We start from the raw sequence: 255,950 nt of genomic DNA, 5'->3' as shown, positions 1-255,950 counted from the left end.
CATCCTCTACTGGGGGACTTCTGCTGTCACTATCAGCGGATAGTCGTCTATCAGGCCTCTACTGTTTCCCAGACACCGTAACTCTTCAACAGGAGATGTGTTTGTGAGATCCACTCTCCTGTCCTTCCTCCTTCCCTCTCTCCCCATGTTTACCTGTGACCAACGTCAGACTGGAAGCCATGCATACTCACACAAAGAGCCAATGAGAAGAGATGTCAAGAGCACAAAGATTAGGTATGACCCAGCAAAAATGGGTATGACTGGATTAGTCAGTGCATGCATCAATTGAACTTACAAATATGTACTCATATTTCTTCTTTATTTGGTCCGAAACTGTCTATTTGATTTGGTGTTTCAAACTGGACAGCTTTATCCACGCTGGCACTGCTAAGTCCATGCCTATTTGTGTTTCTATTTACATACAAATTTATTCTGTACAGGATGATTAGCAGTCTGTATCTATAGACAACCTTCTCATTTTTCTTGTTTGCTGTGTATTAGCGCTGGGAAGGAACAATTTCCCAAACCATATTTTGAATCACAGAATGATAGAATGGTTTGGGTTGGAAGGGAGTTTAAGATCATCTGGTTCCAAACCTACCGTGGACAGAGACACCTCCCACCAGACCAGGTTGCCCAAAGCCCCATCCAACCTGGACTTGAACACTTCCAGGGATGGGGCATCCACAGCTTCTCTGGGCAACCTGTTCTGGTGCCTCACCACCGTAACAGTGAAGAATTTCTTCCTCATATCTAATATAAATCTATCATCTTTCAGTTTAAAGCCCTTACCACTGTCCTATCACTACATGGCCTTGTAAAAAGTCCCTCTCTAGTTTTCTTGTAGGACCCCCTTTAGGGTCTCTCTGGAGCCTTCTCTTCTCCAGGTTGAACAACCCCAGTTCTCTCAGCCTGTCTTCACAGGCGAGGTGCTCCAGCCCTCTGAGCATCCCCGTGGCCCTCCCCAGGACTTGCTCCAACATGTCCATGTTCTCATGTTTTACCACCCAAACTGCGGTCACTTGCCACCACAGGTGAGTACATTTAGCTGGTGTAGCGAATTTACTTGCTAAATTCCAGCCTTGTCAGAAGCTCAGTATGCTAGTTTTTCAAACTGTTTTCAACCAAACTATTGTTGGCTGAAGTGGAGAGCTTTGAATCAGGAATGAAAAAGCAGCTTTCAATAGTGATGCAATCACACAGCAGGATACCTCAGAAAAATACAACTATAAATGCATTCCGGTTTTAATCAAGAGATAAAGTTCCCCCTCACCTTCTAGCTGGTCAAAACTGGAAGAAAAGAGCAGGTGCAAGACAAAATTAACAACATACATAATCTTGATGTTGGCTCACTTAATAGCTCCCCTTGGCTTGTTCTCTTAACCTGGGGAAATTCCCTAAGACAACACAAATAGAAAGTTAACAACTTTGCCAGTTGTTTATCAATGGAGAGGTGGAACTATAAAATGAGTCATTCTCTCATCTGTAAAGATCAGTGACACAGAAATGTTTTATTGTGTATAAATAAGAGAATTTGTAAAATACATGCTCACACAGATACGAGAATGCAGTAATTCAGAGAGCTAAAATATTGCAGATACATCAGTACTTTCCACACAGAGAGATCACGAGGAGATGAACAGAAAATATGTTTGAGAGCACAGCAGAGGTAAAGACACCTGAAAGAACGCTCACACTACCCTCACCCTCCAAAATTTGGCCCTTTATTTCTGATGTGTACTACAGCATGATGCACTCCCGCTCTGATTTCAACCCAGATGACCATAAACGCTCAAATCATGCCACTGGCTGCAATAAGGGAAGAGTCATTTGGGCAGCTTAAAGATATAAAACAAGATCTGTATTATGGAAGCTATTTCCTTTTGAAGAAGCATCAAAATAACTCAGTATCCAGCTCTGTAAATAAGCCTTTGATCTGTATGGCATTGCATAGAATCTGCTGCTTGCAACAGGACAACAAAAAAAGAGAAGGCCGTAATAGGCATAGGGTATTTATGAGATGAAAACACAGAGCAAACAGCAATAAATTGCATAAATGATGATATCCATTGCTATGTGAAGGAGAGGTCTAAAAAGGTGCGGAGGAATGAGTGAAAATATTCTTCTCTGAGGTCAGAACCACTGGCATAGATCTAAAAGATATTTACAGAAGAGAAAGCTGGAGAGGAAGCTCTTTACATGTTTTGTGTGTGACTCCTGTATTACACATGGACAGATTATCGATGATAAGCTTCCTGTGTATGTTTCTACAAATCCTTTTGATGGCTAAAGGTACATATTGAGAAAATGCAGATATATGTGACACAAAAAAATATGGCAAATATACTGCAGCAATAAATGCACGTTGCCAAGGCATACAGAGTCATTAAGCTTTAAAATCTGCCAGAAAGGAAAACCTCTTAAGTAGTTTGTATCAAAAATATTAAACATGTTCACAATAGAAGAAAAAAAAATGTTTACTGGTAAATAATGTGGTAGTCTGTGGTATTCTCAGTATCTGGAACCTATTGAGTGGTATAGGAATATGTTTGTAGGGCCTAAGTATTTTCTGGGATATGAGTTAATATAAAGCTTGTGAAAGTGCTCACAGCTTCCCTGTCAGCGATTTCCTAGTGAGTTTTAGAGGCAATTAGCACTGGTATTGATAACCTTCCTGCATGTCTTTTAGGACTAATTAGCAAACATCTCACTAAGAGGGCCCCATTTTCCTAGGCCGTACAAAGACAGAGTAGACAGTCCTTTTCTAATATGTTCTCGTGTATCTACCAGAGCTTGTAGACTCTGAGCAGCTTTCTCGCAAGTATGGGAATTCTTCCATATTCAGCCCTGGTGATTGTTAAGTGTAATTCTAAAAGTGACTGGTTTAGAAACGGAAAGATTAATCCTCCAACAAAGGTCTGCTCATTTAGTACTAAATGTCACAGTATTTATATCAGATCATTTACCCACCACCCATATCCTACATTCAGGAAATAAAACTGCATTGATTGATAAGTTTGGGGCAGGGTTTCAAACTCTTTTGGGCAGTTAATAATTTGTCATCTACTGCTTAGCAAATAACAGGAATAATGTTCCAAGTCAGTAGAAAATTCTCATGACAAAACAGAACGCTTTAATATCCAATACTGAAAAACTTGCCTCTTCTGCCAGGAAGGAAAAATCTAGCAGTACAAAATCATGTGGGGGGGAAGTAGTATAACAACAGCACTTTCTTCAGGCATAATGCATAGCTGGCTTACCTTAGTATGTGTGCTTCTGTTGCCTCCACCTGGTTTTGTAATTTTGGACTCTGGAAAAGAAAAGGAAGCAGCTGACCTTTTGGTGTTACACAGTAGGATGAGAATTAAACCTAAGAATAACATATGAAGTTTAGGACTTGGGTATGCTCCTGTTGACATGAAGGGGAAATTTAGATTTTTTCCATGCCAGCTGTTCTCAACTGAAAACATTTACCCTGAAAACATTAATCCTGCTAATGCAAGGCTACTGCTTTAATGGCCCTACCAAGCTTTAACTACAGCTTTGGGTCAATGCATCCTCAGAGACATTGCCTTGCAGACTTCTTTTAAAAATGTTAAGTAGAGTATCCAGCAAGTGGGATTAGTCGCAGTGATGAGAACTATCATCACTACCTCCTCCTCCTTTTCTGGCTACTATCTGCTAGAAGCAGCACGATCAGATGAGGTGCCTAGCTTTACACAAGACTCCAGGGTTTGCATGCTGCATGGACAGAGGATCCCATACAAAGCAATAACTCAGATAGCCAAGCTGCAGCGAAGGGCAAGACCTCATACCAGTTTCCTCATATTGCTTACCTGCAGGCTGTAGGCCTTCCTCAGCAGATCAGCTTCTGACAATCTACTCCAAAAGGACTATAGAGGGGAGCTTAAGATCCACAGGAGTGGTATGGTGGTACTACCGTGCCAGGGATGCATACTTACATTTCAGGATATACGACACCAACACCCAACACGTGGGCAGTCCGCATATTTCGCTGTATCATTAATGAGCACTGCTAAAATTTGGCCCTGGCATGAAGAATTCACTTTTGAAGTGAGGAGACGCATGTCCCAAGGTCCCATGCGGAGTCCCATACTGCAGCTCTCCCTTTTCTGCAGGCACAGCCCTGACAGGCAGCAGTGCTCGTGGTGTAGCAGAAGGCTGAAACGACAAACCCTGGTGCCCATCTCTGAAACTGCCTCTGCCCCACCTGTGGGCCCATGCCTCTCCCCACTGCTGCCCCTCGATCCCCCGCACCAGGTCCCATGGTTGCACAGGCCGGCTGCCGGCAAACAGCCTGGGGACAGAGCTCAGCAGGGAAACCAGCCCCAGCCACCATGGCTGGGCCGCCATGTTGTGGTGAGGTGTCTGGGGCTGGGGCGCGGCCATGCTCAGGGCCACCAGCATGGTGTGAGTCACCCACTAGTGCCAGCCTCGGCTTTCATCCAGGCACGGCGGTGGGGGAAGCAGCTGCTTCTCTTGCCTGGCCAGGGTAGGGCCCTGCATCAGGCAGGTTCCTTCCATCCACTCTTCTTGTCCTTGTGCTGTGTGCCCAGAGGTCGGCACCCAGCCCCTTATCTTGGCTGGCAAGACGCTGCTCTGTAGAGTAAACTGGGGCTTTCTCCTGCTGTTTTTAGAGCAAGGTTTTGCATAAAGCCACCCTCCCACTCTGCAAATCCCTCTGTGTCCCCTACCATCAACACAGGCATGTGCAGTGCTTTGTGAGGACCTGCCACTCATGACTGTGAAGACATCTTTGGACAAAGCAGAGGCTGCGCAGCCAGCAGTACCACCATGTCCTCCTGGAGAGAGGCGAAACAAGTCAGGACATTAACTGTAGCTGTAACCCAGCTGTAGTCAGTGCATCCGTCAAGGCCTCTTGAAGGTAAAATGCAGTAAACCTTTCCATGAGATTTTAAGTAGATATATTTTTAATATAAGGATGGTTTCCAAGGGCACCATGAAGCACTTATTACAGCAGCTGTAATCTCATATGTGTAACTAGATACAAGCGTGCAGATAAACCTGTGTTGCCAAATATGCAGAGCGTGAATAAGTGACTGTCAGGAGGAGGTGAGCAGGGTCCATCTCACTTGCTGAGGAAGCTCTAACGGAAAAGACAGTATTATCTGTATCTCTATGGGGGCTGAGGAAGAAGGCAACCTCCTAGAAAATTTCCTTAAAAGACATACATGTTGTTCAGCTGACAGTCACTGGCACGTGTTGTTTTACAAAAGAAAAATCTACTGTTGAATCACAGAAACAACTTAAGGGCTTGTTCTGTCCTTTACCAGATCTCCCATTTCATCTATTGTCTGCCAAACCCAACAGGAACTCCAGCAGGAAGTTGATATGCAAGCTAATCTCAAGCATCAGGAGCTGCCAAGAAGGGAGGCTGTATTTTTACTCAGCATCTCACTTTTGAAAAGCCCAGGCACCATCATGTTAAGTTCAATTGCATTTCTTACTCTTAATTTCTAATTACATCGCTCCCATTAATAATCTCCTGACTTCTCACCGCCCAATTAAGTAGCTGAGCACAGGCCTGTATAAAGAAGGTTTCTGAGAGGCAATGTGCGTCACACTTTGCACTCAGTAACAACTGGTTGAGACAGTCACAGCAGCTGGATGAATACGAATTGTGTTGGTGCTTTGCTGGGAAAGTGAAAGCAGTAAAAGCAATGATACCAAGACAATGTACAAATATCAGTTCCTCATGTCAGTGGGAAGACAGCACTAAATATGGCTGCAAAGAGATAGAGAGACTAAACTTTGCAAGGTGATGCTTCTCATACACATGTAAGGCAATAGATGTGCCTCCCTCCTATTTAAGAATAAGATGTCACAGCTGTAGCCACACAAGAGAAGATGAAGAGAACAGGGGGTCAAATAAATGCTGACTAATGCAAGAAACAGGCAGCACTATTTAGTATCTCCAGAGGAAAAGTCAGGTGATCTTTGAATGGACTACATAATGCAGTCTCAAACTACCTGCCAGCTGAAAATCTTGTAGAACATATACAAAACAGCTCCAGAAGGCAATCACAGCTTGTTCAGCTGTTACTCTTGACTTTTAACTTACTGAAAAATGAGAGCTGAGGTGTTTGGTTTGGCCCTGCGCTATGCAAAAGCTGTTCTGTAAAAAAAATAAGTTGGAAAAGAAAGCTATTCATATGTAACACTCGGTAGTGAGTCTCTCAGGTTTGGCACCAGAACAAATGCAAGAGCTTTCTACGTGTGTGTGCTAGTAATAGCCATATTTGTTGAAAATACTGAGGTGAAGCACTTCCTTCATCCTTTCAGAGTGCAAAATGTCAAAGGCAGCTAATAAATGAGAACACTATTTGTGGCCAGCATTTCATATCAAAGCTTTAGGCAGCGTAAGAGGCAAAGCCATGTACTCCCTGAGTGGATTTGAAGAGTTTAAGTACTCTTGAGCATAAACCATGAAGAACTCACACTGTCAATATTGTTATTAGCTGCCAGTACATTCCCAAGGATATAGCAATATTGTTTGCTGGAAAGATTTTACCCAGCTGAAATTTTTACCCAACTGTCTCTGCCAGAAATACAGTCTCTTCTTGGCATTTAGAAGTCATCATCACAGTTCTGAAGTGAGCAATGTGTCTTGGTATGTTGGGATGGCTTGGTGTCAGCCTGTTGAGAATACTGCTACCCCATAACCTATTGCACCTTGCCTTCCAAGTATCAGTGAAAGTAGCTCCATAATGCCACCATACTTGGAGCTCCCCAACACTCACTGTTTTTATCGAGTTTTCCTACTTTTCCATAGATTTTCCCAAAGACTCCATCTAGCAGGCGAAAGAGTGAAACGTCCCATCTAGCAAGGTGCCAAATATTCACTGTAGCATTGATAAACCAACTGGGGCATATTTTCTCTTCTTATTGTCCATAAGTTATGACCCTCCTCAGAGTTATATGTAGCAAAAGCAGACCAAACAGTCAAGGAAAAGCAACTGTCAAGAGACTGTGTTCTTCACAGGATTAAAGAAAAAAGCTCGTAAAAGAGAAATGTCGCTTTTCTTTTGAAATGGGTTACTTCCAGAGTAAAGCAGGAAACAGAAAAAATCACTCCTGTAATGAGTGTTATTACTTCAACTAAGCCTACGAATACTTGTAAATTTCTGAAAGTTCTCAAATATTCATTAAGCAACTTTCTCTGAATGGAAAGGGAGAAAAAAAGAGAAAAGAAAAAAAAAAAGAAGGAAAAAAAAGTGGGATCAAATCAAGCTCTCTCTACTGTGTAAGTGTACTATTCCTAACCATGCAAAATCCCATCTAACACACACACAAACACACACCAAGGTAAGCTGATAAAATTACTAACTTTTTTCATTCTTTACAGTTATCATGTCAACAAAGGCAGTTACTGGGCAGCAACATACATTTACCCTGCCCATCCTAGTACTTTTATAGCCTTGGTTATATGAAGGGCTGAGCACTAGCTGATTTAAAGAGTATAATATGAGTAGACATTTCTGGATTCATTGCAAGCACTACACCGGTGATTTATTACTGACATTTTAACACAGCATTGAAACTTCTTTGTCTTGGTGCTTTACTGTTCTTTCCATCCCATCTCCAAATGTTCCATCTGTTGCTCAATTCCCCTTTTATACTTGCATCATGATTGCTTATAGTGTACAAATCTTTGTGACTGTATTTGTATTAAGTCTCTAAAACTCTTCTTTCTGTGGATTTCAGAGGAAAAAAACACTCCGTTTTGGAAAAGAAGGACGGGAAAGGCAGAGAGGGCTTTCAGGGGGTTTTGCAGCATGTGAAATGGTGCTGCACAAAGTGTCCTGTGTTATGCCCTGGCAGACCGTGTGCCCAAGAACATTTTTAGTACAAGGCTGTCCACATAGCCAGAGGGAAGGGATTTGAAAAAAAAAAAAAACCCACAGCAGAAATACCCTGAAAACCCTAGCCTGAAGTATCTGCAGCTAGGCCTGCTAGCACTATGGGAGGGCAAGGAGAGAGGAGAAGAAATCTGCCAAAAAAAAAAAAAAGGAAGAGGCCTTGAAAGGCAGCACCTCAATAACAAGGATACTACTCAGCTGTATGTTTGCCACAAGTCCTGCATGACAGGCCCCAAGGCAAACTATGTTTTGCTGAGCAGACCAAAGAAACCATTAGGCGGCTCTGTGCTCTCAGCTTTCTATCACACTGTAGCTAACATCATGTTTTTAGATTAATTGCAATTAAACATTTTCAGTTCCTCCAACTTGTTTCCTTCCTCAGCCTACAAGAAAACTTTCCAAACAGGCATTAAAAAGCCCACTCCTTTATATTTTAATGGACAAGGAAATTTTCCAATTATCTCAGCTTTTTTCCAACCCTACTGGGACCAGAGTTTGGCAACGTTATAACATGAGAGCAAGGAATAATGATGAGTGTTTTGCATCAGGTGTCAGCAATATGGTGTTCTCAGTGAACAATGGAGACATTAGGCACACATACTGCTGGTCTAAAATGCTTCTTAGGAAACAATGTAAAAGGTCAAGGATAACTCTTCAGATTTTATTTCTACACATTTTTAATTGTCTCAAATAATAATCTAGAGCCAGTTTTTCCTAACCAGAACAAAAGGTGGGCAGCCACAGACTGGAAAGGGGAGATGGTCAGTGCTATTCCTCCAAAAGAGTTCTCCTTGGCTGTGGAACTACTTATTTGGTAAAAGTACCCAGTCACTGGTGTGGGGAGCTGCCCATGGTGTCTACAATGAGTCCTCCAAAGCCATCAAACCTTGTCTGAGCAGCAGATCGAGTGAAATAAGTAGGGCCAGAGGGACCCTACTGCACCTCATACGTAATACCTCGACCAAACAGCCTGTTCTGTGCCTCAGCATGAAAAGGGGACAAAAGGAGACACGGCGCTGAGTAAATAGTGACTGCTAGCCACTGAAAGACAGAAGACAGGAAAAAAAATGATGAATAAAGAAAATGTGTGGCAGCTGTGTGACACTTTTGTGACACAGATGAGAAAAGAAGCTCTTGGAGAAAGTGCTGATGCTCTTTCCTGCTTTTCACACATGGCTCCAGATGAGTCCACCAACATCCTCAGGGACACCAGTTTCAGACTGGATCACCACATTACTGGATTTCTATTATTGGGTTGTGAATGGTGAATACTCTTTTGTTTGTCTTCACTACAAGCCATAAAATTGAAAATATGTTTGTCCTTTGCAATGGTGAAGAAAGAGAATCTCAGTAAGCATAAGCGTACATGTTTGGTCCTTGGTATTTGCAGACCAATGTTGTTTGGATAAGGTCATGTGTTGCGTTGTGAGTGATGTTTCAACATTATGCTAATACTTCAACAGTTCTTCAGAAGCTGCCACGTTTACACAATGCATGTCTTAATGCCTATGGCTAATTCATGAGAGAAAAAAATAACAGTACAAAAACCAACAATAAGATATGAGAGTGATTTTATTAAGACACCAAGACACAGCTATTCAGATAGTCACAATATCAGTTTCTGCTGAGCATGTAATGTATCAAACAGAAGCTTTTTCTTTGCACTTCAATCTGAAGACTAGTGCTCAGCTTTTGTAAATAGCATAGCTCCATTGAAATCAATAGGCAAATCTCTAGTCCTGTCACTTTCAGGCAGTTTACAATTGTTAAGTACTGTAAACTAGAAAAATACGTTTAGTAAAATAAATTATTCTTTCATTGTGTGCAGAAGGTAAATGTATATTTGAGAGCAAACAGCAAAAGTGAGGAGACTCATACATTATAAAAACTTAATGGTTGTGCTCATCAAACTTTAAAATTGCAAAGGTAAATTGCAGTTTCATTAATGAGTTGTAGCCAACTGATTTTATTTATTTGTTTATTTTTATACCAGGATCTGGGAACTGATATTTCAGCAATGAAAAGACAATGAAATTAACTTATGGATTTTCAAGGTAAAACCTCCAAGATCATCAACTCTGACATTTTACAAAACATAGGCCAAATCCTTTACCCAGTTATCTTAGTACTGAACAGCAATTGAACTAAGGGGATAGAAAAGCAGATTTCCAGTGCTTTCCAACTTGTTTTTTCCAACCCTAGAAAGGAGTCCTGCAACAGCTGTTCACTGTGTGGAGATTTTTGTTACGGTTTATCCAGCTGAACAGATTGTTGTGGTATCCAGCGGAGCACGGAAACTAAACCTTTGCTGCTGCAGTAGTAGTAGGGTCTTGCAGCCAGCTGAAATACGGCTCAAATTTATACCTACTGTATTGCAATTGGAGTGCTCTCACTTCGATAAGCAGCACACACTGTACCTCAACTGTACAATCACTCTTGTCTAATTAAACAGATACAAGTAGGTGCCAATTGAGTTATCTGGAAAAATATGAATTGCCAGAGTCAAATTTATTTATTTTTTTCCCACCAAGCCCTTATCAATTAAAGAATTTACAATCAAATCTCAAAACTCATGCTGAAGAACATACCGAGCAGGCTAAGCCACAGATTCATGATGCCTTTTCTTTATTTTGTGGCAAATCAACTACTTGTTCTTCAGCTTCTGTATACTTAAGGCGTTGCACAATTAGGTCTTCAACATTGCTGCAGCTCAAGGTTTCAACCTCACCTTAAGTAAATAGTGAATAACAAAGTAAAAATGAGATCTCTCAAAGAGTTTGCTGATTTACTTCCTGGAATATTTATAGAAACATGAAGCTGTGAGTAGTAACGACACAAGTGATGCCAAGAGGGGAAAAATGCAATGTGGCACAGTGGGACAGCCAAATCTTGGAACTTTAATAGAGAACTGTGAAGTCTCTCCTTTTTCCCTTGTATTTTTTTTCCATGGAAAAACTGCCAAGGAAAGTGATTTCAACCTGGAGCTGCAGTCACAAATAGTTCTCTGGACATTAGGGAAAAGCCAAATTGCTAACAACAACAACAACAACAAAAGTAGGGATACAGAAGCCTTTTACTTGTGACATTAATTTGGAAGAGCCGGTGTTGCAACCAGTTGTAACCACCATCATGAAGAGTAATGAAAGCCAAATGCTGAGTAAAGACAAGCTTCAATTCTCTGTGAAGAGACACATTCCAATTAGGAAAAAAATAAATAAATCACAATTAAGAAATGTAATGAACTACCTTACAAAGACAGTAAGGTGTGTAGGGAAGGAGAGATGAGTTGTTCTGGCATTTAAAAGGAGCCATTACTTGAGACTCCAACATGGAGATTATATATAAACATTATAAGCCTGAAAATATCCTTTATGCTACAACCTCATTGCATAAGTCCGTAACTGCCATTAATATCAAGTACTGCAGTCACTCATGACCAAGAGTGGAGAATGATGAGTGAAGATAAGCCAGTCTTCTCTCTGTAGAGAGACTCAGAGGCTTTATGTATAGGTTTTAATTTAATGGACCTAGATATGCCCTTTACACTGGGCTATGGCTCCCTAGTGGGACCTGTGTCGCTGCAGCAAGGAGGCTGCACCAAGACGCCCCGGGTGCTTTCCCTTCGGGCTCCAGACTGGCAGTCCTGCCCAGGTTTCAGGAAGCAATCAGAGCATCGTCCTCACCTACAGAGGTCTCACGGAAGCTGCCCACAGATGACTACAGAAGGTGATCTTTGTAATATAAGACATGGGGAAATAGGCTATTCAAGAATTTGAAAGTATGTAGCTGGGATACCGGTTTCCCTGTCCTTTCTCTGTCATGTACTTAAGAGTCACTGCTCCCAGTGAAGCAAACTGTTATCTGCAAATACCATCATGATGAGTAGTGAATTTGCTGTGGTCATGGCAGCTGCCTTGTCATGTGTGAGGCCTCCACCAGGAAAGAGTTACTCGCTACCTGTGGCAACACTGTCAAATAAGCCCTTGCCCAGGAACAAAATGAGATCAGATCCGCAGTAAACATCCTTGAGTTGTGAAGCAATGTTAGGTATTATTTTTCAGGAAGCCAGCTTTCTAACCTCTTTTTCCTGTTCTTAAAGGCACAAAGATACAAACTGTGGTGAGCAGCTAGATTTTACAGAAAGAAGAAAAAAAGTGATGAATCCTACAGCATTCTGGAAAAGTGTTAAGTTTCTAAATTGCAGAGGCAGAACTTGTAGTGGTTAACTACTCGGAGAAGTCTTTTCAGACTCTCTGCAGGTACTTGCAAGCACCACTTATACATTAGCAACAGTTGCCATTGTTTATGTCTAATATCCCACCATTTTTTTGAAGAACAGCCCCCTACAATAAATAAAATGAAACCCAAGCTTTTGCAGAAAGGGATAACTTCTAAAGCAAATTAGCTTCTGGAGCAGACTTATAAAGAGAGCGACAAAGTTTCCCTCCTTTATTATACTAATCCATGATCCAAAACTAAAAGCAATATGCTTTTTGTGGATATGGTTATCCACATGGTTCTTCAAAAGTGGCAAGTCATTTACTATGACTGAGACTAAAACCATGAAGAAAGATGAGGAAGAGAAAACTATCCTCCTCCTCCATGTTCTGCAGCATCTGAAAACAGGCAAGAATAATAGGAATTTTCACCCAGTACAAAAAGGACAGGAGGTTTGAATAACCTTAAGTAGAGGATGCTCATCTGCAATATTTAACCATTTCAGGAAGAGCTAAAGAGCTAAATAAAGTAACTTTCCATGATTCAGTACTTACTGGTAACTTGGAAATCACTAATCATAGAACACTTGGTAGCTGAAGTTGTCAGACTTGATTCTGAAGTTGTATCTTCCCATCTTTCGCTGGTACTGGAAAATGACAAGGCTCACAACTCCCACCACAAAGCCAAACACAGCAACAACAATAAGGATGATGTATCCAACTCCTATCCCAGACTCCTTCTCTGTGTTTGAATCAGATGCTAAAAAAGAAAGAGGTTAAAAACAGAAGCTTTGAAACTCTTAATTTTTTTTTCCTGGGGTAAAAAGACGGTCAAGCTGGATAACCTTGCCTACAGATTAGCCAACATGTGTGCCAAAGCCCAGAGCTGTGATACAGCATTGGTTCAGCCTTTTGGGGAAGGTAATTCTCATTAAAAGGTCTATGAGCCACAGTCCCCTATTCAACTATGATTGTTAAAAACTCTTGATTTGCATTTATCTCATGGGTAAACCTTCTTTAAACACAAAACATTTAGGGACGGATTCTCCATGTGTGCTGAGTCTCTAAGCTCCCATTCTAGTTAGCAGAGATCTGGCCAGTGCAGCCAGTGGAGCCACACTGAAGAAGTCACCACGGGCTCAACTCTGTAGCCTGAGTACAGACATTTAGTGCCACTTGAGAAGCCCGAGGATGTCTACAATATCTGCACAGGTCTGGCAGAAATGTCATGGGACCTGCAGGAGACCTGTAGTCCTCTGGAACAGTACCAAGACTGGTGGGGAAGGAGGGAATGTGTCACCATAAGCCGTCTCAAGGAGCACAAGATGCCTACGTGTGGGCAAGAGTCAAGTCCCTTGTTGCCCTAGGCTCCAGTGACCATCAACAGAACGTTTGCCTGGTTCACATATAGATACTCCAATGTAATTGTCCAAACCTGCAAGCAGAATCCCCTCTCACGTAACATTATACCTCTGTTTCTGTTTGTACATACACTCTTGCATGCTTCTAATTCATTCTTGTGAATGTTCGATGTACCTACAAAAGCATCTGTTTGCATATGTTTACAGGACAGCACTCATAGCCAAGCACTTGTGCAGTACCTGATGTGCACAGAAGACAACTAGCAATGCATACATGCCAGTAATTAGAAACAAGATTTTTGGCCAAATGGCCCTGTCAGCAGCCCTGGAGGCACATGTTGGCAGAGTCCAAGCTACGTAATGTCCGGGGATCATTCCAAGACAGGCCAAGGCAGTGTTGCACAATATATTTGCGCCTATTTTGAATTTTGGTATCAAACAAAGGAATTAAAAAAGAAGATGCACAGTCAAAATGATAACCCCATAGCCCAACACAGATAGGACAGGAATTCCTGAATATAACGTATCAATGGCCTTTTCTATAGCATGTGGCAAGTAGCATAGGTAGAGCAGTTAGGACTTTTTCATGTTTTAATGCAGCAGCTTACCTGACATAACAATTCACATTGTCTCCTTCAACACAGAGCTGGCTATCGCTGCCTATGTCTAGCCTCACACTCAAAATGCAATGTGAATATCCAAACTGGGAAAAAAAAAAAGACTACATCTTGTAGCACCACACAGCTACAGCTTTGCTGTATTGCTGTCATGCCACCCAAACAAAGCTCCCCTCACCAGAGTTCCTTTCGTGTGATGGCCATTTTTCAGCATTAGGAATGCATCAGGGTCTCCAGTGCAAATGGGAGTGAAACCTACTTGGTGCAAGTGTTGTACAAAGAAAGTGCTGTACAAATTCATTGATAAGTTTTAGAAAAAGAACTAAACCAGAAACGAACACTGAAGGCCTATTCTAACAGACTAATGCTAACACATAAGGGAAGAAAAGTACAATATGCTGAGTCAGAGCCTGTTTCAAGTTCCAAAAGAACATTGTGGCCATTACGGTAGAGGGAAAAAATATCCCAGATCCATTATCAATCCATCACTAACCTATCTCCACAGACAGAAAAGCTTAAGTGACTGGCAAAACAGGCAACCAGCAAGAGGAAAGAGGGTGAGTTCTGTCTATTGACAGTAGCCATGTGTTAAAACTGTGATGTTGCTGTGTACAAATACTCTCAATGAGTGTTTTACGCTAATACAATACGAATGCAAATGGCTGGAGGAAGCCAAATGAACGAAAATGTTAGAGACAGCAGTTGCCCTTGAAAACATCACTTGGGGTAAGTGCAGAAGAGGCAGAAGCATAACAAATTAGACCTTGCTTGTACACAGAGCTGATGTTCGCTCTCTATTAGCCTGTACTGCACCACTCTGCCAGATTAACCAGGGTGCTGTGTATCAGCTAGGTTGTGCCGCCTTCTCTCACAGTAATAACGAAATCAATACCAGGGAGTCTAAGGAAATATGGCAATGCAATCTCTTATCTCTCCTGATTTTGGACTTCAGAGCTCAAAATAACCGTGGTCTAAGAACAGTGTAAAGTAAACCAGAAAAACTGATTGCAATCTAAGAGATGCAAGCCGCTTTTGCACTGTACAATTGTAATTACTGCTTGATTTTGTGGCTGTTGCACTTGCTACCCTGTGCAAATAGCTACACTTTTTTCCTCTCTCTTTCATCGCCTCGACAATCTGATAGTCACTTTATCAAGGAGGGCACATGCTTTTCCACACTATCACATGGCTTCAGTGAGAACTTCTGCTCCTTGGAAAAATACACAGAGAGTTTTGTTTCAACAGGCTTTCAGGTTCCTGTGCAGTGAAAAAGAATCTTAAAATGATGCTTACTCTGCATCCCCTTTTTACAGACATCTGTTTGTAACTCACCAGCAGATTTACACAGAGGTCCCCAGGATGTTCTGTGGGTAGCGATGATTTCACCGGTTTTCAGGGATCGAGCCGCGTGGCATCTCTGCAAAACCAATTCAGACTCCAACAAGTCACATGGCTGACTAATTAATAATACAAAGCCTTCTGATGAGAATGGGAAAGCCCAGTGCTGTTCTGACCCACTGAGGTTTTTGTTTCTTAATGTTACGTGTTTGTTTCACTGAAATGAGTACTTAATGAAAGTTCAAAAGAAATGGCATTAGAGAAATATCAGTCTGAGATCTCTATTTTGAAACACTGGAAAACACTGCAGCGAACAGACATTTCACATAGACAACCCCTTTCTTTTCATTAACTCTCCATTTGTTTTGGAGAAAACTTAAAGGTTGGATTAGATGATCTTCGAGGTCTTTTCCAACCTAAATGACCCTATGCTTATGGGAGAATAAACTTCTCGCTATTTCTATGTCAGGGTTTTACAAACATTTTCATTTGGATGCTTCTACTGCACATGGCAGGCACAGAAGATCCTACAACCAGCACCAGGATCAGCAGTGGCAACATTCGCCCCCTGCCCAGTTGTGTCCTTTGAAAACAACACACAGCTCTTCAGAAATACGTGGACTACTCATCCGGGAACTACTGGTTTGAAAGCTGTGCCCAGTGAAAGGCTGGGGATGGGCTAGCTGCTTTAGCTCCGTGTGAGTGACATTTGCACAATAGAGAGCACATTCATCTTCTGGACACTTCCTTGGTAGTGCTGTTCAGTTTGTTTTCTACCCTTTTGTGCTGAGTAGGTTATTCAGAAGACACTGTGATTCTCCTGGAGGTGCACACAGTATCAGAGAGACTGCAGTACCATGCTATAATCAGAAAAAGAAAGCATCTCACCAGCATTACCAGCCTGATTACACTGAGACCTCTACAGTCCCCTCTCAGCAACAGTGTCTTTAGCCAGGCCAGCCTCTGAAAAATACCCACGTAGCTGCAACTTTGGCCTGCCCTTGAACAGATTTCCCAGTACTTGTCTTCTCCACGTAACATTTTAATCTCTACCTAAGATACTGAATACTCTAACTTTTCCTAAGGGATAAATTTTGTACAGCAGAAAGAACAATATATTTCTTTTTTTTTTTTTTTTCAAATACATATGAGTAATATAGAACATATGAAGGAAGAGGGCCTCACTGATTAACCCTGCTGTGCCTTGTTTACTGCAGATGTCAACCTTCATTAGACCTCTAGGCCTCATATTGGGCAACCATTACCCCATCACTGACCCCTGTAATGCAGATCATAGCCAGGCCTTCAGCTAGCTGAATTCCTAAACTCTAATCCGTGCAGCTAAAAGCCTGCCCTAACAGAAAACCCGGCAGCTCCTAGCAAAGCACTTGGTTGACTCCTTGCAGCAGCAACACCAGCCCACACAACCCGTGTCCTGCCCATCCCTTGTATTCCTCTGCCTCGCACCTACCACTGTGTCCCCCCTCAGCTGTGCAGGACACTGCTTGAGCAACCACACCGTGAACCTGGGGAGGGATCCACCTCCTCCATGGGGGGCATAGCCTGGGGATTGCTCACGCACTGATTTTTAACACACAAAATCAGCTCTGAAACCTGGGGCCATCTTTCTATCTGTCAGTCGTGTGTCCTGTTCCTACCTTTTTTATTATCATTATTTTTTTTAATCTGGAGGAAGCTTTGTACTTTGAGAAAGGAAACAAGCACTTTCTGCTGGCCACTTTGAATCTTTTAGGAAGAGATCGGTTACTTTATAATGAGCTTAAACTGAGTTATTTAGAGCTAGAGGAAAGTGTTAAACAATGGAGGAGCAGCAAGCTGTTAATGAAAACATCCTTGACAGAAAAAAAAAAAATCACAGGAAGGCTGGCAGAAGGAGGGGAGAATTCCTGTGTATAGGTTATAAAGGAAAAAAAAAATCAACAAAAACTGATGTATTATTTTCATTTATTTCCATGGTAGCAACACATTTTTAGATTAAGCAGTGTGTATCACTTACTTAGAAATAAAAGAAACAAAAAAAATGCTTTGGAGCACGGTAGGAAGACAATTAGGAACTGAAGTTTTTATGAGAACAGTGCTTGGTTTCCTACTTTAAAAGCAACAGCGTTTTAAAGAGCCCTGTTAAACTCTATTAGATTCACAGCCCTGGAAACTTAATGCCATGGAGCTTCCTCTGTGGCACCTAAACTCTGACTTGGAGGAGCAAATCTCTAGGGGAAGAAGAAAGGATAGAAAGACATCCCAAATCAGTCTGGTCAGACTTTCCCACCGAAACTGCCAATAGGGGTGGTAGTTTTTCTGTGGCATGTCCATCTGAGGTGGCACATTTCTGAACAGCCTTTCTCACTGTAACTTCTGTTCTTCACCTTCTGGCCACCCCTAGGCAGGGGCGAAGTCCCACAACTTTCTGACACCCGTTTCTGTGCATGATCCATGCTTTTCACTGCAAGGATAGAAACAGGAAAAAAGGGGGATGCTTCCACATGGCTGTAGTCCTTTCCCACTCCTCCCTGCTCTCAGCAGGGGATGAAGGAGCTATTTGAAACCCTGTTTGGAAACATGACTTCTTCGATTCCACAAAAGGACTGCATGGCAAAGGAGAGAGAAAAAGCACATAGCAAAACCCTTACCGTCCTGCAGGTGCTTCCTGGTGTCTCCATACAAATACGAATTTTGCAGTGTAAGTAAACTACAGAATTGTTGACAAAGGAAAAAATTTTCAGCTTAAACTGTGCTTTGCTTGAATTCCCATTCTCTAGCAGTGTGGTGTACGTATTTGGGATAGGACAGCTGAAAAGGAGAAGAAAATACACACATCAGGTAGGGCTATAGAAGACGTTGTAGTTATAGCACTTAACTCAGGTTGTAAGACTCCTTTAAAAAGCCACAGCCACACACTCCATGAAGCAACTCTCCAGCAGTGCAGGGGTGCCAAGGGGCTATTTGCTGCTTTGCTGTCACAGTAAGCAAATAGAGCAGGAGAGCAGGAGATATGAGAGGTGGTTGGGGGGTTGCAAAAGAAGGGAAAGAGTGACAGAAAGAAGGATTTAAATGTGGCTTCACCAAACAAAAAGTGAAACTAACAATATATTAAAAGGAATAGCTTTTGTTACTGAGTAAAAAGACTATTCTGTATTTTAAGGTGAAGGATGAGCATAGGGGACATGATATCAAGGTAAAATTAGGGATCCAAACAGGAACAAACCTCCTCTACCAGAAGCTGCAATAATACTGTCTGTGAGTCACAACACACAGAAATCAATCAACTTACACCTTCAGTGATGAGAGTTACATAAGCTCATGGTAATATCCAAATCATGGAGAAATGGGTGAAACGCACATTTTTCAAAAGTTCTTTCCCTGTTGTACATGAAAACCACCTATTTATTTTGGTCAAATGTGCAACGCCTTTACAAAACTATGGGGAAGACAACCAAACTCAAACAGCCACCACATTCCACTTTAAAAACATTTTCTTTTCGTGCCTACCTTCCTTGTTCAGAGAAGGTGTGGCCAGTCAAAATGGTAAGGGACAGTGTATATGAATGATGAAAACACCCACAAAAGGCATTTAAAATATAACACATCCGTATTCAGTACCATTCAAGGTAGGGCACACGATATTTGCAAGTGGCATTTGCTGTACCTGTTGTTGATAAAAGTAAATGAGAGGGGATCCACTGAATTGTTAGTCGGAGTCGCCCAGCAGTCAGTGAGGACCACCTTCAGCTTGCTGTTTGCTCTCTGGATCCCCACCTCAATCAGTATGTCATCACTGGCAGAGACACTGAAATTTTTTGGTATTGGGGAGTTTCCGATAAACAACTGCATTTCTGTTCTGAAGTGTCCAGATCCATGTAAATCCTCAAAAATGGTGTAAACTCTGAAACAGGAAGTAACCACTTTTAAAGACCACAAGTTGGAGCGTTTCTGTAAGTCATAAAATGGTGCCTGTTTCTCCACCTCTTGTGCATGTAAGTAGTGAAAGATGCCCAAGAAGCTAGAGAAGTGTTCAAGAGAAAAGGGTGAAAATGAATCACGTTCTCAGTTGGGATGGTAGGAACCATGGAAATGAAAAAGGGAGAAACCAGATGGCGTAATGTCTTGGCAATATAAATAGAGCAGGTAGAAATATTTGAGTGCAACTGAAGGAGAACAAGACTATGAGATGTCTTAAAGTTCAAATAAGGAGAGTAAAAGCTTAGCGCTGAAGACAAGAGCCAAGAAATTTAAGGAAAAGGAACAAATCTAAACAGTAAGTGAGAGACATGAGAAAATTAGGGGTTAAAACTTGCCATCCTCAGCAGCAAACCTAGCACCCACATAGCAGTCTGTACGCCTGCCTCAGCTGAAGAGACATCGTTGTTATATTTCAAAAGCAGGTGAATACTCTTCTTGCTAAATGTGGTTGCCCAGGAAGACAAAGAACAGGAATCCTGCCTCCCAAGGCTGCACCGATAGCTCCCAAAGCTTTATTTTCACCGATGGTTTAGCTGGGCAATGGCCGAGCTTGGTGGCTGTTGGATCTGTTGCCACCTTAGATGGAGTATGATGGAAGCACACAGCAGGGATCACTTGAGAATGGGACACTTAAGGCAGACGATTCAACACAGAAAGTACTGTCAGTGGATCCAGCTTAGACCCCTTTCTTAGAGGGGGGAAAGATGGGGGATCTCTCCCATGAAGCAGCACTGAGTTACACACCAGCATTTCAAAGCAGAGGAAGATGTTCCTTACCCCTCTGCAGTGTATCCAGAGGAAGTCAAGAGATTGTTTTGAAACACACAGTGAATGGGACTGGCAACTTTTAAGTGGTGGATCACTCCCTGAGCAGAAGCGTCATTCCGGAGTATGGTTTTCACTACGGTATTACTCACGTTCTGGAACACAGAAAGAAGAAAGCACAACTTGTGAACACCACTGCTTCTAGGGGTATAGCAGAGCTACAGGCTAAGCAGCTTCAAGGACTTTGGAATTCTCCGTTCTTCAGACAGATTAAACCTCCAGCATCTTTGTTGCTGTAGAGCTAGACAAGGAAAATCCATGAGCCTTCCTCCTCTTCCTCAATCTGCAATGATCACTGATCCACGAGGGATTTTCTATACTTGGACATGTTCTGATGGGATCCATAGAGGCAGCCATCAACCTTTGCCCCATTACTGGGAACAACTGGGGTATTCTCTAAATATGATGCTCAGATTGCTCTTAAGAAAAGAGAAGCTTCTGAGACAGCTGCAGGAGGAACCCAGAGAGGCATGGGAACTGGGCCTCAGTTGGGAGAGACTATTGAACCTTCCTGCCTGTCCCCAAAGATGCCCTTCTCTTTCTTGCTTGCCCCCATACCCAAACAGAGGGTTAACTTTCCACTTACAGGAAGTTTTCTTTTTCCAAAGACATTGGAAACATGAAACACGTTGCACAACATTTCAGCAACTAATAGACTCTATTTCCAGCTAAGGAACAACCATTGCCCCTCCACCCACCCCCCTCCACCTCCCACCCAAGAGAGGAAAAAAAAATTCTTCAGGGCTTCTTCGCATTCCCTGTCTGAGGGGACTTACGGTCTCAACTTCAGTGCCACATTCGCTCCAGCCAGCCTGCAGCACAGCATGAGTGCCATTGCTGATGCTCACGTTGCAGCGAGGCTCCCCCAGGTACAGGGAGGACTCAGGGATGGATTCCTGATCTAAAAATCCCTTCTGGATGGCAAGGACAATCTTCTCGATTTCACAAAACACTCTCACTGCATCTTTAATGGAAACCTCCTGGGCAGGTTTAACAAGGGGGACGGGAGACACTTGAGGAGGAACATCAGGAGCTGATGCAGGATCCGTGGTGAGAGGAGGCAGCACTACACTGGAGAACTTGGTGTCCTCCAGAGCCTTGTGCTCGGTAGCAGAGAAGTTCAATGAAGCAAGGGAGGAAACATAAGTCGAAGTCTGCAAATACATTGCAGGTAAAACTGTGTTGGGTACAGGTTTCTTGTCCATCACTGTTGCCTCCTGGCTGGTAGGAGATGCTGAAGAGTGCCAAAAATAAAGGACTGATGTAATTTACAGATTCAGATTGATTTCATAAGGTAAAAGCAAACACATATGAGGAAATTCAGTTTCCTAGTTTCTGTGGGTTTTTATGTTTGGTTTTTGTTTTGTTTTGTTTTGTTTTAACCAGCTCTACCTGCTGTCAAGGCTGTGGCTGTTTCTTTTTTTGGTTGGTTGGTTGGCTGGGGTTTTCGTTTGTTTGTTTCTGCTTTTGTTCTTTAAGAAAGAGCCCGTGAGATATATAAGGCACCAGTGAGAAAAGCCTAAGTGCTTTATTTCCTGAGAACTGTAATAATTAATGTGTTTGAGTAAAGCTCGTACGTACAGCTTTTGGGTGATCAGTGCTTGCAGAAGATCCACAACTGCAAGTTGCTGAGCAGCTTTCAGATTTTTTTTGCCTAGTATTGTGGGAGACTGCACACTTCTGGCTACGGGATGCAAACAGGAACAGAGTCTGTTAAAAAAAACTGGCCCCACTTGTGAGAAGTTGGTATCCAGAATATATGACCCTGAATGCTTTGGAGACACCATTTTGGGGGTGACATGCAGGACAAACCTTATGTATCAGGCCCGTATTGCACACATGTACCCTGAGAGACACAGTAGGGAGCTGAACAAACGCTCTGGTAGGAATCTTTAATGATTCCAGGAAGAAAGTGAACAGGGGAAATGGTGAAGCAGAGACAGAGATCGATGTGTATGCCAAACATCCTGCTTCCAGCACAGGCTCTGGGGTTACCATGGCTCTTTGGTACTAGAAACAACCTAAGTATCTGACTTAGCACCCGGATAATAAACTCAATTTGCAGTGGAACAGGATGGTCTCATTGCACAAAAAATTCTCTTAAGCAGTTTTTAATTGGTTGTACATACAAATAACATTTATTTCCCAAGCAACATATATCTACGTATATGTGTATATACACACACGTGTTTTTCTGGAGCTTCCCACCTTTCAGGAATGTCCCAAACTGAAAAGATGCTGATTTGAATGTAATCTGAAAAAAAATTCTGGGCTCTTTTCAAGTTGAGTTCCCCAAAAACTCATTGTCACACTACTAAATGTGTTGGTTAAACAAAACTGAGCAAAGGTTGGAATCAGTTCACAAATCCTTGTGACTTCAGCCAATGAGTATCTTATCACTGTGGTTACAAAAACAAGTACAAGTACAAATTACGGAAGAAACCTAAAAGAATTTAGAAGCTTAAAGACTCGTTATATGTCAGCTAACAAATGATTCCAGGAAAGACAGAAGAAACTAGATGAATTGGCTGTTGTAAAACACTCATCTGTAACACTATATTAACTTTTTGTCCCTGAGGCAATACAGAGGTCATACTATGTACCTGGTTTCTATGACCTTTTCTGTTATCTCTGCTATCTCTGCTATCCCCTCTGCTACTGCTAATGGAAATAACTAACATACCTGATAATCATATCTACTTTTAATGGCACGTATGAGAAAACAGAAATATTAAAATAATCTTACAGAGACAGCATTAAATATTAATATAATAACTCTCATGACAGATTGTTCAAGTCAGAAATGCTTAAATCCACTGCAAGACTCTTTCCATTAGCATGTAGTTGAATACAACAAACCTAATTGATCCCTCACAAACTTCAAGGCCTGTGGCAAGTGTGACTTTGATCCAATAAAGATAATAACGATAAGAGTTAGGTTAGCCATTAGATAATAATTTTAAAAAATTGCCTTCACAGTTTCTTCCAGGCCTTTCTGGATGCACGTCAGCAAATCCGTCATTGCAACTGCACTGGTAAAACCCAAGTGTGTTATAACATGATGCATCCGGGGAGCAGTCATCTTCTTCACTCTTGCATTCATCATAATCTGTTGGGTATATTTAAGGTGGAGAGCATACAAATGAAAATGTGTTGGTTCTGAAACAGGAGCATGATCATATCATCATGATATCATGGTGGGATTGCACTTCTTAGGTGTGAAACTCTACTGTAGGTGTCAGGTAGCTGCTGGGTGTAGAAGAGGTGGGATATTGGAAGCACAGCCTGATTGCACGGACAATGGCATAACCCTCCATCAGCAGTGCTGCCAGTGCTGCTTAGCAGATGCTCACTGAGATGTAGGTACCCCACTGCAGAGCTCGTAACCTTCTAAACTGACCAACAGCCCAGGGCAACATTTCTAGCACCACCACCATCTGCCTTCCCCATTCTACCATCCTGAGGAGGTGGTTAATAAATGCCCAGCATGAATGAAGCAGTTTGGAAAGCAGGGGGTCTGTGTGACTAGTCCAAGTTGTAATCTAATTGAAAGAAAAAATATGCTTTTCTTCCCTTTCTCTTCCTAAGGCCTAATCACTGCTGCTCAGATATGAATGCACCACCATCAATGAGATTCAGCAGTAACCAAGCACCTGCTCTATGGGGACCTATCCCTGAAACAAGCCATCTGTTCTAACACAGCTTCCAGGGGCAGGCGCTCCACAAAGCATGAAATAACCATGATTTTACTAATTAACATAATATGCAACTTTCCAGATTCACAGCTGTAAGGATAACAGGCAAAGGGAATGTACAGGATAGGCCATATACATGCTTCTGATGTCATTTTGCCTGAGATTTTAATTGACAGGTTATAACAATAATATTTAGACAAACTTATCATGTTGAGGATACAGAATTTGATACTGTTTTCAGAGATGACACATCAATTTGTAGAACAGGATTCAACAGCACTTAGTCAGAAGACTAATTTTGATTGTTACTGACTTAAATCACATATAAAGAAAACGAGTTTTTACAATAAGCCATTGTGCTGATCTTGGTAAACTGCGTACTTTCGTCTGAACTGCCAGCCCACAGGTTTATGAGGGAAACACACACTCCCAGTGCAGGAATTCACATTTTCATTTATTTGTTCCTTGGTTTCTATCTCATGCAAAATTATCAGTGCAAAGGAGAGGGTAATGTGTTTCAAAATAAATTTAAACAGAGCTGGTTATATCTGTGTACGTGGACCTGTTTCCACTGGTAGATTATAAAACCCTCAGTTTGTGACCACAGTTTCTAATATCTCCATATCTTCTTCTCTATAAAATTATTACTAGCTATAAACTAAAAGACTAGTTGGTTCCTATCAGGTGTACCTCACTTCTTATTCTATCTTTTGATGTTCTCTGAAAAAGCATATTGGATGGATAAGCAGAAGTGATAAAGGAGAGAGAACGGTGTCTCATCCATGCGTTTTACAGATGTTTTCACATCAAAAAATAAAGAATACTAACAGGTTTTATCATCTTTTCTAACTGAAGAACTATTAGGATATAAGCTGCTCCTTACCATTTATGGAGAGACTGCTCTTGTCAACTGTGAAATAGGAGCTGTGTTCAAAGGCATCACGAAAAATGGTGATGATGTAGTAGATATCCACGTCTTCTGCAATCAGTAAATGGAAACTTACCACCGTGCTCCCATTAGTAATACCAGTTATCAACACTTTAATCAGACCAGCCTCCACTTGCTGAAGGACCTCAAGGGGCAGAGATTTGTGTACCTGGAATAAAAACAAAATGCATGTGAAAATGGACAGGTAGAAGTAATTACATTTTTGGCATTGTACAATGCCCGAAATATAATATTATGCATTACAATTGCACTTCATACTCTGGAGGGAAGCGGCAGAAAAATCACTCTTGTTTATAACATTTCCACTCTACAGCAGCTGAAGGAAATGGTGTATACTTAACTGTGAGCATTAGACAAGATAAGTGATTAAGATACCTCATCTGCCATTTGGCACAGGTCCTTGCAAAGGCCTCTGATATCAGCAAGGGAGGGAGGAGACTGCAGGAGTCGTAGCATCATAGAATCGTTTAGGTTGGAAAAGACCTTCAAGATCATTAAGTCCAACCACCACCTAACGCTACCAAGTCCACCACTAAACCTATTGAGAAATCAATAAAATTCAGAGTCTGTACACAGTAGCCTTGCAGATCACTTGCGGCCTAAGGGGGAGAACGCTGCCTTTGTTGAAGCACGCTGGGCCTTAGTCCCAGCAGCCCCAGAAGCAGCCTCCTTGGCTGCAGAGGAGAGCAGGACGGTTGGCTTTCTGCAGGATGGGAAAACATGGCTCTGCTTGAGGCTTTCAGCTTCTCTGCCTTCACTTCAGACGGAGACACCAGAGAGAGGAGCAGACTGGGGCTGTGTATTCAACCTCCTCCTTTCCCAGTCTTGGAAGCCAGGTACCTCTGGAGGGCAGCCGCCCACGGAAAGATCTCCTCCTCCCACGGGAGGGCGGTCATGGGGCACGGCTCCCAGGCGCATGCAGGAGCCTGGGGAGCACACAACGGCTTTGGCATTTCCAGCACCGTTCATTCCACCTCCAAGCCCAGCACCAGCCAAAGGAGGAACAGACACAGGCCAGATGGCATCATCTCCCAGGACAAACCCAAGATGCGACAGAAGGCTAATATTAACTCAGCTGTAAACAACATGTTGAGAAAACATTATACACAGAAAGGCAGACCTGCTTCGGAGAAATTGGGGGGAAAAAAATCCACAAGTGTTTCCCTTTTCCTCTGGTTGCCCAAACAAGGGGCACAACAGGACTGCACGGGACTCCCTGCCTGCCTGCACATCCCAAGGGAAGCAAAGCATGCACACCCACACGTGCAGAGGTTTGCACTCCTCGTCTGACCCCAACATCTAGCCGCAATGCATGCAGAATGCATACATTCTCACGTACACTGATCCCTGTGTTTTGTAATACCTTTCCCACGTGTCTGGCAAGTCTTTTTAGATCCTTCCACATTTACAAATAAAAAGTACAGTGACGGGAAGCGTGAGACGTAGCTTTCAAGCCTGGATGAGGCAGGTAGTACGGGCTGTTCTGAGCTGTTGGTATTACCGTCGTGCTTAGAAGCTGCCAGCAGAAGTGCAACAGGAGAGTGCCCGTGATAAAGGAGATGCTCTCAGCAACACAAGGACAAATCCCCTGCCGTCCTTGTCATCCCCTCCTCTTCCATCAAGACACAGGGCTCTGGGACGCATGCCCCTTTCCCTTTCTGCCATTTTACAACCATGTGCTGAAAAGCTGGGGGTCTGGCCTAAGTTTTCATCTTTTCGTAGTTTTTGTCTGAATTTGTGGACTTTACATACACACACCTGTGACATCCTCCTAGCCCATCTGATTTCACCAGGATTCCCTTCTCATCTTTCTCCTGAAGATTTCGATTTATTGATGCTTCTTTTTACCTCATGTTTGGGATTTTTGTTTGTCTGTTAGTTCGGGGTGTTTTTTGTGGTTGTTGTTGGTGATGATGTTCGTTTTGTTTCTGTCTTTATCCATATTTTTCCTCAGAAAGCAAGACTCGGAGCTTGACAGGCTCGACAAGCATTCATTTGTATTTGTCACCACTAGGTGACACTGCAAAACCCTTTATTCTGAAGGCTGCCTGATTTCAATACAGGTACCACACCCTAGGCCATCAAAATAATGGTTGATGAAGTGAGGCTAGAAAAGACAGGAAAAAAAGACTGAACTTTTCAGAAGGAACTAACTAACTACATAATACCCTTGAGTATGAGATTTTCTTGCTAGAAAAATAAAATATCTTGCCATCCGTAATTGCATCAGCCATTTCTGTAGCACGCAGAGGAAACACCGGCAATGCCAAACCAGAAGAAATAGGTATGCCAGAAGAAGAGCCACAAGAGAGGAACACGAGCAGAACTAACACCAGCACCGGGGAAAGGGAATGCCTCTTGGTAAAAGAAACGAGAGGCAGATTAAGTATGAGTTAAGGGTGAGACGGAGGCCACACTAAAACCGATGTGCAAGCCTGCACAGCCAGAGCCGGAATGTGCTGGCATTATGGAAACTGAAAAGAAATGAGTAAAAGGTACATCAATATGAACAGAACAATAAGATAGCCTGCATGAGCCATGGTATTTCACCCACAGAGCTCACCCCCCCCCCCGTCCATGCTTTGGCTGCACCTTCAGAAAGAAGGTATTGGAGCACACATCTGCCCAGCTACTACCAGCAGCAGCTTTAAGGATCTCCCAGATTGGGAATAAACTCAAATTAACAGAGGGCATGAAATTTCTCTGGAATAGTGAAGCTGCCTTAATCGCTGTATCAATACTCATCACACACTCAGATAGCTTTCATTGCAATTATTTTAAGTGCATTAAGCTAGATCAAATGAAGGCTACATCAGTTCCAGCTGAGGGGTCACCTTGGTAAGGCACTATTGGTTATTAGTTTTACACTTTCTGTCAGTCAGTATTTATGACACCAGAATTCAAATCAGCCTTTGGCACTCTGGAATTTAATGCACATCAGTGAATGCATTCTCAAGTCAGACCTTTTGTTTTCCTGCCTTGTCTTCTTGAGGACAAGCCCTAGTTCTCATGATGTTCCTTTTGGCTCTTGCAGAAGAGAGGCTGAGCAAAACCCAGGAGGACTAGAACACTTTCTTACCCTTAGCTATGTTGTTCTTCAGTTGCAATGCAAGGAGGATGGTGAAGCTAATGTGGACAATGATGGTGCAAGTTGCCACATCAAGTTTTTACTTCGTTCTCATCTACACATTATTTAAGGAACAGTATTTCTATTTGCTGTGCTGCCAATTTAGCCACGTGGCACTTAAGTGCTGGGACAGCTCTACACTAAAGAACATTACACACATTAGGATTTATAAATTCTCTCAATTGTAGGTGGTGACTCCGAAGAGGTTTAAGAAAAATCATTGGCAAAATTTATTTAACTGGAACTTGATAGTGCTTTTAAAACCCATGAAACTTTCTCTATCCACTTTAAAAGATCAATTTCTGGCCCTTATAACCTGGAAAGGAAATACGTAGTCCTTTTTCTTTTCCTAAATTTCCTTTTCTTTGGTGTCTGGAAACAGAACGTTTGTAATAAAACACTCCTGGCATGTTTTGCTGTAGTTGATACCACTGTATATACATTGTCTCAGAGGTAGATGGAATGAGCATTCACACACCTTGCTTGTGGCCGGTCCACAAAACTGTGCTGGAAAAAGGAGTGGGTGCTTTATAATCACAGGTGGCTGTTTTCTGCCTGGAACTTTGAGAGCTGGGTAAAACTGACACAAAACCTATTTTGTCTCCTTTATGTAATCATTTTACAGATTTTCCAAACATATTTGTATCCATGGTTTTCTGGATGTATTATTTAACTGAATACCCCACAAAGACAATATATGATTTTAGCCCATTTTAATAATGTGCTATCCCAAAGTAGCCTTGGGCAGTGAGTGATGCTGAACGAAAGTGAGGTCAGAGGAGAATCACTCCCTCTTCACTTTGCTAATCACGTCCCTTTCGTTCTGTGCCTGGTTTTCTGATGTGACAGCTCGGGGCCAAAACAACTCAGAGAAAGCTGTGCTGCACTGACACATCCAGAAAGGTGCAAATAAGTAATAACCAGCGGGAAACCTACATGATATCCAAGAAGACATCATGCACAGCTAAACAGACCACACATTTCCCTCCTTACAGTTTCCATGCTGGCCTGAACTCTGCCAAAAGTGTTGCCGGTGCCTCCCCCTGCAGACAGCTGTTTTGGTGACAGGCTGTGACTCTGTACACAGTGAGTGTCTGGGGAGGCTTCAGCAGTGTTTGAAAAGGCAGACAATTGTCAGCGACGGATTTATCTTCGCAGTTATCAAGGCCTCTAAAAACACAGACAGAGAAGGCAAAACAGCCTAGCGTAACCAGTGGTTTCCAAGCAGAGTTGTTTGAGTAAACACCAGCAGGAACACACTTCTGATAACTTTAGCAAGAAGTGAGGAGAGAGATACTGTCAGAGGCAATGCCTCAGCATTAAGAGAGTGCTAAAGGAGCAGCTGACACGGCCATGTGCTTTGATGTCCTGTGCTCTAATTAGAGGTGAGGGCAGAGGTGACTTAGCAAGAAACCACTCCCTTTCCAGATACGGGGCTACAACAAAGGATGATTATAAGGAATGTCAGCCTTAACATGCTGTGACAAAAGGTAATCATAATCATACAGCTCATTAATAAGCTGCTGCACAGGACGAGGATAGCACAGCACTTTGCAAATATCCATTAACTTCTCAGCATATCCCCGGAGGGAGGAAATAAATAAGCCAGTATAACCAGATACGAGAAGCAGGGGAAATGGAGGCTCCAGAGAATCCCCAAATCCTGGTCTCAGTCTAAAACACTGCTGCAGTCTCAGTCAGGACTCAGACCTCCAAGGTACATCAAGGGATGCACATGTGGCATAAACCCTTCATGGGAAACAGATCAGACATGATTTCATCGAGACCAGTAGCAGGTCACATCCTTCTTAGCCACTTACTTCATCGACAAAGAGCTGTGCAAAGTTTTGATATTCCTCACTGCTTGCATTGCTAAAGCCCGGAGAGTATTTCACATTTGTTATCCGCACCATCCCATTAAGTTTCTGGACAGCTGTGAAATAAGAAAAAGACAATTTAAATACATGCTCCATGGATGGTAGCCCATGGACAAGTGTGTGACAGTCATGGGCATGCATGGCCACATGGGGTGTGCATAACAGCAGAAGGCAAGCCCTCTAAAATGTAGTCAGGAGATCAACTGCCTAAACACAGGTGTCCAGCACCTGGCTCTACTCTCTCTGGCCTTTGGATACCTCTCAAGAAGGACACAGACCTCCTGCGGGACTTATATCTGCCAGCTCTGTCTTGGATGCTCTGGGGCTTCTGAAATGTTGCTGTATGGCAATGTTCAGGCACACAAACTGCTCTCCTAAACTCAGCTCCTGTCCCAGCTCCCTCTACACACAATGGGGAGGCACCAGCACCTCCAGAGGGCAAATCTTTCCATGGTCCTCCCTCCGTCCTTGGAGGAAGGCTGGACAGCTGCCTGGGATTAGACATCAGCATTTCAGACAGCTAGTGTAGGAAGAGATGGATCCCAACAGGGTGTAGGCCTCCTCCCTGAAGGTGTATATGCTGAATAACATTAAGACAGTCTCAAAATGTTTTTGGTCATTTCTTGATGTTACTGTTTTTGGCATTGTTACCACAGACACTGAAGGTGATCACAAGCAGAAGAGAAAGGACTTCTAAAGGCATGATTCATACCCCTAGCATCGTTTATGGGCTAGCCAGACAAGCTGACTGATATCACGCCATCCCTTGACCATTGCCAGCTAACTGTCCTCACACTGCCTCCCAGCTACCAACAGATCATCACCCCTAGCATTATTAAGATCTAACATGTCAGTGTCTTTTATGACTATAGGATTGTCTTCATCCAGGTCTTCAAGGACACTACCACCTAGCTAAGGATTCTGTTTAAAATTGTTTCTGAATCAAGTTACCAGTTTTTACTTTCTGGCGCACCAGCTTGCTTTCCTCCCTGCATATTTCTGTCCTGATTTCAACAGTATATAAGACACCAAGTTCCAGCCCTGCGACTGTCATACTCCTACACTGAGTTTTACTCTCCCATATTAGCTGCTTTTACTGAAGCAACAAGAATGGAAAGCAGGGCCCTGTGTAGACTGTATGGATCCTGCTACATCAAAGTTGGTCCCAGTCATACTGAAGACAATAATTCTTTGAGCAGGGACAGGTGCTGGAAGAAAAGAAATAGTCATCAAGCAAAGCTTTGCAGAGGAGAGGAGGAAGTCATGCCTACTTAGAGCAAGCCACAGCAGGCTTCCTTTATCCCAACATACTTCTGATCCCAAAGGAACCCTCACCACCACCACCAGCAAGATCAACGGATTTGGGCTTGCTTTCTGCTACGGCTTGTTCAGCCATGTAAGCACAGGTATTTAGGAGATAAACCACATTAAGGTATCTGATGGAGAGAGGGGAAAATGTTCTGAACAATTTTCAAATGAAAAAATAAAAATCAGCATTTAAAAGACGTGACAGACTAAGGGTTGGCTGTTAACCTTCCAGGTCAGAGATGTTGCCACAAGGAGGAGCTCTGTATTAAACTTCTCCAAAAATGGGGTTTTGCCCTCTGAATTTCCTGCCTCGTCCTAGTGAGACAACGCTGTGGTGGCTCTTTATCTTGTTGCCCAGGCATCACCCCTTCACAGGCTTCTTTCCCTGCAAAAGCTGGGCAAAATGACTTGGCTGAACTTTTAATTCATCAGGAAAAAAAAAAAAAAAAAACAGGTTTGTATAAACTGAACTTGTTTGTGTAGAGTTCTTCAATTTGTTTTCCAGATGGAAGAAAATGACCCTCAGTTAAAATGAGCTATTTTGATGTTTTCCAAAAAAAAAAAAAATGTTGTTTTCTTTAAGAAAATATATATATATATATCCTTCCCTACTTTGAAAGGGGTGGGGAGAACAGAAAGCAAAGCTGTAAATGGAATTTTTCAGTTCAGGTCTATATGTTGTTCAGTCCAAAATGGTTCTTTCCCCCATTTAGCCAGCAAGAGCTCACAAACTGGTTATTTACCTAGCTCTGTTCCTTGATCTCACCAATGCCAGGCAGAGCAAAGGATACAACATGAAAGAGAAAGAAAACAAAAGCAGAAAAGAAGCATTGTCATGGCTGCCCAGAGACAGCAGGACTGGGGAAGTGGACGCCGTGGCCCTGGTTATCAGGACTGGTGGTGTACTGGTGCCAAAGGAAGGGCTGGAGAAGCAGCAGAGCTGCCCTTGGATGACCAAAAAAAGAGTTTCCAAGGAGAAAGGGACGAGGGGGAACCAGAAGTGGGGCTGAGTGAATGAAGACCCCCAGGAACATGAGATCATAGGGCAAGGGAAGAGAAAAGAGCAGAGGAGTGTGGTTTGGGATCGGAGAGATGTGAAAGGCATGAGAGAAAGAACAAGGACAAGCTGAAACAAAACCAAAATAGGTATCACAAACTTACACACTAAAGAAAAAATACCTTTAGTGATGGGCAGGCACAGCAGCATTCCTATCCCAAACAAAACCGTAATTTAAAGGCCAAATCTGACTCTAACCTTGAAATATGATTCAGAAAAAATCCCCTAAAGAGCTGCAGAACATCTGCCCAAACCCAAATAGATGAAGCCCTCACTGCCAGCCCAGTTACTCACAATTAGAGCTCTTGTAAAAGTGGTGCATGGGTTTCCACACAGCTCTTGCCCTCTGGGAGATGTGTGGGGCTCTGCCATGGATTCATGCTCCATGGAGGGAGATAGGAAGGCAGGTTGTCTGCCCTCACAGGTCTCTAAAATAACTCCATGGGCTGCTGCTGCAGTAGCCTGGTGCCAAAGTACTCAGGAGAAACTGAGATGTGTGGCAGCAGGACAAGCAGCATATGTTTCAATGAGCCACACACAGCACGCTGTATGATTTGCTCTGTCTGCTTCAGGAAGGAGAAATGTAATGTCGATAAAGCTAACTGTCAAATGAGCAGAAAGTGAAATTATTTTGACATACCAATTTAGAAAAAAAGTGCCAATTCCTGCAAGAAAATACTTTTGGCACAGACAAACTAATTTCAGACACCTTCAGCCCAGACCACTGAGGACAACTGTGGATCTTTTTGGACTCTGAGTGACGTTTTGTTTCCCACATAGTTGCATTGCCATGCATGCATGCCCTGCTGGATTCATACTCACTGCGGTCCACAGCTGAGCTTGGTGTTGAGCTGGAAGCTGAAGAGAAGCCTGGCAAAGCTGGCGAGCCCATGGTTGCGGTGTATTTCTCAGACCAAGAGCTGTTCTCTCCTCCTGTCTCTGTATGTGTGTCGAGAGTGGTGTTGAGGGTGGAAGCTCCAGCATCCCCTGTGACCGGTGGAGCTGTGCTGGGGCCGCCTTCAGAGCGGACTTGAGGCCCTCCAAAAGCTGCATGACTTCTAGTGGTACTGGAGGCTGTCTGATTTGATAACGCTGGCAATGGTGAGCTCCTTTGCTCTTGAACTGCCGTGTCCGTGGGTGTATTTGTGAGAGCAGCCACTTGCTGTGATGCATCAGGGGAAGCCTCTGCCACCGAGCTTTTCTGTGATGGACTTACGGCGGTCTGCTGCTCTCCTGTCACGGTCGGTTCCTCGCTGGCTGCCATCTCCCTGGCCATGGGGCTGTTGTCACTGCTGAAATCTCTGTGTGGTTCTGTGTGTGGTGCCAGGCTTTTTTTCCAAGGAGCTGGAGGAGCACTGGTGGGAGAATGACGGTGGGGTGCTTGCTTCTCGCCCTGGGGCAGCACTGCAGGCAGGTGTACGGTTGTGCTCATCTCGGAGCCTACAGTGGCCACTGTCTCGGTGACAGAGGGGGAAGCAGAGGCTGCAGGGCTTACTTCAGGAGCAAACTCTGTGCTGTCTGCTACTTTGAGAGCCGTCATGTCACTGAGAGGGTTCACGATCTCACCTGCAACACAACAGACACACTTGCAGTGGAACCTGAATTCGGACAAGGAGGCACCAGGGCATGCCAGGTCTGGCCTGAAAATTGGGCTGAGACCACCCAGACAAGTGCAATAGCATTACAGAAAAAGGTCTTGGATATTTCATTAGGGCATTGTAGCATATATGATTTTTATGGTATTGAATCTCATTTGTGACTACACGAAGAAGAAGCGGATTTGATTCCTGGGTCTCCTCTTCTGGATGGCAGGCTATGGATCATTACAGTGGAAGAAATTAGGCACACAGATACCAAAAAAGGAAAAAAGCATGCCTCATGTCTCTCTGCAATCAGTCTTCAGGCTATCAAGGGGGTACTCAGAGAGATTGTATGTGAAGACATATATAAGGTTCATCTTTCTGTTCAGAGAGGTTCTCCTTCAGCTAGGGACTGCAAAAGTGCATCTATACAGGCTTTGTGTGCTATATAAATATTTGTGAGAAAAACAGGTAGAAAAACGTGACTTATTGCAACTTTTCATGGCAAAGGAAAACTACATGCCAGTCTTTTGCTCACCCTCACAGTTTCTTCCAGGTCGGGATGGATTGGTGTCCACGGCTGTCTTGCATCTGCACAGGTACGAGCCCATCACATTGATACAATCTGCAAACACGGAGCAGTCATTCTCGGCGTGGGAAGCACATTCATCCCAGTCTGTAAGAGCAAAACCAGATCAGTCAGACAGCCCTCCAACTGACTGCACTAAGCTAGAAATCATCACAAACCAGTCCTTTCTTCAGCATTTGAATTTAAGAATGTGGTCTGCCTTTTTTGTCATTTGCCTGACAGACAAGCTCTGAGTGGTGCAGAATGCTATCTGTGTTCTTGTGCTGTCACATAAAAATTAACATTTGTCCTTGTACTCTTAAAAATATTTTCTCCAGGTACAGATTATTTTTTCAGATCATGTTTAGAATTATTCTTTTTTAGAATTAAAAACATTTTAAGCGAAAAAAATAGTGTAGGTTTGTACTACAGCTATATCATAAGCATATAGTTCTGCATACGGTACCTCCAGATCCACTGGATAATGAAGAGTTCTGTTACCGCTAGCTACCACTAGCTAGAATATTAAATAGAGTCTGAATCCAAATTGTTTTCTGCATCAGATAAAAGGAAAATGCAAACAGCTCCCACAAAAAAAAAAAAAAAAGCACTCTTCAACTCTTAACAGAGGAAGTGCTAGGGGCAAAAACTCTTAATAAACTATTTATTTTCACAGGTAACACTACACAGCTGTGATCCTCTTTCTGGTAGTCTCAGAAAAAAGGTCCTGGTTCAACAAGGCATGAATATTCTGTAAGGGTGTTCCTTAAATCTAATTTCAGCCACTCTGAATAAGTTAGAGATGCTCCTTCCGTAGAGTTATGTACCAGATTTATGGCTGAGTATCTTCACTCTTGAAGGATTTTGTTCTGGAGTCTTATACTACCATTTGCACCCTGCTCCAGCAGACAGGCAAAGTATGAGTTAATGCTTTGCACATGAATAATCCCAGTGAATCCCATGTGACCTCTCCCTGTGTGCACTCACTTGTGCACATACATACATTCACTGCCTCAGGGCAGAAAGTGAGGGAGAGCAGAAAACTAGACTGAGCACTATGTCTTGGGTCAAATAATTTTGATCAGAGGCTAGAAAATTGTTTTGAACAATGTGTTGCCATAAGTGCTTGTTCTGCAAACACGCAGAGATTAGTCACTGTGATTATTACTCAGAAACAAAGGAAAGTCCCAGTCTAGAAACAGAAAGCACAGAGCATGTGTACATGCACATACGTGTGCATATTTTTGCTTGCACACAGGCTTCCCCAACCTCGATTCAGATCTTTTTCCTTTCTTCCCCATTAGATAATTGTTGCCATTAGATAATTCCTTGTGCCTATGGCCACCATCTGCCTGTTAATCTACAGCTTAAGCCGCTCAGAGGGGATACAGGAGCATGCAGGACTGACTAAAGCACCAGCAATGAAAGCGCTTTCCCTGATGACTTATTATGCTGCGAGGTAAATGTGGCTCTTGATGGCTTCAAACACCACCCAAGAGATGCTCCAGTGCTAATTGCCAAGTAACTTACATTCTCTGGCTCCACGGGCTCTGGGGGTTTCCTTTCCCATTACTTAGCACGACTTTTTAAGCAGCCCATCTCTGATAGCCACATTCAGCTACACATCAGGCCAAAACACTGATCTTGTCTCCTCAGCGCTCCATGGCACTAGTACATGCACTCTCTGGCCTCTCCCATTTGGCAAGTACCTTCCCCACACACAGCCCAACCAACAGTCCCACTCCAAGCATTTTAAAAAAACACCACTGTATTGCTCTGATTACACATTGTACCTGTAGGGGGTATATGCAACGGGTAAAAATCCATGAAACTCCTTGCCAAATGATGTTGCAGATGTGAAATGTTCACGTGACTTCACGAGGAGCACAAAATTTTAAATTTAGCTCAATAGCTCATGAAGGAGAAACCCAAAGAAATCACTTTGGATTCAGGGAATCCTGGAGCTGAAAACGGTTGGTGGCTAACAGAGTGTTAGAGAGGGACATTGCCTACACTTGCCATATTCTTGCATGATATTATGCTATATGGCCCTTGGGCCTGACTCCGCAAAAGTCCCCTTCTCCTTCCTTACCATGCCTCACAAAACAAACAGTTTAGCGCCTCTATTAACCATGGCAGAAAGTTTACTAATTATATGAGACTACAAAGAGAAATGCCATTGCTCCACTCCCTGCAGTTCTGCTATCCCTCCTGACTTTTCATCTTTGCAGTTCCAGAGCTGAACTCTCTCCTCTGCCACAGTCACAAAACCAAGCACGTTGCCTTCTGGTGGCCACCAAGGATCCAGATGGCACTGCTCCACAGGTGCAAGAGGAGCCATGTGGTCTTACTTCCAAAGGGCCCATCCCAGGGAGGAAGCAATAGAGCCTATTATACAAATCCTTTCTTAAGTCTCCCTCCCTGGAGATCTTCAAAGGCCGCCTGAACATGGTCCTGGGCAGCCTGCTCTGGGTGGCCCTGTTGAGCAGGGGAATTGGACCACGTGGCCTCCAGAGGTCTCTTCCTACCTCAACCACTCTGTGATTCTGTATTTCCTCCATGCACTGCACTCCTGGGCCTTATTTTCCACATTTGACTTTAAGAAACTCATGTCAAACAAATGCTTCTCTGCGCAGAATTAGCTCTAGCCCTAAGGAGGAATGGGGGAGTTGGCTGGTCTCCTGGATAAGAGTGCTGCTTCTGGAAGCCATCTGGCTTTTGTGCAATTAAAAAGAAAAAAAACCTTATCTCCTTCTTCTTCCCCACTCCTTCAGCCCCAGGACACTCAGAGTCCCTGTGCAGGCAGGAGAATATCAATAACGTTTGTAAAGGATTTTGGCACGTCTGCATCTTGCAATTCAGTTCCTGTTAGCACTGTGATGTTTGCAGGCTTCAGGTGCAGTTTGTCTCTTCTGTTTTTTCCTGTCCTCCCTAACCTCTGTATGCTCTGCAACTCCAAAGGGAGTTTTCCCTAATCGTAGCAAATAAGCTTTTAAGGGCTCAGTACATGGAGAGAGAAGAATAGCCCATTTTGTTGACTTTGGCAACCCTTTGAGCTCTGGCTGGCTCTGCCAGCTGGGAAACCTGAAGCCAGAACTTAGCCCTTTGAAGATAAAAATGGTGATTACTGAAGATCAAACAAAGGCCTAGTTTAACATAAATTCCATACATGTTTCTTCAGTCCTATTCTCTGAGAGGACATTTGGGAATTTCTCCGACTAGATTTCCTAAACCCTGGCCCAAGTACAACTCCACAGCCTTGAAGCACAAAACCATTTAGAGGGCATGAGTATCTAAAGGCTACAAATATCCCAAAGCAATCCTGTCCTCAGGTCAGTGTGAGAAAGATATTTCAAACTTCCCACAGCTCACAAAGGAGAGAGAGGAAGGAAAATAAATGTGGAAATTAAGGGCTCCTCTACTCCTTAAACACCATGGAGGGAAGCAGTGCCTGCAGCTACCAGGGGACAGGCAGTGCTCCTCCTTTTTTGTGGCTTTCCCTCCAACAAACCATCTAAACTCCACATACTTTGTCTTCCTATGAAGTACTTTTCAGGAAGAATGCTGGTGATAATGTGCATGATCAAAATACCAACACTCTTCTGTTGTCAAAAATAAATAAATAAATAAAATTTAAATTACCTTCTATGGCAGAGTTCTGCTGATCCACCAAAAGTACAGAGCCGTTGTACAGGTAAGAAAGCATCGGGGCAAAGGTGGAGGCATCAACTGGAAACTCAGGATCCTGCACAGCAACTCTGAGCCTCACAATGATGCTCCCAGCTTGCAGGGATTCGGTCTGCACTTTCAGTTTCCCAGTCTCATATAAAGCAGTAATGTTAGGTGGAAATGAATTCGTAACCTGAGTAGAGTTAGAGAAGCAGTGACAATCAGAACCCAGCAGCAACAGATGATTTTTTAAAACCACAGTGGTACTGTTTTCAAAGGTTTATATACATGCAACATTAGTAGGAAATGTGGTAAAAAGAAAATTTTTTAAAAAGTCTCAAAGCGTTTCAAAGATTATTTACACACGCAGAAGTGTGAGTCTCCTTGGTGCACCTAGGTACCTTTTAAAATAGTACCCATCTGACCTCAGGCAACCTGAATGTGACCACTGCACATTGGAAGACCCAACTGCATGGATGCAGGCTGGTATGTGCCACTTGGTGGTAGTGCCAGACAGTGGTTCAGGAAACGTTTCATTTACCAGTACAGGAATAATTTTAGCTCCCGGTGGTTATTTGAAACTCACCAGTCCCAGCCCAGCCTGCACCTGAGTCCAATGACAAAGGCAACTCAGGGTGAGAGGCAAGAAAAATGAAGGGGATAACTTCAAGAAAATGTGTTCGAGACAGCCCACCTTCAAGGAAGTATCACAATTACACCATGGTTGATTACCAATCAAGTAAGTAGACATATGAATTGAACAAATGGTGTTACTCTGAACATTAAATACTGATGTCAGTATACGAGCTGTGCAGGGGTTAGCAGTTTTGCCTCACATCCCTTGAAAACATCTCTGTGCTTAAGCCTTTTGTTCATACCTCCAGCTGAAAGCATGCCTTTGAGCATGCAGAGCTCAAAAATCAACTCATCTTTGCTCCCGTTCAGCCAGTTTGCCCCAAAAATTCCTACATACAAGCTGTTTAACTGACCTTAGTTCAGATCTGAGTGAGGAGGCAAGAAAAAGAGGAGAGAGGAAGTGAGAAGGGGATGCTGTGCTCCCAGTGAGGCAGAAGCAACACAGATGGGCATCACTCCTTTTCCTTCCCAACTTCGTGATGTCAGTTAGGTCTGCGTCTGCCTCAGAGGAGATTCACTGACAAAAATCCTCCTGCACAACAAAAGCGAGCAATTTGCAGCTATGGAAAATAAAACCACATCAGGAGGTTTGACTTGCAGTTTCTCATGAGCCTCTTCTGGGCTGCCGTTGAAAATACAGCTCCAATGTTGTTGCAGTATTTATGTATTTATTTTCCCCTCAGATTTATATTGACAAATGTTTATGAGTCCTCCTTTGCTTTGGGAAAGTCTAGTTTTGGATCAAGATCTGAATTCCTCTGTCTGGGCCCTGTACTGTAGAGCAAAATTGTAAGAGACTGCCTGTTTGGGAAGCTGAGAGCTGGAAGCAGAGTTCATGACTCAAGTTTTGTTGATGGCTGATTACACCTGAGCATTGACAATGGCTGCACGTGGGCGTGCAATGAATGGGGCTGGAGAAGAAAGGCTGGCCCCACCGCTTTTCTTGAAGAAAAAAGCTCTGCGAGCAGCCAAACACTTAGTAAGAGGACAGCACTGAAATGAATGCCAGCAATGTCATTTCAATAATCCATTAAAAAGCCTCAAGTCAATTTAGTGTGAGTTTACTGCCAAAGTAAAGATCCAAGGAAAGGAGTCCCTGTTGCATGCCTGGATTTCTAATTCCTTTACTCTTCTGTAAGGGAAAATTCTCATAAGCTCCATTGCTAATAAGACCAAGGGCTTGATCTGTTTAGTCAGTTGGATTTTGTTTTAATTATAAAGAAAGGTCATAGGAAACAATATTATAATTTCCAGGGGACATTTGAGCCAGGCACAAAATACTCTATTTCATTAAATAAATTCTAAATTGAAGAAAAATACATTACCCAGATATACTTTAGCATTACCTCTGTAAGCAACAGTCTTGAAAATTCTTCATATGCCGAGCTGCTGGCGTCACGGAAATCTTCAGTGAAATTGTAGTTGAGAATCCTCATAGTAACAACAAATATCTTAGCCTCTGTAGGACACAACAACAAAACACATACTGACAAAGCAGAAGAGGAAAAGATCCAGTCAGAACTGATGCACCCAGACCAAAATGTTAGATGCATAGCCCAGCACTGAGAGCCAGCAGGAACACAGTGTTAGCGTTGGATCTGTAGCCACTATCACCTGCATGGCTATTTACCTGTTTTAACATTTTGATGGGAGATGCTGGTTTTTCCACAGGCTTCATAGCTGATCTCCACTGAATACATCACGCCTGCTTCCAGTCCAGACACATTCATTTTCATGTCCTCTGTTTTCAGGTTTTGTACAATCTCCTTGCCCTTGAACACTTGGACTTGGAAAGTATGGTTTAGCGTAGACTCGACATGCCACGACATTTCAAAACTATTGCTGGTAACACTGAAGATTCGGTGGTTTCTAATTGCAGAGGGATCTATCGCAATCCCAGAAAGAGTCATCACAGAAAAAGCAACATTTCTTCTTTAAAGCACTGTGATATCACAAATCCATTATAAACAAGCACTTTGACAGTCAATAGGGGAAGCTCCTCTTTACATTATGTCAGGACAGATTTGGTTCCCTCATCCACGAACCATCCCGCTAGACTGATTAGTTGGGTGTTTACTCTTTTTATTTCCTTTACTATATATTTATGTGTTGAATTTCTATTAACACTAATAACCATCCAGTGAGCTACAGGTTCAGGCAGCAGAAATAAGTTTGGAAGAGTGAATCTGTGTACTCTACATGTATTTACACCTGCTTTGCTTGTCACTTTCATCATTAAAATGCACCTCTTCAGGCAAAGGCTGCCTTGATTTATGCCTGGAAAAACCCCACAGACGGCAGCTTTCACAAGCTGGGGGCGAAGCAGGGGTGAGCATTTTACCAATTTATGCCATGCTAGTCCAGTGCAATCATTGTCACGTCAATGGGAAAAGACAGAACCCTTCAGAGACAATTCCCCTCCTCAAAGGAGGAGGAGGTGTCTAAATCGGGTAGGGTGAATTGCCTTCTGGCAGGGACTGCCTGTCCCCACCAACTAGAGGGAGAGCTGAGATGATGAGGACAGACTGGGCACACCTCCTGTAGACAGCTGGGGTCGGGTAAGAACATCAGCCCCCACACCAAACTAGAGACCACAGCATGCTGCTGCCACAACATCCATTCTTTCATGCTAATGGATAGCCTAAGGAAAAGGGTTGTTTTCTTCAATTATTTCAATGGGAAACAGTTGTTTCCAGGCATCCGAGCCGGGTGGGTGCCAAAAGCCTCCAAAGCCATGCCACCCCTGCTCTAGAAGGACTTTGGTCTAATTCCTTTAGCTTCAGCTTGGATCAGAAGCTGTGGATAAAGATGAAGATCAAGAAAATTCAGCCCGCCTCTGCGAACTAGACAAAGAACTACTTACAGCTATTTCCTCCCACAAGAAGAACAGGATGTTGTTAAAAAAAGATTGTGACCACTCTCATCTGAAAGGACTGAAGTCACTGATACAAAGATAACTCTGTCAGGCTTTGTTCCCATCACAGTCCCTCAGACAGCTGTAGTGCGTAGCGGGGAGCATTCACAAAGACTAACTTATATACAAGGTGGCTGTGGCCAGGTTCTCTGACTCGTGCCCCACCAGACTCCCATGGCCAGCAGGAGCTCCTGCACCGGTGGCAGATCCTCCTGTACCTCAGTGCGGGACAAGCCCAGGATGTGCATTCAGCAGAGCCCAGGGACAAGTGAGAGGTGCTGGCCTCCCACAGCCCTTGCTGGCATGCTTCCTCATGCTGGACAATTTGGGTTACCTGTGACAGGACCTGTGCTTCAATGGCATACCAGGCACCAGTGGCTCAAGCCAGCCCACCTCTTCCAGCAGCAGCCATGGGGGTAACAGTGGGGCTTCTCCAGGGGTCACCTCACAGCTCCACAGCCCCTGATCCAAGCCTCCCATTACAGGACCCTCTCTCCTGCTGTTTCTGTAGGAGATTCACTCCAAAACTACCATCAGCTTTTGTGAACACCCTCTTGTAATTCAACTAGCCCCAGGAAAAAGAGATCACAAAGTGCCTGAATTAAAGCAAAACAATATTCATTCAGATCCAAAGTTACTTACAGCACCCAGCATCTGTAGATTGGTTAGTTGTGGACAAGAGACTTGAATTAGTTATAGATGGAGAGCTATTGCTAGCATTAATGGGATCCAGTTCTGAGCTTGGAGTAGACAATGCCATGCCTAAGGGACAAACAGCATTATTGAGGAGTTAAAGCATTCCTAACAAAGCAAATCCAAAGTAATACCATTCACATTTTCACCAGCTGAAAAGTAGCAATAGAAGTAATATAAATAGAAATGAAAAAAATAAACGTATTATCATACCACACAAGCATAAAGTAATACATTATCTTAATTTTTGAGATTAAAGGATAGTTAAATTGTTTTCTAACTAGAGCATTGGATCTGCAAGCACTGATTTATCTCATTATCTTTAAGCCTATTAGTAGGCTCATTGGTGTCTGTTGGCTGTAAGTACATGCCTATATTCGTTGCTGAACTGGTGCTGAGAAGAATTATTTCATGCATCACCGAACTCCAGCTGCCTCCAGCAGAGGACTCACTAACAGTGCAGCAGCTCAGGGTGGGACTGGACAGCTACGGAGTCCAGGCTGCAGTCACACAGTCAAAACAGGAAGGAGACTTTATGTACAAATAACGTCACTAATCACGTTCCCCCGGGAGGCTGGCGAGGCGTACTGACAGTGAATGACTTGCTCTGAGAAGCAGTCAGGGTCTGATGCTAGAAGTTTTGGCAGGTGACAGCTGCAGGTGAGATATGAGAAACAGCCTGGAACTTTTAAATAAATACACTGCATTTTGTCATAAACACCTAGCAAGATGGCTTATGTGGTGTCTTCTGCCAGCAGAAGAAGGGGCACTGCTGGCTCCAGAAAACTTTGCCTTATAGTTGCTCCTGCAGTTGACAACAAAGCCCAGCAGACACATTCTCTGTACTTCCCAAAGTGACACCTACATTTCTTACCTTCCTTTCCTGTGCTCAGCTGGTGAGGGTTGACATCTGCATGTTCATACTCAGGGTTGCAGCTGTAGTAACCCTCCAGATTTACACAGGTGTTTTGCTTAGGACAAGCATTGAATTCAGCGTAGGAACATTCATTGACATCTAAGAAGAAGAACACTTATACAGATACTGACAGCAGCATCAAGATTGATCTGCAGTGTATATAGACCTGCTCTGGGTAGGATAAATTCTGTTTAAATCTGTAGTAACTCTGATTAAGCAATTCCAGATTTATGTGGGTGCAATGAAATCAGAATGTCATCCTTCGCTGAAACTAGCCCCCATTTGGTTATAACCCCATCACTTTTTAGTCAGATTATTTGGGTTCAGATGAAAATTAGCAGCAGCTCTCTCTTATAGTTCCAGGATGCTATCCAAACCTGAGAGAAGTTCGTGGCAGAGGAAGGAGATCTACCCAGGGATCTCACTGAAAGCTGGATGGAGTTTTCAAAAGTAAATTCAGAAATAGAAGTGATGACAAATAGTGCTTATGGATGCATTTCAGGAGTGAAAATATTCACATAACTATGCAATAATAAATAGATTAAATTAATTTAAACCAAACACATTTAAATATTTACCTAACATTCAAAAAGTAGGTTAATAAACAAATACTCCCTTTTTCATGCAAGATTGTGGAAGCGGCACAAGTCCATAAAAACAGAGTATATCTGATTCCCAAGAATACTTCAAACACTTGAGAACCTGTTTAATACGACTAGCGATTGTGCTACAAACTTAAATACCTTTGCTTTTCCATATGAAGAAGGGCTATGTTATTAGGAGAAAATAAATTTATTTGAGGAAGCAGAAGTATTCCACTCCAAACTATTTATTCCAAAATTAACTACAACCCTCTCTTCATCCTATAATATCTGGGTTATGGCCATATTTGCAAAGGTTAGAAGATCCACTACACCCTGTTTTTGAAAGCCAATTGATAGTCATGCAGACAAAATCCCAAGTGAAGAGGGATGAAGCCCCTGAACCTTTTCCCTGAACCTTCCCTCAGTGACAGGATTATAGTAAATAACCTTGCACATCTGTGTCGATCACTTCATAGACGCGCTTCACAATGTCTTTCAAGGAAGAAGAAACTTCTGCTAGTGGAGCTGGTTGATGCAGTCCGATGAGAACCTGAGATGCCACTGTCCCAGAGTATATTTCTGCTTGGTTACTCTGGATATGGTGCACAGAAGCATTCAAGGGCTGTAATGCACCAGTAATCTGGAAAACAGGTGAGCAAACACTTTGGTATCTCATTCCTTTATCAGTACAGCTGTATACAAATGAGACATAATCTATGCAATGATTATCATCAGAAGCTGAGTGCAGAAATCACCAATTCAGAAAATTCAGGAAAGCAGTAACATTTAGTTATATATGTATGCAAGGTGAGCTCTTCTTATCATGACATTTCACAAACGAGTTACAGTATAGTAAATCCAATTTAAGGAAGGTGTGGAGCTGCATGTCAGATCTTACAAGCTTAGACAGGAGGATATAACACAAGAAAATATGTAAAAGTCTCTTTGACATGTAATGCTTAAACACCAAAATTGCCATAGGCAGAATATATTTCAGACAGGCTATTAAAGTGCATCCAAGCTGTTCAACACTCCCCATGTCAAGCAACTAAAAAGACTGCTGGCAAAGGGAATAGAAAGAAAAGGGAGAAAAGCAATAGACTGAGGAAGAAGGCTGGTACTGAGAGCCATGGAGAGACCTTAGGACTGGCCAAGTTATCACAACTGGGAGTCAGGAACCAGATAAGGGTGGTGGTGATGGGTTGAGCATTAGGAGTCAGTACAGCAGACAAGGCCTGGAAAACATTCCTTTGAGTAGTGGTTCATTGCTAATCTTCATTTCTTATTTCCTATTTTTTGAGTGTTCAACTCTGCCATAGCTTGGTTTAGACCAGCTGTAAGAGTCTTAGTAGATCACTGTGCACTACTCCTTACCACACAGGGACCGAGCTAAGTTTTCTCACTTTTTTAGGGTATCAGAAGTGGGAATTCAGGTCAGAGGAAGGATTAAATCCATGCAACATCCCCACACTGCTGCTACCATCCATGTTCTCCTGCCTGTCAGTGCTAAACTGGGATGGGAGAAGTTTCCTTTGTTACTTGCCCACACCTAGATGGAAACTGTGGAGGATCAGAAATGAAAACAGAGTGACATAGGGAACTGTCTTCTTGGGTACCTTTCAAAGGCCACATCCAAGCCTGGTCTTCTCCATGAGGTGGTGACATGTACTAGGGAAAAGGCCTGGAGGGTCTTTGTCCAAGTTCATTGATGCCTTTCCTAAAAACCACTCAATGGACAGAGAGATCCCCCTTGTCCCAACGTGAGTTTAGTTTGCAGCCTGGCTCCTTCCTGTAGGCCCCTCTTTAAAGAAGTGAGCCAGAAGGGCAAACACCTCACACCCTTGTTATGGTTTGTTTTTTTGATTCTTCCTCCCTGTGGCGGCTGGGGCGCTGAGAGGCAGGCCGCGCTGCTGCCCTGTGGGCCTGCACATGTCGTTACTATGGCCACTGCTCATCCACGCAGGAGGCAGAGCCTCCGACTGGTGGAAAAAGCAATTCCCTGCTGTCTCCTGGGGCGCTGCTGCTGTGGCAGGGGTGGCAATGAAATGCTCTTGCTCCAGACACGGTCCCTCACCACCAGCCTGGGTTCTCACTGGGTTCTGGCGCTGCAGAATCCACCTCCCTTGTAGCTCCCAGCGTCATGGATCTGAGCTCTCTCTTGAAAGGTTCAACTCAAAACCAAACTATGCAAACCATGAAATCCAGACACAGTCTGTCATAAACCCAAAACTTAGCTGAGCTGAAGCTGGAGTAGAGCAGGAAGAAAACTTTCAGACTGTGAAAGCTTTCTCTGCCTCTTGGCAGAGATCTGAAAAATTTACTATAGAATCTGCTAGATCAATTTCACTTGAGCCCTGTGAGGATGAGGCTGACATTCACCAGCTAGGAATATATGAGGGCCAAAAAACAGGGGGAGCAGCTGGCAAGGTGGTGCCCAGCTTGGAGGACCATGGGTTCCCTCCTGGGCTGAAGCAAGTCGTAGTCAGTGAGTAACAGAGGTGTGAACATGATGCACAACACACGAGAGTGCTTGAGTTTGTACATACCATGGAATGCAAAAGGCGTGAATGATTCAGAAGGTGGGAATCCACTCTGATTAATTCATTAAAATCCATCTTCACCAGCACTGTCACGTTGTACCAGAATATCCTTTCTGAAGTGTACAAAATAAAACAGCCAAGTCATCTGAGGTAGGATGCTATAGAAAGCTACAGAGCTGTAGGCGGGCTCTGAGAAAACAAGGCAAACTTTAACTTTGAGATTATGAAAGGCCGGTGTGCATCAAACAGCTGCTGCTCCAGTCACCATATGCTGCAGACAGCAGCATCAGATGAGGAGGAGAAGCCATGTGAGGTCCAACAGACCTGTAACACCCCCTGCTCAGCCCCACAGGCTCAAGCACAGAAAGCAAATATCCTGGAGCTAACCCAAGGCAGATTCCCATATTTGTTTTATGAAGAGCTATGGTAACAGTTGTTGTTCTGCCCACTCCCACCCTCAGAAGGAAAAAATAAGCACATTTCTATTAGAAGCAGTCTTGAATTTATCAGTAACATACCCTCTGGCTTTGGATCCACACAGCCCTCTCCTTTGGATGAGTTGCAGCACTTTTTAAGCCCCGGACATTCAGCATCGAACGTGCAAGGGTAATCAGATGTTTCCATATTCTCCATTGGACAGATACCAGGTCTTGAGGCAAATACACTGGACCTGTTGAGCGCTAAGTAACAAAAACATTTTGGAGAACAAAAACACAGAAAATTGTTTCCATAAAACCGTGCCATTTAATTTATAGCAAACACTTCCTCCTCATTTTAGAAGTGTGTCTGTTCTGAGGTTCTCATGGTGACAAAACAGGAGCCTAAATGCCTTTATTTCATTTCAGAAGTGTAAAAGTTCTCAGAATTTTCTCACATTCATGACATTTCTGCTACAGAAATCTTGAACTGATAATTTTCCACTAATAACAATGTATAGACAGATAGATAGGCAGAATGGTAGATTAGATAAATAGATGGATTCTAAATGTGGAGAAATTGGAGCACTGCAAGACAGAAAATGTACGTGGTGCCAGCTATGACTAATCCAAATGCTGTATAATGATCAAAGCAAACAAGTAGTGTGTATGCTAGAAATCAGTAGTTTTTATTTAATCTTTTCCATTCATTTTGTGGTTACAACTTTTTGATCCTACAAATTCTTGATCCAGTAACCAGGCAATTAAAGTCAGCCTGGAGAAAAATAAAAGTTACTCCTGTCACAGAAGGTTGCAGTGTGGGAAAACCACATTCAACATAATAAAGTCTACAGCAAATGAAAGGTCTATAGCAAACTATAGATCTACCATGAACTGCCGTTTCTGAGGGTTTCCAATTTCTGTTATACCAAGGCTCTGAATAAAAGTAAATCTGAGGTTTCTGAGAAGCAGGAGGGAATAATGAATCTATGACTTTTGGCCTCAGCAAAGTAAGCTTCTTAAAAAGGCAAATGATACCAGTTCAACAAGTTTTAAACTAAATCTCTGTCACTTGCTGCCACATGCACAGGTCAAGTCCCCCTCTCTTCCAATCCATGGTAGACTGGAGCCGATTGCAGAGAGCCTTGGCAGATTCCATAACAGATCTCATGCTTAGCACTCCAAATCCTCAGTTCAATCTCCAATCTAGGGATAGAGCTCAACACACGGCATGCAGAACTCAACATGTATAATTTTCAGGCACTTTTGCATCTGGGCATGCAGTCATGTTTGCATAAAGAAATAGTACATTACAAGCAGTGGTTTTAAGATTATGGTCTATGCCTTCTAGGGGTCCCACAGTATGCTTTCCAAGGGTCTCTGAAAGGTAATTAAGAAAATTAAGCTTCATTTAATAATAGGGGTCCACACCTCTGCTGAAAAACCTGCCAAAACCTATAAGCTGAGGAGCAGTGAAGGCACCGAGATGAGATCTCTCAGAAGCATTCAGGCTATTTGCACATGTAACTTTAAAGATTTGCATGCAGAATATATAGGACAGCACCTCTGCACACTCTTTTATATTGCATTTCATATACTCTGTTTGTAAACCCTCTGCACAGTCAGCGAGCGTACTCTTTAACGGGACTGTGAGCATTTTTCAAGTAGAGTTGGTGTTAGATCCACAAAAGCTCTGGGCAGCAAATAAGGAAACCCTACCCTGTGCAGTCAGACCCAAGATACTTCTGGGTCCAGCAAGCCCCATAGTCCTGTTCTGCTTCCCAGCATGGATCAGGACCCTCTGCTCCTGACTCTGGGACTGGCGCTGTAGGTCATTCCCTCAAATGGGTCCTACTGCTGGAAAGCCTCTTCCTGATTTCTAGTCCAAAGTCACAATAATATCTCAGTCACCCCTAAATGAGCCAGGTGAACCCTGGTAAACTGGACTCAAGCATTAAAAATCTCTCCATCTCTAAGATTCAGGTGCAGTTCCAGCAGGTTTTAAGTTCAAAGCAGCTTTTTCCACCCAGGTCCTTTTCTGCCATGCTGAACTGTGGTGTAAACGGTTTAATGGGTCACGTGCAATCTCAGAAAACACTATTGAGTCTTGGCTGAGTGCCACCGTAGCCATTTATCTAAAATCTAAAGGTCATCATTTTCGCATCAGCGGAAACTGGCATGGATTCACATCACATTTCTGCCTAATCACGCCAGATGCACTTTGCAAATTTGATTTACTCTTTCCACTTCGATCGTCTTTGAGGATGGTCACCCAGAACTACGACACTAACCAAGCAACACTGCCAGCACCAGGGAGCGAGCTGGGCAACTCGTACATCAGTCAGACAAAGTATAGGCTTTCCTCCTCTGTTATCTGCATAAGCGTGCAGAAGGAGAAATGCAGCACTCAGTGCTTAGCAACTGAAAGCAGTTACCAACCTGTCCCCAGGAGAGCCGCCAGGCTGGGGGATGTTCCAGGAGATAGGTGCTGAGGGACAGCATTGGCTCAGCTGCAACCTCCCTCCTCTCCCTCCTGACACCCAGAGCCTCCGGGTTTCACCCAGAGGTGTGGCGGAGCAGGGGGCCAAAACTCTGCACTCATCTCAGGCATCAGAAGGTGGAGACAAATCTATGATATTACAGAAGGAGCTCCTGGCAAAGCCTGTTGCAAAGGCAGACTGACAGTTTTCATCATACAACCCTGTTTTCAGGGTCTTTGAGCGTTGCTAGCCTTTACCTGCTCAGAGGGATGTTATCCGCCCTGTCCAGGGCTTAAAAGGGGTGGAGGGCAGAGTCTGGATGTGCAGGCTCAGCATCTGTCAAACACTGAGTGCCCTTTCCCATGAAAAGCCTTATTATTCGCTGCAACATATTCAGGAGCCGGGGGCTGAAATTCGTCAAGGACACAGCTGTGGGACGATGGGGGAGCACAGCCTTCCAAGCACAAAAGCAGCCTGTGCATGCTCAGGAGAAACTTGTTGAGATTTAGCCAGAAGGGGCTGATCCCAGCAGCACCACCATGACGTGGCCATGCTCTGCCGTGGTGCCACTCATATCAGCAAATGATGAAAGCTATCAGGGGCCCATGGTGAGCCCACAGCCATCCTGGGGCTTAGAGCAGTTGGGAAAGGCACAGGGTGGTGAGCTGAGTGGGGCAAATAGCTTGCGAGGAAAGGCTACTAAGGAGACTGGGGACTTTGCTATAGAAAGGAGTAGGCTGAGGGGGTTGCAGTCAGGGTTTACAAAATTTCTGGGGTCAGCCCAAGCAGTGGGGACAGCCGTGCCACAGCTCCCCACTGCCCCAGTCAGACCCAGCATGCACCATCTGCACACAGGGGCTGAAAGGTCCCGGCCCTGCTGGAGAGCTACCGGAACACCTGAAATTAAATTTATTTTATTATTTTTTAACTTTACAGTTGTTTTTCTGAAAATCTGAGGAAGTTATTCACATAAAGCACTCTCCAAATGAACTTTGCAAATCAAGTTCTCTCATAAAGAAACTCCAGATTAAAGGTATCTGGGCCTTCTTATTTCAGCCTTTTTGTATATGTGCCAGAAAAAACAGCCTTCATCACACGCTGATGCACTCTTTGTCTTCCTGGCCAGGGATCAGTCAGGGTGAGACGGCAGATAAGGAAGGAGCCTCTTGCCTGTAGCTCTCTGGTTTCACCTTAGGTAGCATGGTAGAAGGTGGGTGCCAAACCAGCCACCAGAAGTAACCACACCACTGACTCAGGCAGATAAAACCTGCTTGGAGAATTGGACCCTGCCTCTGCCTATAAAAAAAAATCCTGCAAAATACTGGGGAAGTCTCCTCCAAGAAGCTCATAACCACCTTTCAGATACACGGGTTTCACAGGTCCAGGAACTGGATCCACAGCTCTGGGATCTGCACAGCAATCGGGGGCTGCTCACCATCACCATCGAGGGCACCGGGCTCCACACTCCAAGCACAGTGGTGCTGAAGGCAGCATTGGGCACGCCAGGGTTAAAAATAAATAAGCAAAGAGTAGAAATCACACCCACGGTGTCTCAGAGTGGGCACACGGAATGATGTGATCCAAGTCTCGCTGCAGCTGTGAAAGGCAGAAAACCTCCCTCCCCTCCCACAGGCTTCGTGAAGATAAATAGCTGTCTGGGCATCACCCCGGGATTCACCTCAGGAGGTGATAAATAATTCTCTGCTCGGAGAGAGGCTTAGCAGAGCACTGAAACATGCAGTGAAAGCAGAGGCCAGGACAGCACTGCTGGGATGCCCTTTTGGGGGGCTTTGTGCCCCCTGAGCACCACATGGAAATGTGGTCCTCAGGGCAAGGCAGCGGGGTCAGGTAATTAACAGGGTTTACTTGCATGCATAGGCAAAAGGAGAGGAAACAATGATTTTTTTAAAATTTAATTCTAACTTTAGAATTAATTCTAGCACTTTTTAGAGTTTAGATACATCATTTTTAAAAAGTTAAAGTAGTTTGTGTGTATGCACACATATATATAGTACCATCCTAATGGACTGATAGACAGCAAGTGAGAACTACCAGAGTATCTTGACTCGTGATATAGATATTTTTGCCCCAACAGTAAATAATAAGAAAAGCAGAGTCTGTTGTATCTCAGGCAGGGGTAATATGTTTCCTTCCAGGAAGAAAGCAAGGGGAGCGGCGAGGACCAGGTTTCTCTGAAAGGTCATGCAGACCCTCCAGCTCCTGGTAGGATGGAGGGTATGCCAGCATGGATAACATCAAGAAGAAAATAACAGTAGTTTAACAGCATGCTGTGCCGTAATTTCAGCAGTTCCAGTTTCTCTTTTCATCATTTATTTAAGACTGTGTCTAGACAGTGCATTACCATTCACAGAATATATGACTAATGCCCTGAAAAGCAAAGATACTGGAATAATCTAAACAGAGAAATCACCTAGAAGCCAGACAAAGCCTTTTATGGTTTAAAATATTCCCAGATTTACTTTGACAGGAAAAGAGTCAAGGTGACCACAGTATTTCATGGACAATCCTGCCTAGAGTGTATATCAACAGTGTGGCAAGGGCGGATCAGAAGTTCTGCAGCTAAGCTTTACAGGAGATTTACAGATTTGTTAATGTTAGAAAAAAAAACTCACTGACACTTCTCAAGCCTAACATTCCTTCAGAGGTGCTTTTAAAAGGCATACAATTGTACCGCAAAAAAATATTTAAAGTGTTACCAGGATGCCTTCTTCTCCACCCAAGAAGGTGATCGTGAGTTCTGGAGGCTCTGAAACACTCTGAAAATCATGATCCCTCAGGGAGTTCCTTGTGCAAACAGAGGCAAACAGAACTAGCTGGTCACCCCTCAACATCTGGCTGACACAATTATTTTCTTGTACTAGGAAATCAACAAGCAGTTTTCTCCAACTGCTTCTCCGCCTTGTCATTGGATTAATTTATTTACACTACGTATGTGCACACATGCATGCAGATGCATGTATATTGAAATGACCTTCCTGAAGTTGCTATTCAACACTAATTAGATCTTCTGGAGAGTTTTCCCAGCCTGGAACTGCTGCTTGGAAAACATGCATTATCAGCAGTGGGTCCTATGCCCGTCAAGCTAGCCTGCCTGGAAATACTGTAAAATGCAGGTCAAATTGTGCCCTGGCTGACACTCCGCCACAGCCACAGAGACAAAACAATTGCAGGATACGGTAAGTGAGGGATGATGTGTGCCTAATTATGCTTTTCTTCTTCTCTAGCAAATTGTTTTAAGAACAAATACAACACAACAACCACTTCTGTGCTTTGACCTTTCTGTTAAAAGCATTTTCTTGATAGATACACTATTCTACTAGCATATATTGCAGAAAATACCTTGCAAAAATATTTGGAGGTTCATTTTTCTAATGCTCTGAAGCAATTTAAATGTAGGATGAACACATTCTTCTTGATGCATCCCATGACAAGACATACAGCTCATACCCTCTAACATTACATTATATGATCCAATGCAGGAGCAGGTTTGGGGACATTCCCATAGAACTGAGTCACTCAAGTCCTGTGACACAAAAGGAGGGCCATGGCTGCAATAGGACCTTTCCTTTTTGATCTTTTGTTACAGTGTTGACACTGTATAAATTCCCATGACCATAACATGAAAAGGGGAAATGGAGAAAATGCAACGTCATGCTGAAAACAGGAGATAAAATTATGTCTTGCAGAAGTGTGCTGGATGCTGGAACAATCCAGTGTTCTCCTATTTATTTCAAGATCTACTCCAAAATCAATCTAAGATTAGATCTTGGATTAGATAATGTAATTCAGACTAAAAGCATACAACTTTTAATTTAAAAAACATTTAAAAAAAAAGTTACAGGGGTATAATTTGAATCTTCTCAAATACATATAATCTAAGGTAAAATGCTACCTGAATAGTTGTTTGGTTTTTTTTCCAAGCACAACTTCAGCTTGATTACAGATGTTCTTAAAGGGCTTAATATAAAGAAAACTAAATTCCTCTTTTATCAAAAAGGATTCACAGCAGTTTCCGCTCCATTTTAATGCTGTTGAAATCTTATCAGTTTATACCAAACTTACTTGGGTAGACCAGTACCCATTGGGACTTTGTCACAGGAACCCTTTGAAAACTTTTTGGAAACCCATTTTCCTCAAGGAATTCCTTCCACCTGTGACACAAGTCTTGCTAAAAATTAGGAATTTCTTGTTGACACCTGCTAGTTCTGAATTGGGAAGTCAGAATAACTTCCATCTTGAGTCAAAGATGATTCCCAGGTAGGCTCTTGTTATAACTCAGAAGTTAGATCAGATCCACTAAAAGGTTCACTACTTTCAACAACATAACCCTAGATAACCAAAGAAGCACCTGCGAAAATGGGCCCTAATGTAGCTTTGATAGGAAAACAGTTGGTACCATCTTGCCCAAGGCCACAGGTTTTTTGAAATTAACACCAAAATTGAGCTAGAAGCCTGGGAAATGACCTTGCTCCAAATCAAAGGAAATATTATCGTAAATACATCCTAAATTACTTTTGGGAAGAAAGCTCCTAGAGTAGATGCAAGCACACTGACAGCAGACACAGCACACAGCAAGGCTGCATGAGTTATCCCACTTGGCCACAGATTTTGGCCTGAACCAGGACAAGTAATAAGCCCTTCTAGGGATAACAAGCAAGTGCTTTCTTCTTGGTCACCTGGAACTGGCCAGGAATTTGTGAATAAGGTTGGCAAACGGGAAGAACCAGGAACATTAGTGTTTCATGTTTACTCTTTCCCATATTAGACTGAGTTTACTGTGGATTTTTGCAGACTCACTGATTTCAGTGAACAGGGACATATTGCCCAGCACTGAACTAAGCCTTTACATGTCTCAGTTTACGTGAATCCTCTTCTAGCAGAAGCTTTTATATTAACTATTAATCTGACTAAAACTTACCTAAAGAGCAGTAGAGTCCAACTTGTTCATATCCTTCACAGCAATCTGTAAGGTTGATGATCTCAGGGACTTCAACTGTATGATACTGTGTTTTATAGTATGTCCGGGGACATACCATCCAGGGGATCCATCCACCACAGGGAGTGTTCTTCTCATAGGACTTTTGGTAGGCAACCATCTTAAACACATTTTTGGTCAGGCTATAGTTGCACAGATGATAGCCTAGCAAAGAGAGGCCTTTTTCTAGAAGAAAAAATAATAATAATAATAATAATAATAAACAGGAAAGAGAGGGATCAGTAATAACTTGTCAGCCCACAGCATAAGTTCCCTACAGTATCTAGTTAAATATGCTGTTATGAGAAAGCAGTGACAGAATCAACGCAGACGAATGACTTCCAGGGAGGCTAATGCTAGGAAGAATGTCACTGAAGAAAATGGACAGAAGAAAAAATTAGTAGTGACTGCTTGTCATGGGAATCATTTCAGTCATAAAACGATCCATATTGGCAGAAAATTCAAAGAGCTCTCAGGGCCTTCAGGTACAAAGCAGAAAAAGGCCAATTTAACTCAAGTATGTGTAAAGTAAATTAATACACACTAATAGAAATTAACAGTGGAGCAGAATAGGCACTTCCAGAGCACAGTCATCCAAGCATTTTAGATGTCCACTCCAGGGTCATGCTGCTGAAGGGTTCATCTGGCTGCGCTGACTATAACTGGAACAAAGGGTGAGCAACTCATGAGCAGATGAGTCACGGGAGATGTCTGGAATAAGACATCCTTCAGACACCGCCCTAGGCTAAAATTGTGTGCTCATACATCACTGGGGAGGACTTTCAGGTATCTGAGACAAAAGGTATTCCTGGAGCTTCTGTGTTGCCTGTCTGCATTTGTAGTAGACAGTATTAGACCAGGTCCTCTGAGAGCTGCTGTGGTTCCTCAACTTCAATGTAAATGAAGTTAGAGATAAGTTCATTAACTACATAATTTCACATGGGTCTGAGAATGGGACTCAATTTCTGAGGTTCTGAAACAGGCCATGAGGAGTATTAAAGTTAGATTTCTTACATGCTTTACTTACAATTGAAGTACTTGAGCAGGAGCAGTAAAAAGAAAACACCACCACAGATAGGGTTGAATTAGCATTGAGCAACCTACAGTCATCTTACAGACATTAGGCTGTCCCTTAATAAGATGTTACATGAGCCATAGGGCTGAGTCACCCTGTGTCCCATTTGGGAAGGAGATGGGATAGAATTAAAAAGGCCTTTATCATCCTTGAGACAAAGCAAAAGATACTTTAATAGGGATAAATACGATTTAGCTGCAGAGATTCAAGTATGGTAGGATTGTTATTTCTGAGAGCTCTTAGGGGACCAGGGCCAGTCAACACACTGACTGAAGCTAACATAGCATACACAACAGGCATAAAATGAAAGCATTTATGGCTTATATTATTTTACAGCTTATCTCTTGCCAGAGAAGATGAAATGTGGAAAAACAATTTGAACAAAGAAACAAAAAAGTTATTCAGGTTCTTAGGAATTAGCTTTCACGTTTAGCTTTCCAGATAAACAAATGATATATGTACAGGACAGGTAAAAGAGCGTAGAACAGGATGGTGTATGTGCAGTGCAAGGACAGTCCAGCAGAAGTCATGGGACAGATGCCATAGACCACAAAATGTCCCTCAAGCTGGTTTCACCAAGTGACTCAGAAGGCCTTCCTCCTGGAAGGAAGACAGAGGTCTGATCATGAAAGCCCATATCCAGCCACAGCCTTCCTCCCCAGCTGAATTTAGGACTTCCCTCAGGGAGAGGGGAAAAGAGAAAAAATCTGGGCTTGGGAGCAGAAATCACAGATCAAGGACTGTTCTTCCTTATTCAATGCATGCGGTTGATTACCACTTTATACAAGGCACAAGCAGCTGCGTAAGGAGAGCACTGGAGACCCGTGTTGTCAGTGCAGAGCTGAGGCTGCAGCAAAGGCATAGCATTGGAAAGCTAAAAATTCCAGAGTCAGCTGAGCTGGCTTAGGCTTTACAGTAATGTGCAACATAAATACAGGTATGAAACTGAGAATAAAATGGTATAGAATTAGACACAGTTTATAATTAGAAGCTACAGCTGTCAGAGCAGATATGAAATCATATTTCATACTTAAACATTGATACTAGCTATGGAATGAGGCTGCCAAAGCCAAAAGAGAAGGTCTGAGACATGGCTATGATGGTACAGAAAGATATCCTCCTGGAAGAGGTTAGACTGAAGGTGACAGGAGAAGGTGCAGCACCACCAACCTTACCATTACCCGCCACTTCGATCCAGTTTAAAATAAGTTTTGGCACTCACAGCATTCAATTATTTGCTGACAGCAGTTTCCTGCTGAGCAATGTGGCTTAGATCAATTTGGGCTCCTTAGCAAATTGGCTGTCAGTTCTCATTAGCCCCCATCTATGGGATTATGGCACTCTCAAGCAGAATCAAACAACACTGGCTGCTTTTTCCAGCAGCACATAGCTGAAGTTAAGAGCAAAGCAGAAGACGGGAGTCCCCTGCCATTGGCAGTGCTATGTTAGTCATCTCTGGGCTTCAAGTTTTTATCTTAGCAATCACCAGCTTTCAGCACTGGCAGGAAAAAGTATTAATTTTATTAAGTTAAGCAAGAAGAAAAACCATCAAAGCACCTACTTTGTTAATAGAAACAGATATTCAGGAGAAAGGCTGCAAGGGAAGCCTGTGTTAGGAGCAGGCTGCTCAGGACTGAAAGTCAAACCCAGAGCAGAGCCAGAACCTGAGGGCAGGATCAAAAATTGAGCAATATAAATAAATAAATAAATAAAATAATAAAAAAGACAGTTTTTATACCACAGACTTAGTTGCAATTCTGGAAACCTCACAAGAGCTGCTCAAGGGCCAGAAATGTCGCTGTGAGCTGAAATCTGCAAAATCTTTCACTGGAGGACAGCAAGAGCCAGCGACAAGCCCCTCTCCTGCTTTGCCATAACCTCAAAAGTAAGCTCTTGGAACAGGCTCACAGAAGGCAGATTCAAATGCAGCTTTAAAAAGCAGAGGCTCTGAAACGTGGAGAAAAAAATGGGTTGAGAATCCAATTTCTCTGGTCATTTCAAACTCTTTCTAAAATCAGAGCCACTGACTTGAAGCAGCAGCAGAACAGGGGTTCTGCTGGATCCCAACCTCTAGCAACAGCTTTTTAAAATGTGGCTTTGACAGAATAACAGAAAAGTTTGCAAAGCTTTTAAAAATATGGTTTTGATTTTAACTGAGACTCGCAAAACCACTTAATTAAAAAAATGCAATAAAATCCAGCCAAAAAATCACAATCTTTTTTCATCTAAATAAATCAAACCAGAAATTAAGAATAATTTAGGATTTAATATAGCAGTTAAAACCCGGCAACTGGATTAGTTTGTTTTTTTCAAAATTACAGCCTACAACGTAGATGAAAGTTAAGCACGTCACCTACGGTCTCATTTTATGCCTCTCTCAGAATTTGCCATGTAATTTGCCACATTAATTTCCTCCAAAAGTTTATTTTGAAGACAATTCTCATTAAAATGTGCACATTCCTGAACATAAAGCAGCAATCCTACTCTTTTACCTGTGGCACAGAGGAAAAGGCAAGGCTTTTGCCTGAAGACTAGGATTTGGTCGCAAAAGCTGTGTTTTGACTTGGTGAGGATTTGTTTGGTTAATTGTCAACAGAGACTTCTTAAACGGTCACTGCGATGTTGCCAGCTCTTCAGAGAGGGCCACTATTTTATTTTTTTCAGATAAGGAGATATCCCACACCCAACCCAAACTGTCCTACAGATGGTCTTCTGCACAGGTTTGCATCACTCACCTGTGATTTCATTTCCCCATCCCTGCTGCATGGCTGCCCAGAAGATGAGAACAGCAACCAGAGGAAGGACCCTGGCCATGGTGTCGCCTGGCTGGGATGAGCCCTTCTTACTGCTTCGTTCGCAGGGCAGTCCAGCTCAATCGTCCCCACTTTCAGGCTTTTGGATCAAGGGAAACTGTGCTCTGTTTGTTCTCCTGCTGCAGGTGGGTGATAGCTACTAGCAGCAGAAACAAAGGGACTCCGGTGGGAATTTCACCGCTTCTCTCTTGTTCGTGCTCTCCCCTGGGAACCTGTTTCTTCTGCCTGCCTGGCTTCACCTCTCTGCATCACTTTGAGAGCAAGGCATTTCAAAATTCCTGGTTTAATCCATGGTTATCCCTCAGAGCACTTATTCCCTCTTCACCTTGAATACCTGACAGCTAGGAGATAGGTTTACGTACCTCAGCTGTCAGATATATGTGCCATGAATTTTTTTTCTGTTCACACATCAGGTGATATTGCTTTTAGGTCTTGAAGATCTGTACAATGTCTCTGTCAATGATTTTCCTGAATTTATGCTGCTTCACTGTCTGTTCTCAGTTTGCTCTTCGTTTCATTGCAATTTCAGCACCACATAAGCTAGAGCAGTGCTAGCCAAATGAGAATGCCTAGTAGAGAGGGCATGAGTCAGTGTGCTTGAGAAACCAAAACCCCTTTCTTTTCTTCATGTAAATCACAAAGGCAGGCTCCCAAGAGGAATGTGTCTGTGGCTTTACAACGCAGGATAATAACTTCAGTGCAACTAACTTGGCTTATACACAGTAAAGGACTAAACCCAACATGCTATTTTATTAGGAGCTGACAATGAGGTATGGAAAGTCACAGGTACGGTTCTTTGAGCTGATGTAATATGTTCAGATCAGTACTTAAATACAGATAACAGCACCATAGGCAATTTCATGTGCATAAAAAAGCCATATGTAAGGGAGCTAGAACCACAAATTCTTTCATTTCTATATGTCCAGAGTATCAGTAATATCACTTCTATAAAATACTGCCAGGCAATCACCTTTTCAGCACTCGCAAGGCGGGACAGTCAGGGCCCTCAACTGAAAAACGGGTTTGGTGAAAATTGCAAAACAGGCATAGGAGAACATTACTACCAAATAAGTATATATTGGTTTGGAAATATTGCTGCTAAGCCTGAGGACAATGTGTATCTTAGCACCCTTTCTCCTGCCTGCACTAGGATGTCTAGCTGGGCTGCAGGTCCCAGGTGTACCATTTATATCTCCTTTTAGCCCAGGGAGGCAGCGGGGAGACTCTGGCTGTAGGCTTTACAAAAGATTCATTTGACTCAAAAATCCCACAAATAAAATAAAATAAATAATCTTGATTGAAAATTTTCAGCTAGCACTAACAAATAAAAAAGATTTGCATTACTTAGAAATGACTTGGCACTTTCTGCAAGAAGCTTACATCCTGGCTAAATTCAAATATGGGTAATTCCAGGCTGACATCTGAATTGGATTGCACTGGGGTCTCCCACTTAAAATCCTAAATTGCTGGATAGGCTGCCATATGTCTTAAACAGATGCTGCTTTCAGAGGTAGCTGTAAAACAAATGTTACCATCTTCAGCACTGAGGACTTCCATGACTGCAGATAATCTTCCAATTTGCAATAAAAGACTAACATCTCCGATCTACAGTATTTAGGTACGTGCTCAGCTTTAGGATTTTTAGAAAACATGGATCCAACTTTGCATAGCCACAGCTCGGCCTTAGGGCTGGCAGCTGTAGCAGGCTTGTACTCAGGGAGGTAACCAACAGCAAGTTGCAACTTCATTTGCAGGAGTGAATGAAATGGTTCCTGCGCTGACATGCAGAAACACCTTTTCAAACAAAACTGTAAGTAAAGCCAGTGGGTGTTTAATCTAAGTAAGAAATGGATACAAAAGACATATCCAGCAATGATCTTGTCATTTTCAGATTCTTTGAGGGTCTGATATGTATATGCATTGTTTCTTCAGCATTACAACCATTTAGGCACTCAACAACTTCATTTCTCAGCCATGCAGGTGTCGGAAGACACCACTCAGTCAAAGAAGCACACATCCTCTATCTATACAGCCATTTTCAAAAAGCCATGTAAAATCCATGCAAGAAGCAGATGTTTAGAGATGGGACAGGATTTGACTCTCCTGAACTGTATAATATTGTTGCTGAGGGCAGGCTTTGTTACCACACTTCTTAGGCATTTATTTCTTTAGAGACATACACTTTTGACTTATTTAGTCACTTAAAGATCCCGATCTTCTTTAAGCCACAAGTTTGACACAGAAAGGTCAGTTGCTGGAACATTTCTTTTTGCTTTGCGTTGTTTTGTCTATGAAGTAATCACTATATCAGATACCCAAAACAGTCAGGACGTTTCAAGACAGACTGGCTTGCATGCAGGAAGCAGGACTATGCATTTGGGTTCCATGGGAATCTAACCACGCATCGGTTTTGGTTCCATGGGAATCTAACAAAAGCTGCTGAAAAAGCGTGCTCCAGAAACCAGCATGTCTTCCCATACGTGTACAGAACCTAAAGCTTGAGAGCCATTAAATCATTCAGCCTGACCTCTTAAAATCAGCTGTCAGTAAATTTTTCCCAGATACCTCTTCCAGGCTGCCGTCACTTCAATCTGATTACATCTGTCGGTCTGAGAAAGTCCAGACTATGGCCACAGCAGACAGAGGGAATGGATGGAGGTGCCACCAGTCCCGAGGACCTCGGTGTGGCAATAAACCCACTCAGGTCAGGTGCATGGAGGTGAAATCATGCTGTGACATTTCAGATGTTTAGTAAGGGCTGAGCTCAAACCACAGTTTTTCCCTAAGTTGTCATTGTGAAGGCTTCCTTCCTCTTCTCTGCTCCTGATCTTTGTGAAGCCTGCAGGAACTTTATAGCCTTCAAGTCTTCAGTTGTCAAAACTGGTGACCAGCAAGGCCAAAAGATGTTAGAAGAGAACAATGGGATGACTTAGCCAGAAGAAACTTTTATGCAGTTTAAGGCGAAACAAAATAAATCACTCATCATCATCATCATACAAACTTGTTCAGTTTTCTGAAATTCAGTGCATACTATGGACACCTTTATGTCTGGTTCTGACAGAGGACTGTACTTCTCAGACATCTGAACTACTTGGCTCTCAGAGATAAAACACTGGTCTGGGATTTGAGAGACCTCAGCTCCCTGCCACCCACCTCGTGTGTGGCCACGAGCAGTCCCACGGGTCAAACTTGCCAGTGCAATGAAGACATGGGGAGAGGCAGAAAGTCCAACATTTCACACCCTGTGGAAGCCGTGGCTACAATACTATAGATATGTTTTTGCTTACATTATCTGAAAATAAATGAAAAAATAAATAAGAATAGGAAAAGCACTATTTTGCCAGTATATGCCAGGCCTATGTGAGGGTGGACAACAACCTGGCAGCTTTTTGAAGGGGTCCTTGTTTCCACGAGCTTCAGACACATCCAAAAAGTGGAATAGTAACACTTGCTTATTTCACTGATGTGTTTTGGAGACAAATGCACTAAAAACAAAAGGACATTCACAAACGACAGCAAAAAACCATTCACTGGAAGCCCTAAGAGTTAATTAGCTCAGCTGTGCAGACAGAGCAGCCCCTGACTGCATTCAGTGATTCGTTCTGCCTTACCGACAGACTGTTCCTCAGGAAAATCTTCGGGTTGTGTTTTTTCCCTGAACGTGCACAAAATGTTTTAAAGTGACTCATGAGGAAAAAGCTCTTATTGGTAACAGCAGGAAAAAATATGAGTCAGGCGGAGGTCATGCTGAACCTCTGCCTGGCCTTGCTCCTCCGACTGAGCGCCGATTGTGCAATCTCAGCACAGAGAAGCTCTTGTTTCCTCCCATGCTTTAATCGTGTGGTCCCGTTCCCGACACCGAGACTGGTACCAGATGTGAGGGCTGGTCATACTTCATACATGGCTTAGCAGTGCTGCAGGGAAGCACATCCCACTGAAGACGTTTCATGGTGTGCTTGTTTACAACTCTAAAAACAGGCGTTTTCGAAAGCAAGCAGTCTGGGTGGCAGGTATCGCACTTGAAGGCTCAGTTGGAAGAGAAGTCAGAAGGTATCTCCTGCTCAGCATCTCCATGCACTACATGGGCCGAGTCTGCCCGGCGGACCCAATTCAGCCAAGAGTAAGGCCTGTACCATGCAACCAGAGGCTCTCCTCTCTGTCCTGCTGACCGAAACACCATCCCCTGCAGCAAGGAACCACGAACACAGCCCTGACACCAATCCTGTTCTTCTTTGCTGACCTGGCTTCATGGGGCTCAAGAAAGTAACGTCATGCAAAGACCAGCCACCAGCCCATGGATGTGGCCAGGCTTCACCAGTTTTGCTGAGGTGGCTAACTCTAACTCCTTTTTGACAGAGAGCACCTGCTGCTCCTCCTGGAAGAAGGATGACTTCCCACTTCCTAAACCTCCAAAGCCCATCCGACACGCAGGCGGGATACAGGTGGGAAGGACAGAGGGCTGTGCACTCCACTGACAGATACCTTCACGAATCCGTCTCTTACACACACACACATAAAACCTGCTTCTGTTAAGCAGGTCTGAAGCACAAAATAAAGTGGCCAAAATATACAATCCACTTCCCTTTTTTAATCAACACATGATCTTGCTTACAGCTAAGGGATGTATACACAAAACCAACTACATGCTTCTGATGAGAGATTTATCTAACTTCTTGCACAAACCAATCTGTAATCCAAACCCTAGAAAACGTTTCACAATTTGTAGAAGACCTTTCATTGATGCACTAAACACTTACAGAAAACATCTCACTTTGAAGGACCTAAAGGGAAATTGTTTCTGTGTGGTGCTGAGCCAGTCAATTAAAAACAGAGAAGCTCATGAAGGAAGAGGAGACTTTTCAAGCAGAAACACTGAACTAAGGGAACCTTCATATACAAACGGGGCAAATTATGGCACCCTCGCCTACTGTGTAGACACCGAGTATGGACTTCAAGAAAGGTCTGCAAGAAAACAGCACACTTTAACTTGCTTAGAAGATACAGACCCTTGAATATAGTTGTTTAGAAGAAGGAACACAGTAAGTAGTTTTGGGGAGGCATAGCATTTCTTTTTTTTTTCTCCCCTTGTTAATTCCATTAAGTGTGATCATCCCTAATTACTAAGTATAAAGGAGCTAGAGGGGATAGGTTTTTCAAACAGGCAGAAAAAAAATTATTAAAACCAACACAGAACAGAAGCTTGGGTTGCAAGAAAAAGAATAAGAGAGTTAATATTTGTGCCAAAATGACCAGACAAGCTATGACTACAGATCTGTGTCTCTGAGGGAATCTAAACAAACACAAAAATCCCCAGTAGTTTCACAGATCTCACTGTATCCAGTGAAGAAATGCTTTTCTTTCTTCTTTTCTCTTTTATTTTTTTTTAAGAAAATCCTGGCCTTCTGTCAAGTGTAGCTGTTGTTTTTGAAACTTGTGTTTTGAGATTGATACTAAATCATCAGTGTGATTAAAATCAAAGGAGCTGTGTTTTTTTTCCGCGCCCTTGCTCATCCCCTCCCCACTATGCAGTCTAAGCAGACTATGTCTTACAGACCTGTAAGAGCCACTGTGCCAGGTGCCTGTTAGAGCCAAGCCAAATCTCCAGGCTTGCCCAGAAGGCACTGCTGGGCTAAAAATCCCTCTGAATTGCTCAGCAGGAGGCTATTAGCATCCTGCTCTGACTCTGCATTTTGACGCGTATACATTTGCCACAGTTTCGCCCACCAAATGACTTCTGTCATCCGAAGCATCTGTTGAGTTCAGGCTTTTGCTTAAACAGTGTGACAAAGCTCCAGCTGGCACCGTGTTTTCCAGCATGCTAATGAGGTTTATTCCATCAATACCTGTGAATTAAGTAACAGAAGAGTGGGAACCTAATACTAAGCCCCAGACGTCAAGCAAGGGGGACACTTTGCAAGGCTCTGTGCGGGCAGAAGGGAGCCTCCTTCCTTCAGCAGGAGTTTCCCATTATCCTGGGGAAGAACCACGCTCCCTTGCAGCTTATTTTCTCATCTCTGACCTTTCCACTTCTGATGCCAGGAAACGTCTTGTTTTTCCTACTCCTCCTCCTCCATGCAGCACCTGCCCCAGTTTGGCAGCACTGTCTGTTTCCCCAGGTACTGAAAGGAAAATCATCCCGACCTCCTCACAGCCTGAACTGCTGTCACAAACATTTGCAGTTTCCCTACTATACCATAGTGCTGAAAGGGAAGCAGAAATCAAAATGCTGGCTTGGAAAAAGATAATATTGCATCACAGGCTTGGTAGTCCATAAAAGACAGAAGCAATCAACCGCCTTCTCTGCAAACATAATCAAGATAAAGGAGAGATGCCTGGCAAGGAGGTGACCTGAAGTTCAATGTTCAGAGCACAAAGAGACTTCAAACTGGCTTTTGGCATTCTCAGGTGAAGTGAAAGATGTGGTCACGCATTGTAAAATAGGAGGAAAACTGTTCTCCTGACTTTTCCATCCTTCCACTTTCAGGCCACAAAAACCCCAGCTAAAAATATTTAACTTTATTTAACTGAAAATAAATAAATCACGTTTATTTTCTGATATTTAAAGCTCAAAAGGAGATGCTTTTCAAAATGTTTATTGGCTTGTGAAAACAGTGGGTTATTTACTGAATCTGTTCTGCACCCTTAATTAGCGCAAATGCCAGTAGGGAAACTTCCTGCGTGCTTTCTCCCATGCTGACCTTCTGCTTGAGAAAAATTCCCTAGTGAAAATAAATTTTAATTCCCTCCTTGAAATTAAACATCTGGCTTTGGTTAAGGAGGCATGTAACCCTGTCTTTTGTGATATTTGGATTGCAAGTGCTCTGGGGCAGGGAGTATTTTCTTTGTTATTTGCTGCTGAAACTGATAAGGCTTTCGGTTTACAGATATAATAGTGACAATGCTACCACTGAAGGATGATAACATGATTAATATTGGTTTATCATTCAAAATGCCAAATGTAAATACCAGCACACATCATATTATATCGCCCTTCACCTTTGCAATTAATTTCTAACATACTCTAAAAGGTACTGAATATTGTTCTTCTCAAGAGCCAGAGCTCATGAACAGACCTAAATCCTCAAATTCTCATTGGAAAGTGGAAGTCAGCAGTGTGCCGGTCTCCTCGGTCTCCTCAGAAACATAGTACTGCTGATATCAAGTGCATCACTTTAGTGAGAGACAAAAAATGCACATGCACTTCTTAAAAAGTGGGAGGCGAATGAGGTAGGACCATATCCAGCACATTTTCATTTAGTTTGCTGTTCTTCGCTTCTCAGAGACCTGGTGGGATGGATGGACCAGGGCCCTCTGGCAAAGTCAGAAAAGGCTCTATAATGGCCTACAAAATACCTATGCCTTAGATGCAAAGGATTTAAGAAAGCAAAAGCTAGGCTGATGACAACAGTAAATGCTTGCTTTGCCTGTATTCCTCTGATTCTGATCAAGCAACAAAGAGGAAAAACATTGGAGAGCAATGTGATTCCCTGCTTGCAAGAGATCCGCTTTTTGACAGACCTTGTGCTCCCAGAAGCGAGAGGGACAAGAATTCTTAACACAACTTTGGGCACTGGAAATGTTCATGTGACGAGTCCCAAGGGCTTATAAACAGCAGCAGATGGGCAGGCCCTTAATCAACAGCTTGAGAAAATCACCCTGATGTCATTGCTGGAATCGGATGCCTCTCCCAGGATGTGGTACATATCCATACCTGCAAAGTAGAAACCTCATGCTGTGGGGACAGGAAAATACCCTCACTGTGACAAGTACATCTTTATGATAACAAGGGCTCAGTAAAAATGCATTTATCATATGGTCCACAACTAAAGCACCATCCCCATGTCAAAAACGTCATGGCTGAAGTAGTTTTGCATTCTGATAAGCTACAGTGAGTGACAGAAAGCGGTCTAAAGCTCATCAAATTGCCTGGAGTTTTGTTTGACCCAAGGGTGATGTAGACCAAGAATAACAGGCTCTGTGTAATTCTCAGATCCTTGGGGCAGAAAAAGGAGGAATAGTCAGAACATTTCTGCCTTTAAGACGTTGAAACATCTTCCAAGGGAGACATATCAAGAGCAGGTAAAGGCAACTTCCAACAATATTGATATCCCCTTTCTTTTTTGATGTGCCAAGTACAAAAATGAAAAGTCTATCTTCTTTTTTAAAAGCAAACATCTGAATTTTGAAGAGTCGTGAGCCAACATTGTGCAACCAACTAGTCCCCAACAAAATGGGCTGCTTTTCAATCTAGAGTTGTCTAAAAATAAATGTGGGAGGACTGTTTTCCCAAAAGGGTAATAGTTATGAACATAACTCAATGTCCACTTACAAAAATCTTTTCTGCATACCTACAAACAGCACTAATGATTCTCCAAGCAGAAGGGTTTATTTTAATCTCATTTACTATTAGATCCTCTTCCATCTTTCCTTTTTTACATTCCTATCAGTCTGAATAGTAAATATAGATGAATGTTTTTATTTTTCCTTGTCATCTTTGCCATTGTATACATTTATTTGTATAGACATATCTATTTATATGCACAGAGCAATATATGTGCAAGTATGTGTATATACAAACACATTCAGACAGGTACATGTATATGTATACATGTGTGTATACACATACCGTGACATAACCATCACAAGGGCAATTCTATTTGATTCAACCGTGTTGATATTTAAATTAAAAAGATGGAACTGTATCGGTCTGTTGGAACATTTTTCAACCATGATTACACTCTTTAAGGATCACAATTTATACAGAAAGCAATTGTGACAAGGAAGGACCAGATGTGACAGAGACAAAGGAGAAAAAAATAAAAGAAATGATGGCTTGCATTAGTCTCTGGCAATTGTGTGCAATCAGTGGGTAGGGGAATGGCTCCCTGCACCTTGGATTCTTGGGCTGGATGTTGTAAACACCCTGTAGAAGCTTTTATCTATCAGTTTAGTTTCAGCCTCTGTCCTTAACAAGTCTTTACATGCACTCCATAAAGGCAAGTCCCATAGCACCTTATTAACTTGTTTATTCTTTCCAGCTCTCTGCATTCAAACTAAATCACATTATGCAATTAGCTGCTATGAAAACAAATGAAACGTATTTTGTTTTTGCATGCTCGAGCATCCATTCAAAATCTGTTCTCTTCAAAAAGCATTTGGCTGATTTAGGTTCAATCTGATGTCTCAATTATCCTGTCCTGCAAAAAGAAGCTACAGCTGAGGTTATGTTTAAAACCATTGAGATGGTGCAAAAAATCTGTGACTCAAACAGAAGATTTCGATGATTTGGGCAACCTAATCATCTTTCCCATAGGAGAGAAAGAATTCATTACTTTTAGGAGGTAGTATAATAGGGGTGGTCTTGACATGCCACAAGGTTCATCCTGTAGGATATTTGCATTTTTTATGTTGAAAAGTCTTGCCTCCAAACTTCAGTGTTCAAGTGATTCAATTATTAGCAACTTCTGGCAAAAAAATAAATAGGTTAAAAAAAAAAAGGCAGCACATCTCAGCTATGCTGCATGACATTTATTTGTATGGGAAAAGGAAAGAGACAGTTACCATGTAAACAAAAGAAAAACAAGAACAAAATCTCACTTGCTCAGCTGAGCTCATCACCAGCTAAACACAATTTTGATCAGCATCAACAGCAGGATCTGCTCCGATAGAATTTACCATAAAAGGAAATTTGGGGGTTTACTGTTATCAGAGGGGTTGCACAAATCATGCAATACTGACAACGAGAAGAAACTCAAACTATTTGAAACTGTTGATTTAAGCATGCAGTTGCTTTCTAAATGTGTAATATGCCCACTGTGGCTGTCATCAGAATGACTCTGAATGATTTATTTTGTGACTTTCTTATAAGAGTCAGTTCATATAAGCCTATTTCCAACGTTAATGTATTCCCAAAAAATGCAGAATGAAGGCGTACGCTGGGTGTAACCCAGGTCATAGGAAAAAATTAACCCAAGAAGTCCAAGAAGCCAGGAGGGCTTCATGGTTGTCCACCTCTTATCAGTATATTTCAAGATGGCAAAGAGATTCAACTTAAGTTTTATGTTGTTGGGGGCTGAATTCAGTCACAAAAATGTCCCTGTCCTACAAGTAATGGCAAAAACTATTGGTGTTCAGGGGTATGCAGCAGGTTACTTGCCTGAAACCTACTATGGGATTGGGTCTTTGCTTTCTTCTACCAAGCATACTGCACCATGGGTGTAAGAGGTTCCCTTTAAACCAAATCTCGTATACTGTATGGGTAACAAAATGTCATCTAGACAAACATAAGAAAAATCCTTAGTCCTCCTTGAAGAAAAGGCAAAATATTTTTGCATGCCACGTGAAGACAGGATTGTTAAAAGGGAGTACTTAAAAACAAACTAAAATTTAAATTATATTACAATAATTTCAAATTCTATTTTAAATAAGTTCAAAGTAATCCCCACTGAAAATAAGTGGGATAAGTTTGAGAAAACACAAGGTTGTCTTTCAGTAAATATTTATGGAAATACAGAAAGAGGAACAGAAACTTGGTCATAAATGTGCCAAAGTGTCATTAACATTTGCTCTCTCTGTATGAGCCATGGGTTCTTCCTCTTGGGGGAACTACAGTGGAAAACTGTAAACAAATTTTTCTGCACAGCATCATAAAATAAATTCCCAGTTCTGTATTCAGTGCTGGGGATATTGCCAGGCAACAGGAAATGATTGCTATATCTTGAGAGAATGCCGCGAATTTATTATTTTTAGGTCATCCATCAGTGACACAATGAAAAGTTTTGCCTAGGTTGTATTCCAACAAGCCCATACTTGAAAGTAAACAGATGTCCAGAAACTTCAGCGGATTACAAAACAGAAATTAATCCCTGTTGTTCATTAAAATCTGTAGCAATGAAGTGATATCAATCAGCACGCAGTTTAATGGGGATTAAGAGTTTGGTTATGCCCATGTGGTGTTGACCTTCAAACTGCCCCATTCAGAGCTTCAAGGAGATGTGTGAGGGCCATTTCCATGCCAAAGAGTTCCTGCATGCTCCGGACACACCATCACTGGAGCACTCGCTACAGGAATGCACCAGGCACGGCCATGAGCTACAGCACAACTTTCCAGCAGGAATCCGGTCTTGATGGCAGTGAAGCCACCATAACCCTCAGCAACTTCCTCCAGTAGCTAATAACCATCGCTGCTAAAATAACCCTGCAGTTCTGCTTTCTGCAAGTTACAGCTTCCAGTCCTGGGAACCTGCTATAGTTTTTTGTTGTTATATCAATTACCTTTTTTGCTTAGCACATTTTCAGAGGAAACGCTCCTAATTTTTTGTTAATCGAAGAGATGATGATGTTGAAAGGATCTGGTCTTTCAGGCAAATAGGAAGGGTAAAGCTCTACCAGAAGCTATAAATTCAGTACAGGGTTAATGGACTGCTTGCACGCGGGCATATGCTATATGATTGTAATAGTCCTCTTCTGCTTCAGAATTTTAAAAACCCAGAGTTCTGTGTAAGTTACAATGACAAATGACTTCATTTTCAAACACTTTCTTAAAAATGTAAATGCATTTGTCATCTTTGAACATAAATTTATTAACCATTTGGCATCATATATGGCATTTTAAAATATTAAACACTTTAACATTCACCCTTTTTAGTGGTGTTTTGTTTTGTTTGCCACTGGCTGCAAACACATTTCCAGCCAGATTTTTCAGCTTCTCTGGCAGGAGCTAATTTGTCAAGCTCTGGTTAGCTAGAGCACTTGCCTTTCCATACCCACCAGTTGCAGCCAACTAACATATGGAGATGCAATTAGGCTGAGCCCGGTTTTTAATTACGGTACACACAAGCAACCTCTGTTGGTACACACTTGGACGGAGGGGCTGGTCTTGGTGAAGGGGGAAATTAGGGAAAGCAGAGACAATGAGAGTGGGAAGGTAGGAGGGAAAGGACAAAGCTGCATGGTGCTTGAAATAGCATTTGCTAATTGCATATAGACTGTAATGCCTCAGAAAGCCCCAATTAAGGCAATGGAAATGCAGAAGCAGTAATGCAGGGATGAATCATCTGACCTAAAATAGAGGGAACGATGAAACATATAAGGGAAGAAAGTGTGTCATTTTAGCTTTAACAGCAAAATAATTCCAGCTATAATCTTTCAAAAATTTTTGGCCAACAGAAACCAGAAGACAGTGTTGGTTACTATAGCTTTATCCAGGTACACTGGAGAATTCTATATCAATCTATTCTATCAGAAGATGTAGTTTAAAATAGACAGCTCTGCCCTTCTGCGGGTATCCGGCACAAAAGCTAGCCAACAAACCTAGTACCACGCGTTCTGGACAATCTCCAGTCTGCAGTGACGCTGTCCATTAAGGAGACAAAATAACCTAAAGATCAATTCATCAACTTTCAAAAGTCCAGCATGTCATGAATTATAGAATCCCCTTTCACTTTCTCTCTTCCCGGTCAGCGTTGTACTAATAAATAAAATAAGACCACAAATTAGTTCTCATCACAGCGTAGGTCTGCAGCAGGTGTGAAGCAATGGAGAAAAAGTTCCCACGGCAGAGAGCCTGCACATATTCCTAAATTTACAGCCCCAATTTAAATGAAAAAATGTCCAGCTGAAGGGGGGATAGAACAAATCCAGGCAGCTGAGCAGCACGCCAGAGAGAAGACAAAGCTCCTCTTCCACATCACACCTTCATGCAGACAGCTGGGAAAAAACACAGCCCTTCAGTAACCCCAATGTCCATTGACGAGACTGGGGGGTCAGATTCCTCAAAGGCTGATGTCAGGATTTAGGAGTTGCTCTAAATCACCGCAGCCTATCACCACCTCCTCTAGTCTGGAGAGCACCGAACTAATCTTCTCTGCCAGCATATCAGGTACCCCGTATGCCGTTCTGGCAGCAGGGCACCCTCCACCTTTTCCCACTTCAGATACCTCCGTCACCCGCACGAACGGGAAATCTGTGTTTTCACCTCCAACAGGGAACTTCCCTTTTGTATTTAAAGACAACTTCACTACTACTCTGTGCTACTGCAGAAATATGAGGAGACCATAAACAGAGAAAGCATGGCCACAGGCACTGAAGATGCAACAGTTCGGGCCTCCTGTGCCGCTTTGAGACTCTCAGCATTTTCTGTGCTTTAAATGAGCCACCTGATAAGTGCCGTCATCTTCTAACACAGTGTCAGACTATACCTTATACCTGCATAAGCCGAAGATTTCTCAGATCAGATATCATAGCTCAAAAAATATCTTCTCTTATCTGCAGTACACACAACGTTTCAGAAATACTAACAACACAATATAAAAAATTAAAAACCAACTAAAAGCAAAAATTTCTCTGCATCTCTTCATCCTCTTTAGCAGTGCTTCTGTTCAGTTTCCTAATTTGTGCAAAAAGAGAGACAGATACCGAATGTCATGTGGTAGTGCATGTCATGTGCACTTGAATGCTGAGCCTTCGCTACAGTCTGCCCAAAAGCAATCGCCTGCCAGGTGGAAGTGCACATTTTCAGCAAAATTGGCTGAATTGTGCAGTACGCGTGCATTTGTACCACCTTACAACCCTAGCTCAGTCTCAAGAATTGAGGTCTTCCTTTCTACGTTCCCATCTCACTGGCTCCAGCTTGCTAAGGCCAAGCGAGGACTGGTGGTGTGAGGCCTGCCATCGAGGTAGCTGTGTAGGGAGCTCACTTGGATCTTCAAACTTGGATTAAAACTCTGGGTAGTTTGGGTAGGGCAAAAGTTTGAAAGATTTTGCTTGTTTCTTTGTCTATTTTTTAATCCCGATGACAGCACCAAGGCAGATGTTGTAAGAAGTCATCAGGTGGTGAAGAGTCTGGCGACCAAAGCAGCGTGATACTTCTACAGAGAGGCAGCCGGCCTCTGTTGTCCAGATATAGTTGTCTCATACATAATGAACTGCCACGGGGAAGTGGGGGAAGAGCACCACGTAGGCAGAAAAGCAGGTCATGTGAAAAGGCCTCCTCCAGGGCACCGTTTCCTATTCCCCAGCCCTCCTACAGATGTCGGGCAGTCAGAACTGTAAAGCAACGTTTACGAATAAATCCCCTTTCTGATTTCATCACACAAGGAATGTAATTTGATGGCACAGAACTGACGATAAGAAAATCAGCCAGTAGCATGAACATAAAGACATCAATAATTCAGCATCTTTGCTTATTTTTGCTATGTTGCTTTAACTTTCTACTCAGTGATGAATAAATCAGTACTGCGATGACATCAACAAGGCTGCTCGGGCCATCAGACTGCAAAAGCTGACCGACAGTTGTCACAGGGCTGCATTTCTGTGTTCACAGACCGAAAGAAAGTTTCAGTTCCTGAACTCGTATCATGGTCATGTCTTTACTGGGCATAGAAAGGCACTACGTTAAGTTTAAAGATGCTAGAAATTGTTATAAAATGGGTATTTTGTAGTCATAGCACATAGTCATAGTCATAGTCACAGCAGGTAAACATCCTATGTGAAATAGCCTAGTGACATAACAGCACCCTCAGGTACAGTGAATGCAATGCTTTTAGGCTGCATAAACTGAAAAATGCCAGATAGAAATAACACAACTCTTCCGACACCGTTTGATCAAGCAAACAAACGCAGGCAATTTTTCAGTAAGCCAACAGGTTTGCTTCCTAGTGTCTGTATTTTCTGCTTAGTGGGAAATTACCGCAAATCATTTCTAACATTTGGATGCAATCTTCTGAAGAGAAAAATAATCTACTCGTAATACCCCACATTTTTTTGGCGTCTTAACAACGCACAAACAAAACACGCTTGCTGCAGCTCCGAAAATTGCTACCCATCTCTGCGCAATCTCTCACCCCAGAAGATTGCTGTTTGAGGCCAAACTGCCTGCTTGCTGCTGAGGAATTAAGGCATCAAGCTGACTTCCTAAATATTCCACCGCACGAGTAGCTCTTTGGTGCTCTCTGATTCACTTATAGACAGACCTAGAGAACTGAGGCTACATTCTCAGTGCTCCCTGCCAAGAAATTTGATCCCTAAAGCCACGTTTACAGGAAAACAGGACGATAAACATAACTATTGTGCTAATGCAAAATTTCCCACTGTCAATCCATTTATTTTTTCCTGAAAATAAACTTTGCTAAACACATACAAAAGCGTGAGTCCTTACATATATATATATATATAAAGCATGAAACACTTCGTTTTGCTTAGCTTTTCTTCGTTTGGCATTAGCGTATGGACAGAATTATGGAATACGCTTGCCATATCGTCTGTCTTTCCATTTGCTCTTTCTTACATTTCCATTTGTACGTTTTGTCTAAAATAAAGAGCCAGGATGCACACATTCACTAGGAAATCAAAGCTACTTTATAAAATTGTCTTACACACGTCCACTGTAATCAGAATACTCTGGATTTTATTTTTAGAAGACCTGAGAAGCCAAACTGCAGCTGAAGTTAACGGTAGCTGTGAAAACTGATAACATGAAATCCCTCCCTATCTGTTGCACCATGACAAATTTTGTATTTCAGTTGGTCTGGCAGCTTGCTTTTATCAACATATTTTTAAAAGCATCCCTGAATGGCTTACTAGTTGCAAGCAAAGATACATTATTCTTTTAAACAAAAAGGGCAGTACCATGACCAGCTGCCTGCTTAGAGAACGCGTGCCTTAATATTTTGTAGCCTATTATTCTCTGAACCATTTTTTGACCCATGGAACTATCACCTTCTTAAGTATGCATCTGCTTACTCCTATTGAGCAGTTTTCTGTGGTAATATCTAGCTTGTCGTTATCTGGCAGCTTTTATCTGAAACTGTCCAAGCTGCTAGAATCATGTGGATTCTGAGTGGAAAATATTAACTAGATTCTGCTATTTGCAGAAGTATGAGGGTGACAGCTAAAAAAGATCAGAACTTGGCACTACGAAACTGCAAAAAACAGGGATGAAGAGGGGAGTTTTACATTACATTGTATTATAGCTATTTTCCTGTTAAAAATTTAAAACTCCAGAAAGAGTTTTGTTTGTGTACCATGCTTCGCATAGGTTATGGAAACACTGTTATGTTCGTAATATTCACGTTGCATATCTTACTGCCTGGTTGTCGGTCTGTTCCCATTCTCTGACTACTGAGTGTCAGTATTTTTGTGATGAGTGGTGACAGGCTCTACCTAGAAGGAGTAGAATTTCCTTTTACCTGTTAACAGTCATTATGGGAAGTTTCATATGAACGTGCAAGAAAAAAAAACAAAGATAAAACACATGTTCTTTTCCATGGACAGCTGTCAGCACTGAGAAACTGGTGAAAAATTGTGTCTGTGTATTTTGGCAAGTCATACTTTACCTGTGTTTTGGCAGAGTATTTGGGATCAATAAAGCGAGACCTCTGGTGTTAGCAGAAGCATTTGCTGCATTCTGCAGTGGCAGAGAGGAACAGGTTCATGCAGCCGTTCTCTGTGTGACAGGTGACAGTGCTTCACTTCCCAGAGGTCCTGGGATTGCAGGGGAAGGGCCAGTGTGCCCCGCAGCATTAGCGCCTGCTCCGCCACAAAGTCTTGGGGGCCAACTGGGGGAGCTGGCACGCTTTTTAGAAATTCATTAGCTCCCTCTCCAATATGTCATTGACAATAATAATTCCAAGGGTTTTGGTGGAAACAAGACATCATACACTGGCCCCTGGGGTACTGTATTTCTGCTCTTCCAGCAGCTAGGAGAGAAGCACAGCATTTGAGAAGCCACACTGCCTGCAAGGAGAGGACGGGGCAGCAGCATATCCTCCTGTATATGTGGCACATACGTCCATAACATATGAAGCCCCCAAAGTACAGAATGGACAGAAGACTCAGAAAATTTTCCAAAGTGAAAAAAAACTTTGCATCCATACCCGGTCAAGGTTCCCCTTCCAAAATGAAGCAAAGTTAAACTGCATGACATTCCTTTTGATGCCCCTTCTTTCTTTATCCTCTCTCCTCCTCTTCCCCCCAAGTCAAGCTTTTCTCTACAAAACTCTTTCTCAGCTGCTGATATATGGGTGCCAAAGCGTATCTGAGAGACTTCTAAAACTGTAAAATAAAATAACCTGATGCCATTAGTTTTAAATCAATGACACTGGGCCCAAACCTTCACTGAAAAAAAATTAGGGGTCTACAAATCAAAAATAACGTTGAAACTACAGATCTGGAAAATGCCTAGCTCAAGGATATGATCTTCTTCCAAATATTGTTATATTTAAAATGAAACAAATATTAACATTACAAACTGTACAGCATAGACAATTTGGCCCTGTTGTAAAATACATTTACATCACAAAAGAGTAGCTTCTTATACATATACGTACAAACAAAACAAGTGTTTAAGTTTTCATATATATGCTTTCTCACCAGATCCATGTATAATCATTTATATTTTTTATATAGTTTGCTTGATGTTCATGTTTTGCAGGGAATTGTGTTTTAACAAAATTCCAGTAATTAATCTCGCTGGCAAGAGTGACCAACAGTTAATCTGAGAAGCTATTGGATACTCTGAATGGAAAGCAAATCTTACACTGATCAAATGTGCATCTGGTAATAACAGCTGCAGCCACACATATAGAGAGAGAATATATTGCTCCATCAAAGCATTTAAAATTAGAAATGTTAAAAAAAAAAAAACATGCTATTCTTAAAGAATGAGAAAGTATTCAAACAATTGTGAATGAACACATTTGACAAAATTAACCTACTTAAGAGGCAACTTAAACCCCAACTAGCTCTAGCACATGAATTCCTTGTTCATTTCATTGCAATCAAGGAAAATCTGACTTAAGGGAATTAAGGCATCTATGCAATGTTAATAATGTCAATGAGACTCAAATATGAAATGCAGCCAGATTGAGTCTTGTGTCTCTTGAAACCACAAAACCTTTGAGAATTATCTTCAAAATTTTCTCAAATCATCTGCTTAAGGTAAGGACTATAGAGATTAATTGCTCTCTGGTATCAATATTACACAAGCCAGTACACAGGCTCTCTTCAAACAGCTGCACTATCCCTAGAGAAGTTGGCAAATTAAGAATATTGACAGTAGCTGCACAGAAAGGCATATTTCTACATGTATGCGTGTGCATAGACCTTGAAGAACACGGTCTGTTCAGCAGGTGATTCTGGCGTGGACGTTCCCCATCTGTGACACAGGTCCTGTTGGAGAACTGGGGATGAGACGATTACACAAGGCCCATTTGTTTCTGCTTGGCTGATAAATAACTGAGTACATATGAAAAAGGTTAGCAAGGCCTTGCAGGACTCATGATCACAGGCTGGTTTCACAAGCGCTCCGCTGGCAGCACTGTCGGTGTCAGTGCATAAACTGGTCTATCCTGACAGATAAAGCTGATTTCAGAGCTGTCTGTTCCCAGCAGCATGCTAGGCCCACGTGCCACGGCAGTAGCTGGCATACTCACGGAGCAAAACAGACTGGGGATGCAATCCTGAAACCAAGCAGCTCGCTTGGTTTTATGGGCTTTGATGGAGCACTTGGGTTGTTAAATTTTTCATCTACATGCACGTGGCTGCCGCTGTTATTACCAGCTTGCTTGGTTTTCGTGCTGGCTCATCGCACAGCCACACTAACGTCAGAAGAGACAGTGTCACGAGTAAATTAAGGAAGAAAAACACCTCCTTCTAAATCCTCTGCGGGCAGCTTAAATCTCCTTCTAGGTTGTCAAAAAGTCTGCTAAACTGACAGAAGCGAGGGCAGAAAGCACAGCTGGGGAGGGAAGAGCTGCACCCGGCGAGGGGCACATGGCCATTTTCCTTAACGGGGTGTTCTCTCGTGGGGGTTTAGCCCATTTGCATCGAATCCCTGAAAGAAAAAAAGAAGAAATAAAATGAGGTTTAAACGCAGCACTAAACATTCTATTTCGGAGCATTCACACGATTCGAGCGGCCCGCCGCCACAAGCGCCCGGTTTGAAAAGGCGCGCGCGGCGGAGCCGTTAATCCCCTCAGCGCCAGCCGCCCCTAACGACGGGCTAATGGGGCAAAGCCGCCGGGGCGGATTAGCTTTACCTCACAAACTCACGCACAGGCACCAAACCCACCGCGTTTCCAGCGGCCGCACGTAAGCGGCGCCCCTTCCCACGTCAGTTCCACACACACACACACACACACACACCCGCCCCCATAACCGTTGCCTCAGTTTCCCTCCCGCGCGCGGGCGGCCGTTAACGGCCGCGGGCGCGCGCGCCACGGGGAGGGGAGGGGCGGCGCGTGTGGAGGGGGATCCCCCCCGTCCCCGCCGCCGTCCCCGTCCCCGCCGTCCCCGTCCCCGCCGCCGTGCCCGTGCCCGGCCGCGCCGCCTCGCCTCGCCCCCCGCTCCGGCGGCGGCCAATGGGAGCGCCGCGCACGTGACGAGCGCTCCCCGCGATGACCTCATCCCTGGTGTGGGATGACGTCAAATTCAAGATGGATGGAATCACGGCGGCGGCGGCGGCGGCGGCAGCGCGCGCGGGCGAGCCGTGAGCGGGGCCGCCGCGGGGGGCGAGCCGGGGGGGGCGGCGGAGCGGGTGAGTAACGGCCGCGTCTCGCGAGCCCCCGGCCCTCAGGGGGGCTTCGCCCGCGCCGCTCGGCTGCCCCCCACCCCCACGGTGTACCAGAGGCGTCTTTTCCTGACGTAACTCTGAGGTGTTTTTTTTTTTTAATTTATTTATTTAATTATTTTTTTTCCCCTCCTCTCTTCTCCTTCCCCTTCCACCCAGCGGGCCGCGGAGCGCGCCTGCGCCGGTTACGAAACCCGTCGCCTTCTCCCTCGCGCACGCACCCGCCACATAGACCCGCCGCTCTTACCCCCCCCCCCACCGCCCTCGGCTGCGCGCATGCGCTGCGCCCGCTCTCCTCCTCCTCCCTCCGCCCCCCGGCAGGCGAAGCGCGGAACTGCGCCTGCGCGGAGGGAGCGCGCGCGTCCCCGAGAAGGGAGGGCGCGCGCCTGCGCTCGGCGGCGGGAAGCCCCGCCCCTCCCCTGCGCGTGGCCGCGCCTGAGGGGGCGGTTGGCGGCCCCGAGGGGGGGAGAGGGGGCGGCCCCGTGAGGAGGCGTGAAGGGGAGGTGGGATGGAGGTGGACCTGCGGCGTTCCTGCGGCACATTTACCACACGCAGGTGTTAAACCAGGCGGGTGCTGCTTGCCTCAGCGCTCTCTGGTCACAGCGTGCCCTGAGGAGGGAGAAGTACCGTGTAGTGGAGAAGCACCCGTGCTGCCCACCGGTGAAACTACCGAAAGCACTGCAGGAACTGCCCAGTTAGATCTGTCAGAGTTCTCCTTCAGTGCCCCTCAGATTTCATGTCCAAACTCTTAAGCCCCAGCCTGTATGTGGCTCACACAAAATACCAGAAACACTTCATCTAAAGCAGTCATTTTCATGAAGCAGAAACTCATCACATACTGAGCAAGCACTTCTCAGTAATTAAATAGCACTTGTTTAAAAACTATTCAGTTTCTGCCGTTGGAATTGCAGTAGGACTAAGAGCTAGGCAGGCTGTAGATACAAGATTATGTTGGATCACATAATCTCAGTTTTTTTCAAGTACAGCAAAGTTCTCCATTCTTCTGTAGCAGGCATAGAGGGTGTGAGGTTCCCACAAAAAATCGTGGATTTGTGCTTGAATCTTAATTTCATGCTCCAAGCGTAAATAGCAACTGAAAATAGCTGTTTTCAATGAAAATCATGATAGGATAGTAATAGTTGTTTGTTTTTTTAATAAGAGGTAGTGGAAATCTTCCAGGAAGTCTGAGTGTGACTTGTGATGCTAACTCTGCTTGTAGTTAATAGTTAAGAGACTGTGAATATTTTTATCCTTAGAACAATGTCAACGCAGAAACAGTTTCTTTTTAAACGCACTTTTATACAACCAATTTTTAATATCAAATCGGGAGTAGTAAGTCTGTTTTACAGGTAAAGCGGGTACTGCTCTATATTTGTATTGCCTGAGCACTGCCAATTATAGTCCTCTCTTCTGACTTTGCTCAAACTGACAAACCGACTGCCTTGACTAAAATTTTCCACCAGCCTTATGCTGATGTTCTTGGGGGGAAAGTTTTGAGCAAACCGTAGCAACTGTTTTTATAAAAACTGTTTGCAGAAAACAAATGATGTGGCCAGCTCTTGAGTGGATGAGGATCTCACATCCTTTTCTATGTGAAGCTTTTATTGCGCTCGTGGTACAGAGTTGTTCTCTCAGAAGAACCTACTTACAGAAAATCCACCCAGTGTGGCTGGATCGTGAGCACTGGAAGAATTTACATGTACACGTTCTCAGTAGGGACTTGCAGGGAGATGTCACAGATGGAGTCTTCAGCTATGATGACGTGTGTCAGAAGAGGATTTATTGGGGGTTTCTCCAGCTGTGAGCTCCCCAGAGCCTGCTGGAGCTACAATCCCCCTGCAGATGAGAACTGAGTGGATGACTGTGTCTCGTTTTCAGTGGTGGTCCTCCTCCAGTTTGATCACATTGAGCATTGCCTGTGATCCAAACTGGGATGAAAGTCATAATGACTCGGGTGCTTTTTTTAAACACGTACAGTAACTTATCCTTTAGTACGTATTAGCAATTTAACTTGATGTGAAAAGCAGCAATAGCTTGAAAGAAGTTCCAGGAGTCCCCTTTGCGCTGCACGTTTAATTGTACACAAAGACCATAAAGGAGACCACTTGCCCACGCTTTTCCTACTCTGTAGATCACCAGAAGCTGGCTGTCTCTAAGACACGGGGTTTCTGAGCTCATCTTTTGTGTGTGTGTGATGCCAGAGAATACTGATGCTCAGAGAATCAAGCAGCTGGTGCTGTGATCATTGCATAGTAATGGCCGACTAGGCTTTCCTTAGGATTTGAGTGGACAACTTTACGGAAAGCCGTGAGCTGTCATGGGGTACTGAAGCTGTTTATTTTTGAACTTCAGTATCTGTCAAGCCGTTACTATTGAAAACATCAAGGAATTGCCATTTTTAGTTCTCAAGGTTCTGAAAATTGTTGTGTCTGCACAGCAGTGATAACTCTGGTATATAAACAAGCATGGCCTTACTGGGGAGAGGAAGGAGGAGCTGGGGAGAGGAAATGGGGCTGTAACCACCATATAGCTCGTACTGCACTCAGAGGTGCTGTGCTGTGAGTCACACACTACAATTGCAGCTGCTTCCAGCACTCATTAAAAGAAATTCTCAGCTTTAGAGCAAGTGAACTGCTTCGTAGTGAACGCTGCTACATTGAACGGTCAGAGATCCTCAGAAAAGGGGGAAAAAAAAGTCTTGAGGCTGCAAAATCCTATGTTGCAAAGGGAAGGATTGGAATAAGCAGTAGTTTAAAATAGACGTTCTGTGCAGAGGGAGTCACTTTCCTCAAATATTTATACTGTAGGTTCAATATTATTTAATATGCTGGAAACTTTTTTTTTTAGCAATAATATTTAAGACAGCAATTCTATTACATCTTTCATTTGGCAGTGAAATAAAACAACAACAAAAAAGCTGTTGTTGTTCACCAGCTACTTCAAGTGTTACACTGTTCTAGAATAGTGCAGGTATGTTTTATGAACAAAACAATAAAGAGCTGAACAACTTTTCTACCTTCCTAAACTCATTCTTACCCCCACACACATGCACACACTACCGTCAGCTCTAAAAATCTTGCATCCCATGAAAAGATAAAGTTTTAAAATCACTCAGTCCTGATTGTCAGCTTTTTTTTTGTCTTCCCTCTGCTGTGCAAAATCTTCCATGCAATCTGTAATAAAACAGCATTAAAAGTCCTTTGCCCAAATAATTTTAAAAATAGCTGTGTTGCAAAACTTGTCCTTTCAATGTAATTCATTTACAATCAAATTCCTTTCTTCAGGAAAGGAAGAATTTTTTTCCCTTTTTCCTCAGAGCACCAGTCTCCTTGTCTGTGGTTTATCGTACATCAGCACTTAGCAGCGCGAGTAACCTCTGGGTTGTGATTCATTCTCCGCTGTCCCCTCGCTAAGTTTGGGTTAGCTCAGGGGCACCTCTTGCTCCGGGGTCAGCTCAGGTCCCCATCACCCCTGCCCCTCATTTCCTTCCAGCACCGTGGGGCTCGCGCGCAGGCAGGCACCGAGCCTGACGCCCCAAGATTGGGAGCCGGGGACGTAGCAGTAGCACTCACCAGGTAATGAACGTGAGAGCTGCTTCGGCTCCAGCTGATTGACTTCCTGGTCTGAATATGTTTGTGAGCATCTTTGGAGGGTTTTGCAGACCCCTAATAGTGTCCTTGTCCAGTAAATACGCCTCACAGAAATCCTCTTAAAGTAGGTTAGGAAAGACGGGAGGAAAAGCAGCAGAATTACAGCGATTGCCAACCGCCGTTTGCTGCACCAAGGTCCGTCTGACCCAACCAAAAGGAATTTGTCTTGTGCCAGGACCTAAACCTGGGTGCAGCCCTTCAGCTATTGAGGTCAGCAGCCAAATTGCCCGCAAATTCAGCAAGAATAGGAGCAGCTTCTTTCTTGTGCGTTCTTTAGAGGCGTAAAGAAAAGCTACAGTGTTCTTGGTCACTAGTGCAAGTGGAGGAGGAGGTTTGCTTAATAAATGAATGAGTACAGCTGAGACGCCCAGCTCCAAGCGCACGTGCACTTGAAGCTGAAGATCTTCCACGTGCTTCTCGTGACCTTGTAAGTCTCCTGCTTGACTCACGTCAAATTGCTGTTGCCTTCCCACTCTTACAGTGTCATCCTGTGTTGCCTTCCCAGTATCTGGCCCACAATTAGCGATGACTGAGTAGACTTTTCTTTAGATCCCTCCAGGGGGTAGAAGACACCTGCGCTCCCCAAATCCTGAAAACTGCCAAGTTGCTCACTCGGCGAGTTTTTAGGTTCAGCCCACATTCCAGCTTTTATATAAGTTCTGTGTGTTTCAAATTAAGTACGTGACTTTTGCCCCCACCTCCTTTATTCTTGTGCAAACCTTAGCGTAAAAATTCTGTTGATAGGAAATCATCTTACATGGGTATAATTCACTTCTCTTCCCATCCAAAATACACTATGACTGTAAAAAACACCTTTATATTGATAGAAATATTCCCACAGTTAGGGTTTGTCATTTTCACTGTGCCAGCAAAATTAAAAGCAGAATGTAAATACAGTTTTATTGTGAATTGGGCCAGTTAAACAAAACAAGAGCGGCTCATGTAGCAAAGCAGGTGACTGGAGGATTATCCAACTTGCTAAGCATCATCTCAGCATTGCCAATAAAATAATAAACTCAGCACGCAGAAGGCGTGCAGCCATACACATCTGCCGTGCAGCTCCCCTCCAGTTTCGTGATTTCATCTGTCTCTTACCAAAAAGTCAAATGAAATATTTCTGGGGATAATTTGTCAAGTGTTTAAACTGTACATTCTGCCACTGGGTCTCTGGGGCTTGTCCCATCGGAGATTTTAATGGCAATGTTACAAAACTCAGAAGAATGAAAACCGAAGACTTCCTTAGGGAAAGGCATTTTAAAACTTCTTAGTCTCTTGATTTTTATTACAGCAATTTGGATGGTGAGTCACACACCTTTCGGTCGACGTATTGAGGCCAGGACAAATATTTTATCAAACCGTTTTTAGTGTGTTTTAATCTTCCAAGAAGGATGAGAGAAGCTGTCAGCCAGCGCGCGTTCCTGCCCTCTCCCTTACATCCAGTAGTTGTGCAATCCCCCCGTGAGCTGGGTCAGTTGTCTGCTCCGACAGGGAGCTCGTCCTTCCTTGCAGGGGGAGGAGGCACGCACTGATCCTTGCCCGAGGAGCAATCCCCGATTAGGCTGGACTGAGAGTGAGGTGAAACCGCAGCCCCTGCTGCTTGCTCCTGAACAGGGATGTGAAGGGCAAGCGGAGCTCTGTGGTGGTGGTCTGGGATTTTTGTAGTTTGCTGCGAGTCGGTAGGAGCTGTTCTGAGTGTCAGTTGGCAAAAGTGCGGGTATGGTCTGGATGTGGAAAATGGTTTTTAATTTCTAGTAGAATTTCTGGTCTGCGTCAGGATAACTGCTAGTTATCCTCTGTGGTGGAGGGCAGAAGAGACTGCACGGTGTTAGGGAATTTCTTCTTTTCCTGTCCTTAAATTTCTACTTCTGTATGCCTGTGGGTTAAATAGTTGGGAATTAATGTACCGATTTCACACGTTAACAAATACATTACTCAGCTGACTTTATGCCCATCTTCATACCAGTAAGTCTCTCCTGCTGCTGACCTACTGGAAATGAAATGTATTTGTCATCCTGGAGAAAGTTTTCAGTGTTGTCTGCTGTGAAAAACACAGCGATAGCAGCTGAAATCAGTTTTGTAAAATCCAGAAAGACAAAATCCCCAAACCTGCAGCAGGAGATCACTCAAATATGTAGTTAGAAGAAGAGGCTAGAAGTTCAAACAACCTTGCTCTGCGGGTTCAAAGCTTTTCGTTCTGCGTCTGAGAAAAGGCATTAGATAAGCCGTGGTCAAGCTCAAATAATAAAATCCAGCGTAGGATGCTCGAGCAGAGGTTTAAGCAGTGTAGGTTGCTTCTGCATCTGGACTCTTGATGGAGAAGGGGACTTTTTTCCCCTGGTGTCTGAAACGGCACGTGAACAACCAGAGCCATCAAAGCCTCTGCAGAGCGCTCACAGCTGAGCTCGTACAACTCGCCTGCGCTCACCTGGGAACCGCAGGAAGCCCCTGGTATTTCTCGGCTGGCTCCCACAGCCCGTGCTCCTCTGGGTTTTGGTGGGTTCCCCACCACCATGGTTACGTGTACGTTTCCCTGTTAAAACCACCGTTAACCCCCCTCCTTGTTGCCTGTCTCCTCTGCGTGCACTCCTTCCTCTTTCCTTGCATTTTCTGGTTCTGACTGCAGTTTCTCTCAGCCCTGGCGCCTCCTTGCTGCAGCATCTCCTTACGGTGTTTCAGAGCACAGTCTTTCCCACTGCCACCCCCAACTCGCTATTAACATTTAGCTGACAGCTACGTGGTTATAATGGGTGTCAGCAGGCAGCATCGACATCTTATTTTAGTCGCTTATGTATATGCAAGTGTAAGCTGTTGCGTTTCAATTTCTCACAAGTCTGCCTGGTTCTCTTTGTAAAGTTTCAGCACTGGTGACTTCTTTGCTTCTGAAAGTGGCGTTTCAGATCGGCAAAGCTGATTGAGCGACTTGCTGACAAAGAATGAGTAGTTTCATGGCTTCTCTTGCGGCAGCTCTGAGGCATCTCACCTCTCGGTGAGCTGATTAATCTTCTAACCTTATAAAAGAGCAAGCATATAAAAGGCCGGGTTGTTTTTTCTTCTTTTTCCTGCTTCATTTTAGGGAGCTGAATCAACTTACTTGGAGGTCAAATGAGCAGCAGAGCTGGTAAAAGGAAGAGGAGGGTACCAGAGGGCTGGGAGCAGGAGGCAGGAGCGTGAGGGACAGAGGAACAGAAGGGGATCTAACACTGCAAAGGCAGGTAGCTGCTGAAGATAATGAACTGCTGAGCCAAAGAGAAAGCTTTTTCATCCTTTACTTGTGAAGAGCTGTCATGAGTAGAGCCTTCCTTTTTGCAGAAAGTCATTTTGAAATAGTAGAGGTGTCTTTTTCTGTCCTTGTTCAAAATATATATATACAATAATAGTAATCTGGCCAAACGTGGTACCTCAGTCTCTGAAGCCTGATACCAGTAAGGGGCTGTTGAAGGCTGACAGCACAATTTCTTCCCAACCTCTCAAAGGAAGGCTGCAGGCACTTCTGCTGCGCTTACCTCTGCTGGACCTGGAGTCTCACTGTCACTGTTCCTCCCGAGGACCTGCAGCTGCTGTAGCACGGACAGTGGGAGATCTTCCGATGTGCTCCATTTCCTTGATGTCACCCCAGCGTCAGGGAAGAAAATAGGAAACAGCTTTGTTTCCAGTCAGTAGTGAAGATGACTGGGAAAAATGGTTGGAGAGAGTAGAAGCTGATTATCTGGAAGCTGACAGGAAAGGGCTTAGGCAAAATAATCTTCAGCTGAGGAATTATAATTCCTCAAAAACCTGGAATCAGATCTAGAGGCTGGCATAGTTCTGTTATCTGCACAATGCTAGGCATGCCATTTGTATCGGGGTTGAGTGCCAGCAGCCTTACATCAGCTTTAGTGGAAAATTGTTGTAAGGAGTTCTTGTCTTCCTAAAGCTGCTGCGCTGCCACAGTTTGCTGCCTCTTCAGTTATGCCAGAGCAATTGTTTCTGAGATTGTGCTTTACTGTGAGAACTGACCAACATTTGAAAAGAAATATTTGTTTTCTATTTATTGCCTAACCTGCTTTGTGATGCAGGCTGGCAAATATTTGTACTAGTGTGGTGATTTTACCCGGCTGGGAAGCTGAGCTCCACCACGGCTGCTCTCTCACTCCCCCGCCTCAAAGGAAAAGGGGGAGAAAATACGATGGAAGGAGCTCAAGGGTTGAGATAAGGACAGGGAGATCCCTCAACAATTATCGTCACAGGCAAAACAGACTCAGCACAGGGAGATTACTGTAATTTATTGCCTATCACTAGCAGACTAGAATAGTGAGAAAGTAAAAGCACACTAAAAACACCTTCCATCCATCCACCGTCTTTTACGTCCTCCCCCCAAGCAGTGCAGGGGATCCGGGAATGGTGGCTGGGGTCAGTCCCTGGTGCTTCGTCTCCACCGCTCCCTCACGGTCACTCTGCCCCTGCTCCACGCGGGGTCCCTCCCACGGGATGCCGTCCTTCCCGAACTGAGCCTGCGGGGGCTGCCCACAGGCAGCAGCTCTTCCAGCACTGCTCCCACACGGCTCCGTACCACGGGGTCCATCCCCCGGGAGCAAACTGCTCCAGCACGGGTCCCCCACGGGCGGGCGGCAGCTCCCCCCAGACCCCCTGCTCCTGCGTGGGCTCCTCTCCACGGGCTGCAGCTCCGGCCCGGGGCCTGCTCCTGCGGGGGCTCTCCATGGGCCGCAGCCTCCTCCAGGCCACATCCACCTGCTCCACGTGGGCTCCTCCACGGGCTGCAGCGTGGAGATCTGCTCCGTGTGGGACCCATGGGCTGCAGGGGGACAGCCTGCTCCACCAGGGGCCTCTCCACAGGCCGCAGGGGAACTGCTGCTGCCTGCCTGGAGCACCTCCTGCCCTCCTGCTGCACTCACCTTGGGGGCTGCAGGGCTGGTTCCCTCACATGTTCTCACTTCTCTCTCCCAGCTGCTGTTTCATGGCTTTTTTTCCCTTCCTTAACTTTGCTGTCCCAGAGGCCCACCCAGCGTCGCTCCCTGGCTCAGCTCTGGCCAGCAGCAGGTCCCTTTTGGAGACGGCTGGAGCTGGCTCTGCTCTGACATGGGGCAGCTGCTGGGCTCTGCTCACAGGGGCCACCCCTTCAACCCCCTGCTATCAAAACCTTGCCACATAAACCCAAGACAACTAGCACAGCTGCAGGAGGTGTGAACTGTGGTGTGCAGATAGGATGAACCAAAGAGAGCAGGAATGATTTGGATCAACTTTATTACTGAAAAGTGTTCATGCAGTGAAATTTTAACACAGTGTACATTTACACCAGTAATCTTTGTGGAATTTTTTTTGGTTTATTTTTAAATCTGTCTTAAGGCTTTCTGGTGGTCCGTGTAAATGTGTTGAAATGGTTCTGCATGACCAGTTCTGTTTTTGGTTTTTAATGCATCATATAACTTGTTTTATTTCTGACTGTTGCGTTTAAAGGCTGTTAAGCTGAAAGTCAAGCACTTGAACTGGGAAAGTCCAGGATTAAAGCTGCCTTTGCAGGATTAATTTGGTCCCTTGCTAGTTGTGGATGTTGCAGCCTTGGTTACGATTAAAGTGACAGAGTTACATTACGCCAGAGCTCTGCCTCCTTCAGTGCACAGAAGCTGTGTTTTGAGAATGAAATGGAGGATTGTACTAGCACGATTACCTCTGTCTTGTGTAATGTAATAAATTTAAGGTGTTCTACGAATAAAAAGGAGAATGCAGAAAAAAAAAATGGGGGACTGTTGGATTCTGCTTGAGATGTGTCCATTTTACACCCATCTGTACTAATGGCATTACTGTGTTACGATGAACAAATGAACACACAGTAATTGCACGTTTATTTTGCACGTGTCTTACAGAAGACACAGGGCCAGGGCAAAGCAGATTAAAATGAAAGATTTGAAAATATTTCAAAACACTTGACTGTCTCCTACCCAAAGTGTCCTTGAAGTATGGGTTGAGCAGCAACTTCCAGTGGGTGTCTCTACAGTGATGCTTTTGGTTCAAGTTTGCTTCCTAAATACATCGTTGATTTATCTCCATACACCATGCTGCAGCTTGCATCACAGATGAATCACTTGAGTATGTAAACTCAATTTCTTTAAGGTGAAACTAAAGGAAAAGATGCATTCCTGGAGCGCACGTCCTAACAACGCTGCAAGTGTTAATGAGTGCGCAGACCTGGAGACTGGACCGTCAGACTCCACCACTTCAAATGGCAGAGGTGTCCAGAAAGTAGCTGATGCTCCAGACACTACTTTTACATAAAACATAGAAAGCAGAACAAAACAGATAGGTTTCTCACATTCATAGAAGCCTAACAGTTCTGCTTTTTTAGAGGGAGGTGTGGGGGAATTGAGGATAAATGACTGTGTGTGAAGCAACACTGCAAGGCACTGAAACTCTCAGTTAAGAGAGACCTGGTGAGGAAACAGAATTCTGCTGCTGCTATTGCCGTGATGCTGTTAATTCATTCGGTAGTCTCAGATGTACAAGTGGTAGCTCAGCCCTGTGGTATGACCAGTGCTCTGAGACACTGTATCCCACACCTTTGAAGTCATCTCAGTAATACCAATTTAGACTTTGATCACCTCATCTTTCTAGCCACCGGTTGTAAGATTTCCCATTCCTTTTTATTAATTACAGGGTTATGATTTCTTACTTTTTTGATACATTTTTTAGCTTTGCTTGTAAGTTGATGAACAGTGAAACCTTTGTGTTATAGTAGCATACACCATATATAAATATCTTCAAAATAGTTTCTTAAATCAGCTGCAAAAAGAATAGAACTGCTTTTAACAGACACGTCGTTGACTTGTTTGTTCTATGTCGCCATAGAGGAAGATAGTGTAAAATTCATACTTACAGGTTAATGAGCTTATAAGAGTGTCCATGACAACAAAATAAAATTGGATATAGCTGATTTTTTGGTGTGTGAGTGCATGTGCACAAATACATAAATTCCAATCCATACTGCAGAAGTGGTTTGCTTAAACTAACTTAAAACCTGATTCTCTTCTCTTACTAAGGTCTAACCAGGAGCAGTCAGTTGAGTTACGGAGACATCCTGCGCTACAGAGCGGGCTCTGTTTGAAGCATATGCAACAGGGGGATTTCAGCACTGCAGTTTGATTTGTGCTTATTGTACTCTTGGATGCATCTGGGGTTAACTGTTCCTCAAGTATATAGGTTGTGGGCAGAAACTGCTTTTATGCTAATAAATAAGGTGGGGCGTTCAGTTCACTGATAATTTTTAAGCTAGAACAAAGCACTGCTGGGATACTTCAAGTAAAATCATGACATTTCCAAGAAACCAGATCGTGACAGAGCAGTTTAAGAAGTCATACATGTATCATAGCTAGAAGGGTATGTTAACAACACTCACTAAATATAAGCGAACATGATGAATTAATCTAGATTACAGACAATAATCCTGCTTCTTTCTCCATCCCCAGTATTATTGTCCTTTCCAGCCTATTAAAAATAACAACAAAAACCCTTTAATTTGCTCAGTCAGCAGGCGACTGTCAGGGTTGTTTAACTTCAGAAGGTGACTTGGCATAATTAGGCCTTAGGTATTTGTCCTCATTTCAGCTGGGACAGAGTTAATTTTCTTCATAGCTGCAAGTACGGTGCCGTGTTTTGGACTTATAATGAAATTAGGGGCGATAACATGCCGATGTTTTAGCTGTAGCAGAGCAGCGCTTGCACAGAGCCAAGGACTTTTCAGATCGTCGTGCTGCCCTGCCAGCGAGGAGGCTGGTGGTGCGTCAGGACCCGGGAGGGGACACAGCCAGGACAGGTGACCCAGGCTGGCCAGAGGGATGTCCCACACCACAGGCGTCGTGCTCAGCAATAAAACCGGGTTGTTGGCTGAGGCAGGGGGGGCTGCTGCTGGCTGGGGACTGGCTGGGCATCAGCCAGCTTGTGCTGAGCTGTTTTGTTGTGCATCGCGTGCTTTTTGCCTTTCTTTTCTTCCTCCGTTCTTCTGTTTGTCCATTCTTTCATTCTTTCTTCCATTCTTCCTTTTGTTCTTTCATTCTTCCCTTTGTTCTTTCCCTCTCTCATTCTTTCCTCCTTTCGTTCATTCATTTGTTCTTATTAAACTGTCTCAACCCGCAAGTTCTTGCACTTTTACTTTTTTCGGTTCTCCCCCATCTCTCCGCGGGGGAGGGAGCGAGTGTCTGTGAGGTACCTAGCTGCCTGCTGGGTTAAACCACAACAGTATCTGATTCAGAAGTTCATCGCTGCAATTGCCAAGGTAGATCTTCATAAAGCTAAAGCTGAGAAAAAGATGAGCAAGTGAAACAATTAAATGGCATTCCTTCACGTGGACGGCTACACTGCAGGTAGAGAATACAGCCCCATCACACCCCTCTAATTAGTTAAATCTAATAATCTGTGTAAGATCACTGTATGATCAACTATTAAGGTATGTTTGAAAGTGTTCTTTAACATGAGTTGGTTCTTCTCGTGCCTCTGCATCTGCTGGGGCTAACAGTATTAATTGCCATACCTGTCCTCCAAACTAGCTGTTTTCTTCAGCAGTATTGATGGTCTTTTTGAGCCTGTTTATAAAGAGCAGCGAGTTTAGGTGTGTTTACATTATCTCTAAGAACTGTTTGCATAAAGCAACCTGCAACTTTTTTCTTGTTCTCTTTCAGAAACATCCGAATCATGGAGGGGCTCTTGCATTACATAAATCCGGCACATGCCATTTCACTTCTAAGCGCACTGAATGAGGAGCGTCTAAAGGGACAGCTGTGTGATGTTGTTCTTATAGTAGGAGACCAGAAATTTCGAGCTCATAAAAATGTTCTGGCTGCCAGCAGTGAGTACTTCCAGACTCTGTTCACAAATAAGGAGAATGAGTCTCAGTCGGTGTTTCAGCTCGACTTTTGTGAACCAGATGCTTTTGATAATGTGTTAAACTACATTTATTCCTCATCCTTGTTCATTGAGAAAGGCAGTCTGGCAGCTGTGCAAGAACTGGGCTACAGCCTTGGAATATCCTTTCTTACAAACATTGTTTCTAAGAGCCCTCAAGCTCCTTTTCCAGCGTGCCCCATTAAGAAGATACTGTATCAAGACGAAGAGGAAAGTAGTTCTCAGAAGAGAAGTGTCATTGTCTGTCAGAACAGAAGTGAAGCACAAGGGAAGAGTATAAATCAAACACAACATGATTTAAGCCATACTTCTAAACCTTTACCCTCTGTTGCTGTCAAAACTAGCGTTAGACCACAAGCAGCAAAACCAACTGAAACCCTTCACAATTTATCACTCACTGAAAGGAGATGGATGAAAGACAACCCTGTGAGCTATACCAAGCTTCATGAAACTTCTGGAACTGTAGAGGATCAGAGCAGATGTGGTTTGGTGAAAAGGAACACAGTACTGCCTCAAAAGCCCTTAGCAGAGAAAGAAATCGCAAGCGATGAACCTGGAAGCAGTGGCCAGCTTTTGAGAGGAAAGGCTGCAGAGATGTCATTAAAGAGGCCGCGTCCACCAGTCTTATCTCTGCGTGGCTCATCGGAATCTACGTTTTTGTTGCGAGAAGCAGGAAAAGGAAATGGTCAAGGTGAAGATAGGAATTTGCTATACTACTCAAAGTTAGGACTGGTAATCCCGTCTAGTGGATCTGGTCCTGAAAACCAAAGTATTGACCGAAGTGGGCCACTTGTAAAAAGTCTCCTTCGAAGGTCACTGTCCATGGACAGTCAGGTTCCTATTTATTCACCTTCTGTTGACCTAAAACCTTCACAGGTATCATCCTCCTCCTCACCAGGAACTAATGATTCCCAGAAGACATTTAATGTTGCATCTCAGAAGTCGTGTTTGAAGGAGTCATCAGAGAAGTTAGTCTTAGATGAAAAGCCACAGGTAATGCACCCACATCGCCTTAGGTCTTTCAGTGCCTCTCAGTCAACCGATAGGGAGGTGGCTTCCCCTCTCACAGAGGTGCGAATAAAAACTGAACCTAGCAGTCCACTTTCAGATCCTTCTGAAATAATTAGAGTTACAGTGGGCGACGCATCAGTGTCTACGAATAAAGACTTTGCTTTCAAAACCGAGGATGATCATAAGGAGCCAAGTAGACTTCCAGCAAAGAGGAGATTTCAAGCGGATAGAAGGCTGCCGTTTAAGAAACTGAAGGTGAATGAGCAAGGTTCTCCTGAGTCAGAAGAAAACTTTGAGGAAGGCTCAAGCCCTACGCACCTTGATGCTGATTTTGCTGATTCCGACGTCAGTAAAGATGAATACAGTGAGATGGAAGAAGCAAGACCAAATAAAAAATTTAAATGCAAGCACTGCCTTAAAATTTTCAGATCAACAGCGGGTCTTCACCGTCACGTTAACATGTATCATAATCCAGAGAAGCCCTATGCTTGTGACATATGCCACAAGAGATTTCACACCAATTTCAAAGTGTGGACGCACTGCCAGACACAGCATGGAATCGTGAAGAATCCCTCGCCAGCTTCCAGCTCGCATGCTGTTTTGGATGAAAAATTCCAAAGAAAACTGATCGATATAGTGAGAGAGAGGGAAATTAAGAAAGCTCTAATAGTTAAACTAAGACGTGGCAAGCAAGGTTTTCAGGGACAGTCTGCTTCACAAGCACAACAAGTCATCAAAAGGAATTTAAGATCGAGAACCAAAGGAGCCTATATTTGTGTCTACTGTGGGAAGGCTTACCGTTTCCTCTCTCAATTCAAACAGCACATAAAAATGCATCCAGGGGAAAAACCAATTGGAGGAAATAAGGCTCCCAAGCAGAAAGACCACATTCACATTGAAAGTCCGGTAGAAAACAAAGAAATTTATCAGTGCCGTCTCTGTAATGCTAAGCTGTCTTCGCTTATCGAGCAGGGGAATCATGAGCGACTCTGTAGAAACGCTACTGTCTGTCCTTACTGCAGCCTTAGATTTTCTTCTCCGGAGCTGAAGCACGAGCACGAAAGCAAGTGTGAATACAAGAAGCTCACTTGTCTCGAGTGCATGCGCACCTTTAAGTCGTCCTTCAGTATTTGGCGTCATCAAGTGGAAGTCCACAATCAGAACACCATGGCTCCCGCAGAGAACTTTTCTTTACCTATCCTGGATCACAATGGAGAAATAACGAGCTCGTCGAGATTGCCTCCCCAGCCGGAGTCCAATAAAGTGAACAATTTTGCTGCAAAGGAGGATGGAGTATTCAGTGACTCGTCAGAACAGATCAACTTTGACTCTGAAGACTCCTCGTGCCTGCCTGAAGACTTAAGTGTTTCCAAGCAGTTTAAAATCCAAATCAAGGAGGAGCCTGCAGATGACGTAGAGGAAGAGGTCACTGAAACGAGCAGAGAACAGAAGGAAGTGGTTTCCAACAAAGACGCCGGCCTGTGGCCCTGTGAGAAGTGCGGGAAGATTTTCACTGTGCGCAAGCAGCTGGAGCGTCACCAAGAGCTCCTGTGCTCCGTGAAGCCGTTCATTTGCCACGTGTGCAACAAGGCCTTCCGAACCAATTTCCGGCTGTGGAGTCACTTCCAGTCCCATATGTCCCAGGCTACAGAGGAGTCCTCGAATAAGGAGCCTGAGATATGCCCACCCGCTAATTCCCCGTCACCGCCACCTTTACCTCCGCCCCCACCGCTGCCCAAAATCCAGCCTTTGGAGCCCGATAGTCCGACAGGCTTGTCCGAAAGCTCCGCTACTACTGAGAAATTATTTGTCCCGCAGGAGTCAGACACGCTCTTCTATCACGCTCCACCGCTCTCGGCAATCACGTTCAAAAGACAATACATGTGTAAACTCTGTCACAGGACTTTCAAGACAGCTTTTAGTCTTTGGAGCCATGAACAGACACACAATTAGCTTTAACAGATACCTTAAAGAGCTGGCTCAGTGGAGGCTATTTTCAGGATCTCGGACGTATGCCATATAAACCAGAAAACGAAGAGGATCAAAGCAACGACGACAGAAGATTGGGAATTTGTGATGCTGCTTGGATTTGAAGATTAAGGTAAACTAACTTTGTTAGTAGATAGCAAGCCGAGTAATTTAAAATACTGTGGTCTGGGATCTAATAGCAACAGAATAATTTTGATTTCATTTAACACTGAAATGCGATCGCATCTGGATTGTATGCATGGATCTTCATCCTGTGATGTTGGTGTGCGCGTGTGTATTATATATAAAGTTATATATTAAATGAAAGAGCAACAACAATGTGGATTCTAACTGTGAGTTTATAGTAGTGAAATACTGTAACCAACTTCACTGAGTTTATTTTATTTTTTTTGCTTTTTTCTTTTAAAGAAACCAACACACAAGCTCCATATAAATAGCTGCCATGCACTTGCAGTTAGGGAGGAAGTGGATGGAGTGTCTTGCTGTATTGACTTAGGTCTTAGAGATCTTTAGCAATAACAAATAAACCTCAAGTTTCAGTAATCCTGGTATTATTGGATACGAATGTTTGATATTTTAAGGGAAGATAGAATTGTTTGTTGTTATATGGAACTTGTACAAATTAAAATAGAATCTAAAGTCAGCAATATTATTACTGAGATTTTATATAAAAACAGCAGCAAGCCTGCTTTCAGCCATTTAATTATAAGTTTCTAAGAAAAATTGGGGGAGGGGGTACATCGCTTTATATAATGTCCCAAAGAATAATTTACTATAGATATTTCGGTAGCTAAAGTCGTATTAACAACCATTATAACTCAAATGGTACTGTTTATAACATGAAGTAAGATTGAATAGATGTCAGACAAGTTTCAAAATTTTGTTTCCACTGTTTGTACAACTGTTTGTAATTCTAACTACAAAGGAATGTATGACTATTAAATCAAAACAAGAGAGCTCGTTAAGGGATAGAAGAATAGTTGTGTTCCTACACACAGTAATAAGCTTGGCCATAAGTACAAAGATATGTTTTAACAAAAACGAAAAATGTAAATATTTATATAGACACCTGTATAAATGAAGAAGTATGTATTTGAGATTCGTATTAAGCGTGCATATCCAGCTCAAAGCAGAGGAGAAGACATCACACTACAATCACTGTATTTTAGGAGTACAATGCATAGAATATTTCTTTCTGCCGCTTTCTATCATTTGTGGTACTGTGTTGCAGTTTTCTAATTTGTTAAAAATCATGGGTGTAATGGGCTGCAGATACTTCGTGTGGTTCCATTATTTTACCGCAAATCACAACTGGAGCATTCAGTGTAAGCAGGATCGTAGAAGCTATAGCACGGGTCCAAAATTACTCTGCAAGTAAAGGAAATACTTACCCAGAAGTAGTGGTAAATTAACAGGGAGAAAATTTTCCGCCAGAATTTAAACTTAATGGAGTGGTGCTGGATTAAAGCGAGCAGCAAGGATGTAAGAAACTCAGACAGTGTTTATGGCCCTGACCGACGACCCCGGGAGGCTGGGAGATGGGGACCGCACCGCACACTACCTAGCCAGAGCCCACCCGTGTCCCCGGAGAGCAGCAGGAGTCCGGTGCCGATGTCACCGGGAGCAGCAGCAAGGCTTTAATCCTCTCTGGTTCTAATCACTCACTTGTTTCAGCATCCCAAACTCAAAACAAATTGCACACTGATCCCAGGATCTGAGGATGAACATCCTCGGTTAGGCACGCACAGGGAGAGGATTTTTCTCCCAAGTGTGCCGCTGTTAGTTTTTTTCCTAACGGAATTTTTTAGTGTTTTTCCTGCAATTTAAGTTTAAAAGTGTTGGCTCAGTATGGACCACTGACTTAGTTCAGCTACCAAAAAAGGTAAGGCTATTTTCAAGCCTCTTCTTTCATTTTTTTGATGAAAATCTAAAATTGTTACTATACATTGTAGTAGTAACATTTTGTCCTTTTTGTTCGCTTCCAAGCAAACTGCATCTGAGTGTGGTTATGTTAAACTGTAAGAATATCAAATTTTTTACATGAAATTGCAATTAGAACAAGATTCTTACATACTTGGTGAAATAAAAAATGTCGCTATCAGATAAGACTAAATTTCCTTCTCACAAGAATTATTTATTAAAAAATTAAATAAAATGCTTAATACACTTAACCTGATTTAACAAAATGAGGAAGACATAAAGACTTGCTAAATACGCTTTAAATGTACTTAAGAAGTCTGTGCATAGAAAATATAAACATGTCAACTGGTACCTAAGTTTTCGCCAATGATTCTTCTTAACATAAACTTATGATAGTTTATATCCAACCTTTTAAAAATCAGTGTGCTTTCGAAAGGAAAGTGGCAACTAGTTCATCAACGTTACAGTCATCTACCTTCCAACTGGGATTCTGCTGTATGATATGATGATAAATACGACTCATTTAAAATCAAAAGCTCATACAATGTCTTTCAAGAAACCTTGACCTTCTTCCTAGTACACTATGTATTATATTTAACAAACAAACAGAAATATTTCTGGTCTAAATAGCCTCCTTCTAAGCTTTTCTGCAGAATTTTTTAAGTTTTGTTTTTAACTTTGAGCGTGTTCTGTGTTTTGTTTTTTTAAATTCTGTTCCTGCTTAGTAAAGGAATTCAGGATCTCTGAAGTTTAAATATGAGATGTTTATATAGTAGTTCTGGTTTTCTATTAGCTTTTTATACAGTATCTTTAAAAGCCCTTGATAGAAGTGTTTATTTTGGAGGATACGGAATAAATATGCTTCCACTTATATAACTTTAATATATGTTTTAAAAGTTAAATTATGGAAAAAAAAATGTTAGTTGCTTGTTTATAAATAAAGGTCTTCTGAAGAGTGTCTAGCTTGGCCACAGCCAAAATAAAAGGCAAATTTATTGACACAAAAACCTGTCCTCATCATATTTTGTTTAATTTTGTAACTGTGTACTGAAGTGATGCAAAGTTAGAGCTCTTGTTAAATACAAAAGAGTTTTTTTCCTTCTTAAAATTTGTGACAGGAATGTGCAGATGTTTTAATATATAGATTAGAATCTTTAATTCTTTCTTTTGGGATTATTTTTATAAACTGTCCAATAAATCTCAGCGAACTAAACTGCTTCAGTGGAAGTCCAGTGAAAACTTCCATTGCATTTAAGAGGAGCAGGGTTGAACCATGAAATGTATTTTGTTTTGGGACTTCTCTTCCTTTCAGGCACTATGTTGGCAAAGGTCTAAGCATATGGTTAAGTTCCATGGAGATCAGTCTTAACTTTTTTCAAAATACATGCTTAAGTTTTTTGATATTTTGGGACCATGATCACCCACTGAAAGTGAGAAATGGCAGAAAAAATACATATGGATATAGTATTTAAGTTCTAGAACCAAAAGTTAGAATGCATTTTCCTCTACATAAATACTGCATGCGCACCTAAAGTTTCCACAGTTTTACAAAAACAAAGGACATCAACCAGTAATAATTTACGTGGACTTCTGTAAGGCCTTTGGTATGATCCCCCACGACATTCTTGCCACCTAGTTGAAGGGATATGGGTTTGGTGGACGGACTGTTAGATGGAGAGAGAATTGGCTGTAGGGCCACGTCCAAAGGGTTTTAGTCCAACAGCTCAATGTCCAAGTGTAAACCAGCAACAAGGGGTGTCCCTCAGGGGTCTGTGCTGGGACCAATACTATTGAATATCTTAATCAGTGACATGGACAGTGGGATTAAGTTTGCGGATGACACGAAGGTACTCAGCTTGTGCATTGATAGACCAGAGGGAAGGGATGCCATCCAGAGGGACCTTGGCAGGCTTGAGGTGTGCGCCCCCTCATGAAGTTCAAGAAGGCCAAGAGCGAGGACTGGGTGATGTATGGACTGAGAGCAGCCCTGCAGAGGACTTAGGGATACTGGTGTATGAAAAACTGGATTTGAGCCAGCAATGTGTGCTTGCAGCCCAGAAAACCAACTGTACTGTGGGCTGCATCAAAAGCAGGGTGGCCAGCAGGGCGAGGGAGGTGATTCTGCCCCTCTGCTCTGCTCTTGTGTGACCCCACCGGGAGCACTGCGTTCAGCTCTGGGGCCCCAGCACAAGAAGGACATGGAACTTACTAGAGTCCAGAGGAGGGCCACAGAGATGCTCAGAGGGCTGCAGCACCTCTCCTGTGAAAACAGGCTGAGGGAGCTGCGGTTGTTCAGCCTGGAGAAGGCTCTGGGGAGACCTTACAGCGGCCTTCCAGTACTAAAGGGGGCCTGCAGGAAAGCTGGGGAGGGACTCTGTGTCAGGGAGTGCAGTGACATGGAAAGAGGGAAAGGTTTTAAACTAAAAGAGGGTAGGTTTAGATTAGATACCAGGAAGAAATTCTTCTCTGTGAGAGTGATGAGGCACAGGCACAGGCTGCCCAGAGAAGCTGTGGGTGCCCCATTCCTGGAGGTGCTCAAGGCCAGGCTGGATGGGGCTTTGGGCAGCCTGGTCTGGTGGGAAGTGTCCCTGCCCATGGCAGGGGATCGGATCCAGGTGGCCTTTCAGGTCCCTTCCAACACAAACCATTCTATGATGCTATGATAATACTGTCTCTACTTCATGTATATATATTTTTTTTTCCGTAAGGGGGAATGAAACACCCCGACAGTTAAATGAGCAGATAACCTGCTGAAGCAGTGGGTGACACTAGAGTTTGTCTTACGACCTTCAGAATGGAAATGTAGCCTTATCTGTGAACCAAAACACACAGCCATGAGACTTGTTCCTGCATTTCCTATTTAGGCAAGCATTCTAGTGGCATCCAGTAGATATTTTTTTTTGGTGGTGGTGGTTGGTTTTTTTGTTTGTTTGTTTTTATCCCCCAAGTAGGATGTGCGGGTTTGGTCTGAAGCTACATGTACTCTGTTTTTGTTCCAAGCTTCCAGTGGTAAAACTAGAAGTTCCTCACATGGGACAAGGACAGACTATGCCTAACTTCTTGGCACTAACAGTGAGGGTGCAAATATCTGGCATGAGCCTGTAATCTGGCATGTGCCTATACTGTTCAATAAAATTGTTTACATTTTCCTACCAGAAGATTTAGATAAAAATCAAAGTAAGGTTAGCTTTTTTTAACGTTGCTGTTAATGAATCAGTGTTAATTTTTTTTTTTTTTGGTTGAACACAGCCTGATAGTATTTTTTAATGTCATTGATTCTTGTTTATTTAAAATGACTTGTGAAAAATTGTACTATAAGTGTTGTACATAAGGGGACACTATCAAGAGAAAGGTTGTATACTGTAAAAGTGCTTATCTGTATTAACAATACTTGATATGAATAAAATCAATTTCGAAACATGAATTGACTTATAACACTTGAGCTGCTTTGGCATGAAAATGCCTACTAAAGGCATCCTCAGTTGTTTCAAGGATGCCTGTAAATTGTATCTGAATTCTGTGGGCTGAGCTTATTTTTCATTTTGCTTTTTCTCTGACTGTTCCAGAATAAAGGACTTGATCTGTTTTTCATTTTTTGATTTTTCAATGATACACAGTACCTTTTAAAGATACAAGCTTCCCACTACTGCAGCAGCATGTTCAATTAAAACATGTATGTAAAAGCAGAAATAAAAAAAAAAACTTTTTGCAAAATAACTTCGCAAAATATGTACAAAGTACTCATTTTAAAGCTTCTTCTTGACAGTGTCCCTTTTTAAAAAACAGGCAAATGGAATCACTTGTAGTATTTGGGTGCAGGGGAACAGTTTCCTACAGTTTCTACAAGCTGGAATTATCCAATATATTTGCTATAGAATTTTCCAATTGGTTACATGAAATCACTTGTCATTTTAAAGCATTATAGAGATAAGACAAATGAAGCCGGTTTTATAATCCTGTATACCTTACAGTCATTGTATATCAATTCAATACACCAGTGCTGAATTTTAATTAAGAATGGGTTTTTACTTTTTTTAGGACTGAGACTTAATAGCTTAGGGTAACTTTTTTCTTTAATGTAATGTAAATCCATTGCTGCTTTGTACAACTTTTTCTACTGTGTGTTTTCTTTACTTAGATCTTGACTAAGAAATGTTGGCGTCCAATAAACTTACACTTTGTTTCTTTTGAATTATTGTGTTTTATACTGGATCCTCTTGGCAAATTGAGATGTTATTGTACATACCATTGTGCCTGTGGGACTGGAATTTTGTTTACAAAAAGACTTCTTTTGATCTAGTTGTTGAATGCAAATGACAGTTTTTACTTTACTAAAATAATGACTTTTCATTTGATTTAGTAAGCGTCTCAGCAAACTTTTTGCTGGAAAACACAAGAAAACTTAACTGCTGTAGAAAATTTGATGAAAACTTGAGCTGTGCCCAAATTCTGCTTCCTCTGCAATCAATGATTAAAACAGAACTTTGTGGAAGCAAGGTTACATTGACTGAGTATCTCTTTCATCTAAAACTGGATTGAACCAGATGTTTGAAAATACACCGTCAGGAACGGTTATGGTATTTTGCAGTGCTCTCATCAAAAGCCGTTTTGCAGCATGTATTTCCATCTCCAAAAGCCTGTGGGTGAGAATGCAGTCTCTGTATTCTCATGATGCAGAAAATTGTCTCTATCTTTTGGGAAGGGGGTTTGCTAGGTTCCTTTCTTCAAAGCAGATAAGACACCTATCTTTGAAAACTAGAGCTGTTTTCTGAATTTTCTGCACTCCACATCTGCTGTCCTTTTCCATTTTTCATTTGTGCGTTTGGTTGGACCCACCGACCAATTTCAATCACGTTTAATAAGAGGAGCCAAGGTCTCAAAAGAATTAATCCCCAACAAGTTTCATAAAAATCACTGATGGGGAGGCAAAGAAGGGCCTCGGTGGGAAGGGTGAGATTAGCAGCAAGAGCATGTGCTTAACAGTTATCTGTTCTTTTTACGTACGTGTGTGTGTGGTGTCTTGTTAGATTGGGGGAGGCCTTAGGTCAGGTGGAACATACTGGCAGAGCTGAAGTACCAAGTCCACCAAGCGCCCAAAATGAAGGGTTGAAAGGGTACTCCAAGGTCAAGAGGATTTGTGCCTTTGATAATCCCTCAATATCTGTGAAAACAGGGACAAAGGGCTCCTGGCCTGTCCCTCCATGAAGCATCCCTGCATGTCAGAGGATAAGTGAGCTGTAGAAAAAATGGGGACAGCTGCTCACTGATCCCTTCACAGAGTGGTAAGTCACCAGAGGTTTGGCTCCCTCTTTCTCCTTTCAGCACAAGGAAATAACCTCTACTTCTTTCTGCATCCAGTCAAGATCTACGTACAGTTTTCCATCTGTTATTGTTAAAGAGCGCACTAACATTTGCTTAAATATTTAATAAATACCTGATCTAGAGACCATACAATCTATATTCGACATAAAAAAAAAAATTGACATTGAAAGCAAAGCCAGTTTCTGTTAACAAAGGATTTGCTTTACATTACTTCTGCAGTTATGATACAACCTTTAAAAATTTCTTAATGTCAGGTCATCCAGGACCTAGGATGGATAAAGTTCAATGTCATGGAGCCCTGGCTGCTGACATTAACTTAAGCTGATATTTGAGGGCTCAGGCAACATGCATCTCTCCAATGAAGAGAGATCACTGCTTGTTAAACATGAAGCAGTGATGAGGCACCATGACCTGCTGGGATTACTAGCATCCAGGGACACTTCTGCTATAAAGAAGAGACCATGCTGAGTTTTGCAAGCTCCACAGGCAGGTGTTTGGAGGAAAAAGTCAATGAGCGAGAAGAGGCAGGAGAAAGTAGGATGGCAACAGCAGCGGATGATGAGAGATGATGAGATACAGAAGGGAGCAAACTGTGGCCCTACTGCAAACGAAAGAAAACAGCCTCTGTTTTAAGGTGTCAGTTGTAGTGAATATTGCTCTTTGGTTCTTGCTTTTTCCTTATTTCCTCAATGAACAGCTTGGAGCCCCTGGGGTTTGACACCTTCCAACCCTTTTTGGCTGACAAGAAGCTGCATCCGTTCCTCTATGCTAGGAAGTCTATCAAATAGTTTAGGGGAAGAAAGATGTCCCAAAAGATTGATTAATAGTATTTCCCCTACAATATTGCATTAGAGGAAGTTCAGGTCCTTTTGGAACAAGCTTTGAAGTCTGCACATCCTGAGGATGTCACTAGGAGTCACAACTATACCTGTGGAGGTACGTTAGCAGTTTCTCCACCTCGCCACCTACACCTGTGGGTCCTAAAAAGAGAGGAATCTAAAACCAGAAAAGGATGTATAGAACAGTAAACACAGCTCTGTTGACCACCATCCCACTTACTTCTTCCTCAGATGGTTAGTCCTTGATTTCATGCACATCTCTTGCTCTGTGGGGCACCTGGCACGGAGTCTGGTTGCTGTCAGGGCTGACACAGCTGATCCTGTAAGGGGAAAGGTAAAGCCTTCCTCCTCTTCACTCATCAATCGACTGAGCAGCCAAATGCCACCAAAAGGAAACTTAAATTTGTTAGCTTGCATTCAGATTACTTGTTTCATCGGCAGAAATCTGATAGAAGCATGTCAGTGAATTTTTTAAAGATAGAAATGTGAAAAACAGCATGCTCACTATGAGTAAGTATGGAGGAAAATCATTGATAATAAAAAATGAGTTTTAAAGTACTAATACAGCTCAGAAGGGTTGGGAGAAGAATTACATTGAGCCTGAGATGTAATTAATTCTGCGGAGTTTGTGGAGATGATCCTAGAATTTATTATGTGCCTCTGACACTTTGTATGGGCACTAGGAGGAGCCAGAAACAAACAACTGCAACATCACATCCACCTGAAGAGCCCCACATGAATGCACCACATACAAGGTGAACCTCTCCCTCTATATGTATGTATGTGTGTCTGCATATAAAAATGTGTGTTTAAAGTTGGCTCTGTTTTGTGGCAATTTCTGAGTTTGGAGAAAAATTCTTTTTTAGTCAAAGGCATGTTATTTACGCTTTCGTCTAAAACCTGCCTTCTGCTCCAGTATTTATTCCTTCCACCAACCAGTATGTTTTCTGCCTGACAGCTGGGAGTGGAGAGACAATGTGCATCTCCTGATTCTTTAGTCTTTGCCTCCCTCTTGGGACTTCCAAGGAGGATGCCAGCTTGTCCCAATGGTTTCTGCAGCACAGACAGTTCTCTAAGAAAATACAAGGGGGTTAATTATGATTTAACACCTATTAAGATAACTTACAGTAAACGCAGTTGAACATGAAGTGAACTTATGACTGAGGAGTTAAAAGCTTTTTGCCTGTAGAATCAGAGAATCACAGAATATCCTGAGTTGGAAGGGACCCACAAGGATCATTTAAGTCCTGGCTCCCCACAGGACCACCCAAAAACCAGACCCTATGTCTGAGAGCCTTGTTCAAGCGCTTCTTGAACTCCAGCAGCTCGGTGCTGTGACCACTGCCCCGGGGAGCCTGTCCCAGTGCCCGACCACCCTCTGGGTGCAGAACCTTTCCCTAACCCCCAGCCTGACCCTCCCCTGTCCCAGCTCCACGCCGTTCCCTCGGGTCCTGTCGCTGTCCCCAGAGAGCAGAGCTCAGCGCCTGCCCCTCCGCTCCCCTCGTGAGGGAGCTGCAGGCCGCCATGAGGCCTCCCCTCGGCCTGCTCTGCTCTGGGCTGAGCAAACCAAGGGGCCTCAGCCGCTCCTCATGCGTCTTGCCCTCCAGACCCTTCATCATCTTCATAGCCCTCCTTTGGACACTCTCTAATAGTTTTATGTCCTTCTTGTATTGTGGTGCCCAGAACTGCACACAGTGCTCGAGATGAGGCCACACCAGCACGGAGCAGGGCAGGAGAACCCCTTCCGTTGCCCATGCCGTAACACCTTCCCCTCCCATCTGTCCCCTCCAGCAGGCCGCTCAAGCGCCACACACCGCGGCCTCTCCATGCCGGCCCCACCGACTGAGGCTTCCTGGCGCTCTCTGGTGGGGAGAATACCGCTGGCTCCAGCAGGTGAAAATAAAGGAGAAAAGAAGCAGCTCACGTCATGGTTTACTTTCTAAAAGCTCACGGTGCTTTACTGAACCCTAGTAAATATCTTTTTGAAGGGTTGTTGTAATAGACAACCAGTACTCTCAAACATACTTTTTCTTCTTTTATTGCATTGCCGGATACAAGTAGTAAAAGAAAGGATCAGCAATTCGAGACACGTGCCATTAACCTTTGTCTCTTTCACGAAGTCGTGACCACTCAGGAAGTGATTATTTACCCAGATATCGGAGGATGGGAAGAGTGCAACCCTACAGAGAAAAGAAAGTAGTTATAATACAACAAAATGTTAAGAGACTTCTAAGATTAATCACTAAAATACTGATATTTCGATGAATACAAACCGGACAGTACCATTATTTGTGTGTTTTTCCACGTTGTTGTTTTTTTCTTTGTCAGGATGTATTTTTGGTGTGTGAATAGTTTCAAAAGAAACTACAAGTATCCGAGGTGTACCAAGTTCATTCCAAGGTAGAACCGAAACATGGCATTATAGTTGTGCTTTATATCCAAATATATAACTTGAAATTAATTATGATCAGTCAAAATGAAACGGTGAGCACCTTGTTTTGAACCTTAGCCAATTTGTCAACAATCATATTTATGGGGCCTAGCTCTTTTTCAAGATTTTTGTTTTTAGGACCAAGCATGTGTATTAATAACATATGTAATAACAAAACTATAAGAGCAATTTCCTGGTCTAATGAAAAACTCAGCTCCTGGCAGTGTGCCCTCTTAAGCACTTAGGAGATGTAGACATTTGGGCAAAGAAGAACTAAATAACCTAAATGAAATGAAGTCTTTCTACTGATGTCACTATGCAAATATTACCTTTTTTTTTTTTTTTTTTTCCAACAAAGAAACAGAGATTGGTGCTTGGATAGATCGGATGTCTCCTGATTTTGCAAAAGAACCAAAAATAACAATAATTAGTCAAATTGAAAGTCCAGTGATGCCATCGCCTCATAGCATTTTTGTATGTAGTTGGACTCCTTTATTAAGAAGATATTCTCTGGTGGGAAGAGTTGTTCCTGACTGAGAACCTGCCCTGTGCTAGCCTCATTGCCCCGTGCTAGCTCCTAGTTATTAAAGCCTCTTTAGCAGCACCTCCTCTGGTCTCAGGCTGCTGACCAATTTCCAGCAAGGCTTCTTTGGGTATCCCACCTGGTCTCTGCTCCAGCCCTTTGCTCTCTTTCTCGGACAGACATTAAAGAGTAGGGGACAATATTTCTGGTATGTCAAGTCATGTGAGACAAGAAGGGTCACAGGTGCCAAATCTCAGCTAGAAGGGAGTTACAGAAAACAGACCAGAAAGTACAAGAAAGAGCAGGACAAAACGAAGGAATTCATCTTCTGGCTTTAGGATTGTTCCTCTCCCTGCCTCACAACCCCCGAGCAGACTTGCGAGGGTCAGCAGGTAGAAGGATGTGCCTGTTTCCTGCCGCTGGCACAGCAGGTAGAACCGTGGGAAAGAGGTTAAACTACTACATGTGAAAGGGATGGTGGTCCCCTCAAATACGGGATCAAGTAATGCGCTAAGAGGTCACGTTTCATGTGTGGAGATTTACAGGTCTGCCTCTGCCAGCAGAGCTGGCAGTGAAATACATGAAGTGTTTTCACCTCAGGCTGGCTGTTGGGCAAGTGAAATCTCATAAGGAAGACAGGGTTATAGCCATGTCACAGGTAAAGGCGGTATCCCACAGAATCCCAGGATGCTGGAAAAAAAAGCTCTGCTGGCCAGAGGGCAGTTTTGCCAAATAAGCTCCTCTTACACTTTTATACTGCCCTGATAAAACACGTGTTTTGGACTTCATGGTAGACTACATGTATGGATATATGGCTTTTTATGAATTATTTCTTTCTTTTTGTATGTGTAAAAAAAATACGCTGGAGCTCAGAGGCAGAGAATCAGTGGAAAAGGTCTGGATTGTTTTTATCTCTGTGCATGGTAATTGTATAAGTAATCATTTCATTGCAGTGATAGAACCTACTGCTTTTTTTTTTGTTGTTGTTGGTTGGTTTTGGTTTTGTTTTGGTTCTACTTACAGATTTAGAAATGTAACTGATGACATAACTATGATGTCATCTGACCCTTTTGCTTACATCTGTACCATGGGACTCGGGGTCACTTTCCAGGTCCTAGATTTGAGCTCTGCTGCGTCCCAGCCCAAGGCAGGACAGGACCCTGGCACACACCATTCCCCCATTTGCCTGTGCTAAGCCCTAACCACTGCTCCATCCACCTGCAACAGATCTGGACATTTCAGACAAACCATTGAGGTCCTAAAATTCTGCCCCCGTTCTGTCTGCAGGGGAACAAGAGCAACTCCAGAAGCTCAGATGTATGATGAATCTGGCAGCACTGGTTAACAAATGAGATATTTTATTGTTGTTCATCTGTCTGGGGCAGCTTTAACAGGAAACCATTCTAGTGTAGACTAGGTCATAGCAAGCTACAGGTCTGCAGTTTTCACCTTGCCTTTCTAACACAGCGAGTGAAACAGTTTACAACATTCATACTTCAAAGGACCAAAACTTGGAGGTGTGAGGGAACTGCAATGAATGATGTGTCTAAAACTCTTATTCCAGAATCCTTGTAAGATCAACTCTGTATCATTCTCTCTTACTTCACGTTATTTCAAGCTTGCTTTGCAGCCGTCACTGGTAGAGTGACATACTTGCTAAGTAAAAAGAAAGCTGAGATTGGGAAATACAAAGGTTCTTTAATAGAAATACAGTGGAGAGCCTAGCAGAAAAGTCAGAATCACACTTCCCAGCTTCAAAGAGCATGGAATTATGAACAACTAATTACTTTACTAATCTCATCCCCAGAGCTATACTTTGATGGGCAAGATCCTGGATGTTCAGGGAGGGCTATTCCAAGTTCACAAGTACATGAAAAGGGAAAGTAATTAAATATTAGCTGCCATTTATTTTTGCTATACTTTAAAAGTAAAAGCATAAAATATTTCTAGTAACAAAGTAGTTGATAGAATTCCAGAAAGGGAAACTGTTCTTAATATTTCAGTGTAATCTTTTACCCTTTCTTGTCATTTCATATTCAGTAATGAGTCTCATAACACTCGTGCCAGCTAAAACTGTCTAGATGGCATATGTGGGGAACTGAAACATGGGACAAGCTAAGGGTACATTTGTCTGTCACCATGCTGTGCTGCGTTAGAAATCCCTGAGCTATCTGCAGACCAGGTGGTACAGCACTGTGCAATATGAGCAAAGACACTGGGTTTGATCTTAAACTGAATGTCCCCAGCTAATAAATCTGATCTCTCAGCAGGGTCAATTAACCCACGTACGGTGCTATGCTAACATAGCAATCTAGCTCTGGTTGAATCTCTGGAGATCTCAGCAGCTTGCTCCTTGGTATCCTGTAGGTGCACTCTAAATCTCCTGCTGGAAGGCAGGCAGGCAGAAGGCAGCTGGTCAGTAAATGGAGCGTGGGGTTTCCCAGTGCACCAGCAACATGCCATCACGGCAAAGACCACCAAACGGTGTCCTGGGCTGCATTAGGAGGAATGTTACCAGCAGGCAGAGGGAGATGATCCTTCCTCACAATCAGCACCAGTGAGGCCAGTGGTAAGGTGGAGTGCTGGGTCCAGTTCTGTGCTCCCCAGTACAAGAGATGGGGACGTGTTGGAGATAGCCCAGACACAAGGATGATTAGGGGTCTGGAGCTCTTTCTTCTTATATGAAGAAAGAAGATGGACCCAGGCTCTTTGCAGTGGTGTCCAGCACCAGGACAAGAGGCAATGGACACACAAATGACATGAGTCTCCCTCTGAACACCAGGCAGCACTTCAGGAGCCCTGGCACAGGCTGCCCAGGGAGCTGTGGGGTCTCCTCCTTGGGGATCTCCAAAAGCCGCCTGGGCACGGCCCTGGGCAGCCTGCGCTGGGTGGCCCTGCTTGGGCAGGGCTTGGAGCAGGTGGCCTCCAGGGGTTCCTTCACCCATTTGATGACTGTAATGTACTCACTTCCCTTTTCTTTTTACCTTTGCTTCTAGCTGTGAATCAGCTTGAAAACGTCCAGCACACAAGCGTTTGCTGTGTGGTCTGCGAGCCCGCACAACTTCTGCACCTCAACATCTGCCATCCGCGGGCTCCCCCGCCAGGCACACCAGAGCCCTGGCGATCCCTCTGTGGCCCACGGCACACACTGAGAGATCTGGAATCCCAGTTTCCAGCTAAGAAAGGATATTTCTGCCCTTTAAAGCTACAGTGGCAACAGTCTAAACCTGGGTGGAGCAAGAAGTTGAAGCGACATTTCACTGCCAACCTCAGTGACTTCATCACGGGTTGTTTTAGGGCACGGATTGGGCAAAATACACATAGGTGAGAGGTTCCCTGGCTAGGAAGAGGTAAAGGCGGTCAGTGTGAGAGAGAGGGAGAGCAGGCAAAGCAATGCAGAACAAAACCGAGGACACGGCGATACGGCAGCACCCCGAAACCCCCAAAAAAGGGGGGAAACTCGCGTCCACCCCCACACACGAAGGAGGGGGAGGAATAAAACGCCTCGATGGCGGCAGCGGGGCCGCCCCGCCACACGGCCTGGGGCCGGGCCCGGCCTCCCCTCAGCGCCCCGGCGGCGGGGGCGGGCGCTGCCTGCGCCGAGGGCGGTGCCGGGCGGGTCCCGGGGCCGCCGCCGGACGCTCGGTGTTGGGGGGGGACGGGGACGGGGACGGGGACGCGATCGGGCTGCGGCTGCCGGTGCCCGGCCCCGCTGCAGCCGCCGCCGCCGCCTCCGTGCAGCGCCGTGGTGGCGGTGGGGGCCGGTATCGCGGCTCCCATTATGGTCAGCCATGGCGGGGCTGGCGGGCGGGCTGGCCGAGCTGCGCTGGTACGCGCTGGTCGCCCTCTTCGTGGCGGCGCTGGCCACGCTGGCCGTCTACCTGGTGCAGTACGCGCTGCTGGCCCTGCGCGGGGGGCGGCGGCGGACCCCGGAGCAGCAGCAGCAGCAGCAGCAGTCCCAGCAGCAGTCCCAGCAGCAGCAGCAGGCGCCCCCGCGGCCGCCGCGGGACGAGCTGCTGGAGGAGGGCGGCTCGGTGCTGGCCTGGGCGCTGTCGCTGGGCAGCTGGCGGCGGCAGTGGCGGAGGGCCTGGGTGGCGGCGCTGCGCGACGAGGCGGCGGCCAGGGCGGTGAGTGCCGGGGCCGCAGGTGAGGCGGGGGGGGACGGGACGGGACGGGACGGGGCGAAACGGAGGCCCGGGGCCGGGACAGGGCGCCCCGCGGACAGCCGTCCGTGTCCCCCCCCCCCCGCCGGGTGCATGCGGGGCTCCGGGGTGCCCGCCGTGCGGGGGGAGCCCCCGGCCGTGGCTGTGGCACCGGGGTGTTTTGGGGACGGGGTTTTTCTGGAGACCCTGGGGCGTCCACATCGAGGTTAGTCTGCCCTTAGCCCGCCTGGGTTAAGAAGCACAGAAGAATTTGGCTGCTCCTTCCCGTCCTGCCCTCCCGCTCGCTGAGGGCACCCCGCTCGGCGCCTTGTGGCCGTGCGTGCCCAGGCCCAAGGGGCAGCGAGGTCAGGGGAAGCCGCCACCGAATTCCCCAGTCCTGGGGACTGCGACCTGGCTGCGTCAGTGGAAAACGCTGGGGACGAGCAACCCAGTGCTGCTGTGTGCCGTAGCCTGAGAGAGAGCCTGCCTGCAGCCCTCCTGGCGCTGGCAGAGCACCGTCACGCCGGCCAGCGGCCCCACGGGGCTTTCTGTGCATGGTGGGGAAGGCTGGGGCAGGAGGAAGAGCCAGGCAACATGTGTGCGTGGAAGATAAGGAGAGCAGCGCGACGCTTCCCAGGCACGGCCGTGCGGAAGGAAAATACGGCGTCCTCCTGGATTGCACAGCACGGCTCGGAAAGGCTGGGCTAAGAAACGAGGGTTTGCTCGTGGAAGGGGAAAGCCGAGAGGATTTGGGAACAGGTGCTGGGAACCGAAACTAAGAGGCGAGCAGCAAGCGTCCTGTCCCCAGCTAGAGAGCGAAGCCACGAAGCCGGGCGCGCGCCCTCCCCGAGAGAGCAGCTGGAGCGGTTTCTTGCAATGAGTTCACCGCCTGGCACTGCAGCACCGTGCTGCTCCCCAGACAGCGCCAGCGCCGCGCAGCTCGTCAAATTCCTGCCTGTGCTGCTGCGCCGGCACAAAGCAACGCGGCAGCACCGGCCGCCCGGTATGCGCACCGCCTGGGGAATGCAATAGCTGGTGCCTCAGGAGCGTGACCTCACTGCCGAAACCTGCGCCTGCCGTCCTTCTCCTGCTGCGAACGCCGGGTACTTGTCAGCACTGCTGCTTCCACACACCAGCAAGGTCCGGGGAGGGGCTCATCCCTCACCTCTGCAAGCTGGTATTTGGGTTTTCTTAGTTTTGGTGTAGACTAGAGCAGCTGCATGAGCTCCTCCCCCCCAAAAAAAATATTATTTCTATTGCTAGGCCAAACCAAAAATGTTTTTGAAGCATAACTGGTTAATCCTTATCAGGAAGAGCAGTTTCACTGAGCTCTGTCGCTGCACATGGGGTTCACCCTGCAGCATGTTGTATACCTTCATATTCTGTACAGTGAAAGATGATTAGGCCTATATGTATGTCCTAAGTGTAGGTTTTCAGACTCTACCTTGTATTATGTAGTGAGCTGTCACACAATTAAAACACGTGAGTTTTGACATAGGTTTGCAGTTCTGTCTCTGGTTCTTCCAGGATCTTTACAGGCATGAATTTTCATCACTCATTTTCAGGTGATGGGTTTGTCACCTAATAATGCTTCTCTTCTTCTTTCTTAGGATTCACAGTTGCTGACATTTGAGGAAGATGACCCACAAGAACCACTTGAGCTAGCAGTTAAACAAGTTGTTAGTGTGGTAAAGTCAGCTCAAGAGAAGGTAAACTTCATTTTTTGTTTTGTTTCAGTTTACTTTTTAGCAAGAAGTATAACTTTTTGTGCGAGTGTTGGCAGGAGTTTGATTTCTCAGTACTTTGAGCATTTGACCTGATGAGTTTGTGGAGGCTGGTAAGGGACTGCCTCTCTAATGAGCCTGTGTAAACTCTTTGCGTTGATTCACTTCTTGTGCAAGTCATGAACAGCGTGCTCTAGGGCTTCTACCAAATGAACAATAACTAGAGTTATGCCAAGTTTATAGAAACACCTTTCGTCACCTCCTACAGCAGCCTTCTCCCACCCCCCCTGTCATTACGGTTCCCCATCCTATTGTTGACACGTGGGGTGGGGAATTCATGAAGAAGGAAAGGGACACTTCTCCTCTGGGACAGGAAAGCATCTTTGTCTGCCTCTTGCTTGCTGTTTGTGTGGCTGATTGCAGGTTTGCTTTGTGAGTCCCAGCCAGATAAGGATCAGTGGAGCAGGTGCAGAGTCCTCAGGGTGACATCCTGGCTACTGAATCCTATATTCAGTGAGGAAGGGATTGTTTGCTTCTTCCTCGCCCACCCCCCCAGCACCTACCAGGAAGTGTTTTTTCTCACACTTAGTGCACACAATATTAAAATAAGTCAGAACATGGCTCTTAAAATCGTGTACAGATGCCTTAAAAGGAAAAAACTGTTGTGTGCTTATTAGCAGGGATAGCTTTTGTATTTTCATCCTAGTTACTGTAACTACTAGTCAACATTAACTGGTGCTTCAGGCACCTGAATCAGTTTAGCTTAATACTTCTAGTTCTGCTTTGTTGTTTTGGTTTGCTTGTCTGATTTAAATGTTAAGCAGCTATACTATGATTCCTTTTAAAACTATGCATGCTTGTCTGTCTGATACTCAACTTAAAGTCACACCCTGATCAGTGGCAGCTGGGAATTGCCAGCATGTAAAGACATTTGTGCACTTGTTCTCTAGTCCTGGTTTAGTTTTTTGTTTGTTTTGTTTTGTTTTGTTTGTTTTTTCTTCCTTTCCCTACCAGTGCTTCCTGCCCCAGCAGTTAGGGCTAGTGAAATTAAAGCTCTCTCCCCCCTGTGGCAAGGTTGTGATGTCTCGGGAGCGTTGGTCCCACAGTGGCTCAAGACGGGTGAGCTGCTGTGGTGTTGCACAAAGCTGTGCTGTGGGGCTGTGCTCTTGCCCTCTTCTACCTGGGGCTTTGTGCCACTGCCTGCAGTCCCTTGGTCCTTGTCTGACCTTGGGTCGAGCCATTTCAGGATGCTAATGGAGCTGTTAATATTGCAACCAGCAATCTAATGGGGTTTCATAGCAGCTTGAAGCAATATAAGCACTTTTAAAAATGTATTGGATTAAGACAGTTTTGCTTATGTAAATTGGGTTGTTCTGAATTGTGCCAAAACCTGTTTCCATAATCTTGTGCATAGCTGCTAGAAAAATTGCTCTGAATTATTCGTGCTCCTTCAGTTAAGGTATAACCTGAATAATTTATTTGGATTTCAGTATGTAATAACCTTAGAATTGTACTTGGGTGCTACTTTCACTCCTTCACTAAATTTGTACCTTTCTCTAAACACCTCAGGAGTTTTCTCATGTGGTAATTCTCTTATGTACTCTTCAGGTAATACCAAAGGTCCAGAGTTTTGGAGTTTTTTATTTCTTTTTCCCCTGCTCTTCAAACCCTAAATCTTTGCAAGCATTACCAGAAAACACAACATGAAATTGAAATCTCTCTCGGCAGCCTGTCCAGACTCAGGCCTCTGATATGTGTTTGTAACTCACTACTGGTCTGACTGGCTCTGAATGTGGCTTGTGACCATATGCTGCTTGTTTATCAATGTTGTAGCGTCCCACAGAGCTCTGCACTTGCCTGGGGCATCAGCTGGCACAGGACTGCTTTCCTGTAACTGGTTCGGCATGCTGCTTTACTTGTGATCTGGGTAGCGAGAGCATATAGGAGCCTTGGTCAGCAGCCAGGGCTTGATTTATTGCACGTCGTTTCTGACTAGGTATTTTGAAGGCTTTGCGTCAGAGAGATTGTGGTCATCAAAGGAAACAGAGGAATGAGGGTGAGAGTTCAAAATCTGTAATCGTGGCATGCAGAGGTACAGCGATGGATCCCTGTGGCACACTTCTCTTTTGTGGCACATGGTTTTGTCCTCTTGAATGGCCGTGGAGCGCACCAGGGGATGATCCTGCGTGGTGCTGGGTGCGAGCCTCACGCCTGGCAAGGCTTGCCTGCACTCACGCCGAATCAATACGGGATTGCCAGACAGGCTGTAACTGTTATATTACTGCTGACAGCCCTGTTTATGAGCAGGACGCGCTCCGACACGTGCTGTCCTTAGCTGCATACAACTGTCCTTGCCTTGAAGGAGCTTGAGGCTGTAAAAGCGGCGTGTGTTGGCCGATGCGAACGCTGTCAGGGAAGCTTCTGGCTGTGAACTTGGCAATCGCCGCTGCAATCGTGACGGAGCTGCTCCGTGGAGGAAGGTTACACCGCGCTGCTTCTTGACAAAGCCTCTATTTATACGTAGCCGTCGCTCCAGATTTGGGCCAGAGCCTAAATATATAGAATGAAGAGGCCTGTTTTCATTGTGTGGTGTTGGCTGTTTTGTTTCAATAAAGTAAACATTAGCAATATTCTCAGCTAATTCTGCCAGCCTTTCCATTACTGCAGCCTATTTCCAGAGGCTTTGAACTTCCCAGAAACAATAAAAGGCTCCAGAGAAGACAATTCTCTTGTTGCGAGCTTGGCACGGAAGGATTTGGGCAGAGCGAACTTCCAAGTCTGTTCCCTAACCATTAAACTGGAGCAGAAATCCCCTTCTTTTCATGCTTAAACAGAGCAGAGAGATGCCTTCAGAGGGCCCACTGCTCACTTTTCCTTTCACAAGTGGTTCATGAGAAGTTGCTATACAAGGAACGACTGCATCGCATCGCATCAGGCAATAGCAAACAGAAAAGCTAACGGGAAGCCTTCATATGATGAATCTCGCTGGGATAAGTCTTGGAGAGAAAGGAGGGCTACTCTGCAGGCTGACAAATAGGCCTCGTTCAACCACGCTGCTGTTGCAGCTTCATCCTCGTCTCCCTTCGCTTCCAGCTGGCAGCCCATGCTGGCTGGCATCGTGCCGGGGCTCACCCAGCTCCACTCGCTCCAAAGCAAGCGAAGGCATTGCGAAGCAACGGCTGTTTTCCACCGCAGGAGAGGCTGGTTTCTGATTGTGAATGCTGCGCCATTACCTGGGATTCATCCCTGGTTGTGTACACGTGTTTATCGACGATTAGTGTTGGTGGGCTGAACCGTCCTGACCACCATGTGCAATCTCTGTTGTCCTTTAACTCCTTCTTGTGCTTGAAAAGCTGTCCTGGAGATTTGCTCTTTTAATTATTGTTTGCTTGTTTTTTATTACTTTTTTTTTCACAAGCTTAAGAAGAATCATAGCCTATGCAGCTATTTTTTGTATAATTTTTTTCTTCCTGTACTAGCATAATCCTTTATCCTGACGATATTTACTTTTTTTTTCCCTGGTGCTTTCTGTCACTAAGTACACTACGGAGGAGTTATGTTTCCTTCCAGCCTTTGTTTGGCTTGGGTAAATAAGGTGTTCCTCAAGTCTCCTTTCACAGTGCTGGTTTGCCAGTCACGCCTGTGCGTCCGGTCTCTGCAGCCGCTCCAGTTGGATTCGTGTTTCTTGAACGTGATGGCTAAAGCGAAACACAGCACTACAGCAAGGTCTCCCTGTGTGTTGAGGTTGACTGCTTCCCTGTGCCTCTAACAGCTCTTTTCCAATGTGTTTTAGGCTTCTGATCTGCCTCTCCCATGGCTCCTTTACACTGTGGTTGACTTGATAAATCCAGGTCTCTCTCGCTTTGGCTTTCTCCTAGCGATACTGCTCCTATATAGGGGAGCTTATTTGTTGATTCTGGCACACATGCTCTGAATTTTGAGTTGCATTTCTCTTCTAGTCATCAAGGTTTTTCAGCTTTTCTGTGTAACGCCCTAATCTTCCTCTATATTGCTGACTCCCAGCGTTCTTTCCTCAGCATCATACTTCCTTTCAGTTTTCTACTGAGGAGTTTTGGACATAGGTGTCCTGGTTAAAATAGGCAAGACAGCATAATGGATCTAACCTACCTAGGAACTGAGTTTCTTGTCAAAGGAAGGCATCCGGGCTGGGATTTGTTTGTTTGAGTGGCGATAGTGCTGGTTTTGGCACTGTCAGGCAGCTGCAGATGCTCTTGGTCCTCCTGCAGGTTTGTGCCACATCTGCCAGCAGGTGCCGGGGTGCCCTAGCACTCCAGTGCCTCTCTCCGAGTTACTGTAGGACAAGCTGGCAAACTTCTCTTGCATTTTATTGTCTTCCCTTTGTATCAGTGTCTAGCTATGCCACCTTCTAAGTTGTTTGTTTAACCTGCATGTTAGTGAGGCCAAACTACCAAATCTATTTCTGGTGTTTATTTTCCCCTTCTTAAATATAGGTACTGCGTCTCGTTCTCCCACCATCTGGTGTTCGCTAGGCCTTACAGGCTGATTGAAAAGTCTACCTCTCGTGTCTGCTTCTACTCCCTGACTGTTGTTTTTAACCACCACCCCTTCCCCCTGCCCTTTTTTCCACTGCTTTGAATTTGTCTGTCAGACACAAAGGAATGGATAAATTCACTCGGTGTATCAGTTTTTGTTTTGCTTCTCTTGCTCACGTGGTAACTCCTCCTCCTGTGCACTCATTCCGTCATTCACCCTGCCTTCATCTGTGTGCTTATTGTCACTTTGGAAAACTGATCTGAGATTTTCTCATTATATTTGCAGGCAAACTTGCTTTGATAACAGCTTCTAAAAATCTGCTACTAGCTGTGCCTGGCTTAGACATTGCGTTTGTGTTCTGTCCTTGATTTTGTCTGTTCATTTAATGAACTGCTCGAGTGAAGAGGGAATGGTGTAGAAGCTACAGAAAGCCCCTCAAGAAGTTAATGCATAAGCTTGCTTAACCAAGGAAGGTGTTGTAATTCTCCTCTCAAACAGCTGAGCGTAATGACTGAAAAGGCAGAAGTTTCTGACTGGAAAAGGTTCCCTTGGGGAGGTTTTAAGCTGAGCACACAAACTATCTTTGTGGCCGTAGACAAGATAACATATCTGTGCCAGAATGAGGGCCTTTTCTTTCTCAGAGTGGTAATCTAAAACAAGAATTGGAAATTGTGGGGCTCCTAAATCTCATAGCATTGCGATTCCTGCAGTTGAGATGAAAACAGCGTTCACTGCGTTGCTGCCTCAGGGTATACTTGTTTTCTTGTGCAAACTTTTAAAGATTATTACTTACATGGTACAGATATACATTTCTCAGCCTCGAGTAACTTGTTCTTTCTTGAAATAGATGCTAAATGCAGTAAAACTTATTTCTGTCCAGAGGGAAACCAATCAGGCCTGTAACATCGGGAGTTTTGCGTGTGCACACAATACAGTCAGGCTTGGGGAAGGTGGAGAAGAACTTGTTCTGCTGAACTGTATGAACTTCCTTCTGAAATCATGGCCATTCACCATCCCTTTTACCACAGGAGGGGCTCTCCTGTCTCGCAGGGAGAGATGGGGAAGAAAGGCTGATCTGGAGGAGTAACAGAAAGGCTGTGTGTGAAGCACAAATCTGTGTGGTGCCAGGAACAATACTGAAACATCTCAAGGCAAGAGGATGCCCTGAGTGACAAGGAGAGGCATTCTGATTCTCCTTGAACTGAAGTAGCTTTTGCTGAAAGGAGAGAAGCTGAAATTTTGCAGCTCTGTCCAGAAGAACTGCAGAGTCAAGTTATAGAGGGGGAAGGCAAAGCAGGAGGGCAGGACTTCGATAGCTGTGAGTACACATGTTCAGGCACTTCAGTTACTTAGAAAAATATTTGTCTTGCTCTGACGGTAATGTTTCTTCAGTCTTGTTCCTTCTTGTTTGCCTGGAACAGTGTTGTAGGGTAATTGTACTAATAACTTTAGAGGAAGGGCTGGGAGCTGCTGCTGGATAAAAGATCCTCAAAATGCACAGAGATGCCTTGCTGGTGCTAGCCTCTGTTGAAAGTAAAAGGTTGGTGACCAGGTGATTTCCCTTGTATGGAAGGGTGGGAAAGAGATGAGGAAGACAAATGAAATTGAAGAGCAGTTTACCAGTCCAGATGCTACTGTTTTCTCACGAAAATCTACCCTCCCTCTTTCTCTGCCCTGTCAACCAGAAAGGGTTGCTTTGCCTGACCTTCCCTTTACTTGCTGGCAAATGCATTTTGTTGCGTAACTAGAGCTTTGCAGGATACGAACGAGCTGGGGTTTGTTGGTGGTTGCTCTTCACCGGCTCAGAGAAAGAGAATTTGAGGAAGGAGGCTGGATGGGGCCATGGTGGAAGAAGAGCACAGCATAGGAAGCTCCGATATTTTTATTCATGTTACTGTTCTGGGGCAAACGGCCTACATGTTTCTGCTCAGGTCTGTCAAAAGCATCTGCTATATTTCTGAAGAAATGTCACTTACGAAGAGAAGTGGCAGTTGCGGTCTCTTGCTGGTAGGCAGCATCTTAGATGAAAACAGAACCTCTTTCCCTTCAAGTTTTTGCCAAGAATTCTACTTTCTCCGTGTTCTTACTCCGTAAACCATCATGCTACTCCAGGTAAAAATGGGTTTTGCCTGATATGCTATTTTCCATTAACAAACAGGGAAACACTCGTTTTTGTGATTGGACTCAGACTCCTGTGCCTGAAGACCACAGTTTCTTTCTTAAAAATGAGGAGAGAAAGGGAGTATTTGCTGGGTGACTTTGGCAGAAAAGAAATGAATCAAGGAAACCAAAAGCCCAAACACCAGCAGTATGTGCTCCTAAACTTCTGGTACAAGTATCAGCAGATGGATTTGGCATATCTCAACAGGGTAGAGAAAGAAAAGTAGAAGTACCACCGCCTGGAGCATGTTTCTATCTTAATAGTAAAAACAAAAGAAAAAAGTAGCACATGAACGTATCTACGAACTCTTCTACCACACTTTCATTTGTTTTTGTTTTTAAAGCAGTAATCAGCTGTGTACCTGGTAACTCTGTCTCTTAAATGTTCCAGTTGAATGGCTCTGCACCACATGTGCAGCAGGTCCAACTTGTTCTGAATGCACTGAACTTCCCATGCATGTGTGGGTCAGATGTGTACGGGTGGTAAACCACCGTGCTTAGGATATGCAAGTGTCAGCAGTATTTGCATCAGACCTGTCCTTTTTCTCTCCTCTGCGCTCCTAAAAGAGGGAAGGACCTGTCAGTTTTTGTCATCTTTAAGGAAAAACCATGCCACTCCATCCTCATTGTGAATGAATTGAGTGATTCTGTGTTTTGACTCAACTACAAGTAAAATGAGCAGTTAGGGGCTTTGGTCTTGTTAGCTATAAGAAATGCTTAAAACTCTTTTCTGTTATGTCCTAATTGTGGCTGCTTATGGTGATTATATGGGATTAAGGGACACAAATCAGCTTTGAGGGAATTTAGGTTTTGGGGAAGAGGAGAGGCGAGGGAAGAATATTTTTCCCACTTCCCAACTAGAGTTTGCACAAGATAAACCTGAAAAGGCAAATCTTGATGCTCATGGGTGTGGTTGTGATAGTTATTTGTCCTGTCCACTCCCTCCCCCTGCTCCTTTGTAATTTCTCCCTTAATGGATGTGCTCAGAAGCCCTTGATGGTGCTCTGGTGCTTCTTACAACATATCCGATAGAGCCCTGGGAAATGGGCTGTGTATTTAAGGAGAGACTGATAAGAATCTTCCAGAGGGTACGTGATTCATTTTAAACCTTCAGCTTTAGTTCCAGTGCTCGTAAGTGAAGCAGTAAGTGCACAAACATAATTTACTAACGTATGTGCAGAGTTTCCCTCAAACAAATCTTGCAGCAAATGATTTGTGCATCGCATTAACCTGGTTAACTTGGCCTGAATCGATCCAAGGAGCGTTTAACTCACCTTTCCAGAGGTGGAGCTGTTGGGACAGTAACCACAGAGGACCAGTGATGAGCAGCTGTCTTCAACCAGCAGAGGTTGCAAGTTTGCAAAGCAAACTTCTCTCCCCGGCTTAATGCATGACTTTTGACTTCTGCACCTGGGGCTTTCCTCTGCTGCCAGGTGCTTTCTGCACCTTCGTGGGACTTTGAGCACCAGCTCACAACCTCAATTACTTTGCAGAGGGGAAAAAAAAAAAAAGTTTTGTGTTTGTAAACTCACTGTGATAACAGGTTAAATTACTGCTTATAAAAGTCAAGGTGTGTACTTAAGTAAGTGTATGGCATACAACCTTGTCCCAGACATCTAGCTTCACCACTGAAGTTCAGTGCCTTTCTTGGTTTGGTCAAAGACTCAAACTTTTAAAGGCTTCTGCTCATCACCACCCCAGTGGTGGAATTAATCAAAATCCTCTCAGCAGCAGCATTATGCCGAAGTTTCACATTTGTAGGATACCACTAAAATAAATCTTGCCCAGTTCATTTTAATGAGTTGAATGTTTAGTGAAAACAGCCATCCTATGATAGGATACTTGGTTCGGGGCAGGAAAGGAAGGAGAACAAACTTGTGTGTATCCACGGTACAAGATTTAGATCTTAGAGATTCTAATGTATAGGTCTGTGAAACACAAGGAGTCTTCGTCAGGTGAGGAGTTATTTTGTGTTATATAACAACACAAAAGAAATTTTGGAAAATGCCAGAATTGTTGGGTATTCATCCAGAAGCGTATGTTTGAACTGCAGTGTTTAGAACTGAATGCATAGAAGGAGGTAGAGATGTTAATGAAATTGCCTGGAAATCTTCCAGCTGCAGAATGTAGCATAATTCTGGTAGCCTGAAGTCCTTCATTTTATTAGTTCCTTTCTTGCTTTCACCAAACATTCTTCTGAAGACTAAATCATTTTTCTCTTCCTTTGCCTCTTCCCCCCTTTAATTTCTTTAGGTGGTTTCTTGTAATGTCGTGGGAGATTCCATTACGTTTGTTTTCAGCGTCTCACATATTTCACCTGAAGCTGCAAAAAGCCAGTCGTACAGTGTGAAACTGTCTCCACTTTACTTGCAGGTAAAGCATTAAGTATTATTCTCTTTTTTTTCTTTCTTTTGTTACATCTCATCCCCCAGCTCAGCTGAAAGATCTGAAAGATGGTATCAGGTTTTCACCTCCCGGTTGAAAAATGCATGCAAGCTCATCTTAACTTCAGTAAAACATTTAATAATATTACAGTTCTATCTGGGGCGAGATATAAATTCATGAATTAAGCCTCTTCTTTAGGACAACTGGATAAATAAATCTTTGGATAGATGGTTCAGATGTTTAGAACAAAAATACCCTTTTTAACTGGCATATGCTCTCAAGTAACTTTTGGTTTCTTAGACTGTCACTTGGGCATATGCTGACTCAGCAACAGGTATTCTTCCTTTGGTGAGCATCAGTATGGAGCTTGACTTAAAATTTCTTTAAAGGTTACCAGAACACTCTTCAATAACTTCTTTCCTATCCACAGCTTCAGCTCTACGTGAAAGACAAAGGAGATGATGTCAAAGTTGAGTGGGTCCTCATTAATACCAACGAAACCAACTTTGAAATCCAGCCAACAGGGCAGGAGGTCAGTCAGTAAGTTTTATTCGTTGCAACAAATGCAAAGGTGCACTTCAGATGTGGAGGGGCCATAGACAAGCTCTGCCAAATCTTGCTGCTGTTGCCCCAGGTAGTCACTCTGTCCCCCTGTTCAAGGAGGCAGAAAAGATGGGTCTCCAACCCTCCAGTGCTTTAGGGTATCAGTAATAGTGGCTAGAGCTAAGGTATCAGGTGAGGCTGGAACAACAGAAGTAAAAGTGCCTGTTACTTTCTGCTGGCCGCATTCAGCAGAAGAATGGGGCAGTTATCTATTGACAATGGTTTCTTGAACTGCTTCAGTGAAACTTGCCATGGCTCATCCATCAAAACCCCCGCATCTCTGAAATCTGAGAGCGTCTCTCAGGATCACTGAAGCATTAAAGATAAACCTGCATTTGACAGACAAGTGACCTGGCAAACATTTTTCAGCCAAATTCAAAGGTGTGAAAAATGTCTGTTACTAAATGCCTTCTTTAAGAGCACTTGTAAAATAATGAAAAAAATGTAATGATGTTCCCATCAATGTAATTACTAAATTGCCCTCTTCCTTAACTTAATTAGTTTTAGAATCTGGTAACCCTGGTTCAGATACCACTGTGAAAAAATACAAATTTTTAAGGAAATGATGGGTTATGTAGAAATATCTTGAGGCTTTCTGAATTGCACCTTATCTTAGTATATAAATTCTGGTTTTTTGACACATATCCTGAAAGAGTTTTTTCTGCCTTTGAATCTTCATAATTTGGTGGGGGTCACAAACATGGTGACTCTTACACCTTTCCTACAACAGTGGGTGTGTGGTTGCTTGTGTATTAGGAGCTTGGTTTTCTGACTGAGGGCCTTGCTAAAGATTAAGGCTAGTGTATAGCAGAGCTGCTTCTGAAGACCTGTACTAAATGACCTAGAATCATAATTTATTACCATAGCTTTTGTACACAAGAATGTTAAGCTCATAACTAAAGAGAAGCAAGTCTTTTGAAGTGTGTTTTAATGGGGATTTACTGTGCATCTAGCAGTGTAAATGATCACTTTTTGAACAAGCATTAAGTACTTAACATGTGCGAATGACTTTGGCACTGTCACTGACCTTCACTGGACTTCAAAACCTGCTTTTGGAGAGGTGCCTAAGTCCAGAGTAACAAAGCGGTTGCAGCGTGCTTTGCTTGTGTTTTTTTTAATGAGCCTGTTAAGTTCTTACTACTTAAGGGCTTTTTTCCCTTTTGAAGTTTCTGTTAGCATTTGTGGAGATGGGGAGGCAACAAACAGCTATTTAATGTATATAACAAAGAGCAATCTACCCCTTGGAAGTGCCTTCAGCTCTTAAACTTTAATGTTGGCCTTTGTCTTGTTTTTTTCTTCTTTCGGAAGAGGTATTTTGTGTACAAATAAAGATCTGTAATTGCTGACTATTATCTGCACAATGGTTCTGTCATCAGTCAAACAGGTGGATGGATATAACAACCTATTTTCTGCTGATAAAAGCTGGATGAGCCTGAGCTACCTTTGGTGCAATCTGGCTGACTTGCAGGGCTTGGGTTGCACCTGGTTCTGCTACCTTGACCTTGTTTGCTGCCTGGCCTTGAGCTAGCCGCAGCAGCTCACTGTCAGCCCCTGGCCTGTGTCAATCCCACAGGAAAACGCGTAGTCTTGAACCTTTTTGCTTGGCAGTTAAGTCACTGTGACTTTGTGGAGTGTGGTGCGATAGAGCATCACTTTCCAAATAAGGATGACTAAGAAAAAAAAGGTTGGCTGGAAAGGAAGCTCTTTAACCAAATTGTCTTGCAAATAACTATGGAGTTAAAAAAAAAAAAAAAAATCTACTAGTGGAAATCCAATGACAGTTGTTGCTGTTATTATTAAATAACAAATACCAGGTTAGGTTGGTGGCAAAGTGAGAATTGGCTGGAATTTTACTACTTGACAATATTCTTCATCGAACAATGTGTAGGTAAGGGTAGGGGTGGCAAATCACCTCCAAAACAGTGAAAACAACCAGCAGTTTATCTGCTTATTGAAATATCCTGAAAAATAAAAATTAATGAAACTGAGACTTTCATCAGCCTGATTTACTTCCTTCATATTTTTAAAAGTATTATCTGCATCTGCAGGAGTGCGCTGCTGCCTCTTTCTTTGTCAGTTTTTTTGGGTACTACAGCGTGAGCAAGGCAAAGCTGCTGAGGAATTAGCTGATGCTCTTGCGGGTTTTGAACAGTAGCTGCATGTCATCAGGGGGTGGGTATGTAAGGAGGTGATGAAACAGGATTTCTGTACGCAACGTTCCTGGGATTTTTATGAAACGCCCTGGATGTTTCTGTAACACTTGGATAATTGGGAAAGGGGTGTTACTCCCGATTGGTTTGACCTGTTGTATAAGCTGCAAGCATCCCTTCAGGAGATCAGGAGTAACTCCATGTGTGTGTTTTCCTACTTTTAAAAAAGGACTGAGGGTTTTAGTGACAGACCATCACTTGACAAAGCTGGGCCTGCTTTGTTGGTGCTGCTTGCTGTGAATCGGTCGTGGCATGCTTGCTGTAGGTGTGCTCCCATCTGCCAGCAGCATGTGGAAGGGTGCCTTTTTTTTTTTTCTGCTTTGTATACTTATTGCATTGCCCATCTATTCTGTATCTGCAGCTGTAAGGTGGTTCCCTTTCTTTTAAAGCCTTGCTTTGCTGTAACACAGTCTCTCAATGTGGTACCATGTAAGAAGAGACGGATGAGTCCTCAGATCTTTGTCTTCAACTTCAACCTTTATCTTTAGAAGACAAACCTCGTGGAGATGGGCTGCCTTCAGAGCAGAGGGAGCATCAAACTGCCCTTTATGTGACAGCTTCATTTGAAGATTTGCTCCCTTGTAGATAACTGAGCAGAAGAAAGCTTCTGAGTAGCGTGACACTGGAAGCAGGCTTCTCTGTGGGCACAGGGGGAGGAGGGATGGTTCACTGTCTTCAGACACCTTACAATTATTCCAGTGAAGCCACACGTGTAAGCAAAATTTGTGACGTGTTCTGATGCTTCAGAGAGGAAGTGTGGAAGCAGGTGGTGTTAAATGCAGGTGGCCATGAGGTTTTTGAGTAGGCAAACATATGAGTCAGTCCCATGGAGTGCCATGACTGCCAGTCCATACAGCGTGCTTTTTTTCAGCAAAGTTAAAGACCTCCAAGAGATGCTAAAATAACTTCTCAGTGCGGCCCAGGATTAGCACGTTCTCATCTGTTGCAAGCTGGCGTAACTCCCATTAAATCAGTGGCACAGCGCCTATCTGCTTATCCCATGGCCTGATCTGCTTTCCTAGCAGAGTGCAAAGCAGTACAGAAACTTTAAAGCAGCATCATAAGATACAGACTGTCAATGCAACTTCTGTTTTTGTGGCTAATAGCTCTGCCTTCTTAACTCTCAGAACAGAGTGTGGCTTTGTTAGGGTACATTTCTAGTTTTTCTTTAATGCTTAGTGTAGAAATTGAACTATTTATTTGCATGATCTCCTGGTACATTTAGTTATTGGCAACAGAAACCATATCTCTCTCTGATGAAGATAATTCTCACTACCTTTGGTGGTTTAGATGTGTCAAATGATTTTTTTTTTTTTTTTTGCCTTAACTTGTATTCTTCTGAATTTTGAACAGATGATTGTTTGTTTCCCCTTAGGGACAGGGAGCAGGGACATGTGCAATATCTGAAACGCTCAGAGATGTTTTGAAGAACCTCTTTAGCTCAGTTTCTCCATCTGTAGTGTTGAGTACAAGGCCTACAGACATAAAGGAGATTCAGGTAAGTCCTATTCCTACCTGAACCTTTTGAGAAGTCTCTTTCTGCGTAGTGCTTTTATTTACCTATTCATGACCCAAAAACAAGTAAGTTTAACACCACTCAGTGATCAGAAACAACTGCGATGCTTGCTTTAAAACAACATAGCCTTTGGCAGTGAAGGCTTTGTGATTATGGCTCCCATGTGGCTACTTGTAGATGTTACACCACATCACGTCTAATTCCCTATATTAATGTGACAGAAGCTGAAAGCACAATCCCTCTTCTTTTGCTTTCTTTTCACAGAATGTACAGAACACGAGCGCTCTCCCTCAGGGCACTAGTCCGCCTAAACCTCCAAGGGCTCATGAACTGAAACTGCTGGTAAAGAACATCGCGGTAAACCTAGCTGATCACAGTGCTGCAGGTAACATAGCCCAGAGGATGCTGCTCATTTTTAAGTAGGGTGTTTGTTTTGTTTATTTGTGTGTTTGTTTTCTTCCAGATGAAATCATTTGAAAGTTCTAGTTTACAAGCTTGGCTCAAAATAAGATGTAAGAAATTGCTGTGCTCCGAGAAACGGGCTTAGTCATGCTTGTACAAAACCGTGTTTCAGTTTAGCTGATTATTTAGACACCTTGATCTTCGTGTAAACAAATTCATCATGTTTGAAAACAAATTTAAATGAGCATATTTGCAGAGCTGGTTGTTTATTTTCTGGAGTTTACTTTTTATTTCTAAATAAACACACTTAGTGTGTGTACAGGGTAGTAGGGGAGGGCTCAAAACCAACTCTTCATTAACTCTTAGCAGTGGCATTGGTTTGGTTCAATATTACCTTATTTTTACATCTGCTTTTCTTTACTTTTGAGCAATTTACTGATTTATGTAAAACTCTCCTCTTTTATGCATGCTTTCCTCAAAAGAGAGTGGTTTTTTGTTGGTGGTGTTTTTGTATGTTTTTTTTTTTTCCCAATGAAGTACCTCTGTGGGGAGGGGTGGGGGGTACCTCTTGCAGGTGGAGAATGAAGCCAAAAAGAGATCACTGCCTGGTGAATTTGCACTGCTGATTTAAGAAAAAAGCACTGAGCCTGTCTAACAAGTATTCAAACTACTTCAAGTACAAGCATGCTTCCATCACTGCTTGAGGCATGAGTGAGCATATTTGGGATTTTGTCAGAGGAAATGCAGATACGAGGCCCTATGATTTATGGTCGCTAACAATTCCGTAACAATCTTTTTAATGGAAGCTTGTGGCTTCTAAATTGGGCAAGGTACTAATTTTGGATAAATATATCCTGCTTGCTTTACTCCTTTTCAGTTAGATGTAGTAAGTTTCTGCCCCAGACTGTTGCATAATGCTGCTTTGCTCATCCTGGTTGAAAGCAATTCCTCTAAAACTTTCTGCAGGCTGGTTTTTTTGTTTTTTTTGTTTTTTTTTTTTTAATACATAGATATATATATATCGGTTCTGGAACTCTTTGCAGTGAAATGTCCTCTATAAATAAAGCTGTGCTGGAAACTGTAGATTGCAGCAGGAAAACTCATTTAGAATTCATTGTTACTCTACAGTTTTGTAGTGCAAGCTAAGCGTTTCAGTAGAGCTGATCATTTTGGCTGCTGTTAGAAAGTCATGAGATGAGATGCCTTTATTAGCACAGAGCACAGGCTGCAAAGGGTTCATTGCTGTGGGAAGGCTCGCTGCCCCCTCCTTGAAAAGGAGAGGAAGAGGGGACAATTAATGCACTCTTATTTGGGAACCTAGATACTGAGATCCAAAAATTAGCATTTGCTCTTCTAACAGGAGATGGAGGAAATTTTGGTGGTTCTCTAGCAACTCTTGGAGCTCAGATGCTTTGGAACTGAGAAATAAAGTTTCACAGTGGGGTTTAGCTGGTCACTTTAAATCCGGTGAAAATACTGCACAGCTGGGTAGATGCTGGCTTCTGGACATCGCTTGCTGCCTTTTAGTTATTGTTCCCTTCCCTCTTCCTGGCCTTGTTTTGCAACAATAGTTAACCATCCTGTTGCAACTCTGAGACTCCCTAAAAGCATGCACACCACCACAGATACATACTGGGTTGGGGAGGGGAGAGGAGGGTTTGTCCATCCCAACCATTAAGCTCAAACATGGGTTGCCAGCAAGGTTTATAGGATCTTGTGGCTTTCCTATGGATATGTGAGTTCAGCCAGTGAGTAACCAGCAGCAGAACTGGCCTCTGCTTATGGGCTGTGCCTGGTTTTGTCTCCTTAACTTGTGCATGTAATCAAACGCTGTCCTAGATTGGTGCTATATGGCCCACAGTGCATCATCAAGGGTAGAAACGATTTCTCCTGTTAAGGAAGAAAAAAATCGTTAGCTGTGAACAACAGAGAGCGCAGGGCAGAGCTGTTGAAATACCCCGCTGCAGTGTCAGTCCCTGGGTGGCTCCAGTGCAATTGCAGGCAGAGCTGTATGCGCTTTTCTGCACCAGGCTGCTCAGCTCTGCGGGCAGCATGAGCAGCCTGCAGGGACATATGGCTGCTATAACAGAAAACCGCCCTGGGTTCATTAACTCAGGCTCAGCGCATTGGGAAAGCAGCTAAACTACTTACTTCGGGGTTAGCTTGGATCCCAAATAAGCTGCGTGTACGTAGTGCTTTGTCTCCTCTGATAACCTTGTCAGGCCCGAGTTGCTTCTCCACAGCCCAGGTACACCACCAGTGGACAACTGATAGTTGGTGGTGATGAATGTAGACCTGGGTTCTTCCAGAGAGCTGGAGGCAACGTATCTTCTGTTTGCTTTGCACAGTCATTACTGAGCTTTTTGCTGCTGCACTTGCTATTGGGGAACCCCAAGACCAAAATGATTTCTAAGGCTGTGGAAGCCAAACAGAAGAGATTGTTTTAAGAGTGACGTGTTGAGCAAATTATTTGCACTTGGAGTAGCAAGTAGAAAAAACTACTCTGATACACCAGTTAGTCACTGGAGCGAATTCCAAGATCAAGGTGTAGTAACTCTGCACCAGTACTCTAAAATGCCATGAACTTGTTAGAAACTGCAGTCCATAAAGCCATCGTTAATTAACACGACTGTGATCGTTCCCTTGCTAGCAGAAGAAAGTTTCTTTGGTGTCCAAAGAAACCGTGTGACTCTGGCTAGTAGGAACTTTGATCTGTTTTTGTAGAGCAGCTCAAAGCAACTTTACTTCCCCACCCACACCACCACCTCCTTGTTATTCACTCTGCATCCACATCCTTTTTTTTTTTTTTTAATCTTTTTGTGCCTGCACTTCCTTGCTTCATGACAGAATTTAAATTGGGTCACCATGTTTCACACTGTATAGAAGAGCGTATAGGACAATGATGACCTGGTCTCGACCAGTGCCATTACTGCAGATGGTGTACAGAGTATGGGGAGAAATTTATTCTGTGAGTGGGTGAGGAAGTGTTTCCAAATGGTCTATTCACAAGTGCAATATATAAGGAAGAGGATTCTTCACTTTCTTTTGAGTAAGTGTACCTCCTGGTGATGGAAGATTAATAACTTTTTTTTTCCCCTACAGGCAGCACAAACCTTGTGTGTATAGTTCAGTTGAATGACCCTATGCAGAAGTTTTCCAGCTCTGTAGCCAAAAATGCTGCAAATCCCTTTTGGAAGGAAGAGTTTGTCTTGTGAGTAACTCACCTATGGAGAACATTTCATAGTAAAACATCTTTTTTTTTTACTGGCACTATGTGAGCTTTTGAGGGAAGAACAATGTTTTGAAATATGTCCTGTCAGGTGGCCTCGGAAAAATCTGGAGCTGGTAGGGACCTCAGGATATCTAATTACCCTCTGCGTAGATATGAGATCAAATAGGTCTCTAGATCTCCCTGGCCGATATCTGACTGTAGTTAATGACAGCAATAAGAGGCAAAATAAATCACCCTGTACTCCAATTCAGTGTCAAAAAAAAAAAAAATGTTAGCAAGGTTTTTAAGTCACTTTACCTTGAAAACTGCATCTGAGGAAATCTGATGTCTCTCCCTTCCCTCTCCCCCGAATGGCAAATGTAAATGTGCAGACAGGTTGACTGTCTAAAAGAATTATGGCTATTATACAAAGCAGAGTGTAAAACTAGATAGTAACTAACTAGATTATTTTTTTGTGTAGAACATAAATGGGAATTTGTGGCAGCCTGCACAGTATTGTGTGATTTATGCAGCTTCTGTAAATAGGGTCAAAACTGAGCAGTTCTAAAACTGTTTTAATTTCCGCTTTCTGGTAGCAGAGCAGAAAATATCTGGTAGCTTCTGTATTGTATGAGGAGGGAAAGGGAGAGCCACAGATGGGCAGTAAGTTACAGGTGTGTTTCTCTAGTGGATTTAGACACGTACACAGGCGGAAGCAGCTTCCCAGGGAAACGGGTAGCAGTGCTGCCATGCAACATACTACAGGTGCTGCTTTTTTTTTCCTTCTACTGGTTTATTAACGTGAGAGGCACTTGGTACATAGTGGAGTGTCCATGGTTCTTTATGTAGCTTTCCTCTCCTACTTCAGTTCCATTCATAGAATCATCTAGGATGGAAAAGACCTTTAAGATTATAGAATCACAGAATGCCTTGGGTTGGAAGGGAATGTTAAAGATCATCCAGTTCCAACCCATGGGCAGGGATGCCACCCACTAGATCAGGTTGCCCAGGGCCTCATCTAACCTGGTCTTAAACGCCTCCAGGGTTGGGGCATCCACAACTTCTCTGGGCAACCTGTGTCAGTGCCTCACCACCCTCTGAATGAAGAATTTCCTCCTAACTTCTGATCTACATCTCCTCTCTTCTAGTTTACCATTCCTTCTTGTCCTGTCATTATCTGATTGAGCAAAAAGTTGCTCTTAATCTTTTTTTATAAGCCCCCTTTAAATACTGAAAAGCTGCAGTGAGGTCTCCCCGGAGCCTTCTCTTCTTGAGGCTGAACATCCCCAGCTCTCTCAGCCTTTCTTCGTAGGAGAGATGCTCCAGCCCCTTGATCATATTCATGGCCCTCCTCTGGACCTGTTCTAACAGCCCCACATCCTTCTTGGGCTGGGGGCCCCAGACCTGGTTGCAGCACTCCAGGTGGGGCCTCCCAAGGGCAGAGCAGAGGGCAGTCACCTCCCTCCACCCGCTGGCCACTCCTTTGTTGATGCAGCCCAGGGTGCAGTTGACCTTCTGGGCTGCAAGCATGCACTGCTGGTGATCATCAAGAACAAGTCCATCTGTTTTTCTGTGACATTTTTCATCACTGTCCAGTCGCAGTGCTGCATTCCCCGTACTCATTCTTTCTCTTGTAAAGCAGAAGCTCACCTTGCAAGGATCTGAGTGAGCATTCAGACCTGTGCCTGTCAGTGCTGAGTGTTGCCTGCCTTGAGGAGAGGTGTGCACTTCTGTGTGTATCTCCTCAACTTCAAGGGGGAGTGAGTGTGCAGTGCACAGATCTTTTCCTGCCTCCCCCTTGCAGTCTGCTGGACTGTGCCTGTGTACTTTATGGGAGCGTGCTCTGCAAAAACAGGAGTGTTGTAGGGAAAAGCAACACGGGTTGCTTGATATAAAGGAAGGCGCTGGGACTGGTTGTCAGAGGCTGTACAGGACTTTGAGAACACTGGACTCCTCTGAATGTGTGCAGAGGTTCAGATGATAAGCAGTCACTGAGGTCAGCAAATTAGAATGGATGTTGTAGAACAGCACTGAGAAGTCCTGTCTTTCTCTGTGGCTTGGTGGAGAAATATGCACTGTGTCTCCTCCTGCTGGCAAGTGGAGAACCAGCTAGGAAGCTCTGTTCCTTAAGACTGTACAGTTCAATAACTTCATGTCTTACAGAGTCTGATTTCAGTTACGAGGATCTACAGCTTTTGTGGAAAGCCAGAGCAGGCTGCGTTCTTCCGTGACAGCCTGCTGTGTTCCTGTCACAGCTTAAGGATTAATGTGATGCAACTTCTTCTCCACAGTAGGAGAAACAATGCACTTCTGTAGCAGCTTTCTTTTCTGGAGTATCTCAAAGCGCTTCACCCCCTAGGTTTGTGAATCACTTCAGCCATCTGTTGGTGGAGCAGCATGTGCTCAGTGTTGTAGAACAGACACACGCCCAGTGCTTTCAGACAGGAAGTTTATAAGAATAATGACCTTCCCAACTGAAAGTGCAGAGGGAGGGCAGGCAGGATGTGATTAAGTTGACTGGAATTTGGCCTTGATGCTAGGGATAATGCTGGGTTTTCCACAATGTTTGCTATTTTTCAGAGGGGCATGAGGTAAGCTTGGGGACTTTTAAAGATAAGTGATCAGGATTTGACTGTATACTTTCTTTCATATTCATTCCCCCCTGACTTTATTAATTCAGAAACAAAAATACCTACTAGCTTGAAGACCAGTGTACTGACCACCATGTCATGCCTTGATTTAGATTTGTGAGAAGAGCAGCAACAGGTAGCCTCAAGGTTGTTCTTTTCAAGTTTTGTAGGTGCAGGAGGGGATGGTAGAGGCAGGGAGAAGGTTAAAGCCTGCTGCATAGGTTATGTCCCAGAGCATCTGATGGAGGTGCAGTATCTGCAACCAAGATCATGCCAGCCTGAAGTGGAGACATGGAAAAATAAAATACATGCATGTGTTCCCTCGAGCTTTTTGGCAGAACACTTGCAGAGATGGGCATAAAATCAAGTTTTACAAGATTCCTCAGTAGCTACCCAGTTCACTTCACTGTCTCACTGGAGGAAAGATTTTTTTGTTTTTTTTATCTCTTGTCTAGTACATCTTACAGAGTTGTACAAATGTCAGTAATTCTGCTAATAGTACACATTAGTTCTGTCACAGAGAAACTATTTCTTCTTATCTTGCAACATCCTTGAGTCTTATTTTGGAAGTCATACTGACTCCTCTCACTTGAGCCCGTGACTATTTCCTTGCTTCTCTCCTGCTTTGCAGGACGCTTTCCTGCTTGTACAAGATAATGCACAGCTTTGAATAGGCAGTTGGTTGGACCTATTCCAGCATCTTAACTTAAACATTTCAGAAATGCTCACTTCTGAACCTGCCAGGAAAAAAATGGTTTCTTAGTGCTGCTGCACAGCAGTTGAGCTAGGGACTGACTATCAGCCTGAAAGGCAGTGTGCGTAAACTGCGGGGGGAGAAGAAAAGCCTGTGACAGTTTAGGCAGTTGAACTTCTGAACGATGCTGTAGGGAACCAAACCCTGTTTTTCTGGCTGAGATTCCTTTAGTCATTCTTACTGAGGTCAGAAAGAAGCCATGCACACAGCCTGCCCAGCACCCTGGTGGGTTGACTGTGTGGGGTTGTGCTTGGTGCGGGGCAAGGAGTTGGGGACCAGAACGAGACAGGGAAAATCTATGTGGGAAGGAGAATCTTTTGCATACAAAAACCTAACATAGTTTCATTTATTTTGCAGTGAACTAAGTGCCAAATCAAAAACATTGCAAGTGCAAATAGTAGAAGATGGAAAGTTGGATAGTAAGTATTAAAACTGAAGTGTTTTGCATGATCACCTCATTGCTACGTGTTGACATGAGTCCTCCTTTAGTTCTACCTGGCTGTACAGCCGTATAAGAAAGTGTTTGATTTGTGAACCTGTGTTGAAGTTCAGGTGTCTTCTGCTGAGTTGTCCCGATTGCCCCATCAGCTGTACCTTCTCTAACGTCTCTAGGGAGCCCTCGAGGGGAGAACAACAGCAAAAGGGATATCAGCTGAAAAGAGCCAGCCAAGTTTATACAAAACAGGGGAAAATGTATAAGTTAAGTTTATGTTTTAAAACTCGGTAAGCCTGTCCTCAAATTTAAGTCCCAGAGTTGAAATCCATGGAAAACTGCAGAGTTCTTGGGTAGGCAGATCCATCTGGGTCAGCCGCTGTCAAGGTACTTTGTTACTTCCACCAGTAAGCCTGGACAGAAGAGAAATGCAGTGTTAAAAAGTAACTCTCCTCCTCAGGACAGATTTAAGGTTACAAAGGAACCTTGAATCAGCCTTTGTTTCTAGGCTGCCAACAGCTGTTGGTAATCCTAATTTTTTGCCCTTCTAAAATTTTGACAGATTTTCTGTGAGTAATTTTGGTTTCAAGTTAATCTTTCCCTGTCTTTCTCTTACTGAAGGGTAATTGTTTTTCATCCTATATCCTTCCTTTTCAAGCCCAGAAGGCTGCCTAGCAATTACCACGTATAAAGCACAGTAATTCTGGTTGCATTGGATTAAATATAAAATTTACAGAATGAAATATTTTTGATTCTGTTGTTACAGTTTGCAAGTAGCCTTCAGTGGCAAAGAAAAACTCACCACTGAACTATTGCATTGTGTTTATTTGGAGAAGTATTGCCTTACAAGTGCTGGGGATGAGGGATGAGTAGGTTTTGAGACCAGGGAGTGTGTTGAGCTGTTTGCATGAGCTTTGTAAAGTTGCTCCAAAAATACTTTGCTTACCTGAGCTTTGTTGAATTGATGCCACAAGTTCATAAATTCTTCTCATAGGTACTGCTTGTCCTTTTGCTGATACAGTTCTACTTTAGCTAGGAGTAGTAACTTTATTTCACCTCTTGAATCCATTTGCCCTTTCCTTCTTATGCCAGGTTTCAGGTATAAAACAAACAGGCAACAAATGATTATTTGTCGAAGGATGGGAAGTCAAATGTAGGCAAATTATTTAAATTTCTCTGATGGGGATGCTGATTTTTATTTAAAAAGAGAGAGAGAGAGATGAGATCTATGTAATCAGCAAATATATATTGTTTCTTACATAAAGTCTAGTCCTCAAGCATCTTTTGTAATGGGTCTTTCAGACAATACCAGTAGCATTCCACCTCCTACTAAGAGTGTTTCAACCTGGTTTTAAAACAAAAAAGTCCCAGTTGATTACACTGGCAACTGTCTTTCTTCTCCCCTGGCTCCACCACTGCCTTAGCTGTTCTTCTGCAAATTTAAATGGAAAACTCAGAGTAGAGTCATGAGAGTGGGCGATGGGAATGTAACATAGATCTCTATGTGCCCTTGGATTTTGCTTAAAACTATGATTTCATCCCTGAAATCCTGCAGTAATTTTGGTAATGGTTTGCTCCAGTCTAATGTAGGTAACAAAGTAAGGGGAGGAACTAGAGAACTGCTCAGCTGGCACTGAAGATCAAATTAAGATCAAATTAAGACAGAATATTCTTAATGATACACCAATTTACTAGGAACCCAAGGAGGTGTTCTCTGAAAAGAAAGATGGAAGTAACTGGTTAAGAATATTGTTCAAGAACATAATAGTAATATTTCTAGATGTTTTATTTTCCCCTTTTCCCCTAAGCATTCTGCATAAACTGGGGGGGGGGGGGGGGGGGGGAGTGTTGGAAATGGCCAGAAATAGTGGCAAGCAGGTAATGTTTCATGTCTCCATTCTTTGTTGCTCAGTATTAGGCCAGGCTGGGGAATAGTTGAAAAATGTAAAGAAAGCTCTGAACAGTGCCCTTACTGTCCCATGGTGTAGAAACAGTTCTTGTAATTAGCTGCTGTTCTTCCTCCTTTCCTGTCTTCTCATCCTTAAATATACTGACAGCTTAAATGAGTCCTATTTTTTTTAATTTTATTTCTTCTAGGTTCTTTGTCCGCAAAGGCAACTGTACCTCTAGATTTGTTCAGGAAGCAACCTTCTGGCCAGCAAAGCTTTGCACTGAACAGCACGGCCAGTGAGAGCAGTCCAGAGCTGGGGCCTCGGCTGGGATCCATTAGTGCAGAGGTATGGCACAGGGATGTTTTTAGGGTGTATCTTTTACTTCTGGAGCTCCTTGTGAATGCTCATCTTGTGCTTTGGACTGTCCTTCACAGTGCAGTGCAATGTGTGGCCCAGTTTGAGTAGCACATTCATATTATATGGTAGTGTGCCACACTGTATTTGTGTATATCAAAAGTATTAGCTGGCTATTGAATGTTAGTAGAAATGTGAAAGGAGCGCTAGCTAGGAATGTTAATGTCCTTCTTGCTTAACTGTGCCTCTAAGGTGAAATATTTTTTCTCTTCCTAGTTCTTCTTTATAGAACCTAATGAGTTAAAGACCTGGCAAGTTTCTTCTCCAGTGTCAAGCACTAAGATAGAAAAGGATCGAACTGTGATGCCCTGTGGGACTGTGGTCACTACTGTAACTGCTGTGAAAACCAAACCTCGACTAGAAGGGAGATCATCTCCACTGAGCACAGGTAAGGAGGTCCAATTCTTTCTATGTTTGACGTTAGGATTGTATGTGGGGAACAGGAGAATTTGGTGCAGGGAGGAAGTGGGATGAAAGGAAAGGTGCTGTTGTCCAGATTTCTCTGATGCGTTGGTGGTGCGGGGCATTTTTGTATTCTTCAATATCAGGTTTATAATTTTCATGAAGCCTTGTTCTTACAGGAGGAGTGGTTAGTCCTCCTTTTAGTACACACTTTAAAGCTTTATGCTAGGGTGGTAATGTAGAAGAGCTTTGTGGATGTTTTTCTGTATGACAAAAGTGTCAGGCTCTGAGTGCTTGCTGGTGACAGTCTTGTTGCTGTGCCTTCTAACCTCGGTGTGTATTACAATCTGTGATGAGGATTGGTTTGTCATCCTCTGACAAACTTTTTTCAGAATACCTTTCAGGAGTAGACTCGATTCTTCCTGGGATATGTATGAAAATAAAATCTCTGAACAGTCTTTGTTTGAAGTCTCACAAAGAGCTGAATTCTCTTCAGTTCTCAAAAGCAGATCTTTTACTTAAATGGATATTGTCTAGTATATTACAGAAAATGCTTAAAAAGAAATTGCTATACTTCACAGGTCTTTAGGGGGTCACATTACCATAGAGAGCATGCATTGAGAATTTCTATTAAACTGCTTTCTCAAACACTTATGTTTTGAACAAGCTTTTAAATTGGTATAATTTACTCTTATTATTTTCATAGTAAGTGTCTTGAATAGTTTAAATAACCAAGAAACTTGGTCTTCAGATTCTCCTGTGAAAACTCCAGTTAAGGTCAAGATGATTGAAAAGGATTTATCTGTTCAAGCTACCCATTCTCCTGGTGCTACAGTCAGCAAAACTTTATCATCTTCAGATACAGGTAACAGAAACTTTCAAAGCTTATAATCAGAACACATCTCTCTAGGCTGCACATGGGATTAATGTAATCCTGTTAAAATAACAACAAACCCACATGGCTACTGCCTTTCAACAGGCACTGAGTTGTTTATATTAGCAAGTACTGTGGTTAGGCATATAGCAGTCTTGCAATAGAAGTCTGTTTTTAATTGGAGATTTAAATTACTAATTTTGAAAAAATAACAATGAGCTGTGGTTTGGAGAGGGGAGGTGACTGCAAAAAAAGAGCCAGGCTGGCTTTTCTCTTACTTCTGAATGAAAGGCCCCTCCTTTATAAAGGCATGAGGGATACTGCACAAAATGAAAAACATCCAAAACTTAACTTTAAGGCCATTCTGAATTCCCCTCTCTGAATAGAAGGCTTGAGGCTGGCTTGATGTAAAGCAGACTGGAACAGCAGGAACACTGAATTCTCTTCCAAACTCTACCACTGTTATGTTTTGTGCTAATGCAAATACGTAATCTTGCCGTGCCAGTTTGTTCACTTTCCTAAGTCACCTGGCATATAGTTGAAGAACCATCAGGTAGCATTGACAATACCTTTAATTACAAATTCACTTTGAATTCAACTCGATTTTGACTCTGTGGCCTTTTACCTTTTCGAGGTACAACTCTGAATCATCAGCATATTTTTTAGTCCTTTGTGTTGTCACCATTCATTCTTTAGCTCTGTAGGCAGCAGTGATGAAAGGTGTGGTCCAGTATGGCTGTAAATGGCACGTGATGTAGAGTCCAGTTTTCTTCGTACAGATTTAAGCACGCATGGGACAATCTGGAGATGATCTAGGCTGCTCCTGGAACAGTCAGAAGTCTTGCTCAGAGATAGAGATGTACAGGCAAAAAGACAAAAATTTGGAAAGGAGTGTGAACCATGGTTTAATAACTCTTGAATCTTTCCCATCTTTAGACCAATGATACCACGAAGCAGGATGGTATTTACTAAGCCATTTTGGGAAGCCTTAGACTTCCAAGTTTTCTCTCATAGCTGATTTTGATCTCAAAGATACAAAGCACTTACTGGAAAACCTGTGAATGCAGCTTAGGGCACATTGAGATGGGCAGTGTTTTTCTTTTTATGGGAGTTTGGGGGAATTTCTGTGAAATGTTAATATACCACAACAGGAAGAATTACTCATTAGCTCAAGAGCCCAAGCAAATGAAAGGAATACAAAGGAGCATTCAGTATGGCAATAACTTAGGTAGTATTTATTACAAGCATAATGCCATAATAGCTACAAGCTCTATGGAAAAGACACTGTGTCCTTGCCATAGTTCTAAATAATGACAACAATAAGAGTTAGTAAGTGCTTCTGATGTTGTCCTGACCACTCAGCTGTTCCAGGGGGCTTTGCAGTGGTTATGAAGGTGGAAAAGCAGGGGTTTGTATCGAATGTGCAGGCGTGCATGGGTGTGCATACCACTTGTGCACACCTACTGTTAAATTCCAAAGGTATCTGAGGTACTTAGTGTGGTATTATTATTTAGGCATCATTTTTAGTGCCTTAATGTCACAATAACAAAAAGACACCACTCAGTTTAATTAATGCTATTCCTGACTGTATCCTTTTGTTGTTAAATCTCTTATTAAAGAGCCCACCTCCAATAATTAAATCTATGGGTTGGTTTTTTTTTTCCTTCATCAGCTTTATTAGATTTTTTTGTTTCTAAGCTTGATGAATTTGATTAGTTTACATTTGCTTGTGCCCAAAGTTACTCCAGTGTAGCAATGTGTTGAAATAATTGGCTGCTTTGCCTAGGTTTCTAAAACCTTCTGTGTGTTCAAGGCATGGGTTTGTAAGTGCAACTTTTGTACCTTTTCTCAGAATAATGGCTAACATAGACCAGACCGAGAAGAATGGAAAAGACAAGACCCAATAGCTGAGTGGTGTATTGGACAATATTTTGTTATTCATGGTGTTCATACTATTTCTGCTAATTTCTTTGAATTTTAAATTAAGAACAAGATCTGCCTCTTAGCTCTGATACTTCCCATTTTTTTTCTTCTTTCTGAAATAATTCTTCATTTTCAGAACTGTTGGTATTGAATGGCACTGATCCTGTTGCAGAAGCAGCCATTCGACAGTTAAGCGAGTCTGCAAAGCAGAAGCTGAAGTCTCCTAGGAAGAAAAGCACCATTATCATATCAGGGGTGTCCAAGGTAGAGCAGAAAACAACACGGTTTAATTCTTAGTCCTGCAAAGTCTTTGCTCCACTGAGTATTACATGAATGTGCTTTCTGTTTTCTCCCATTCAGCAGTCTCTGCAGGATCTAGGTCTGTTTGCTTCAATTACTGTTTGAAGCTGAGCCAAATATGAGTGGGTTTACTGCAGAGTGGGTTGTTTTTTCATTCTTGGATTTGACAACCTGAATAAAAACGTATGGTGTCCTTGGACAGGAGTGGGATGATTAGGAATTTGGGAAAACCAGGTTAGGTGAGGACAAAAGATGAGGCCTTCTCCGTGTTTTGGATTTGTGGATTTGTATTTATCTGATATAGCTGTCAAGAAGTCCTTCTACAAGACGAAATGCATTGATATCTACCTTTTTAATAATTAAATAATAAATAAGATTATAAATAATAAAATAGATTATTTTCTATGCAATCTAATACGTTGTTACAGCATGTAGGAAAGTGTCCCATTACTTGCAGTGGGGCCAGTGATAGGTGTGAAGCATGTACTTAAGTCTTTTTTTTTTTTCCAACCATTTGGCTTTAACGAGACAGTGATTAGGTAAATATGGTCACCTATGATTCTTACTAGAATTTGACTATATGTTCCTCTCCTTTAGTGGAGCTAAACAATGGCTTTCTGATAGCCCTGAACAGTGCAGATGAAAGTGTAAAGCAGAGAGAAGAACAGAACTTTTGCAGGGAAGCTTGTTTTTTCTGGCAGAGCAGCTTGTGTCAGTGTTGTCTATTTATTTATTTTTTCTTTCACTGGGCAGACCTCTTTATCTCAGGACAGTGAAGCTGCACTGATGATGGACTATGCTGCAGCCATGGACAGCTCCTGCAAAGAAGCAGATCCAGCACCCACTAGAGAGGAGGCAATTACAAAAGTCACCTCTGATGAAAAGCTATCATTAGGTGCTTCAGAAACAGTACCTGATACTGACCCTCAGCAAAGTGCCCAAAAGGCTTGGGGCTTGGAGAACGGCACTCAGCAGTGGAACTCCAACACGCTCTTAGACCAGACCTGCGAAGAAATATCTGGGAGCTCATTAAGTGTTTCAGAAACTGGGAGCATGAAAAAGTCTAAAGGTACGTGAGCCTTACCTCTCCTTCAGTGAAAGACTGCTTTTTGTACAATAATTGACAGCGTTGTGCAACACTGTACAGTAGGTTATCTTCTTGTACTGATTTTTCTTCTGAAACTCTATGCAATTGTGGTGATGGAAGCTGTCTTACTAGTAGCTATAAAGAGTGCAGTCCTCTGGCTCTCAGAGATACGGCAGGCTCCGTGACGTTCTCCTCCATCTGGAAGCTAGAAGAGCTGACCCTTAGAAGCTGAAAGGCAGACCACTAAGCCTGACTCAGTATCTGGGAGGGAGATAACTGGCCACAGTGTCAGTTCCTCAGTGAAAAATGTGTTCTTGTAAACAAGGACTTGTGCTGTGTTAGGAGTCCCATTACTGATGTGAAAATGGCAAAGTCCTGCGGTTGCTTTCTGGTAGGCTGCCTTTCTTCCTCCTTTCTTCCTTGCTTCTCTGAGCACAAGCTTCCCTGCCCTCACTAAAATATGTGTTCAGACAGCACCAATGGCTAAGCCAGAAGTTTTTCTATGTTTTCATTAATACATAGTTTGCTATAAAGAAACGGGAATAAAGTAAGTAAATAAAGGGTCAGATCATTTTGCTCATGTAGTTACGTACCTGAATAGCTGCAATTTGGAAATGTCTTAGGATTCTTTGTGTTTCGTTTATAAATCCAGTGCCCTCTTAGGCTGTTATGCTGGCTTGTGGCTATGTGGTAGACACAGGTGGCTCTTTAAAAAGTCTGAAAGAAGAGCAACTTAGTGGTCTCCCACCTGTGCCTTGAACAGGCAGCATGCCAGCCTCAGGGGATGTGCATTCAAGTTGCAAAAATTGCAGTTTCTCACCCGTATTCAAAAATATACTCTTTTGCTTTATTTTCTATCCTTTCCTTACCCTGAGGTAGTGTGAAATGGCTTTCTACAAAACCTCAGCACAGTACTAGATTATTGTAATGCACCCCACAGAAGGTGTATACTAGACCTCTTTGCCAAAGTTCTCCCGTAGGACATTGAGGTCTTGTCTTTTCACAGCACTTTTTTTTTTTTTTCCGACAGTTTAGAATAGCACAGCAACAATCAGTTTGGCATTAGAAGGTTTTGGGTGTGTTTGGGGTGGAGTTAGGCGGCTAAGCATGAAGTGAACATTTGTCTTTTTTGGAGCCTAGTGAAACTTACAAAGCAGTGTGAGATTTTGCAAAACCTCTGAACTCTTCTTTAACGTGTTATTCAAAACACGCAAGTGGAAGTTTGTTTGTGAACTGGTGTTTAGTTTTGTTTTTCCCTGTGCAGTACGTTGCAAAGAGATCAGACTTCTGAAGATTCGCTTTGCACAGTGCAGGGTAGGACTGCTACAAAGGGCAAGTTATCTCTAATATTTGAGACAGTTGTCTCAGCTGAAAAAGACTTCTAAAAAAGTCTAAAATCCCTTTCCTTGTACACAGATCTTTTTGTGGAAATCTTGAATCTCTGCTTTGTCACAGCCGAATAGCTTTTATGGAGGGAGATAGGGAAAGGAGGTAGAAATGTTTTCCTGAGTTAGGTTTGAATAGTTCAAGGGTTTTTTCTTAAATGCCTTCCCTTCTAAAAAACAAGAATAGCAACAATAAGAACAGCCTTCTGCTTTAAAAAGCCTTGGGTATGGTATTAATGTCTTAAACTTAGCGTTGTCTTTCTCTATATTTTTTTTTACTCTGCATATTTTTGTTCTTTACCTTTCTGACTTCCTGTTTCTTACCCATTCCCTTTTATAAACTTAAGAGGACCACTATGCCAGCCAGAATTAATTACCTACACAGTAAGTTATTTTTGTCTTACTTTTTAAAGAAAATGTAGCTTTACAATGGTACTCTCATTGTAAAAATCGAAGCAAAATGTAGTTTGGCACCTGTTTTCTTCTCCTCCCATCCATTTCTTTCCTCCCTCCAAACTGGCCTTCCTGTGCTCAGATGCCCTAGCAGACTAGTCTGCCGTAACAAATGGTTTTCCTGGTGGGTGTGCTGTCCAGGTGGGTCACGCAGAGTGGACAGCAAGGAAGGCTTGGAGGGGTGCTCTGTGCTCCTGATCTCTGTCCATCATGCCCATTCCTGTCCTATCTGGTTATCAATCAAACATCTGCTCATGCAAACCGTGTGTGACCCCATACTGGATGTGCATACACAGAATGCTTATTTTAAAAGCTGCTGCTTACAGTTTTCTAGATCCCATTTCTAGCCAAACTCCTTGAGCTACAAGTTCCTCAGCAGCTATTTACACAATCACTTGGATTAAAAACTGTTTTGGAGTTGGGAAGGAATGGAAAGAAGCATCTCCATTCATATCCTAGTAGATGTGGAAGGAAATCTGAATCTAATGTATGTTATTGAACAAAGTGATCCTAGCCCCACAAGCCTGTTCAGAGCACCCTAAGCTGTGCTCAGGAGCCTGTGAAGACCTGAGTCTGTACGGTGCTCTTGAGACTCTCTGCTCGTCTCCTGGTGTTAGGGGCAAAGTTGGCATGCGGATCCTGTTGAACTCGAAAAGTAAGCATGCAAACAGCACGAGCATCACCAAGCTTGTGATTTGCCCTGTGCCCTATCTTCTCGGTCGGGGTGCATGCCTCCACAGCAGCTGGAGCCACCGGCAGGCAGCACGTGCCAGACTGGCTGGAGACTGATGGGTGGCAGTGGGGATGTGGCAAGCTTCCAGGTACCAGTGACCTCAGTACCTCTGAAAACACAAGCTTTCACGTCGGGGGGCTCCTGCTTTTGCTGAGGCCGTGCTGTTCTCAGGGAAGTGCTGCCTGCAGTTTTTTTTTCAGCTGCAGCAAGTTGTCCTGGGCCACCAGCGCAAGTTTTGCAGCAGTCTTGGTTCGGTTCTGTTCCCTAGGAAGGGAGATCAGTCTGAATGGATAGGACTAAGCATCTGTTTACAGATAAACTCTTCTGTCCTGTACCTCCCATTGGCACAACTTCAGCTGCAGCTGCCAAGTCTGCTGGGCAGAACAGCTGAGTGCTAAAACAAAAGCCGCACAGCAGCAGGGCCTCAGCAGCCTCCCCCAGCCCCTGCATATTAACAACCGTCAGTGTCACGGGGTAAAACACTGTTTCTTTTATGTTGTTGACAAGAGCTTGAAGTGGTACTGCCTTGCCAAAGTGATCAGTCAGAGGGTGATGGGAGAGCGGTCAAGAGTCAAACCCATGAGTGCCAGTTGCTTTCAGCTGACTTCTGCTTCAATCCCATTGTGCCTGGTGAGCCAAGTCTCAGCCGCAGCGCGGCAAAACACGCTGGAATATCCTCCCGGATGCTGAGTGCCTAGTCCTTAAAATAAAAAGTAATAATGCCAAGCACATGTTTGTAAGTGTTCCGGTCTGAACAAAGCATCTGGCTGCGTGGAGCAGGGCTGCCATGAATTGCCTGTTCTGCAGCTGCTGCTGTGCAAAATGCCACGCAGCCTGCATCGAGTCCTTTGATAATGATGTAATCCTAGCTGTTGGACACGATCACATGCAGGAATTAGTCTGCGTGTTGCTTTTTGCATCCATTTGCAATGGGAGGAAAAGCAGAATGGAGACCATGTGGTGACAAAATCTGATAGTTGATCTGAGAAGGAGTAAGGAAACCTGGTTATGGTAGGGGAACAGGCTGCGGAAGCTTTGCCAGGGAGGTGACTGTCCTCACGTACCCTGCCTGACTGCCAGAAACCCCCTGTGTTGGCTTGCTACCTGGGTCCTCCTTCGTTCAAATTGGCTTGTGCCACTGGGGCGATGACAGTGCCCAGTTCTGCACAAAACGACCACCGTGTTAACGCTGGGCCAATGTGCTGACGTCGGGCTGGGTGCCGCTGGTAGCATCCCTGCCAGCTGAGCTGCCTTACACGTCAGGCACGCACATGGAAAGGGAAGGTGGAATTTGGCACGATGCTGGCTGCAGAAACAGCCAGGGCTTGCAAACAGAGAAGACTACTGGTGTCTGGTGTGGCCAGCACGAAGCCCTGGTGAGACGATAGCTGCAATTGCCTTGGCTGCATAGCAGGTTTGACATGGGATCAAGAGGAGGAGTACTACAAAATAAAGGAACCTGGACTAATTTACCACAAGAAGGGATTTGGGCAAATTTCTGAATCTATTGGAAGCAGATGTAATACTATTTTCAATCTATTTGAGGTGAATTGTTATTTCTAACAGGATTTTCAAACAGCGAGTGCTTGATGATGGCTACTCTAGGTGATGGTGCTGACCTCTTGTAGAATACGTGCGGCCTGGCTTGTTCAAGTCTGCTGTGTGCAGGCTGGCTGCCAGGTGCTGAGCTCAGGCACCACCTGTGTACTGTGCTTCAGATTAAAATGCCACCTTCACTTTGTGCATAACGGGGTAATCTTTTCGTTTCAGCTCCTTTTACTGCTGAAACAGCGGACAGTAACACTTCTTTCTCTATTTCATTCCTTCTGTGAAATACGCCGTACTCTTATTGCACTAGAAAGGTTGCATATGCCTGTTTGACATTTGAGAACCCAGTGTGCAACCCACACTAAACGCTGTGCATGTGTATGTTTGAACACTATCATAGCTTTCAGAAGAACACTTGAAACAAAGTGTAAGGAAGGCAACTTTGCCCGAGATGCGTGGATTGACTTTAGAAGTTGAAATCAGAGGGTTAATACTTGATTGCCCGTAGATAGATTGCACGGTAGCTTTCCTTCCTTTTCAACTGCATCATTTCAGAGAGAACTGAAGGAAAAACTACTTTTTTCTTTAGTGCTCCTCCAGCAATGCGTGTGAGCTCTTCTCTCCTGAACTTTTCTGCTAGCTATAAGAGCGTGTGTATGTGCATAGATCTAGAGCTACCACAGTCTGTCGTGAATCTAAGCGATTCAGTTTGCATGATACCTGCATGGAATGAGGAGAAGCAGAGAAATACATAACTTCACCCAGCCTGAATTTCTCCGTGGTGTTTGGCTGGGAGAGAGCTGGGTCAAGAGTGGGGCAAGGTGGAGTCAGTAGCATGTAGCATACGTATGTGTGCCTCTGGTTGAAAGCACAGCGATTGCTCACGTTTGCCAGTATCCAAAATCACTTGTTTCAATGCGGGACTCGTGCTCCTACGTCCCATCAGTTACAAACCATCAATGTTATTGCTTAGATGCACCACTCTCTTAGCTTTCTAACATGGAATTGTTAAGAGGGTTGTGCTCAAACTGGAAATGTTGAGACCCAGGCTGTTTTTTAGTAGTGTTGCAATTACAGCTAAAGCTGTGGTCCAAGAGGAAAGCAGCCTGTTCTGTCTAAAGTGTCCCGTGCCTCTGCTCTTTGCTTCTGCAGGTGGGATTTTGAAAAAAAGCGCGAAGCTCTTCTTCCGTCGGCGACACCATCAGAAGGACCCGGGAATGAGCCAGTCGCACAACGATCTTGTCTACCTGCAGCAGCCCCTGTCGGAGGAAACGCGCAAGAAGGGAGGCACGCTTTCACGTCTTCTTAACAGGAAGCTGCTTTCCAAGAACAAAAGCAAGAGCAAACTGAACGGTGCTTCGGCAGAACCATGTGTATAAGACTGGACGCTCTCTGGTGGGGTATTGCACATCAGTTGTTTACAGAGCAGTACTAGAGAATACGAATGCAGCTGATGACTTGCATGACATGATGTTCACTAATGCAGTGGTCAAGGAATAAACAGAAGGCTTGTCTTTTTTGTTTATTCTTCCAGAACGCTTTTCTCTCTGGTTATCAAGTTGTTCCTCCAAATACAAGCAGCACTAATTGCATCGTGACAGCTTTTGGAGGATTGTGTGGGGTGTTGTACAAGATGAGGGAGGACAGGGAATGGTGCAGGTGGAGAGGACCTGCACGTGAGCACCTAGTTTACATTAGTGGGGAGCTGAGAACTGAAAAATCATACCTGCCCTATGGCTGAACCACTATCAAGAGAGAAGATACCACTGTGCTTCCTTGCTGCAGCATGGAGTAGTAGCAACGCAAGTCTCAGCTTGTGTTTCTGGTCAGGCTGAAAGGGAAAAGAGAGACCCAGATCCAGTTTGTATTGTAATTTGGAAACGGGTAAGTTTTCAGAAGCAGAACTAAAATGCTGATTAAGATAGCCTACTGTAATATCTGTAGCCTGCTATAATAACTGCTCAGTCCATGTAGGTGGAGAGATGCCTTTTATACTAGCCATAAATCAATAAATTATGCAAACACTTATACTAGCATATTGTTTAATGTTCTGTGCATAAGTTATACTCTAAAAAACAGAACTTTTTTAAAAGTCTACTTGAGTCTACTTGCAAGCAAAACATTTAAGACTTCTCCTCTGTAGCTTTTCTTCCCTGTGTGAGAAGCTGTGCTGCTAACGCAAAAACCTATCTTAGGGGCTCTAATTCCTTCTACCAAGTACTTGTTAGACAAGGAAATAAACCATCATATCAAATGCAAAGCTAGGAGCAATAAGTGTCGAACAGAGCATATTTAACCCTATATAAACTTCTCATTAGACAGCTTGTTTTACTTGCCAAATACTTACTGAGATCTTAGAAAACACAGTTGTGAAGAGAGCTTTTAAAAAAATAATGATCACAACTCCCTCGGTCTTTCAGTTTCTAGATCTACCAGTGTGGTCACGGGGTGACTGTTCAGTTGGTTTTCTGACTTTTTTCCCTCATTAAACATTGCAGCTGGCTCCTTTAACTCCTGAAAGGAAAAATTGGTGAAAGTAAAGTCATAGTTCTTGTTTCAGCTATTTAAAACGGTAAAAGGCAGTATTTCACAGGTGCCACCTTTCATGGATACCTGTAGTTTTCCATTGTATACATTCCTACTGAGGACAAAGGACCAAGCCTGTTCGCTTTCTCCAATAAAAACATCCATTCCATCAAAACTGCTGACACAAATGGAAGATAGATTGTGCCTGCTTTGCCAACAGGGTTTCCCCTTCCTGCCCCTTAAAAGACATCCAAGGCTTTGGCAGATATTTCGGCTTTCAACTTAAACCATTCTTCAAAAATAGAAAGTCACTGAAGAACAGAGACGCGTAGCAAAACTTCCGATGGACTCTAGATTCCTTGGTAAATACTTTTACAGAGATAAAACTAGATTCTTCTTTTTTTTTTTACAACAAAATAGTAGAAAAAATGAATTGTCAAAATCTTTTAACTGAGTCTACTGTTTAAAAAATACCATTTATGTGTAACCTAGTAAAATCACTGTAGTACAGCAGTCCAGACTATCAAATGGCTGTATGTTTAAGCATGCTGCTTATTATGAAAACACTTGAAGGCATTTTAATATTCTATGTTTTGAATATCTGTTACACAGGAGTGTCCTGGAGCTGTAACGTGTTTAAAAATCCCAGTTTAGTAATACGGGTTTGTCCTGCTTGAATGTGCGTGAACACTTTTGTTTGTAGTTAATTTAACACAAAACAGAAGTTAGGATGCGTTCATTCTATAGCAGACCACGATCTGAGCATCCAAAAACCTGAAGTTAAGTTCCCTCAACATGCACTTTTCCCCCCGACTTTGCTAGGAACTCTTTGCATAATGGGGCAGGGTGGGTGATGAAATCCCCTTTATGTTTTAAATGCTCAGTTTTATTTGCTGAAGGAGGAAGACTAACCACCAAATTGGAGAAGACAAAGCGATACAGCTCTGTGGATAGCACCTTGTACACTAAGAGCTGGAGAATTGGGAATGTAGAGGGAGTATCTAACACTACTTGGAGTCTGTTTAAATTACTGAACTGGGATTTTAATTTACAGAAGCTTTATCATTTACTGTAGAATGCGGTGGAAATAACACTGAATACCATGCAGAATACAGAAGGGTTTGCTTGTATCTTACTTAACCCAAAGAACAGATACAGCCTGAGGCATTTATTTTTTTTGGTTGATCTTTCTGAAGATCTTGGTAATTGCCTAAATGTGTGTCTTAATGGTGGGAACTGCAATGTGTGTGTGTGTATATATATATATTATATACTGCAAACTGTGTGAAGATTTGGGCTCACGTATATTGAGAGAGAATTGATTATGAAGATGAGGAAAGCAAGGCATCTGGGGTTAAAAGGGAATCACGGGAATCTTGTTTTTTAATTGGCTTCACTCCTCAGGAAAATAAACATCGTTTGGTTTGATGTTTGACCTCTGCATCTGGCTGGCATGTGTTCCTCACCTCTTCCAAAAAATAATTTTTGTCATCTTGTAAAAACAAGATAAATTTTTCTGCCCATAATTGAACCTTCTTAGTCTGTGTTTGTGATTTGCTTTTGCTTTATGACCTTTAAGCTTTTCATTTTTATGACATGATGACCTGCATCCCTACCTAGCCAAGATTTGCCTTGGCTTTTCTGGGAATTTTGACTGAACAAGCAGTACAAGAATTAAAAATTTCTTTGTAAATTAAAGTGATAAAGCTGCTTAATATCTCATGTGAATACAAGCTAGGTAACTTTGTTAAAGTTCACTTAAAGATCACTTTAAAAGTCTCTTTAAAGAGGAGGGGCTCCTTTATCCCTAAATCACTGTGTTTCACATCCAATTCACCCCAGGAGAAAATGTCAGTCATTTCACTCCTAACTATACACAACATTTCTGAAACTGAGGCTGCAGGAAGGAGAAGGGATGTCATAATGGAAAAAAAAAATATTCATTTAAAAAGCAAAATACCTTTGCCAAATTTGTTCGGCTTAATGGAGAGGTAATAAAACTGTGCAAGCATAAATTCTGGGCTTTATTCTTATGCTTTCTGTTAGATTTTTATTCCCGTGCTGGCTCTTTGTCTGGGGCTCTGTGTCATACAGACCCGTAGTTACTGCCCGGCTCTCGAGAGGGCTCGGTTTCCAGCACTGCTTTTTTCAGACCATGCTGTTTGTTGCCTGCAATACCAGTTCTGAGAATCGGTGAAATTTTAGGGTTGTTTCTGGTACTGCAGCTCCTCGCTAGTCCCAGGTGGTTTTTTTTTTTTTTCAAATGAAAACTCTCGGCTATGTATTTCAAGTAATGTTTTGGTGTTCTTGATACATGAAATATCATGGAAAAAGTGGAATTGACTACATAAAATGCTGTTGAATGTGTATGGGGGAAGTGAGCCTTGCTCTTGTTTTAACATCTCTTTTAGCTCTGGTAAATCTTGGTGTTACAAGGGCCAAGAGCTCTCTACAAGGTGGGAGTCATCTGGATTTTTTTGTTTTAGCTTATTGCTTCATTTTAACTGTAGAGCTGAAGCTTGAGATAAGCACTTACGCTCCAGAATGAAGCGTACCAGAGCTCCAAAGGCATTCATTCCCCCTGTGAGCAGGCACAGCTGACGTCCTGCTCCGACCTCCACAGCACCTAGGTGGATTTATTCACATGTTTTAAGTTATCAAATGCCTCGGCGTGTTGCTGAGCTGCAGCCTTGGTGACAAACAGTTCAAGATTAACTACATAACAGGGAGGATTGCTTGAAGTCAAGGGTGAATAATATCATTTCACTCAGGATATCCAAACTGCTACTATGCAAGGTGCTGGCAGGGTGTGAAGTACCTGTGAAGGAGGGATCTGAGGTCTTTCCAATCCTGTAACTTTGTATTTCCCAATAATGTACTATGCTCTGATATTCCAGGGGGAGTAAAACATTTTTTCCTAGCATACAACTGTGATGGTCACTTCTGTGGTGTTTTATTTTTTTTGTTGTTTTTCTGTGTGTGTATGTAAAATTAAGTTGGTGTAATTAAGAAGCCTACGATGTACAGATTTATTACATCACTAAAAAGCGCAAGGATTTTTTAAAGAAATAACTACTGCTGTACATACAATAAACGCCATTTGTCTCTGGGTTGTGTGCTGTCCTACGTACCCAGTCAGCCAACCTTTGTAGGCAGTTTTCTACCCTCCTTCACGAATTTGACCTGTTGTTTAATGCAGACCCTCCACCTGCTTATCCAGGGGCAGACTCCTCCACCTACTGTCTGCCAACACAGTGGCTTTTTTCTGATAATCCGGGCACGCCCGGCCATACAAGTAGCCCTCTCTTGTTCCTTGAGAATTATCTAAAACATGGACAGGGTGGGAATCCAATGGAAGGGGGAATTGTGGAATCACTGTGGTTACTCATTATTTCATCTCTCAGTGTTATTGTATTATCCTGAAACCATTTGTAATTTGGGGGAGATACTGGGAGGCAAAAGGGGTGTTAGTGCATAGATCCTGTATGAAAGACACCAGTACTAACATGAGCACTGCCTGTGAATAAGGTTCTCCTGCAATCTTTTTGCTGAAAAAATTATCTTCTAAATGAATACTTCCACCAAGCCCTACCAGACCAGAGGAAAACAAGACAAAACATTCACATGAAAATAGCTACAGAGGTGTTTTTTTGTCCCTCCCAAAAGTGAGTGTTGCACCTTCTTTTGCAAGGAAATTGTATGTTGCCTTGCTGAGAGTTACTGCCCACATCTATCTGCCTGTTTATTTCAAATCCTTGAAGTGCTTAGCTGAAATTCCCTACTGGTCTCCTGATAAAGTTTCCTCATTTTCCTTTCTGCTCTAATCTTGGGTCTTTATTTATTTATTTTTAACTTCTGTGATGCTATGAGGGTATGCTAGCAAAAGTGACAAGAAGCATCTGAGCTAAAAGCAGGTGCCGTACTGGTGCCACATTCTGTCGCTTGGTTCATCGTTCCTGAACAGTGAATGAAAGGGATCTTCATTTTTTTTTGTCTCTACTCCAAGGATTGAGCCAGGTATAACGTACAAGTTCACGGCCTGATGCTAGTACTGAAAAAATATACATAGAAAGCGTGTTAGAGCTGCAGGGTCCAGGCATACAAGCACTGTGAACCCACACTACTTTGGCTAAGAAACGTGCAGTTAACTCCTGATCCGACAACCACAGACTGGTTTGTGTTGGAAGGGACCTTAAAGACCACCTGGTTCCACCCCCTGCCATGGTCAGGGACACCTCCCACCAGCCCAGGCTGCCCAAAGCCCCATCCAGCCTGGCCTTGAGCACCTCCAGGGATGGGGCACCCGCAGCTTCTCTGGGCAGCCCGTCCCAGTGCCTCACTGCCCTCACAGAGAAGAAAAGCAGGGCCACTTTTACACAGCACAGGCTTATCCCCCTTAAACGAGCACTCCGACGCTCAGACAACCACTTTATTTATTTATTTATTGATCCCGTTCACACAGGCCCCCGACCACAGCGGCAGCCTGGGGAGCGGGGCTGTGCGGACGACGACACGGCGAGGACTACACCTCCCAGCGTGCCCCGCGCCCGGCCGCGCCGTCTTCCGCCGTCGCGTGGTTTCCGGAGCGGATCGGAACCCGGAGCCCGGATCCGATCCGGCTCGGGCCGTTCCCGGGGCAGGTAACGCCGCCGCCCCGCGCCCCCCCCACCCCGCGCGCGGACACCCCCTCCACTCCCCCCCCACCCCGGTTCCCCTCCTCCTCCCTCATCGCTCCCCCCCCCTCCGCTCCCCGGGGGCGCTCGGGGCCGGGGCCGGGGCGGCGGCGGGGGCGGGCTCCGGGCGCGGCGGCGGCGGCGGCGGCTCCGTCCCCTCCTCCCCGTCCTCCTCCTCCGCCTCCACGCCGCCTGTTCTTTGTTACAGCGGCCGCGCCGCCGCGGCGGAGGGAGGGAGGGGGGCGAGCGCCGCGGGTCCGAGGCAAAACCCGGCGGAGCCGCTCCCGGATCGCGGCTCGGGCCCCAGCGGGAGCCCTCCGCCGGCCCCGCGGGCTCCGTGACGGGCGGCGGCCGTTGCGGCCGTTACGGCCGTTACGGCCGTTGGGGCGCCCGCCCGCTCTGCCCCGCTCTGAGGGCACGGGAGGGCCCCCCGGGGTGCGTTTCCACCTAGGTTGTGGCCACCCGGCGATCCATGCCCCTTTGTGTGGAAATATGTATATATATATATATATATTTTAATGTGAAAAATATGTAGAGAGTGACATATTTACGTGAAAAATAAAGGGAGTTCTCACTGGCTTTGGTTGTCCGTGCAAGGCGGTGTAGTTAGGTGCAGCGGGACGGGTGGCCTCGTGGAATACTTTTCTGACAGAAATGGTTCAAAATAAAGAAAAAATAGCCCCGAATAAAAAATCTATAACGTAACAGGAGATGAAAGGTAAAATAAACCCTGTGAAGTGTGTGCGCGGTGCCGCCGCGTGAGGTGGTGTGGCGTGGCGCCTGGGTTAGCAGCCGGAGCAGGTGACATCATGGCACTGGGCTCAGAAGCCCACGGGGTTTGTGAGCTTTGCCAGGGGTTTTGAAGCCCACAGGTGAGAAGTTGCGCGTCTGCAAAGCAGGATCCTTAAACCCACTTCTGGGGTCCTTCCTTCCTTACGCTTTAATAAAGCAGGAAGGAGAAGAAGACCCCTCAGGAGCTCGTAACGGTGCAAAGACTAATAGTGCAAGGCAGTCGGTCCTCTTCCTGCACCTGCACACGGAGACGCGGCTGTATTTGACACCTAATGCCCGTTCCTGTTTTTTTCAGAGCACAGCAGGTCACTGTGCTGAGCGCAGGAAAGATGGAGGCTGAATCTGAAAGTTTGCTCTGTGGAAAGTGAAAGCGCTTGCTACAAAACTGAAAATTAAGCTAATGCAGATAATAGCTGAAATATAGAGTCTCCTCAGTGAAGTGAGGTACGTGTGAGGGACCTTGGCAGTTTCTCTTCATCACCTTGACCGGTATTTATGCCACTATGATTTCTCCCCCTGCTTTATTGCTATTCTGATCTTAGGGCTGCTAGAGCAAGATTGACCTTGGTGCTCTGGTAACGCTGCATGTCATCAATCTGCTGTTTGGGAAGTGTGACACAGGAAAGCACGTGCACCTTTGAAGAGCAGGTTGCACAGCGGTGCTGCTGATCTTGCTGCACAGTGTCCCCTGTGTATCTGAACCACTGACCGAGCAGAGTACTTGTTAATTCAGCCGTATTTAGGACGAAAGTCTTGTCAGGACACAAACTGTCTAAAAATAACTGGACATACACTTCTTGAAATAGTGCAGAGCATCCACAGAGCATCTTGGTTAGGAAGCAAAACACAACCATTCTTGCCATCAGTCTATGATTCACTTTCTATGGCTTGTTTTGTACTAGTTACCTGCTTCATTGCGTATACTGCTTTCAGGAAGAGAGCTTTGGGGAATTTCCCTGATTTGCTGCTTCTGCCCAGCACCAGACTTCTGTATAAACGTGTAAATGTGTTGTTACGTGTGTTTAATCCCCGGGAGCCATAAACGGCTGGTGCTACGTTGGCAGCAATAGCCCCTTACAAGGCAGCAGGCGTTAGGAGGGGCTGTGCTGCTGGCGAGAGGAAGGATTTGGGAGGGCTATGCAGGGAGGCTGGGGTGCCCAGGCTTGTGTGCATCTTTGGACAGGTTTTTGTTGTTGCAGTAGCAAATTCTATGCCTTTTTTCAAACAGGGCTCTGCCAGCCTGGAGTGTCTTTGGTCATGTTTCTTCTCCTCTGTCCTCCTCCTCCTCACGGGTTCAGGCTCTTACTCTTGCATGTTTTCTTCTTGACCAATGTCCTTGCTGTTTCTGCAGCCTCATTCTCTCTTGGACTTAGTCAGGTTCTTCGTGTTGCTTTGCCTCTTGCTGGGGCATTGGGAAGATTCCTTATTTGAAGAGGAGAATTTCAAGGTTCGAAAAGGGAGAACTGTCTTCTAGAGCCCACTTGTGTGATCTTAGTCATGCATAATCACAGGCTGCTTGCCAAAAGTAATTCAGATCGTCTAGACATCAAGGAGCAATAAATAGTGCTTATGAGAGTTTTTAATACATACTGGTAAAACTGGTTTATAAAAGTGAATATGGATTATCCTTATTTTACAGGTGAAAGCAAATTGGTGGGTTACCATTTCATGGCAGGTCAGTGACAGAGACGGGATTTGATTTTCCATTTCGTGATGCTTGTTACCAAACTGTACGTTTGCCTTTGGAACAGGTCTGTGATCATATCTGCAGAGTTTAGGTTCTTAAGGTTGTTGTGTTTATTAAATCAGTAATCCAACCCTTCACCGATGATTTTTAATCTACCGTGCAATATGATGTTGCTTGTTCTGAGGTTCCACAAGAGCTTCTAACACAGGGTGCAGAGACACGGAGAAATGGCTGGAGGTTGGTGGGAGGGGAATTGCTTAAGATGACATTGCCAAGAGAGAAGTGCCCGTGAAGCTCCGTTTGGGCTTCTTGCTAGTGACTTCAGCAGCACGTGTAACGACACAGCAGTCACTGGGGGATTTTCCTTTTTTGTCCCTGCAGGAGCCAGGAGTGTGTTTGGGTGTGCTCTGGGTCAGTCAGCATCATCACTCCGTAACGGGATGTTTCGCTAATATGGTGAAAGTAAAACTCATTCAGAACTAACTTCGTCTTTTGTGTTTTGGCAGGTTTAAAAAATGGCTGAAGATGGCAGTGATGAGACTATGTTTATTTGTAAGTATTGGAAGGAAGATGATTTACTTCTTGTGATGTGACTTGTCTGTGCAGAACGTTTGAAATTAAAGACTAAAACAGACTCAGTTTTTATTTATGTAAAAGAAGCTCAGACAGCTTATGGGGGAGTAGAGAGAACGTTGCTAATTTTAAGCATACACGTTTTCCTGTTTCCGTTGGCAAACAGATGAAGAGCCCTGTGGATGTGACTTAGCAGACAGCTTCTTTGTGGCTGAAATAAGTGTGGTTGAAGGCTCGGGGCTTGCCAGGGACTAGTCTAAGCCCTGTGCTTATACTGCCAGCTTTGGCAGCCAGGGCTTTGCTCGGGGAGCTCTGACCTGTAGCCCCAGCTCAAGGTCTGTCCCCCCAGCAGGAGGATGCGGGCTGGTTAATCTTTGAGGATGAGCCCAGTGTGAGATGTGCTCACTGCCTGACCTGACGGGTCTCGCTGATGCCTTTCACTATGGTTTTGTGCTCCGGTGGCTCAGCTAGCACTTCGTAGCTCAGCTTTGTGGTCTCCTCCTGCCGTGTAACCCAGTGTGCCAGCCTGGGCTCCGTGCCCCGGGGTCTGGGACGACGAGAGCACGGAGCATGAAGAGGGGCTGGTGTGCCACAGGGGTACAGCGGGCAGCAGCCTGTGCTTGGTGGACCTCAGCTGCAGGCTTGCTTCCCATCCTAACCCCTCTGGTTGTCACCCATCTGGACGTGCAAGATCTGATGCTACGGTGGGAAAGGGTTAGAAGATGCAGAGTTCACTCACACAAGTGTGAGCAGAGGGGACTTGGGCGTTGTGGATCCGATCTGGGAAGAGCAGAACGGAGCCCATGTCTTCGGTGATACGAATCCACAGTCTTTCACTCTTGATGGCTCCACAGCTGTGCATTGACCTTATGGCAGCTAACTCTTCCCTCTACAACATGTTTATTGGGGCTCCTTAAAAAGCAATGATGATTTGGTGGGAATTTTTGTTGAGTTGCAGATACCAGTGGTGAGATTACGGTGTCTTCCTTTTCATAAAAAGACCCTGGTAGATGCCAAAAAGGATGGGGATGTGATACTGTTCCCTAATTGTAGATTAATGGTGTCACATGGCCTTTTTCATCTTCCAGTGGAGGCAGAAGTCACAAAATTTCTTGAACTTTCTTGTGTTCTTTGTATGTTTTTCCCATGGAACATGGGGACTGCTCAAGTTCAGGAAAAGCGAGTTGCTATAAATGACACTGTGCACTCCCACAGTTAACGCCACTGAATATGTATTTCATAGACATAGGAGAGTTTGGGAAAATTTTTCATAAAACTTTGAGAACTTGCCCTCCCCAGGGTATTTTGGCATTTAGTCAAAATGCTGTTTCGCTTAGTTTTGTACTCCTCCCGCGGCCATAATCTCTTGAAGGCGTCACATATGGCGAGCGGAACCAGCCGTGGGGGTTGTCTGCTCCGAGGCATCCCTCGGATGTTGAGACGTGCCACACCGTGTCAGTCTCATGTTCCCTCCGCTTTGATCGTTCATCCATGAAGCAGCGAGAGACACATATCTTATTTCCACCGGTAGTTTTGGGCAGTGCTCGTTGAAGCAGTGCAGTGGCTATTTTTGCAGAAGTGAAGGCTGCTTCGGTGTCGTCAAAAGATAAGGGGAAGAGCAAACGAAGTGCTTCCTTTCCTTTGGCAGCAAAGCCAGTTTAAGAAGCTGTCATTCCGGCTGTTCCCTCCAGTCCCCATTGGTGGTGACAACCCGTCACGGGTGATAATCCGGTTCTTTTCAGCAGTCTCCTTTACACATTCCTCTGTGGCTCCTCCACCCTATTTGGTGTTGGAAATTTACATTTAACCCAGATTATATTAGTATATTAAGTGCAGCGTGAGCTACAGGTAGTTGAATTTGCCACACGTAAGAGTGGGATGGTGGGATGGTAAACTGCCACTCCCAGTGTGGCAAACTGGGCTGGGAAATTCCTTCTGCTGAAAAATGAACCGATGGGGAAAAAATGGTTGTTTTGTGACTTAGCTCACCAGGAGGCACCACGAAGAGCTGTGCGGGAAGCAGTGGCTGGGCTTGGGGCTTGCATGATCTGGCCCTGCCATTTGTGAAGTGTATGTGGATTTTCACTGCTAAGCTCTTGTGGTTTTTTGCCAGGAGAAAAAGGAAAACAAACAGCACAACCAACAGGGAGCTGTGTTGTGTATCTTGGGATCCCTTTTCCTCGTCTTAGAAGAGATCCAGTTGTTAGTTCAGTGAGACAAACTGGGAGGGAGAGGTTTCCAGTTAGGAGTACAGTTTATCTTCACCAGAGGGAGCATGCCGTGGAACGAAATTGCTTTTTTCTTGTTCTCATCGCAAACAAAGTGTAGCCACCCTCTGCTTTGCAGCCTTGCTGGGGTTGCCTGACTTGTCCTTGTGAATGGGGAGCGCTAAGAAGATAACCCCTGTGTGATCATCTCCTGTGCTGCGTCAGCAGCTGACCGGGCAGGGCAGTTTGACAGCTGGTTTTCACCGTGAAGCAGTGTATGTGCGTTTGAAATCCTGCTAAGTTGGCTTATTTTACAAAGTTTCAAATCATCCCAGCCTGGAAGTTATTTCTTAGGAGCCATTCAGGTCTGAGTAATTTACACTTAAACTGGAAGTTAATTGAGGTGAGCTGAAAGTGAGCTAAGGAGTAGCCTCGGCGCATTGCTTAGTCAGCCGGCTTGTTTGGGAAGGCACCAGAAGCTGTCTCCGAGCTCTGCTAACTCGCTGCCAGACGCTGCCTCTGCCGTGCCTGAGGAGTGCGAGCGCATCGGGTGCTCGGCGCCTGCTCTGCCTCCGTGCCTTGCGCAGGTTCTGCTACTGGCGCCAGGGGACAGGGTTCGCGTCTCTTATTTCTAAAACGGCCATGCTATTCAAGCTGTTTCTAAAAGCCTGGGTTCTAATGAAGGGAGTAATGCAGTTTTCTCAGGCTGCTAGACATCGTGGCACTTTATCAGAAGAATAATCCCATCTTTAAGCAGAATATTTCCTGTGCATGTAAGGTAATTATTTTCCCCAGAGAGAAGATTTAAACAGTTGTGTACTGATAGTACTGATCATAGTGTGTATTACCTCACCTATATAGGTGCCAGCTATCACCTCAGTGTTCTGTTATACGTATTCTTTTAATCAATATAAATAAAACACTGTCTTGATAAGTATTTTGCTTTGTGCTAGATTTTGTATTTGGCTCTTGAAAGAGGCAGCTGTACTACAACAGCATTTTCCATGAACTTTGCTGTCTGCTTCCTTGCAGGGTGCGAGGACTGTGGGCAGTACCATGATTCAGAGTGTCCTGAGCTGGGCCCAGTGGTGACAGTCAAAGACTCCTTTGTGTTGAGCAGGGCCAGGTAAGGAGCGTTTGTGTCACTGCTGGCTAACCACTTACGTTAGTTCTTCAAGTCATATTTGCTTGTTACTGGGTTGTTAACGTTGACAGCTGAGAAGTGAAGTCCCAGTCTATGAAAAGGACACAGCCTTGATAGGGAAGTAGAAAAACTGATGCATAAACTTAAGTGCTCTACTGAATTGAAGCCAAACAATAACTTGCTGCTCATTGGGACTTGGCTTCTTTGCTTAAGTTTCTGGCAAAAAGTGAGATAGCGCCAGATGGGGTGATGTCTTGGTCGAGTACCTGCAGCTCGTTCCTCTCCTCAGATGTACCATACAGGCTTCAGACAAGCACAGAAGGGTTTCCCAGGGCTGTGAATGGTTGTATCCTCCTGCTTGGTATAACCTCTGTAATTCCTCCACTGAGAAGCAAAACAAGTTGTTCTCATTATTGTGAGCCTGTATGAATGGTTATGGGTAATACTCCTGTCAGTAAGCCTACGACAGCGCAGCAGAAACAGTCATGCTTGCCAAAAGAAACAAATAGGCTAAACCTAGTAGGAGAAAACAACAGCGAGTAGTGTATTTTTTACAGAGAAAAGAAATCTGGCGTTATAAGCAAAATTCACATTAATGTGTAGAATGTGGGACTTTTGCTAAGGAGGAGAAACAACTATCATGACGATGCAGCACAGATCCCAAAAAGGGAAGTGAGTTCAATGGGCTTCATAAGCTTTATCACAGAATCACAGAATCGTCTAGGTTGGAAGAGACCTCCAAGATCATCTAGTCCAACCTCTGCCCTAACACTAACAAGTCCTCCACTAAACCATATCACTAAGGGCTACATCTAAATGTCTTTTAAAGACCTCCAGGGATGGTGACTCAACCACCTCCCTGGGCAGCCCATTCCAATGCCTAACAACCCTTTCCGTAAAGAAGTTCTTCCTAATATCCAACCTAAAACTCCCCTGGCGCAACTTTAGCCCATTCCCCCTCGTCCTGTCACCAGGCACGTGGGAGAACAGACCAACCCCCACCTCTCTACAGCCTCCTTTAAGGTACCTGTGGAGTGCGATAAGGTTGCCCCTGAGCCTCCTCTTCTCCAGGCTGAACGAGCCCAGCTCCCTCAGCCGCTCCTCATAAGACTTGTTCTCCAGACCCCTCACCAGCTTCGTTGCCCTTCTCTGGACTCTCTCGAGCACCTTCATGTCCTTCTTGTAGCGAGGGGCCCAAAACTGAACACAGTACTCGAGGTGCGGCCTCACCAGAGCCGAGTACAGGGGGACAATCACCTCCTTAGACCTGCTGGCCACACTGCTTCTTATGCAAGCCAGGATGCTGTTGGCCTTCTTGGCCACCTGAGCACACTGCTGGCTCATATTCAGCTGCCTATCAACCAGTACTCCCAGGTCCTTCTCTGCCAGGCAGCTTTGCAACCACTCATCTCCCAGCCTGTAGCTCTGCTTGGGGTTGTTACGCCCCAGGTGCAGGACCCGGCACTTGGCCTTGTTGAACTTCATGCAGCTGACCTCAGCCCATCGGTCCAGCCTATCCAGATCCTCCTGCAGAGCCTTCCTGCCCTCGAGCAGATCGACACACGCACTTAGCTTGGTGTCATCTGCAAACTTACTGAGGGTACACTCGATCCCCTCATCCAGGTCATCGATAAAGATATTAAAGAGGACCGGCCCCAGAACTGAGCCCTGGGGGACTCCAGTAGTGACCGGCCTCCAACTGGATTTGACTCCATTCACCACAACTCTTTGGGCCCGGCCATCCAGCCAGTTTTTAACCCAACGAAGCGTACGCCAGTCCAAGCCCCGAGCAGCCAGTTTCTTGAGGAGAATGTTGTGGGAAATGGTGTCAAAAGCCTTACTGAAGTCAAGGTAGATCACATCCACAGCCTTCCCCTCATCCACCAAGCTCGTCACTTGGTCATAGAAGGAGATCAGGTTCGTCAAGCAGGACCTGCCTTTCATAAACCCATGCTGACTGGGCCTGATCGCCTGGTTGCCCTGTAAGTGCCATGTGATGACCCTCAAGACAATCTGCTCCATGAGCTTCCCTGGCACTGAGGTCAAGCTAACAGGCCTATAGTTCCCCGGGTCTACCCTCCGGCCCTTCTTGTAGATGGGTGTCACGTTTGCTAGCCGCCAGTCGACTGGGACCTCCCCTGATAGCCAGGACTGCCGATAAATGATGGAAAGCGGCTTGGCCAGCTCCTCCGCCAGTTCACTCAGTACTCTCAGGTGGATCCCATCCGGCCCCATCGACTTGCGTACATCCAAGTGTTGTAGCAGGTCGCCAACCATTTCCTCATGGATAGCGAGGGCCACATCCTGCTCCCCATCCCCTTCCACCAGCTCAGGTACTTTATGAAGCTTCTGTATTTCTTGGAAAGTCACAGACAGAAACCATGGGCATGTGGGCAGCAAGTCTGACATGTTCTGGCTATGCAAGCCATACTGTGTCTTCCCAGGATCATTTTGTAACAAACATCTGATGTGCTGGATCAGCTGCACGTGTGCCATGACCCCTCTCCGCATGGGCAGGATGCTCTTTGTGTCCCAGGGTGTACATTTGCTGGATGTGTGCATGAGCAGTAGTCATTTCTCCGAGCCTTCAGGAAGTCCAGCAGTCCAGTGTAAGTTCCTGATAGACGTCAGCTTCCTGTGGCTGAAAATCCTCAAAAAACAAACTTAGGCAACCAGTGTTCATGGGGGCTACTGTTGTAACATCCCTGACAGTAGAGTTGCTTTGGACGTGAGGGTAATTTTGAAATGCCTGTAGGAATGGTATCGCAGGAATGGTGTCAAGCTGTGGCAGGAGAGGTTTAGGCTAGACATCAGGAAGAGGTTCTTCACTGAGAGGGTTGTCACGCACTGGAACAGGCTCCCCAGGGAAGCAGTCCCTGCACCAAGCCTGTTGGAGTTTAAGAAGAGTTTGGACTGTGCACTTAGTCACACGGTCTGAACTTTTGGGTAGACCTGTGTGGTGCCAGGAGTTGAACTCGATGATCCTTATGGGTCCCTTCCAACTCGGGCTATTCTGTGATTCTGTGATTCTATGAAACTGGTGATGGAGGTGCTTTTCTAAAAACTGGTCACAAACTAGGCGGTGCAGTAACTCCAACCTATACTAAACGGATTCAGTGACAAGTTAAACTACGATTTTGTACCTTTAATGGTTGGGCTTTTTGTTGTTGTTGCCTTGTGATTTAATACTCTTGTTTCTTTGTATGGTGGAGGATTGCAGTAGTGTCCAGATCTTCCAATTGTGAATGCTTGTGATTATGGCGTGTGCACTGGTTTTCAGCCTTTTTGAACACACAGGTGCATAGGTGTTTCCTAGTGGAAGCGTTGGCAGCTGGATTTAAAAGCAGAATTTAAAAATGACCATGTTACAAAAAAATGTATTTATTTTCTTGAAGAGTTTACAGCCGAAAACCGGTAGGATAAGAAAGGGAAACAAGAAATGTAATTGAAACAAGATGTAATTTATTTTACATCTGGGGAACAGTATCTGAGAGAGTGATTTGTCTGAGGTTGAGGGCAAGTCTAACCACAAACTGGATATGAATCTCTTAACACCCTGTCTAGTTGCATAACCACATGATGGTTGTTTTCCTCTGTCCCGCTGAAAAGATAAAATAAATGCTATATGGTTAGAAAAATAGCATTAAGAAACGTCTCCTGAACTTTACCGACTGTAACATTGCATGTTCTGTTACTAAAACTGAAAGCAGTTTTTTTCAGTTCATTTGCTTATCACTAAGATTGTAATCGTTCTGTATTTCTCTTCATCTAGATAGGAAAGCAGATCAGCCAGTGTCAAGTTCTAGTCAGTAGCCTATCTGATTATATTTAGATTTTCATTTGCTAGCACAGAGCTGAAAAATCAAGGCTGTATTTGGTGTTTGACCATAACATCCCAGCTTGGATACAATAACATGGTCAGAGATCGTGTTGAAAGCCTTGCTAAAGTCAAGGGAAATGACGTCCAGTGCTCTTCCTTCATCCATGAACCAGGTCATTTTATCCTAGATGACAAATGGTTTGTCAGGTGTGGATTTCACTTAACCAGTGCATGCTCGTCATGTGCCCATGAATACCTCCCAAAGTGTCTTGCTCCATGATTTTCCTAGGGACTGAAGCGAGGCTGATTGACCTGTAGTTCCTTTTTCTCTTTTTTGAAGAAGAGTGCAACATTTGTCTTTCTCTAATCACCAGGGACCTCCCCTGATGCCGAGGGTCTTTCTTTCAAAGATGACACAGAGCAGCTTCACTGCGGTACTGGACCACTCCCTTGCACCCTCAGGTGCACCCTGTTGGGTCTTTGGACTTATATTGCTTGAGCACTCTCAAGTAATTGCGGATTTGGCCCTCCTCCACTGCTGGTAGTTTTTCTCCTCTGTTTATAAATCCTCATGGAAATCAGGGTATTTTGACAGAAAACTATCTTCTATCCCCAGAGACTGGAGAAATAGATGCTGACATCTTCCTTCGATGGGTTCCTGCAGTTTTATCCCATATATAACTCAATTCTCTCTTCAATCTTAGATCATCTCTGCCTTCTAATTTGGAGATAAGACAATTGGAAGATGGGACTGAAGGAGTATTTGCTTTGACACAGCTAGTGAAACGTACGCAGTTTGGCCCATTTGAATCCAAGAGAGTTGCCAAGCTTGAAAAAGAATCAGTTTTTCCACTGAAGGTAAGATACGGCATGTGTAAAGCAATTAAAGAGAGTCTGTTTTACCCATGATGATTTTATGCTATCCACTACTACGGAAAAAAAATGGTGGTGGTAATTTGGGACATCTTTTAGGCGTGCCCTATACCAGTCTACCTAAACGAGCATTCTGTGGACAAGATGCAGAAGAACTGATCTAGAGGCTTCTTCTGCGTGTTTGGAGTTAATGTTCTTATAGGAGATAGAGCCAGAATACTGTCAGCAAAACTGCTTGTCTGTCACCTAAATGTGATGATATAGGAAGTGTCATGCCAATGGCAGTTCATTTCTTTTTTTTTTAATAACTCCCTTCAATTTGATTTTGTTTGCTTAGTCATGGCATGTGCGTTATTCTTATGGAACATGCAGAATAAATGCATTTTCGTCTGTCTTGCATTTGCGTTATTTATCTCTTGAAAAGGTTTGGTGGGAGAAATGCCACAGTAAAAATGTAATTCAGTAATGCATGACTCAGCAGCAAAGATTTAGAGACGGGACGTGGGCTGATGGGTGTTTCCCAGTGTGCTGTTTGGATTCCACACTGTTTACCTATATACAGTCATTCAAATTTTTTGGAAAACTAGTGGCTATAGCAAGACTTCTGGGGATAGAAGTTCTCTTTGTTCCCATGCTGCCCCTGGTAGTCTGTCTCAGACTTACTCATCTGAAGATGAGACTGATACATGATACATGCCTGATGCATGCACGTGTTGAGGCTTGCTTCATCTCTGATGTACGCTGAATATAAAGCCATTACAAAGCACAAAGTATAAATTCTTAACTTTGCATTATTAGTTATGGTTTTATTGCATGTATAATTTGCTTGGTAGGTGTTCCAGAAGGATGGGCCCCTGGTTTACTTTGACACCTCAAATGAAGATGATTGCAACTGGATGATGATGGTGCGGCCAGCCACTGAGCACGAACATCAAAATTTAACTGCCTTCCAGCACGATAATGATATTTACTTCACCACGTCCCGGGACATCCCACCAGGAACTGAGCTGCGAGTGTGGTATGCAGCTTTTTACGCCAAAAAAATGGAAAAGCCAGTGCTGAAGCAGGTCTCTAGTATTGCCAATGGTATGTGTGGGGGCCTTTTTTCCTTCCTAAGGGCCCAGTCCTGATAGGGACTGATAGTTGTAGTTGACAGTGCTGTTTATTGAATAGGCCTTGACCTTGAATATGTTAGCCTTTAGAGTCAGGCTAACCTGCGTATGTGGTTGCCTTACACGAAGAAAGCATGGGTTCTTCACCATGGTATATCTGAGTTTTTGAAAACAGATGACCTAGTTGATGATTTGGCCTCTTCAGGCTCAACAACCTGGATAAATAGTTCTTAACTAAGTAACTGGTAGTTGCATCAGAAGCACTTCAGGGTACAAGAGTAAAGGGGCTCAGGTGTCAGTGTATGTCCAAACATATGCAGATTTGTTGAAGAAGCCCTTTTTTTTTTTTTTTAACAATTGTAGTGAAAATGTTTTGGTTTTGCTCAGAACTGTTGCACAGTTAAAACTAATTTTACCTTATGCAGTCTCACGTGAAAGCTACTAGAAAGAAGTAAGTTCAGATGTGAGGTGCCATTCCACATGATTGTGCACTGGCAAAGAAAAGCAGCAGATTTATTACAGTCCGAATTAGAACTGCCAGAAGCCTTTTATTCCTCTGCCCCCTCGGTTTTCTTCTACTTTTGCATTTCTACAGCTAAAGGGCATGATCCTTTAGCATTGCAAGGGCAATTTCTTTACGTTGTTGAGCTGGGAGTACTCCTTATACAGTGTTATCGCTATGCTGAGTATAATTTGGGGTGACAAATGTCTTGGGGAGAGGCCAATGCCAATAGCTTGCTTTATGGCTGATCTTGGTGGTGAGCACAGTCTTGAATGCTCAATCAGTCCTGTTAACATGTTTGTAAATTCTAAGATGTTTTCAGTTGGTATTAATTGAGTGGTTTCATCTTTTTCCTATTTAGTTTAACCCATTCATGTATTTTCAACCCATTCTCATGTATACAGTCTGTGCAAATGGGTATTTAAAAATATTTAGGTAAAAAGCTTAGGTATGTCCTGCTTTCTGTCTTCAGCACTTTCACTATATACTCCATAACATCAAAGGCATTTATGCAAATCCAGGCATAAAAATGTCCTGGTTAGGATTTTACATGAGAATGTGTTTTGCAGGCCTGCTGTTAGGCAAAACTTTGTGACTATGCGTGCTGCTGTCAGTACAGAGGAGGAGAATCAAAGGGTCTGGAAAGTAAAGAAAAGGAACTGTTTTTCCTCTCCACAGATATGTGCTTGGTAGTGATGGAATATGATAAAGAGGGGAACAAAGTCTCTTCAAAGCCTTCGACTGCTGTCTTCCCCCATAAAAAAACGAAAAAATCCAGCATACCAGTAGCTGATCCAGCAGGTATGCAAGGTTATGTTATTTTTGAGAGAAAGAGGGTAGATATAGATCTAAAGAGGGTAGATACAGATCTACAGAGCTGCTGGGTGTACCATTTCTCTGCAGATACCGTGGTTATGTAACATTCAGCAAATACTAACATAGAGGGTTTGAAAGTCTAGATTTTTCTTTTTATTTTCATGGGCACTTTGCTTAAAACACATAGGCAGGTTCAAAAAAGGCCAGAAGGGACAAAAAGACCTTTAGGCAGATGATTTTCATGAAAACCGTAACTGCTTCTGACTTTGGAGGTGGTTAAGGTTTGGTGGGGGCAATTCTAAAGAAAATCTGCAGACTTTCTTTGCAAACTGTAATAGTTCAAATGGTCAGGTGCTAGAAGAAAACATGAGAATGTGAGTGTAAGAACAGTGCTGTTTGGAAACGACAAGAATGCTGCCCATCCCTAAATTACAGTGATACCAGAAGTCTAGAAGAATTCAGACTGTATTTGCTGACAGAAACTCAGATTTAGGTAAATTTATGAGCAATACAGATACTATTGGCAAAGAACACAAGGTCAGGAAACAACTAGTGGTGTCACAGAAGCTTAGTCCCCAAGATTGATTATGAAGCAATTCCTCTGTAATCTCTGATAAGAGAACAATGCAATTAAGAAGCTGTCTAACACGAGTTGCCTCGCCTTGCCTTGAAGTAAACTCGGAGTACATAGTTTGGAGATCAGGATCAAAAGAAAGTATTCTGGGTCTCTTCTTTGAGAAGGTTGGTTTGCGAAGTTTTGCTTACTAGTGTTAAAAGTAGTCAGGAGAAGAGGAGGAGATTGTTGCAGGTGTGTACTTAGTCAGAAGAGGTTCAAGTTTACCTGGATGCTGTCACAGCTGAAAGATGGAGCTGGCTGGGCAGTTGCCTTTCAGTTTAGCATAACTGGTTTCTCCTGAAAAAAAAATGGTGAAGAATTTGAACAGCCCTTTCTACATCCCTAACACTACTGTCTGAAAGTCCAGCTTCAACAGAAACAAACTGTGTACTGTTTACACTGCAGGAGCCTTAAAGTGTTCCCACTGTTGTAGTGTTTTGGTGTTTACAAAACAAAATATGCTTATTTTGATTCTGACTGCTGGCCCCAAGTCCTGCAAAGCTTCTGGCAACTGACAGGTCTTTGCTTAACCCTGGAAGCCTGAAGAAGTGGGAACCTATGCAGGACATGACTCTCCCTGGCAAACCAGTACACGTAGTACCTAGGGTCTCTAGGTTTGAGGTAGGTAAAAGGAGCAAGGGAAGTGAAAACCAGAGATAATTTTCCAAGACAGATTTCCGTTTTGCAGATGGTGGCTTTTCACTTTTACCAGCCAGCAACATCATGATATGGATCCAATAGCTTAGCTTACATGTTGTTTACCAATTTGACCTTTAAGTTATGCAGAACTTGGGGGTTCAGGTTTGCTGTCTTTGGCCTCCTGGACAAAGCTCTCAAGAAGTTCTTTTCATAGCCTGTGGAGAAGGAAGTTCTGTTTTTGAATTATCGAGTCATTTTTTATGTATTTATTACAGTGTGGATGAGGTCTGATGTGTGTAGTGCAGAATGTTGAACGTGTTTGTAGCAGGGAACGATCTCTGCCTCGGAGAGTCTTTTATTTTGGTTCAAGAGCCAAGAGTGAGAAGGAGGAAGTATTTTTATCATCCCATTACAGATGGGGTCCTTAGGCAGAAAGATTAACTGACTTGCTTACTGTCATACAGGAAATCTGTGGCAGAAACTGAGGTACAGTTTGAATTTTTTGCACTGGCATTCACTCAATCTAATTACAGTGTCATCCTACTTTCCTGGGCAATTCTTGTGTACTGTGGAATATTCAGCTTTGTGTGTCAAAAATTCTGTGAACCAGTCCAGACTTACCAGATACTTGGCAAATTCAGACAGGTCATCCAAAGAGTGAAGGACAAGGGACTGTGAACAAAGTAACCTTTTTTTCCAATTCCAGATCCATTTTCGTCCTAATATCTTCATGTGTGTTTGTTAGCTGATATGCTAGTTAAAATGCTGATACAGTAGTCTGATAGAACATCCAGTTCATGAAACCACTCAAAACCAGGTTTTTATTGTTCTCACCCTTAACGTCTGTTAATCCAAATACTCTTAGTCTGTGATGCTCTTCAGAGAGAGCAAGGAGGATTTCTCCGCTTCTGTCCTCAACTGACCCAGAAGAGCACCGGTAGCTCCATTGCTAAAAATTGATTTGTATCGTGTCTTTGATCATCGCTGTTCTTTAGAAAGTGATAAAGGGACCCTCGGGTCCTTACAAGAGCACCAATGTTCTTCCGTGCAGCCATTTGGATTCTGTTCGGTGTTCTCATCTGTTTTGACTTTTCAAGTATTTATGTCTGGAAGATCCCAAAGTGGTCCCAGAGAATAAATCATACTTAAGTTTCTCGTGAATTGCACGTGTAACAGGCATGTGACTACTTGTTTTGTTTGGTCTGCTGGTGGGAATATAGCTGGGAAGTTCAAAATTAAGCAGTTGCCTCTGTGGGCCACTTACTGCTTAAGTCATACGTTGTGGTATGCAGGGAGTCACTGCAAGAGGAACAAGGCTACGGGGATTTACTACTTATTTTTCACATTTTCAAAGCTTTAAACTATTTCTTCTTGTGATTTAGTGAACGCTTCAGAAGGCAGCGGAGCTGCAGAAGCAGAGTCTAGCCAGTGGACGTGTAAAGTCTGTTCTTCTGCTTTCCAAGAGCCTCAGCTGCTGACAGGTAAGGAGTGTTAGAAATTGATGCCAGAGTACTGAGGAGCGTTAGGAGAGTTCTGTTCTCCCAGAGCACAAGGCTGCAAAGCCATGTCCTCATCCACGATGCACTAAGATAAAGGTTTTATATATTCGTGTAAAAATAGGTCTTATATGTTTGTGTAAAAATTGTTTGCGAAAGGTAAAACAATGATGTTATTGATGTGGCAGCAGGCAATCTCTAGGCATACAATTGTGATATTGAATCTAGAAGAAATAAAATTATTGTCTAGAAGATGATGTGAGCATTAGGAATATCAAGGACAGGAAACTGCCTGAATGGTCTATAACATCAGCGACGTCAGCTTAGACTTAATGATACTGTCTGTCTGGTATTTATATCACAGATGTAGTAAAGGTAATGAAATATGTGGGTTCCTTTTCTCTGCATTTCATTTCCAGCTGTTTTATTCAGTCTTCTAAAGAATTTAAAATATTTAAGAGCTCTGACCATTTGAGAAATTATTTTTGAAAAGAGAACTTAGGCTGCTAAGTAACTTGGGTTTTTGGAAAAAGGTACACACTGTCAGGGACACAGCCTATTTCCAGTTATATCTAACAAATCTCTTAAAAATTGCAGTCCATGTTAGTAATTGTTTGGTTGTTTAATAGACCGTATGCTTTTAGTTAGGATGGTATTGTGACTGCTTCTGAAATAACTTGAAGTGAGTCTCTGTTAAATGAGGTCGACCTGATTGACAGGCTTCAGCTAGATCTATCACTTGGGGGATTTCATGGCGGTTTCTTTCCTCTTTACTCTCTTGTTCTTTCCATCTATCCAGAGCACTTGCTGAGTCACCTGGAACAAGCTAAAGGTGCTCCCCAAGCCAGCCAAAATGAGGCTGTTGCAGAGAAAGCAACAGAGACTCCCCCCACGGATCCGCCAGTGGTTTGTGATGCAGCTAGTGCCAGTACAGACTCAAGGAGGAAAGCCAGACGGGGAAGAAAGCCCAAAACAGCAAAAGCAGAAACACCCCTTGTCGTTGTTGAAGAGAAGGAGCCTGCAGGTAAGACAAAACTTAAGACAATGCTGAGTACATGTTCCCCTCATATGTCTTTAGTTTTCAGAAAGGCCTAAAAAGTAAAGCACAGTCAGGGTGGACGTTTTTAGGCAGATCATTAAAGCAGATGATTTACAAACCGATGTTAATTATCTGCAAGGTCCATGTCTACAGTAAAGGTTGCAACATCTGTGCTTAGATTACCTGCATTCTCCTTCAACAATTTTAGGAATAGAGAGAACTGCATAGCATCCTGCAAGAAGGAACAGGAGAGAAAGCATCTTCCCCCTCAAGAAGAGATAGCTTCCTCTCTCTGCCTTTCAGTGTATTCCTGGAGGGGGCTTTTTTCAGGGTCTTACGTTCCTTTAAGGGAAGTTCTGGTAGGAATTTGCAAGGCATAGTCAACTGTAGTAGTAGGCTGGAAAGGTAAGAAATTGCACCGTCAGAAGAGATGTTGGCTACAGCCTACCTGTGATTCAGTAGCCCCTTTCTGTCTTGAAAGTACTACCTACTCATTTGCAATCAGTTACTTGTCAAGGATCCTAGTTCAGTGCCACATGTCATTACAAAAGCAAATTCCTGCAATTAAGGTTTCCTTTCAAGCTCTCCACTTTAACACTGCATTTTTATGATGTGTTTGCAGCGGAACGTGTAGCTGACACTGCGACTGAAGTCCCGCCGGATGAGGTAGCCCTGCCTTCAGCTGCAGAAGAGAGGATTATGGAATTGGTTTTAGGAAAGATGCCTAGCACCACAAACAGCATCAGTTCAGTCACAAAGTAAGTGTTCTGGGATGCAGAATTTCCTCTCGGGCTTAATTGAGTCTAAGTAGCGTGTAACAGCTCTGCTCAAACACTGAGCCCACAGATGCTGTTTTTCATTAGTATAAAACTGCATGGTGCTGCCACTAGAAGAGCCACAAAGCTGGATCGAGCACTGTAGGATGATGCACAGTTGGTGAAATAATTGTGCTAGAAGGTTAGAATATAAACCATGGGAATTTAATTTTCTGTCATCTTAATGGTTTCATTCAGTGTGATACCAAAGCCTCTTCCAGTTGCACAGTGAAATATTACTCTTGTTGAATGTTGGTGATAAAGCAGGCAAAGAGGTTTTGGCATTAAAAAAAAAAAGCTAACCATTATTATTCAGTCTGGTTTGTATCTTAACTCATAAATGACTTCATACTGATTCATGTGCACGATACTTCAGACTTAGAGCATTAGGAAGGGAAAATTTATGTATACCAGAACCTTAGGGAGACTGCTAAATATCATTGACTGATTTAAATTCTTTTATGTCTTTCCGGCTTGATAAACCTGTATTTTTGAATGATTTTTTTTTTCTTTTTTTTTTAGTATGATAAAGTCTTTGGTGTTTGAAAATTAGCTAGTAATGCTATATACTGAAGTTCTTACCAGATAGAGAACCATCAAAAATGCATTCCAACTGGTGGTTGTGCTGGGAGATAGAACAGTATTGCTTCTTGGTGCCCAACTGCCTTCCCGTCATACACGCTTTTTGCATGAAAACTGCCCAGATCTCTAAGCCGAAGTACTGCTAATGTTTTTAGAGAATAAGCAGAACAGATCCTTTATGCTGCTCTGAGAGGCCTGAAAAGACGATCTCTGGGGCTGGTGGCTGCTGCTTTTTTTCTTTTTCATCCTGGGTGAAGTTAATTTGGAGCGAGCTGCTTTCTGACATCTGCTGCTACCAGTGGGTGGCCAAGAGGTCACCTTCTCAAGGATGAAGCTCCAGCACTCCCTCTCCTGCCAGAAGCTGAGCATAACACTCTCCTAGCTTTTGCCAGCTCGTGGGACTTTCTTGCAACCTGTGGGATACCTTTCAGTCCCTGCCTTTCTTTCTCTGATCCAGTAGGTTTGCTCATCACCAAAACACCATGTCCCTCAAAAGAAGTTTAATTCTCTCCAGTAGACATGGTATACGGCGGAAGCTGATAAAACAACTCGGGGAGCACAAACGAGTCTATCAGTGCAGTATCTGCAGTAAGATCTTCCAGAACAGCAGCAACCTCAGCAGGCACATCCGTTCTCATGGTGGGTTTGCCTTTTGCCTCGCTTGCGTATTGCTTCTGTCTCTCGTTGGTTCCACCTTTGAGTAAAGCATTTAAACTATTCTTAGATATTGGTATGCATAATCTTAATAGAGTTGCTTTTTTTTTTTAAACTTCCTCTAGAGACCTCTTTAATTTATGCATGAGAAGATAAAAGTTGGGAGTTGAAATTTGAGTATTTACAATCTGAATTTAGGAACATATTATAAGCAGAGACAAGGATGTGATGGCTTTTCCAAAACTGTTCTTCCCTTTACATACACACAGTCCCCCATCTTCACAGGCTCATGGTCCACATTGATGTGTAAATACCAGCGGAGTGCTTTTTGACCTGTGATCTGCAGTTCCAGGGGTGCATGACCTGCTTTTAAGGATTCTGTGAAAAATAACAATTTCAAAAAGGTTGGGGGGAACCAAACAAAATTGTTGTCAGTAGGTAAACTGCACTAGAATGGAAAAGGTCAAAATCCATTATTTGGATCTCCTGAATTACTAAAACTTCTCATCCCTAGCCTGTTTATTTGCAGTTGCTTGTGCATTGGTTTCCTCTGTCTTGCCTAGAGTTGATGATTATCAGTCTCTGACTTTTTTTTTTTTATCTTGATTGATCCCCTCAGGTGACAAACTATTTAAATGTGAGGAATGCGCAAAGCTGTTCAGCCGTAAGGAGAGCTTGAAGCAGCATGTTTCGTACAAGCACAGCAGGAACGAAGTGAGTGGAAATGACTAGCGGGCTTTTTCTGAGGTTAGGTGAAAATGTACCATGGGCATCCAGGTGCTAGTGGGCGAGTTTGGGTCAATTACATTTGAGCGGATATCTGTGAATTTCTTATAAGTGAGACAAGACTGATAGGGAGAGGTAACATTTTCTGTTACAACAATGGATTAGTTTGGGAAGTGTGGACACGCTTTGGAGCATGGAAGTCCTTTTCCATGTCTGAATTTTCTGTACAAAATTGTTTTCAGGCATCTGTTACAGCAAGAGAAGCTGGAGTTAGCTGGACCTGCATTACCTAGAAGTGAGATCTGAATTCAGTTTATTGTATTAAAAAGGACTATTCTAGTCTTGTTTGCCTGTCCTGGTTTATTTATCTCCACTTATAGCATCATTTACTGGGTGAACTCTCTGGGTGAAGGCTGTGTCAGTAAGGGCTGTGAACAGATGTGTAAATGTGTGGTGCTTATAGTAGCAGCGCCATGCCTGCTGATGAGGGCCCTTCAGTGCTGCTGCCGTATAAATATTTAACACACCTGTGGTGGGGCCTTATCAGTGAATATTTCTGTTCTTGCTGGGCATCAAGGTCCTAAGCTCTCTGATTCCTGACATCTACTTTGGAGCTAGAGGATGAGTCAGATTACATCTCGCTTTTCAAAAATTCTGTCTCCATATCGGACTGGGAGGTTATCAGGAAGACTGTTACAAGCACACAGGTGCATTGTCTGTTCTTTTTTTTTTTTTTTTTTTTTTGTATAGAGATCATATGTAGAAACATGGCATGATAATATAGCATTAGAATTTTTCGTCAGTGTGTATTTAAGCGTCCTGTTGAAGGAAGAAAAATTAGAAAAGACAGAAAAAGTAATTGAGATTCAGAATTTCTCTGTCAGATATGACTTGGCTTTTTCCCCTCTTAAACACTTACTGTTTGCAATCCTCAGGTTGACAACGAGTACAGATACAAGTGCACAACATGTGAAAAGGCCTTTCGGATAGAGAGCGCGTTGGAATTCCATAACTGCAGGACAGGTGAGAATGGCTAACGGTTCAGCTTCCTCTCATCTTTACTCAGTTTTGTGGGTAGGTCTACAAATCTCTCTCAGTATAGTAACTGCAAAGGGGAAGTAGGCATTTGGATTGTTTCATCACCACAAGCAACCTGCCCCCTCTTTCCCCCTTTCGTCACAAAACCTCTTGTGATAACAGAAGTTAAAACAGTAATCTGTAGAGCAACACATCCACTTATGTATTGCATTTTTTAGTATTTCCTGCTCAACTATATAAAAGCCTAACTAATATTTCACTCGTATGTTCACAGCTACCCGGTCACCATCTGTTTAACTTTCTTTCCTGAAACTAAGTTTGGCCTCTTTTCTCTGAGATAGAGGAACTGGAAAAGGAGCCAGTACTATCAATAGTTTGTAGTTTTCTGGGATTATAGTTTTTGTGGTTTTGCAGCTCTGGGCAGCCTGCTCTAGTGGTTGGCAACCCTGCCCAGAGCAGGGGGGTTGAAACTAGATGATCTTTAAGGTCCTTTTCAACCCAGGCCATTCTATGATTCTATGATTGTAGAGTTCTCTTCTGCTTTTTCATACTTTCTTTATACTTGAAGTAGTCTCTACAGATGCTTCTTTCTTGGTATCACTAGAACTTGTCCTTTTTTTCCACAGCGATCCCTTGTGGTTACTCGTATTAGTTGCGCTGAGTGATCTTATGCTTAGAAAATGACATCCCAATTACTTTTACAGACCTGTGATAACTCTCGGTTTAGAATCACTTGGGCAATTGCCCCTTCCACACCATCCAAAGTAGGTTTTCTCATTTCCTTTTAGAGGGTACAGCTGGTATAAAAACTCAGCCATATGTAGAATGGAAAATAATGCCGAGTGACCTCAGTCTTGTGTTCATTCAAAGACAGCAGCATATTTTCTGTCTCTTGAGTTGACGGTTAGCAAAATGAGCAGCAGTTTTTGCTCTACTATTTAACAAACCAAGCCGTTACTTCATTGTGATTGCTTTAGCATTGGCAAATTCCACCTACAGCACCACGGTGTCATGTTCTGACAAAAGTCTCAGCTGCTGAATATCAAGTGAATTTCCCATAGCCCTATTACCATGTAATGGTTTGCTTTTTGAGATTTTATACTTTATTCTGGAGTATACTGTACTGGCAGGTATTACACAGTCAACTCCAACCGTAATTTTAATGTATGCTAGACCACAATGGAGATAGCCCAGGCGAGGAAGTTATGATGCTAGAGCCAGTGTTCAAATTAACATAATACATTTCTATTGCTTTTGAAAAAAATGTTCCAGTACATTCCAGTGATACTTAATTTCATAGGTGGCAAAATTAAACGTGATATGTTGTTTGATGTTTATTATGCTTTTAATGGGAAGACAAATCTTGAAGTAAAAGAAAAATACATGCTTCTGCATTTCCCTCCTCAATCCTCCTACATATAATGATGTATTTTATGTTAAAATTCAGGTCTAAAAAAGAACTACCTGTCTCACAAACACACAAAACCTGCTTTCCTCTGTAAAGTCCTACATGGTTTCTCTTACAGATGACAAGACATTCCAGTGTGAGATGTGTTTCAGATTCTTTTCTACAAACAGTAATCTTTCCAAACACAAGAAAAAGCATGGGGATAAGAAGTTTGCATGTGAAATCTGCAATAAGATGTTCTACAGGAAGGATGTCATGCTAGACCATCAAAGACGACACCTGGAAGGTAAGTATACTGCATATGAACAGAACTATTATGGTAGGTGTCATTTTTAGTCAGCTTCCTGACCTAAAGCAGCAGGCTTCAGCAACATGTGACACTTATAAAAAATAATAGTAATGAATCCTGGAGGAAAGTTACCTAATTCTGTGAAACCTTTCTAGGAGCTGCACCTTTTTTTTTTTCACATGATTAGAGTCAGTGCTGCTAACGTTTACGTGAAAGTTGCTTGGGTTGTTACGCATTAGCTTAGACTAGCTGATTTTAACAGTCTCTAATTTTTAAAGTTATTTGAGCTCTTTTTTTTTTCTTTAAATGTGTGGTAACTTGAAAATTTGAGGGCAGAGAATTAACTTGCAATGTAGGACTGAAAGTGACTGCAATATAAATTTATTTTTAAAGGCTGCTACCTGGCCAGTATAATATGAGTAGAATGCTGTGTGATGTTAATCTGTCAAAATCTGGGGAAATGTTTGAAAATAATTTAATATTTGTCTGTTTGAAATTTCAAGTGTCTAAAGATCTTATAAGTACTCAGAGAGAGTGGAAAAACTTGGGTGATGATAGATTGCTGAAGTATATATTAAAATGCCACTAGTGGTAGAGATGATAAGACCACAGGTGATTTAAAAAAAAAAAAAAAGGCAGTCAGATTATCTGATTTGTTGCCTTGGGTATAGCTGATCGTCACTGGCCTCGCATGATTCAGCCCTCTGTGTCATGAACTAGAGGACAGCTAGAGGACAAGGGTTAGAGTGGAAATGGCAAGAAGTTTCGTGTTCAACTTTCACAGAAGAGCAGCAGCCCTCTTGGAAGTATCAGAGAAAGGTCTGAAAGCTTCCAGATGGTTCCCTCTCTCCTTAGAGATTTTTGGGGAGAATTTCTAGGACAGGTAACTGATCAAAATGCCAAGGCCTACTACATCTGCCTGTTTTACTGTTGACAATAAATGTCTGTTTTCAGACACAGTATAGTTCATGTAATATCCAACACTTGGGATACATCACTTTGGCAGACTGCTTCTATATTCTTAAGACACCATTTTAACTAAGCAATTCTCCTTTTGCTAGCAATTAACTTCTGCGTTGAGGCTCTTCCCAGTGTTTCACTCTTCTTTACAGTATTCACCTGAGAGGGCATGCAGATTGGAGTGGAAAACCATGGTTTATTTTTTTTGTTTTGTTTTTTTGATGGGGACTGTTCTGTTAAGGGGTGAGGCGTGTGAAAAGAGAAGACTTTGAACACAGCACGGAAAACATGGTTCGCTACAAGAAGGAGCCTTCAGGATGCCCCGTGTGTGGGAAGGTAGGCTTCTTTGCCAGCATGTGCCCCGTGAAGCTCTGTGTTGTAGCTCCAAGAACACTCCAAGGGTATGCTGTGCCTCAACCCAGAGCTTCTGAATGAGTTATCGTGGCATAACAAGTTACCACCCATGTATTAAACCACAGTAACTGTCTACCTGAATAGACACTTAGCCTGCCAAAAGGTTTTAGGTAAATGACGTTCCCTAAGGTATCTGCCAAATCAGATTACCTCGCAGCTCAGACAGGCATGCGGTCAGTTAGCAGCGAGTTCTGGGGCCCAGCCAAGGTGTTTGTTGCTCTTTCAGCTGCGTCAGCTCCATTATATGTCCAAGCACACTGTGTCTAGAGACACTGAGAGCTGTTATGGCAAAAATAAGAACAAAACCGAAGCTCGGGCTAGAATTTTTTCAGGACATGTAACAAAACATAGAGTGTAATGTGGCCACTGTGTCTGCCAGTGGAATTCCTTGGCTTAACACTATTTAGCATGAAGTTTTTCTGCCAGAATGTAAACAGCTAGAGTTGACTGTGTGCATTGGAAATCATTTTCTGTTAGAATTCAAAGTGAACTCATTGTGTGACCATGCCACTGTTGTGTTTGGGAGCTAATTCTCATGATCTGAAGTTGCTGTTGTCACTAGTATGAATATTGTGGGTTTAACTAGTGGTTCGATAAATGTTTAATGATTTATGGTGCAAGATGTGCTCAAGCAATACTTAATTTGGTCTGTAGGCCTTTTTTTTTAATTTTTTCAATACGTTAAATATCAGATATTTATTAAAGATAGATAGATAAAGATAGATATTTATTAAAGATAGATTTTGTGTATGTATCTTTTTACAGATAGAGGCAACGTTCTTGGTTCAGAACACGCAGTCTAAATATTTCTAAATTTACCTTATGTAATTCTGCTCCATCTTTTTTGGAAGTCAACCTCTGACAAGCAGGCAATTTCAGTCAGTTCTTTGAAGCTGTTTATGTGTATTTTGCTGTGTCAGCAGTTTCTGAGGTAGTCTGCCGAGTTCCTACATGTTTCTGGCCAGAATGAATAATATGGGATAGTAAATATGTTCTGAGCAGTCCGTTGGATAACTTATAAAGAATTGTAGTCCTGCTGGGCATGATACAAAAACCCATCCTTCTTCTTCTGTCTTAGGTATTTTCATGCAGAAGCAATATGAACAAACACCTTTTAACACATGGAGACAAGAAGTACACCTGTGAAATCTGTGGGCGGAAATTTTTCAGGGTGGATGTGCTGAGAGATCATATTCATGTCCATTTTAAGGTATTGTGTTAATATTTTAGTAGGAAAGGCCTGTTATTTAGCAAGCATTAATAAGCGTATCAATAAATATGTTCAGACTGTTACAGCCGCGTGTTCATACTGGCAACACAGCAGTGGTTGTGTACCCTGTGCAGTGATGTTTCTATGGCGGCCTAGCAAGTGTCGCGTTCTGATTTACCCATGGCTCTGTGTTCCACAGGTGGACTGCTACAGAGTACGTGGACTATCATATTTAAAGTTATTTCAGGCACCACTGCAGAACAGCTTAAGGCAGGGAGAATAATGACCTGTTTAACAGGAGGACTGCTAACAGATGCATTGTTCCAGCAAACAAGCCAGAAAAGTAATTGAATCACAGTGAATGTGATTCTCTTGTATATGCCAGCATAACTGGCTGTGTGCTCAGTTCCTAAGCTGGTTTAGTCAAAATGACCCAAATCATTTTTAAAAAGAAAAATATAAAATAAAAACACCACTATTACTAGTGCCTAAACAGACACTGATTATTTTGACGTAACTGGGTTAGCACAAAATTGAAAGGAATTGTATCACTCAGTGATGCTTATAAAGACGCTTATATGGTTGTAATACTGAACCAGTTGGGTATCTTTTTACGTTCAAATTCCTTTTATATACAAAAACTGAGTATTATCTGTTTAGATAAACAGTTGTTCCTTGTTTAGTCATGCACAGAGGGACTTCGTTTACCTGAATTGAATGAAGTGGGAGGATGTTATAAATAATAACATTACAGCAGTTGTTAATGTGAAGCAGTCAGGGTGGCAAAAAAAAAAAAAAACCAGCTGTCAAGCTGTTACCTGTTGACATAGGTCTTTATTAAAACAGAATATTCTTTCCTACCCTACACAGGATATAGCACTAATGGACGATCACCAGAGAGAAGAATTCATTGGTAAAATTGGAATCTCATCAGAGGAAAACGATGACAACTCTGATGAAAGTGCAGATTCTGAGCCTCACAAGTATAGCTGCAAAAGGTGCCAGGTAGCTTTAAATACTTTCAAATTAATTTGATGGGGGGAAGGAGTGGAGACATTTATAAATTATTCAGTTTTAAGTAACACTGAGGATTAGCAAAGAGTAGGCCAGTTCACAGGTCTGCTCTTCTCTGCAGTGCTTGTTACCTCTGTTCTAGGAAGTGATCTTATTCTGTAAGACATCAGGTGGTGTTCTGTAAGGCAAATGTTAAATACTTAAAAAGATAAATACATAAATATACACTTCCCTCTGTGTAAAGCAGCAAGCAAGCAAAACTGGAGGAAGAAACAATAAAGGAATATTCAAATCTTACGCTATCTTTTAATTATGTGCAAATTAAAGTTGTTGTGGCAATTCTGAATGATACCAACTGCAGTTTGATTCAATTTGACGAGATCAGATGTCCTCTAGTGGATATCCAGTCTGGAGGATTAACACTGTTGTTAATGTTCAGCATGACTGCATATTCTTGGCCTATTCTGTTACTAACAGGATGGTTCTACTGGCACACTTTACTCACTTGTCATTGAACAGAGGAAGACTCTTTCAATCTCTTATTGCATGGCTTTTGCCATTTAGTAAAGAAATAACGAGGAAGAATGGGATCTTCAAGGCCCATTTGGATTCTGTACCCTAACTGGGGGACCACACAGTGCTGTGGTGGGGGGGATGCAAAATGAATCAGTGACAACAGCAAAATTGGCCAAACTGACAGTGGGACAGGAGAACCTTGGTAGTTAAGCCACCAACTTGGCCTTTGGAAATCAGACTTTATTTCACAGTCTACTCTTAATGTGGTGAAAGTACTTAGGCTATCTTCTTTTCATTTTAAAGACTCAGAGATATTAATATGTCATTTTTCTGTTCTTATCTGCAAACTGTTTTTAAATGCAAGCTGATTTTAAGCTTGTGTCAGTAAGCATAAGATGTGGTATCACAGCAGTTAATCGTGTACTTGCTTTCAATGTGGTAATTATAATGTCTGGCACTTAATGGGTACATAAACTGCATCAAAATGTATGCTTCTAAATGTGGGAAATTGTGCCATTCAAATTAGAAAGCTCTTTCTGGAAGCTCTTTTTATTTTGTTTGTTTTTAGCACTTTTATAAGTGTCTGTGAGGTAAACAACTGTGTAAGGCAGTGGGAAGTGAGTGTTACCTGTGATGAAATGGGGAGGCTCTTTTTGGCTGAAAATTCACACATTCCTAAGGGAGAACCACATATAAATAAGTTAATGACATATGTCTTCTGAGGATATCTGTCTTTATTTTTTCCTTTTCCCAAAGGACATCTTCACCAAGCTATTCAGTACTGTCAGTTATACCCTGAATAATTCCAAAATCAGAGCAAAAGATCATGTCATGGCACTTTGCCCTGATATATAGGAGCATATATGTATATGCAAGGTTACTTAGCCCAGGTCAAGCACCTGGCTGTCATCGCTGTAGTGCTTCCAGGACCTGAGCTGGAATCGCTGCTCTGCAAATGCCTAGAAATACCAACTCTTCTTGCTCTGCAGAAGAGAGCTTACTCTATCCCTAAATTCCGAAAGACATTTCTCTCCATCTGTGACGTCCTTGATTCAACAGCTAGTGGAGGTTAGATGTGGCTCTCTTCAAGACTGTTCCTCAGTGCACAGATAATTGGAGGTCCTCTACTTGTGCAGTGTAAGAAGCACGACTTCTGTCCAAAACTGAGCAAACTGTTCTCCTGCACTTCTGCCCTCTGTCAGCAAGAAGCCAGAGATAACATCTCAAGCTAGTTTTCCAAGTGAGTTAACCGATGTCCTGTAGCAGTGTGTTTGTAATGGCCAAACAGGTTCAGGCCTGAATCTAGCTTTCCCAGAATTTTCACCTAGTGATACGCAGGGTATTTCTGACTAGTAGCTCTGGCTTGAGATCCCAGTAAGACTTAGTATGAGATCATTGCTGTTCTAAGGACGTTTTTCCCCTTTCATTCACTATTGGTTCATTCCACAGTTAACTTTCGGCCGAGGGAAGGAGTACCTGAAGCATATAATGGATGTGCACAAGGAGAAAGGCTATGGCTGTAGCATTTGTAATCGACGTTTTGCTTTGAAGGCAACTTACCATGCACACATGGTCATTCATCGGGAGAACCTGCCTGATCCTAATGTACAGAAGTAAGATGACTTGTTGGACTGATACGAAGAGCTATCTTGAAGTCACAGTGGCTCTGCCATCTGATGATTTTAGAGAATTGGGTTGTACTAAAAGACCAGAAACTAATGGGTGTTAAAATGTTGATTAGAAGTTCGAAATGCTTATATATCACTGCCAATTCACTTAAAATGATTAGTCAACAGTGACCCAGTTTGGGCTTTATAAACAATAAATCTATGGTTTTAATAAGAATTTTTAAAAAATATATCATTTGAGGGCATAGCAATGCCTTCAGCAAACCTGGTGTTTCTAAGGCTCATTTTTAAAATGCATTTATGTTTCAAGGAACTTTTCTAGTAATTAGTATTACCAAACACACTGACAAAAATGCCTGAAAACCACCTCTGTCTCAGGAAAAGCATGACAGTTTTGGTCTCTCTGGTTTCAGATACATCCATCCATGTGAAATCTGTGGAAGGATTTTTAACAGTATAGGGAATCTGGAAAGACATAAGCTTATACATACAGGTAAAAATGTTGTGTTTCTTTATCATTCTCAGTATTACAAAGAAATTTCTGTTGCCAATGCCTGCCTTATTTTTTTTCAGGGAGAAATAAGTTACGGGTTTTTACTGTAAGTTACAATAAGATAAATGATATATTTATGCTTTTAAGGTAGACCAGTTTTCTAAAACAGATAGTGTTAATGAAGATGTTTGGTCAAGGCACACAACCCAGATCTTAGTTAATATAATGCAGGATTCATCTGCTAAAATCCTAATTCTGTATTCCGTTCTTCCTCAAATTCTTCTCCATGTCACCTTCTCACCATTACACAGGCTGAAAATTGCTATTGCAAAATCATTTTTAACAGCTCATTATTATTTCATGCTATGCAGTGTTTTCCTACCTCAGGCTTTCTTTTTTTAGATCTCGCACAAAAAGCCAGCTTTTTTCTCTCTCTAATGTCTCCTAATCCAGTCTGGGCTACAATATGCATGAAAGATATGGCTGTCAACACAGGTGGACTGTTGCCCTCTAATTCACCAGTTTAGTCAGGTGTTAGGGGATGCACATTTTTCATTAACATTTTTTTTTGTTTATGTTGTCTTTTAAATTTATTTTTAAGGTGTAAAAAGTCATGCTTGTGAGCAATGTGGCAAATCATTTGCTAGGAAAGACATGTTAAAAGAACACATGCGGGTCCATGATAATATCCGAGAATACTTGTGTGCAGAATGTGGCAAAGGTATGTCTAATGCCTTGTTTTCCATTAACTGTGATACTGAGTAGCAGGTGAACATCTGAATTAAAATGACTTCCATTATTCTAATGACTTAGAATATTGGGAAGGTACTCAGAATGTAAATTCTTTAGAGTGTTAGAAACTGTATTAATTAGGAGCCTTATGCATATATTAAACACCCGTAATTTTACAATCTAGTTCCACGACCTGTAAGACACATCTGAAGTCAATGAAATTTGCCTCTGTTCTGTTAGATTGAGGAGTGCTTGCCTGAGTGAATTCCACTGCATTTGCAGTACCAAAGTGAATAAAAGTTGTTTTGGTTTGTTTGTTTGTTGTTTGATTTCTTTCATTCTAGACTGTTTTCAGACTTAAGAAGTAGAGTAATTTCTCTTTCTAAGAGCTTTAGGAGTCAAAGTTGCTTTGAATTTTTGAATTACTTGAGCTATAACTTGAACCATATCTGAACTGACATATTAGCGGAAGGCAGTAAGTCTGACATCCCTAAGGATGTTTTATCTTTGCTTCTCCCTGCTGTTTTGCTTCTTCCACATGGTTCTTCAGATGTTTTCCAGAGATCTTGCCTGGAACTAAAATAATAATGATAATGTGCACTGCTACCTAAACAATTAAAAACATTGAATAGCGGATACACAGCAGATACCAACTTAGAGCTATTGGCTAACATGTGGTTGGTCATCCTGAGCTCCCTTCTGAAGGTGGGAGAATGGAGAAAATCATCATACTGTGCTTTTAGCTGTATCTTTGTACCTCACAGGAATGAAGACAAAACATGCGCTTCGTCACCACATGAAGCTTCACAAAGGGATTAAAGAATACGAGTGCAAGGAATGTCACCGAAAATTTGCACAGAAAGTCAACATGCTGAAGCATTACAAAAGACACACAGGTGAGGTCCCTAAGGATGTACAAAAGCTGCACTGAATCAGCTAAATGCTTCCTGAGAGAGCTCTTATATAGAACAGTGAGAGAATATGAGGAACATTATTAAAACAAATATGCATATTGTGCTTTTTCAAAAGTGAGGTTTTGGTCAGTCAAGACCACCTATTATACAGTTAAGGTGTGTTTGGTTGCTTTCATGTTTCCGCTTTTTAAGGGTGGTTGGTTTAGTCTAGGATAGACCTAGAGTGTTGCTTTTGTTTTAAATTAGTCTCCAGTTTCCTATTCCACGGAACAAAACGTTATTTTCTGATTTATTTTCAGACTGATACAGTGGCATGGCGTAATGAAAATAGCTGGTGAAACTGGGCTTTTTATTTGTTTGGCTGTGGGGTGGAGTGTTTTGGTAATACAAGATTCAGAATTGTCCCAGGTGCCTTTATTACTCTTACACTAAGTGTATTACTCTTAGTAATACTCTTATTGCTCTTACACTAAATGTACTCTTACAGGAATCAAAGATTTTATGTGTGAGCTCTGTGGGAAGACTTTTAGTGAGAGAAATACGATGGAGACTCATAAGCTAATTCATACAGGTAAATCCTCTAAAATACAGTAATAAAAGACTACAGCTTAACTTTTCTCCTAGTTCTCGTATGATACTCATCTTCGGGGGCTGTTGCTAATAGCTTTTCCTTCCATCTGCCACCAGTAGGAAAACAGTGGACATGTTCTGTCTGCGATAAGAAGTATGTCACTGATTACATGCTCCAGAAGCACATACAGCTCACTCATGATAAGGTAGAAGCCCAGAGCTGTCAGCTGTGTGGGACAAAGGTTTCTACCAGAGCATCCATGAGTCGACATATGAGGCGTAAACATCCAGAGGTGAGTTAGTTTGGCAGGTAGATCATAGAGTGGTTTGTTTTTTGACTTTTCTTTTTTTTTTTTTTTTTTTTTTAGGAAACTTTATGACCTTCAGTGACTTGAAGGGAATTCCTCCCCCATCAACCCCCCCCCCCCTCTTTTTTTTTTTCCTGTTCTCTTTTGATGCCAGTTTTAAGGTTAAGGATAAATACCAGCTCAGGTAGCATCTGTTAAGCATGCACTTAGCCGAATCAGCTATTTTGTTATGTTTCAGTAGTAAACATACCTGATCACCACTCCCTAAAAATGAAGTTCTTCTGATTACTTAAATCCCTTTTTTTTTCCCCCTCAGCTTAAATGCATATTTCTTTTCATGTTTTGTCTTCATGTACTAGTGACCATAATCAATTCTTTTTTCCCATTGTGTTCTCCGTATTTAGAAGTGATCTGAAAGAAGTGGTGAATAGAGATGACAGCAGTATCTGCTGATGATGTAAAATGATTCTTAGTATTAAAGATGAATGCTGACTGCAGAGAATTTGGATTAGAGGGATGTTTTGTCTGACCGTAATGGGGCTCTTTCTTTGTTCTAAATTTCTGAATAGATATTGTATTTTTTCTCAGCATTTATTGTTTAGGTTGACTAAGGCTTCTCCTTTCCCTTTGAGGTTTTATTTTACCAGCAGTTTATCATCAGCATTGCTTTGCATTGAACTATTCCTTCCCTGTCATCATGATGAAATGTAGGCAGTCAACAAAAACTTCTGTTTATTGATTTTTGATTTAAAAATGCAGCTAAGTATCTGCAATCTATAGGGCAATTTGTTTCTGTTCTTCAATAAGCTGAGAAGTATAGATTTTGCTGAAAATAAGGGAATAGGACACAATACATTTATAAATAGTAATTAAAATAATATTTTTTTTGTCTAATTATGTTTGACAAAACATTACATTACTATAGAATTCCTCAATTCTCAGTGGGTTGTGTTCTGTCTGGAATATGAAAATAAACACTTTCTTCTAGTGTTGTCTTTAAACTTTGTTGGTTTTCAGTGAGAAGGAAAAGATTGACAAGGGAAGACTGACCGATGTCATTTACCTGGACTTCTGTAAGGCCTTTGCCACGGTCCCACATGACATCCCCATCTCCAAATTGGAGAGAGACAGACTTGATGGGTGGACCATTCAGTGGATAAAGAATTGGCTTGAAGGTTGCACCCAGGGAGTGGTGGTCAATGGCTCTGTGTCCAGGTGGAGGCTGGTGACAAGTGGTGTCCCTCAGGGGTCTGTCCTGGGACTGGTGCTGTTTAATACCTTTATTAATGACACGGACAGTGGGATCGAGTGCACCCTCAGCAAGTTTGCAGGTGACACCAAGCTGAGTGGTGCAGTCGATACAACAGAAGCAAGGGATGCCATCTAAAGGGTCCTGAACAAGGTTGAGAAATGGGCCCATGTGAACTGCATGAGATTCAACACGTCCAAGTGCAAGGTGCTGCACCTGGGTCAGGGTAATCCCAGACAGGAGCACAGACTGGGAGAAGAACTCATTGGGAGCAGCCCTGCAGAGAAGGACTCGGGGGTTCTGGTGGACAAAAAGCTTGACATGAGCCAGCAGTGCGCGCTTGCAACCCAGAAGGCCAACTGCGTCCTGGGCTGCATCAACAGAGGGGTGGGCAGTGGGTGGAGGGAGGGGACTGTGCCCCTCTGCTCTGCCCTTGGGAGGCCCCACTTGGAGTGCTGCATGGAGTCCCAGCACAAGCAGGATGTAGATTTGTTAGAGCGGGGCCAGAGGAGGGCCACAAAGATGATCAAGGGGCTGGAGCATCTCTCCTATGAAGAAAGGCTGAGAGAGTTGGGGATGTTCAGCCTGGAGAAGAGAAGGCTCTGGGGAGACCTCACTGCAGCCTCTCAGTACTTAAAGGGGGCTTATAAAAAAGTTGGAGAGCAATTCTTTGTTCAATCATATAATGACAGGACAGGACAAGGGGGAATCGTTTTAAACTAAAAGAGGGTAGGTTTACATTCGGTGTAAGGAAGAAATTCTTCACTGTGAGGGTGGTGAGGCGCTGGCACAGGCTGCCCAGAGAAGCTGTGGATGCCCCATCCCTGGAGGCGCTCAAGGCCAGGCTGGATGGGGCTTTGGGCAGCGTGGTCTGGTGGGAGGTGTCCCTGACCATGGCAGGAGGTTGGATTAGATGGTCCTTAAGGTCCCTTCCAACCCAAACCATTCTATGATTCTATGTCATATGATGAAAGTTACTTTAAAAAAAAAAAAAAAGCCATGCATTATATTAAATGATACATGGAAAATGTTAGATTACATCATTTTTGCTTTGTGACAGGATTTATCAAGGCTATGCTGTATTGTTTGGCTGTGGTCTGTTCTGCTGCTGTTCACCAGGCTGATACCTCTTTGTTCACAGATCCTTTCAGTGAGGATTGATGATTTAGAGCAGCTGCCAGAGACTACTACCATTGATGCCTCCTCAATTGGGATTGTTCAGGTAAATTCACCATTGCTGAATTCTTATGGTGACAAGGTGTCAGGCCTGCTGGAGAGTGAATTGGGGACATCATTTTTTTTGTTATGTGTCATAGCCAATTGTGGGCTGGTAGGCAAGGAATACGGTTTTTAGAGAACCAGTCCTAGCTTAATGTGTGGCATGCTGTGTTCTAAGATGTAGCAGCATAAGTAGATGCAAGTTGTTGATTTGTTTTGTTATATAACATGCTCATAAAATTGAGGTAATTAGAACATGAATTCTCATTCTCTGAAAACAAGTTTTTGCTAAAGTTTGATCCTTTGCTTGAGAATCGACAGTAAAACAACTTCAGGTGATAGTGTCTTACTTGGAACTTCATCAAGTCATTTTGCTTAGTGTTTTGTTTGGAAATTCATCACTCCAGCCAGAATTAGCCTTGGAACAGAGCGAATTACCAGAAGGGAAACAGCATATGAAAGCTCCTAAACGTGGCCAGAAACGGAAGCAAAAGTCAGGTGAGGAGGAGGAAGCTCAAGTGCCTGAGGACCCTGCCTTCAGTGAATACACAGAAAAGGAAGCTGAATTTACAGGAAATGTTGGAGATGAAACTAACTCAGCTGTACAGAGCATTCAGCAGGTAAAGCTCCAGTAGAAGGGTGATGGGCAGCTGGCATTGCTTAGGGGGATAAACTGTTTCCCTAATAGCAAACACAGAAAGAGCAATCGGAACATTTAGGGCTAGTTTGATAAATTGCAGTACTACAAAGATAAATAGGAATTAAAAAGAAAAAAAAAATCAGGCCAGACCATTCCTCATATCTGTTTTTATTTCCTTCAGTGTTACCATCTCCTTGTTTGCCAGGTACCACTAACTGGCTGAAGCTATGTCTACAGGTGTGACAGTTAATTTGGCTGACGGTTTTGAATGTTACGTATGCCCTCCCCCATTATCTCCTTACTTCTGTACTTGGAAGCTGTTCCATTCAAAGCTTTTTATATTCCCCTCTATCTGTATGGCTTCTTTTGCTGGCAGCAGCAACATACGAGTCAATCAGCACTCAGTTGTTTTTTCCTCAGTGCCAGATATTTGACAGTCAGGTTACCTTTCTGTTTTTCCTCAGGTGGTGGTGACCCTTGGCGACCCCAATGTCACAGCCCCGTCCAGTTCCGTCGGGCTGACAAACATCACCGTTACCCCCATTACGACGGCCGCTGGCACCCAGTTCACAAACCTCCAGCCGGTGGCAGTGGGCCACCTGGCTGCGCCCGAGCGCCAGCTGCAGCTGGACAACTCCATTCTCACCGTGACGTTTGACACCGTCAGTGGTTCCGCCATGCTGCACAACCGCCAGAATGACATTCAGATCCAGCCGCAGCCGGAGGCCGCCAACCCTCAGTCTGTGGCCCATTTTATAAACCTGACCACCCTGGTGAACTCCATTGCTCCTCTGGGGAACCAGATAACAGAACAGCATCCTCTGACGTGGAGGTCAGTGCCTCAAACTGATGTCTTGCAGCCCCAGGCACAGCCAACGCAACAGCAGTCAGGACAGCAACAGGTTCAAACAGAGCAACAACAACAGATGTATAGCTACTAATTTATACTTTGAAAAGTTGAAATGGACAGTACTTAGAGACAAAAACACGCAGACACTTGGAAAATTTCTAATAGGATTGTTTGCTGGATACCAAACAGATGGGAAAATGTTTATACAATGAAATGTAAGCTGAAATTGGAATAGCACCCTGCAACACCCTAATTTTGAGATTCTCATGTCGTCTCTAGACCTTGCACTGTCTTTCAAAAAAAAAAAAAAAAGAAAAAAGTGAAAGAAAAATCTCACCATAAATTTAGCACCCCCTTGCACTGTGTATTTTGTGCAGAAAGATTGAGATTTGACAGGAGCATCATAATATATCTCAACCAAAGCAGGGAAATCCTAAATAATATGGCACTGGTGATTTAGAAAACCCTTTCAGCCGTAACATGTCACTTACTTCTCTCCAGTCTGGAAATTATGTACGAAGACCTTGTTGACAGTAAGCTGGAGTGCACTTCTGGCCAACTGGTAGAGACTGAAATGTAAACACAAGTGGGCAAAACAATAATTGTTTTCTTTCTTCTTTAGGTCGTATATCTAACAACGTTGGTAAAGTAGGTGGAGGTTGGGGCTTGGGGGTGGGGATGAGTGTGGTGTGGAAGAAAATATACCAATTTCACAAAGTGTTTTCATTTAGTGATGGGAAAAACCCTGTACCCGTAACACAGTGTTAGTGCTACTTGAATCACATAGCTGGTCTAATGCTAAAGCAACTTTTATGGTCTTGTAGTCAAGTTTGAATCAAACCAGTTACGAACTGAGACAAGAATGTGATACAGTTTTATGTAATTCTTCAAAACTGCTCTTTCAATTTTGCTTTTAGCTGCTAGGCCCGAAGAGCAATTGGTCCCCTTTGATCAAGTTCAGGATGTGATTTTTTTTCAATTAGCCTTCTTTCATCGTGTAATAAACATTTGAGAAAGCATTCTTTATATATATATATATATACATATATATATATAGCCTTTGTACTTTACTGTGCATTCCTGGTGAATATTTGTGTGAAGAACATTGTTATCAATATGATGCATTAAGTTCCACGTCCTCATATTGCCCTTTAATAATGTATGGATTCTATTTCTTCAGTTTCCAAAATTGATTGCCACATACAAGGTTGTGTGAAATGCAGGACAAAAAAATGTCTAACGCATATTCTGCCACGTGGAGGCAGTGTGCCCTAGTGTATAATGGGCAAGGTTTGCATGAATATTGGGGATATAAATAGAGGGTTGGGCCAAATACATTACTGCTGATACTACACTTTCATTCCATTCTCCATATATTGATGTGTAGTCTGGACTTTCGCATGTCAAGGAGACAGTATCTTTCCCACAGAGCAAAAGCAGCTGATATCAAAAAGGAATAAACTAAAAACAAACAAACAAAAAGTTGCTGCCTGGAATCCTGAAAGGCAAATTTGTCCTGCCAGCTACAGTTGAAGAACAAGTTCCCTTGGGGCTGCAAACTGAGCCACAGAACCATACTAAAGATTTTTGCTGAGGATAAAGCTGCTGCTGTGTTTAACAGTGAAGACTGATGGTTGTAAAAATCATGTCTGTGCCTATCATATTTATGAAAATGTTCTATGTATTAGCAAAAATATGAGTAGGAATGAGTTTGTCTTTGAAAGTTGGTATTAACATGGACTACCTGACCCCTAAAGAATGCCTTATAATCTCTGCAGCAAATCCTTCCAAAGTATAAATGACTGGAAATTAAAGATAACCTCCCGTGGCTTTCTTCGTGCCAGAGCAACAGCCAGAGTCTCGCTATGCTACGCTCTCTGTGTAAAGCCTAATTGCAACGGGGCATGGCAATAAGAGGGGGGTTTCTGGTGACAGATTTTGTGCCAGAGGAATAGAACTACTTTGCTGTAAATGTCAACAAGTCCAGAAATGACTTTATGGGAGACGCCTATATTTGAGGGGACAAGGATGCATATCAGAAACATCTTTTACCAGTGTGGAAAAGAAAGAATTTTCTGTTCCCTGGTCTCTTGTTTTCCCCAGTTCCTTTTCAAACAACACTCTGTGATTCTGTAATTTTTTATAGCCTCCCACCATCCCAAGAATTAGAGCTTGATGCCCCTCTATCACACAGATTATTCTACCACTGGCTTCGGCTAGATAAGCTTCTCAGCTATCCTCCCCACGAGTGCTTCCCCTTCATGCCAAACCCATGGATTAAGAGGACTCTAGGTTTTATTTATAAAACATGTTATGTACTTGAAACTTTTTAAAACTTTTTTAAACTTTTCTTTTTCCCTATGTTCAGTACCTAATTAATAAAGTCACATTATATTTTGGCAGGGTGACTGAAAAAAAAATAGGAAAGCAAATGCAGAGGTCTGGGATCAAGTTGCTGTGGTAAATAAGATGGCTGACATCTAAAAAAAATACATGTATGTATACAAACAAGGAGGGTTGCAGTGCTGCATATAGAGTTTCTGGAAGATGAGTTTTTTGTCTAGACATATGTATGTGGTGATTAACCTTTTAAGTAGGGAGGAGGAGACTTTTTGCCTCGGTTGCACATTGAGTACATCTGCTCACTATTAATACCACGGATGTTTGCATTCAGGATACATCGAATCAACCAGAGCCTTTTTAACAACTGATAGTTGTCTGACTATTTGATGAGAATGGTGTCTGCAGGTGATCGCCCATTACAGAGATCTCTCTGACTTCACATAGCCCCCTTGTCCTGTGTGTGATCCTCAGGTGTTCTCTGCTCTCATGCTGACTCTCATCCCCCCTGCTCTTCCTGGCCCACGGAATCTGGCCCAAGCAAGTCAGCATCTTGCCCTTCTGATGACAATTGGTCCTAAGTATTTAACTAACTCAGTACCCCCAAAATCTTAAATGATATTCTGCTTCCGGAGATAAAAATGAAGCTCACTGGAAGGAAGGGCTTTGAGTAGGCCAGGCAATAGAAAGTTCTCAGAACCTCCCAGAAGGCTCTTTTTAAAAATGATCTTTCCCTGCAACCCTTGCTGTGGTACCTCATCATCTCAGTGTGATTTTATTACTAATATTATTAACATCCCTATGAGAACAAAACTGTATCTGGGGTGTGCTGCAACATGAAAAACTCCAATTTTTTTCAGAAGTTGGAAATTGATTCCTTTTCAGACAGAACTTACCTTGGAGAACTAGTGAATGCCAGCTGCTCTCCCAGCCAAGCCTTTTTCAGACAAATACCAAAGTTATACTGATGCTGTTTCTACCTGCACAACAAATAAAAATATGTAAGGGATGTGCAATCTAAATTTCATTTGCCAATTTGTTACTAGCCTTTTCGTCTATAGCATATGAAGGTTACATTTTTTCAGCCGTGTGTTGGAGATTTTGCATAACAACTGTTCGGTAACAAACTGGAAATATTTTGAGCCAAAGGAGTGATGTTGTGTAGTGTTGTGTATTGTCATTGTTTATTGCTGAGACTATTATTTAATTGAATGCTGTCTGTGGCACATGGGCTCTGAAGTAAAGGAGCAACAAGGTACAGAACTTTTCCTCTACTAGCGTTTTTATTCTTTTTGGTCCTCAATGTATCAAACTTTTTTTCTTCAGGTAGACTTGCTTCAACAGCAGTAAGATCCAGTAGTTATCTGTCGAACTTTGTGCACCCCAAAATATACAGGAATATGGGGTAGCATCCTAAAACATTTATTCTATAGCTTATTGCTGTACAGTAACAGAAAAAAACAGAGGAGATTACATCCTTCTCAGCCATGGTCTAAGATGAGTTCTCTCTGGAAAACCTACTGTATTGTGCCATTACACTCTAAAATTAAACTTTTCTTTTGAGATGTGCCAGTAGAAAAAGTATTTTGCAGAAACTTACCAGTCAGTTTCCTATCTGTCTAAACAACTAGGTATCCGCACCTTTATTGTTGTTCCAGAAAGTGTTTGAAATTACCAGCTGGATAACAGCCGAAATTATTTCTGAAACTGAATTTTCTGTCAGTTTGTCAGGGTAATTTACCAGTGTTCTGTACACAAAAAGATGCTTGAATGCCTCATCTGGAAGACTGGGAATGGAAAAGATACCATACATCTAAACGATAGTCATATAAAAACTGTGGGTATTACAAGAAAATGGATAGGGAAAATAACTTTGTTAGTGGGGTTTTGTGAATTCTTTTTCAGTAATGATATTCCCTTGACGATATTTAGACTACCTAAAGTAATGCTGTCTCTCCTTTTAATTACTTTTGGCCTTACATGTATTACCGATATAGGCATACCTGTCGGAAAATCTTTAACCCTCTGTGTTTTGGGCATGCCTATTCATGGCAGTTGTGAGTGTGCTGGCCTAATCTGGTGTAAAGGGAGGAGGAAACTCAGCGGAGGAGGGTCCTGCCGATCCGCACCACAACTCACAGCAAAGCTCTGCTCTCAGTATTTTTGGACAAAGACAGTACAGCCGAGTGACTGCAGCTGTGAGATTAGTTGCCAAGGTTTGTATTCACGTAGGGGCTTTTGCCCTGTAGCAAATCCAAAGTGTCATGTTGGCAACAGGACAACAACAACAAAAAAGGCGTTTCCATCACGTTTGTCATCAACTCAGAGTGATTTTCTTCAGTGCTGTGATGCTGCTGTCGTATTCACACTGTACGTGGCAAGAAGCTGTCAAGTTTTCTTGACTAAAATTGTTGGAACACTTTAAAAAGCCACAGTTACTTCCCAATGCAGTGCAACAATGGTTGGAAAATACATTTTTTTTTTTGCCCTAAAATGCTTTGAGAAAGCTGTTTTGGATTTCTTTTCCCTCCTGGGTCCTGAAGTGCTACTCTGCACGTGCAGTGATGACAGTCGCAAAACGCAGAGTTCGGCTCAAACAAATTCAGCGCACAGAGCCCTACCGATGGCTGACACTCTGCATCATTTTCCTGGGGGATCCGTGCTCACCGTTGCTAATCGGACCTTCCTAACAGCCAAGCTGAAAGGGGCAGAAGGGGTGTCCTTTGAGAGGGGCAGGGAAGCCGAGACTCCTCCAAGCGACCTCAGCCTTGCTCCTGGAGTTGGGATTTCATCAGCATTTGTAGTGTGGTGCTGTCGTCTTCCTGTCTTATCCATGAGTTGTTTTGATCAGTTAGTGTCTAGCTAGGTGCTGAACCTTTTGAAAAGCTGGTTAGTTGCACTGGCTGTAGAGCAGCTGATGTCTAAAGCAATTAAAAATACCGAGTTGGGGGATTTTTTTCCATCTAAAGTGAAGTTTTTCAGTTCTAATGTCTTTTGGCTGTCAGTCGAGTGCTTCCCTTTGTATTTTTCCGTTTATATGTAGGTTTTGATCCAATAAAGTTTTTAAGGTGTTTGGTAGGAAAACTTAAATAGCTACAAAAAAAAGAAGTGTAGTAATGGCAGAATGAGGAGTTAAAATTATCAGACCTAATGATGCTGATTTTCTGCAGATTTTCGCCCTTCTACCTGTAAGGTTCTTGGAAGAAGGAGGCAGCACGTGCTCTGTCCAGTTTGCCAGAACTGCTCGTGTATGGATTGATGAGCTGGGTGTTGTTAATGAGGCCAGATATCAGCTGAGCTCTGCCAGCCCTTCCCTCAAGCCATGTTCTCATTTTAGCATCTCTTCCCAACGCAGCTGGCTGTTTTTCACGGAGCTTGAAGGAGCCTGGTTGTCTCTGGGGCCCGAACCTGTGAATTTCAAGAAAAAGATTCAAAGCTGGGGAAAAAGAGGAAACAAAATACATCGGGCATACAACATTTTTTTTAATAATAACAATAATAATAATAAAACCAACCAAACAACAACAACAAAAAAACAGAGAACACATACTTAACTTGCTGTACAGAACTGTATGGTAAGATGTGGTGGATGCAGTCCTGTTAACTAAATATTAGCGATTAATATGTTAAGATGCTTTTTTTCTAGCAGAACCTATACTGTTACTTGTAGAGGGGAAAGTGGTAGCGTGTACTTAGTTTACCATACATTAACTTCAAAGGCAAAGCACACTCAGTGCGTTATATGCAGCAACATGCAGGTCGCAAAGTGTGAGATGCACGAATGATAAGAGTGTATAGCATGTCTACATTTCATCACTTCTGGAAAGAGCTTGTGGGCAGCATTTTCTCAAGCCTGAACATCCTTTCTCACGCACAGAAGAGACCTGCTCCGTCCTGTACGTGCTATCTGCATGCAAGTCTGACGTAGGAGCATCACTGAGGGGATGATATTAGAATAAAGAGGGGTGCTTTACAACCAAATTGCAAAACAACAACAACAAAAAATCAAATGAGCACATTAAAGGGAAGGGTGGGGAAGTTCCTACCCCCGCTCTCTGTTGTGCCAAGGAGAGGGGGATAGAAAAGAATGGTTCTCAAATCTGCTATATGGGCTGTGCTGTGGGTAGGTTAAAAAAAAATACAGTAACTGCATATGGGAGCTCTTCTTCCCTTCTCTCCACACCCATACCTATGTTAAGACCATGGTCTGAGCTTTCAAAGGAATAAATACCTTTGCCTGCCATACAAATGGCACCTGTACCCAAGGGCCCATGTGACAACAGAGAATTCAGGATGTGTTTTCAGAGTAAACATGGGTACGTATGGCAGGTGTTTGGACAAAGAGGGGTTCTTTGGGGAGCTGTCTTAAAAGGTAAAGAATAGTTGCTTTATCGTCCTTCTGTGAAGTCAGTCCTGAATCAAACAGAAGATTTTTGCTGAAGAAACAGTGGAATCTGTGACAAAACACCATTTATAAAGACGGAAAAGAGAAGAGCTCAGATTGCATAATCAAAGAGGAAAAAAAAATGAGAAACTTTGTCCTGGAGGCAAATGCACCTACTTCTCATTCACTCTCCTCCCTTTTCCATTACTTTTCCCATGAAATACATGCAAATCCCAACATGCACCAAGTTCTCCTCCAGGCACGATATACTTGTGTGGTTGTGCAAGTCAGAAGCGGGTTGAATAGAGAGAGATACGGGGTGTTGCTGGCTGAGCAGCCTTGCAGAAGAGCGCTGCATTTACCGGTGCTAGAACATAATTCAGTCACCCCCGAGAGCATTTCTAGTGAAGGGATCGCTGTTCTAATCATACAGCGTGCACATTTCCTTCTTAATTAACTTTGTCTTCTTGCAGTATTGACGGTGCTTCTGAGACTACACACTGGAGAAAAAAATACATAAAAGGCTAGAAATTCTGCGCGTGAGCGTTTTATCAGAACGAAGAGTGGTTTAAGGAGTAATTCAAGCAGAGCGGGAGCCTGCTGTTATTGAGGAACGCGCCCCCAAGAAACCACACACCCGGGCAGCGCAGGACACCCGGCTGCTGCTGTTCCTCACCCACTCGTGGGCTGGGACCGAGGGTCGCCGCCCCGAGGGGCGACCCCAAAACCGCCCCCGGCCCCGAGGGACCCTGAGGGGATCGTGAGGGGCCGTGAGAGGCAACGAGGGCGCCATGAGGGGACGAAGTCGCCCCCCACCACCTCCACCCAGACGTGGAGGCGGCTCCTGCGCAGGCGCGTCCCGGCCCGCCTCAGGCCGGCGGCGGTTGCGGCCGTTGGGCGGGTGTGTGGAGAGCCCCGGCCGCCCGTGGCGGGGGGCTGAGGGGGCGGCGGGAGCCCCCTGCCGGGGCCGTACCTCGGGTCTCCCGGGCAGGGTGCTGCGGGCACCGGCCCTGGCCCGTCAGAGGAATCGTTGCTCTGAGTAGTTTGTGGCAGTGATGCTAATTGCCGCGCTCGGAGTAACTTTTTTAAAGTAGTCGATGGTGAATTCTTTAATGCGTAGCACAAAGGGCGCTCTCCTTGCTTTGCAGCTTGGGCTCAGCGGGATGGGGAATGGGTGAAATAAACCAGTCAGTTGTAGCGGTTTAGATCACCCTCTTACAATGAGGGAAAAGTACGGGTCCCAGTGGAAGATGTTCAACTATCTCTGCAGCTTTTTAGCAATTAACTAGGGGGACACCCTTCCAAATCAGTATATTTAGTGGCCAGAAGTGCAAAAATATTGCAGGTTACATTAACAGTGTCTACCTAACACCACAGAGTTGACACATGACTCCTGCATGTTTTTCCACCAATTTTTTTAACCAGTATTATGTCAGTGCCTGACTCTACAGCAATCGACTCAGTAGCCGCACCAGTGGAGGCACAGGCAGGCTTTTATACTGATGCTTTAGGCTATTGGATGCCATCCATCTTCCAGATCTGTATGTGCTGATAAGGGATGATACGAACTTCCTCCCAGCTGCTTGTTGCCATCCTCCTCCCAGAGTTTGAGTTTTTGTGTGGAAGATGTTTTACAGTGCTTCTGTGGAGTTAAATTACGGTAGCAGATGTTTGGGACGGTGATCGTAGGGCTCCAGCTGTATGGCTGTAATGAAAATGTCACAACTGGGGGCTTCTGGCAAGGTGTAAATGTTGGCAAAATATGGCCACAGATTCTTAAAATAAAGTATCCAGTAATTAAAGGAAAAAAATATATATATCATTCAGGAGCCTGTAATCCTAACTGCTGTTTTTACAAGGGAAATTTATAAAAATATGATGCAGTAACTAAAACTTCTCTGTACTTCTAAAAATTGTAGGTGATGGCCCCTGGAAGCAAATTTAAGAACTCCGAAATGATATTGCCATGTGAATGGGAAGAATGCTTCTTTGTAGGAAAATGCATGGAGGAGTTTTGTGATCACATTGCAGAACACTTGAAAGAGTATCTACATCACCCCCTGGAAACAACAGGTGACTTGTGTCTCATGTCACACAAATCATGTTGCAGTATTGAAGATTATTTCCTAGGTTAGGAAGTAATACTGACTTCAGTTTACAGGCCCCACAGACCTTCATGACTTCCCAAGGATCCAGCTGCTCGAAGCCCTTAGACAAAGATTTACGCTTGCTTTTTCCTTTCGATCTGATGGTCTTGGATTTTTGTTTCTGTGGATAGGTGTTACTAAAATGGAAAGAGACTGGAGAGGTGATCTGGGAACTTTTGCTGAGGGTTTTTCTAAGGTTAGGTCCTGAGCAGGTGCAATTGTCTAAAACAGATTTTAGCGAATTGCTTTTGAATGGCAGAGTGCTTCCCTTTCAGGTAACTGGCCTGGTGCTTATGAATTCCAGGTTTGAAGTAGCAGTCTTATGAATCTTAATAGAAGAACAGAAACTTTTATTGTTCGTATGGTGTTTGCCTTGTTTGGTTACAGACACCAGTGCTGTTTTATGACTGGTGTTGTGTTTTACATCTTTTTAATGGTACTAAGTGTACTTAAAAGGAAAACAAAAAATCTGATTCTGCAGAAAATTATAGGCAGTCCCTGTGGATGTAATAGCAATAATATACTAGACTTGTTAATATAACTATTTTGGCTCTCGTGTATCCTGCTCTTTATTCTTAACACTGTAATCAAGTGTAATTACAGGTGTAGACATTTTAATTAAAGGTGAATGAGTTTTAATTAAAGGTGAAAAAAGTAGAATTGAACCAACATTAACAATGTCTGTGTGACCTAAACCAAAGAGTATCATAGTATATACCTAAGAAAAATACAAATTTTTACAAAAGTTTCCCATTGAATCTGTGAAGCGCCTTCCTATAAAAATTATGTTTGAAGGTACAAAGCACTCTAGTGGTGCTATAATTTTAAGACAGCGGAAAATCTGTTTGCCACTGAGATTTGCAAGTTTTCCCTACCACGTTATCAGCAGATAGCAATTACCAGTTTCCCTGATAAGGTTACTTACAGATTGTAGGGTTATTGCAAATGTAAGTGCTGTTGGTGTTCTCACTGTTGCAGCAACACTTGCAGGCTTTACACAGCGTTTTGTAAAATGTTACTTCTTTCTTGTGTTTAGAGCAGTACCGGTGTTGGTGGAGAAATTGTGAGTTTGGGGCAAAAGATCCCAGAGAGCTGATAACACACGTCAATTTTCACAGTTACCACACCAAACTGAAATTCGTGGGCTCCCGGTTATGGGCATTACACCACGACTTGCCGGCGTGTTTGCTGACCAGCCGTAGCTGGCATCAGTTACCACAGACCTCAGAGGAGTTTGTCTGCAATTGGGAGAATTGCAATGTAAGTGATATATGCTGAGATACTACTGATTTTTTTCCTTTCCTAACTTTACGTTTGGATTTGACTCACTTGCTCAAACTTACCTCTGTACAATGCTTCCCATTATCATAAATTAGATCTGGGGACTATTATGGTAGCCTTCATGAAAATGTAAACAAGATATTTGCGTACCATCTATGACTTCAAATTTTCTTTTTATGGTGACTAAAATGATCTTTTCGGCAAAGATGAAACTTTCCTCATATTTTAAGAGCATACATGCAAATCTGTAATATACGCAGTTGAATGTTAAATTCATGAATTTGGTAGTTTCTAGAGAGGTCCAGAGAGCTTATCATTTATCAGAAGAAAAGTCTCAGAACATCTGATGTTTCCTTGATCAGTTGGAAATGTTGTTTAGTTTTTGTTTTTCGTTTGTATTTTTTTTTAATTTTTGACTGGGACAGAAATCAAATGCTTACAATAGGCTTTTCTTACAAGTCTCACATTCAGTTGTGGCCAGGATTGGTTTCAACTAAAAATGGGTTGTATCTTGACCACTTTGTGGTGTCCTGTATTAAAGAAAATGATTATCTATTCACTTCCAACTGTGCTATTTCTGTATCACATGAACCAAGGTGATTAGCAGCTGCTATATATATATATTTTTTTTTTTTTTGAGAATGTTAACATAAATAGTGCTGTCCATGTACATTTATTTCTGTTTCTTAGAGGTGTTTGCTCCTGATCAGAAGTGGCTTCAAACTGATATGATATTATAGGGAAGCACTTTCCCTGTCACTGTTGGACTCAGAAGCTCAGCTGTTATTTGTGGCCAGTGAGCGTTACCTTTGCATCTGTAGATGTGATGCCTTGCAGAAGAGCTTTTCATACCGCCCCCTTCTGCGTAACTGTTGGACAAGTTTGGTTTTAGACATCTACATCATCTACACTACTTCTGTCTCTGAGATGAGATAAATTGCTGCTGTATATCTATCCAATCTACATTGCTTTTTGTCACGTTGTATGAGTTTTTGATTTCATTTGACTTAAATGATATAATTGAAACCAAAGTGATACTGGAGAACAAGATACACCTGAAATGAGTTGTGCCGTGGGAAAAAAAAACTGTAAAACTAGACAGTTTTGTAAACCTTATATGGGTAAATCTGATGTAGGCTTAGTAACATCAAACTACAAATCAAAAACAAAAACTCTAATGTTTTTGAGAGGCCTTTCATCCTTTTACCTTATGTCTCCCAGGGCCCTCCAATGACGCATGGGTTATCATCCTTAAATCCTTATCTATAACTTTTTCATATCAAAGTTGTGATAAAATTAAATTTATGACATAAATTATGCTTTTTGATGTTACAAACAAGAGCTAATGAGGGTGAAAATATGTCCATGCAAGAGAATGTCAGACTGGTGATGCTTTATATACATGCTGAATCCCTCACGTACACCACACTGTTGAATTAGAGTAAGTGTAATGTTGGAGTGAAAATGTTTTTGTTTCCTGGTGGTAGTTATAGCCCATGTTTTGTTTTGCTAACCTTCTCCTTAATAAGTATAAGGTTATTTCTAGTTTCCTCTTAACATTTCAATTTACAGATTGTTTATGGCATAGCATATATAAAGGGTGAGTGTCTGGTCAGGCGTATGTTATTGTTGGACAGAATGCCCAGAACTATCCATTTGGCTCTTTTGGCTTTGAATTTAGAATACCTACACCCAAAAAACTCTTTGATATCTCTCTTTGATTTTTTTTTCTTTATATAAGAAATGACATAAAATCATCAAGCAAAGTTTATAGGGAGAGGTAATTCTGTTGTTGACTCAATCTGTGAGAAATTCTCTCTCTGTAGGTAAGCATTTATTCACTATTGGATTAAGCATGGAAATACCCCCAGTCTCTTCTTTTTAAAGCTATATGCCTAAGCATGTAATACAGAGCATTATTTATAGCAACTTTGGGATGGTTTGCATAGTTTGATTACAAACTATTGTTACAAACAAATCTTATTTCCCTTTTGCCTCATAGCTTGTAGGAATCTTATTCTTACAGTAGTTACTTTAAGGTATCAATGCTTTTTGATACGTGCCAATCAGCCTTTACTTGCACAGTGGAACAACTGGTCTATTTATTTTTAAAAATGAAGTTAAGAAAAACTTCCAAGCCCTCAGAAGTTTGATTTTGCTGCATCTGCCAGTAAACACAGTCTTTGAAAAGCACACTTAAAAAAGAAAAGTCTTCACGTTCATCGATTTCATGTTCTGTATTTCATTTCTGTAAGCGGGCGCTTGTGGCAGGTGGACTCCTTTAGTCCATAGCATTTTGCTAAATCTTTTTATACATGTTTTTTCAAGTTCAAGCTATGTTGTGAATTTTATTAATTAAAAGAATGTTTCCCAACTTAGTAGGCAGGCTAGACTAGACCCAGGAGGTGGGGTAGGGCGCACTGCGAAGGAGAGCTGTGAGGGCAGGGAAAGCTGCTTACATTTCCCACCCTCCTGCAAATATGTTCCCACAGTTATAAATATAATTCTCTTTGAAAATCGGCTATACAGCTTCCCCCGACTCTTGCGGTGCCTCCTACCGTGTCAGATTCTGTTTCCCCAAAGGTAAAGCTCCTAACTCTGGCAACAGCCCCCAAAGCTTCTCTCCTCCTCTATGTACATATAAAGAAATGCTCAGGAAAGTTCCGGGGAAAGACTTAGGGATGGTGCCAATAAATAAAAGTGGGTTTAACCTCTCTATGGTCACTCTGATGAGGAAGTGAAGAGGCTTTCCATCGTTGTCGAGCTTAATCCCTTTAGTTGATTCACCTTAATATGCCTGCATGTTTTCATATACACAGGACCTTGGATTTCTCAGATCATGTTTCAAGTCCTTCAGAGGAAATAAGGGCTTGTCTTCCCCGAGGAGCTATTGTGAAATACGTTGGAGTACGAATTAAAAATGCAGCAGTTCGCCTGCATTAACTCCTCATGTGAATGCTCTGTTCTGCGCAAATAATGCCTTTTAACACTTTAGCTTAATCCACTCTCCTAAGATTAGGATCATTAAAAACATAATACTAAGTGAATAATTTTTTTTTCATTTACATATTTTTCTTAAAAAGATAAATCTCTTTCAATCTGAATCAACTGTACATTATCTGCGGTGGCAATACCAGTGTAAGGAGGTGTTGTTTTTTTCCCCATTTTCCTCTCCCTAGCATTTAAAGCCAGATCAATTCAGATCAGTCAGATTCTGTTTAATGCCTTGTCCCGATTCAATGTGTAGCCTTACAAAATTGGGCTAGTGCAGCGGGGAGGTTAAGGGGTTACGTTGTTGGGAAATGAGAGGAATACTTTAAATTGCCACTGGGGACAGTCTGCAGCTGGATGACACCCTGTGTGACTTTAAGAAGGTGAAGCATGCAGTGTACTTTCACTGCAGGTGTGGATTTTTGTGGACTGAGGAAGAGGCTAATTAAAGTTTAGTTGCCCCTTGTCGCACACACCGACTGGTGGAGCGCTCTGTCTATAACACCTAATTCAGTCTAATCATCGTGCAGCTTTCCTATTTCCTTCATAGCCTTCTCGTGAGCAGGTAGAAGTGAAGAATGGGTAGCATTCCCTCAATTAAGCTAGACAGGCTTCAACTACATGATGGTAGGTCCAAATTCAGGGCCTGGGTTTTGTGGTGGATACTGCCGAATGTTCTACATTTTTGTAATGATGTAATTTTCTTTCTGTTGGGGTGAGTTAATTAAATGTTACTGCAGTATTTACTGATGTCTGTTTGGTTTCTAAAAGCACTTAATTCTATGGTCCTGTCAATTGATTTCCTGCCAAAACTGTCTTAACTTCTCCATGCCTTTTTTTATTGTTTGTTTTTAGGTTACTTTCAATAATCCAGAGTGGTTCTATCAACATGTTGCTCATCATGCTTATGCTGCTGAGGAAGAAACTGTTACAGATCAGAAGAAAGCTGTTTATTGTCACTGGAAAGGTAGTTCATATAAAAAATTTAAATTGCAAAAAATAGTTTCTCTGCAACATTTCTTATAAAATTAACTGAGTAGTACATATTGCATAGGACATTATAAGACCTTCAGATATTTTTTTTTTTATCTAAAATAGTTGCAGAACACTTTTATTTTATAGCACCCATGATTTAAGTAGAATAGTTCATGTCATCTGTGGGACCAAATGCATTCAAATCCCTATTAGCATAAGCTGAGAAATGTCAGTACTGACCAGGGTTGGGTTTCTTCATAATTCAGTCTGTGAATGTCAGTTTGTATACCATTCAAACAGACTTTTCAATTATATTCTACCACTCAGGACCAGGAATGTTTCCCTCACGATAACCTTTGATGGTGAGCTTACTCTCTGCTTACTCTCACCTGTCTCTTCAAATCAAGGGAAGCACACCTATTGCCATTCTAGTTTTTTTCAACTAACTCTGTGGTGAGAAAGAGCATTTCTAATGCATTGTCTGTGTTGCTAGCTACCTCTCGTGTTAAAATTATCACCATGGCTTCAAAGCAGATGTTCTGCCTTTGGCTCTGTTGTAGAAGCCACATTCCATTGACACTCTTTCATAGCAGATGCCTTTATTGTTTGAGTAAGGGCTAAAGTATGGACTGCCATCTGATGTACATGCCATTCGGCTTCAGACCTACAAAGTGTATGAGCAGAGCTTCTCTAGAAGAGAAGACTTTCTGCTGAAGAATAATTTGTTAGACTCTGGTCCTGGAGCAGATTCATTCTGTTTGCCTTAAACCTGACAATTTAACGTGTGTCAACAAAGTCCTGGTTTGATTGGAATCCTCTTTATATCTAACCCTCCACATATAAGTATTTTCAATTTATTAAAGTTACTTTTTAGAGTAGGTATTCACTGTGGTGATGGCCAAATCCAGTCCGTGGATGCAAGGCAACGTCATCCCTTTCCACCCTGAGATCAGACAACAGATGCACATTTTTTTGGCTGGGGAACTCACTTCAGTTACCTGATAGCGTAAAATCTGTAGTCCTTAGAGGAAAATAAAATCACATATCTGTGTGATCATAGCTTTCGAAAATATAGCCTATTAGGACAACTGAAAGGACTCTTCTGACTTTATAGCATAAATAACAGAATGGGTAAAGGGAAGCGTGAAAGAAAAGGAGTATGACATCTTCAAATATGTTGAAGAAATGCCCTGCTGCTAGGAACAGTGAAATCTGTTCTCTATGTTTGTGCTACAAAGGATGAGAAGTAATGAGCTTCAGTTGTAACAAGAGAGGTGCAAGTAGGAAGTTAGGAAAGTCATTTTAAAGGAGTATATTAAAGTACTGTAGCAGTTGCCTCTTGAACTCATGGAAGTTCTCTGTCACTGGGGAACTGAGAAGACCTCTTTTGAGACAAAGATTGTGCCTCAAAAAATAAATGCATATATCCTGGGTGTAGTGGGGTCTATATTAGTCTGTGGTCTGGACATTCAGGGTGGTGATGAACATTTGAAATCAACATGGAGAATCATAATGTCCAGGAAGTGAAAGACAATTTTTCATTCCAACCCCCAAATTAAGAAACATGCACGGGCATGTGAGGTCTCATCTCCATGAGGAAGCAGTTGGCGTGGAACTGGGACAACAGATAGCACCAGTCTTTTCCCAGTCTTTACCCTCAGTATACTGGTTGGTGGTCTGAGTTCATTTGAATTTGTGGAGGTACGGCAAGAATGGGCTGATCTGCAAGGAAAGGCAAACTGTGAGTTAAGGGTGACGGTAAGGCAGGCAGGGACCTCACCGGCAGGGTGCAGTCTCACAGAACCTGAACAAGAGCAGAGCAGGTCTGGTGGTGCCAGCCAGGGTCAGCCACAGCCACTGGACAAGTCCACAGGAACGAGACAGGCCCGGGGCCAAGCCAGGAAGCTCATTCAGCAAGTCAGAGGCAGGGGCAGTGAGGTGCAAGGCCCCTCACAGCATCCCTACAGTGCAGGTAAGTGCAGGTCCCAAGCCAGAACGCTCAGGGTGCATGAGTGGAGGCTTTTTGCTGCTCTCAACCTCAACTTAGCTCAAGTGTCATCAAGGGTTATGCAGCGTCACCGTATTAGAGCGGACCTCAAACACAAGCAACTGAACTTGTAGATGTGTGAGGTGGAAGAGGCCGCAGGGGAGGATGGCAGGGAGTGATGGCCACAGGCTGGTCAGGCAGCCAGAAGCTGTTGACCTTGACAGAGTTCACAAATTAAAGATGTAAAAGGGCGATTTAGTCAGATGTCCCATATATCACATTTTGAACCTGGAGTCGAATGGAGACAGACATCTTCGGGTTGCACTGGAAGAATAATCACTCCTCCAGCTCCTGACGTTGACATGGGACCTTGCCTTTTTTCTGTGGCCCCTCCTGACCAGAAGCATCCTGTACTCAGTGAAGATGAAGGAGACACTGATGATCCTATTTCCTCATTGTAGGCAAGGTGAGGTTTTAGGTTTCCTTTGTCTTTTAATGAAGAATCTAGGGCTTTGCCCTTTGCTAAGTATGTTAATCTGAAGCTCAGAGGTCCTTTCCAGGAAGTTGTCTCTATTCTGCTGCCTGGTGTGGATGTGGATTGTTATCAAGACTATGGCATTTCTTTCTATTAGAGAAAAAGTCCCCATGAGTAGTAAAAATGGAACTTGGAACTCATGATGCACCTACTTGATTAAATGAACTAGGTGAATCATTTCTGTTAAATTAATGTTACGTATTAATTTCGGAGACCTAAAGGTATCCAACCTGTCATTGAGTTTGATTCACTTGATGACCATTTTCATGCATCATCCACAAAGAATCTTTTACCTTTTCCTACCTCTTGTTCTTGAATTTGAATTTAGTCTTCTTGACTCTTAAGAGTCTCTGATTGGGTCCAGGCTGTTTACTTCACCTTTCTAAAAATGCAGTTTTCTGCATAGCTGTTATCTTTGGTAGGTAGATGAGAGTCTTGTGGCAGCTTCTTCTTATGTTATATGGGGAGGGTATTCCTTCACAACTATCCGAAGTTTTCTACTGAGAGCTCTTCTTAAGCTTCATTTACGCCAACACATTAACCTACTAGACCCTTATGTGTCACATGTCAATAACCAGAACTTTCTAGTTGTGTTGTTCTTGCTCTATGTCTACAGTACCAGTCTGTTCCTGAGCTCAAGAGGTCTGACACAGCTATTTATATGCAAAGATTGTTTGGTGGATAGCTGATTGCGTGTGGTTAACCAATACGTGAATGTGTATGTAAAGATAGAAAAACGTGAAAATTAAAACAAAAAAAGAGGTCAGTAAGCGGAGTTCTTTCACGTGTATTCACTACCCCGTCATATTCTCCTGTTTCTCAAGAGAACAAGAGAAGTTTGCTGGGGTTCTGTGATAGCAACAGAGATAGTAATTAATTTTATCTCTGTTCTACTTTACGAACATACAGGTGGAGTCAAAAACTTTTATGCCTGATGATGGAAGGTATAGGAACATGCCCTCTGCAAATTCAAAACTAGAATTTTCTTAAGGAAGGACATGTGGACAACATGTCTCGAAGAATTCTGATTACTGACAAATAATATGACTTTGTCACAGATATTTGCAGGGTTGAATGTCACATGAGGTTTGCAACAGTCTGGTTGGCTGTTGTTGTTGTTTCTCCCAGAAGAGGTTTTACTTTGGGTTTTTAAAAATACATTGGTAAGACATATGTAATAGACTTTGCTGTTTCTATTCAAGAAAGACCGTAGCACTCATGTGCAGCTGTTTTCTGTTTGTTTGTTTGTTTTGTCTATTTGTGTTAGACTGCTTAGGAGTATTTAAAGGCAAGCACAAGCTATGGGATCATTTAAGAACCCACACGCAAGAAAGAGTTGTAGCATGTCCTACTTGTGGAGGAATGTTCTCCAATAACACTAAGTTTTTTGATCACGTAAGGAGGCAAGTTTCAGAAGATAGTAAGTCAATATGCTTTTATTTTGTGTATATTTTAAAGAGATTTTCATTTAAGGTGTTTTATAACAAATGTGCACACGTAGTCTCATAAATAATTCTGTTCTTCTTACAAGTCAATCTCATGAAAGTATGAGTATGTTGGCGATGGAAAGTAAAAGCATTCTAGGTTATTGATGGAAAAATTGACTCAAATTTCAAACTGTTAGTGTTTTGAACATTGTTATCTGACTGAGGATGAAATTAAGTTACTGATAAACAATCCTTTTCATTAAGCCTAAACTAAGTTTTCTTCTGAAGAGTATTGGTAATGAAAAAGAATACTGAAACTGTCTCAATGTTGTATTAGCTTATTTACAAAACTGGCAGCTATAGGTTATTAATTAATGTATCTTTCATAAGTGATTTGTATCGCCACTAAATAATTTCTATTTAAATTCAGGACAAATATTTGTTTGCCAGAACTGTCACAAACATTTTGCCAATGAAAGACTGCTACGAGATCACATGAGGGGACATGGTAAGTCAGAGCTTTTTAAAATTAAAACATGCTTTTCTCAAGGTCACCTTATACAGAACAGTTTTTGATAAACTACAGAGTTACTAAGGTATTGTTGTATCAGCTAAGAAAATTAATAGACAAAACTAGGGCAACTGGGTTACAAATTCTGGAAAGCAAGAATTTCACTGAAGCAAGGGAACTCCCTTCTTCTTGCCTTCTGATGAAAAAGTTTAAGGGGCTTTTCAGTGTGGGCTTTTCTATTTTGCAGTAGCTTCCTGTGCAGATGCTTATTCTTCACTTGCATCCCTGTTTACTTGCTTTCATGACTGGGCGAATGGTTAAAGCCAAAGTAGTGTTTGAGCTTGAGCTGCATCCCTGCTCACTTCACAGTACATAATCAGCTTCACTCAAATGGCATAGTCCTTCACTGACCTAACCACAATCTCCCTCAGGTCCCCAAATTATTCCCACAAGTTGTACTACAACAGCTATGACTTGCTGGGAAAGAATCCTACAGCATCCAAGCAGAAGGAAACATGTGATATTGCTCTTGGACATACAGGAAATACAGAAGCCGAGAAGCGGGTGGGTCTTTGCTTTGGGAACAGGAATATTTGAACCATGTAGCCAGACCTGGGTACCAGTTATTTAGGTTGTATAAACATACAAGTAGCTATGTGCGGACTTGCTCAGTCACAGTAGATTCTACATTCTAGTTGCATTTGTAAAGAAAACATGAAACATCAAGGAGTTGGACTCAGTGATCCTTATGGGTCCCTTCCTACTTGGGATATTCTATGATTCTATGATTTTTCACTGTCTGCAACTCAACACATTGATGCTTAACACTATGCATCTGATTTGGTGCTTACTGTGAGCTACCAAGATTAACCATGTTCATATTTAAATATGTTTATACTTGGCGTGCATCTACCTAAAATATCTTAATTTTAATATTTTATGTCAGAAAGTAGAGAAAGATTTTTGTTTACTAGACTAGTTTTATTCCTTTGTGTCAAGGTGATTTTGGACAGAAAATGGAAATAGATACAGATTTATTTATTTTTATTAGCTAATGAAGCAGTCTAAATATGCTGAGGTTGCTTTTTTTGTTTAATTAAAGCATAATACACATTAAAATAGATTTGATATCTAAAATAAGACGTGATGAACAGGGCTGTTTGTTTCTGGTCCCTCTGGCTGCATCTAAACCTTTATGAACTGTACAAGGGGCCTGGCTGGCCTTGTCCCCTGATAATTCATCCTGTACCCTGCTTGCACAGCCAGGGAAAATCACAGGGTGGCTGGACCTAGGAACAAGGATGATGTGATCCTGTGTCATGTCCCAGTAAACCACTGTGAACCAGCTGCAACGTGAACTTGGCTGAAGAAGCTGTGAAGCAATCCTGGGTCCAATTGTTTAGGCACAACATAAATCCCTTCAGACGTTAGAGCCAGTTACTTTCTCGGTTCATGATTCAGCTTTCTTTAAAAATTCTGGCAGCATACATGTCTGCTAGTGCAGACTGCCAGTGCAGACATGACATTTTAAGATTCTTACTCCAGCATATTTCATAATAGCTTTCTGGTATAGATAAATAGTGAAAATTATGCCCGTCTATAAGAAATTAGCCAGAGATAAGTTGTGATGTGAATGCAAAGTCTGTGGGTATTTTGAAATTGCTCCCCACATGGATACATTTACGTGCCAGAAGACGAAGTAAACTGTTGGATACTACCATTTCAAGAGACTTCACTGGTGCAGTTCTCTAGATTGTTACTCCAGACTAATTTTGCACATGAAGCTATTTATTTTAGGGAGAAAAAAAAAAATTATCCTACTTCAAGACAAGCTATGAGGAAAGGTGTCTATGCAAGGATTCCAGAGCAGTTAGAACACATTATATTTACTTCCTTTTTTTTTTTTTTTGAGAAAACATGAACACTCCAACTGCATGATTTTCCCTGGCCACCTGCAGAGCACTGGTCTGATTATAAAATAAGGCATTATTTCAGAGTCCTAAATATGACAGGTTTTATTGAAATCCCGTACTTCTTTGTTAAGACTCTCCCTACCGCATTCATCAGGTTGCTGATTCACACGCAGCAAAGCAAGCATTTGTTCAGCTAAGATGCTGCAGTCCTGCCTGCCAGCGTGCCAGAGGTTCTCCCCTGTTCCAGAGTCAGCAGAGCAAACCTGTGCCTCAGCCACTGCAGTTCAAAGTCTGGCAGCTTAGCAAGCACCTACCATTATTATGCCTTAAGCAAATATATCCGAATGTGAAACGGGGAGGCGGAGGGCAGACACATATTCCTTCTACCACCTTTTTAAAGAGTGGTAATACCTTAAACATTAAAGGTAGATTTGCCAGTGCTTGTCTGTCAGAAGGCCTCCAGACAACGTGCACCTTTTAGGAATCCTCCCAGAGTGCTAAAGGCAAGAAGATAATCATCCTTTTGTTAGAGCCTGGAGAGTGAAACATGATCCTCTACATCTTCTTCCCTTACCTTTTTTGAAAGTAACTCGAAACATTGTAATAGTATATATACATATAAAAGATTACTGTTATTTGACTCCTCTTTCTATTCTACCTGTGTTCCATTTTTATCTCTTTTTTTTCTCTGTATATTTTGTTCCTGAATTATTATAATCTGTTAATTTTAATATGAGTTTGTAATACATTTTCTTTTCATGTGTCATAGTGGACTGAACGTCCTGCTGAAGTCGTGATGCAGAACTGAAAGTATCTTTCTTTCTACAGTTAACCGTATTACATGCCCGCTTTGTGATGTAGTATGCACAAGTGTCTCCTCACTGAAAGCACACACCAGATACCGACACTGTGATGAACGCCCTTTCCATTGTCACCTCTGTGTCAGCAGGTCAGAAGATTTAAGGCTTGTAGCTCTGTGAGCAGAGCTGTAGAACTGAGTTAGTTTTTACATAGGAGTTAACAGAGAGAAGAAAACTTTTCAACCACTAAAACAGCCAACTGGTCAAGGAAGAAATGTAATAGATTTATCTGCTGTTCATCTGCCTTCATCTGTTAAAACGTTGTTCATGAACTTCTGGTAAAGTAGGATTGAAGTTTTAAAGGGGACTTTTCTTGGCAAGACTGTATGGACTATAAAATGGTCCATGATGATGGCAAGTGGAGATGTGTGGCAGTAGTGCCTTAAACTGTGGGTTTTGCTGTTCTGAATGATTGCTGGCCAGTTCCTGGGAGAGTCATAATCTTCTGAGTGATTTTTCTGCTACAGGTTCACTATACCTTTTGCTGTCTTGGTCTCTGATTTTTCTGCAGCAGTTTCTTTTCTGCTTTCATCATATGATGCCAAACAGCAATTAAATAATAATATTTAAAAAAAAAAGACATAAAAATATACCATTGTGATGTGATAGACCAAGTTGTGGATGTGTGATATGATAGACCAAGCACTGGACTGGCAAATTATGTGTAACTTTTGCCAGGGAAGATGAGAGGTCTAGCCTTTTTATGCGGAAAGTAGGATAAAGTAAACAAGTATTTAAGTACTCTTGTGTTCACAATGTGGGTGGACACAAGGAAACAATCTGAATTTCTAGACCAGAAATAATGAAATGACTGATCCGTAATGGACAAGAATTTTCTCAGTGTGAACAGAAAGAGGCTGATGCCTTGCAACATAGTTGTGGAAAAATCACCTAGATTTGGGCATGCCGTGGATGTGTGGGAAGAAAGAAGGAATGGAAAATGAAATACAGAGCACATCAAAGAGATTATCCCCTTTTCACAGGTGGAAAAACTGAGGTAGAGAAGAGAAATGATTTACACATATTCCGCTTTCACTTGTCATTGTCAGAGCCAAAAATTACTACCTCCCAGTCCTAAACATTAACCACAAGACTACTCCTCTGTACTATTATATCTGTTATTTGTTTTACCTTGTTTTCAGTTTTAAGAACGCGTATGATCTGCATAAACATGTTGAAACACACAATGATTCAGATGCCTACAGCTGTGATGTTGAAGGATGTGGTTTTACTTCACGGACTTTACAAACTTTGAAACAGCATTACAAGAGAGCACATGTGGTGAGTATATTAAATAGCAGAATAGAATATATTGCTATAAGTGATCCTAGGTTTCAAATCTACATGTGTTTAGTTTCATATGAATGAAAGAAATATTTCATTTTTCCATCAAATCAAGTATCTATTTGCACATATTTCTAGGACTCTTGTATTATGCAAATACCTGATTCATCCTTACCTATAGATTTTGATTGCTTACTTTAAGTACATGCAGTTGCATACTCACAGTCTTGAATTTCAGCCAACTCCCCACTTATGTGTTTTTTTTTCTTTAAAATAACATGCCAATCCTAATCTGAAATGCAAAATATTTCAGGGATTAAAATCCAATGTCACCTTTCTCCTCATGTTGATACTCCACCCTTAGAGCTAATATGTAACCTGGAAATAAAGAAACTATAAAACACGTAACGCTTACATCACTTCTGATCATGTGAGTCTTTCATCACAACATTAAAATACAGTTTTGGCTGCAATAGTTCATGCATACTTCTTGCCTGTTTCTTCAACTTTTTGAGTTACAACCACTGCTATATTGTAAAATGTAAAGGTTTTAGTGGAAGCTATATTGTCACGCTACTACTGAAGATATGTGCAGTAAAGACAACTTACATGTTCAATGAGGTTCCTTAAGCAGACAAGTTTGCCTAAATCCCACACATTTAAAACCTTTTAGGGAGTTATGTTCGAAAAGGTTTTTAGCTAGATAGTGTAGTTTCCCCCTTTTCAACAAAGGATTAATTGTCCTCATGCAGATTTGCAAGTCTTAAATTACTCTAACACTGTTTCTTTCCAAGAGTAACGGTATTCTGAAATACAAATGCCACATCTGTCAGAAATGTTTCTGCTGGAGTTATACATTGACCCTACATCTTCGAAAAGCACATAAACTCAGCAGTCATTCTCGTTTCAGGTATGTTATCAGTTGATTCTTGTTCAGATTATAAAGTATTTTTTTTTTGTAGGTTTTGTATAAGAGATCCAGATATTTAATTAAATGCTGTCTTATGTTTGGTCCAGCTTTAAATACTCAGTGAAATATTGTGAAACAATTTATAACTTAGATTTTGCTATCATGATGGAAAACCTAGTGTAAAGATGGTCAAAGTATTTTGTTTTTATAGCCTTTACCACTGGGAAATTCTTGTAACCTAGATTGTTGAAATAATTTTTTTTTTGACCATGTAAGTTGTATCCGCCAAGGAAGTAAGCTGTGCATAAATATATCAACAGCTTCTGAAGTACAAACAAGTCTCACTCTCCATTTTGGAACAAGAAAATTCAGCAAATGAAATATAATCGTGAATAGGTATTTCTTATTTTATATTAAGTGATATGTATTTGATGAAAAATACTTATTGGAACCCTATTGCATTTGTCTCTTCATACAGAGTGGGTTTTTTTTGAGTACAACATAATAAATAGCAATCTGATTCATTTTCTAATTGCAGACATTTTCAATTTTGGCAATCATATTAGATGTTATTTTCTGCTGTAAATACTGTGTTTGTAACTTGCATTTTCAACTCTATTCCCTTAGGTATAAAGAAGATGATGAGGGCCACATGAGTTTGAATTTAGCAGTATATAATGCTGTCACAGGCTTAGGTCAGACTCTTAATAACAAGATGATAATAAATAACTTGTCAGTAAGTCAAAATAGTTTTGGAAGAGAAGGAGGGGACTCTTGCGAAAGGGACGCTTCAACAACAGAAGTACTTTTCACACAACTTCAGCCGTGGTTACAAGCTACTGGAGAAAATGTTCTGGTAGAAGCAGAGTTTTCTATACCGGAGCCTGTGTATTCGGAACTTCAGACCGCAGTACAGACATTTGAAAGCTGTTCTACTTCCTCGAGAGCTGATGAAGCCACACCAGTGAATGTGAAGGAAAAACTAATAGAAATTGACCTGGGCTTGGGAATTCAGATGGCTTTCTAGAAAAACAGTGTTTTTGTGGATTTAGCTGTGAAAAGTATACTCTTCAGAAGAGGTGTATTTTTTTTTTAAGCAAAACATTTTAAGAAGTCTGCACTTTTATCCTTGTCAAAATCTTGTGTATAATACTGTCTGTCTTTTCTCTGCTTTCATGTTAAATTATTCTAATGTGCTTAGAGTATATATATGCAAGATACACACAATATTATGCACATATAATATGTTCATTAATAACCCTTTGGAGAAGAAAGTTTTAAGTTTCACGTATTCATATAGCATATATATATGTGTGTATATTTCTTTATTTATAAAACAAATATAGCCCTTGGGGGAAAGCAGTGACACAATACATGAGGCAAAGTTTGAAATGGTAGGGAATACATCCCATTATTTATTACTCCACTATGCTATTTATTAGAAATCAGATAACAGCTTGTGAGAGATATATATATATATATAAAAGTTACGGGTTTTTTTCTGCTGGTTTCTTAGCTTTATTTACTGACTTTAAAATTCTTTCAAGAGTTATTATAGAGATATTTTTATAATGGACTTTTAAGCTACAATGCACTGTTAAATGAATGCATTAAACTGAAAACAATGGTTATGCATAAATAGAACAATTAAAGATATTCATAGAGCTGAACTTAGAATTTATGTAGAGTTTGCTGTAATTGAAATTTTATAGTTATTTGTTGGGTGCTGCAGGTACAATGACGAGAAAGCAAAATAACGATATTGACAGCATAGCTAAAAATGCCTACCTCTGTTTCCGTAAATATTTCCATATAGCCATGGTTATCCTGACCCGTTAGGAAAAGTGCTTGCTTAAAGACATTACTAATTTGATTCTTGTATAAAGGGCAGAGACAAAAAGAAGGGCAGCTATCTTTCATCACAGTAAAAATGGAATCCGATGTTGAAAACATTTTTTAAAACAAGATATGAATGACCTCTGTACAGATGAGAAGGTGATGTTCAGTCAGCTATGAGACTGATTTACAATGTATTAGCAACATCCCTGGAGGACCCAGAGGTAATCTCTGGGAATGCCTTCCTGTGCTGTCTGCAAAGCAGGAACTTTCAAGGCAGTGGTGGCTGTCCACAAGGTGGACAGTACAATCACTGTCCCTTACCAATGCTCATTTCCTTACCTAGGCAAACTGACACTAAGGCCCCAGGACAAACAATCCAACCTGCATGTGGGTGAGGCCCCAGCCAACAAGAACGGAGTATCAGACAGACTGGGAACAGTTTGGACAAAGATAGGCTGTCTGGAGTTGGAATGAGAATGAGCTTGCCATGCAACTTCAAGGCAACCAAGGATACTGGGGCACTTGTATTTGGAAGGACTTACGCTGTGCATCTTCTGTAGAAAACTGTCTCTGCAGTTTTCTAGAGAGTAAAGAAAAAGAAATATAAAGCCCGTCATAAGCACAGATCAAAAATGTCAGCAGTGGAAATCTCCCGTAGCCATCCACCTCATTACTGCCTTGAAAGTTTCTGCTTTGTTGGCAGCTGAGATCTTTGTGCTCGGATTTTAGTGTTATTAAATATGCCTGGCTGTAAATTGTGGCAATTCAGCTGATGTTTCAAGAGCAGTTGATCCATCTGTGCAGAGGGGGCAGGCCAGACAGATGTGGGTGGTAGCCTGATTTTAATCTGCCTTTGTGCATGAATCAGAGACCCAACATTTTTAATACTTTACAATACAGGTAAAACTGACTCACGTTTCTCTGGGCAATGAATAGGCACCACTATAGCCTCTGGGACTTCCCCTGCTAAATATCAAAGGCCTGCAACAGACAACAGAGGTGTTAATGCTTCCCAAAGAAAGAGTCCTTTATAATGGAAAGTGTTAGTCAACCAAAATACAGTGGAGCCTTTTCCAGATCTTTTATAATAGTTCACCAGAAGCCTCTAATCCATTATCCAACAATTTTCTCCTTTGGGCTGATGCCCATGCCTGCCTGATTCGGAGTTTGCTGTCTTCAGTGCCAGCTGCGTTGCAGGTACCAGGGTGAATTAACACAAGGCCCGTTCAGGACCAGGGCTTCACACGACAGATTAAAACATGGTGTTATAGATTTGGTTTTGAGCCTGAAAGGCAAGAACATGGCCTACGAGTTCTACATTGTTGCAGCTTTGTGCGAGACTATCAAATGCATTTTTGAAGACAAAACTGTGGGGGCAGATGCAATGGGATGATCATTTGTTAATGGAAACCTATTTTGAAAGCTGTATTTTAAAATAATTTTCCATAGTTATGCTGCTTAATGACACGCTAGAGCCTTATGCTATTGTGGCTTGGGTACCTGCTCCACTTAATTATCATTCACAGTGTTTGCATTCACACAAGGACCTTACAAAGCTAAAAAGTTAAATCAATTTTCTTGTCAGTCATCTAGTTTAGAATTTGCATTCACACTCTAGTTTGGATACAGAACTTTTGTTACCACTGTTGTATTTACTAGACAATAGTAGTTTGTGACAATGGATTTCAAAGTTACTTTTTCAGAGTTTTTTTCAAATTGATGGTGAGATTTTGGTGTTATATTACCACTCCAAGATGCTGGTTTGCATGTAGAAAGCAAAATAAAATATCCATCTGAATTGAAGAACTTTGAAAAGAGGTGGTTTTTTTTCTGAGTTCAATATCAAATTATAAAATTTTTGTGCCAGTTGTGCTTACTATAGTGAATGTACGTAAATCCACTTGGTTTTGAAAAGTGGTTTTCAGTTTCTGCTTCATTTCCACCGTGACTCTGAAGTTCCCTCTCCCCTGCCAGTGCTGCTGCGTCTGGACGGGTCCTGAGTGGTGTTTCACAGCAGTGCCCATAGAGGGTGCCTGCAGACTGGGAGCCCTGAATCACGCCGCAAGTTGGTGGCACCCCGTTGCGTGTGACGCTGGGCATGAGTTCAGCAAATATCTTCGTCAAACCCATGCGTTATTCAACGCTTCCCGGTAGACAGAAGGCCTGCGAAGAAGCATGGAATCGTGCGCTGGCATTTGTGGGACCCAGCTCGAAAAACAACCTGTTGCCGTGCAAATCAGGTATGAGGTGGACGTGAGTCATGAGGGACTTGTTCTCCTGGAGCCAGATCATCAGATAAAGACAACTGGCGAAGGTCCGCCGGAGTCTGTGGCACAAGCGTAATGCATAACTGCGGGTCTGGCACGGGACCGCTGTGGATTTCAGTGGGACCGGGCCGGCCCTCGCCTCTGTGGAGGGAGAAGGAGACAGCTTGCCAGACTGGCAAAGAAACCCTTTGATGATGACCTAGGAGATGGTGCCCTGCAGCGCAGCTAACAGCAGGAAAAAATGTACCTAAAAATGACGGTGTCTGCCAAGAAGCAGAGCAAGACCGAGCTTGAGGAAATCATGCAGAACGCCTTTTTTGTTCTCAGAGGTCTGAGAACGAAAATTTAAAACTAGGCATTCTTCTCCCTAATACCACAGAAACAACTCTATTATTCATTGCTTACGCTAATGCGATTAATCTGATCAATCTTTCTTTTTTTAATTGTATTTTTTCACTTGGTACAAGCTCTCTACCATCACAAACAGACTTGATAATGAGATATATTTGTAATTGAGGTTGCTTAATCCTTCTCACTTAAATTCCTGAATGCAGGGCTTTTTCTTAGCCTTAAAAAGGAAAAATGTTAACAAAAATAGTTCAATAGTTTCTAAGGAAGCAGTTATGAAAAAATAGAGTATTTTTCCTTGAAAAAAAAAATAATCTCCAAACTGGATCACTAAGTAGTTCTATTATTTTGCACATGCTTTAAAGTGTAGCATTTGGAAGAGGAGTATTTGCTCTAATCTGGTTTTTGGCATGTAATTCCATAAAGCAAGACATGTTAAAAGCACTTTGCAAAGCTTACCTAAAGCCCTGAAACTGTAATTTTATTAGAGCACATCAAATACAGAGCATACTCTGTTACTGCCTCCACAGTGAGGAGCTTACGTGATCTTAAGAAAATTATGGATCTACTTCAGTTTTCTGCATTTAAAGAAGTGTCCTCAGGTTTACCAGGAAGCCACAAAATTATCAGCCTGTGTTCTCGTTGGTTCGCATATTGCCAGCATGAGCACTAAGAACTCGCTGGTGAAGGCCCAAGGATGGTCCCCAGCGTGCCTTTTAATTCATGGCTTACTTTTGTATGCTCAAGGTGTAAAGGATCTGATTCTTGGGGTGCTGAGCAGGCAGCGTCCATTCATTTAAGCTCTGAACTAGGGAAGATTCATACATGTGCCTGTCTCTGGGCACTGTGAACCAGAATGTGCATTTGACTTCAGTATGATTACCTATATTGTAGGTGATTTTTTTTTTTTTTAATTTTCTTCAGTGGGTATTTTAGTGTAAGAATCCCCACCCTCTTTCTTCTGCTCATTTCCACCTCCACACCACAATTCTGTTTTTTTGTGAGGGCGCACTTTACGTGAGATCAGCAAGAAATTCCTTAAACTGAGTTTGCCACTGCATCTGCTACCATGTGCAACTGTGCCCCTTTCATCACCTTCTTTGGAGGTAGTTCCCTTCCAGCCTGCTTGCCTCCCTCTCTGTTGACATTAGTGAGCTTGTGGTAAGTCAGGCCAGCTTTCTCACCTGTCTGAAAACTAAGAAAGGGAGTGGTGTGGTTTGTTTTTTTTTTTTCTTCCCCTCATGTGAGATCACTGAGCTGATTCAGTTACTGTTCAACCATGTGAATGCTAGTACAACTGTGTGAGCACTAGTGCCAAGACAAAAGAGGGGACGGCAAACCTCCTTCAGTAATAATGTCGTTTTAAGTCAGCTTAAGCCAACTGCAGTATTGCACCGTTTGTGCATAAAAACCTAAGCCACAGCTTAAATGTTTGAGGAGTGGATGAATAAATGGATGTTTATTTTATCTTTTGGAAAGCTTGCAAATCAGTGCTCTTCTGTATCAGCTCTAAAGCTGGTGTTACATAGTTAAAATCTGCTGCCTCTTCACAGAACATCTTAGCTGTAACAAGGGCCAAGATGCCCACCAACCTTTTGAAGCTTTGGGCTGGTTTATTTCACATGCATCAAGCAAACCTTTAGAAGGATATCCTTGTAAAAAAAGAAAAAGCTAAAGCACTGTATGAAATCCTGTTCTCTGACTGGACCAAGAAATACCGCAAGTAGAGAAACAAGAGTAAGAAGGGGAGTTTTCTTTGTGATGCCCTGTACATGCACATGAGAGGAGAAGATAAACAAGGTTGGTTACCTTGCCACAGAAAGATACAGTAGGCTGGTTTCACATGATTTGTTTTCAATAAATCTAGTATTGGCTGCTCTTTGCCATCCTGATTATCTGCTAGCGTGTTTTATTTATTTTTAACTGGGGAGCTGACTGCTCTGGGATTCCTTTGCCACCATCTTTCTGTGCATCTTTAAGAGGAGCTCTTCTGGTGCCCTTTTCCAGCTTTCCTACACTTCACCAACTAAAACCTCTGAGGCTGAGTAGCCGTTCTCTAGGCACCTTAAGTGTGGCTTTTATTTAGGCCTAGCCTTTTTGAAAGCACTTGAGTAATCTAAATTCTCTTAGACCAGCTCTTTTCATGTTCTGTCATGAGCTCTCCTTTGCTGCTGGTGTGTGCTGAATTAGCTCTCCAATCACAGTACAGGTAGAAGGTACACAACCCATTTCTTGCTTAAACTCAGCTGCAACCTGAGTTTTGCATAGTTCATTTTGTTTTACAGTTTTTGCCATCTGTCTAATGAAAGAGGTGTTTGAATGGTAATGTATCATTAGTGGAATAAAACACTTGGTGTACTGTTGGGCAGTCAGTCATGCACACCTCCAGAAGACACAGTGTCCAAGGCCCTGGTTCTGCAAATTTCTTCAGTTTAAGCAGAGCTTCTTGAGAGCACAGAAGTCCCTCCACATGGATCCTGCTGAACCCAAATCAAAACAAGGAACAAGTCAGGAGGATAGCCAAGAGGAGGAGGTCAGACAGAGGTGTACTGTTGGGTCACACAGGTGGCCTAAGGGTTTGTCTCTACTCACAGTTATTTCTTATTCCTAATGTATTTATGTATATATGTTCTCATTCAGAGTAAGCAATTGTTTCATTTAATCCAGAGTAAATTAAGCAGGAAGTAGTCCATGTGGAATAAAGCCCTGAGAACAGACTTGATGTCCCGTGCCTTGGGAGTAATTAAATGTTTCTATAGATTCTTTTAAAATGGAGCTTTGCAAAGACAACAAAGTGACTTACTTATATTACCCTGGCTTTAAAACACATTGTCCTCTGTCTGTTGCCTAACTCGCCAGAGTAAATTGTACACTAACTGCCTAGAACAACAAACTCGAGTCTGATATTCATTATAACAAACAAACACGAGCTTTATTAACCTTTAGCCATGTGATAGGCGTGAAGGTCATGATGCAGATAGGAGTAGCCTCCTCAGGATTACGTTATGTACCAAAGGTTGCAGGCTCCCTCCTTTTCAGCTGCAGTGTCTCAGCAACTGATTACGCCTCATCCATCGGTCCTGCGGTACCTGCAATTAGACCCAAAAAACGATTCAGGGATTGATGTCTGCAGCTGGGCTAATCAAAATCCCTCGTGCCAAGGCAACTGCAAGGCATAGACACACGAGTGCGTGGCAGCACAGTTTCCCAGAGCCTAAGAAATGCTTCTAACATGCCCGGGCGGCCTCCATCCTCTGCAGGATGGGTCTGGGAGATACAGATGAAGGGTTGATGAGGGGTTGATGAAGGGTTTCCCTTGTGCCAGAGGGACGCAGGCCCTGTTAGAAGAAAAGCAGAGCGAGCAGTCACCCCTTTTATTTAATAACTTAATTGCCACAGCTCGCCCACTGCGCTGCTGCCCGAGGAGCCGAGGACACCCTTCGGGGCTGCCCTCACAGCGGAGCCCCGCTCCCGGGGGCAGGAGCCGGGCAGGCAGCAGGGGGCGGCCGCCCCCCGGGGCCCGAGCTTCTCCTCCCCGTCGCGCACGGAGGCGGCGGGGCCAGCGCCATGGCGGCGGGGCCGGGCCCGGCCCAGGAAATGACGGCGCCGCCTCCCCCCCTCGGCCGCACCTGACTCACCTGGGCCGGCGCGGGGAGGGCGGCGGTGCCGAGCCGAGCCGGGCCGGGCAGGGCAGGGTCGGTCTCAGCCATGTCGCGGGACAGCGGCTCCCCCTGGGCCGTGGGGCTGCTGAGAGCCTTCGAGGAGAGCGAGTTCGGCAGCTGGGAGAAGATCGGCTCGGGGGGCTTCGGGCAGGTGTACAAGGTGCGCCACCTCCACTGGAAGACCTGGCTCGCCATCAAGTGCTCGCCCAGCCTCCATGTGGACGAGAAGTAAGACGGGGACCGGGCACGGTGCGGGGGGAAGGCAGGGTGGAAAGGCTCGGCTGTGCCCGCTTTGGGAGGAGACGCCCCAAAACGTCGGGGATTTCGCTTTTCTTATTTTATTTTATTATTATTTTTTGGTTCACCTACACAGTGCATGCAAATGCGTAACGGCGGTTCAGACGCTTCCGAGGCCAAACTGGGTTATAATGCTGTCCGCCCTGCCGGCGTGACCTTATTTTTGGGGTGGCAAAGCAGGCGGTGTAGCCCAGAGTCACGGACCTTTGGCACTTGCTGGAAAGCGAGCAAACCAGGCGAGCCCAGCCCCGCGCACGCAGCCCGTGGCAGCCACGCGTGTGACCAGACATGGCGAAGACAGCCTCGAAATTAACCATTCCCTGGGCGAACGCGGCCCTTGTCGCACTCAGGTGAAGCCCAGGCCACCACGAGATGTGGTGGGGCCGGGAAGAGCGACTCTCGGCCGCTCGAAGTGGCTCGGGAAGAGCTGCAGCATGGGCCCGCCTGTTCGCTTGGGGCCGCTCGCAAGGCATTTTGCCCTGCCCCGGTCCCGTGCTTCGGTCCTTGCAAAAGGAGTGAAAACACAGAATGAGGTCTGGAGGCCCTCCATGCCTCACGTCTCCTTCCAGGGCAAGGCACCGTTTGGTGGGAACACGCTGGAGCTCGGCCGCCCCCAATGGAGGGCATGGCACGATCCCAAAAGAAGGAGGACGGAGGGTTTTGGGGTAAGCTTTGGAAGCATCCCGCTGTTTTGAGGGACAGCGGTAACTTCCCGACAGGTCAGCATCCGTGCAGGAGGTGGGGAGCGTGGCCAAGTCGCGCTGATGGAGCTTTTCCAGCTCCACCTCGATTGCTGGGATCTCCGCCAGCTCACGAGCTGATTCTGCAGTTCGCTCTTCGGGGTGTGAGGTGGTTGAGTCGCAGAAGGTTTCCCTTGTTGCGGTTCCTGCAGCAGCAGGAGATAAGCTGGCCCGGGACTGATGGTGTTTGTGAGCCCGTCTTCTGCAAGACTGCTGGGGTAGGGGGGCATCTTGCCAGCCTGAATTTGCTGTAGGCATGGCTTACGTAGCAGAGTAAGGGAGATAAGGTGCTCCTCGTTAAAAGGGGAGAGGGAGAATTGAATGTTTGCATAGGGTAACCGTACTGTCTGTGAATAAAATGGAAAAGACCTCAGAGTGGCAGAGGATGCGTTATCTGGTTAACCCACAGGCCCACCTACCACTGAAGCTTCGGAGTAGGTTTCAGGCTTGATGTGTAGCAAGGCCTAATCAAAATAGTACCACAGCTGGCTGATTTTGCCATTGAAATTAAAGCATCCCCTAAAAATAAGGTAGAATGGTTTTTACGCTTTTTATTTGTGGAATATGTTTAGAAACGTGTTCAAAAGTTAATTTTTAGAGTATAACACAAAGGATGCTACTGCCTACTGTAATGTGAATGATTAATTTTGAGAGATGCTACCAAATCTCTGTACTAGTATTCAGTGTGCAATAGAGATCCACCCGTCTTTCAGTGGTTGCGAGGTTTGCAGATGTGAGAGAGATTGTATGAACGTGATGCGTGGTGAACAAAAATGGTTTGGGAATTGGGGAACTTTGAGGGCAGGGGACTCCTGCAGCATGCAGTTCATCTTGGCAATCCAGTTACTGAAACACGGGTGTATTTGTTTTACTACAGAATATATTTCATGCACTTAAGGGGAGTGTTAACTAGAAGTTGGAGGGGTCCTTGGCCTTTGAAAAAGCTGTTTCTGCAGAATAAAACTGAGCTGAGATTGTATATTCGTGTGGTGGGGGGGCACAGACAAAATAAAACACCGCCTCTGTAGTTCACAGGCTGTTCGAGCTGGTTGAAACAAGCCTGTATAATTAAACTGTTAATCCAGGAGATTCACTTGACAAGCCGTTTCTTGGAACTGTCTGGAGACGCAGAGTAAAAATTACCAGTGGTATCAGAAACATTAACTGCATAGCACAGAAGCTTTTTTCTTATTATTTATTTATTTGGTACCACATTAAAACACTGTTTGTAATGGTTTGGTGGTGGTAGCACTCTGTAGTCTCTCCTACTGTGTTTCTGCAGACAGTAGGAGATTTGGAGCAATTCCCTTGGCAATTATCTCACCGGAGAGTGAAGCGGCCTCAAGCAGCAGCAGAATTGAACTTACCGCCAGAAATATTTTTACCTTTAAATCCAAGCCCTCTCAGGCTGTCTAGCCAAATCCCATTTCTAAAACCTTCTTCGTTCCCACTTTCTGTCCCCTGGCGTTGCGTTTCCCACGTGCAGCTCCAGATGCTCTCAAGGTGGGGAGGTTCAGCGTAAACCTGAAGAAAAGAGTGTGTGGTCCAGAAAGGTGGAGGAGGGTACCCCCAGTACCTGCAGTGGAGAAAGTGAAGTCTTTTTTCCTTACGTCTGTTGGCCAGAGCAGAAGTCTGACCTGGAGAAAAAGTGGGCAAGCTCTGCAAGAACAACCTGGAGGTCACGGTGAATTTCTTGTAGCTGAATCTAATCACGCAGGCCCTAACGAGCCCGAACAACGTAACAGTTCCCAGAGAGGGCTCTTGGCTAGATGTGCTGCTTGGTGAGGGTGGCTACCAGGTGCGGAGGTGGAAAGGTACGCCTTCTTGGCTGGGAAAAAATGAACAAAGCCCTCTGCAGGACCTGGCTTTAGAAGTGGAGTGGAACTTAGAAACTGAGCCGGTTTTAGACATTTCTTGCTGTTAGCAGATGCTGCGTATATTCAGGTAGGTGACAAAGGTGACAGTGTCTGTTCTGGCAGATTCTGGATGTGTAGGTAGAACCTGATGCTCGCCTCGCGCTCCTTAAAGAGGAGGACCTGCAGTCCTGCCATACCAGGGCTGTACAGCAGAGATCTGTTAGCAGGTCTGAGGGCTCTGCTAACCTGAAAGAAGGGATTTTCTTCCTTATTCTGGGTCCCAAACATATTCTGCCCTGACCATGCCATGTTTTTTCTTCTCTCGTTCATGTTCTCCTCGGAGGGTCAGTCGTGCAGAGGTCACTAAAGCTGTGAATTGCACAGCAGAGGTGACAGCATGCTCTTCAGTGTCTGCCATGGTGCAGGTGAAAGAGTGCGTGAAAAATCCAGGGGTGTTGTGCTTTTGTGGACCCCCGTCTGCACTGCCAGCAGCCTGTAAAGAGGTAACTGGAGAGGAGCCTGGCGAGGGCTCCCCGGTGAGTTTAAAGTTGTATTTTTGAGCACAGAACACTATCTGTAGGGCATAAAGACTGGATGCATGCAAATGTGAGTACAGTTGTAATTCTCGCAGGTCTTGCAGCAGCAGGGTTTGTGGTACAAAAGTCAGGCCCTGCTGCATCTTCAGGAGAATGCACACAGTGCGGCGGCAGCAGCTCGGCCTGACCCCGAGCGGGAGCAGGGGCTGCTTCGGGGGTGCCCAGGTCCCACGTGCTGATTTAGCCCATGTTTCTAATTGCTTTGAAAATGGCTGATCTGTCAGCATCTTCTCTGGCAGATGCTATTTGCCACCGAACCCAGGGCTAGATCTCTTCCAGTGCGTGCCCCTGTCCCCTAATGCTATGAAATTGTATGTACCCTTAGATTGACAGGAGCTGAGCAGTCCTGGATGCAAACTTTTTAAAATCACTATAATGTTAGAATATTTGGAGGGGGAAGAGGAATGGAGCCAAAGTGGTTAGAGAAGATAATTCTGACTCTCCGGACACATAGGTGCCAAATAAGACGGAGGCTAGTCCTGTGCCTCTTGACTTAGGAACCTCGCAAGCATCTTTTTCCTTTGGAGGGAGGTTTCTTGGTGATTATTCTTAGAATAGTTTCTAAGCACTCTGAGTAACTGAGCAGCATAAAAAAACAGACTTTCATCTTCTAAAACTGAACTTCAGCGATGCCACAGCGTCCTTTGTTGTAGCATTAGCGCTTGGATGTTGAGGGGATGGGCACACTGACAGCGCTGAGGCTGCCAGCGCCAGTAGCACCCTGTGCGGAGTGGAAAGGGGAGGTAAGGACCTTTCATCTCGGCCTGGTGGAGAGGATCTCAGTCTGAGGAGCTGTTTGTGTTAATAGGATTAATGCAAATGCGCTCCGGCACTTGACTAATGATTTAGTTGTATTCTGTCTCTCTTATCTTTTGTCCCTTTTATGTTTTTTCTTTCTTTCCTATTTTCTGAAGCATAAGTGGGGAGTTCTGGTCTGTGTTTGAAACCTGTACTGCAGTGGCTATGCCGGATCATCAGAGGTTTTATTTTTGAATGCTCTGGGTATAGGAAGACCCTAACGGTGGTGATGGTTGCATGTTTGTTTATTTAAACAGACAAATTGGATAAAGGATGCTTGCCTGTTAATTAGTCAATTTATTCACTCAACTATCTGAGCCTGGTCGAAGCAGAAAGGGAAGGTTTTTATTTTGCTGGGAGTGGAAATTATCTCTTCGCTGGGGAAAATAGGTAATTACTAGCAGCTGCTCTCTCTCTCTGATCTTGGTGACTCTTTCTAAGCCCGTCCTCAGCCAGGGAACCCCTGGTCCCCGGCAGCCCAGCGGCTCCTGTTAGGTTTGGGCTGTTGCTGGGTTCTTGCTCTGCCTCGGAGGGCTCAGACGGGTGTTTTACATCGTGACTCCGGCGCTCAGCTCGCTGAAGCCTGGTGAATTATGCTGGCTATGCATGTGGCTTGGGGGCAAGGAGTTGGTTGTGTTATTCACAGGCGCTCCCTTCCAGCATGCCAGAGAGCAAACTGGGTACTTGTCTACAAAGGCAATTATTTCACAAGCAAGTTGCTGTAGGGAGCAGCAGGAGCCAACATGGTTAATGAAGAGAAACGACTTCACTTATCTTTTTTTTTTTTCCTCCCAATATCTTGTCCTTCCCTCTTAAATTGTTTTTTTAGCCTGATCTTTCCTTGGAAAAAGGTCTGCTGCTCCTTGCTAGGTCAGACCCACTGCTAAGGAGAAAAGTTGGGCATATCGGATCGCCGCGGCCCGCGGGTGCTCGGTACCTCCTGAATACCGAGGATTAGCCTTGGACAGGTCGTGTTGCAGTGCCATGGCTGGCTTTGGGTGGAAGGGAGGCTTTCGCCTCATCCCCCTGGTCGCAGCAGGGAGCTTCCCCTCCTAAAGGGTGAGTCCGAGGAGCTCTGGCTGCCAGCCCCGGCTCCGTGCGGTGTCAGCAGGGCAGCTGAAGCGGTGCCGTGCGTGTTGGCTGCTGGTGGGGGCAGCCTCCTGACTCACAGAAAGCTTCTGGCTTTAGCCCCGGGGAGGTACGGCAGTGGTGAACCTGGGCATTACACATCTGGGGCTTCTTCCTAGCAGCGCCGCGGCGGACACATCAAAGCGGAGAGGCAGGCTGTGCGCTGGGGGGATTTGTGCTGCTGAAGTGTGCAGCTTGCCTGCGGTTCGGCAGCTGTGAGCTGTCATTGGCGGCACAAAACCAAGCCAGTAAATGTGACAACGTGCCTGGGGCAGAGGCTGGGGAGATAGTGTGTGGTCCAGCCAGGCAGCGATCACGAAATTTGTTTTTCAGTTTCAGAGTTTCATAGGAAATTAAATGTGTTGTGCGCTTTTTTGGGGGAGCAAGCAGCCACTCCATCCTTTACCATATATTCTCTTCCACGCAGGGAGCGCATGGAGTTACTGGAAGAAGCCAGGAAGATGGAAATGGCAAAGTTTCGCTACATCCTTCCTGTTTATGGCATCTGTAAAGAGCCGGTTGGCTTGGTCATGGAATACATGGAAACAGGGTCTCTGGAAAAGCTCCTGGCTTCCGAGCCTCTGCCGTGGGAGCTGCGCTTCCGAATCATCCACGAGACGGCCGTGGGCATGAACTTCCTGCACTGCATGTCCCCTCCGCTGCTCCACCTGGACCTCAAGCCTGCCAACATCCTGCTTGATGCCCACTACCATGTCAAGGTATGCCTTGGGCGCCCTGAGCCCAAACCCCGCTTCGGGATTTTCCTGCTTCGCCAAGCTCAAAGGCTGGAGAGAAGCCCAGAAGCATTCCTTCTGAGTTAGAAAAATGCCCACCAACCCAACCGCTCCGATCCCCAAACTTGTCTACCTGATTTACGCACCCTTTTGGTACATAAATAGGGGTAGAGTTGCAGGGCCTGCGAGAAGGTGGATGCTAGCACAGCAAACTCTGGTTTTGCGAACCCAGTGCCGCCTTCTACAAACTTCCTTATAGACAAGCCATAAAGCAGGTAAGAACATGGAGAGAAAAGCAGCGTGAATCTCCAAATCATCTCTGCCAGTTCTGCAGCTCCCAGTGGCAACCTTGTTCTGTCTGGGTCCTTCTGGCTTTGTACATTGCACTAAATACCCAAATGTCATGTACAGTGGGAGTCTGAAGAAGCAGAGCCTTCCTGGAGGCAACTCATTGTCTTCTGTCCTTTGCCCAGAGCACATACAATGAAAAAGTATCCCTGTTGTGACTGCTTATGCGTACCAGAGGTCACTTAGGGAAACTTTTCTGGCTCTATCGGCATGGAATTCTTTTTATCATCCTTTTCCAGAGTAAGCTAGCAAATTTGCTGGCCGCCTTTGTTGGAGGTTCTGTTTTGACAGCTGGGCTAAGGAGATTGCTTTCTAATTCTTCTTTTTGGAGAGGAAAGAGACTGAAGTATGCCTTTTCCCTGACTTTTATTTTTTCAAATCAGTAGCCAAATTCTCGAGCTTGGAAGTGCAGGATTAACCATATCTGGCTGATATAATTCAGCACAAGTAGTCACAGATTTTTCAGTGCCGTCATCCATCCTTTCTCTGTCTTCCTGTCTTCCTCAATCTGGCCAATGGCCGTCGGCTTGTTGTACTATTCTAAAAATGAAGTTTTCAGGAAATGGAAACACCTCTCCTGATGTCTTGAGAGGGCTGGAGCCATAAGAAACATGTGCCTAATGGAATCAGTCTGAACATGGTCTCAGCTTTTTTCTAGGCCACTTTATGGTTTACTTGTTAGGATTTTCTTCTTGAGGTACAAGGCAACTACGGACAGTCCTGGTATTACGACCAGAACATCAAGACCTGAACTGTTCAAAGTATATTCCCACACACTGGTGCTCAAAGGCCTTTGTTAAGGATTTATTTACCTAAACTTTATGCACGCTTGCATAACTTCTTAAATTCCTAATTCTTGACTCATCGGTGAACCAAGATGTGAAGGCTGTATTTTTCTCACCATTTCAGAAGGTTGAAATGTTGCCTGATATCTGCCTACTGCATAGCCTATATCTGCACAGTGATGTAATACGAGGGGGCAAAGTGCAAAATGCACAAAAATTTTTTTCAGGTGAGGTCATTGTCAACATCCCTGAAGTGTTGCTGCTTTGTGTTTCGTATGTAGAGCACATTCTTCAGACCCTTTCCATTAAGCTCGGAAAAGAATGGTCTAATCCCAACCTTTTTTCCAGCCAGAGGTCTCTTAGATCTGCAGGCAACTTGGAAACCCCTCCATGCAGTGAAGCAGACATACGAACCCACATGCAAAATAGGAGATGTGCATATTCTGTGAGGAGTCTTCACTTTAAAAATGTGGCCCCAAACCTCCTTTTTGTGTGATGTGAAACTTGTAATTAAATTTCAGACCCTGCAGCTTGATTTAATGTGCATTTTCTAGCTGGAAGGCTAATGAAGCCAATGATTGAAGTGTTTTTACTTTTTAAATGTTAGCGTTAATTTAGTAGGTGACCTGTCCCTAATAGGATCCTAAAGTGTGTGAAGAGATGTTGCAGACTGCAAAAGAAGAGTTTGGAGGTAGGGAGGATTTTTACAAGCTGTTTGCCCTTGAGCCAGGAAACAGACAGACTTACAGTGGAGTACATTAGGAATGCTTCTGTGCCATGTTGCTAGTTAAATGGAAACACACCCTTCTTCTTTTACGAGCACAACGCTTACTGTAAAAACCCCAAGTGAGGATGATGACTAACGCAGTAGTGTTGCACACAACTTATCATCAAGTGGGTGCCTCCGTATCATAAAGCCGTCTCCTGCGTGTTACATAAGTGTGTGTGTGCTGAATTTTGTTATTGGGAGGGTAATTAAGAGGATGAGATTAGCCTGAGCCGGGATGTAGATAGCTGTGTATTTGTTAATTTTCTCAAAGGCGTGCTGGGGGATTCTCTGGTGATTTTAAGTGTATGTATATAACGTGCAACTTAGGATAAGGCTTTGCTGTCCCCTGTAGGATGCCTCCTGCCCTGAAAGGAGTCTTAGTTGGGAGCTCCCTTCCCCTCCGTGTCCTGTTGCATCTGGGTTGCCTTGAGCAGCGTGGTTTCCTTGGGAGGATTACTGTATGCCCAGGCAAGCTTTGCTAGCAACAAACAGCCTGCATTTTTTTTTTCCTTAATTTCAGCCTGTTGCTTCGCTCTCTATCAACGAGATCCACCCTGCCCCTTCCTCCAGTGTTTCACACATGCAGCCTTCCAGTACTTACGGGCTGCTTAACACCTCGCTTTCGCTCACCTCTACCACATCTGACGATCTCGTTCTTCAGCCCTCCGTCCCCTGTACAAAATCTGGATCCCTCCTCCAGCTCCCTGGGATGTGGCAATCCTCGGCGGGGAAGCAGTGCCGCATTCCTGCGCTGCCCTCGCGGCGGTAGTGTGCTCGCTGCTTGGAGATCCCGTGGGATCTCTCTCCAGAGCCCTCCGCAGGTGAATACAGCCCCTGTGCAAAACCTCTCCGCCTGACTTGTTGGCAGCTGCCGTGCCCGCATGCTCGGTTACTGCTGCCCAGGTTTATCTTCTTAGAAGAGTTACTTTTCATTCAGGTTTTTAAAATGAAGCTTGCCTGCAACTTAATACCTTTGGGGAAAAACATTATTGTCCTCGTTTCTCTTATACAGCTTATGTATATAGGTACATACACTAGCAAATCCCACCAGCTATTTTTTATCTCCCAGATTTTCTTTTGAAGAACTTGAATCAGGATGAGCTGGCAGTTCCTTTCCCCTATTTTGCTCCAACTTCAGCCAGTGTGAAGTTTGCTGCTGTGCTGTGCTGGCAGTCCCCAGAGACAACCTCTCCATGTTTAGTCATTTTTCACCTTTATTTCGTTCAGCTGAAGGAAAAGGCAGCAAAATTTTTAGAGTTTGAAGTCAGAAGAAGCCTAGTCAGATGGAAAATTTGTTTGCCGTAAAGCTTCTCCATGTACTGCAGGTCAAGGTAATAGCTGGAGGCCAGGCTGGTGACAAGAGGTTCTCTTTCATTAGAGTAGCTGATGTAGTTAACACAGCCACTTTTTTTTATCAGCTGCAAATCCTTTCCTGTTATTAGAAAGGAGAAGAGGCTTTGTTTCGTGTGTCCCTTCTCCATTTCCCACCCCTCCTGATCAAGGTGTCTGTGCAGGGCTGTTGTTACCTGGCTCTTTGATCCAGGCCAGCTGAGCTGATTCTCACCTCAATCAATTCTCTGTCGTAGTGGCAGAGGAGAGCAAGCAAAACCATCCCTGCTGTGGCAGTGCACATTTATGATGGGTTACAGTGGATGTTTGACCGTGGTTTCTGCTCTTCTGAGGAAAGCAATGCAAACATCTCAGCTAAAACAGATTTTAGAGTTAAAGTTCCGGGACATGTTAGAAAAGGATGGGAATCCAATCTGTTTTAAAAGGACTTTGTTTTGTAGCTAGCTGAAGTCTTTACACCAGTGTTTCTGAACACATGTTTGAAGTTCAGGTGCTAGCTGTGTCTGCGCTTGGAATAAGGAGAATTATTTTGTATTCCCAATTTTTCATATTCCAAATCTATAACCCGTGTAAGTCTTTTAAAACTTTCTTGCATTTAAAAAAAACAAACAAACAAAACCAAAGGTTTCCACCTTGCCCTCAGAAAAATAAAGAAGAAAAAAAACAAAAACAAAAGCCCGTCATCAAAACCCTGTGGACACACACGGTGGCATCCTCAATCACCAAGTGCACAGACAGTTGGGCCAGAAACAAATACCAGGAATGCCAGCAGAGATTAAAAATTAATCTGACCGCTTTATGTTACCTATTTGTTGAAGAAAACCTTTGGGTGAACTCTGCCCCCAAGTCCGTTGTGGTGGATTTGTGAGCATGATTTGCAGAAAAATGACACGCAGCATCAGGAACTGCACGCACTCTTTAGGATGGGCTGTTGGGAGCCATCAGTTTCCAAGCATCAATTTTGTTTCTAGAAGCTAGATCCCTGCACTGCTTGGGTTATATATTGACTACTTTTTTAAAAATAAAAAAAGGAAAAAAAAAAAAAGAGGGGAAAAGAGAGATTTTGGTCTCTACAGAAGCAGTAAAAAAAATGACTCAGCCAACTCAAGCATCTAAAACCTTGCAAGTGAGTGAATTTTAACAAACTGCAATGGAAATGTTTGCCAGCGACAGAAGCAGCTAAACTGCATGCACAGAACACTCGATTTAAACCAAACCACTACAAAGATTTCTGGAAAATGCCCTTCAGATCTGGAGCCTGGCAGTCATGTTGCCGGGCTGCGGGCCGGGGAGCACGTGCAGCTCCCCTCCCCAGTTGCTGCTCACGTGTTTCTTTTCACGCAGCCCTGTAAAAGGCCAAGAGCGTGTGAGCTGTCTGAACACGAACAATCCCACTGCCTGTGTGGGGTTTGGCCCACGTTTCTACTCTTCTTCCTACCCCTTCACCGCGTGTTTTGCATGAAGCAGTCTGTCGCCTCCGTGTCTCCCCTTAGCTCTGCGGATATTAGGTATGCTTCTGAAGCGTGGTGGGATCCATCCGAAATGAGTAAGGCGAGGAGCAAGGCTACAGACTGAGCATGGCAGAGGCATGGGGCAGGTGACAGGGTGGGCTTGGGGCCGGTGGGGACGTGAGGAAGGAGCAGGGCCGCCTGGTGCGGCAGAACCAGCAATCTCAAGGCAGGAGAGAGAAGGCAAATGGCTGCCTTCCACCCACTGCGCAGTTCCCACTGACATTAAAAGAAGCTGCATGACTAACTACCCCATGCAGCGTGGAAAATTTACCCTAAAGGGACTCGTGAAAGCTGCAAGAGCTGTCTGCGGCATCTTGCTCCTTTGTTGCAGCCTGGCAGGTGACAATTCTCTGAGGTCCAGTGCTCTCTGCTGTGTTTGGTGCGACTGAAGCTCTGCTCTGCAGATAAATTTCCTTTTATTTTGTGTAAAACCTAACCCTTTACAGCAGGGTTTGCAACGGGAAGCTGTGCTAGCCTAGAGGGCTGCATGTGGGGTACACCGTGTACTGTAACAGTTTTTTGGTGTGTAGGCTCGAAGTGAGGCCTGTTGTGTGCCTTAGGTGCGTGTGGCATAGCTGGTGGCCCTCCGTAACGCAGCAGGGTCACCGTGCTGCCTGTAATTCATTCTTTCTCTTCACTTCACTTCACTTAACGCAGCAGGAAACCTGGTATTGTTTGGGCAAAGAGGAAGGTGCCTTTCTGTAATTACGCCTGCGTGCCATGTGGATTTCTTGAGGTGTGTGCAACCCTCTGCTTCGCGTTAATCAAAGGAGAGCAGCGCTCCGCCGGGCCGGATCTGTTCGGGCTTGCAGGAGTTGGAGCGTTTACTAACCTGACACCGAGGGCTTGCACGATGCTGGCGGTGTGCTTTTGTGCTCCCGTGGAGCACCAGCTGCCCTCAAATCCTGCGGCTTCCTGGGGCCATCGATTCGGCTCTCCCCGGGGCACTTGGCTTGTTGATCTTGCCTACTCGCTGCCTTTTGGGCCTCCAGCAGGCCCCCTCTGAGAGCACAGCCACACAGGCATGGGAAGCTGCTCCTCCAGACGACTTCACGTTTTTCTCTTCTTCCAAAGTCATTCCTGCGTTGCCCTACAGATTTAAGTTACAGGCAGGCAGCAGGTGGGAACTACCCATGTGCCAGGGTACAGGACTCCTCCTGAAGGTCTCTCTGGAGCTGTTTGTTCCTGGGAGAAGTTCCTGCCGAAGCTGCGTGGGCTGGTTTGTTTGTTTTATGACAAGGGGAGATTCCTAGCATTTGAAGAGTGATGGCTGTGCAGCCTGCCTCGTCTCCGGCAGCGTGGGGCTGGCTGCAGTTTTACCCCTTTCCAATAATGGGGACATGTTACAGCTAGCCTTGTGGTTATCTTTAGAGAGAAGCTTCTGAAAGCGTAAAGCTGGAGCCTCTTTCAAAAAATAAAATAAAGTTGTTTTTTTTTTTTAATTATGCCTCTTGTTTTGAGGGAAAACTTTCTCAAAGGAGAAGCTGTGAAGATCAAAAAGGTGCTAGGGGAATGAGTCATTGAAAAACCTGAGCATTTATTAGATACATAGAATGTAAACGTCTGGTTTTTTTGGTGGTGGTGCTGGGGGGATGTTGCGTGAAGGGCAAATCTTATCTAACGTGTAGACCAAAATCAGTGGGCTGAGTGGTCAAAAAAAGGCTTGGCTCTTCTTGAAATTTCCACTTAGCATAATAGACATTTCTGACCAGTGGGAAATAAGTAAGACAAAGGAAAATTCCTTGCCTATCTGTTTGCTCGATGATTGGTATGCCTTTGAGAGCAAATGAATGCATATTTGTTTGACACTTCAAATTAAAGTGGAGGTGTGTTTTCCTTTTTCTAAACTTGCTGTCACTTGTTTAGTTCATTTCAGCTGTGTTCACTGCGTCACTGCACCGACTTGCTATATCTGCTAGTTGCCAAAAAGAATTCCCTGTGTGGGTTTAGTGTGTGTGTATGTGTGTTTTAAACACTTTGTGCCTCTGGTGTTGGGCTTGGTCCTTCTTGGTATGGTCAGTGGAACAGTGATATCTGAAAGAGCAATTCTCTTGCATTCATTTTCAGACCACGAGCTCGAAAATAGGTGCTCAGAACAGTTCACCATAACGTACAACGTGAAAGGGGGTGGTGAGACCAGGAATTGCATTAACCTGTAGTTTGCACTAGCTGAATTTTGACTGGTTTTAAATTGCAGTAAATTGGCTGACTGTTTGTTGTGTTTGCTGTGTAATGGGCTAACGTGCTGGTGCTTGCAAAAAGCTGCTTATTTTTTTTTTAGCTTAACCATAAAAAGAAAATCCTACCACAGCATAATGCTTCCAGAGTATGCTCGCAATATTTTTTTGGGGTCATCTATCACTCTCTACAGAAAAGTTTTCAGCTCCTCTGAAGTCTAATGGTACTCTCCCCTCCTCCTCTGTCTTTTGCAGATTTCTGACTTTGGACTCGCAAAGTGCAATGGCTTGTCCCATTCCCATGACCTCAGCATGGACGGCTTGTGTGGCACAATTGCATACCTTCCTCCTGAGCGCATCAAAGAGAAAAACAGGTGTTTTGACACCAAACATGATGTGTACAGGTCAGTTAACTGAGAAAACAGCTAAAAAAGGGCTTTAAATTTAAATAAATTAAATTTAATTGAATTTAAAGTCCTCTTTTCTTCTGTTTATAAAACGTAATTGGCCATGAAGCCCCTAACTCTAGTTTGAGCCTCATCTTGCAAAGGCTTGTGTTTAGTTCTCTTTATGCAAAGTCTTTACAAGGTAGAAGACTTTTAACAAACTGCAGCTGATCCTGGTCTTCAGCATTATGGAAATCATTCCAAGTGACATTTATTTATTATCAACTGGCATGGGAGGCACTCTGCCCACCTTTAATTTCCCCATCAAAAGGTACATCCTGACCTACTTTTCTAGTCTGTGACAAAATTCTTAGCTGTCTTTGGTGGATTTCATCACTATCTCTTTGGTTTTTCTTTCATGGTAAGGTTATTAGGAAAAGGAAGTCACAGACGTAGATTAAAAGAATATCATGTTCTAAGAGGAATATTTATATATTTTTTTATAGTTGTCTTGCAGGGTAGAAGTATTAAATAACATCCCTAGTAATTCTTTGCTGCTCTCTGATCTTGTTAGTGTCTTTGTGGAGTAATTGGTAGATGTTAACAAGAAATCAGCAGTCTCTGGCAACTCTGCGTTCACTGCCTCTGGTCCCTCCCTGCACAAACTAGACTTTCAGATCATGGTTCTTGGCTGCATCTCACTGTGTGTGTTTCTCAGCTGAAATGCACACAGAAGTGAAGGCCAAGAAAAGAGAACTTACCAAAACATGTTACGCTTCTGTATAGTAATTTTTTTTGTTTGTGTTTTTTAAAGCTTTTCTAGAAATATATATTTTGTATTTATTTGTAGCTTTTCCATTGTGATTTGGGGAGTTCTTACACAGAAAAAGCCTTTTGCAGGTAAGTCTGATGTGTTGTGGGTTGTGTTGGACTTCTTTTTCCCTTTCTTCCATTGATAAACATGCTTCCCTCCGCACCAGCCCCAGTTTACAAGTATGATGCATGTCCTCCAAATTCCTACAGTCTTATGCCATAAGCATATGTAAGATCTCAAATGCCAAGCGTAATTTTAAGTCCTCCTTTGACCTACATCCTAAAAGCAGAACCTATGGTGCCACGGCATGCCCTGATGTGCACCTTTTTTTGTAGTTTGCTGTCGTTTTTGTTGTAGTTTGCTGTACTGATCCATGTCAGTGCGTGGCCTGCTCAGACTTCTGACAGACGTTGGTGGCCAGCAAGGAGCAGTTCAGGGCAAAGCCAACTGGCAGGCAGCCATCCTGTTTTCAGAAACAGCTTCTCTGTAGAGAGGTTCTGGAGTTTATTTGTAGATTGTGGGTACAGATTTAAAAAAAAAGAAAAAAGCTGCCTGTGAGAGTAAGCTTTGTTCCGCCCCACAGTAAATGTACCAATCTACAGGCAGTTATTTATTCTTTATGACTATTTTCCTTTGTATGCAACTAGCCTATGTATAGCAAACGTGTTTGAGCAGGTTCCAGTCTAGTGTTCATTTTTCTTCTAGTGAGAGATCCCGTTTAGCCCAGTGGTTTACTTGAGAATCAAGAGCCTCATTGCTTCACTGCTTGACCTGTGGTCTTTTTTACCTTTGTGAAAAGTTCAGGTATCTGGTCTACGTGAAAACTGTTCTTCAGTTTTCTTATAGCAGATACGGAAATCCAAAGAGAAATAGCAAAGATCTGTTTTGGTGCTGTTTTTTCTTTGGTTCTGCACCTTTTATGGGCAGAAAAAGCATGCAGTCTCTTACTGACGATTGATTTTAACTGATAACTGGAAGTAGATGTTACTGTGTTGCTGAATATGGTGTGGAAGAATAGGTACGATTTTTCCTTTTTTCCTGTTGGTAAAGAAATCTAGAAAAAATATTGCATGAAGAACAAGTTTTTGCCTAGTACACTGTTAATGCTGTTAGACAAAAGAGAAATCCTTCCTTTTGCTGAGAGAGCTTCATTTGTGTGTTTTTGCTTTACAGAGGAAAACAACATTTTACATATTATGGTAAAAGTAGTTAAAGGCCACCGCCCAGAGCTACCTGCTGTTTCCAAATCCAGACCTCATTCATGTAATAACTTGATCAAACTGATGCAAAAATGTTGGCAAGATGATCCTGGTGAACGGCCAACATTTCAAGGTAAGATTTCCTCGTAACTTGGCTGCCTATTTCTTCTTCTATGAGTCATGTTATTGCTCAGGACTCTGCTAATCCTTGGGGTAAATGCTGTGAACCTTTGTGACAGAATAAACAGAGCACATTGTATGGGAGAGACAATGATACAGGCCACTTATTCATTCATGGAGGAAGAGATTATCTGGGGACAAGTCTGACCATGACAGCGTTATGTAAACACGTCAGGAATAAGATCTGTACTGAACCAGTTGATCCATTTAGCCTGTACCTTGAGGGGAGGTGGTTTATGTTCAGTTCTGATCGTTTGTATCAGGGTATATGCCTGCCAAGCTGGACTTGGTGTGCTTTTTTAGCATGCCAAAGTGTTGAACACCCTGGCTCTTGAAATACACCATTGTGTGCTAAGAAATGGAATTGTCTTCTTGTTACAAAACAATTTGTGCTGTTGTTTTTCTGCCTATAAAAAAGGCAGCTCTGCTCAAAGGTTTGAACTTATCCAAAGCACCTGTTATGAATTGAGATGTGCAGAAGAGTGTAGCAAGTACTATCTAGTAGCTTTTTTTTTTTGCATTAATGACAGAGATTTGCGTCTTCCCCCCACCTGCTTTCCTATTCCTGCCCAAACAAAGTATGGGAACTAATGTGAAGAGGTATCGCATCTTTTTGGAACATATTTTTAAGTCTGCCAGCAGTAGACTAGTTTACAGTCCTGTGGTGTGGCCACCACGTGCCATAAGTCTGGTCTGAATGTGAAAGTGAGTTGTTCAGTCAGTCATTTGCACTCTTTGCTTAGCTGCAATTCTGTACCTACTGATGAGGTGCTACATGGAATAGCCAAAACAGGAGTCCTTCTCCTAGAATATCAAATAGTCTTTAAGCTCTAGTGATAAGAAAAGCAGCAGGGCATCTCAGGAGAAGACTCCTGTTTAATAACAAACAAACAAGACAAAACAAACAAACAAAACCCTGTCTGTCTGTCTTCAAAGAAATCACTTCAGAAACAGAGGCCCTCTGTGAGAAACCAGAAGATGAAACAAAAGAAATGATAGCTGAGGACCTGGACACCAAGAGCTCCCCGAAGCAACGGTCTGAGGTATTTTCTCCTTCTATCTAGTGTTAAAGTGCACTTTTTTTCCTTTTTTTTTTTCTTTTTTTCTGAGAAGCAGGTTCTTCTGTGACCTGTACTTTCCAAACAACCTTCTCTTTGCTGCTTTTTAACACCTTCTTGCCTGGTAGAACTGGGTCTTGCTGAAGGCCTGGAATGCAGAAGTGGCAGCAGATGTATGGATCAGCCACACAGAACTGAGTGCCAGTGGATCCTTGGACTGCTGAGGGACAACAGGACAGTTAGGAAGTAAAGGCTGGAACTATGTGGGTGTGTCTGATCTTAAAAAACGCTGTAGAAAAAAGAGCCATGTGGCTTTAGTGGCTGTGAGTGTACTGATGAAAGCTTCTCTCCCGCATCTAAAAGTTTTCAGTGGCCTTATTTGTAGGATTCATTTAGCAAGAATGGTGCCTAAAGGGTACCTGCAAGCTAACAAAATGAGGTTTCCTCTCATAGAAGCTCAGACTCAGTTTTCCTTACTGACCTTTCTAAAATGCTTGTGCGCTTCTCTTGAAGGGGATGTCTGCGTTATCCCAGCCGAAACAGGAGCCTGTTCTAGCATCAGTTAAGGATTACAGTCTCTCAGAGTTGCTGTCCCAGCTGGATTCAGGGATTTCACAGACTATGGAAGGCCCTGAGGACCTCAGCCGCAGCTCTTCTGAATCCAAACTTGCTGCAAGTGACAAGCGGCTTTCAGGAGTTTCATCTGTAGATTCCGCTTTTTCATCCAGAGGCTCCCTTTCCCTTTCCTTTGAAAGAGAGAGTTCAGGTAATGGTTGGGTTTTTTTGTTTGTTTGTTTTTGTAATTGTTTGGACTAGGGCATGGGAGTTGGTGGGTCAGAGAGTGGTCATATGAAGAATAACATTCTGGAAATCACTGTTAGCCTTCCTTTCTACTGCTGTCAGCACTACAAATTTGTTTACGGGAGGTAGTTATTTAAAGAAAATGAGTGAGGAGGCTCCTAAACACGGTCTAATGAGAAACAATAAATCTCACTTACTTTTGAAAACAAGTGACCTAAATTCCCATCAAAGCAATTACAGAATCAGACATGGAAAGGCTGGTTGGAAGGGAGGTCACCTAGTCTAGCGTCCCGCTCAGAGTGGGACTAAAGCCAATGCCACGTCAGGTGAGATGAGCTTGTGGCTTCTTCAGTTATACAAAGCCCAAGTCTGAGCACCTGTCTTTTGAGAAGGCTCAAACAACTTTCTCAGCAGCTCCCCTGAACATTGTAATAAGGACCCCCCTGTTGAGCGTTTTCAGTCTGCACTACAAAAAACAGGTGTCTACTTTCCACTTCGGCAAAGTACGATCAGTGCAGGGAGACCAACCACAGCATCCTTTGTTCATAGTTTCATTGGAAACAGGAGAAGGACAAGTGTAGGCTCCAAATCTGACCTGTAAAATGGTTCTGAAACTTCTGCAGGTATGGCAGCGGGAAGGGGAGGCAGTTTTTGCAGTCTGAAGTCACTGCTGAAGCCACCAGCTGTTCTAGCCAGGGGCATGTAAGGATTGGCAGGTATCAGCATTGTGATGTTGTCTTTTTCCATCTAGATATTGGTACTACAGACATACAGAAAAGGAAGCTAACGGAGGCCATTTTAGCTGGAGACACCAGCAAGCTGATGAAGATCCTCCAGCCTCAAGACGTTGATATTGTTTTAGATGGGAACTACAGTCTTTTGCACTTAGCTGTTGAAGCTGGTCAAGAAGAATGTGTCAAATGGCTCCTCCTCTACAATGCTAACCCTAACCTCACCAACAAGAAAGGATCCACTCCTCTTCACATAGCCATTGAGAAGAAAGTTAAAAGCATTGTGGAGCTGATTATGGCAAGGAAAATCAACGTTAATGCCAAAGATGAGGATCAGTGGACTGCTCTTCACTTTGCTGCCCAAAATGGGGATGATTTCAGCACCAAAATGCTGCTTGATAAGAATGCATCCTTGAATGAGGTAGATTTTGAAGGCAGAGCCCCCATCCACATAGCCTGTCAGTATGGCCAAGAGAATATTGTGCGGATCCTGCTGAGAAGAGGCGTTAATGTGAACATCAGAGGAAAGGATGACTGGGTGCCCCTGCACTATGCTGCCTGGCAGGGTCATCTCCCCATCGTAAAGCTCCTGGCCAAGCAGCCAGGTGCAAACGTAAATGTGCAGACCGTGGATGGAAGGACCTCGCTTCACTTGGCTGCTCAGCGAGGACACTACCGCGTCGCTCGCCTTCTCATAGACCTGGAGTCAGATGTCAACATACCGAATGCGCTCTCGCAGACTGCTCTCCACATAGCTGCTGAAACGGGCCACACAAGCACGTCGAGGCTGCTCCTTAAACACGGTGCAGACATCGAGGCGGCAACGGCGGAAGGATGTACAGCTCTGCACTTGGCCTCTCGCAGTGGCCATTTAGCAACGACGAAGTTGCTGATAGATGAAGGGGCCAGTGTTCTGGCCAGAGGCCCTTTAAATAGGACAGCGTTACATCTTGCTGCGGAAAACGGGCACTCTGAAGTAGTAGAAGAACTCGTCAGTTCAGGAAATATCAACGTTTCTGATGATGAGGGGTTGACAGCTCTTCATCTGGCTGCACGAGGAGGGCACACAAAAACAGTGGAGGTTCTTCTGAAGCACGGGGCGTTCACTGACATGCAAAGACCCACATTTCAGACCCTGCTACGGCTTGCTCAGCAGAGCAGTAATAGCTCAGTTACTGTCTTGTTAAGTGAGACTTAATCGAAAGGTACGGGACTTGCTACCTTTCTACCTGGTGTGAGAAGGTTGCTGGAGCTTGACTCGTGAGGGCCTTCTCCAGCTGTGCAGTGACCTGCTGCTCATCAGCAGTGTCAGCAGATGGACTGAGGGGCAGCCAGCAAGAAGCTACTCATGCTCGAGTGTGTGAGTGAGGGCGCACATGGACTAAGGCCAAATACAAGTTTAAGAGCTGGAGTGCATCACACCGTGGTCTGGATCATCCATTGCGAGTGTGCCTGCCCGACCTGTATAGTAATATTCCCCTCCCAAGGATGTTGTGAGAGTAGGATGCAACTCATGGGTTCCCCCCTGCTTTTTTTTTTTTTTTTGACATGCTGAACTAATTTAAGAACTAACATTCTACTTTCTGATTTTCCTCAGAAAAAGGATGGGGTAGATTTCTGGCTTATTGCAGTGATCTATATTTTGGGCTTAAAGCCTCTTATGATAAAATAAACCCAACACAAATCTGCTTGAAATGAATGCAAGAGAAAAGGAAAAGGCTGTTTAAGGTATAGTTAATCATGAACCCTGGCTAAGTTTCATCGTCAGAAGGTACTCTGTTTAATGGAGACACATTGTTTACAGATTTCCATGTAATCAAAACAGTTGAGGCAGACTATCATTAACAAGGAAGGATCCCAACGACACATAAGCAGAAGGAAGAGCTTATAAATATCTTTATATACAGCACCACCTCGTATGTGTTCTGAGATCACTAAGCTGAACTAGGTGCTTGGTGGTTTGTCTCAAAAATTCAAAAGTTAAAGATTTCATACTGGACTGCAACAGGATGGTATATTTTAACATCATTATATGTATTTGCAGAACAATGTTTGGAGGAATATGTTAGAGAACTATACCAGCCATGCCACAGTACATGTCCTAGGAGAATGAACTGTGTGTTGACTACACTGATATACTGTGTATATAGTATTTCTACCTGTTGTATGCTTTTTTTTCTACTGAAGAAAATAGATTGCTTAGAGTGGGTATGTTTTAATACACCTTTTAATTTCACTCTTTTCAAAGTTCAAATGTGATACATTATTAATAAAAGATTGTGTTCGATACCTGCTTGTATTTTGTAGTTTTTAAAGCGACTGAAAACCCAGCAGCCAGCAGCAGCACGCAACTGTAATGTGTTTAATGATGCTGAAGGCAAAATAGTTGAGTTGTAAGGCTCTCCTGTTTCTACATTCCCCTTAGGTTTTGCACAGTAGGTTGGGAATTTGAAAGAATGGGAGGTGTTACAGACATTTATAGAATAAAGACTCGCATAACCTAGCCCGTATGTGCCAAACGCTTTGATATACAACTGGGATGCTTTCCTCTAACGCAATAACTGTTGAGGGAGTTTGGTTTTCTTTCCCATTTTGAAGCAAATCAAAGGCTTCTGCGTCTTCCCTTTGTCACTAAGTGCTGTGACTCCTGGGCTGCTCCCCAGCAGGGCATTCCCACTATGCGTGCCACAGGGCAGGCACGTGTGTTGTGCTTTGCTCCTACCTCCTGGGGAGCCATGCTGCTCCTGCTTTCAGGACCTTTGTTGCACGTACCTGGCATGCGAATGCCAATGCCACCTCAGTATCTGATTTTAGGAGTCAAAGTGAGCCTGTGGGAATCTAGCCTGAAAGTCAATACTTTGTTTTTTCTTTTTTTTTAAAAAAAAAAAAGCTCTCATTGGTAGCAGTAGTAGCTGAGGGCAATAAAAAAGGAGGGCAGGTGCTTGCAGAGGGTGTTTGCTGCTGCTTGGGACTGTTCGTGGCTACAAGTAGGGTTCCTCCCTGTACCTGCCTGCAACTCCCCTAGCTAAATTTCCTGTAGCGTAGGGCTTCTCACTTTATATAGGTGTATAGATGTGAACTGCTCCGTATTCAAGACATTTCATTGCCTGCCTAATGAAACCATATTAAGGAGTTAGGTAGTGAAGCTGAGCTCATGCCAATATATGGAGGTCACAAAGCAACATATCCCTTACCTGAGCATAGCAGTCACAGCTAGCTTACTAAACACGAAGGCAGTGAAACTTCTCCTTAAAAAAACAAAACCATCGTAATTTTCTTACTGCTTCCTTCAACCTCTTTTGAGACCAAAGCAGTTGTCATGTTTCATGAAGCTGTACTTCATCACTATCTTCATACAGAAAAGTTAGCCACAGAGCTCTTACTCTCTCAAGTCTCTGTGCCACTGTGATTAAACATTTGGCTTGGCCTGGGACACACCATACACTTCTGTTTCAAAGTCCTCCAAACAAACAGATTTGAGATACTTTAATTCCAGTGGTATTTGCCTGAACTTCAAAAGAAGAGCTGTAGGACTAGGTAACAGCAGTCTTGTGCCTCCTAATAATGCCAGTGCATGCCAGCTAGACAAAGGGAAAGTACACTTATGCTTTTAAAACAACTCAAGCACTGCTTCGCCAGTACATTCCTTCAGTGCCTAATAATAATAGCGCATTAGCTTCTAATTAAACATGAAGCCACACTTATGAGTCTTTATTTTCCATGCAGTCTTTCACAATAACAGGCAACAGCTATGTATTACATAGAAGGCAGCAGAGCTTGTCACTGGGAAAAAAACAACGAAGGGATTGCCCGACGTGCTGCCAGTGTTGTAGGGGGCATTTTTCCCTGTGATCCAGCCTGCCTTGGGGGCAGGAGGGGTGAAATAACAGCATGGCGCTGTATTAGCAGTAACGCAGCAATTATGAATTACTGTTTTGTAAAGGTCTCCTGCGGGTGACTTTCCTGGTCACGCATGTGCTGCTCGCTGGCTGGCTGAAGTCCCAGCTGGACTGCTGACCTGGAGCTTACAGGTTTTTCTTTCCCTTTTCCAAACCTTAGCCATGTTCCTTAAAAACTACCTGAGAAATACTCAGGATGGCCCATGGGTGATACCTGGCCATGTCGCTATGGCTGAGCACGCAGCTGTTGACTTGTTTTAGACTGCTTGCCTACAAAAAAAAAAAACTCCAGGTAAATAAAAATGTATCTATAACCCCCCAGGCCCCACTATAACTGCACAGTTGGTATCAGATGAGTTATTTTTTCTCCTCCAGTTGTCCGGTTGTACAGAGCTGCACGGAGGCTGGAAGAAAACCTGCTCCCTGCACTGCTCTCCACCAGCTTCCCTCCCTCACCCTCCGCTCACGCCCTGAGACAGGCAAAGGCAGGGGTGGGAGCCATCGCCTCACACACAGCCTCTGCCCACTCAGCCCTCTGGCTCGAGCAATCACGCAGCCCCCTAAAAGCACACAAAACCCCTGTGTGTTTGGTGAATAGGTTCGGTTTGTGGCGTGAAAGCAAGGGGGGTGCTGCCGATGGGCTCTGGCTGCCTGGTGCTGCTCCCTGCAGCACGCCAGGGCTGGCAGGAGCTGGGCCTGGCAGCAGGGACCGTGCCTTGCACCACTGCCCTGACCCAGGCCTCCGCCACCGGGGGCCGAGGCAGCCCCCGGTGCATGCCCTGTCTTCCTGGGAGCGTGTTCCCAGCACCCGCTAGGGTTATTTACCCGCTCCTCAGAGCGAGGAGCTGCAGCGCCGTGTTTCTACAGGCCTCGAGAGGACTTGACAAGCCTGCGGTTCAAACACGCTTGGCGGCAGGCGAGGGGAGAGAATTGCTGGGCGATTGCAAAGAGGCCCGGAGGCAAACCTCAGCCCTTTCATTCCTGCCTCCTCGCTTGCACCACCTCGGCTCCGGGCAGCAGAGCTGCCAGAAAAACAAGGCGTGTGGGAGCCGCGCTGCACCGCCAAGGTCTCCTTCGGCGGAGGGGTGAAAACCCGCACGAGAGAGGTGCTGAGCTGCTTTGCATGCGAGTCCTGGGGCCCATGGTTTCTGATAAGATGTCAGCAGCACTCAGCCCGTCCTGCTCTTTGGCCAGAACCGCTCACACGTGCGCCCAGGTCTCTGCATGAAGCCTTCGACTGCTTTTGCAGCAGAGGCTGGGTAGTGCAGGAGGCTGTGTGGCCGCCACGCTCTCCCCGCTTTCAAGACGTGCTTCCAGCCCCAGGCTGCAGCCAAATACCAAATAACATCTCCAGGGACCCAAGCCGGGGAAAGACTCCCAACCTAAAGCTCCTGCTGATTAAACCGAGGGCAGCGGCGCAGGAAGCTGTTTCAACAGAGGAGGGAGCAGAGGGCAGATCCCGACATGTCGGGCGGCCTCGATAACGCCGCGGCTCGGCGTCACGGGATGCTGGCAGCCAGACACGGGGCAGCTGTTGCAGGGCAGACTACAAGCGGCACGGGGAGGTGGCTCCACAGCTTTGCTTCATCAGGGAAGCTGTGGCAGGGAGGCTGAGGTGGGGAGGCTGCAGCAGGGAGGCTGCTGGCACGAAGCCTGCCTATCTATCCTGGTCTGGCCAGCAGCACCTTTGCTGCCACCCTCACCCCATCAGGGACATCAAGATCTTGTAGGGGACCGCACACTAGGCACTTAAGAAAAAAATTGAGGGTTGAAATCGCTGCCGCCGCCGCCACCTTATTTGCCTTTTGTTTTTGAAATGCTGTGGGAGAGAGTTTCGGGCTTTCCATTGCAATTATGTAGAGCAAAGACCATTTAAAAGCTAACAAAGAGCAACTTGTGACCTGCACAGAAACGGCTTTGGGAGGCTTGAGAAGAAACATGCAAAGGCACAAAATAGATACTAAACCTATAGCAATGACAAGGGGAAAGACACCCCGCACTCTTCCCTGGAGGGCAAATGGGCAAGGGTCCATTTGCAGGCGCTGCCCCAAAGGTTTTGCCCCTGCATCTTCCTGGAGAGGGGGCATTGGCCAGCCAAGTGGAGGCAAGTGTCAGTGACCTGTAGCTGTCATGACAGAGCATCCTCTGAATGCAGTCTGCCCTGTGGAAAAGCAAGAGGCAGTGCAAGATGGCTGCAGAGAGCAGCCCCTGGCCGCGACAGGATGAAAATGGGGCTGCAGACTCACAGCATGGCACGAGAGAGGACCTTGCCGACTGAGTGACACCAGTCTCTGTCACTTCGTTGGATCAGAGGAAATCCTGGCAAAAACAGTTTTCACCTGAGCTCATGCCCTGACTCTGCCTCAAAAGGGCCAGGTCCAACACATTTCCTCTTAATCTTTTTAAATAGGATCGCTTTCCTCAGTCCACAAACAGACTATGCATGCCAAGTCCAGTACTGCCATTCCTGATGTTTGCTGTGTGTTTTAAAACCACTGGTGGGGCTGGCTTTGTCCCAGCATCATCTTGCTTTTTGCAGAGATGCTTGGCTAAGGGCGTTGTAGGAGATTAAGCAGGCCACAGTGATAATGGACACTGGGGACTTTTATCAGAGTAGCTATATGTAAAAGTATATGTACAATGTGGTTTGGACATTTGCGAATTGAAGTCTAGTAGTTCATGTAGGGTGAATATAAAGGCTGACTTCAGTCTAACCTGTATTCCCTCTGCCAGTTTCAGGGGCTCACAGAAATCTCTAGTGTCTTCTTTTAAATATATATGTATGCATATTAATGTAATCAGCAGGATAGTCCATGCCAGCTTGAAAAAGATGCTTGATGCCTTGAGAGTAACTTAGCCTTGACCACCAGCTCCCCAAAGTACAAAAGCTTTTATTCCCCTGTATCTTCCCACTCAGTTCTGATTCTTGAGGACAGCAGCATCCCTCAGCCCGGAGCAGCCCTGGACCATTCTCCCTCCACTTCCAGCTGGGGCAGGACCTCTAGGACACGCAGGAGGTGCCTGGCTCTCTCCCCATGTCAAAGCGCCTGTTTTTTTCCACACAAGGCAGCCTGCAGAGAGTTGTCTGGAGGGAAGGGAGGAGGAAGCTGCACAGCACAGCCACTGCTATAGCAGTAACCGTGGCTGGGGGGAGCAGAACAGCAAAGGGACACCCAGTGCCGATGAGCAGCTGGGGCTTCTCTTTCCACTCGACCCAGGGCTGTAGTTGGATGGTGGTTTGTTAAGGAAAGACAGCACAGCTCCACCAGGTTCTGACTCAAACCACTGACAGCACGACCCTAGTTCTCCCCTTGCCCTTAGCCCTTCCATCTTTGGCTCTGCCAGTATTGGGTAAAGAGAGAAGAGCAGCAAAAAACACCCTCCCAGACCAGTGACGGCAAGAGGGCTTTCTGCCTGGCCTGTCTTCTGCAGATGGTGGGGATGGCTTCTTCAGACGCCATCTCCTCTCCTCCTTTCTCCACCATGGGTGATAGGGGTGATGCTCTGTGGCACCACGCAGCCTCCTTCTAGCCAACAGTCCCGTGCAAGCACAAAGGCACCCCAAAATACCCCCACAGGGCTTAAAAGCTTGTTGTTTCTGTGTAAAAGCCCCAGAACCGTGGGCCAAGGTGTGCCACACAGGGCCCTCGTGCATGCCACCAGCCCGCAGGCAGGGCACTCCCTCGGCCGCTCTCCCACCCTCCCCTGCCCTTTGCTCGACAGCTCCCCAGGAGACGTGTCGCACATGCACACAGGTGTCACCACAATGCGTTACAGCTTCCCAGAGGAAGACCCGACCCGCTCAGCCCCGTAGTGAGCACGCACCAGCCCCGGCTGCCGCTGCGTCCCTGCTGCAGTTTGCAAACAATTAGCCGGGACGTGGGGCAGGGTGAGGCTGGGCGAGGTGAGAGACCAGAGGCAATAAGGATGTGATCTGAAGCTATTCCTGCTTTTTAATGCGGCTGTTTCTTCACTTTGATCACAGGGACGGCCCGGTGTGTGTGCATGTGTACCTACCTACACAGGCACGCGCACTTCCCTACCCACACATGCAGCCATGTGGGCGCACACGTGCCCATGCTCTGTCTTCACACACGTGGGCATGCATGCGTTTGCACACACATTCACAAATGCTACATTCACTTCTTATTTCATTGGTGAAAATTAGGTGCTTTTCAAGGCAGGGAGCTCTCAGACCACCACATCTAGCAAACTCACCCCGGTCCAAGCCCCTTACAGACAGGGCTGCAATTCTTTGCTTTCAGAAACAGGCTCCAAAAAGAGAAGGGAGACAGCAGCAATGCACTGAAGTTCATGTGATGCTTTGCTAACCTAAGCCCGCCAGCCACTCTGTAACACGTCACTCTGCAGCTCTCCCCTTTAGCTACTCTATCCCAGCTCCCTGTGGTCTATCAGAGCATCCAGATGGCCAAAAGCTGCCTTGGGGTGTATCCCTCCAGGCTGCCGAGTCAGACACATCACAATGCAGCCACAGCCCTGCAATCCAGTCCCCCGAGGTGCTGCTGCTGTCAGAAAGTAATCAAATCCCAGCTGCAAAAACAAGAGGAGGAAACATCCATTTGTGCAGCCACAAGCACTGGTTCAGTTGTTCCTGTTTAGGAACTCCCAGCCCAGTGAATGCAAGCTGGATCAGAGCAGCATTCACCAAATTCAGTGTTTTGCCTCAGTGTTGAAACCGAAGGAAGAGTCCAAAAATAATCTTGCTCTGAGCAGCTGGGAAATAAAAGGCCCAGAGGGAAAACACCTTCCACACTGCAGTAACTTACCACAGTGTTTGCATTACTTATAATAAATATATAAAGATTTCCAGAATCCTACACTGTTCTTAAGAGTTGCCATTTATTGTGTGTACACATATAGATATAGATATATGTATATTGTATATATAGATAGATAGATATAAATGCACCGAAGTATCTATTTGACCAGTTTACAGGCATACTGCCTTTGGCTTCTGCTTCCATTTCTGGTTGTAGCAGAGTAAGTCATGTTTTCCTTCTCTCCAGCAAGCACCTGAGCTACAGGACACAAACTCTCATGGTTTCCTCTATGATGCCACCCATCCACAACTGCTCCAATCCCACCCCATCCAAATCACCCAAGTCCAAACACAGCAGCCTCAGCAGCAAGGACCTGGCTCCAAAATGGTGCATAAGGGTGCAGTTCTGGAGTCCCACCAACACAAAAGCTGGAGGAGCTGGGCGAAGGGCTGGCAGCAGCTTATCAGTTTTTGAATCTCACATCCTTGCATTCCCTCCCCTATCCCCCACCTGCCTTCTTCAACATGCTTTTCAGTAACTTGCTTTGCTGATGTGTGATTGGTCTGACTTTTACAGTAATAGGAAGTCTTTGGTCCATAGAAAAGCTATTTATGAAGTACATTTATTTATTACATATTTCAATGCCCATGCATACATACAGGGAGCATCTAGCTGCTTGTGGCCCTAGACCCCTTCTACAAGCAGCAACACACCAAGCCTCCCCATGCCCTACTGCTGTTTCTCCGAGCTCTGATTCTTTTCCTAATGGCTTCTAAGCCCTAAATATATTTCAGATTAACAAAATTGACAGGGGACTGAGATGCAAAGGGGCATGCCGTCGGCCAGGGCAGCACCCTGCGGCCTTGCTGGAGGAGGATGTCTTCCTCGAAGGCCTCCCGCATGGCTGTAATCGCTGTCTTCCATCAGATACGGGCGCTCCTCCACCAGTCACGGAGAGGAACCAACCTGGGGAGAGCAGCAAGCAAGCAGCAAGCGAGCCGGTGCACGCTGGCGCTGCGGGAAGCTTGTTTTCTGGCTGGGCCTGTTTTGAGGAAAGGCGCGGGCCGGGTCTTGCAAGACGTCAGGGCCTGGGGCTGCTCTGCTGCTGGTGAGCAGGGACAGACAGTGTGGTGCTTTCTTGGCTGCCAGGAGCCAAGTGGTTTGGGGTTTGCACCCCCAACACCTCTTCTAACTTGTCAGTGACCCTCCCGAAGAGCCAGCCCCGTTCCCCTCCTGTTTTGCCCCAAAGGTGTTTGGCTGCAGCGCCGTGAGGCTGCAGGCACCAAACGCAGAGCATGGCTGCGGCGCCTGGGTTGTGACAGGGCTGGTGTGTAACGAGGCTGGTAATGCTACATCGTGACACACGTACGGCCACCGGATTTCCACTGATTGTGTGATTGTTGAGGAGCCAAGAAGAAATAATCCTTTAACTATGGATTAAACTCGGTCTATTTGGCATTCCATCCTCCGTTCAAGCCATTGGAAGAATGTGGGCCAGGAAGCTGTCCGTGTTCCTCACCAGGAATGCTCACATCCAGCTGAGATGTTCTCTAACATATACACAAATAGGAAGTTAGGAGGCTCTCCAGGGAATGGCTGCTCCAAGCCAGAGCCTGCTTTATGTCCAAGTTGCACTAGAGGCTGATCCTTTGTCTTAAAAGGCCATCAGGCTACAAACGTTCCCATCCCATCTTATTCTGGCCCCATTCTTGACCGCAACCTTGACCCAGCAGGCCTTCAAGACAACTCCTAGATGCCAACGCTTGCCAGCTGTGCTGTCACCCCGGTGTGACCCAGCTGTCCCTCCCGGTGCGTAGGTGTACCTACAGCCACCGCAAACACCAGCAGCCCAACCTCCTCCACTTCTTTCCCTTAGGTGTGCCAGCTGCTCCGGAAGGGTGCTTCAGGCTTGCTGTCTTCACCTCCTGCTCCTCTCCTTGGGCCTGCCCTTTGAGCTGTCAGTGACTGAAGACATCCAGAGTTGAAGGGTGAAGCCTCAGTGACTCATAGGGGGAAAAAAAAATAAAAAGAAAAATAAAGGATGGGCCATGTGCTTCAGCCCCCGTTGCAGGTGTTTTCTTTGTATCCTGCAGGGCTGTACTGAGTGCTTCTGGAGGCTGGAGGCTGTGGGTGTCTGCTCCTCTGGAGAAGCTGTTCCAGAGGTTTCCAGGAGTGAAGCTGCCAGCAGCAACCCCTGCACCTCAGTCTACGTGACACTTGGCCCAGTCACTGCAGATTTTTTCCTCCCTCCTCTGCAGGGACCTTCTTTTCTTCTCTCTCTCTTGTCTGATGAAGGCCCTCAGAGATCCTTCATTCAATTCCTCCTGTCTTGGCTGGGTCACATTTTTAAGGATCTGTCTCTAGAAGCAGTGAAATAGGGCAAGCTGCTGGTAACTTACTGATTCAATGGGAAAAAAAAAAAAAACCCACCAACAACAAAAAAAAGCACCAACAACTCCTGAAACAGAAACATGGAGGAGGAGGCAGAAATCAAGAAGGCAGCTGGAAAAGAGCAGCACATTGTGGCATTATGCAGCATCCCTGTAATAAAAATCAGTTATTCAACTACCTGTGAGGGCACCTATTTGCATTATTCATAGGGTATTAATTACACAACTCTTAATTTTTCTGAATGTTTGCCATTACAGCTCAACACCTGCAGCAGGTAGCCCAGCAGCACTTTGCTGCCTCTGCTCCCCCCCAACACAGTCTATTCAATTTTCTCCTCCTGCCTAATTATGACAATTACTTTCTTATCCTCCTCTTTTATTTCCTTTTACTTGCCTTGTCTGAGCCAGGTGTTACAGCTTTAATGTTCTTGTAGCAAAGTTGTTCTCTGCGAAGACCCCACCCAAGATGGCACCGTGATATCAAGCTGATATCAGGTAACAGCTGAAATCAGCCCTCCACCAGGTGTTTTTCTGACAGCTCTTACCAAAAAGGAGACTGTGGGTTTGTTTGATTTTTCCTCTGACTGCTGCATCTCCCCGTGGCCTCCTCTTACCACCCCCTCCTGCTCAGCATGTGCTGGATGAACACGGACACGCGGTGTCAGGCATTTTTCCAGAGGTGGCAGGTATCCAAACATGGTGCCTGGGGAAGGGCTTGGCTGATGGCCTAAGCACAGCAGTGGCCCAGCTCCTCCAAGCTGAAATCCATGGCACCAAGTGGCTAAGCATCACCGAGTGCTTCTGGCCCCCTTGCAGCAGGACCATGCACCTGCTGCTGCGCTGGCTCCTCTCCTGCACGTCCCAGATCACAGTGCAGGGGCTGCGTGCAGACCACAGTGGGTGATGTGCTTATTAATTATTGAGAGCACCAACAAAGAACCAAAAGAACATGCCTGCAAATGCTGGAAATACATTGCCAAGTCAGAGAGGAATAAAACATGGAGAATGGGGCTAGTCATCCCAGTAGTTTAGATTATCCATTACATATAAATTTTCACGGCCCAGTGGGATGCAACACGCCCAACTCCAGGCCTCCAGTAGGCCTCAGGCATGCAAAAACTCCCTGAACAGTCGGTGGAAAGAAAAAGAGGAAACCCCAGTGTGTTTATTCCTCCCACATCAACTTGTGTCTCTCTGTGAATCAAGTGACCTGTGCTAACCAGAGAGGGAGTGCAGACTGCTCAGATGAACCCCTGAGAATTGGGGTGGCCAAACTAGGGAGAGCCAAATTGCTCCAAGGCTGCCTACGCTTTGTTGTTAAAACAGCTCCAGAAAGGGCCAAAAGTAAGAAGATCCTGTGGCATGCCTCAGGGTATCACCAGAGTTATCAGAGGGGTTTGGTCCAGGAGCTGGAGAATTGTGCTCATGACTGCTTGCTGTAGCGACTCTTGAGGAAAGAGGAGGACTGCGGTGGTGGCAGAGCCAAGTATCTCATCTGATGGGTCCTCCTAGAGCAAGCACCCTTTGTGAGAGACTGCTGTCAAAACTAATCGTCTAATAGCTTGGGTTGGGCTGAACTGACCAGCCTACTGGGCTAACATTAGGGCTGGGGTTTTGCCTATGGACAAGGGCAGAAGGAACTGAAGAGCCAGGTCTACTGCAGTATTAAAAGCAAGGACCAAAGATCTAGACTGAGTCTAGTCCTGCTGTCTATAGGGGTGAATGGGTCATCAACCCTTGAGCCAGCAGTGCTTCACTGAGGTGGTCTCCTGTGTTGGAGTTGGGCCTTAGGGCAGCAGGATTGCCCTGACAGATGGTCCTATGATGCTCTGGGGCTTTGGGACAGGTTTTTGAGGGGCTCTAGGTAACTCTGAAATTGGCTGAGGACTCCTGGGTGTAGAGAACCTCATGACTAAAGGAGTAAATTGGATGGCCATTTGGTACAGATGGGTTTGAAGAAATTTAGAACTGAACACAGCCTAAAGATAAGGGAACCAGCAGGGGTTATCAGACTGTGTTTTGTTTTAGGCTAATCTGATAAATCTAGAATTAGGGTTAAGAACCATAGGATCAAAAGAAATAACCCGAGCAACATCTCCTAGGTGAATTCAGGACAGTGGTAGTAGTAGGGACAAGTAACAGCCAGCCTTCCCATTAACACATAGCTATTTCCATTTGCCCTAGACAAAGAAATTCTGTTCACCATTCTTGGCTCCAGTTTCACATTCGGTGACCAGCTAGGCTTGCCACACATACATACTCTTCACAATTATTATAGCTTCTGCTTTTCTGAGACCTAACACCTGTCCTACCCCTTGTCTTGAGCCTACAGCACAAGCCCTTCCACTTTATGCATTTTTTTTTCTGTATACTAGGTGCAAACCATAGTGCCTGTTCAATGAGTTGAATATGGCCCAGAATGATCAACGCTGAATTCAAGCCAGGAGGCACCAGCTCTCATTTCACCCTTACAGAAAAACACATCCCACTTCTGAGCAAATCAAAGCCACTTTACCTCCCCAGGATGCAACCCTTATCTTAGCCAGACAGGCTTTGGAGATGCTTAAATTATATCAAAATTCAGCTTCTGCTCTTAACTCTCTAGTCCAGCAATCCTAAGATAAGCCTAAATAAATCATGACCCTTTCGCTGCAGGTGATGCTAGTCTTACCTGGACTACAAGAACCAAGCAGAAATTGCAGCTTTTTGCAAACCAGCTTGAGCCCTAATCCTGAACATTGGCTAGATATCCTTGTTTACAGACCCTGAGCTGGTATAAAATGAATGAGGACTCTTTCACTCATATGATAGCCATCCCACTTTTACATCCATCAGGACCCAGCAGAACAGTAACAAAGCCCAAGAGCCCTTCAGCCCATGCTAAGCCAAACGTTAAACATCATGCCTTCTGCCATGCTTTTTCAAAACACACCTGAACAAATCAAAGGCCAATGCCTTCCCCCAGGACACCACCCTCACTTTTGCTTGTTTAGCCTTGCAGGCATATACAACATATCGACCCAGGCAGTTCTTCAGACCTTTCCCTTTCCATACAGTCCACCAGACATAGGAGCCACGAACACCCACCCACATGGCATCAGCACTAATCAACGCCTAAAGCCAGTGGAAGTGCCCCAGAAAGCTCAAGGCAAGACCAGGACTTCGTTCAACAGGAGCCAAGAAGTTTCCTGTATTACCATATGAAATTGAGGGCCTGGGATATGAGCTTGTGTAGCATCCTCAAGGGCTTAATTGTGTTGTGTTCTTTTTTTTTCATAAAGACAAGCTCCTGGAGGTATTGTGCTAAGATGAGGGCCAGGCTTAGGAACATCAGGGTCTGAAGAGCCCAAGTAATTCACAAAGCTCAGATAAGTAGGAGGAGAGCTGGCATTAAAAGGAGAAAATTACTTTTGGACTATTTTGGGATAAGGTAGGCACTCCTACATATGTGTCTATGGGCACACACTTAATGCTTGGGTTGGAAGAGCCTGTTTTCCTGTAATTGGCCAAGTGGGAAGGCAGGCTGGGAGATGGTGTCACACTGTCGGGGTTATTCAGCCCTTCTCACCATCTCAGCGAGCACTATCTGGCAAACTCACCATCAGCTCCACCCTTGGGGCCTTCCCAGCTCCAGCAGCAAATCTACTTTTTTAGGCCATGCTGGCTCTCCTCTGCCCGATGGTAACATACCTCAGCTCCAGCATCTGGTGTCTCCTCACCACCCCTGGGCGAGCAGCAGACACTCACCACAGCTGCCAGCAGCCTTCTATTACATATCAAAGAGGGAGGATTGGGCAGGATTAGGGATCAAAACCATGCATGGAAGATCTCAGACTGCTGCTGCTGCTGCTGAATCATTCAAAGCTTGGAGGCTAGGATTAGAGATGGTGCCACTGGAAGCCACTAGCTCTGGCTTTTTTTTTTTTTTTTTTTTTTTTCTGGGACAGGGAGAGTTTGCTGGGTTGCTATTCCATGGCAGAGTAGTTTTTAAATATAGGGTTGGCACTCTGGCCCAAGCTGTAAGCCAAATGATAAATCCTGCAAATTTGCATAAATACTGGTGTCAGAAAGCCTGGATGGCTTCTGTGTAACTGTGGGGCATATGTGGATCTCCTGGTTATACAATAGCAGAAGCAAATAACTTAATAGGTCTGTTGTGAGTAAAGCCTGCTTCAAAGGCTGGAGTTGAAGCCCTGATTAAGAAAACCAAGGGCTGAAGAGCTATGCTGATTTACACATTTTGCAACACCTCCCAAGGTGGAGTGAAGGCTACCGGTAATAGCAGCAAGCGTCTCCTGGTTTGACTTGGGGCACAAATTGTTCTCCAGGCAAACATGGACAAGCCTAGAATTGGGCTTAATTTTAGGCAAAGAGACAGCAGGGACTGAAGACCTCTTTCTTGTTGTTTTCTCTGAAGCCTGGAGCATTACAGTGGCTGCTGCCCTGACAAGAGCTTACCAATCTGTTCAGCCCTCGGTGCCTGGCTGGTGCCTTGGGCTGGTTGGGGTGCTGTGGTTAGTGCTCAGACAGCAGCCCCAGGATGTCCATAGGGCTTAGCCCAGGGTCAACACCAGCAAACCCCGCAGCCTTCACGGGGCTCTCCAGCAGCACCTTTGCTCCTCAGCCCTGGCACATGGAGCCATCTGAGCATAAGTCCCCATGCTCCCAGCCAGTTTCCCAGCACCCAGCCAGGCTTTTTACCTCCCTCCCTGCCACAGCTGGTGTTGGCCTGGATGATCTCTTTGGATTTTTCCATTTCTGGTTCATTCAATTTATAGCCTTACTATGATTAAAGTTAAAAAGAAGGTGAAGCTTCAGTTAGCAAGGTTATTTTTGCATATTCCTCTGCTTACATTTATAGAACCCCCCTCAGCTCCGAATGATTGTTTTTCTGCTTCAGGTTAGCATCGTTAGAAATTATATTGAAGCCCATGCCTAACATGAAACAATACGGACTACAGTTTATAAATTAATATTTTATTTCAGTAATCCTTCACACAAGAGGTACACGGGCTCTTTTATGTACCCCTGCCCACCTTCATGTGCAAATACAATGCTCCTGAATGTTGATAGATATTGGGAATGCTCACCAGAGTGAGAACAGACTCTCTTCACTGGCCACAAACATAACACAATGGCAGTAACATTTTTTCCACCCTGCTTATTTTTGATCCTGGTTTCTTATTTAATAATAAACCAGGCTGTGAACGCTCTGACTCATCTCTTGTTTTCTCAAAATAGTGAGAAGTTCTATTTATTTTTTTAATCAGTAACTACCTGAGAGAAAGGAATGCCTCATATGATAAAGGCATTTAATTAGTTTGTTTGCTGGTAAGAAAAATATGTAGGTGGATGTGGGCTAAATGCCAAGCCTAAGTGGTCTGGCTTTACTGACAGTTCAGCAGAAGAAAAAGATTAGACGTCATGGAAAAAATGACTCCCTGAACAGGAAAAGCTGGACATGTTGCATATTTCTCTTCATGATCTAGCTTTGTAACAGTAAAACGAACCACTAGCACTAGCTAACAGAATGTACTGAGGATGCAAAATGGCCACAAAACAGCAAAAGAGCAACCGAACCAGAGGACTTGGCCAAATATGTGAGATTTCATTCAAGTATCCCAGTTTTCATTGTTATCTTTAATATTATTATAGGAAAAAATGAGCACTCCCTCATGTGCCCAGACTGCACAAAGGCCAACGTGCCAGCACTGTTCAGGGGCACCGTGAAGTTTTGGCTACACTACACAGGTTTCCAAGCAGACTCAAACATCAGGTGACTTTTATTTATAATGCAGACTGCTCTACAAAGGAGAGTACTATTTGTAACAGGGTTAGAAAACAAACAGCGCTCTATCAGTCATCCTAATCTTGGGTTTAATGCTCTTCACATTCCTGTGGATGCAAACCACTTGAGATACAACGTGCCGTAATCCCAAAGCACAACAAACACGGAGATCTAATACAGGAGCACAAGCCTGCTTAGCCCTTGGCCGTTCTTCCTGAAGGCCACGACTGCATTGCAGCTGCAGCTGGACATCCTTCGTGTTTTGTTCACAAGCAGATCCTTCTGCTCTGCTGGTGCCGAGGGGCTATTCCCAGCGTTTGAGTTCGCACCACGTCCTGGAGCGGAAGCGCGCCTGTCTGCACCGAGCTCCTCTCCAGGGCATTTCAGACAAAGCTTTCCAGCTGGCTGCTACATCAGAAAGGTATATCGGTGTGTTTTGGTTACTGTGTCTTATTGCAAGTCATCCTTTGCCCTTTAGACTCATCCCAGGAAACAACTGGCCGTCCTCGTGCCTTTCTTGAAACCCGTGATTCTTATCACGGTGACCTGTACTACTTTGTGATCACTCGGTTAGCTGCCACCTTTGGATTGTCAAATCAGTTTCTATTCACCAGGTTACATACTGAAATGTCCACGTTTTGCTGCCTTCCATTTCTGAGGCGAGCTGTTTACAGCATGTTGGAGGAACCTGGCAGCCCGGCTGCTTCTCCAACAGCACCTGGTTTTGGGAAAGCCAGATGTCTGTTTGCTGCAAGACCCCATCCCTCAGAGAGATGCGACAGCTGCCTTAAAAGACGCACATCCACCCCCTCCCATACCGTAGGGGCCTGTCACAGCCCCTCCTATCATATGTCCTTATTTTCCCCTTTTATAACTGGGGGGGGGGTTGCATGCACGACCACATGGGTGCTTGTTTGCAACTCAAGAGGTGCAGTTCACAGTTTGTTCACAGCCTCAGCTGCCACCCAACATCCAGTCAGGTGTGTATGTGACATGTTTGCACTAAATCTCCAGGGCAAATTGAGCCCAGCTGTCTTCTTTTGAGGACCAGGTCTGACATCTCCAGTAGCTGTTCGTGATGGTGCAGGGACCTGCTGGATGGGAGAGGACAGAGATGTGAACAGAGAACAGGAATCCACCTCAGGTCAAAGGCCACGAACCATGAGCAGATCAAAAGATAAAATAATTCAGGTGGGTGGTCTGGTCCCAACCAGCAGAGACATCTGTCTGTCACCGTTTTTCCTCCCACAGGCTCTTCCCTTGCATAAGCTTCTCCTATCCCATTACATCTCTCGTTTCCTTCTCGCCCCAGCAAGACTTCCTACCTGTGCTGTTACACAACTCCCATTTCCCTGGGAGATGGCTGGGAAACCTACCTGCATCGACAGCGACTGGCTCAGCACTGCTCACTGCTGAGACAGGAGCCCCAAAGGTTTTGCCCATGCCACAGGCTAAAAGAGTGCCACTGGCGATGTCCCTCGGCTGGCAGTGCAGCAGATGCAGCTCAGGTACCGGCAGCAGTTTGTTTGCCCTGGCATGGCACCAGCAATCCTCCTTGCATGCAGGCAGGGTTTGCAAGTTTTTATTTTACCCCATTGCATCAGGAGAGGTGTTGGACACCTTAAACCTCGTCTGGTTACTTTACCTTTCCAGGGTGTCAAGAGGGGAAGAAAAGAGCCGGACGGGCTCTGAAGTTTCTCCTCTAGGAGAAGTCAGAAGTGAAATCCTAGGCTTCTAAATCTGTGTTTCATGCAATCTGCCCCTGCAAAGTGGGGCTGAAGGCTGGCAGCCACAACTTCTCCCTGCTACATCCACAGGCTGCTGTCTTGCCAGGGCACGCGGGCTCCTGCGAGTTAATTTATTCCTTCATATTTTATCATTCTTCTCTCGGTCACATCCCCTCTGGCAGGATGACACAACCACCATTTTGCAACGTGTTGCCTGCACTCACACCAGCGTGGTGTCCCCTCCTCTCCTGCCATTCCCCTCCCAAGCTGGGGAGCTTCTCCCTCTACCACAACCACAGCAACCACAATGCTGATCCAAAAGCTGACTCTCTAACGCAGCAGAGGGAAACCTCCACCACAAGACGCTGACGACTTCACCAGGCACAGCCTGGAGCTCTCTGAAGTCACGCCTCAATTCCCCATCCCCTCTTTTGAGCCTTCCCCAGTCTCCATTTCCCCCCGCTTTATCCCGAAGGACGCTCTGGGACCCCTGCTTCCCAGCTCCACGCAGGCTGATGCTTGGTTTGGGTTCGCTGGGTGCCACGGGGAGACCGAGCTCAGCAAACTGAAGAAACCTGGTGCTGTGGGGTGGGAGGTGCTGGGCATGGGGGAGCAGGGCCATAAGGGGTGTGCAGCCCATTTTTATAGCCCGTCCTTATTTTTATTCATTTGACTAGCATGTTTTGATACATATGCCAAATCTTTCTGTCTTGAAAAACCTCAATTAAGCAAACTGGATGATCAGATGTTGTAAATGAAAGGAAAAGAGTTGAAAAGCGGGAGGAAGCATCAAAGTGAAAATGCTTCTCTTTACCAATACACAAAGGAGGATAGATTAAAAACGCCAATTAAAAATGAAAACAGGAATGACCATTTCATTTTAGTGAAACCCATGTTGACATGAATATTAATTTTGAAATAATTAAAAAGTTTAGTCCATAAAACATCTGCCCCCAAACCCACTGCAAAAAAATGTAAAGCCCAGCTCCTCCCATTCTCCTCCATACTTTCATTCTCCCTTCCTAGTGAAGATCTGGAGGAGAACGGTGAGTTTCCTGGCCACAGGAGATGTGGCACATGGAAGCACGGTAGGAGGTGCAATGCTGTCAGAAAGGGAAGTAAGAGAGGTGAGAAGACTGGAAAATACATTCCTTAAGGGAGAAAACCAATACTTGATGTGTACAGTAGGAAGCCCATGCTCAGCTTTCACTCAAATACCTTCTGAGCTGAAAAATGAGTTAGCTAATAACCTGCACGTTTCCCGTACAGTTCACCTGGGTACAGCATCATTTACTTATCATCAGAATTTTTATTTAGACACTGAGTAATAAGCTTGCCATGTAAATAGGTCAAAGGCACTATTCGAATGGCAAGTACTGATCCCAAGATAACCCCTTCATAAAATTTCACCTAGTTAAATATTGACACACGGGAAAGAACCTACATCTGGGGCATTTTTCACTCCTCAAGCCGTACCCAATTATTTCTATCCCTTATATCACTTTCTCCCTGTCATTTAGAAATACATATTTTTTTTAATCTCGTCTTTTGCCTTAAAAGACACCTTGACTTCTCTTCTTTGTTCACATATTGGTTGGGCACATCCTCCACATTATCCGCTTTTCCCTACAGATGCATAGGGGAAGGATGTGCTGCATCCAGTGGCCTGTAACCGGCTGGCAGGTGACAAAACCCTTCCTCCCACCAAGCGCAGCCCCAAGCAAAGAGCATGCCATGAGCCCACCGACAGAGTGGAGGAGAATTAGGGAGGAAGAGGAGTCCTGATCCATGCTGGAACTGCTTCAGAAATGCATAATAACAGCAGCACAAACGGCTTCAACACGAGCAGCCGAGTCCCCCTCTTTCTGCGATGCAGTGCTGGAGTGGTGCTGGTGGGCAGCCTGGCGTGCATGCGTGCACGCAGACAGATACACGGACGCACAGACACAAACATGCTGATTTGTCATCGAATGTGCGTGACCAGTCCTCAGCACGACCGGTTATCAGCAAGACAGCTAAGAGAAAATGATAAAGGTCAAGGTAATTACACTTGCTTTTCTCATTGCCGGGTAAATACTGTGGGACTCATTCGTAAGAGTGCTCAGTCCCTTAAGTTCACCCAAAGTCACCCTGAGCCTTGCAGGATCTGAAATACTGGACACTCATGTGTTAAACAAAATGATCAAAATACATGAGGGAAGAGTTTTTTATTTTGAGAAAAATAAATAAATAAATCCAATTTTAATGGAATCAAGATGTTTTGTAGAAAATATTTGATATGTTTTCAAGAGAAAAAGTGATCAGACAAGTTTTCACATTGACAAAATGGAATGAGAAAATATTTTGTACTGATATAGTGATTTTTTTTTTATTACGTTCTCACTACTAAAATATTTGAACTTGTATAACTGTAGAGCATAAGATGTCGATACTATCAAAATGGAAGGCTTTGGATAATTCTCATGATGAATAACTGAGTTTTGTTTTGCAAGGAATATGGACTTCTTGTGCTCACACAGTATTTAAGTGGCAACGTTGGAGTTCAGAACAGAAGTACTAATTCTTCCACCACTGAAAATGTGCTTCCCCTGATTAAGTTCTGTGATAAGACCTGTAATGAAGTCAGGAACCAGATAAAGATACTTTTCTTCAAAGAGACAGGAAAAAGTCTGTAACCCATTCTTTCTTGGAAAAGGGTTTAATTTAATGCATCTTTCCACAACGGCTTATTTC

The 255,950-nt window shown here is 43.7% G+C and overlaps 6 protein-coding genes and 3 long non-coding RNA genes across 31 annotated transcripts; 6 read left to right on the top strand and 3 right to left on the bottom strand.

The window, feature by feature from the left end:
* Nucleotides 1-10,103: 10,103 nt before the first annotated feature.
* Nucleotides 10,104-58,216, bottom strand: UMODL1 (uromodulin like 1). The gene is made up of 22 exons (XM_080584578.1): nt 58,056-58,216; nt 54,189-54,431; nt 46,872-47,033; nt 46,360-46,466; nt 44,261-44,453; nt 43,188-43,328; nt 42,263-42,382; nt 40,337-40,591; nt 40,053-40,165; nt 38,044-38,263; nt 34,372-34,509; nt 33,076-33,819; nt 29,832-29,944; nt 24,819-25,032; nt 23,212-23,349; nt 21,017-21,474; nt 20,193-20,335; nt 19,102-19,338; nt 18,086-18,245; nt 15,429-15,513; nt 12,674-12,878; nt 10,104-11,079 (listed from the first exon to the last, which is right to left on the bottom strand). The coding sequence occupies exons 1-21, from the start codon at nt 58,132-58,134 to the stop codon at nt 12,691-12,693; spliced, it is 4,251 nt and encodes a 1,416-aa protein (XP_080440704.1). The 5' UTR covers nt 58,135-58,216; the 3' UTR covers nt 10,104-11,079; nt 12,674-12,690.
* Nucleotides 58,217-75,330: 17,114 nt separating this feature from the next.
* Nucleotides 75,331-89,007, bottom strand: LOC308188505. Its single transcript, XR_013945534.1, has 3 exons — nt 84,854-89,007; nt 77,922-84,358; nt 75,331-76,965 (listed from the first exon to the last, which is right to left on the bottom strand). It is a non-coding gene; the product is annotated as an uncharacterized lncRNA (long non-coding RNA).
* On the top strand, nt 77,532-99,351 carry ZBTB21 (zinc finger and BTB domain containing 21). Of its 3 annotated transcripts, none has more exons than XM_080577649.1 (2): nt 77,532-77,667; nt 90,017-99,351. In XM_080577649.1, the coding sequence occupies exon 2, from the start codon at nt 90,030-90,032 to the stop codon at nt 93,201-93,203; it is 3,174 nt and encodes a 1,057-aa protein (XP_080433775.1). In that variant the 5' UTR covers nt 77,532-77,667; nt 90,017-90,029; the 3' UTR covers nt 93,204-99,351. The 3 variants fall into 3 exon arrangements, with proteins under 3 accessions (XP_080433775.1, XP_080433777.1, XP_080433776.1); XM_080577651.1 differs by lacking the exon at nt 77,532-77,667 and adding an exon at nt 77,766-77,785; XM_080577650.1 differs by lacking the exon at nt 77,532-77,667 and adding an exon at nt 89,186-89,701.
* Nucleotides 99,352-107,858: 8,507 nt separating this feature from the next.
* C2CD2 (C2 calcium dependent domain containing 2) lies at nt 107,859-147,605 on the top strand. Its single transcript, XM_080577652.1, has 14 exons — nt 107,859-108,401; nt 110,027-110,125; nt 119,069-119,188; nt 119,631-119,732; nt 123,389-123,511; nt 123,794-123,914; nt 127,034-127,142; nt 130,884-130,945; nt 133,057-133,196; nt 133,482-133,653; nt 134,419-134,532; nt 136,601-136,728; nt 137,518-137,833; nt 143,123-147,605. Exons 1-14 carry the CDS (start codon nt 108,066-108,068, stop codon nt 143,347-143,349), a joined length of 2,169 nt encoding a protein of 722 aa, XP_080433778.1. The 5' UTR covers nt 107,859-108,065; the 3' UTR covers nt 143,350-147,605.
* Nucleotides 147,606-147,753: 148 nt separating this feature from the next.
* On the top strand, nt 147,754-188,313 carry PRDM15 (PR/SET domain 15). Of its 14 annotated transcripts, XM_080577641.1 has the most exons (27): nt 147,754-149,136; nt 150,257-150,405; nt 151,601-151,636; nt 152,155-152,200; nt 155,461-155,554; nt 160,097-160,250; nt 161,099-161,351; nt 162,558-162,680; nt 165,333-165,431; nt 166,246-166,470; nt 167,108-167,243; nt 168,340-168,521; nt 169,156-169,250; nt 170,198-170,285; nt 171,827-171,994; nt 173,199-173,293; nt 174,450-174,581; nt 175,452-175,586; nt 177,561-177,724; nt 178,153-178,232; nt 178,834-178,953; nt 179,729-179,860; nt 180,366-180,449; nt 180,566-180,741; nt 183,147-183,227; nt 183,631-183,843; nt 184,328-188,313. In XM_080577641.1, exons 4-27 carry the CDS (start codon nt 152,164-152,166, stop codon nt 184,802-184,804), a joined length of 3,543 nt encoding a protein of 1,180 aa, XP_080433767.1. In that variant the 5' UTR covers nt 147,754-149,136; nt 150,257-150,405; nt 151,601-151,636; nt 152,155-152,163; the 3' UTR covers nt 184,805-188,313. The 14 variants fall into 14 exon arrangements, with proteins under 14 accessions (XP_080433767.1, XP_080433768.1, XP_080433769.1 ...); XM_080577642.1 differs by lacking the exon at nt 150,257-150,405; XM_080577643.1 differs by lacking the exon at nt 151,601-151,636.
* Nucleotides 188,314-191,000: 2,687 nt separating this feature from the next.
* Nucleotides 191,001-214,480, top strand: LOC308188500 (histone H4 transcription factor-like; the record flags this gene model as incomplete). 6 transcript variants are annotated; one of them, XM_080577633.1, is made up of 10 exons in its annotated part: nt 191,001-192,289; nt 193,357-193,510; nt 194,621-194,844; nt 198,712-198,823; nt 202,621-202,773; nt 203,211-203,288; nt 206,033-206,153; nt 207,207-207,345; nt 208,143-208,258; nt 208,886-214,480. In XM_080577633.1, 9 exons carry the CDS (start codon nt 193,360-193,362, stop codon nt 209,283-209,285), a joined length of 1,494 nt encoding a protein of 497 aa, XP_080433759.1. In that variant the 3' UTR covers nt 209,286-214,480. The 6 variants fall into 6 exon arrangements, with proteins under 6 accessions (XP_080433759.1, XP_080433758.1, XP_080433756.1 ...); XM_080577632.1 differs by having other exon boundaries at nt 191,001-192,338; XM_080577630.1 differs by lacking the exon at nt 191,001-192,289 and adding an exon at nt 192,349-192,513.
* Nucleotides 214,481-214,619: 139 nt separating this feature from the next.
* Nucleotides 214,620-216,102, bottom strand: LOC308188501. Its single transcript, XR_013945533.1, has 2 exons — nt 215,653-216,102; nt 214,620-215,192 (listed from the first exon to the last, which is right to left on the bottom strand). It is a non-coding gene; the product is annotated as an uncharacterized lncRNA (long non-coding RNA).
* Nucleotides 216,103-216,300: 198 nt separating this feature from the next.
* Nucleotides 216,301-236,921, top strand: RIPK4 (receptor interacting serine/threonine kinase 4). Of its 3 annotated transcripts, none has more exons than XM_080577626.1 (8): nt 216,301-216,602; nt 222,217-222,508; nt 229,719-229,867; nt 230,700-230,749; nt 231,837-231,995; nt 232,979-233,085; nt 233,614-233,866; nt 234,653-236,921. In XM_080577626.1, the coding sequence occupies exons 1-8, from the start codon at nt 216,421-216,423 to the stop codon at nt 235,828-235,830; spliced, it is 2,370 nt and encodes a 789-aa protein (XP_080433752.1). In that variant the 5' UTR covers nt 216,301-216,420; the 3' UTR covers nt 235,831-236,921. The 3 variants fall into 3 exon arrangements, with proteins under 3 accessions (XP_080433752.1, XP_080433753.1, XP_080433754.1); XM_080577627.1 differs by lacking the exon at nt 216,301-216,602 and adding an exon at nt 219,205-219,355; XM_080577628.1 differs by lacking the exon at nt 216,301-216,602 and adding an exon at nt 219,409-221,720.
* A 13,846-nt stretch (nt 236,922-250,767) lies between these two features.
* On the top strand, nt 250,768-255,467 carry LOC308195888. Its single transcript, XR_013951904.1, has 2 exons — nt 250,768-252,681; nt 254,850-255,467. It is a non-coding gene; the product is annotated as an uncharacterized lncRNA (long non-coding RNA).
* Nucleotides 255,468-255,950: the final 483 nt, after the last annotated feature.

The sequence above is a fragment of the Anser brachyrhynchus genome (assembly GCF_964034855.1).
Source record: "Anser brachyrhynchus genome assembly, chromosome: 1".
Classification (NCBI taxonomy): Eukaryota; Metazoa; Chordata; class Aves; order Anseriformes; family Anatidae; genus Anser; species Anser brachyrhynchus.
This window is presented reverse-complemented; position numbering and strand designations above follow the sequence as displayed.

What these genes read in the sequence shown, in the direction of transcription:
- ZBTB21 (XM_080577649.1), top strand. Translation starts at nt 90,030, where the DNA reads ATGGAGGGGCTCTTGCATTACATAAATCCGGCACATGCCATTTCACTT.
- PRDM15 (XM_080577635.1), top strand. Translation starts at nt 152,164, where the DNA reads ATGGCTGAAGATGGCAGTGATGAGACTATGTTTATTT. An exon ending in TCAAAGACGACACCTGGAAG is followed by an intron (nt 171,995 to 173,198) that starts GTAAGTATACTG and finishes TGTTCTGTTAAG; the next exon opens with GGGTGAGGCGTGTGAAAAGA. An exon ending in TGAGGCGTAAACATCCAGAG is followed by an intron (nt 180,742 to 183,146) that starts GTGAGTTAGTTT and finishes CTTTGTTCACAG; the next exon opens with ATCCTTTCAGTGAGGATTGA.
- UMODL1 (XM_080584578.1), bottom strand. Translation starts at nt 58,134, where the DNA reads ATGGCCAGGGTCCTTCCTCTGGTTGCTGTTCTCATCTTCTGGGCAGCC. An exon ending in CCATCAAAATGTTAAAACAG is followed by an intron (nt 40,166 to 40,336) that starts GTAAATAGCCAT and finishes TGTGTCCTACAG; the next exon opens with AGGCTAAGATATTTGTTGTT. An exon ending in GTGGCACTGAAGTTGAGACC is followed by an intron (nt 20,336 to 21,016) that starts GTAAGTCCCCTC and finishes TCTGTGTTCCAG; the next exon opens with AACGTGAGTAATACCGTAGT.
- RIPK4 (XM_080577626.1), top strand. Translation starts at nt 216,421, where the DNA reads ATGTCGCGGGACAGCGGCTCCCCCTGGGCCGTGGGGCTGCTGAGAGCC. An exon ending in ACAGAAAAAGCCTTTTGCAG is followed by an intron (nt 230,750 to 231,836) that starts GTAAGTCTGATG and finishes TTTGCTTTACAG; the next exon opens with AGGAAAACAACATTTTACAT. An exon ending in TGAACGGCCAACATTTCAAG is followed by an intron (nt 231,996 to 232,978) that starts GTAAGATTTCCT and finishes CTGTCTTCAAAG; the next exon opens with AAATCACTTCAGAAACAGAG.
- C2CD2 (XM_080577652.1), top strand. Translation starts at nt 108,066, where the DNA reads ATGGCGGGGCTGGCGGGCGGGCTGGCCGAGCTGCGCTGGTACGCGCTG. An exon ending in ATCATCTCCACTGAGCACAG is followed by an intron (nt 133,654 to 134,418) that starts GTAAGGAGGTCC and finishes CTTGGTCTTCAG; the next exon opens with ATTCTCCTGTGAAAACTCCA. An exon ending in GAGCATGAAAAAGTCTAAAG is followed by an intron (nt 137,834 to 143,122) that starts GTACGTGAGCCT and finishes TTGCTTCTGCAG; the next exon opens with GTGGGATTTTGAAAAAAAGC.